Raw genomic sequence first — 288,358 nt, forward strand, 5'->3', positions numbered from 1 at the left:
TTTGATGCATGACTTTGACCTTCTCAAACAGTTTTTAGCTGCTCTCTCTCATCAGTAGAACCAAACTCCCTGACCTTTCATCCTTTATTCATTTGGAAGGGTCTTTTCACTTTAGGATAGGAAGTTCAATGGAAATCCCATATTCCCAGGACTACCCCTGTACATCATCCCTGCTGGCCTCAGTGGGCTGTTACATAATCAGAATGTTGTGGATGGCTGAAAGGTTGCAGTGCCTGGCTTTACTGAAGCATCCCTGTTCTTTACCTGTTCTGTGTGGGTCAGTTGGTAAAGCAGGGAAATATGATGTCAGAATAGAATAAATGCCTGGAACAGGTTATTATTACGAGAGCAAAATATAAATCCAGTTGTTCAGTTTTCCATGGAACAAGGGTCACTTCACCATTTAATCCCTGGTAATTAAAACTAAAATTCTGAATTAATTGTCCTTTCAATGTTGGATTTTCTTTCTTTTCTTTTTCAGCATTACTGCCTTGACAGTATATGAAAGCAATTGATCTTCCTAATGTCCTTTAGCTGGTCCAAAAAATAATCTTCCTGAGAAACTTTTCTTTTCCCTGCCATCAGGTTAACTCTCTTAACCTCATCATTTTTATGGCATCTTGTTTTGTTTTGTTTACCCTTAGAGGATATTAAATTTTTATGTGGCTTAACTTATCTGTGAGTTAGGCCAAAGTAATGTTTTGTAACAAATAGAATGATTTAAAAGCATTCTGATTCCTCAGGAAGACTGTTAATATAAACCGAAAATTGTGTGGTAACAAAATGAGATACTCTCAGTGATGCAGAGTTTATCTAGGGTTGCCCATATAAAATGGGACTCACTTAGCATTAAATCTCATTTTATGTGATCAGGTTTTATTTTAAATGGACCACTCAGGATTCATGCTCTAAGACTTTCTTACTGAATATCATCAGAAATCCCTTCCACCCTCCACCCATACCTTACAATAATTAACACAAAATTTTCCTAAGTTTTGGCTAAATTAGCACAGTATATATGTAGTATGTGTGTATTATATATATTTACTAAATAACAATGACTATGCAGAACTTTGGGAACTTGTAAACTAATATAAAGATAAAATGTTATCATGTAATTTGACTGGCTTTTAAACATGTTGAGAACTCATTATTTAGAGATGGAAAATTGATTCACATGAATTATCAGGGACAGCATGAGGATCTCAAAGTACATAAAAATGTACTTCCCAAAAAAGAGTGTGTATAGGAAGGCTACAGAATGTCTAAGAAATATGAGAGATGTGAAAACTACTTCTATTGTGTGTATATCATTTAATAATCTATTGTTAGTAACTCAAGGTACATAGAACATATGCTTTTGTGTGTGTGTGTGTGTGTGTGTGTGTGTGTGGTGCTGGGGTTTGAACCCAGAGTCTTGTGCACACGAAGCAAGCACTCTACCAACTGAGCTATATTCCAGCCTGAACATATGTTTTTACTTGAGAAAAATTTACCTGATCCCTTTGACTTTCATTATTTTAGTGCTTATCCATTTCATTGATGTTTTGCTCACAGTCACTGCTTGAACAGTGTTTGATGTAGATGTTGGTTTTATTAGAATTTAAAATCACTCTTCTTTCAAAAACATTTTTAATTCTGGAAGAAAATAGTTAACAGGTGGAGAAAACTTTTGTTTAATATTCATGTCAATTGCTATATTAGGTTATTAACTTACTTTTGTCCTTAGTCTCTGATAATATTCCAATACCTTCCTAAAAGATTTTCAGAATGACAGAAGAAAGTATAGTATCACAGGGACTAATTCTAGGTTAACTTCTGGATTTATACAGACAAACCAAGTAAATGCTCCAAAGGGAATAAAACTCTACCTATATGATTTTCAATCTTAGTACAGTTTTTCATCTGCCAGAAATCTTCCAAGAATTTGTTCCCTGGGATTTTTCCTTTGGAGAAACCTCAAGTAAAATGTAAAGCTGTAGAGAGGGAACAAATAGAATTGCCCCCAACATTTAAAAAAGGAAGAAAGAGAAAATGTAAAAGAAATCAACACTGGGATGACAAGATTACAGATTTGGGCAGGTAAGGTTCTTAAGTAGAAATTTAAACTCATCATTTTCTTATAGTGTCAGATACAAGAAAAATGTTACATTAAAGGAAAATTATTCCAAGCTTTGTGATGGACTGAATAATGGTCCTTTCAGATATCCATGTCCTCATCCCCAGAACCTGACTGTCACTTTGTACAACATAAGGGTCTATGCAGATATGATCATGTTAAAGATTTTGACAGAAAGAAGTTATCCAGGATTATATAGGTGGGTGTGTTATAGTCACAGTGGTACTTATAGAAAAGGAGGCAAAAGATTGGAGAGACAAGTGGTGTGGTAACTGAAGCAGAAGTTGGAGTGATACAGTTTGAAGATGGATGAAGAGGCCACAAGCCAAGAAATATAGGTGAGAAAGAAGAAGAAATGAAGTGTCTTTTTAGAGCTTCTAGAAGGAATGAACCCAGCTACAGGCTTGTCTTTAGCTCATTGGAACTGATTTTGGACCTCCGGACTCAGAAACATTAGGAAATAAATTAGTGTTTTAGCCACTAAGTTTGTGGAACTTTGTTATAGCAGCAATGGGAAACTAATACAATCCCTTCCTTCTCTATTTAAATGACATTTAAAATGTTTTTAAAAGTTACAAATTATAAACATATGCAGTAATACCATTGGGTTGAAATTTGTCAGACTGATGTTTGAAGAGTTAAGGGAAATACTTTTTAAAAGAAAGGAATACCCACCATGTAATAATTGAAGAAATAAATTATTTTTAATTCTACTATCTCGATACATAATTTTAAAATCACTTATGAATTTGCCTTCATCTCATTTTTAATTAGAAGCTTTAAAATCATTTATTTCACCTTATAAATGCATTATCTCAGTACTTTTTTGGGCAATGAAAGGTATACAGAGATGCTGAACAACCATTATTGTCGTTATAGTTTTCTATTTTTAGCATTGTGCTAGAATACATTAATCATATCAATATCCCTCAGAATAATACACTGACTAGTCCAGATCATAATGTAGTATTATATATCCTCTTTAAAAATTCTTTAAATTCTTTCAAATTTTCTGAATAGCTCCTTATTAAGAATCCCAAGATGTTAATTTTAAGTCTTGAAAATTTCCCCCATTTTTAAAAACATTCAAAATTTGTTGAAGATTTTTACACTTGAACATGTTGTTTAAAATATAATCTTTCTTTCCGTGTGACAGCCTCACACAAACAAAGTATTTAAAGAAGATGAGGGTCTGTCATTGCTCCGTTTAATTAACAGAAACTTTTAGAATTGGAAGATGTTATAAAAAGAACTCAAATAAAACTTTAGTATGATCATGATAACAGTTTCATTTCACATCAAAATTTCAACTGGTAAATTTCATTTACAGGTGTCATCTGCTAGAAGTAGTCAGTTTTGTTTTATATTATGAGTTTTTCTTTCCCCAATTACTTATACAAATCAGATGGTGGAGTACATAAGCATGCCAAGAGATTTAGATTTGCTTCTAATTTAGCATACGATGAAACAATTTTCTTTCTCCATCATCTATGGTTTTGGAAGCTCCCTGTTCCTTTTGTTTTGAATCTAAACTGTTTAAAATCATGTTGCCTTTTAGTTCATGGAGGCAATGTATAGCTTGTTAAGAGTTTACACTCTAGAAATTAATTCTTGTCCAATGTTTTTAGTCAAATGGAATCTATATAAATGTGTATTTTAATAACTGTCACAAATTCCTTTGTCTTGCCCTTAACATTTACAACCCACAAATATAATTAATCTAAGATAAAAAACTTACAGTAATTAGGAGACAATGTTTGGGGTCCACCTTTTTACATTTTGAATTCTTACTTTCACAGTATTCTTCTATATTAAGACTATGAAAGTCTTATGAATGGTTAGCAATTCTAATATGCTACAGATTCTAAGCTGTGTCAATTTATTCCTTAAAATATTTTCCACTGAACACTTTCTGTGGGCATCACAAGCATAGTGATGATTAAGTGGAGTTTTTGTTTCCCAACTTGACTAAGGGAAAAGAAGTTTAATAATTTATATTTCTACAATGTACAAAGTATTCCAGTAATTTAAACTGGTAGTTTAAATGTCTCATAAGAATTTCTGTCTCTTTATGTATGCATTTGAGATACCTGATGAGACTGAAACGTCAGCATGAAATATACAGATATATTTAGCAATATTTTACTCATCTTTTGAGGGGTATTGTCAGATATAAACTATATTACTATTTGCCTCTTTAAAAATGTTTTGCTTATAAGAAACCAAAGAAATTACTCTATCATGGCTAATCATCAAATGATATGTTTTAATATCTTTTGTGTAGTTAAATGGCAGTTTACAGAGCCAATTTATTACCATGCTTTACAAATAAAGCAGTCATTAAAAACATGAGATACATAAATACACAGTGGTGTATATGACCATATTAATAGGAATGTCATTAGAGCTGAAAGGAACTTTAAGTACCTTCAATCCCTTCAGCCTCTGGTGGAGAAGGTGATGTACTCAGTGTCAGCAAGGTAGCTAGTGGTGAGGTCTGTGGCCTAAGACCTCCGTCTCGCATCCCTAAACAACATGAGCAAGCATGTTTTTACATAAATTGGCATGTTATGCTGTGTAATTTCTGATTTGAGTTTTTTGTGTTTTTTTTTTTTTTGAGCAGAAGAACACAATTAATATAGGTCAGTTAACCAATCATTAAAAAAAAATAATACAAGGCCTACAAAATGGTAGTGTTTTTTTTAATTATTTTTCCTATCTGGTTGAATTAACTTTTTATAGTGGAAATATACTAAAATTATATTCAGATACATGCCATAGAAATTCAATAATTATTAATCTAACTCCAAGACTAGTGTTTACGGCTTCAATAACTATTCAGTGTTGCCCAGCCCCATTGGCCTGTTCTTTATATTAATTGATGTACCAGAGTTACATTTCTCAATCATATGTCCTTTAATATTAAAATAGATAGGTAACACATATATCTATCCTGTTCATATAAACACACCAAAAATTTTACTAGTAATAAAACTCTAAAAACTTCCCAGAGAAGGTGATGTAACAAAAATACAACATACACATGGAAGCAGAAGTTACAAGACTATATTTATAGAATTTGTAATCTACCTATACTATTACTTCTTATTATTTTATTTATATTTAGTTATTGGGACCAGGGATTGAAGCCAGGAATGCTTAGCCACTAAGCCACATCCCCAGCCCTTTTTAATATTTTTAGAGACAGGGTCTCAAGTTGTTTAGTGCCTCAGTAAGTTGCTGAGGCTGGCTTTAAACTCACAATCCTCCTGCCTCAGCCTCCCAAGCCACTGGGATTATAGGCATACCCGCCACACCTGGCTATATTATTCCTTCTTGAACTTAAAAAAAAATAATATAGTTAAGATAACCAATCAAAAATGTTTTGAACAACTTTGTTAGCCATAATATAGATTTTGTTTGAATTTTAAAGAAAATAAATCCACCTCTGAGCAGTAAACAGTGATTAGTGACACTCAGATAATAAAATGAAGCTCACAGGGACTCCTAGATCTTTCTTATATCCAGTGAGAATTTATTATAGAAACAAATAGTGTGTCATTTATTATCTAAATGGCCAACATAAGTTTCAATGGAAATATAAGTAAATCAGCTCTTTCCTTAACTATTTGAAATATAGGGGGTTTAAATCTTACATATTTTTGTTAAAATAGTAATTAACCATAGATGACAGATGCTGCTCCCTAGTCAATGGAGAGTCTCAAATTTTACTCTGCATCTCATTGGGAAGGAAATACAAATTTTTAAAATAGAATTAACTTGGGGAAAGGCATCAGTGCTGCAACTCTTAGCACCAAATGTTTTTTCTTGGAGCACCAAATGCTTTAAGGAAAACATTCCAAGTATCAAAAGTTTTCAGATAGATAAATATTTATGGATCAAATCCATAAAGAACAGACATTGTTATGAAATATATATAGATGCCTTCAAAACTTTCTTTCCAGGCAGAGTAGACACATAAGTTAGGAGTCATTTCCCACTTAATTGTTTCTGCAACCTTATGCAACACAAATGGATGATGGATAAGACTTATGCATTTGTACAAGAAAGGACATCTTGACTGACATCATGTCCAGAAAAATACACTGGAGCTGTTTCTCTCTATATATAAAGTGTCACAAAACTTATAGAAGAGGTTTTATTCTAACCTATTGAGAAGTGTAGGGATTTTTGATGGAGTTCTTTGGTGAAAAAACTAGACTTTTAAACAAATTATTCTCATTTGCTGGTTAAAATAATCAGAGAAATGCACAACACAGATCTGGTTCATATTTTAAAGAACAATGCAATTCAGTCTGTATTGGAACTTTATGAATGGTATGTTTTTCTTCAATCTACATATAGACCAATGCCCCTCCCTCTCCATGGGGAACTCTTCATATTATTTGCATTACAAATCTCCAGAAAGCTATTTTGCCACTTAAAGGCAGAGGTTTATTTTACATTGATCCTGTAGCAAAATATAAGTATGCTATATGGTACTAGCAAAATTTAAAATAATTATTAAAAAACCCATAATCTTAGCTTCTACTGTGGTATCCTTGATGCTCTTATAATAGCATTGATGGCTAAGCAATGATCAGAAATGAAGGGCGTATTTAAGAAAGTAGCAATAGGTCCTGTTTTAGATGCAAACATAGAACAAGGGTGTACAAGAACTCATGAAGAGGGGCTGGGGATGTGGCTCAAGCGGTAGCGCGCTCTCCTGGCATGCGTGCGGCCGGGGTTCGATCCTCAGCACCACATACCAACAAAGATGTTGTGTCTGCCGAGAACTAAAAAAAAATAAATAAATATTGAAAATTCTCTCTCTCTCTCCCTCTCCTCTCTCACTCTCTCTTTAAAAAAAAAAAAAGAACTCATCAAGAAAGGGTTGGAAACCCGATGTCAGGCTTCCATATTGCACTGGTACCCATGGATTCTGCCAATAGTATCATCTCTAAACATACTGGATATTTTACAACTGAATACAATTCCATTCCTTAAACTAACTAGAACAATTTTATATTCAACCAAAGAAGGCATGAGTTTCATGTGGACTTAAAGAAAAGAATAACAAAGGCACAGATAAAAATTTTATTTATGAATATGTGGACACATGACTTTGGATCCAGCCAGCCAGTGACATAAATAAACTTGAGCAAAAGATTCAAGCCAGAGAATACATAAGTGTGGGGTGTATGTGTGTGTGTGTGTGCATGTGTGTCTGTACACATACATATATTTGTGTGTGTACATAAGGTTTCTTGGAGCTGTGCCAAAAACCTGGACACCAACCAACAGAATCATTCCCCATCCTCTGAAATTTCCATTAAAAGCACAATGGGGGTAGATATTCAGAGAGCTGAGCTCAAAGATGATGACCCTGTTGCCTGGAAGTACTGTGATGGTTGTCTGCAGCTCTGTGGTTACTGACTAGCTGTGTGACCTTAGGGAAGTGTTTTGCCATCTCTGAGCTCAGTTTTGTCATCCATAATGTGGGAGCAGAGCTGGCAGTAATCCCTTACGAGATGTTGCCTCTATCATTATAAAGCTAAGTTCAGCAACTGGTTCTAAAATGGGGTGAGGCCAACTCAGTTCTGCTCGATTCCAGCCTCAGGGGCCCCGGCCTCCTCCTCTCCTGTAACTCTCCCAACAGGTTCCACACTCCAATGCTTGCATTCCCCGGGGTGTTGATGGATAGAACCCAGACCCACAGCATGGCTCTCTAGAGCAGTGTAGCTCAGCCTAGTCCTTCTATGGCCAGAGGTCCACCACGTCACCACTGGATGACAGCCTAGATGAGCCTCTACCCCAGGGACACAGGCTGCTGGAGACAAGGCTGACCCACAAGGAGAAGGAGGACTGGCGGGTCCTGCATGCATCACACCTACCATCTCTGCCCATGGCTCTCTCCCATCAGTGGACTGATACCTCCCAGTTCTGAAAGCCTGGGGACTTCAGGACCATGGTGCTGACAGACCCAGTGTGCTGAGAACCTGCCTCCTGGTCTGGAGATGGCCTTCTTATTGTATCCTCGCATGGCCGATGTCAGAGAGGAAGCAAGCTCCTTAGTGTGGGGTCTCTTCTTAGGAGGGTGACAATGTCCTCATGACATTGGAGGTGAAGGTTTCAACATACGGATTGGGGAGACAGGCAGAAATCATCCCGTCCACAGCACCTGCCCCGCTCCTGCCTCTGTTCATGGAGATCTCGAGAACACCAGGCCTCAAAGACTGCATCCATCACAAGAGCAGGAGTGAAGAAAAGGAGGCGAGAGAGCTCTGGGCACTGACCAGGACGAGCCATTCCCACAGTGAGAACAGCTGACTTCCACAGGGCCTCCCTGTGGGCTAGGTTGTGGCATGCACTAGCTAAAGCAAGGCCACACACAAGGGCCGGGAGCCGGAGAGCACAACTGTCTCTGTCTTATAGATGGAGAAACCAGGGGTCTCAGGCAAACTCAGTGGCCCACAGCTGGGCAGCTTGCAAGTGGCAAAATCTGGACTTGAACCTCGGATTGTCTGCCACCAAGGTTTATCCTCCCAGCATGAGTGCTCCAGAGACTGCCTTGGATTGATCCCCACCTCTACCCCTGGCAGCCTGACACCACTTCCCCTGGGCCAGAACTGACAGAGGCGTCTCAGGGCTTCTAGGCTCTCCAAGTTCACATCCCTGCCTTCAGGGTGAAGGAAGGGGCAAAGAGAAATGTTTTTGTTTTTTTTTTTGTGCTGGGAATCAAACCCAGCACTCAGCCACTGAGCCTCATCCCCAGCCCTTTTTAAATGTTATTTAGGATCTCACTAGGTTGCTTATAGCCTCACTGAATTGCTGAGGCTGGCTTCAAATCCACAATCCTCCTGCCTCAGGCTCCTGAGCCGCTGGGATTAGAAGTGTGCACCTCTGTGTCTGGCAGCATTTTTGTTCTTTAGTTTTCAGGTTTTTTTCTGTGCATGTCTGAGCTTAGAATCAGGGTTTTAGTTCCAAAAAATGAATTGGGAAATGTTCTTTCCTCTTCTATTTCCTGGAAAAGGTTGTATAGAACCAGTATTAGTTTTTTGTTTTGTTTTGTTTTGTTTTTGGTATCCAGGGGTGCTTAAGCATTAAGCTATACACAGCTCCACCTTTTAAAAGTATTTTGTTTAGACAAAGAGTCTCTCTAAGGTGCTGAGCCTGGTCTCAAACTTGCAGTCCTCCTGCCTCAGCATCCTAAGCTGCTGCAGGGATCACCAGCATGCACCACTGCGCCCGGCCACAGAGCAAAGAATATGTGGAGAAATGTTTGTGGTGGATGGCCTATGGGAACATCAGGGTACAAAAGGGGGTGTCCAAAAGAAAAGAAAAAATGGCCTGCAGGTCTATGGAAGGGAAATATAATTGAAAACCACCATCAGATACCGCCCTGCACCTGTTCTGAGGGTCACCATCAAAATGAGCAAAAGATGGCCAGCACTGGGGAGGACGGGGAGAAAGGGAAGGCTCATGAGCTGTGGCTGGGGGTGTCCAAGGATGCAGTCACCCAGAAACAGCATGGAGGTTCCACAAACAAAAATACAATGACCAGGTGATCCAGCAAGCCTGTTTCTGGAGATTTCTCCAAATATATTGAAACCATAGATGTGGAAACATTCTCTCTCTCTCTCTCTCTCTCTCTCTCTCTCTCTCTCTCTCTCTCTCTCTCATACACACATTCACAATACAACATTATATTATCTAACTTTAAAATAGATGGAGGTCCTGTCACATGCTCCAACATGGGTAAACCTGTAGGACATAGTGTCAGAAGTCACACACAGTACAAAATCTGCAGGATCCCACCCACATGAGGAATGTGAAATAGTCAGATTCATAGAATCAGAGAACAGGATGGCTGCAGGGACTGGCAGAGAGGGAGCATGCAGAGCTGCTGTTCAGTGGGTAGAGAGTTTCAGTCCTGCAAGATGGAAGATTTTAGCCAGGCTCAGTGACACATGCCTGTCATCCCAGAAGCTCAGGAGGCTGAGGCAGGAGGATCACAAGTTCAAAGCCAGCCTCAGCAACAGCAGTGAGACCCTGTCTCTAAATAAAATACAAAATAGGGCTGGGGATGGGCTCAGTAATTGAGTGCCCCTGGGTTCCATCCCCAGTACCAAAAAGAAAAAATAAGTTAAGCTGGGTGCATTGGCACATGCCTGTTATTACAGCTGCCCCAGAGGCAGCAGGAGCACAAATACAAGGCCAATATGGGCGACTTGGCACAGTCCTGTCTCAACATGAAAAGGTCTGGGGATGTGGCTCAATGGTAGTGCACTCTTGAGTACCCAGACCAATAAAAAGAAAACAAAGTCACCAAAGGCTTTCCCTGGTTAGTAGGACTCTAGGTTCTATTTTCTTGTGTGTGGTTTTCTAATCTCTATAGAAAGTATGCATTGCTTTTATCATTTCCTCTGTCCCTCAAAAAAAAAAATGAAGAAACAAAAGAAAGCAACCAACGAAGAAAACTGGCTGATTTGGAGCAACACAAACAGAGGTTCTGTCCCAGCTGTAGCTCTCACTGGCTGTGTGACTGTGCACAAGTCACCCCGGGCCCTGAGACGCAATGTCCGCACCTCCGTGCTGGGCACTGCGCTAACACATGTCTTGGCCTTTGCTGCATTACCAACTTTTCTTTCGGATCCTCAGGGGAAATGGAGAACCAAGGGGAAGGAACCAGCACCTTCTAGAAACAAAGCCTCTGGGGGACAGGCATGCTCTGAATGGGGCCCCCGGCCAACCAGAACTACCTTCTCGTGCCAAATGAAGACAATGACGAGAGTGTGGCTGGGATCTCTCTGTGGCCTCTGTTCATGAACCTGGAAAGTAGGAGTGTTGGATCCTCTGTCCTGGTCAGGAGCACTCAGGGACAGCTGCTGGGGTATCCTCCAGGCCTCCTTGGCAGCAGGACAACAGGGCTGGGGTTTAGCTGTTGGCTTCTCCCACCTGACCCACTCTGCCAATCACCACCAACTCTCACCATCTTCCCTGATCCTTTCGACTGACGTCAGTATGGCTAGGACAAGTGGTTAATCAGTGGGTGAAACTGTGCCCCACAGAAGCTAAGCCCTAAGCCTAGAAGAAGCCTCAGCTCATCCAGAGGGGCAGCAGGTTCACTGGCTGCAGATCCCAACCCCTTTCCAGCAACCTTGAAAAAGCTTGCAAGCAGAACCTGGCTCTCTGACACAAGCTTGTAATCAGGCATTCAGGAGGCTGAGACAGGAGGATCACAAGTTTGAGGCCAGCGTCAGCATTTTAGTGCAACCCTTACCAACTTACTGTCTCAAAAAAAAAAGAATTAAGGATGTAGTCTGGTGGTAAAGCACCCATGGGTTCAATCTCCATTGACCCATTCCCTGCAAAAAAGCCTGCAGGCACAGAGGTAGGGACCTCTGCAATTGACCCTGCAGAGTCCACTACCTGTGCCAAGCTCCACCCTCTTCCACTTTCCACCTCTGTTTTCCTTCCAGCACCCTCTCCATCTTTCACTGCAGTGGTGGGATGCAACCCCATGTCCCAGGGGCTTCTCTTGACCAGGGAGTCTGACATTTTGGAGTGTTCAACATGCCACATCTAACTCCTCACACCATCTGGCCCCACCCTGCACAGCCCAGGCCTGCTTCCCAGAACCCGGGCTCTGGGCCTGCACTGAGAGGCAGGCAAAAGGAATCCCCATCATGGCTTTCTAACTCTGTTGTCTTTTTGTTTTGTTTTGTCTTTTCTAAGAAATGGAACCCAGGGACACTTTGCCACTAAGCTGCCCAGGTCAGTCTTTGAAACTGGCCCTCCTCTGGCCTCAAGAAGAACTTCAACATGGGAGAGTGCTTGGAATATGTTGAATCTAATTCTTCCCATTGTACAGTTAGAGACACTGAGGACAGGAGAGGAGAAAGGATCAGTGTACGTTGACCATCACTTCCATGTCACCAGGTAGGATGCAAAGGTGAGTACTGGTCTAGCTTCTCTGGAGATCACAGGTAGAACAAAAAGGTACATGAGATATAGGTCAGATAAGAGGATGAACTTCCCTGCAAGGCTCTATGATCATACAACCTTAGCATGTCCCCGAAGAAAAGAACCAGAGGAAGATTCTAAGCCATAGGTTTGAAAACAAGTTGCAGTCACTGCATAACTTGAATCCTATGCAGGGAACCCCACTCCAGCATCATTATCAAATAGCCTGTCCTGCCCAGAAACGTAGAGCTTTGGCTCTGAGTCCATGTCCCTCAAGGAAGCATTGATTAGCCTCTTTGGGTTTCCTTCCTAAGTGCACTATGCCCTTTAATTGATCCCCTTGGGTCTCCCTCCTGCTGACCTTCCAGCTCTCTGAGAAAGACTCTTCCACTTTCTTTAGCGTCTCCCTCTAGTCCCTGCATCTCCGCATCCATTGCAAGAGTCTGCATGCACCACGGGTGGCCAGCCAGCAGGCAGGGGATGGGGAGGGTGCAGGCAGCGCCATGGGTAGGGCTTTGACAGCTGTGGCCATCTGGAGACATGGGCCTGGCTCCCCCTGCAGTCTGGTACTGTGCCCAGAGAACTGCCCTTTGTCTTTAAGCCATAAGGTACACTAAGGTGGGGCATGTCAGTCCACACGGCCACCACCTCTGGGGCCAGCGGACTCCTGCAGTCCCCACACGTGGTGCTGGGAACTGCTGACATGAACAGTGCAAGCAGGAGGCTTTTTATTCCTCAAGTTCATTCAATGGCTTTCCCTCCCCACCCACTCTGGGCACTGAACCTAGGATCCCTGAGCATGTGGGGCAAGTGTTCTACCACTGAGCCACACCTCTCGCCCTAGGGGACCATTTTTCATCACTCCTTTTTGAGGCCCAAGAGTGTCTGGGCCCCTTTCTCAGGGTCATATTCCAGGCAGAGAAGGAGACTAATCTGGACAAACTGAGAACCTAGTATGTGCCAGATTTTAGATTAGGGGCTTCTCTTCTATGTTTCTCACTCATCCTGAAACCCATGAGGCAGGTGTGATGTGATGGCCCCCTTTTACAGATGAATGACCCAAAGCCTACAGGGGTTGGACACTCTTGTCTAGGGCTCCTGGAGCACACAGCTGTCCCCAAGCCTTCCCCCACCTACACCACCCCTACTAAGCGGGAAGACCCAGCAACCTGCACGGGGGAAAGGGGAGAAGGAGAAACAGGCTTGGAAGATGCAGAGAGCTGACCCCAGCCCTGGAACGGCCATCTCGGCCTCCTGCCCAGAGGGGGGTGGCCCTGGAGGGACCTTCTGGGAACAGAGAGAAATTCATTAGCAGATGTGAATGTCCCCAAGTGATTAAAGATCAATACTCTGGGCTCCATCAGCAGGGGGTTTGTGTTTATTATCCGACTTGACCCAAGGCCCCCCAGTCCCACCTCTCCACACTTCTTTCCCCTCCTCCTGAGGTGCTCAGGCCCACTCTGTCTGCCTCCTCCCAGGCCTCTCTTCAATCCACACAGCCTAGACCAGATCCCAGGACAGACACACTGGGGATGGAAGGGGTGGGGAAGGACGGGTGGCAGGGTGCTGGGATTACCTCCTGAACAGCAGGCTCATTTGCTAACCTGAGCTTTGTTCATTTCAGGGACCAGAGAGGACTTCATTTCCATTTTGCGATAGGCCAGAAGGAAAGAGAGTGGGGTACTACAGCTGGAAAGATAAAGGATGGATAATAAGAGGAACTTCCAGTTGCCATGGAGCTTTGACTCCTGGACTGGGGTACACGTCCTGCTTGGCTGTGGGAAAAGGGCTGGAATGGAAATGGCACAGGCTGGGCCTGTAGCCAATGGGAACTTCCCTGTTGACGATGCCACTTAAGAGTGTCATTAAACCCTCAGGACTCTTAAAGTGGAGGACAAGGGAACTAGGAACACCCTTTAGAGTTCCCAAGAGACAGCCGTGTCTTTCTGGCTTCCCCTGCCTTGGGATGGAGACAGGTGGCTCCTGCGACGTCCCCTCCCACCAGTTTCTTCTCTGTCTTCCAGCCCAGCCCCTACCCACCATGGGGCCTTGAGCCAACAAGTCCACATTGATTCAGGGGCTTCCCTGTCTCCATCTGCCTTGGTTGGATTCTATCTGTTGAGTGGTTTTGGGGGAAGAAAAAAGAAACAGTAGGGACCATGGGCTTCCACCTCCAATCAGCAACTTCAACCTTGGGCTGGGAACATTCCTGGGTTCTATTCTCTCCAGAGGAGTAGAGTGGAAATTAGGTGGATTGCTACTCCCACCGTCTTGGGAGCCAACAGAGAAATGTCACCCCAGCGTCTCCTCGCCTAGCTCTGATGTTACTTCCCCATCCATGGGGCTTCAGGCTCTTCAGTCCAGGAGACTGCAGAGTGCACTTAGCTAGCTGCCTCGGTGATGAGTCCCACATTCTAGAAGTCTTTTTTGATGTCTGACCTGAAGCCATCTTGCTGCAACCATCTCATTTTTTTTCTCCTCATTCTGTCCACAGAAGTGTCAGAGGGAGTCTTCTTGTTGAAGGTCACCTGTGAATGGAACTGAGAAGACTGGGAAGTATAGGCTGGACTAGGAAGCCTAAAGAACTCAAGAGTCAGACTGGGGCTGTCGCTCAGTGGTAAAGCACTTGCCTAGCACGTGTGATGCAGTGAGTTCGATCTTCAGGACCACATAACAATAAATAAAATAAAAGGATCATGTCCATCTACAACTAAAAAATAAAAGTTTAAAAAAATGAAGAGCAGAGTCTGCTAGAGTGGGAGCCTCTCCTCAGCTTAGTGACTTTGAGCAATGCTACGCCTACGGTCCTCGGCATTGGCTCCTGGTTCAGCATGCTGTCACTCAACAGTCTCTCCTGCTACCATTAGTCCTCTCTGTTAGTCAATTATTCAGCCAAGGGCTGTGTGCTCCTCCCAACCCTTGGCACTACTAAGGGTAGGGTTGGCACTGTCAAAGAGGGGACTGTGAAGCCAGGCTGTACCCTTCAGGGGCTCCTAGCCTTGCGGTCCTTGCTGGCCTCACCTCTTCCTCCACTCAGGCTGGGGTGGGGGCGAAAGGTGTTTCCAGTGCAGCAGAATTGGTCATCAAAATCACTCCTCTACCCTTGACAGATGACTTCCAAAGTCCATTCCAGTCCTATGATTCCAGGATCCCAGCTGGGGGGATCCAGTTAATTCTTGTCATGCTCGGCTGGTGATGTGGGCTGTAGAGTGGGAAGGGGTGGGGTGGACGAGGCCTGAGGAAGGCCCCTCTCAGCACACACCAGCACACACTGTCCCCTTTCTCCCATCCCTCCCTTCTGCACCAGGCCCTGCCAGGGTGCTGTCCTGGGAATTCAAGTGCCAGAGGAAGGAAGGAGAGCACTATCAGTGGTTGTGGGTCAAGGCCAGCTTTGGCCATGTGTGGGCTGTACCAGGCCTTTGGATCAGGCTCAGGCAGAGGGTGTCCCCAAAGCTTTGAAGAACAGAGATAGGAGGAGGTGGGGGCTTTGGAAGGAAAAGAGAGAGCAAGACCCCTGGCCAGTAAATGGGCCATCCAGGGGCCTGGCATCTTGGACCATGTGTCACCACCCATGCAGTGCGTGTGCCAGGTGGCTTCCTCCTGGTGGAACATTCGTCCAGTTCTCCAAGGGCATGACATTGGGCAAGGTTTGGATTCTTCTCAGGATGGTGATGGAGCTATCCATGTGCCGATGGTCAGAGGTGAGGTGGGCCCCAGAGATGGCTATAAACAGGCACCTGGGCCACTTAGAACCTTCTGAGTGTCTCCTTTGGCTCCCATCATGCCTACATCAAGAACAAATGATGTGCCATCATTGAAAGGAGTTTTCTACATAAAAATCCAGAATTATAACTTCGAAAAGAAACTCTAACAATCTAGTAATCCTGGGCTCACACTCACAAGGCCATAGACAGCTGGGGCTAAGTGGCAGCTGTCCCTGGAGCCAGGGCACATACTCTCGGCTTCTCCATGGCCTTCACCTGCCTGAGTTGGCTCTTCCTGGGGCGAATGGGGAGATCAAGGCCCACAGAGAAAGGAGGGCCCTCCATGGAGATTACCCAGGGTGAGGGACAACCTTCCCCCTTCACCTTCCTCCCCAGAGCTTGGATAGAGGCTACAAGGCCCCTCTGCCACCACCATCCCCATCTGCTCTAGAGGACCGGCAGCCTCTGCGGTCAGGCTTGGTCTGGCTGTCTTCCTGCATAGCCCCTCAGCCACTCGGGCCCGAGCCCAGGCCCAGGCCCCCTTACGGTGGAAGCAGAGGCGCTGCAGGGCCTCCACAGCCCGGCCTCCTCTCTCACAGCTTGGAACAAGAATGTCATGAAGTGCAGGGGGCGCCACCGCCAGGCCTGGGGGGCCTGACCACAGAGCTGGGGCTTCCTTCTGCAAACAGCCCTGACTGGCCCAGCTGGGCCGGCCCTGTGTCTGTGAGCCCAAGGGGCTGTGTGGCCACCCATCCTGGCCCCCCAGGCCTCTCTTGCCTCCTCTGACTTCCTTGGCCCCTCCTTTCCTGTGGCCACCCCAGTCCTGTTTCTCTGTCTCTCTTCCCTCTGCTGCTCCTCCTTCTCTCTCTCAGCCAGGCTTGTTCTCTGCCTCTTTCTGTCTTGGTTTGGCCGTCCTCTCTGGCATGGGCCCTGGCTCTTCTCAGGGTCCTGCCTGCTTGCTGGGTCTGTCTGCTGCAGCGCCATCTTGCTGACCCACAGGGGTGCCTGCCCAGCATCTGTCTCTTGCTCTCCATCTCTGAGCTGCACCGTGTCTCCCCAGCTCTGCTGTCCCTCTGGTCTCCTGCACTGTGGGCCTCTGAGTCACCCGTCTCTCCCTCACTCCAGCTCTCTGGCCCTCCCTCAATCTGTGTCCCTGAGGCCACCACAAGGAGGGCTTCTGGGAGGTTGGCTGTGCTGGGTCAACATGGCCCCCGCAGCAGGATAGGAGGGATTCTGCTGACGGAGCTTCCCTCTGGGGCTGAGGAGGGGCAGTGTGAACCAGTGGCCAGGGGCCCTGAGGAGAGGGCAGTGTCCTTTCCATGCCTGTGTCGCTTGCCCCAGCCAGCTCAGGGCATGTCCCCAGCTAAAGAAAAGGAATACCTCCAAGGGGCTGCTCCCACCAATGCTTCCTCACCACTGATGCCCCCCAGAATAGACACAGTGCACACTCTCCGCCAGCACCTCCATCCAGCACCAACAGGATGGAATTCAGGGGTGTGCTGCTCCTGGCCTGGCCTGCCTAGGCCTCAATGGCAGGGACTCTGGGGAAAGGAAACCACCCAGGGGCCCTGAAGCAGACCATGTGCTATGAAGAGCTCATGGCAGCTGACCCTCCTCCCCCAAAAGACACCCTGCTCTTCACCACTCTTCTAGATTGAAAGGCTCTGCTCCTGAGGAGGAAAAGTGTGTGACTTACCCTCTCACATATCTCTGAGGCCTGATCCTACTGTGGGTCAGCAGGTGCCTCAGCCAAACTGAAATCCTTCCTGCTGAGCTTCACGTGAACAGGGTGTGTGTGTGTGTGTGTGTGTGTGTGTGTGTGTGTGTGTGCGTGTGTGTGTGTGATGGGGGTGAGTCCATGTGCCTAGAGAGAGTGGAAAAGCAGTGGTCAATGTGTGGCTGTGTGGCAGGGACCCAGGGAACTCCAAGGAGAGATGATGGATCCTGTGGCAGAGGGACAGAAGGGACAAGGCCTAGAATGGCAGGAACACCTGTGGACAAAGATGCAGAGAGAGGAAGAGGATGGAGAAGAAGATGCCAAATGACATCAGGCCAGGAAGTTTCCTGAAGAAGAACCAGGAATATTTGCAGGGGGAGTCTTTTACACCCCAAAACACTGTAGGAGTCCTGTGGTGTGGGAGGGAGTCTTCAGAGACTCACAGTGGAACCTACAATTTGCGTGACCAGTGTGTCTCAGTTTGCCAGAGACTGTCCAGATTGGAGAACTAAAACTCCATTTCCCAAGAAACCCCTCAGGTCCCAGGGACCTAGGATGAGGGAGTTGCCCAGCTCCCTGCACCCCTTGCCCACCAGGTAGTGTGCACCCTTGGACAGCTTGTGTCCACCTCCACACAGCCCTGGGCCATGGACCACAGTGTGCAAGCCCCGTTTTACAGAAGAGACCATGTGAAGACCTGGCTCTAACATCATGTGGAGAGTGGCCGGTGTGAAGTCAAGGTCTGTGGTCTGTCCGCCTTGGACTTTTTATCGTAGTCTTGGAGACCTTCAGGGACAGACTTAGGAACCTCCCTCCTCCCCCACACATCCCAACCTCAGCAGTTTCCCAGTCCTGACATGAGGCACTGTCATCTGGAGCCACTGCCCAAGTTCCCCTGGGCTGCAGCTGGAAAGGGGGTTGGGCTGAGAAAAGGGGGGCCTGGGTCCCCTTCAGCCTGAGGCCTACAGGGCTTCACTGTGGACTCCACCTGTTGATTTTTTGGCTTCTCCCCCAGCTGGGGGCAGGACCAGCTGCTGGGGAGGGGTGAGGGTGGGAGGCGGAAACTGGCAGGAGTGCTGAAGGGGGTGTCTCCAGGGTCTTGCTAGTTCCTGGGCTCCAGGTGGTGAGTCTGGGGAGGGCTGACCAACCTCTGAGAGCAGGCTGGGGGCTGGCCCCTGGAGTCCCACGCTGTTGGTCAGTGCCTCCGGTGTGCTGGGGTGTGAGGAAGGGGGCTACAGAACAAACAAACAGAGCCTGTGAGCACAGGAAGCCATCACAGAGCACCCGACCTGGGCTGCTGAGGAGCCTGGAGTGGGAGGCAGGCTGAGGCCAGCCTAGGTGGCCAGCTAGGGGTGGCCTGGGGCAAGGATCGCAGAGCACGGGGACTAGGCTCTAAGCTGTTGAGAGTCTGGGGAGGCCATAGCAGGTGTCCCCTGCCTGGGGACGAATCCCTTCCCCTTTGAAGCAACTCCAAGTAAGGGACAACCTTGGTGAACTTGGGATATAGGTTTCCTGTCAGGAGGCCTTGGTCCTAGGTCTACCATGGCATTCATGAGCTTTGGGGATTATCTGTTCTGCCCTCTGAGTCTTAGTGTGGCCAACTGTATAATGAGGTGATTGGAATAAACAATCCTGAACAGTTCTTCCAGAGTTCATAGTCCATAATACCATAACGTTGCTGAGAGCTAAGAATTGTTTTTTGGCTACTGAAGATTTCTTGAGTGTTAGTTGGATGTATTCTCTGGCTTGACTCGCAGCATCAAGAGAGGGAATTATTTATCTATTTATTGACTTATGTATTTATTGGCAGTGGGGGCTTAATCCAGGGATGCTCCACCACTGAGCTACACCCTCATCCCTTTTTTATTTTTTTTTTTATTTTGAGATAGGGTCTCACTGTAGGGCCTTGATAAATTGATGAGACTGGCCTCAAACTTGCGAACCTCCTGTCTCAGCCTCCTGAGATGCTGGGATTATAGGCATGTGACTCTACCTGCCTATAGGTATAGGACACAGGCTCTGTCCTTAAAGAATAATGTTATCTTAAAAAATACTATATTAGGCCAGGCCCAGTGGTGCATACCTGTAATCCCAGCTGCTCAGAAGACTGAGGCAGAAGGATCCCAAGTTCAAGACTGGCCTGGGCAAGGCGGTGAGACTGTGGTGGTACAGTGCTTGCCTAGCATGTATTAGGCCCTTAGTTTCCTACAGAATGGAAAAAAAAAGCCAATAGCTACACAGTAACTATTTACATGGGCTAGAATTTTCACTGAAGTGGTCTCATTGGGGAATTTTCTCCCAAATGCTGTAAAATGGGCATAATTTTTATTGTTATTCTAGAGACAAAGAAACTGTCTCTAACGGGTGTTGAGTGACTTGCCTAGGTGTGCTGGTTGAGGAAGTGGAAACCACAATTGTACCTACCTCAACCAGACTCCAAAGGCAGCACTGTGAATTATGACTCCAAATGGCTTCTCTGGCTGATGAGGAGCCAGTAAACGTCCACATTTGCTATGGTGGACTTTCCCACTCAGTAGCTTTGTTCAGCTTTACAATAGGCCTGTGCACCTGCCAAGATGATCCCCACTTTCCAGATGCGGACACTGAGGAGCAGCAAGTGAAAAGCACAGCTGCCCTCTCCCTGTGTCTCCTGTGCATCGGGGTAGTGCTATATTCCCTCCACCCCACCTTGCCCACGTGGCTCACACAGAAAGCCAGCAGCACTCCTAAAGTACCTTGGAAGTGCTTTGTCTTGTCACCTACCCCCTAGGCTACAGGTGTCCCAGAGTATTTCATGCTTCACTCTGGACTAAGGGTCAGCAGTCTTCCCTTTTCTTCCTACCCCAGGGGTTTATTAAGCACCTACTATATTCCAGGCATTGTGGTGGTGTTTCCGTGAGTTATTCCCTTAAGTTCCACAGTCACTCTGTGATGTCATTCAGACCTTCATTTTGTGGATGAAAGACCTGAGGCTCAGGAGCTTCTGTGGATCCCCTAAGTCTTCTGGCCTCCTTCTCTCCCAGGCCCTAGAGCAGGAGTTAAAGGGCCCTTGGGGGCCTGTTCTTATAGCTCTGTCCCCCTCAGAGGACTCATTCCAGGAAGTGACTGGCCACAGTCAGATCTTCCTTTCAGCTCCTGGAAGTGAGTCCAGGGTGAGCAGTCTCACAGTGACCTCCGTCCCTGTCTCTATCACCTGCGGCTCCCGTTCCACCAAGATCTCTGGTGGAGGGACATTTAGGACACTGATCTTCAAGTGCTCATGTGCCACCAGGGCCTCATCTCATAGATATTGTTCTAAGGTCTTTGACCCACATTCCCTGATTTCCTATTCTGAGTAATGCAGTGAAGCAGATGCTGTTATTATCATCATGCCTATTTTCCAGATAAGGAAGTTGAGAGGCAGCCAAGTTCTCTGGATTGCCAGAGGCCACACAGCCAGCAAGTGGTAGAAGCAGGATCCACGCAGCGAGGGAGCCTGCTGCACACAGGCCCTGGGCCTCGTCCAGTCACATTTGTGCTCATAGTTAAAGGTCCTTAAGAGCCATCCTCAAGGAGTGTGCCCTTGACTGGAGGCAAGAGGAAGTGATTGAGGGGCTTACCTAGGAGGGAGATAGTCTACTTTGCTTGTGACATCAATCCATCTGGCTACAGGGAGCAGGGAGCCTTGGAGGTACCAATGAGAAGCAGCAACACTGGTGGGAAGACTGGGGCTGCTGCAGTCTCTGGGAGGAAGCCTGGTTCAAGGCAGTGACAGTGTCAGTGGACATGCAGGGCAGAGATGAAGACACTGTGGCCATGAAGGCCAGGTCCCTGGTGTTCCTCACACTGCCCTAGAGGAAAGGAGCATCCACCCTCAAGAATAGGGACCCTCTGCTCAATTATGTGCCTAGAGGGACATGCTTTTCCAGTTGGCACTAGGCACCTTGTGGGCCAGCTTGGGGCTTTGACTGGACAGCCGACTGAGACAGGGACAGTCGCCTAGGAGGGTCTAGGGAAGGGAGGGTCCCAATGTGGACCTCCTCCCTCCTGCTCCCCACTGTTTCCTGGTGCTGCAACCAAAGTGAGGCACCAGGGATGCGACAATGTCCCCATGTGACAATAGGGGACATGCAACAGACCTAAAGGTGTGGGGAAAGAGAACTCTAGAAAGTTTGACAAGTAACTCTTTCCAGTGGCTATTGCTGGGTATTGGTAGAGTGGATGAGGAGAAGTGGATTTGGGATTTATGCACTGAGGCGTTCTGTGGATGTTCTTACAAAGAATGTGTCTCATTGAAAGAAAAATAGAAATGTTTTGAAAAGGAATAAACCTCTCTCTTTGGTGGGGAGTGTGGATTTCAGTTAAGATTTCAGACAGCAAATTGAGGGGCTGGGATAATGGATGAGTGACATTTCCACCCCCTCTCGTGAAGAAGGCCCAGGCAATGTCCTGAGGCTGACTATCCCCCCAGCTCAGCTCCCTAACTGACCTGAACCCTGGGAGGTGACCAAACTCAGCTTCCCTGGGCTCCTCAATTTACCTTTATACCATCAGCCTCCTGGAACCAAGCAGAGTGTGTACAGAAGGGATCTCGAGGTGTAGACCTTTGCTGAGGCCCCAGGAATCAGTGACAAGTTGAATGGTATAATAAGTTAATTCAAGCTATCCTATATGTATGTGATACTAGGGCAAAGGAAGAGTTTTGACCAGGAAATCACATAGGACACCTTGACCCCTGAGCCCCAGACTCATTGAAGAAACTTTGGCCAGTTGCTCCCTGTGCCTGCCTCAGTTTCCCCATGTATACAATAAGGAGGCCGGAAGACATGGTCTCTTTAGGCCGTGCCAGCACTAACGTTCCAGGAGTCTCTAATTATAATTGTCCTGTGTATTAATCTTCATGTCAAGTTTTAATTAATGGGTGATGGAGTCAGAGCAGGCACCAGCTGCCACTCCACTGCTGGGAGGCAGGGGACACCCACAGGATGCTTGACCTGATAATCACCGCTAAGTGGCCTTTATCTGCATATCCCCACCTCTCCAACTCCGACCTCTCCTCCTCAAAGCTCAATGTTTTTTTCTACTATGCTATACCACCTAGGGTTTGAGGGATTGTGTGTGTGTGTGTGTGTGTGTGTGTGTGTGTGTGTGCGTGCGCACGCTTGGTTTGTGAAAAAGGGTATAACCTTCATCTCAACTCAAGCTACTAACTAGTTCTATGATCTTTTTTTGTAACTTAACCTCCCTGAGCTTTGTTTTCCTCTCCCATCAAATGGGAAGAGCATTTGACCTCAAGCAAATAAAATAAAATAAAAGGCTTACATAATAAGCTCATTAATTATCCCACAGAGGAAGTCCTCCATAAGGGTGTTTCAATAGTTGGTTTATTTAGAACCCAGGAGGCAGTTCCCTCCATCCTTCTGTTCTTGACTTCGGTCCTCAAGCCTGTCTCCTCATAGTCATAAATTGGCTAATCACCTCCCAGGATGGCACTCTCATTCAATAAGACCCCAAGACATGAAGAAGTCATGGCTTTGCTTTGGGTCACTTTTTCAGAACAAAGTGACCTTGCCCAGTACATTCCAGCAGCTTTCTGTTAATGCCTCTCACTGTACAGAATTGTCACATGCCAAACTGAAGCCAACCACGGGGCAAAGAAGTTACAATTATTGCAGCTGACTGAGATCAGTACTTTCAATCCTGGCTACCCATTAGAATTTCCTGGTGTACTTTTAAAAAATACCAGTGCTCAGATTGCTCTCCTGGACCAATTTAGTCTCTGGAAGTAAGGCCCAATTACTACTATTAAAAAAAAAAAACCTTTGCAAGTGAGTCAAATATGCAGCCAGGGGAATGAACCACTGGCTGAGACTAACCAAGATCAAGCCCACATAGTGCAGCCTCCCATATGCTGGCTGCTCAGAAGTGGATTGGGGTCTGAAAGGGAAGAGGAAGTAGTGATGAATGGTTAGCTAGTCAATATCCACACAGTCAATATCCAGGAAGAGGGCTATTTCCAAAGACCCATGTCCCATGTTTTCACCAGAAGTAGGGTTGAAATTTGTGGAAGTATGTATCCTCCAGAGGTATTTCTTCCCAGGACTGGCCCTGCCTTTGGACTGGAAGACTCTGTCTACCCTAGGCAGTTATTTCTAAATCTGGCCACATGTCAGATTCTCCTGACATGCTTGTTAAAAATTATGATCCCTGGGCTATGGTGTGGTTCAGTGGTAGAGCACTTGCCTGGCATGCATGAGGCTCAGGGTTCCATCCCCAGAACTCCCAATGAAACAACAAAAATATTAGACCTTTCTGGGCCTACCTATCATAGAGCCCCCCCCACACACACACATACATGTTAGTTGCTCAAGTGGGTCTTAGGAAGCCTGACCATAGTGATGTTTTGAACTCACTGCTTCAAAAAAGTGCCTCATGGCCTTGAAATGGGCCTGGAACTCCATCATCAGGACTGCTTTCCTAAGTCACCATTTCCATTACCAACTCCCCTGCCCCCAATTAACTCACCACATTCTTGATTTTTAAGGAAAGATAGTTGGAAAGATGCTGTGCCTCTCTTGCCTTTAGTTCTTTTTCTTAAAACGAGGGTAATAATGGTTGCCTCATTTGTAATCACAAAGGGCCCATGAAACAGCAGAAAGTTGTTTGTCACCACAACATGCAAAGGGCAGGTGAGAAAATACCTATGCCTTGGGAGACTGGAGGTCCATACTCCAGTTTTGTCCCCAGGTCACCTGGGGTCAGACTTTTCTGTTCTCATAACCCCTAAGCCCCTATGATAATTTCACTGACTCACGAAAGGCTTGGTTTGTGGGTGGACTCTTCTGTTTTGCGGCATTCTGAGTAACAAGAAGCCCCTCTTCTGCAGAAATCTCTTGGCACTTTAGCAAGTCGCCATGCCCTGATGGGTAGGACAGAAGTCATCCTGGTTTCAGAAGCAAGGGCAGAGGGGAAAGGCTGGACTGGGGAGTTCTTCTCAGGGGAGAAAGGCTGGGGTGGTGGTGGGGTCCAGGATGAGGGCTATTTCCAAAGACCAACATCCCAGGCCTCGGGATTTCTGCTAAGAGTCTACAAGACACTTAGCTTCATTCACTGGCATTTCCAACGTCCCTGCTCCAGAGGAATATTTTTTCCTCTTTGTCTCCATGTGATCAATGGAACACCTACTATGTGCCAAGTTTTTGAGGGGTTCACCAGGTCTATGGATCCCAGCCATAGCCCCCAGTCTCTGCAGCCTCCCTCAAGTCCCTGGATCTCCCATTTTCCCACTTCTCTCTGCTCCGCATCTGGCTCTGGGTCAAATGTGGATCTCCTTTCAGCCTGAGACTGTCCATATGTAGAGCCAGAACCAGAGCCTGAGGCAGTCCAACAAGGAGCTCATCCATCAGATGAGTCCAGGCAGGGGCTGGGAAAGACCACAGGGTGTCAGACCACCCAGGATGCCAAGTGAAGAGAGGAGCTTCTGGATCTCCTGGCCAGGAGGTTGGTTCTGGCCCAAACATTCAAGGAGTGTGAGGATCCAAAAAGGAGCATGAGGAATCCTGAGTCTAGTTCTCAGAGGACCAATAACGCTTTATGTGATCTCAAACATTCCCTGCCTCTCTCTGGGCCTCAGTTTCCTCATCTGTAGCATGAACAAGTTGAATTCAAATGCCAGAGTCATGGAATCTAAGGGTCAAAAGTACCTTTCGAGGTCATCTAGCTGCAGCCTCCACCCAGGGGCCGGTTGAGCTCTGCTGGCACACCTCTACTGATGGGAGGCTCCTTCCTTCCACTGGCATTCTGGGATCAGTCATTCCAAGTGGTCTTCCTGTGGCTTCCACCAACAGGTTCAAACTAGCTCTGTCTCCTGTGGCTACACAGGGCCTGTGCCCTGTGACAGCCCTTCAGATGGCTCAATCCCAAGTTTACTCTATTCCAAGCCAAATGGTCCCTTCTGCTCAGACTGTTCTCACAGAGCCTGCTCCATGGTCCCTCACTGGTTGAGGCCTGTGACTGTACAAAGTCTTCCAGGTATGGTCTTGGCAAGGACTCAGAAGGCTAGAACATCACCCTGCTCCTTCCAGACACAATAGTCTTACAGCTGTCACCTTTTTAAATATTTGGTCTCTAGTTGTAGTTGGACACAATACCTTTATTTTTATTTATTTATTTTTATGTGGTGCTGAGGATCGAACCCAGCGCCTTGCACGTGCTAGGTGAGTGTTCTACTGCTGAGCCACAACCCCAGCCGCAGCTTGTCACCTTTGGGGGGGGATCTCTTTGGGAGTCTCTTCAAGCTTAATAGCTCCACGGAGAATGGTTTTCTGATTTCTGTCTGTTATCCCAGTGCCTGGTTTAGGGATGTGTTCAGACCTGTATTTGGAAGGTAAGCAACTCCTGGTTCAATCCCTGGAACAATAACAATAATAACAACCAAAAGAGACCTATGAGAGCTGGACGCCTGTGGGTGCATGTGTGAGTACACGTGTAGGTGTGCATATGCTTTCACCCAGAGGCAACCTGGACTGCACATGTGTACTGGGCCATGGAAGGCCCCCGACTACCCAAATACATCCAGGCAGCTCCAATGCCTGCATTCCTGCTATATTTGTCACACAGTGAGGACCCAGAATAGGGGCCTGGTAACACTGGTGTCCATCAGTTCCCAAGTCCTGAAGAGGCTGGTATCTACAGATGCAGCCTGGGGACCCAGAGTGTCCCTTGCAATTCTATGTGTGACTTGCCCATATTGTTTATGTCTTGAAAAGGTGGCTGTGTCCCATCTGTTGGCAGGGGTGATGTGGAGATGTGTCTGAAGCTGTAGGAAATGGCTGTGTCCATCAGTTGGCAGGTGTGTTCCTGGCTGGGAAGAGGAAGTAGGATGGAGATGGAGCCCTGTCACATGACAGGGGTATTCCCAGCTGTCTGCATTGTGGGGGCAGGAAGCTTCCCTGGCAGGCGACTGGGGGGATCCTGTCCAGCCTGCTCTGACATGGCTAATCAATGTGTGTCTGTGTGTGTGTCCTTGGGCCACTCAGCTGTCGTCAGCCCCAGTCACCACAAGGGAAGTCAGCCTTGCCAGAACTCAAGGTCATAAGAAGGACACTTCAATTATTCCAGTGTCATCTGTCTGGGTCCCAGTGGAGAGGACAGACACAGGCTTCAGAGATGGCTATAGAGAGTGCATGCCAGAGAAGAACAGGGCAGATGAAGGGAAGAAGAGGGAGGGCCAGAAAGGGAGCCCATTGGCCATCTTGATCAGAGGGAGCCAACAGAGGCTGTCCAGACACACAGTCACAAATGGGGCATTCCAGAGCCAAGTGACACAGTTGCTGGAGTGGCAGGTGCAAGTGTGTGTTTAGGAGTCAGAGAGTCATGGTTCTGGCCTGCTTCTGCTGGTTCCTGGCCACTTGGCCCTTTTCTCATCTGTGAAGTGGGGTGGCTGGGCATAGGTGTGGCTGTGGCACACACCAGGAAATACAAGGCCCCTTCCTGCCTTTCCCTCACTCTGCAGCTCTCTGAGAGAGGCAGAGAGTGGCTGGCCATTGCCTTTTGGGGACCTCTACCACACTTGTCTGCATTCTGGTCCAGAGTTCTGATTCTCTTGGCTTGGTCCCCTTGAATGGGAAGCCTAGTTGACATAGAATGAAGGAAGGGACCAGAGTCTCTGTGAGTGACTCCTTGGTCGTTTGGCTCACACTTGGGGATCACTGTAATTCCCCACGTGTAGGATCTTTCTAGAAACCCAGCCAAAAGAGGCTCTTTCTTCTTCCATCCCTTTCCCAGAGGGGAAAATGAGTGAAAATGAGAGGAACCAATGAGGAAAATGAGGCTGTGTTCAGTGACTTCTCTCAGGTCACACAACTGTGGGACAGACACAGGATTCAAATCCACCAGACCACGTCCATTGTCCCTGGCTGTGACACACTGACTCCTCAGGATTTCCAAAACACTCCCAGTGTTTTCCTGCTTCTGTGTTTTTTCCTCACTCTGATTCTTTGGCCTGGAATGTTCGTTCACCCAGTGCTGCCCTGACCCCCCACTTCCACCCCTTCTCTCCTCCTGGGCCTGTGCAAATCCTCCTTATTCTTCAGAACTGCAACTCCTCTTCTGATTGCTGAAATATGGGGGACTTTCTAGGCTCCCAGGGAGCTTTGCTTCTCTCTTGTGTCACTAGACTCCATGAAGATTACTGAGTCAAACCATCTCTGTGCTCAGAGAAGAAACCCAGGAGAGCCAAGGAAAAGATAGGTCTCAAGTACACACTTGCTCTTCTCCCCAACCCCGCTGACCACTGTTTCAGTCTCTCACCTGTTGAAGGTCCTCAGGTCTCTAGGACCCCTCCCTCCTATGCCTCCCTTCCCCCACCCCCTTCTCTCACCTCCTTAGCTCTCCTTTTCTTTTCCTACCCCTTCCTTTCTTCTTTCTCTCCTTTTGGAAGTTCATCTATGATCAAGGCCTTAAGGAAAGTATTTCAGGGGTCAGGGGTACGAGAGATGAAACCCAGGGTTTCTATAGATCTGAGCTAATACATTTCCAGTTCTTTTTATTATTTATTAATTTATTTATTTTTATTTGGGGATGGGGCTTCTCTAAATTGCTGTGGCTGGCCTCAAACTTGTGATCCTCCTGCCTAGGCCTCCTGAGTTGTTAATGAGATTTTGAAGCACACCCACATTTGGGCTCCAGCCAAGATAAATTAGAACAGAGCTTCTGGGTCTAAGGCCCAGGCAATGGCATTTTTATAAGCTCTCCAGGTGATTCCAATGTGAAACCAGGATTGAGTATCTCCTCTTTGGGGAAACTTTATAAGGACAGACCCTGAAGATATGTTCAAGTCACCTAGGATAGTTTTTGCCTTAAGTGTCTGTCCCCCTATCAAACTCTGGGGCTTGCTGATCATTTTGGCAAGTCTGGCCACTGAGCGTATGGGGTACCTCCCAGCCCTGAGAGGCCAGCTGTGCCCCCCTCTTCCCTCCCTTCCTTCCTACTGCCCCTCTTTGAAGGAGGAGGTGTGCTGATGCAGAAGAGGCGAGGGGGCTGAGAGCACAGCTGGGATTCCAACCACCTCCAACCACAAAGATCCATGTCAAGCCATGTCTTCCCCCTCCCCCAAGCTAGGCTGTACAGAACCACCCCACTTCCTGAAAGCAGCCCAGAGGCCCCAGATTGATACAGGGAAAGGGGCTCTGCATGTGGACATTAAGGAGAAGCGGAGGGAACCCCAAGCTGTCCCTTGTTTGGGGGATGTGTGGGAAGCTCTCTGTGTCCCTTGAATCTGATCATCCCTAAGTCCATACAGCCTCCCTGGCCAAGAAAAGAAGGCATAGGGGGCCATGATGGAAGGTGGGTTTCTTCACCATGGGCCAAATGTCACTCTTCCCTCTAAAACAGCGACTTCCCAGGAGCAGATCCAGCTGAACTGATTCCCCTTCCTCCTGCCAAGATGGACCTGGGTATCTACCATGGAGTGCAGGCATTCTCTTCTAGGAACACCCCTCCAGCAGCCTCCTTTCTTACCTTGGCTAGGCAAATCCAGATGACCAACTAAAAAATTCCATCTGATGCTGCTGGGTTACCAAGTGTGGAGAGCAAGGAAGGCCTGAGTAGTAGGGTCACACTTTGATAGGACTCTTGGTCCAGGAAGATTTCACAAAGCTAAGGGCTGCTGGGATTGGAGACTAGAGAAACCACAGTTCATCCAGGGTCTGCTCAGAGCCTGCAAAGAAATGCATAGGCCAGGCCTGATCTGGGATTCAGGAAGATTCCTGGGGCCTAAATGGGCAAGCTGTTGCCAGAGGGATAGGGCAGGAGCAGAAACAGAAGGTGACAGGCAGATTCACATCTTTATCCTGAAAGCAGCTGGGAGGTATGGATGTATAGATGCTCCTGGACTTACAATGGCCAGGTCCCAATAAACACACTGTAAGTGGAAAATAATCCTAAGTCAAATATGCACTCACTGGGCCTCCATAACATTGTAGCTTAGCAACACAGCACACTGTAGAGGATCAGTTGTTTCCTCTCATGATCATGTGACTGAGCAGAGGCTTCTGCTCACTGGCCCTGCCCAGCATCATGAAAGGTATTGTATTGCATACCACCATCCCAGAAAAAGATCACAATTTGAAGTGCAGTTTCTACCAAATATGTATCAGGTTTGCACCATCATAAAGCCAAAAAAAAAGCATTAGTTGAATCATCATAAGTTGGGAACTATCTAAACTTGAAGGACAGTAGGTAAGTGAGATGACAAATTGGAGATATATGTCTTGGTGGGGTGGTGACCATCTGTAATCTCAGTGACCTGGGAGGCTGATGTAGGTGGATTGCAAGTTTAACCCAGCCTGAGCAACTTAGTGAGACCTGGTCTCTAAATATAAAAAATAAAAGGGTCAGGGATGTGGTTCAATTCCTGGTCCCATATTTTATATATATATATATATATATATATATATATATATATATATATATATATATATATATAAACATTTTTTTTGCCTTCATGGTTTTTTTGGTTGGAGGCTATCTTGGGGCATGAAGGGTTGAAGACCTGAAGATGAAGTACAATTTGCAGACTGGCACAAAAGTCTCAGTTCATAAGGTTGGTGAGACAGCCATGAAAGAACTAGAATTTTTTTTTTTTTTTTTTTTTTTTTTTTTGTAGCAGAGATTGTACCCAGGGGTGCTTAACCACTGAACCACATCCCCAACCCTTATTTATTTTTTATTTTTAAATTTTGAGACACAGTCTCACTAAGTTGATGAAGTTGCCCTTGAACTTTAGATCCTCCTGCCTCAGCCTCCTGAGCTACTGCACCTGGATTAATGAAGCAGTTTGAATGTCAAGGTGAGGAAGAGTCGACAATCTTTTGGATATTTATGACACAGTTTCATTTGCTCACTTAACACGTTCTAATGGCTCCCAGCATTCTTAGGATACAGGCTAAATTCCCTCCAATAGCCAGTAAGGCCTAAGTGCTCAGGTGCCTAGCGATTTCTACAGGCTCATCTCCTACCAGGTAAGACCCTATCCCCCAATTTATAGCTTTGCCTCTCTATTTCCACAGCGTCATGTGATCAAGTTTCTCAATTGCTGAATGTTCTCTTTTACTTCTGGCCTTTGTACATACTCTTACCTCTGTGAGAGGACTTCAATGATCCACATACAGGATTTGATTAATTGCTTCCATCCTTCCCTTCCTTTCTTCCTTCCTTCCTTCCTTTCTTCTTTCCTTCCTTCCTTCTTTCCTTCCTTCCTTCCTTCCTTCCTTCTTTCCTTCCTTCCTTCCTTCCTTCCTTCCTTCCTTCCTTCCTTCCTTCCTTTCCTCTTTCCTTTTTTGGTAATGAGAATTCAACTCAGGGATACTCTACCACTAAGCTACATCCCCAGTCCTTTGTATTTTGTATTTTGAGACAAGAGTCTCAATAAGTTTCTGAGGCTGGTCTCAAACTTGCAATCTTCCTGCCTCAGCCTCCTGAGTCACTGAGATTACATACATAAACCATTGTGCCTGGCCTGATACTCCTCTTCTGTGTTCCCTCAGCCCCTGGGATTACACCCATCTCAACTTCTTGTCAACTGATCAGTGATTTTCTTGTTACTTATTGAATGAGACTAGAAACTGAAGTGGGTGCAGGGATTGTGACTTGCTCACTGCTGTCCCCCATCTCCTCAGGCAGTAACTGGTACTACCTGTTCATATATGTTGAAGAGACAAAAGTAAGGTGAGGAATGTCAAAAATGATGCCCAGCTGATGGGTGGTGACATTATTCCTGGAGTTCAAGGATGAATTGTGTTTTAGGAGTGGGGCTGTGGGGGAGGGGTAAGAAGAGCTTTGCTTTAGAACCAGTTGAGCTGGAGATGTTTGAGGGTCAGCCTGGAGGACACGTGCAAGAGGCTGTCCACTCTGGGCCAGGAGCTCAAAAGGAGCAGTTTGGACTGGGATGGTCTGCCGAGAGGTGAGAGCTAAAACTGTGAGAATTAATATGAATCCTGATGTTTTTGATTCCTAAGTCAACAGCCAGCCAGGAACCAGTCTATTTTGAAACCCTGATGGCCAAGGATGTGACAAGAAGAGATGGAGGGAGGGGGTGGGAGGTGGTTCCCTCCCCCTGTGGGATTCAGGGGTATCCCTCCTCTGGAACTGCCCCAGCTGTCACACACCTCTGCGGGGATAGAGGGCCCGGCTGGGGAGTAGGCTTGGGAAGGAAGGCTGGACAGAGTAGAGGTTCTGCTAGCCTCTGTCTGTATTCCCCACCCCTCCAGGTGCTCCCCTTTCTCCCTGGGTCCTTACCCTGGCTGGAGCCATGGAACCTGGTTGGCGGTGTGTTCCCCCATCTCCATGGGCTCATGCCACTCCTTTCCCTCCTGCCTCTCCCCTGCCCTAGGCCAGCCTCAGTAACTCGATGCACCTTCTCTTTCCTCAGCTGGGCCAGGAACCATGCCAAGTGCTGTGCTTCCTGGCCTGGGGGTGACTCAGGCTTCCTCCCCAGATCCCCCGCCCTCAGCCCTGGAGTCACGTCCTACACTGAGCAACAGAGGAACTGAGGGCAGTGGAGGCAGGCCCAGGCCCCGACTCCTGATGCCAGTCAGGTGGCATCCAGTGAGGGGTACAAGGAACAGGGCCAGAGCTAGAGGCACTGAGGACAAACTGTCAGGACTGGGGACTGCTCGAAGGCCTGGCAGGCTAGCCTCAGCACAATATGACCACACCTCAGAAACCAAGGAGTCCATAAGTACATATTATGTTGCAAGGTCAAACTCATTTTGCAGCAGGCCAAGTCTGGTCCTGTCCAGACTCTGAGTTCTCCACTATATATGAAGGAGACATTTGAGATCCATGGGCCTAACATCACGTCCTGGTGCCACCTCTTTCTTGCTGGACAACTTGGAGCAAGGAAGTCACTTTGCTTGTGGAAACCTCAGTTTTCCCATCTGTACAATGGGGACAAGAATAATCCCTTCCTCTCAGGGTTGTTGGGAAGATGAGATGAAGAAGCACATGGGGAGTGCTTTGTGAACAGTCAGGGGCTGTCATAGGAGGGTGTTATATTTATCTACATAGCTTGGGTGGAGAAGAAACAGGTGGCTCTTTGCTTCTCTGTCATCTGGGGGCCCATTCCCCAGTTCTTTCCACTTGATGCAGTGGGATGCCTTGAGGCCTTGGCCCATGGAGGGTCAGGACTCAGAATGCTGGGTTCATGTGTGGCTGGAGGATCTTCTGCAAGCAGCTGGACTCTTGGGAGCCCCAGAGAGGTGTACAAGGAGGGGCAGAAAGAGGGAGATCTTTCTCCTCCAGTTCCCCTCTCAACTGCTCTCCCTCCTAGTGGCTGACATGATCAAAGCAGAGGTTCACACAGAAGTGAGCCCCATGGCCCAGCAATGCCCTTCCCAGATGTGGCATGGGGAGGGGGTTTCGGAAGAAATTTGGCCACATGGAGGGCTTGTGCGTGTGTGATGGAGAACAGGGCTGGGTGGGCAGGGGCTGGGGTGAGGTCCTAGGTTGCTGAGGGTCTGCTCTTTTCTCTTGGGGGCTGGGAGGCATTGGTACTCACCCCCTCCCCTGTGCTCCCTGCAGAGCTGTGCCCAGGGTCCCCACTCAGGCCCAGTAGGAAAGAAGAGCAGGCTACCTACCTGGCTAGCCACAGAGTGCATTAGCAGGCCACCCAACTGAGCAGCTTGGCAACACTCCGCCTCCCAAGTGCCACCTTGCCTCTCTGTGGCATGTGCACCCATGTGGCCCCTCGATTCCTGGGCCGACAATTGAACTCTTCTGCTGGCCCCTGATGGCACAAGTGTCTGACGAGTCCCACTGCCTGGGTTTTGCCCGCCCCTTTTATGCATAAAAAGCGGCCTGTGCTAGGGAGCAGAGGTGTCGTCCTCCTGGACCAGGACAGGGACTCCTGTGTGGCAGGAGGGCTGTGCCCTGGCCTGGGCTGCCTGGAGAGGCAGGGCTCAGCTCTTCAGCTCTAAGTCCTCCTGCAAGGGAAGATGGGAACAGAAACAGTCACTTTGTTTTAGAGAAGAGGAAGAAAGATGCTGTCCCTCCTGGGTCCACCCAGTATCCCAGGAGCTTGTCTGCCAACTCGACCAGGAAATGTGATTCCAAACATTGCCCAGGCCAGCCCACCCTATGCCCGACTTCCCATCCTTGGTGGAGATCTTCGGGGAGGCGCCTCTGACCATTGTTTCCAGAGACAGCTCACTAGGGTCAGGCCGAGGACAGGCTGGGGTCCTCAGCCCCACACCCTATAGGGAGGCACATGATGTTCCAGAGAAACAGTCCTTCCAACCTTTGTTCTTGGCTGGGCAGGAAGCCACCCAGGAAATCAGGGTTGGGTGAAAGGCAAGCATTGGGTAGACAGTTTCCATTTTGATTTCCCTTGGGCAGGGTTTTGAATTAGAGGAAACCAAGGTAAGGAGCAAATACTTGGCTCAGGATCATGGCAGAGTTAGAATGGCACCATAACATGGAAGGGACCCTACAGTTGATTTAGTTACCCTCTTGAATTTTGGGGAATGGGTTTGTCTTGATCAGGGTTGTGTCCTCATAGATGAGATCCATGCCTGGCACAAAGTAAGTGTTCAATAAATATTTGTTGAGTGTATGACTCTCTCTGCATTCCAATCTGATTTCCACTCACATCGCCAAAAGCTGACAATACTCCTGGTGCTCTGGACTGGGAGTTCTGTTATATTCCTCCCTCCCTCCCTCCCTCCCTCCACCCTTCCTTCCTTCCTTCTTCCTCTCCTTCCCTCCCTCTTTTCTTTTTTCTTTTCCTTTTCTTTTTCTTTTTTCTTTCTTTCTTTTAGCACTGAGGATTGAACCCAGGGGTGCTCTTCCACTGAGCCACATCCCCAGCACTCTTTATTTTTTTTTTTATTTTCAGACAGGGCCTCAAAAAAGTAGCTGAGGCTTGTCTCCAACTTGCAATCCTGCTGCCTCAGCCTCCCCAGTCACAGGCCCATGTCACTGTGTCCAACTAGCCACATTACTCTCTAGCCACATTGCTTTTTAGCTAAAGGACAACAGGACTTGGTTTCTTTCTTTGTAAAATGGAGATACTTGTTTCCATCTCTAAGTTGTTGAGAGTCATTTTCCTGAGGTACCTTTGGAAATTGTCCTGGTGCATAGTTTAAATATTGTTATTTCCCCTTTCTTCTCTCTCAGTCTTCTGTTCCAGCAGCCTTAGACATTCCTTATTATTTCCTTTGATCCTCACAACAAGCACTATCAGATGTGGTGTTGCCAAGATCCCTATTTTACAGATGTTGAAACTGAGGCCAGATGAGAGCCATTGTGGTCACACAGAATGGGCATGTCAGGGTTTGAACAGCATTCTGTCTGGTTCCTCATGTTTTTCTCTGATATAATACTTGCCCCTTCCCACAGATGATAGCTTCTTTCTGACTCAAGCCTTGGGATGTCAGTCTCTTCTCTATATTTCTACGGGCCTTGCTTTCTTCACCTATCTGATGGGAATGATTATCCCACTTGCCCCACCCTTGATGACAACCAGATTGAATTGACCACTGGTTGTCATCCCTCTGAGTGACTCATAGACCATGTGCCTTGGAATGCCATCCTCCAGGCATTCTTGGGGAGGCAGCTGAAACCCCCACCCTTTTTTGCTTTTTCCAGGAAATATATCTGAAAGCAAGGGAGTGAGAGGGACATTATTAGCGGGATAACATTGGGCCAACTGTTGTTTATTAAAACAGCAGTAAATCATTTTAAAAACTATCAGCAACAAATGACTTGTGACACAGTACAACCGATGAGGACACACCAGTTCACTGTGGCTCCTTAGGGAGAACTGCTGGTGTTTCTGATTGCTCTTTCGGGAATGTGTAAAGTCCCATGCAAATGGGAGCAATAACTAGCATTGTTCTTATAATTAGCATTGTTCTTATTCTGGGAGGGAGAATAATCCTGTAAAGATTAACACCAGAGGCTCAGAAGCAAAACCTCTTGGGTTAAAAAGCTGGCTCATCCACTTCCTGGCTGTGTAACAGCAGGCAAGTTACTTGTTAGCTTGAGACCTCAGTTTCTCCTCCTACTAAATGGGAATAATAACAGTATTCAATTACCAGGGTTGTGTGAGAATCAAATGAGATAAGTTAAAAGTGCTTAGCACAGTGGCTAGTTCAATGGTCCACAAACTATAACTGCCGGGCAAGTCTGTTTTGCTGCCTTCGTTTATAAATAAAGTTTTATTGGATACAGCCATATTGATTAGCTTATCCATCATCGATGGCTGGTTTGTGCTACAACAACAGAGATGAGTGATTGCAACATTAACTCTACAGCCTGTGAAGCACAAGATGTTTATTCTCTGGTCCCAGGCAGAAAGAAAGTCTGCCAACCCTTGTGCTAGTTCATAGGTGAATTACCCAGTAAATATTAGCTGTTGTTACTCCACTTCATTTAATTCTTCCAACAGCTCATTCATTGTGAGCATGAGGATCCAACTCCAGAGAGGGGAAGTGACTTGTCCAAGGCCACACAGCTAGGATGGTTCAGGACTGGGAGTTAAACTTTCAGCTCCAGGAACTTTCTATAATATGATACTGAATGCTGCAGTCTGCCTGGGCACAAATAACCGAACCGTGACAAAGCCTTGTAGATTCAAATAGCAACTCTTTATTCCCAAACTCTCACTGGCACTGCACACACCACAAGGGAACACACTCCCTCCACCAGGCTCCCTTTCATCTCCCCAAACCCCCAGGGAAACTCACGGGAACTCCAAATTAGCAGGCGCCAGAGGCAACAAGAGCTGCCCTATTGCCCAACAGTAAAGGTCAAATATACAATACAATCAATCCAGCATCACAGCAATTATATACAGCTTAACTCAAATCATCATCTCAATGGTTCGTTGGTGTCACCTTTCAACCATTCCCTCTGGCAAATGCCAGGTGTCATTCTCACTGGGCCATGGCTCTCAACAACTGACCAGGGATTCTCCCATTCTTGGAGTCCTTGGGCTTTGAGTTCTTCCTAAATTAGGACTTTGGAGGAACTGGCTTAGCTCCGTAGGCAAGGAAGGCCCATGGCCAAGCCCAGGGACACCTCCTCCCTCTCTGTGCCAAAGGCTCTACCCAGTCTGCAGGCACAGAACAAATTTTTTGCACCATTTAGGCCTTTCAACAGCCTTGTCTGCCTTGCTCTCCTTGGGCCCATGGCCTTGTTAGGCTGGGCTGCAGTGGCAGCCTCCCTGGCTGATTGACATTTCTGTTCCACACTCAGGACTCTGTAACCTGCTTATTGGCCTTGCCCTTGTCCTTCTAATGGACTGGTCTGAGGCCATTTCCATTTCCTTTGGTATGTTCTCCTGTCCGATGACAACTATGACAGAATTATGTTGTTCTCCCTTATCCTTAATCCTCTCAAACTGCCTAGTTATCTTTAATTTCCTGTCCATTTCCCATACAGGGGAGTTAAGTGGAGCTGAGTCAGGCCCACAGTGATGGAGTAGCATGAGAAACCTCAGAGATGTTCACCCTGGGTCCCCGGAGCCCAGAGAAGTAGCTTGGGCCCTGGAGCCTGTGGAGGCTGGCAGGATATACCACCCCAGGCTGGACCGCCGCTGCTCCAAACCAGAAATAATCAGCAGACAGCAGCGCTGGGTCTCTGAGGCCTTCCTCCCACATGGGCAGTCTAGGTTCTTTTGAAGTAGTAGGATCAATAAGCTCCAATGTTTCCACCTCCCCTATCCACCTATATCAAATAATGCACTCTCAGATACCTGTCCCAGTGTCCCTATGTCTCACGGACCTAGCAGTGACAGGCCCAGGACAAATTCTACCTAGACTGTGCTGTGTGTGTGTGTGTGTGTGTGTGTGTTTGCACGCATGCATATATATGCAGTCTTGCACACATCCCCATGTCTGGCATATGCTAGATACTCAGGATGTGGCATTTCCTGCCTCTCTTGGGTGACCATCATGCCTAAGGTTCAGCAGAACTAGTCAGATCAGCACACAGTAAATATTTATTAAATGAGTAGATTGACGAAGTGTATTATTCCTAAAAGTGTCCTCTGTACATGTACACATGTGCACGTGTGTGTGTGTGTGAAATGGCCGCACCTTGGGCATGGAGTGTGTGTAGAGTATGTGTTACATGTGGGCAGCAGTGTGCATGACATGCTGCTCTGTTTGTCCCCAGGGGGTTGGGTGCATGCAGGAAAGCACAGTCCTTCAGAATCTGGGGCGCATACTCAGAAGTCAGAGTGACCCAGACGTGAGTCCCCGCTCTGCACTTTCTCCTGGTATCACCTTGGTTCCTCAATCTATGGAAGTCCTAGCTTCGCTTCCTGTCAAAAAGGGAAACACATTTCAAATACCAAACTCACAGGGATGTAGGGAGCTTCAAATGCTCCAGTGTCAATAAAACTCCTACTATGTGATGCTGAGTGCCCTAGAGGGGATAGTGGCTGATGGTGAGGATGATCATTAGGATGTGGAGCAGCTTGCCTGTCAGGGGCACAAATTTGGCTCCGATTCACCTGAACTTGGACACTCCAGGCTTTAAGAGGGACCAGTCACTATGTTTCCAATCAGCAATTAGTCTTCTTTTTTTTCTATTTATTTATTTATTTATTTTAGTTTTTGGCGGACACAACATCTTTGTTTGTATATGGTGCTGAGGATCGAACCCGGGCCACACACATGCCAGGCGAGCACGCTACCTCTTGAGCCACATCCCCAGCCCAGCAATTAGTCTTCAATGAATGGGGCTGCAAAATGATTGCTTTCCCGTCTGAATGGCGGTGTTGGTGGGGAGCCGGCAGAAATGGCCATCTGGGGAGTGTTAAGCTGGAGTTACAAGAGGAGACATAAAGAAAGGAACCAAACACCCCAATTTGGGCCTGAATCATGGCCCTGGGCAAGCTGCACGGCTCCCAGCCCAGTGACAAATGAGAGCCAGGCCTAGGCTCCTGGTGGCACCTGCTCTTGTCCATGTTCTAGTGTCCCTACTGAATTTGGGAATGGCCAAGAGGATATTGTCTCAGGCCTCAGTTTCCCCATCTGTACCATGAAAGGACCCTCATAGCTCTGGTGCTCTGAAAACACTTGTGCTGATGTCGCATGACTTAGTGGGAAGCAAGTCTGTGGGAAGATGCTCCCTGATAGCCCAGCTGGACCTCATATGTAAAATGGAGATGATCATTTCAACCTCCTGGACTTTAGACTTGTTGGGGTGGAAAAGAGTTTTGTACACTGTGAAATGCTGTGCTTGGCAGCTGGGACTTGAGGCTGGGAAGTCGTGCCATAGGCTCCTGGGGGTTCTTGAATCTGAGCACCTTGCAGCCTGGTTTTCATATCTTGTATTTCCACCAACCAATCAGAGGAGGCAGAAGTCACAATAATAGAATCCACCCTATGAATCGAGCAACTGATGGACTTGATCATGTGTCTTATCTCATCGAGTTCTCACTAGAACCCCATAGAACATGGATTGTTCTTACCATTCTCAGCTGACATAACAGGATCTGCTCTGCAGAGCAGTTTACTGACTGAAAATTAAGCCCAAGCAAACTTGACGGTGAAGCTATTGCCCAAGGGCAAGAGAATCCCAGGCACAGGCCAGCAGATCTGATGGGGCCATTGGGGTACACATACTCAGTCTTCTGATGGTGCAGGTGGGGAGACTGAGACTCACAGAGGACAGGGACATTCCCAAGGTCAGACAGTGTATTTCTAGCTATTCTGGGCTTGGGACCTAGTTTACCCAGGTCCATTGGGTTGGTACACTATCTCCTCCCCTTGAACACCTCCCTCACTGTGTTGATTGTGTCTCCTAAATATGCTGCTGACCCACTAGCGTCAACTCTCCACCTACTCCATGCCTTCCCGGGGTCAACTTCCCTCCTACTGCCCCCATGCTGGTGGCTCAGCTGCGGCAGATCACATCCAGATGAATCTTCCAAGTGCACACTTTTGATCCTCTTTCTTCCTTGCTTAAAGACCCTCAATGGCTTCCTGTACCTGCTAAATGAGTCCCAAACACCCGTGTCATCCAGGGTCATCTATATAAAGCTTTAATCTACTTTTGCAGCTTTAACTCTATATTTCTGCTTAAAAATCTTATGTGTCAGCCAAACCGGACTCATCAGAGACTGATTTCCAGCTCCAGAGAGTTGTTGTGAGGATCAAATTAGTGGCTGTATGTCAATCCCTTCGCAGAGTGCCTGGCATGGACAAGTGCCATAGTGGTGTTTGGTGAGCAGACACAAAACAAATATGTGGGCCTGACGCATCTGCATTCACCTCCAGGGTTCTGCTTACCAGGTTCCCTTGGCCTGCAGTGTCCTTTCTGTCCCTCTCTGCAAGTCCAAGTCCTACCCAGCTTTCAAGGCTCTCAGCTGTTCTGGGATACCCTGTCCAGAAAGGCTCTGCTGAAATCCTCTGCCTTGGAATTTCACCAGGATTTGAATCCATTCTTTCTAGTGGATGCATGGCCAGCCTCACACTCTCACTGGGTTATGTGCATTTGTTCCTGCATAGCCTTGAAACTCCTAGAGGGCAGGCAGTGTGGATGGGGGAGGTGGAGCACAGGTGAGGTCATCAGACTGACTTGAGCCAAATTCCTGGCCCTGCCATTTTTCCAGTGGTGCAACTCTGGACAAATAACCAAACATTTTAATGTCTCCCTGTTTTCAGCAGTAAAGTAATCCTTACCTTACAGAGGGTTTAGAAGGTTTTGGCACCCAATGTGACCTGCTACTTCCTACTCTTTTGTGCTAAGAAATTAGAAAGGAGCTCTGTAGGGTTAAGGGCTGAGGTTTGGCCTGCTTCTGGCCTGGGAGATATTTCACAAGCTATTTCACATGTTCCATCCCATATCCTGACACTCAGGTGGCTGTGTAATCCCCCTGTCTTTCCCTGGTCTAACACTCACAGAAGGAAACAGAGCTGATCAAAACAATGTCCAGCTGCCCTTATGTTCCTTTTATTTATTTATTTTTAATTTGTGGTGCTGGTATTGAACCGCAGGGGCCCTTGACCACTGAGCTACATCTCCAGCCCTTTTTATTTATTTAAAAAATTTGGGGAGGGGTTTACCAGGGATTGAGCTCAGGGACACTTGACCACTGAGCCCCGTCCTAAGCTCTATTTTATATTTTATTTAGGAACAGGGTCTCACTGAGTTGCTTAGCACCTCACTTTTGCCGAGGCTGGCTTTGAACTCAAACTTCTTGCCTCAGCCTCCCAAGCTGCTGGGATTACAGGTGTGCGCCACCACAACTGACCACCCTTAAGTTTCTTAAAATGGAATTTGCTATTGATTATGAGGGAATGACTGTTGAGTCAGGACCTTCTTGCAGTTTCCTTCCAGAAACTTCCATTGGGATCAAGGAGCAGGAACCCTATAAATCCCTTAGGGGTACCCCGGCAGCCCACCATCTCTCAGTAGTCTGACCCAGGATGCTTCTTCAGTCCACCTTGGGCCAGCCCTGCCCCTGTGCTCTTTCTTACTTTTGCCTCACATTCAAAGAATTACCATGAGGTAGGCCTTCAGAGCAAGGCAAAAGGCCTAGCAGCAGTTCTCACACGACCAATGACTGGCAGTGAGTCCCTGGACCAGTCCCTTGCTCACTCTGATCTTTAGGTTTTCAATTTCTAAAATAACGTAGGCCTTCATTATCTCTCATCCGAATGACTGCACTGGCCCTCATCGCTTCTCCCTTCTTCCATTCCTGTTCCCTGCATACAGCCCACCACCAGAGCAGAGGCTGCTGGGATCCTATCAGAGCATAAACTCCATCATATCATGCCCTTTCTCAAAACCATCTCTTGGCATCTCATAAACCATGATCAATGCCAAAGGTCTTGCAATGATCCAAAAGACTCTCTATCATGGGTGTACAATCTCGGCTACACTTCAGAGTTACCTAAGAAGTTTTTTTTTTTTTAATATTTAGTTTTTAGTTTTAGATGGAAACAAAATCTTTATTTTTTAAATTTTTATGTGGTGCTGAGGATCGAACTCAGTGCCTCCTCACACATGCCAGGCGATCGCTCTACCACTCTGCAATATCCCTGGCCCCACCTAAGGAGTTTTTAAAAATACTGGTACCTGGGTTTTAGGCCCAGAGGTTCTTGTGTCACTGGTCTTGGGTGTATCCTGTGTTTGGAATTTGACAAATGAAGCTATATGTGTCCAAGATTGAGAACTACTGTCCACGTGATCAGTCACCATCACCACCCCATCTCTGTGACTTTGTCATCTACTCTTGCCTACTCCTCCCCATCCAATCCCCTTTTCTTCCTCAAACACTCCAGAGACATCCCTGCCTGAATGTCTTTGTGCTTACTGTCCCCATTGCTTGGATGATTTTTCTTTTGCCACCTGTGTGTCTACCTTCCTCACTTCATTCAGATTTCTGCTCCCATGTCACTGTCTCAGATATTTCCTGAATCAGCTAAAGAAGCCCCTCCCATCACTTCCAGGACTCTCTATCATTGCCCTCCTTTGTTTTCCTTATAGCATTCATAACTCTCAGTCATATTGTTTATTCATTTATATGATTATTTGTCTCCCTTCACTAGGAAGAGAGCTTTATGAGAGGAGGGGCTGTATCTTGTGCATTACTATACTGCAAACATCTGCAATATTGCCTAGCATGTACTAGATGTTTAATAAAAACTTCTTAGATAAATAAATAAAGTAAATGAAAAGGTGACTTGGAAATGAGGTCCATATAGATTAGAATTCCCAGCTTGTCTCTTTTCTAGTTCTGTAAACTTGGGCAAAGCCTTGAGCCTCTCTGATCCCCAGTTTTCTCCACTGTTAATTGGGCTTAGAAGACCCTACTTCACAGAGTTATTGTAAAAAAAATCATTGTTCTGGAACAAGTGATAGTTTTAGAGACCACAAGGCAGCCAAGTCATGTGACAGGCCATTTGCTAGCCCTCCCTTAACATTCCTTTAGCTTTTTTACTTTGTAATAATTGCAGATCCATTAGAAATTGCAAAGAGTACAGAGAGATGTCAGCAAGAAAGACAATATCTACAAAATACCTTTTTCCATAAAACAAGAACACTGATAAGAGTGGTTAGGATCAATTTTCAGAACAATAGAAATTAACTAAAGGATTCCAGCAATCTAAAGAGTATATTCCAGTATAGAGAATTAATTTTGATAAATATGGCAAACTTTGCAACATTTTAAATGGCCTCCCCCCCATTCTCCTCAGCTCCACAGTTGTCTTGAAAGTGAATAGCCAGAAATCATAGTGATAATTAGCAGCATGGTAACCACTGGAGAAGGAAGAATAGGGCTAAAGGTCTTTCTCATTCCCAGAGAACTGTCATCACTTGACATGTCCATTGGGTCCTATGAAGACACCACTCATAAGACTTGTGTTTATTTAACAAGACCTAAAGCTCACCCAGTGGTAATAGGTTTTGCTGAAAATAATCAGTAGTAATTGTTTAACATCCTGGCTCCCTGAGGTGGGGGATATAGCTGGAGGTAGATAGCCTAACCAATAATATTGAAAGGATGAGCTGGAGGATGAGATGGTCAGAAAAGGATTCGAGAAAGCTGTTATATTTCTAAACATGTAGCAGGCCACCCTAAGGCTGTGCCCATGCTCCTGAGAGATCTGAGCTGTCCCTTCTGGCTGACTTTCAGGCTCTGCATAAGTAAGCGGGCCAAGGTGAGTTGTAAACTGTTTGGTTGAATACTTACTATGCGCCATTGACATGCACACAAGGACTTTTGAAAGGACTAGGAGACACAGAGCTTCAGTCCTTTAAGAAAATCTCTTTGTATCATTAGTTGACCACCAAACTGAGCAGAAACTTCAATAACCACACAAGATAAACAGTGCACAATTTTACAGAAGTAGTTTAAAGCCTAGTTAAAGGAAAGAGTCTGATTTTCATAATTGAAATATTATGTGATTTAAAATGTTCACTTTTCAACAAAAATGTGAACATGCAAAGAAACATGAAAATATATTTTATACAGAGAAAAAAGCAGTCCATAAAAACTGTTCCTGAGGAAGGCCAGATATTGTCCTTAGTAGACAAAGACTTTTATCATATCAAAGATTTAAGGGAACTAAGCCTCAATAGAAAAAAGTTGAACAAAGATGTCTCACCAAATAGGAAATATGAAAAAAGATACATTACATTAAAGAACAAAATAGAAATTCTAAAGATGAAAGAATAATCAGTATAATTTAAAAATTCACAAAAATCAGTCAATAACATATTTGAGAAAGTAAAAACAATAAAACTTGAAGATATGTTAGGTAATATGATGTAGTCTGAAGAACAGAAAGATAAAAGAATAAAGAGAATAGATGGAGTTTCAGAGGCCCTTGGAAAACCAGCAAGCACACCAACATACTCAACATGAGACTTCTAGAAAGATGAATGAGAAAGAGTCATAAGGGATGTTTGAAAAATCAATGGCTTAAAATGTCCCAAATTTTATTTAAAAACAATGATATAAACATTCAAAGATCTCAATAAGCTCAATGTAGGATAAATTCAAAAAGTTTCACACATAGACATATTATCAAATGATCAAAAGCCAAAACCAAAGACAAAATCATGAAAACAGAGAAGTGAATCATTACATAAAAGGAATTATCAATAAGATTAATACCCAATGTCTCATTAGAAATAATGGTAGCCAGAATGGTGCAAGATGACATATTTAAAGTGCTGTAAGAATAAAGGTTTTTGACCAAGATTTCTGTATCCAGTCAAACTATCCTTCAATAAATATAGAAAACCAGATGTGGAGGTGCATGACCATAATCCCAGCCTAGCCTCACTCTCAGCGTGAACATGATCATGACATGGTGGGAGCAGCCCTTACACTTTACTATTTGCCATTGTCTTTTTGTTTCTTGCCCTCGGGCTCTCTGCAGGCCCTCTACTTGTTCCCTTCCCCTCCTCTTTCTCTGTAGGTCCCTAGTCTTCTGAACCTAATGAAAAGGCTAAGTTGTTCTTATTTTGTTCTGTAGCACAGGTTGGCTTCCTAGGCCCAAATGCTTATGAATTGATCCTTTTATTTTTCTTGTTCTCCTCCTGAAAGAAATGTTTTATAATTCAGAAAGGCTTTTCCCCACACTCAGAATTGGACTGGCAGGAAATCTTAATATTGCTCTATCCTACAGTTTCACAGGTACTGGAATCCCTCTATGCATTGTTCAGAATTCACCCACTATTTATAGTAACTGTCATCTTCTTATCAATACTCTATACACCATCTTTCATTCTGTGTAAGTGTACATTTCCTTTAAATAATAGGGCTCAAGAATGTTTCAAGGACACGAAATGTGGAGGTAGAATAATAGCAATAGAAGTGATGGCCACCCCATCTCAACAATGACCACTATCCACCCAATTCCATCCCTGGCTGCCAGTTTCTTAGCTCCTCCTCCTTGCAGAGTCCAATCTTGCGCTTGGTGACAAGGAGCTAACTCCAATGTGACACAGGTCCGTCTACCTGACTCCTATACTACAAACCTGTTCTCTGTATGTATGCATGTTTAACTTTTGGTTACAGCTCATTCATTGGTGTCTCCACTTGGGGAAGACTCTGGTGCAACCATATTTCCCAAGTGGTTATAGACACCATGCCTGTTCCCTTGGAAATCAATTGCCAACAAATCTTCCCTGAACTTTCTGCATGATTTCCTTTCCCTTACAGCATATGCATTCTGTCACCTCCGATAGAATTTTTTTTTTCTTTTTTAGGTCCTTTCCAAGATTTCTACTATGATCATAATCCTCAATTGGGTTGTACAGTGTCTCAAAAGCAGATTAAGAACTAAGTAATAAAACACGCCTCTATTATTTTCACTCATTGGTTGCTTCTTGTGTCCTGGAGTCAGAAAAAAGCATGTTATCGTCCAGTCTCCTAAAATATTAAGGAAAGGATGTCATGTTTCCTCTAACACTTCTTTCTTTTGGGGCTAATCATGCCAAGAGCATTGCATTTCCTCTGTGAAGTGATCTTCGGCTTTCCATGCACTGTGTTCTCTTAAAAGTCCATCTGAAAATGCAGTGCTCACAGCAAACCCATCACTCCATTTGTGATTTGACCAGTTCGCAGTGAAAGAGACGACGCCTTGATCCAGAAACAATTGTGCTATTCCAGCAAAAACAACATTGGCTCTTTTGGCGGCTATATCACTCAGGGGTTACAGATAGGTGTTTGAGTTGACTCCAAACACCAAGTCTGTCCACCTCCCAGAGCACCAACATGCACACACTTCTATTCCTGTAAGCCTAGAGTTCTCAGACTATCCTTTTAAAGCTAATTTTTTCAACCTCAGTTCAAGTACCTGACTCTTTAATTTGCTCTGTTAATTTCAATCATGTTAGTGCTGGCTCTTCATTCCAGTCTGTCAAGATATATTTGATTCTGATTCTCTCACTTGGCTGACTAGCTCTCTTTCTTGGTTTTATGATAGCTGCAAATTTTATGAACTTTATTTTTAATCTGGACACTGAAAGAAACAAAAGTAATTATGGCATTTTTTTAAAAAAATTAAATCTATGCTCATATATTGATTTATTTATCCTGCATGCTTATTTGTTGATTAATTTGTTCTGATAGAGATTAATTCAGTCTGGGTCCAGTCCCGAAGAATGCACTTATTTAGTTCCATTCCAAAGGCAAAAAGACCAAAATGCAGAAGGATTGCCTATCTTCCTCAATGTCACAGAGCTACAAGACTGAAGAGCTGAGATGAAAATGTCTTTGACTTCCAAATGTGTGCCTGTTTCCCCATATATCAGTTTCTGGTTGACATAGATTCATTTCCCTTAGATTGTTCCTCCTGCTATGCATAAACAAAGGGAAGTTGATTAAAACTTTCTTTTCTAAAAAAATTAATATTCAGATAAGATATTAACTACCCTTACAAATGACAATATAGATTATAAAACCGTTCACATGAATGCAAGATAGAATCAGATGAAGTAGTAGTATGACTTTTGGTTAGAGTCCACTAGATAGAGACACCTGTACTGGGGACAAAAGTTTAAATTCATTTTACAGCTGCCATAGTTTCTGCATTCTTTACAAATGCGTATCCAATATTGAAAACCTCAAACTGCCTCAGGGCGGGCTCCAAGTGTATTAAAGCTCCTGATGAGGTGACTCATAACAGCAAATATAGGCATTTGGGTGTGTTGAATTCACACAGCCAGAGACAGACAGACGTGGGCATGTTCTTTAGCTCAGCTTGCTTTCTCTTGAATTCTGAGGCAGAATCCCTTCCATAAAGATTGTTAATACACACATTTGAAAAGACAAAATGTGCAGACCCCTTCTGAACCAGGAGAAAAGTTGTTCTGGTCTTTTAGTCACCTTGCACATAATTTGTTTCTTTCACCAGAACTAATTTGTGATTTTTCCTTTGGAAATGTTAACTTACAAGAGAAATGTTGATTCCCCTCTATGTTGGAAAAAGAATTTTGTATTTCCAATTAGCACCTCTAAGAATTATCTTTCCATGCTAATATAAGAACAAGTACATTTAATTGCAATGATATAGGTTATAAGAAAGGTAAAGGTTAATTCAAATGATTCTTTTTTTTTAATTTCAATGTAATATAAGAGTCTCTATCAGAGCACTAAAATAATAAAAATGAGCAAGAGAGTAAAAGGTAATAATAATTTGTCGGGCTGGGGATGTGGCTCAAGCGGTAGCGCATTCGCCTGGCATGCGTGCGGCCCGGGTTCGATCCTCAGCACCGCATACAAAACAAAGATGTTGTGACCGCTGATAACTAAAAAATAAATATTAAAAAATTCTCTCTCTCTCTCTCTCTCTCTCTCTCTCTCTCTCTTTAAAAAAAATAATTTGTCTACTGAGAGATAAAATAATTTCTCTTCAGAGAATGTAAAAGCCATATCCAAAACAGTCCAAGTGAACCAAATTTTGAGTTTTAAATGGCTTAGAAACAGCTTTAAACATGTCCTTTTTAAAATTTTTATCTATTTCTTCAACCTACCTTTGATCAATCTATAGGTATTTTACATTGAAGAGTCTCAAATATTTTGGCTGATATAATCAACAATGAAAGACCAGTCAAACAAATATAAAGACCTAAATATTTTCCATGCTCTGTAGGAGGGTGATTGGACATAGGAATTAAGAACAAGTTCCCAAATATCTCCTACATTTGTGTGATTTTGAAAAAGTATGACTTGATTAAGATAGAAATCCTGAAAACTCACCCAGAAGGTGATGAGTACTGAATTTAAACATAAATAGTATATTCAATGTTAAATACAATTACCTTATGATTAGGATATTATATCCACATATATCTATATTTAAAAATCAACAAATTGAATATAATACACAAACATTCATGTAATATTTTTGCCTTAAGAATTTGTATTTTTATGAGAAACAGTTCTCTCTGTTATCAACCTTACCTTCCTATTCCTAAAACAGAAAATAATAAAGTTTGTGGACACTGTGTCTGTGTATTTAAAAAATTAGTTAAGCAATTTGAACAGACTGTAAATGTACAATCCTAGCATTTAGTACAAATGATGTGCCTGTACAATTATAACTCTAAGGATAAGTAGGTGTCACCAGGTTAAGTAAATCAATATTTACCTTGTGTTTTCACCGGGTCTGATATTTGGCTTGGATCACTAATTCCATAAGCGTTAGCTGCCCTCACTCATGTTCCATCACCATCTTTGAAAGACATTTGTTTCATCTTTAACATGTTCCTTTACCTACTGTTTAGAATCGGGGGTAAAAAATCATTTCAATTGCTCTAATATATTTAGTTTTAGAAGCAACAAACTTCTTAACTGTATTATGCTTTCAGTTCTATTTTTAATTTGGAAATATTTCCTGATTACACATAGACTAATATATTGTGTGTACTATCTATGCTTTCAATGGTTCTGCAAAACCACTTGTGTTCATCCAATGTATTTATAGGTATCTTCCTTATGTAGAAATAAATGTGTATACATATATACATTGCATACCCTTATAGGTATTTTTTCTCTTTGAGCTTCAAACTATCACTACTCTCTTATAATCTGGAGATTATTCTCTATTAACCATATCTTTATAGTTGGTGTTAATCTATCACATTCAAAGATGTTGATAAAAGGAATAACATCAGATCATTTAAAAAAAAAACTTGTTCACTATCATTGATTGTGAGTTGTTAGACTTTGGATTTATGACCAATTCATTTTGTTACCTTAATTTAGAGAAAACACAATAGTCAATAATTTACAATAAGAGATTGCAAAATAATCTTTTCATCTCCAAAACATGAAATATTCCTGTGTACAACTATAAACTTCTCCTTGGATAACTGTTATGCTTTTACGAATCTAACTTGATACTAGACATTAGTTCATTTATATTAAAGTAAAAGTTTGAACTTATTATTGTATAAATATACTCTTAAGTTTTACATTAAAATATCTGTAAAAATATTTAAAGTGGAAAAAATACATCTATTGACATTCTCTCTAGATCCTAGGACAAATTGAACGTTCTGAAATAAATGTTTGACATTACAATCAGTAACTTCCAAATATGCTTTTGTGATGATACTTCCAGCAACATTCAAAGTCTGGCAGATATAATAACCAACATCAGATCTCTGAACATTAGTAATAGTGAGGTCACCAGTCTGAGAGACAGAAAACCGGCTGGATGATTGTGGTGGCTGGTATGAGAAAAGCAGATTCTAAAGCCAGAATTTGGGAGGAAAGAATTAAAATAGGTTAAATGCTAGGTTCCAACATTTTGGCAAAGTTACATATACATTTATAAATATATGTGAATATGTATAAATACACACATATATATACAAAAATAAACTCAATATTCTTTCGTCATATACCCACATATAAAGATGTGTACATGTTTAAACATCATTAAACACACATGGATTTAACAAGGCAGGCTTAAATAGGATCATGTAAAATTTTAAATCAATCTCAATATTTACATATGGTCTTATAACTATCAATTTTGAAACAACATAAGGATATTAGTTATCATTAGTATAGAAGATTTTATACATGTAAGCCCACTATGACAAAATCCTTGGTTTACATTTTGCTACCAGAAAAACCTTAAGACCTTTCCTACATAAGCAGAATAGAATTCTGATTCATTCTTATAAATTATAATGGAGTATAATACCATTTTGGCATCATGACCAGTATCTCATTAGCTGCCCATTATAAATGTCCAGGAACCTTAACAGTTGCTATCCAGATTTTCATATTAAAAGGTAAGAATTTGTCAGGTGCAATGGTGCACACATGTTACCCCAGTGGCTTGGGAGGCTGAGGCAGGAGGATTGCAAATTGAAAGACAGCCTCAGCAATTTATTGAGGTTCTGAGCAACTTAGTTGGGACCCTGTCTTGATAAAAAGAAAAAAGCCTGGGAACTGAGGAGTAGCTCAGTGATTGAGTGCCCCTGGTTCAATCCCTGGTACAAAATAAAAAAAAATAAATTTTAAAAAAGGTAAAACTTTCTAGAATGGATTTCTATGAAATTTCCATATTGTTCTGAATCAAAAGATCATGCTTCTTCGAGTGTACATTTCATGCATAATAATGATCCATACTAATTGAAGTTCATAAAATAAAGAATATCAACTTTTCTTCTAATCAAATAAAGTTGCTTGTTTTAAAGAGTTTTGGTGCTTTTTAGCATACATCATTTTTATTAAGGATTAATTAGTGATCCACAGATACATATGTAATGACAAAAATTTTAACGAAAAATGACTTGTATCATTACACCAAACCACATGAAACCAAACTTTTTTGGAAATTTAATCTGGAGTTTAAATAACTTAAGTGAATCATCTATATATTATACTATTAAGAAAAACTTCTAGTGGGTTCACTCTTTTTACTATCCAGATTTTCTTCTATAATCTACTTCCAATTTTTCCTACTGCATTAAAATATTTTGTTCTGTTTTGTCTTTAACTTGCTATCAGCAAATTTAATCCTGGGAGGCCAACTGGAGTATCCTAGAATCCAGCATTATAGTAGTATAAAAATGATAGTTTACATACCATAAATCAATATTTGTCTACCAAAGTAAAAACAGAAGTGAACTTGAACATATTGTCTATAAAAGATTATTGAGTTCCATCAGTAAACTACCTGTTTGTTATTTGTAAGGGTACATTAGAAGCAAGACAATGAAACAAAACACTGAAGATTGATTCAAGCAAAAACAAAAATGGTCAGGAATAACTATTAAAAATGAATAAGAATCAGTTTTTTACAAGCATCAAAAATAAGTGAAGAGAAATGTTTTGCTTTCCTGTGAGAGGGAAGTCATTAAGAAATGAGATAAAAAGATAATTTAAATTATTTTAATATTTCTTCTTATTAAATGGAAGCCCAAGAGTCAATTTAAAAGAGTGTAGATCTCTATATTCTAGTGTGGATAGAAAACTCTGGATTATAAAATGTTTAGAAAATAGGATTACTTGCAAATAATGATCAGATTTGACAGTTTAAAAGAATATAATGAACTTATAATTTAGGTGACATCAATATTAACTCATCATCTCAGATGTGGAACATCTACAAAAACTTGAATATGGTATGTAATATGTAATTACATAACATATAATTGCAAATAATATGATTAATAATATCAATTAATATCAATATATATAAGTTATCAATTATGATTTCTAACCTATTTTCACCTGTGATAATTTTGTTAAAATATTCATAGAATTGAAAATTTGGAACTTAATTTTTTAATTCTAGATATTTGAATAATAGAAATGCTAATTCAATTATGTGGAAAAAGAGTAGTTTTTTTTTAATATTTCTGAAGTAGAAATAAAAATAACACTTACATGATACAACAGTGACTTCTACATACCACCCTCTGTACCAAATGGAAGCAGGAAAATACTGCTTTGAGAATTAAGGCAAGGAAAATAGCTTGCCTCCTCTCATTCTGAGAGGAACCAGTTTCTGGATTCTCTTAATGGAACATCTAGATAGCTACATCACACATTGGTTTTTCTTCTCATAGAACAGGCCCCCATTTCTACTGATTAAAAACAAACAAACAAACAAAACAAACAAAAACAAAACTAGTAAAAGGTTGTACCTGACTCCCTTCTCTCCTCCAAAAAATAGCTGGTTGAGGGTTTCCTGTTGCTTCACACTGAAAAGTCACAGTTCGTCCTAAGGCAACAACCTGGTCACGAGGTTTCACAACAAAATGTGGAGGTTCTAAAGGAGATGAAAAAATTACATTGACTCAGAAGCATGCAGTTAAGATCCCAACTTTGAGGCAGCTTCCTGATAACCCAAGTGCTGCCTTTATTTTTATACAACACATTATGTATACTACTAATAATTGACCAATTTTCACCCTTAATTTTAAGTTAAACTGTTAAGTGCATATTTATAGAATGAAATAGAGATGTATTATGAAAAGGTTTTTTTTTTTTTTTAATGACTTGACCTCCTAAGATTAACCTTCTAAATTTAAGATAATTCTTGAGCTACATTTTGACCCTTCACATTCAAAGAGTACCTGAAATATGTATGAATAAATATTATCTTTTCTCATTCAGAGTGCTTAAAGGTGAATGAACTTTAATCATATACACAAGGACCTTCTGATGCAGGCAGGTCCTGAAATTACTTCAATTTAACTCAAAAGCTCCTGAAATGCTACCAGGCAAATTATAATATTTCAAATCTTAAGTCCAGTTGCTTGAATAGAAATGAATTTAAAGCAATAGTGCAGTCAAATGCTTCCTTCATTTACATAGGCAAGGGCATGTTCAAACAGAATATATATGGAAATGAGGGCAAATTTGAAACATCTGCTCATCCTGACATTATAAATACTGCCAGCTTTGTCCAAACTGTTTGATTTATACAGGCTTAAATGGCCACTTCATCCAGCGGTAAGTAGAGTGTCAGAAAATTGTGTCAATTACATTGGGCGCAATGGCACTTGGAAACATTAGGTGTGCTGACTAAGCAATCTTGGCCCCAAAAAAGAAAAAAAAATCTTGTTTTGAGGATGAGTTTTGAGGATGGAAAAATATGTACTGAATTTAAATCGTTTTACCTACTGTTTACACTTTCCTATCCATTTCTTATCGGCTGGCTGTCTGAAACACCTAATTATTCTTCTCTCTTGTCTCAGTTCAAATTCAAGTGAACAAATGTTTCAAGCCAGACATTTAGCAGTTTATATAGGACAGGATTATTCTAATACACTTTTTAAGGATTTTTCATTATTTCTAAAGTTTTCTTTAAAAGTATTTTCTTTAAAAGTATTTTCAGTTACTTATGTCAGTCATCACTTAAGGTAACTCCCCAAAGTAAATATGAATCAAAAATTGTATTCAGATTAGACTGCAAATGTTACCATTCTGCTTACTTCTTTGTTACTAAAAGTCAGTATTCATTAAGATTCTTTCTCTTGTTTAATATTTTCTAGTCAACTGCAGCAAATGTATAATATATGTATAGTATGTATTATATAATACACTTATAAACTTATGCATTTACAAAAAATAGTTGACATGCCCTTTACTCTGGGTACTTAAATACATAAGTCATTAAAAAACACTAAAGTCTATTTAATAATGTACATTATTTATAAATATATTTAAAATATAAAATCCCTTAAAAATGAAATGTAAAATGACTTTTCTGAGATTTTATTATAGCAAAACTGAAGAAAGTAATTAGATCTCCTAACTTCTAGATTAGTGTGCTCTCTTCTATGCTTTCTTTCTTTTTTTTTTTTAAAAGAAAATTGAGGTTTAGTAGAAATTATACCATTTGACTAGAAAATTATAGGAGACCTGAAAAATCAGGTCAAATGCTTTCAAATGTCCTCTAACTTATAGGGAAGAAAATACAAAGTTAGAAGATACAGTTTAAGTTCAGTTTGGTAATGGTGAAGTTCTAGCTTATAATTTTTTTAAACTGTGATTGTAATTGAGTGGTTTACTCATGAATTTAACAAACACTATCATTACCCAGGTATAATAATAGGCATGTACATCATCCTTTCAGGATTTTCCTCCAGTACAAATCCATACAGGAGCATTTTATTCCTTACTTAAGGGTTGGAATAATTGACACAGAAATCAGACCAAGAAATTGAAAGGACTGAATGGATAATAAACAAAACCTAGTCTAGAGTTTGGTGTCTTACAATGAAAGAAAACCAAGTGATTAATCAGATGAGTGGGAGAATATGACTTTCCAATATGAAGGGAATTTGAGTAGGAAAATATAAATGTTCAAACCATTTAGTCAAGCAAAATCTTCGGGTGGTGTCTTTCCGAAATCTCAGGAGCATGTCTAAGAATGTGTGCCAGAATCTGTGTTTCTTTTATAAAATGCCAGCTCTCTTCAAAACCTCAAAGACTTGGTGGGGAACAAGGCACACAAACCCTCATGCTAACTACATTTATCCTGAAGCAATCCTTCTACACAGGATATTTGCCTGGAAATGAATTTACTGTATTTTGTAGGCATATTCTCAAGCCAACATCAACAGTGACATCAGCCACAAGACATGTCTCAGAAATAAAGCTTTTAAAAATCCTCTTCAGCCAGCCTCAGTGACACATAGGGTGTTCCAGCTACTTAGCAGGCTGAGGAAGGAGAAATACCTTGAGACCAGGAGTTCAAGGCCAGCCTGGGCAATGTAGCAAAACCCTGTCTCCAAAAAACAACAACAAAAAAAATACAAAAATCCTCTACTTTCACATTAGATGTCAGATGTAGCCATATCTCTAAGAAAAAAAAATCATGGACTAAATTTGCTTCTATTTATCAATCTATTGTGTTTACCAATCTAGACTGAGGCAATCAAATGCATCTACTTGAATTTTATGAGGATATATTGGAGTTTTCTGAAGGATAAAATATTGAAACTTTCTATAATCAAATATGCATAATCATACTGACAATGTCATATATATTCAGTGTTGAAAATTTGAAAAGTTGGACAAAGAGGAAAAACAGAAAAGCCACTTAGAATTCTACCATGCAAACTGGCTTTAAAATATTCTCCTATAATATCATTTTAATGACTCTACAATAACCAATTTACAAATTATCTTAAATTATTTAACCACTCTTAGACTCTTCTCGTTTTCACTTTTAAAGATGGTATAAGATTAACACCCTTCTCCTAAAGATATTCAAGATTATTTCCTAGAGGCAAAATTACAAAGTCTGAAAATATGCAAAGGTCTAGAGCACATTAAAAAATAGCTCAGTTGTGCTCAGGAATACTTTTAATCAACTGAGATTTTCACTAATAGCACACAAATTGCCTTTTCTCCCAAATTTTATCAACACTGAACATTAACATCATTGCCAACCTCAGAATAGACTTTCCTCTTAATTAATATTTTTACCTTTGTGAGTTTAAGTATGTGTCTTCACATTACCTTTCTGCCTCTGAGAACAGGACACAGGTACCTCCTCAAGCACTTCCCGATTCAGAGGTGGCTCATATACTTATTGCTACTGATTCTCTGGCCCCAGTTCAGAGGGTTCTGCTCTATTTGTTTTGGATATTATGTTCATATGTTTATTTATATTTCATTTCTGATTTCTAAGAACTGTTGGTAAGATAAAACTTTTCATATCAGTTATAAATGTCTTTTTTTTCATTTTGTTAATACTCCTAAAACTTTTCATATCAGTTATAAATGTCTTTTTTCATTTTGTTAATACTCCTTATAATCTGTTTAGGCAATATTTTTGTTATTGTATCAATAAAATGATATGATAATGGTATTGTGTAATATACCATTACATATGTATAGAATATAATACATTACATAAATATTCAACTCCAATTGCACCCATACTTTAATGCCCTTATTATTTTTAATTTTTAATCCAACTATAATTTTGTATATATGGTATCATAAAGAAAACAATTTTTTCCCAAATAGCCATTGACAGCATCACAATTATTGAGCAGTCCATCCTATCTGCATTAATACGGAATGTCATTTCAGTAATATTTGTGTCAATTTTTAGCTTATAGAATAGTGAGAGAGAACCTTTTAGGATGACATACCCTTTAGCATACCATATTCATGTAAAATTCTCTAAAAATGGTGTTCTAGAAGCTTACAGAATAAAAAAGCCTTCTCCTAAGGTAAGTACTTAGAAACATGAGGATGCTTTCTTTATAGAGGGACAAATGTTTATTAAAATAAATTTGATAAACTGTGGATAAACCATGTAGTTATTTCATATAAAATGAAATGAATCTGACACAGAAATGAAAATGAATGCAAGAAAGCTTGTAGTGCAAAGGCTATTTACCAACAGAACTTTAATACTATTACTGACTTATAGCTATGAAAACCTAGACATGCATGAATTAATAAATATTCTGAAGGGGGAAAAACCAAATTATTCTCTAGACATATATTTTGTTTGTTTGTTTAATCTTGTAAGATGTAAATTGAAATAGTACTTAACCAATCAATCCTAGCACTTATCACTTATTTAAGGACAGAAGAAATTAAAGGATGCAGACCATACATGATTTAATAAAGACATAAAGTTAGCAACCCCATTACCTTTACTCTTTGCCAGTTACCCATACTTCCTGCAGACTTTATTCTGTGCAGTCTGTCTTTGTGGCCAATGACAAGTGAAACATGGAGGCTGATTGGTTGAAGGACATGGAAGGGTATGGATGGAAAGGGGAAGAGAAGTTCCAGTCACAGTGACACATTGATTAGAAGATGGCGAATAAAATGTCAACTTACCAGACCCAACTAAAACAAAACAAAACAAAAAGAAAACATGGAATAAATAAAATTAAGGAAACATAAAATGAAACAGAAAAAGTATAAGATTTGACTTAACAATGATCCTTCTATTAATGTAAAATAAAAAAAAACATGTTAATATTTGGATATAATAAGCACACTATGGATGGAAATTTGTTAGCATTTCAAGTGTAATTATGAATAATTTTAGAAAAATAGAAACAAATCTTCAAATCTTTACTATGATTAAATGGCAGAGCTACGATTGATGGTAACCATGAAATTATAAAACATTTTTCAATGACTCTACATTTTGCTACCAGAAGAAAGGTTAGATAACTATATGTGTAATGGATTTAAAAACACTATAAATCTTAGCCACTAAGGCTATACAGAGACCAAAATTGATCATCTTTTAAAGATAAGGAATGTTAAAACCCATAACTCCATCAACAGACTAGTTTTTAAAAGATTCATGCTACCAATAATATTCCACTCAGATCATGCTTTCACATGTGAATAAACATACAAATCATCAGACAATCTGGTTGAAATACAGATTATGGTTACATGGGTCAGGGCAGTGGCCTGAGATTCTGCATTTCTAACATGGACAAGATGCTATTGGTCCATGATTATAAGTCAATCAGGAAAGATATTTTAAAATGTTTCACTTAAATTTTTGCATATTATCGATGAGAAGATCTATAGAAAAAATGTGAGTAAATTACAAGATCAGAAAAAACTTTTATAACCTTAGATATAAGTCAAAATCACCTTACTTAATTTTAGTGCTGAAATGTTGGGCATTTTAATATAGAAAGCTCAAATTATATATGTTCAAACTAATGCAAAAAAATTCTTTTATTTTAAAAATACATAGAATTACTGTTAAATGCAGTACTTTTCCATATTAGTAGAGTCAAAACCCACACTACATTTACTTCAAATAAATAGCTCCTATATCTGCTAGTAACTCAAAATTAATTAGACTTACTAAATATTCCTGTAGTTTAAATAAAAAAAATGAAGGGCTGATGCTATAAAATAGTAGACTTATAAAACAGAGGCAAGGTTCTCTGTTATATATTTGCTATATATGCACTATGCCATAAAATGGCAGATATGGAAAATACATGCAAAATGTTAAGGTAAATCAAAAACACATTTTAAATCACACATTCCAATAATAAAATGAGTGAATTAATTTCTCTTTATTTTTTTATTCTAAAGTAAAAATTTAGCATAATTTTCACTCATTCAATTAGAAAAAATGTTTTAAAAAAATCTTATTACTCAGGCTTAACATTTATTGTATCACTAGCTTTCATAACTAGACTCAAAACCATAGAGGAGGTAGGCATTCTTACATTTCATAATACTTTAACAATAGTATCTGTTAAATGACAGGAAGAAACATTTAATACAAGAGTACCTAATGAACTGTCAAAATAAAATTTTTCTTTGAATCAACAAAAAATGTGAAATTATTTTTGGCTTAATTTGTGAAAATAAGTTTGATCCCATTAAACTAATGTAGTTAAGTCAGAAGACTAGAAAAATAATTCTAATTTTTTTTACCTATTTTTGTAATTTAAAATTCATTAAATATTTAAAAAATATATGATATAGGAAAAAACAAGATAATAACTGGAAAGCAGCAACTTTAAAACTTAAAATATCCCTTTCCTTGTGTAGAGTTTTTAACTACAATTGGGTCACAGCATTAGAATAATTTTATTAATTAAAATCCAATATAAGAAATTCAGACTATTACATTTGCACATCATATCAATGACAACTTTCAGTCTGTTAAGGATCTTAAAAGTTAGGTAAGCACATCCTCTAACACAGAAGCTTCTTAAACATCAGAGATTGTTGAGAAAACTCTATCTTGAATGATTATTTAAGCTTTTAACAACCAAGATTATCAGGAAATGATGTTTCCTGTCCCAATGAAAACCTGTCTGCTCACAGATTAACATCCCTTTGCATCTGTGCCAGTTTCTGTAAACAAATAAAAGCCAATAAATCCTCCACATAAAATCCCTTTACTCACCGGAAGGAAATTTTCATCCCTCACTTCTGTTCTAAAGACCACATTATATAAACTTACTTAATTTTTTTTTTACACCTATTTCCCCTTTATCTACATTTCTCCTAGGGTCAGGTAAAAGGATTCTCTTTTCATACAGAGAACAGGAACACTTCTATAAAACGGTCAGTGCCCATTATTGTCCAGTTGATTACATCAGAAAGACACAGGAAAAGGGAGAGTGGCTAGGAATCTGCTTATCTGTAAACCTAACTCTGAAGTTCTGGGTTCATGGGGGACCTCAACTCCCACCCTTAGGCTAGCTCCCCTCCACTTTCCTTTCCACTTTTAAGGTTCAGAGCACATCTAACCTGTTCCCTTCACTCTAGCAAAGAGGAAAAGCTTGTCTGTCTCTACCTCTAATAAAACAATAAAACTATAAAATGCTGGCACTGGAAGAGACCTTAGAACTTAAAGAGTCTAACCCTCATTCTTTCTGCATGAGAAGACAGAGAACCTAAATTGTTAAATAACTTTCTCAAGTTCACAGATGGTTAAGCCAAGAATGGCTTCCAGGTCTCTGGACTAAATCATGTCTCTGTACAAATTCTCCTACTGACTTATCAGTTAGTAGAGACACATGCAATAGGACACCGAATAGATTTGATTTTACACTTAAACTTTTAAGAGCTGTTTAACCTAATATTTACTACATACACATATGAAATATGTTTTTAAATAATTCCTTATGATATAAAAACACCTTTGAGAATAGTTAGCTGAAGTCTTTAAAAGTGTGGGAAGCTAAGAAGTGATAATGCAGACTTAAAGCTGCTTGAAAAGTTTGCCCTTTTGCAATGAAAAGTAATGTAATCTTTTAAGGGTAAACCAATTTTCACCCTTCCTTCACTTGTAATCATTATAAATTGAATAAAATAGTTATCACTTTTAGAATATGAGAAAAAATTATGTTTTGGCAAAAATACTTTGTAAAGTGAATACATAAATAGGCAGATAAAATACCTTTAAAAAGCGAATATATATTTTTAAATTTTTTTTAGTTGTAGATGAACAGAAACCTTTATTTTATTGATTTATTTTTATGTGGTGCTGAGGATCAAACCATAAACCCAGTGCCTCACATGTGTCAGTCAAGGACTCTACCACGGAGCTACAACCCCAGCCGTGAATATACATTCTTAAAAAGAGTAAAATTTACTGTTTTTTTCTTAATCTAGCAACATTGTGCAGTATCTACAGTGATAGCTCTAAATTTTCTTAGTTTAGAAGAGAATTTAGAAGGGGTGAAGGATTAGAAAATTTGCCATGAGGCTGAATTTAAATAAAAATATACTGTTTTCACCTACATTCCTCTTTTTCGGTGAGGAAGGAAGAGGGAGTAAAGCAAAGCCTGAAATATGTGTTATGCATAAATTCACATCATGCATATAAGGTATGACATTGTAAAATTCTATGGTACCTTTTGAGTCTAAAAAGGAAAAACAATAACTGTGTAAAGTATTGGAAGATATATAAATATTATCATATAATTAAATAATAGTTTTTTTTAAACTATTTAAAAAATTTGGGAGAATTTAGCATCCTTCTCCCACTGGTCGGTCTCTCTCTCTCTCTCTTTCTCTCTCTCTCTCTCTCTCTCTCTCTCTCTCTCTCTCTCACACACACACACACACACACAGAATAAAAAGATGCTCTAAGATTCTCTTCCTTTTTTTGAATGTAGCATCAAAAGCCTCCTTATTTTGAGATATTCTATAATCTAAGAGTGTATACTTTCAGACAATAATATTTGGATAGACGAGCTAGGAAAAAATACAAGGAAGGGTGGGGAGTGGGAAAGAGAAGCAAGGAGGTTAGGGAGGCAGAGAATATGCCTCATATTCCTTCCATCTTCTTGTCATATTCAGGAGGCATGAGTCCGAAAGATGATAAATGTTTGAAAATAAATTATATAGGAGTTGGAGGAAAGACTTTTCGGTTCTGAAGAAAAGAAGTTAGCTCCATAGATCCTTCAGAAGTCTCCAGATTGGGTTTAATAAACAGAGAAAGCAGCCAATTTTGACAAACACTTAGGCCAGAAGAAAAGATAATGGGCCTAAATAATAGCAAGAACATCCTAGGCAAAGTGTAGAAAAGAAGCAGTTAACAGTAATGGTCAGTGAACCACGAAGTGGTTGCCAACTGTGATGTCTCTAGAGGTCTTTAAAATGGGATTTATTTCCATTTGGCCACCTCAGTTTAAATATAACCCTGTCTGGCAAAGGCAAGTTGAATCTTAAAGTGCTTTCAGTGCTAGTGTCTTAAGAATGTGGTCATTCAGAGGGAAAGCAGGGCAACTGACACCTCCTTCTGCCCTGGTAGCTTCCTTTCCCATTACAAATATTAAACTGCATATTCTACAAGGAAAAAGTCCTCAAGAACATTCTTTTCAGATCATGTCATCTTAAAGGAAGAAGTACTTTACACATGTGGATCCTATGATAATTTCAGGACACATCAGAAAATTCCAAGTAAATGAAATATTTGCATAAATGATGACACTATTATGATTAAGATTTTGGTATTTTCACAATGAGATTTTAATATTGAGGCATATTGGCAAACGTATTTGTATCTATCCTTATGAATTAAATATAGAAATTCTTCACTGTTAGCAATAAGTGAGAAGTGTATCAGATATCTTGGCTCTAAAATAATAAAAGTACGCTACATTCCTAGGATGATTCAATGGAAGATTCAGTTAACCAAATTTATCTGTGATAAGAGCAATCCTACTAATCAACAGAGAAAAGCATTTTTGTTGAATTGGCTATTAATGAAATAAACTTGACTCAGAAATTCTTCTGCTAGTTAATAGATACTAGTTTTTCATTATCAGTAGCTAATTTCTAACAAGTCTTAAACATAATGTGATTTTTTTCCCATTTAATCTATAGTGTTTTTTTGAATAGCAGGGCTCAATTAACAAATCTGACAGACTAGTACTGTAAATACCACATTCCACGAGAATATGAATGGATATAAGGTAGTGAGTTACAAGACTTTTTTGGAAGAAACACTTAGTTAAACAGAGGAACACTCAAATTTTCAAGTGGTGAAACGATCTACATTTGTACTGAGAAAACCCAGTCACTGGGATAATGGAAAAATGATATGCACAGGAACTCATGAATGATAACATCTCTAACAATTAAAACTCTTAGGATACTTTAATACAAGGTATGATTTCTTTGGGAGTGAAAGATTGAGTTTAACATAAAAGCCTGTCATGTCTTTCAATTTTTCAGACATAAAAATAGAGAGAATAAAAGGGCATTTTTAGAATATATTTAATAGATACATAAAATGCTATGAACTTTTCGCCTCCACTCAAATATCTAATGCTATTCTGTAGCTCATAGTTCTAGAGACAATTTTGGCTGTCACACCTGAAGTGGAGAGGAAGTGGGAGAGGCCGGCCAATAGCTCTACCTCATAGGACAGAAGTCAGGGATTCTAATAAATATCCCACAATACACAAAATAACCCACCACCACCACCACAAATAATACCCTAGCTCAAAATTCCAGTGCCATAGCTGAGAAACCTTGCTGGAGGTTATTGAAAGAGTTTAAATAAGAATTGTCCAGAATATGTACTAACAAACACTTCCAATTTATGTAAAAGTACCCTGTACAATGCCTGATATGTCACAGGAACTCAGAAAAGATGAATAACACTCTTCTTCCTTTCCTTCCTCTTCTAAAAATACCCATACTCTCCCACAAAGCACAGTTGTTAAATGGTTCTACTTATTTATTTGTCCATTAAAGAATCCAAACATAAAAAAAAAAAACCAAAAAACTATCCAGCCTTCTATGACAATGTGCATATTACCTGACATGGATCTCAGGGTCATCATTTTAATGATAACATTCCCTAAGTCAGCCTTTAGAAAGCATCACATCAGAATGCTTTCTCTTCCATCCTCCCTGAAAGATATACTTAATTACCAATGGTCATTGCTTTTATTTTGTAACTACTTGTGATTTTAACCATCTGTTTCTGGATACCACAACCCTGGCAAAGCTATCAAATGACACTCATCTTAACTAATGACTTGTATTTTTCTAATCTAATCTCACATTGCAACCAGAGGGATTAAAACAAAACAAGGCAAAACAAAACTAAACTGATCATAGAACTTATGTGATTAAAATCCTTCAATATCATCCAGTGCTCTTAAAACAGAGAGCTAAATCCTTTACATGGTCTTGTGCATTATGCTCTCTGTCTTCTCAAACCATCCCCCACCCCTCCCTCATTTCCTCAACCTGGCCTCATAAACATTCTTTTGGATCTTAAGTACACCATGCTCCATCTTACCTCCAGTTCTATGCACGCCATCCCTCAAAATCTCTCCCTTCCCCTATTTAATTCTTACTCACCCTTCAGATCTTAGCTCAAAATCCAATGCTTTTTTCAAGAAATAATCAGGTCTTCTATCCTTCATAAATTTCATACATGTTCTAACTCTCAGTTTAACAAGAAGAAGCTATCAATGTTAGCTGTATGTCAGACCAAAATATTAGAAATTCTCTTAGCAAAGAAATAATTCAATATCCCAAATGTGCAAAGGTTGGAAAGTGAAGATTCAGGGGCTTTCTTAAAGCTGCTCATCAGGTAAGAAAAGAATTGGAAATTCAAGTATGTCCAGCTTTTAAAAATCTCGCTTTTCTTATTACACTGCATTTTTTTTCAAGATTTAAACCTTACTTTAATGTAATTTTTGTTCTATTTTTTTTCTCCAAATCAGTAATAAGTAATATGAATGTATGATGTGCCTAGTAATACATTAAATAAACACATACATAATGATTCCACTTACATAGACATATTTCATATGTTCAAAAAAATTGGGAGAAGAAACAACTCATGTTATATTTTATTTTCTCTTAGCAACAATGTCAAAAAAGCCAATTCCATCTCCAACATGTGATGTGATATAATCATTTAGGACAATCACTATAAACTTTCAGAATATATAGTCAAGAAATTAAGAATTAGAATTCAAGTGTCTCCAGCTTTTAAAATCCTTGTTTTTCACTGCACATTTAAAATATGCAGTCAAGAAATTAAGTATGCATGATTTAAGTTGACTATTTAATATAAAGACACATGGGAACTCATTTTTCTCATTTGTAAGATAATTCCAAAGTAAATGATTTGTAGACTACCATTCATGAAAGTTTCAAAAATCCAGCATAGGATTCATAATTTCACATTTATTCCCAAGATATGTAAATAAAGCCAAAATTTTCATTTCTATCTAGCGATTGTGTACATGTTTTAGAGTAAAAAGCCTAAAAATGCGCCTCCTCTCTTTAACTAATAAACTAAAAAGTACAGTTGGAAATGACTACCATACACTAAGTTAACTTTTTAAAAGCACCTTTGTAAAATGGCCCATCTATCAGCTTTAATTGTGGAGTGCTCTAAATTCTCTCCCAAGAACATCGACCACACAAAATAAATGTCCTAAAGCTAACATTAACAACCATTTATGGATTTTCCTATCCTCATAAATCTGTTATAAAGCAATTATTCAGCTATATTTTGTCTTATACCTATTTTAGTATTTTCTGCAGGTGTGTTTATTTTGGCACATTATTTATCAAGTCATGAGAATTATAGTTTAAAAGCAAATTAAACTGCTCATGGTATTTTAATCAGTTTTTGCAAACTTTGGGTATGATATTTCAAAATGTTCATTTTTCAATCTATGCAGAATCCTATTAAAATACAAATAATTACTTCATATTTTAAATTATTGAAATAAAGCTCAAAGGACACCAGATGCTAACATAATTCTAAAGTTTATTTATTTTAATGATTACCTGATGTTTGGAATATGCTGAAAAGATTTACTAAATCTACAAAAAATGAATGCAGTTAAAAATTATTTTTAATACTGCATAAATCTGTTGGAAAATAAAATCATGTCAAATAAATAATAAAATAGTTAATACATATGGATGAATAAAAATCCAATTTTCAATCATTTTATGTATAGAATTATCCAGAGTTTTCCATAACAAAAAGGCATCCTTAATATACTCTATATTATTCTCTTTATGATTATTGTCATTTAAATAATAAATAATTTCTATTACTTGATGTCTGAACAATTTCAGATAAAATACAGCAAGATGAAATTAATTTAGGTTTATTTCTTTTACATTCAGTGATAAACAATTTCACATAATAATTCCATGTTTTAAAATTATGTGAGCTTGTTAGCAGAGAATCTAACATTTTAAAACAGTTATCTGTAAATGACTAGGGCAAAAATGTAATTTATTTCTCTGAATATCATTCTCAGGCCGAGTGATTCAGATTTTATAGATCCACACAACTCAATTACATATTTCCATGTTGACACCTTTATTTGATAATGTTGGCTGCTAAAGATAGTTGCTCAGTTATACATGCATATAACTGCCTCACAAGAAATCCCAATCCACTGTTACACAGAAGAATAAATCACAGTGAAGCTGAGACCATAATGGAAGGCCCGTGATGTACTATTTACTAGTGTGGTGCTGTGTAATTACTTGTCACCAAATTATCTCATGAATCAATTATTTCTTCTACCTGACTGCTCTTCTTATTTCTTCAAATATTTGCCCGGCACATACATTAAGAGAATGTTTCGAATTTTCTGTAGTAAGATCACCTGGTGAAGGCTTTTTCTTTTGATTAATTTTTACAATTTATATCAGTGCATTTGAAATAACTGAAAGTAATCCAAAACCTGTATATGAGTGAAAGAAATCTAAAAGGATATCACATCTTTAGTGATCATTTTGGTGGAAATTTTAAGTTACAAGAGCACAAGAATTTCTTTACTACTGGAAAAAACATATGTCAAGTTATCACATGTCAAAATGATACTGGGACTCAATCAAACCAAATATTAAAAAAAAACCAACAGGAGTGAAGCTCTGCATCCTATTTACACTACTGGATCAGAACAGTTAGGGAGGGAGCTGTTCTCACAAATCATTCTCTTGTTAAATTCTGTGGTAGGACTTCATTAAACCTCTTAGCTGATGGCATTTTACTTTCTTTCAGTCTGCTCACAAAGAACTCAGCTGGCAATACTGAAACTTGAAACTTGAAAAGTTTCCATCACATATTGAGTTTTTAAAATTTTTTTTGGGGGGGTGTTTCTTTTTACAATCACAAACCTTTTTTCCTCATTCCCCCCTCTAAATTTCAGTTGAATTTTTCCAGTCATCAGCTGAACTATGAAACAACCATGAGAAGAAAATGAAGTGCACAATAAAAGCATAAAAATTCTAGGAGGGTGGCATTTTGAATTTGACTCTAGAATTCAGCATTAAGAGGAGCAATATATACAGGAGGAAGTAAGTATAGATATGTAATTACATGCATAATGTATGTATTCATGTAACTATCTTATATTCTCCACCCCATGAAGCACCTTGCCTTTCCTGATTATTGTCATCTGTCACGAAGAACCATCTCCTAAAAGATTCAGTTTGCTTATCTTGTCAGAGTCTGACAAAAGTATCACACACATAATAAAGGTTCTTAAAAACATGAAGTGAAGCTTTGGAGGTCTCCTATTATGTATTTCTTCAAAATGGTGATGAACTCATGGTTTTGTAACCAGAATCATGGATTAGAGTAAATCTCATTGAACCTGCAAAAGGCCCCTTGACACTATTAGTTTTGGCTTTGACTCAAATAACCAGGTTAATGGTCAGAAACTATGCACCATTACACTTTTCTCAAATGAGCAAGTTAAGGAAATGGTTCCAGCAAATGATTTAAATGAAGTATCCATCATTTTATTCCTTTTTATACCTAGATATCATATGAACTCCAAAATGTCATGTGACTTTTGTATAAAGATCTCATGTGCTGATAGAAAGTGAAACATGGTGAACTCTATTTATGGAAAGCACAAATTCACAAAATAAACCTTCTTTTCCTGAGTGTGTTTGTTTGTTTGTTCGAGGTGTGTGTGATGCTGGGGATTGAACCCAGGGCCTTGTGTATGTGAGGTAAGCACTCTACCAACGGAGCTATATCCCAGCCCCCAGAGTTTATTTTTTAATGAAAGTTTTTAAAAAGTTCATTCTGTACTACTGAGAGTAAAGTCTACATGAAAGCTATAATGTTTTACATTTATTTAAATACTTAAAATTTTTACTTTTATTTTACTTAAATTTTTACTTAAAATTTTAAATTTTACATTCTAAAATAATTATCTAATAGGTCCATAAAAAGTCACATGTGCATATAATATTTTCTATTATGTAACATTAATATGTATATTGATCATTTTCAAAGTTATTATTTTATATGTTAGAAAATAATCAAATTCATAGATGCAAATTTATTTTAAGGAATTATGCCTGTTGATTCATTTCAAGACCAAATTATAAAGTAGTTATAGCTGGGCACCATCTACCCAAATTCAGTTGTTCCTCTGTAAATGTAGGGAATTGGTTCTAGGAACCTTGTGGATACCAAAATCCACATATTCTTAATTCTTTTATACAAATGGTGTACTACTTGCATGTGATAAATGAATGTCTTCCCCTGTACTTTAAATCAGTTCTAGATTATTTATAATACCTAATATTTTGTAAATGCTATGGGAATAATTGTCATACTATATTGTTGAGAATAAAGATAAGAAAAATAGTTGGTATGCATTTAGTACAGTTGAATTTCTCTTTTTGAACTTGCTTATATGGAAGGATGACTGTATTTTTAACTTCAGTGCACTCAATTGTTCTAATATTTGTATTATTTTTATGGAGTGAGGTGTGAAACATTTCAATATTATTCGTTTTGTCAGGAAATTCAGCATCATCAAACATATCCAGAGGGATAATAATTATGTTAACTGTCTGAAAGAATCATGTAAATTGTGGATCTGTTTAATTTAAAAAAGTAAATATATGATTTGGTTCTCAAATATATATTAGATTCATAGAATTAATACAAAAAAGGAATTTTAACTAAATGCAGATTTCTAATTTTATATATCACTTGTCCAGTTTTGCTAAAGTGAACTAGAAAAGACAACTGACATTTTTGAACCACAGTCACAGATATTCTGCTATAATTCGTTGAAAAATATTTATTGTGTTTCTGTAAAACCTTAGGTGGATGTATAAAAAACTCAAACCTTAATTCTTTTACACAGCTAGTTGTAGGAAGCAAGGACAAAGGCAGATATAGTAAGATTCTGACACACACAACACACATCACTGAAATGACAATTTAAGTGCCTCACATGATGTACTAAGCATTGGATGTTTGTCAGTTCTTCAATGTCTGCTATCTATGAGAAACATTTTCACTCCCACTTGTTTTCTTTTCTTTTTGTTACTGGGGATGGAACACTGGGGCACTCAACCACTGAGTCATATCCCCAGCCTTTTTTTTTTTTTTAGAGACAGGGTCTCCCTGAGCTGCTTAGGATCTCAATGCAGAGTTGCTGAGGCTAGCTTTGAACTCACAATCCTCCTGTCTCAGCCTCCTGAAACGCCATTTTACAGGTAGCCTGTTTCCAGAAGAGATTATTGTTTGAAACAGTACATTAGACAAAGAAGTTCTTCCCTCACCAACGTGGGAAGGCATCATCTAATCCAATGAAAGTCTGAATGGGAAAAGAAAAAGTGGAGGAAGGACAAATTTTCTCTCTGACCTAGAGGTGGGACATCCATCCTCCCCTGCTCTCAATCATCAGAACTCTAGGTTCTCAGATCTGTGGACTTGGACTGAATTGCACCTCCTGCTTTCCTGGTTCTCCAGCTTGCTGTGGGACTTTTCAGCACTGCTGATCATGTGAGCCCATTCTCTTAATTACCCCTTTTATATATCCTACTGGTTCTATTTCTCTAAAAGAGATGCCTCTGAGATAGTAGAACGCAAAGGGACTAAGAAGACAAAGGAAACCAAAGTGCGCCCCTAAGAAGCTCATATTCAAGCAGGGTAAACAGAAATGCAATAAGGGCAGTTATAGCATCCAGAGGGTCTATGAATGAGGGACACCTCATGTGTGCTGGGATGGACAATGTCTGAAAAGTTTTCTGGAGAATGCTAATCTTCTCTGAGTCCAAGGAAAGTGTAATTAGCAAGTACAAGTGGTTCAGGCAGGGTTTGGGGCATTTTAGAGGCAACGTAACAAAAAGAACTAAGTAACACGGTAGTACATGCAAGAAACAAAATTGAAAATATAGTGTATTAGATTGAAGGGAGAAGTGAGAGAGGAGGCTAGCACCAGTACATATTGTGGATCTTATGTATAGAGAGGGAACCATGACCAAGTTTTATGGAAGGAACTACTATAACTAGATTGTGTTTTAGACAGATGTGTCTGTTATGGACAATAGATACAGCAAGATAAAAGCTAATTGGTTAGAGGTTAGCACTTTACAGACAGATGACAAAGATGTGAATAGGTGGAATGGTAAGAAGGGGAGAGAGCTAGTAAGAGCTCACAATAGTGAAAAGCCAAAAGAAGTGGGACTCTGTGGCAATTAGGAGTAGGACATGGGAAAAGCAGGAGAGTAAAGGATGACTCCCCTCCTCACACTGTCTGCTGGATATGTCTCTGCAGGCTGCACTACCGACAACCAAAATGGAGGTTTTGCAAAATTTAGCTTTGAATGTCTAGTCTGATCTTATCTTCACTGCATCATTACTACACTCTGTGAATTATACTTACAGCCTGGTTTAGAAGGGACTTAGCATACACACCTTTGACAGTTGCTTCTTGTTTTACTGAAAGCTATAATTACTCTTCAATTCCTAGTTCATTGGGATACTTAACAGGGGTCAATCATAAACTGTGGCACCCCAAATATTTCAGCAAAGCTCCCTGTTTGAAGCATGTAGTTCACTACTAGCAAGGAAAGAAGCTCGAGGAAACATCCCATTAGTAGCAATTAAGTCAGCCAAAAGACAGCCCAGGTCTTTTTTCTGCCTTTGTGTCTCCCTCATTTCATGTCAATCTCATACTTTAAGGCTCAGCCTTCCAGCAGCTGTCACTGGCTAATCAATCCTAATGAGCAAGTGCTTTGCTCATTCATTATATGCTTGGCATAAATACTTATGGGAAGCATAAGACAAAATAGCAATTCTACAGAGTAGAACAGAATGCACGTCCTTTTGATGACTCATTTTAACATTCTTACCATAGGTCAACAATAAATTTAAAGAGTTAACAATATAATTCAAACCATATTTAATAGTTTAAAAACAGGTGATGAAACTGAGAGAATGGAGTGATTTAACACCAAGGGAATAAAAATTGGCAAGCACTATTTAGAGAAGGGCTGAGATTTCACAGAAATCCCATCCATCTGATCACAGAGCATGAACCGGCTTGGCAATGTTTGGCACTTGACTTTTCTTTCTTTTTTTTTTTTAAAACACAGCTTGCAGAAAGGGCAGAAAAACAACCATTCCTTGACCTTCAAAGAATAACTGGTCCCTGTGAGCAGTCTAGTGAGGAGTGTAGTGGGATGTGAACAGAGATCTAAATGTATGGCTTCCTGTGTCTAGTGGCCCAGTATTCAGGCCTCCAGGGAAACAGGAGGACTAAATGTCTTTTAGTTCCTTTTGTAAGAGAGATGAACAAAAATGGGATTAGATTTTTCTAATGGTCCAACTCAGGGAGATAAAAGGTGATTGCCTAGGGAATGGCTGGTGGGTGGAAGTCGGGTTCAGTTCAGTTTCCTGTGACGGATGGGACATGGCGATGAGAACATGATCATTCTGGTGATAGAGTCACAAATTCACTTTGGTAATAAAATTGTGACAGTAATAAGAGCTGCTTTATCTGTGAAGCTGCAAAGAGAGTGGAAACATTAATAACGCCATCTAGTTTGCCCTTTTTAAGAAATGAGTTGCTGAAGCAAAGACTCATAAGGAATGTTTGAGGCTGAGGATAAAATTGGAAATGGAAGAAACTCAAAGTTGAAACTGTGTGGCTTTCTCTGCTATATTTCTTTGGGGATAGCACTCCCCAGAAAAGAAGTGATTTAAAAAGCCATCCATAGGATTGCTATTATGAGTAAATAATTTGTAAATTTTATGGGGTTTGTTATTAGTAATAATAAACAGAATAATGTTTCTTCCTTTATTTTTTGAAGTATTTTGAGATTGTATTCTCTATCCTTTTCCTCAAATCTATTTTTAAGAAAAGAAAAAAAGCACTCACTTTTTAAATTAACCATGAATGGATCCTGAAATAGCAAACTAATTTGACTATCTTGATTCCAAGAAGAAACTTGAGGCCCACACGACAAGCATCTAATAAAGAACTAATGGGTTTAGATTAAGACAGTAAAATAATATAAAACAAACCTGCAACCAGACTCAAACACCAATGGGAAGCATAAATTTTAGCAGGTTCAATGACACAATGTTTAAAACCTTGGCAGGGTGCCTCTATGCATCTATTTTGTTCTGGTTAGATTTTTATATTTTATAGGTATGTCACAACCTATAAAATTGTTATAAATACTACAATAAATATCTTTTTCCTTAAAACATGGGAGTTATTAGGCAATACGAAACACTAGTTCAAAAAGTAAGTCATTCCTACCAAGCCAGCAATCCTAACACTTGTCCATTTGTGACACCAGAATTCAAATATAACAATAGAACAAATCAAAATTGTGGTGGGATATGTCTGTAAAAAGTTACCTCATTTTGTTTGTATATTTTAGGTTCATAAAAAGAATGCTTGAGGGTGTGCAAGATGTTATACATTTGAAAGGAAAACAGTTGCAGACAAACATTAAGTATAAATAAAATAACTGATGGTTAAATGATGGCTTACATTTATAGGCAGTCAATATTTGATAAGTCTAACAAATGAGTAAGCATAAACATTTCTGGTGTAATTAGTCCAAAATGGCATTTTATTTTTCTTTTCTTTTCTTTTCTCTTTTTGTTTTGTTTGGTACTGAACCCAAGGGTGCTGTACCACTGACCTACATACCCAGCCCTTTATTTTTGAAATTTGGAAACAGTCTCTTGCTAAGTGGTTGCCCATGTTGGTCTCAAACTTTGGATCCTCATTGCCTCAGCTCCCCAGTAGCTGGGATTACAGGCATGCAACACTGTGCCCAACTATTCCACTGTGCTTATTTGTTGTGTAATGAAGGTTATTCTTCTTCAATAGGTAAAATTACTCTAGACCTTTGAGTTTCATTCTGATAATGAGATTCAGAGACATACCAAAATTGATATGCAGGTTAAAGGCACTGGGATTTTTTATTGGCTAAATATTTTCAGAGACCAGTGGAAATATATCTTTACTTTGAAACTACCTAGTATCACCAAATTTTATTACAATTTGCCTATTTTCAAAGTAAAATAAAAATCTTTTATATTAAATAGTCAATATTTTGATTTGTTTCAGATATTTGAGTTTGGTACTTTGCTCTGTGCGAAGAAGTAACCCAGACATTGATGTGCTACTAAGAGAGTATGATCTCATATTGCTCCCATGTTTTGGAGTGGTTAATTGAAGTTTCCAAATGGCTATGAAGATGAGTAATCAGTTTTTGAAGATAGTTACTCATGGATAATCTTCTTACTAGTCTCTGAATCATAAGAAAATGCACCTGTTTTATAGGAAGATAGATTGAGGGTTTGAGAACCTTAGAAATTGGAAAACAAGAAATAATGAAATAAAATTGAGGTCAAATGATTTCTGCTGAATTTTTTCCCACAACAATAATATACCACTGCATATAAAATGTAATTTTTAAATGATCTCTATTCCCAAATAGCCATAATTTTCATTATTGAGTTATTTTGTAAAACTTTAATGAGTCTACCACTATTTTAACAAAACTAGCAAAATCCAGCATATTTACTACAAAAGTCAATACTGACTTTTAACATGGAAATGCAATGATTTGTATTTGAGAAGAGTTTTTAATAATTGTTTGCACAATAAATTGTCATGTATATGTTAGTATTTCAGATTTCTCATTTGCAATAGCGGAAGAACTATTAGAATGAGCTACTAGAACTATCTAGAATTAACTCAGAATTAGTATTTTTGTTACTCAATAATTATTAAAATCAAGCAATAGAACTATCAAAAATAAAAACACTCATATGAGTACTGTGCTCCTTATTTATAAATCATTTACTCATAATAGACAATATGTTAAATATTAATATATAAATAATTTAACTCCTATAAAAATGCTGTGATATTGTATTACTATACCCATTTTACATAGGGGGAAACCAAGGCCTCAGTCACATACTTCTGAGTCACATAGTAGTAAACAGTACAAGAAGGATCCAACTAAATCCAGTCTGATGCTAATGTCAATGCTCTTAGCAACCATTCTTTATAGCAATACTACTACATCTGGAAAGTCCCAAACTACAAAGAAATGTTTTAAAGTCCTTCATTCTTTCTGTCAGTTTATCTTATAACTCCTCATGCATGGGATTTGTGAACTTGCTTGCTTAAAAACAAAAATCAAAACAAATTTCTGTGTCCTAACCCAGATCTTTGGAAAGAGATTCTCCAGAGGCCATGTCTGATAATCCGCATACTTAACAAGAAACTTCAGATAATTTAGGAAATTCTGTCTGGTCCCAGATTTTACTGTGCTCTCTTTCTCCTCCCCCCATCTCTGCCCCTTTAGTATTAGGGATTGAACCTAGGGGTACTCTTCCACTGAGGTACATCCCTATTCCTTTTTATTTTTTATTTTGAGACAGGATCTCCCTAAGTTGCCCAGGCTGTGCTCAAACTTAAATCCGCCTGCATCAGCCTCCAAAGTCATTGGGATTACAGGTGTCATGAACCTTGTTCCCTTTATTTTCTTAATAAATTTTATTTCATATATTTAAAATATAAAACATGATATGCTGAGATACATATAGATAATAAATTGGGTCCCCTTCTTTGCTCTTTTGAACACAGATTTCCAGGCAGCATTGATCATAAATGGTGAGCGCCTCAATTTTGAGCCACAGGTACTTATTGCAGGCACCCAGGATCTGAGCTGTCAGCAGCTGCTAGAGTTTCCCGATTCCCTGTGCTGTTTCCACCACTCAAGCAGTATTTTTTAGACAAAGTGCCTACTAGATGTGTAGTACAAATCCAAGCACTGTGAAGAGTACCCACGTTTAAAGACCAAGGAAAAGCTAGGCCTAAGAAAAAAATACTTAAGTGTATCTTTACAGACAAGCATCTACAGAAGAGAAATTAGAACAAGATATAGTCCATGCTTGTGCAATTATGTCAAAATGGATTCTACTGTCATGTATAACTAAAAAGAACCAATAAGAAAGAGAAATGATTCTCAAATCAAGGATCTTTTAAAGATGTTGAAATTAATTACTTCTGTAATAGGGGGGGTGAAAATCAAATAGCCACCCTTATTTAAGATAATTTTCCCCATAAGTTCTATCTTCAGCATATAGTTTTATTGCCTTAACTCAATTCTCTGAATTAAGTACTCACTGGATAAGGGGTAAGGAGGTAGAAATTTATTTTTAAACATATACTTACTCCAATAGTGTCTCTTTAAAAATGAACCACATATAAAACAAAGAAATAAAAACCAAATTCTCTACTGAATTTCTTATTGTAATTGTTTCCTGCTACCAGAGGGATTCACTTGTGATGTAGTTTCCTTTGTAGTCACTAATATTTTCTACATTCTTCTCAAAGGAAGAAACAAGACCTAACTTCTCAGGTTTCCTTTGAATGCTTTTTCTTAGTTATCTTTTGCAGTTGGGAGTCATGTTACTTTCTCTAACATACTGTGTACATTATTCTAACATGTTAAAGACATTTTAGCAGTGATGCTAATGTGCATATTCTATTTTAATATTGAATCAAATAATATATTATAAACTATATACAGATCCTTCATAAGTTTATAGCTAAATTCAGTTGAAATGAGAGCATCTGCATTCATCAAGTAGTTTCTGGATTTGATCATTTGTACCCAATTTCCACTGAAATCCAAGCTTAGGGAGCAAGCATTCCATATGGATATCTTAAGGCTGAATTAGCTTTGGAGCTGAGTTTAAAATTGCAGGAGGAAACTCTATTTTGATTTCAATGTCTGTTGCATGCATAGCAGAATGGCTATTATTTATAAAACATCAGGATACCAAGGTATGAAAACTTTAAAACATAAAGTGAAACATATTTCACTGACTGATGTGATAGACAATCAAGCTCCCTGTCACAATTGCCTAGAGACAGACACACCTTTTAATGTCCTATATTCATCCTGGCTACTTTTACTCCCTCTGAAGGGCTTTTGAACTTGGATTTGACATCTCTTAAATGTATGCTTTCTCTAAATGGAAAGGGGTTTTCTTTTCTTACAGTCTTAGCCTCACGTAGAGTTCAAGTCTAACTTAGATTAAAGAGAAGTAGTCTAGGCCTTAGAAATTCAATGTTTGTTCTTGATCTTTTTTTTTTTCTTTTGTTTTTATGAGGTTGAGCTAAAAACCCCAAAGTGGGACATAATGGCTTTAGAGACAGGAAGGAAATATTCTTTATTCTTTCTTCTAGTGTAAAAAGCCCACAAGGCTCTTTTGTAGAAAGCCCGCAGTAGAAGCACTCCCTCAAAAGCCACCTTTTTCTTCTTAATAGCCTCTGAAGAGACAGTGTTGAGAAAGATGACAGCACCAGGCATTGCTAATGTTAGGCCCAGAAACAAGCTAAGTGGTTTATGGCCAAAACCCTTGTTTACTACAGTCGCTTGTCAAAATAGGGAATTTTTTCCACCAATAAAATATTTTAAAGGTCATTGCCTCTCAAATTGCACAATAAACAAGTCATCACCAGAAAGGGGAAAAAATGTGGGAAATAATAATTTTGACGTCAGAGACAAAGGAGGAAAGTAATGATGAGGAAATGCCTGTATTGTGGATACCACAGAGGTGACAGAAACGTCTCTGATTTTAAAACTTGAAGTCTGCTGGGTGCAGTGGCACATGTCTGTAAAACATCTCAGTGGCTCAGGAGGCTGAAGTGAGAGGGTTGCAAATTCAAAGCCACCCTCAGCAATTTAGCAAGGCCCTACGCAACTTAGGGAAAACCTGTCTCAATTTTTTTTTTAATATTTATTTAATTTTTTTTTAGTTTCCGGTGGACACAACATCTTTGTTTGTATGTGGTGCTGAGGATCGAACCCCGGGCTGCACACATGCCAGGCGAGTGCACTACCGCTTGAGCCACATCCCCAGCCCCTCAAAAATTTTTTTTTAAAAATCTGGGGATGTAGCTCAGTGGTGAAGCGCTCCTGGGATCAATCTCTGGTACTAAAACATCTAAATAAACCAAGTAACCAAAATAACCATTAAAAAACAAACAAACAAACAACAACAAAAAAAAAACTTGAAGCCTTTAAAGCCCTATCCACCAAATAATAAGGAATGAAATTGACCAAATTATATTGTTATGTTGTATGCACATAGGAGTATAGAAATATGTAACAATGAATTCCACTGTTATGTATAATTATAATGCACAATAAATACGTATGTACAAAAAATAGCAAAAATAATAAATCTTTATAAAAATTAGCAAAGTACAAATGCAAATCATTCATCCAACAAATATTGAATGTCTGTTAGATCACAGGAACTATGTGCTCAGAATAAAGATGGCGAAGTCCCTATTGTACAGATGGATCTTACATTCTAAAGGGCAATAGATCCATCCATGTTTATGCTATAAATTGCATAGACCCTTGAAAGCACATCATCTGAAGTAATGAAGATGTGTTTTCCTCCAAAGACAATGTTTTCACAGCAATAGCTGCCATGTAATTAACGATTAGAAATATACTATGTTTAAGGACCCAGAGAATAAAACACCATCTTCTCTGACCCAAGATAGAACTCTTCATAATTTCAAAAATGTAATTCATTCTTCTTTAATAAACACTTACATAATATATAATAGTGCCCATAGGTAAATCAATGCTTTCTTAAATATGTTTGACATAAAATTCTCTTCAAAATCAACATCCTATTTCACATGATAAAACAACCACAATGACGAGCTCCCCGGTGCCTACCTTGAACAGTCAGAGTGGCTGATGCTTCAGCTTTTCCAACCATATTTTCTGCAACACAAGTATATGATCCCATGTCACCAGCCATCACCTTCCGAATTTTCAAGGTATGATCATCTCGGATTTCATATCTAATATTGCAGCAAAAACAGCATGGTTAAGGATTTTGTTCTTGAATGATCCCATTTTTACACTATGATGTATCCAGACATCAAATCACATGCAATAATCCCTTCAGTAATTCAAAACAAAATTGAGGATGTGATGTTCCTCTAAGTTAGCAGGCAGAAGAAATGAGCTTGTTTCCACATGTATATGAACTAACATTAAAATATTTTCTTAAAAATAACATTTTTGAGTAAAGTTAACATTTATACATCTATTTCCTCAAGCTGTGGTACTCACACTAAAATTAAATGACACTGAAAATTAATTAAATTTTTATCATGTGCTGGACTTTAAATGATCTATAGATTTTACCTTCTTAAATTCTTATAACAATTTTATAAGATAAGTATTAACCTTATCTTCATTTTGTAGGTGAGGAAACTGAGAAACAGGAAAGTAAGGTTACTTGGCCTTGGTCCTCAGGGAATTTCAGGGCAGAGCTAAAATTTTGAACCCAGATAGTCTTCTAGAGTTCACTTGATTTGTCTAGACTTCCCTGCCCTTAAAAATAGGGTTTCTTGATATAAAATTTTCTCATATAAAATTTTCCTGAGTTATATTGTCTGATACGGTTTATATATTGATAGACCAGATACTTCCCACACTCCAAGTAAATCCCCTATTCATATTCCCAACTTACTAACAATTAGACATCACATTTCAAGGGACCCTAATATTTAATATGTTCAATAATTCTTTTCTTCTCTTAACATAATCCTCCTCCTCCTTCTACCCCAATCTGCCTATCTTCCTTCATCAACTCTCTATTTCTAACTAGTCATCCAGTTTGCCACTGTAGTCTCAGAAATTTCTCTCCACTCTGTACATTATCTCCATCTCTCCAGGCTAAACAATATACAACTCTGATTTGTTCAATCAAATAATGGTGTCCCTATAACCGGCTTCTCCTCATAGTAATGGAACATACATCATGCTAACAAAATTATGTTATTCTAAAAACTAATCCTGCTCATAATAATATTTCTCAACTCATCAATGTCATAGAATATGATGTGAGATTTATTATTACACAAAGCCCCTGATGATATGTCCCCAGTATTTCCAATATGATATTCATTACTTCTCACCACATATATTATGTGCTAGTGATGCTCAACTTTCTACCATTCAAAATATGTGGTGTTCTTTCTCACATTCGTGTCTATGTTGTAAGGATCTTCTGTCTGGAACACAGGACTCTTTTTTTTTCCTTGCTTATCATATTGGTACCTATTTTTGAAGACTGTGCTTATCTGTCCTATTCCATGGGTATTCTCCTTATTCTTTCTCCCTACAGTTGCATAGGTCTGCCTTTACATCACGAAAGGGAATAATGAGGTTATTCCATATCTACCCATATATGTGTCTTTTTGCAAGCTCCTCGAGAGCAGATGCCCTCTCTATGCCAATGTTGTAACCCCAACACCTAGCAGGCATTCAATGCATGCATGCTGACAGCTAACTGGCAAACTCAAATGCTTTATTCCACCGTCTCATTCCCCAAAGCTTGGTATTTCCTGAATCACTGCTCCTAGCCAATTTAAGTCCTTATCAGACACTAAGAAACTTCGAACTCTTCTACCATTCATTAGTGACACATAGCTGAGGAAAGCAAAGTCTGATTTTTAATTGGTTCATAATTCTATCATTATTGCTATATGTTTCTTCCTTTTCCTACCTGGCCATATACAAGAAGTTAGTATTAAATGTGATTTGGCTGAGCAGGAAAGAAACTGTCTATAGAATACCATGTTTTACTAGGGAAAACCAGGGTCACAAAAATATAATCCAACCCCAGAGGAAATCTGGAAACCTCCTGGTTCAAAGTATCTCTAGTATTCTATTCTGGCTCCTGATCAAGGAGTCTACAGATGCTCCTCAACCTTTGACAGGGATGTGTCTTTGTAAACCTATCATAAATTAAAATACCAAGAGTACAAAACTGCATTTTGTTCATCTAGCCCACTGAAGACCCCACATGGCAACACAGTACACTGTAGAGTATTGGTTCTTTCTCCTCCTGGTTACAAAGCCAACTGAAAGCTATGGCTCACCACTGCAGCTAGCATAGAGTATCACACCACATATCACCAGCCTGGGAAAGATCCAGATTTGAAGTATGGTGTCTACAGAGTGAATATAGCTTTCATACTGTCTTAAAGTAGAACATTTTAAATCAAACCTTAGCAGTCAAAGACCATCTATAGAGTTAACCATCTATCGGCACCTAGAGTCTGATGAGAAACAGAAATTCTAAGTCGATGAATCACATCATTAAATTCTGATCTGTACCTGGATTTGGGCAACTCTCCATCATCTTTCCTCCATCAGACTGTAGGCACAGGGTCTCCTTGGGCCTCAGACTTAAATTCTGCACTGTAATCCACGGTCACTGCCAAGTTACTAGGTCTCTTCACAAAGGATGGTCTCTCTAAAATTAGAAAGAGCCATCTCAAGATAAAACACTTCAGATGTTCAGTGAGAAAAGATTTATAATTCAAAATATTGTTTAGAAAATTACTTCGCATAGTTTCCAACTTGTAGAGACTTCTCCCCATCTTTAATATTTCCTTCTACTTCTTTTTCCACACCTTTGGCTATTTTATATCAGGTCACTTCACTTCTCTTTCTACCCCGAAAACAATGATATAAGAATATTTCTTTCTTATATAAAGATCATTTGTATTTTGATTAAATATTATTTTATTCTCCCTTGTACAAAAATATAATAATGATAAAAATAATGATGATAATAAGAAGAAGGCTGTACAGTAGTAAGAAGATTTGATACAATGGCACTTACCTAAAACAGTGAGCTCTGCTACTTCACTCTCACGTTCCCCGACCATATTGGCCCCAACACAAACATATTTGCCAGCATCACTTTTACGGGTGTAAGTAATCATTAGCTTTCCTCCTCGTATCTTAAAAAAAGAAAAAGTTTGACATATATACCATTAAAAGAATTTTAGCTATGGTTTTGTGGCAGGTCTTCATAAATGAATTCCACTCAAAGCTATATACCAAAGCCTAGTTATATCAAACAGCTGGTGTGTACTGTTTGCTATATTTATAGGTAGTAACTTTAAACAGAGTAAATTCCAAAAATATAATATAAAAGGAAAACATGTTGCATTACCTACATTTCTTGCAAAATTTTTATATTCTCACTATGCTTGTGTTTCAAATCAACCAAGTTCTTTCCTATAAATTAATTAAGTGAAAACCACAAAGACAGTGCTTGAATAACTTGATTAGCAAGTGCAAGAAAGAAAAAGGAGTCTTACTATCATATTATACATGTAATATGTAAATGTATTTATGTAATAATTGATTTCAGGAAAGAATATTCTAATATTGTTGTATGTGTAAAAAAAAATTCTCTAGTAAGTTTTCCAGAGTTTTCTTAAAGAAATATATCTTATTTTCCAAAATGTAGTAAAATCTGCCATTTTCTAAATATATATGTGTGTGTGTGTGTGTGTGTGTGCGCGCGCGCGCACGCGCACATATTTATTTTTTTCAAATATATTTATATATATGTAGATGTACATGTAGCTCTCTCCCAAGCAGCTTCTTGGTAACTTTAGAGGCACAGATTGAACAGATCCCAATCAATTACTTGGAAAGTCATGTTCAGGTATAGTCTTGAACATTAATTGAATAATTACAAATATAAATAAATATCCAGTTCAAAAAGTAGACTGAAGTCAAATATGAATTAAGACTGGGATGCAGAAATTGGACTGGATTTACTTAATGTAATTTATTTAATGCAACGCACTTTCAATTAGGGAGTTGAGTTCAGTTACCCATGAATATCTATAATGTCCCAAATTTTACAAGGATAACTTCTAAAATGTTTATTCATGAAGGTTTTAATCTCACATTTGCTTATTTATGGTGAGCAGATTAAACAAAGGAAAAAAGAAACAGAGAAACAATGAAGGATGAAAGAAGAGAGGGAGAGAGGGTAGAAGAAAGGAAACGTTCAAGCACTTTTTTCATTATGCCTAATAGAGTTTATTGAAATCTCTATAAAAGTTTTACTATTTTGGAATGTCTGAGTTATTTCAATGTAGAAAATCAAACTAAATATTCTGGTTGTATAAGAACAAACCAAATATTAACAGAGAGGTTTTCATTTCTGTTGTTTTAAAATTTAGTATTTTTTCAATAGTTGTATAAACAAATGATGAGATGCTCTAAGGTTCCACTGTAAATATCATCCTGGTATTTTTTTCTTTGCATTGTTCATTCTCTAACTTTCATATCTGAAATAATACCTGCATACAATAATCATGAGATGTGTGTTGACTAGAAACTACTATTATAGGTAAAATCTAGTTATTTATCCAATTTGATATAGTTTATAAAGGTTTATATATGTTAAAATATACCAAAGTTTCCTTATCCATTCATCTACTGAAGGGCATTTAGGTTGGTTCCACAATTTCACTATTGTAAATTGTTCTGCTATAAACATTGATATGGCTATGTCCCTGTAGTATGCTCTTTTTAAGTCCTTTGTGTAAAGACCGATGAGTGGGAAAGCTGGGTGGAATGATGGTTCCATTCCAAGTTTTCCAAGGAATCTCCATACTGCTTTCCAGATTGGCTGCTGCAATTTGCAATCGCACCAGCAATGTATAAGTGTGCCTTTTCCCCCACATCCTCACCAACACTTATTGTTGTTTGTATTCTTAATAGCTGCCATTCTGACTGGAGTGAGATGAAATCTTAGTTTGATTTGCATTTCTATAATTGCTAGAGATGTTGAACATTTTCTCATACACTTGTTGATTGATTGTATATCCTCTTCTGAGAAGTGTCTGTTCAGTTTCTTGGCCCCTTTATTGATTGGGTTTGATTTTTTGTTGTTAAGGTTTTTGAGTTTTCTTTATATACCCTAGAGACTAGTGCTCTGTCTGATGTGTGGAACATTACTCAGCATTAAAAGAGAATAAAATCATGGCATTTGCAGGTAAATGGACAAAGTTGGAGAATTCCAAGTGAATCAGGCCAATCCTAAAAAACCAAAAGCCAAATGTTTTCTTTGATGTGAGGATGCTTGTTAGAGTCTGTAAACAAGTCAGGATGGCACCTGGCATTTTGCCAGAGGGAGTGTTTGTGAAGTAACGCCATCGAGCCATTAAGTGTGGAGATTCCTTATTGGTTGACTGCCTTATCTAGTTTATGTTAATTAAGATAAGCTGTGTGGAATGTATAAATACCTCTGTTGTCCTACAATAAACGGCTCCCACTCCTGCTGTATCAATGTACACAAGTTGTTCGTCACCCCCCCCCCCCGCCCTGGTTATTTTGCTGCAGCTGGACTGCAGCAGATGCTGATTCATAATGGTGATGGGGTAGGAGGAGCATGGAGGAATGGAAGAACTTTAGATAGGGCAAAGGGGAGGAAGCGGAAAGAAAGCCTTAAAGGGGTAGGAATGATGGTGGAATGAATTAGACATCATTACCTTAAGTACATGTATGAAGACACCAACGGTGTGAAAATACTTTGTGTTCAATCAGTGACTTGAGAAATCGTGCTCTATATGTGCATTATGAAAGGAATTGCATTCTGCCATCATGTATAACAAATTACAATAAACAATTAAAAAATAAATGTTAAAATATACAATTATAATTTCATTGCTTCCATATGTATTTAAATTTTTGAATAAATCAGGGAAGAAAATATATGTCACACTAAAAAGAAAAAAATCTTCCAGAGCTAATTATTATCCATGTTTTGTGATCTTTCTTTTTAGCTTTCTCTCCGCATGTATGTGTGTGCATGTATGTGTGTGTGTATATATATATATATATATATATATACTCATACATATATAAGTATTCACAAATGTAGTATATGCACACAGGCAATAAGATATGCATAAACATATATACATATGAACATATGTACATATTAAAATTCTACTTTACTAAAATAGAATCATGTGGTCTTCTGTGACCTGAATTTTCAATGAAAATGAGGAGACTTTTACATTTTAATTGCTAAAATATAGAACAGTTATTCAGCATTAATTTAAATGGCTACATAGTATTCATTGTATGGTTTTACATATTTTGTCAAATTTTTCCCCTACTGATAGATATTTAAAATGTTCCCATGTTTCCTCTCATAAATAGCACTGAAATCAGCATCAGCATTACATGTCTGTGTGTTTCTTATGCATCTGCAATCATCTCAGAAAATCTTGAAGTAGGATTCTTAAATAAAATGAAAACCCAGCTTGAGACTCTTGGTTCTTGGTGCTACCTATTTTGTTTCAGGAGATGCTTTTGGTGTAAACATATCATTTTAAATATTGGTCTTTAGTGAAATCCCACAGTTAGAATGGCAGCAAATGTGTTATAATACCCTCATTTCTCACTAAAGGGATCAGCAGCTTAGCAAACTGCAACCTTACCTCCCACTCACCTCCACTGTGTTCATCATTACAACATGTACTAATTGTGCTTTTAAATGTCAGATTTTCCTTCCTGACTGTGAATTACAAGGCAGAGGAGCATATCTAATTCCTCTTCATAGCCTCAGAACCTGTCACCATGCCTAGTAAACAGTCAGAATTTTCTGGGAGGAAAGTGACTTGTCTGATGTCACATAACAAGTTGGAACAGGGCTAAGATTCTAGGCAAGATATGGGTCTCTGGTTATGTGAGTTGGACAGATGAAAATACATGCACAGCCCACAATCCTGTTATCATCATTACTCTTTAATAAATTTGAGTTTAATAAACTTGAATGCTTGAGAGTCAGAACAATTTGAGTATCATAAAATCAAGACCTTCCAACGAAGACCCACTATCACCTTTCATCATATACTTACTTTGTAATACATGAACATTTCTAAATATTCTGAAGAAACAAACTTATTATAGCTAAAAGAAGAGTGAAAAACCCCAGTACTGAAAGAGAACGTAATTGATCTGAGATGTGGTCCTAGATGTACTTTTTTAAATATTTTTTTTAGTTATACTTGGACACAATACTTTTATTTTATTTATTTATATTTATGTGGTGCTGAGAATCAATCCAGCACCTCTCATGTTCTAGGCAAGCACTCCCCTGCTGAGCTACAACCCCAGCCCCTAGATGTACTTTTTTGGTTCTGTATTTTAGACAACACATTCAGCTTCCTTCTCAGCCTCAGAATCTAACCTTGAATGTCCTGGTATGTTTATTTAGGAAACTGATTAATTTCAGAAGGAATTACACAATAATAGATAAAAGAGATAGGAAAAACAGAGGAAACAAATGGTTTAAACATTATTTTTGTTCTTAAAATCAATAAGTCAAGGTATTTTATCTAAAATCAAATGCAAGGCTTTGGGAATAATTTTAAAACATATTTAAGTGTATGTTTTAAACATATGTAGAAAATGAGAGCCAAAACATAATAACATATAAATAATTTTCAACAGTAGAGATTTATTTCTAAGCTTTTGTATAATATAGTACTAATTTACTTTTATAATTTTTAAATACTTGGCAATGTCTAGTCTTGCTTATGCACACATGGGAATAACATTATTATTATAATACAGCCCAATGCTATTATATTTTAAAGGAATTCTTATAAATGGAGGAGGAGAATTTTGTTAGTAGGAGTTAAGAGAGGATTGCCTGGAGATTCTCAAGACATGGAACAATTCCAATTGTGAGATGAATGGTAGGAAACAATAATGAGATGAACCAAAACTCAAAGAGAGCTAAGAAATCCAAAAGACTTTGTAGTACACACCCTGTTATTACAGTCCTGACTGTAATAACTCAGCTCAATTATGGAAAAACTTGATAATTCATTTGACAAGGAGGCATGCTTTGGGAACATATATTGGTGTTTTCAGTATTTAATATAAATAGAAAAAACTGTTTCTATTTTTTATATAAATTTACTTTACAGTTATCATTTACAATTGAATTGTATCTAGTATATAAATTAAAAGTAACCCACTAGAGCCAGGTGTTTTGGTGTACGCCTGTAATCCCAGCAGGTAAGGAGGCTGAGGCAGGAGAATCTGGAGTTCAAAGCCAGCCTCAGCAAAAGTGAGGTGCTAAACAACTCCGTGAGACCCTGTCTCTAAATAAAATACAAAATAGGACTGAGGATGTGGCTCGATGATCAAGTGCCCCTGAGTTCAACCCTCAGTAACCCCCCCCAAAAAAAAACTAATCCACTAGGCTTTCTACAAATATTTTCTCTATCTTTTGTAAGTATACAAATACTAATAATATGTACCATTTGAACAATTTGTTTTAAGAAATGTTCTTTGATGAGTCAAGTATCTTGAGAAGTTTTTTTATTCTTAGTAGCATAGAACTAAATGGATAAACATCATGACTGCAATGCATATATAATTTACATACTGATGCAAAAAAATCTTCCAAACTTATAAAAGCTTTAAAATTAAATTTATAAAACATTTTAAATTTAAAAAATATATTTTCTTACATCAATAACAACGATTTTAGCTGTCAATGACTGAAAAACATCAACCAAATTGCACCTTTGATTTTCCACTTACGGTATTCTTCATTAATATTTTCTAAGATAGTACTATATATACAAAAATTATATAAGATATTTAAAACATATTTAAATCCCAGACAATCTTTCAATACACACAGAGATACGTACATATAGACAAAACAAAAAATATCTACCAGTTATAATAATTGTATATTATACTATGCACTTGATTGATTCAAGAGATTAGTGCTCTATCTGATGTGTGAAGGATAAAAATTGCTCCTAGGATTTGGGCTCTCTGTTCACCTCACAGATTGTTTCTTTTGCTGAGAAGAAACTTTTTAGTTTGATTCCATCCCATTTATTGATTTTTGGTTTTAAGTCTTGCGCTATAGGAGTTTTATTAAGGAAGTTGGGTCCTAATCCCCCATGATGAAGATTAGGGCCTACTTTTTCTTCTATTAGATGCAGAGTCTCTCTGGTCTAATTCCTAGATCCTTGATCCATTTTGAGTTGAGTTTTGTGCATGGTGAGAGATAGGGGTTTAATTTCATTTTGTTGCATATGGATTTCCAGTTTACCCAGCACCATTTGTTGAGGATGCTATCTTTTCTTTAGTGCATGTCTTTGGCACCTTTGTCTAATATAAGATAATTGTAATTTTGTGGGTTAGTCTCTGTGTCCTCTATTCTGTACCACTGGTCTACCAGTCTGTTTTGGTGCCAATACCATGCTGTTTTTGTTACTACTGCTCTGTAATATAGTTTAAGGTCTGGTATAGCCACCTGCTTCACTCTTCCAGTTAAGGATTGCTTTAGCTATTCTGGATCTCTTATTTTTCCAGATGAATTTCATGATTGCTTTTTCTATTTCTATGAGGAATGACACTGGGATTTTGATCAAAATCTCATTAAATCTCTATAGTGCTTTTGGTAGTATGGTCATTTTGATAATATTAATTTTGCCTATCCAAGAGCATTTCCATTTTCTAAGGTCTTCTCTGATTTCTCTCTTTAGGGTTCTGTAGTTTTCATTGTATAGATCTTTCACCTCCCTCACACATTAGATAGAGCACTAATCTCTAAGATATATAAAGAACTCAAAAAGCTAAGCATGAAAAAAAACCCGAATAACCCAATCAACAAATGGGCCAAGGACCTGAACAGACACATCTCAGAAGAGGACATACAATCAATCAACAAATATATGAAAAAATGCTCATCATCTCTAGCAATCAGAGAAATGCAAATCAAAATTACTCTAAGATATCATCTCACTCCAGTCAGAATGGCAGCTACTATGAAGACAAACAATAATAAGTGTTGGAGAGGATGTGGGGAAAAAGGCACACTCATTCATTGCTGGTGGGACTGCAAATTGGTGCAGCCAATATGGAAAGCAATATGGAGTTTTCTTGGAAATCTGGGAATGGAACCACCATTTGACCCAGCTATCCCTCTCCTCGGACTATACCTAAAGGACTTAAAAACAGCGTACTACAGGGATACAGCTACATCAATTTTTATAGCAGCACAATTCACAATAGGTAAACTTGGAGTTAACCTAGATGCCCTTCAGTGGATGAACAGATAAAAAAAATGTTGCATATATACACATGAAATTTTACTCAGCGCTAAAAGAGAATAAAATCATGGCATTTGCAGGTAAATGGATGGCATTTGAGAAGATAATGCTAAGTGAAGTTAGCCAATCCCCAAAAACCAAATGCTGAATGTTTTCTCTGATATAAGGAGGCTGACTCATAGTAGGGTAGGGAGGGGCAGCATTGGAGGATTAGATGAATTCTAGATAGGGAAGAGGGGTGGGAAGGATAGGGAGGGGCAGGGGATTAGCAAGGGCAGTGGAATGTGATAGACATCATTATCCAAAGTATATGTATGAAGATTCTTATTGGGTGTAAACATACTTTATGTATAAACAGATATGAAAATATTGTGGTATATATGTGTAATAAGAATTGTAATGCAAAAAAAGTACATGTATAAAGGCATGAATTGGCCTAAACATACTCTATATACAAAGATATGAAAAATTGTACTCTATATGTATAATAAGAACTATAATGCATTCCGCTATCGTGTATTTAAAAAACAATAAAATCAATAAAACTAAAAAAAAAACCTAAAAATTGATTCAAGAGATTCCTGTCTAATCAAAAGTAATCTCCTTTGTTAGGCCAAATCTAGCATTATTCTATTAAAATTAATAACTAACATATCTTTCATTTGTTTTATCTGGAAAAATATGCATGTGTATTAACACTGTAAAGCCTAACAAATAAGTTATACTTAGGCTTTATATGTTATAAATGTTTCCTCCAAAACAATGATTCTCAGTGAGGGCAATCACACTAATCTTTCCTCATGGATATTTGGCAATATCTGGATATATATGTACATATTTGATTGTCAGAAGTAGGAGAAAGGGGGACTAAGGATGTATCTCAGTGTAGGACACTTTTATAGCATGTTCAAGGGCCTGGGCTCAAGTCCCACCATCAAAAAAATGAAAACAAAAAAGAAAGAAAGAGCAACTGGAGGGCTGGGGCTGTAGCTCAGCGGCAGAGCACTTGCCTAGCATGCATGAGGCACTGGGTTCGATCCTCAGCACCTAAAATAAAAATAAAAATAAATAAAATAAAGGCATTCTGTCTGCAACTACAAAAAAGATTAAAAAGAAAAAAAGCAGCTGGAGTCATAGTTGTAGAGTAGTTGCCTAGCATGTGTGAGGCACTGGGTTTGATTCTCAGCACTGCATATCAATAAAATAAAATAAAGGTTCATTGAATATATATATATATATATATATATATATATATATATATATATATATATATAAAGACCCAGTTTGTATAAAAAAGAAAAAGAAAGAAAGAATGAATGAATTAGGAGCAGAGACAGTGTTACTGGTATCTAGTGGGTACCTGGCAGAGATGCTATTAAACATCCTACAAAGTACAGGGTAATCCTTCACATTAAAGAACTATCTGACTCAAAACATCAATAGTGCTTATTCTGAGACACTTTGTTCTAAAGGCCGAGCTCTGGACTACGGAGAAAGGCTGAATTAAAATGATAAATGGAAGGAGAAGATAAAATTAGATGATATAAGACACATTTATTCTATTTGGAAAAAAATTGATTGGACTTCCCCAATTGGTATAAACACTTCTCAAGCCCACAACCCCTGCCCACTCCATCAATAAGACAATTTCACTATAAAATACAACATCCCATTTAGTATCCTGGCAAAAACATTTAAGAATCCCAAAGATGTTACAACTCCAATGGAATTTTAAACAAGCTTCATTAAGCCTGAGAGAAACTGATTTCCTCAAAGATTATAAACACAGAAATTCATAAAAGTATAAGGAACAAGCAACACAGTTGGACAAAAGGAGAAAAAAAATAATAATAGTCTATCATTTCTATAAAATCAAATTGATTTAGGAATTATGGCAATGCCATTTGGCAATGGCTGAACTGAAGCCTTAGTTCTCTTTGCCACAACAACCAATATGGAATACAAAGTGTCCTATTCTTTTCAAAACACAGAACAGAAACAGCACATAGTATGGTGCCCTCCATCAAATTAGCATACCAGCTTTCAGTTGGTACATAATGTACTATTAACCATCACCAATTTATGTTGAGTCATATGTAATACCTATTGTAAATTTAGGATGCCCCTTTTTAAAGAAAATTTGACATTTCCTCTCTCTGTGAAAGGAGGAAAAATATGTCTAACACACACAAAATACTAGAAATGTGAAAACAGCACTATTTGAAACAATCTAAGAAATGTTTCTTGGCAGGTTTCTTCCTACAGCTGGATTTGACAGCCAAATTGTAAACCTATCAAAAACTAGTTTGTATAATGAACAGACACAATGTTAAACACTGAGCTGCTGCAGCACTACTTCAATTAGCATAATCCTGGGGGTGCAGAAGCAGAACGTGTTCAGCTTGCAGACAATATGCTGGCATCTAGCCTATGTCAAAAATCCAAGGCAGAGGTCTTGCTTCCTCATTACCATCCACCTTACCAGCCCCAGTGGTAACCACATTAGAAGCCCACATTTCCATAAGCTCTAGACAGTGCTTAAAGGGGGGCCTCAGCCATATACATACTTGATGAAAGCAAAACAAAAAGAAGGTCCCAGTAGTCTTGCTCCTTGTGGGAAAGGAGACAGGAAGGAAGAGAAGAAGGGTGGTAAAATTTATTTTTCAAAGTCTCAAATATCTTTAAACTTTATATTCTTCATTGGAAGAGTCAGAATTTTTTTAAAAAGAAAATGTTTTGAAGACGCTGAGGTATAAAAGTCTTCAGTGTAGTCAATCCATTTGATTTTATACAGCAGAAATAGTCCCTATGAGTAAGTAGACTTGATTATCTTCCTGAGAAGTGAAAGTCCTCTAGAAACACTTAAAGACTGCTCTGGAGCAAGAGGAAATCCCTTTCTCTAAGGCTTTATCTCCTTTTCTGACCTGTTTACTGAATAACAATAATGAAAACTCAGGTATAAAGTACATTTTTTCTGCCCAAAGTGAAGAAAATCATTTATATCTCCTGATTCGCATGAAAAAAAAATCTACCATCATTATTTTTATTTTCGGAATACAGGAGAAAATTCGTATTATCTTTGCAAACATAAAAGCATGCTTCTTTATAAAAAAGTAAATTAAGTAAGCTTTTTGGTTTAGTTATTCTATGGAGTACACAGCTTACCCTGCAATCAGAGCTCACAATCAGAAATAAAGATGAACTTAGAATGAACTCCTTGGTACATCTTCATTTTCTACCCTAGAGCAAGTCAGATGATTTGCAGGATCTGTTACACAGGAATTTTTTTTTTCAGGCATCAACCCCACAATGTTATCCATACACCTCTGGGTTAACACACTAAACCGACTGGGCCTAATTAACTAGTTTGGCTACACAAAATATTTTCTGCTTTTAATTACATTAACCTAATGTGACTTGAATTCAACAGACCAAAAACGAAACCGCTAATTATATTAAGGGCTTCAAGGATGATTTCAAATTGCTAACCACCAAACTGTCATATAATTTATCTCATTTCCTTTTATAGACTTTGCATTCAAAAATCTGTGCTTTTTACTAGAAATACTAAGACATGTAAGAAATACCATCCAAATAATGGATTAATAGAATACTGATTTAGAATGCTAAAAGAGAAACAGTTCAGGTAATACATACAAGACACACATAGGCATTATCTTACTAATGAAAAATATGTGTGATACTTAATTTTTATAATTTTCTAAAAGATTGGAAATATTCACTTATAGTAGTAACAGTTTGATTAGCAGGATTAATATGAAATATAAATTTTTCTAAAGCACCTAGGATTAGAAGTGATTTTTTCTGAAAAATCTCAGTTCTTTACCATGGAATCATTTTCATGCTATTTTCCAAAGAAACTGAGATGAGACTTTAGAATTGTAGTTTAGTCTATTGTTCTTAAACAATTTTCCACTGATTCTGCATGGGCAGGATATCTCTTCATAGCAATGTTGTCAGTTCTGCCTGGATCCTTGACCTACAGACTGGACAACAAGCTGTTGTGAACTACAGAAATGCCTTGTATGGCTCCTTAGTGACAATTAGATGCAGGTATCCCAGATGGCCAGCCATAACCCCTAGACATTCTCCTTGGTGAAGTAAGCTGCAGGACAGATTTGGATGGTCTCCAAGGACTTCTTTCAACAGAAACACATGAAGAAGAGTCACAGCAATAACAGCTCTTCTTTCTTAAAATGTGGCATTAATTCAACAATGGTAACAACAATAACAAAAAAAAAATGTAACCTTGTGTGAGCTTGGAACATAGAGAAGGAAAAAGCAAAATAACTCCCATTACTTTTTATTGGGTGATAAGGTTGGTGTCAACCTCTAGTGTTAGGCAGTGCAGAATAAAGCATCCGAATCTTTAACACATATCACCTTTATTTCAAAAATAATCATCTTTTGCTGCACTCTAAATCAAGCAAAAACACTGGTAGCATAATTACATTGTATAAATAATAGACAAAGGATTGGATAAACAATCCATAAAGACTCGTTAGCAATCTAAAACAATATAATTAAGTAAAAAATACTTCAGATAATTCTGATCTTATATAATATCAGAGAAAATACAGTATTTCTCATTTGGCCACATTTCTTACGCATATCCCCAGGTAAGTAGTACAATAAAAACAGCTTTAAAGAAGACATAGTATTAAATGATATCATGTTTTTATTAATTATTGCTTAATATTATATGTATGTACTTTATATTTCTGAATACACACATTAATAATTTTGCTTTTCTCCTTGAGATCTGACTTTTATTGTATTTATGACATAAAAATTAAAATTTTTGATAAATTTCCACCATCAAAAATCATTGACATAAGGTTTATATCTTTTATTCTGGTCACTTCTCTTAAGTATTTGTATTTCAGGCTGGGTTTTAGCTCAGTGGTAGATTGATTGCCTAGCATGTGTGAGGCACTGGGTTCAATTCTCAGCATGGCATATAAATAAAATAAAGGTCCATTAACAACTAAAAATGTGTTTAAAAATATATGTATCTCAAGAAATTAAATTTAACATTCTCTGCTTATATTAAGTTAGCACAAAAAATAACACTTTTAAATGATATCGTATATCCACTGCAAAATAAATTCATATTTAAGTCTCCAAGCACAAGTTTTATTTTGGATAAATATAAAAAATAAACAAAGGGAAGTGAAATCAGTTATTCCTCAAGGCAAGCAAAGTTTATTAAAGTTTATTTACTCTTTCTAGTTTTCATGAAAGCTACTGACTCTCATTTCATTTTCCAAAAAATTTTCATATCTCCCTATTCCTATTTCATTCTGCTTCATAGGCCTATTGGAGAGATGAGTGGGGTGGGGGAGGAGAAGAGGGAGGAGGATGAGGAGGAATAAAAACACACACATGGTTTTAAGTATGTCTTGATTGGAACATATCTGGTTTCATGTTGCTTGTCCAGAGGCCAGGAGATGAAGCTACATGTTCTCATGACCATTATATAAACTGAGAGTACCCTGAGATAAGTCAAATTAAGAAAAACAGAGGAATGCTAATATTGACCAGATTGATTTTGTTGTTGTTGTTGTTATTTGTTTGTTTACCAGTGAGGTTTCAATCATATTGTAAAGAATATTCAATTTGATTTTTAAAGATTCATGTTGATTTCACTAATCCATTTACGAGTCAATTTTAAAGCAAAATGTATTTCATCTTTCACAGTCTATTTAAAATATATATAACACCTCTGGGATTTGCAAATACACACACACACACACACATCTTGTCTAACAAAAGGATGCTGGGTGAGTATATAGGTCTTGTAAAGAAAACTGAAAGCAGCCTACTGAAAGCAGTTGAAGGGCCATTCTAAATTTTACCAGGTGACATAAAGTGGACAGCGTTACAAGGAGAAAAAAAATGTACTTATAAGTGTTTCGATTATTCTCTTAGGAATGGAATTGAGAGAAAAGTAGGCAATTAGGAGCTCTCCATTGGTGTCCCATGTTTGCCTGGACTACACAGATACAAGAGAACATGATCCAATTTCATTTGCTTGCTGGTACACTTTACAATACCATTTGAAAACCAACATGAATTCAGCCAGGAGTTTAAACACACTTGATCATCAGAGAGAAACAGCAAGAGGCTCATGCAGAAAAAGCAATTATCCCAGTGGGAACACGTGGCTCTCCACACAGCTTGGTGAGCTGCCAGCTGAGCACACAGGCCAGGGAGAGTTGCTGCCTAGGACTATGGCAGCTGCATTTCTCTGTTATTTCCATTTTTCCTTTTAAACTTTTCATTTCTTCCTCTTAGCGATTTATAAATTGGTAGTTGGCTGTTTGCTGCTGCAGAAGCACACCTATGATAATTTGATTATAGTCTACACCAGAAAGAGCTGTATTGTTAATTGCAGGAAAGTGAGAGCCACCCTGCAGAGAGACATATTTAACTTAAAGGGAAAAGATGATTTTCTTTGTGAAGGTATAAATTAGTACCTTTCTATCTATCTACTATATCACCAGAGTACCTTTTTAATGAATCCTAATCTTAACAAAGAATAAAAGAAAGAAGAAACACAGGCTTCTTTAAATATACTTATTTTGACTGCTTAAGTGTGTCTCAAAGCCAGAACAAAGACTTGAGTTTGGAATTTTCTCTTGTAAACCCATTTTCTTGGGGCACTCAGAGGTATGTAGTCTAAAGCAATCAACCGAGAAATCACCCCCTAATTTATAGTATTATAAACTAGGGACAGACAAGTGGAATGAGTGCTGACGAAAAGCAAAGCAGATGACTCACTGAAGCCTTTTAGCAGATTCCCCAGGTGTCTGGTTCCCAAGTCATTAATACTGGAACCTAAAAGTGAATCCTATAAAAAGCATGCGATATAAAGAGTGGTTTTCTAATAAAATAGCCTTTGCTAGCTATCTCCTAAAAGTGAAAAAAAAAGCTGATTGGTTTTTACCTCTATGAAAATTCTGGACAGATTACATGGCAGTATTCAGCATGGATATGAAAAATTAATTTAGCTTATAGCAATTAAAGTTAATGTATTATTTCCTTCACAGGTCTCATGAAACAATGTCCCACTGTTTTAAAGGTAAAAACAAAGTCTTATGGGCAATTTTCACTTTCCCACAAAACCAGGTTTGCTTTTTATCACCTCATCCAACCATCTGGCTATAATTCTGAATTTACATACAGTCACTGCTAAAACAGACTGAACCTAAAATCTATGGAAGAATTATGACTATGCTATAGAAATAAAGATGACAAATGTTCATAGTAGTTGAGGGGAGAAAAGCTCATTTTTAAACTCTTGTCTCTTTGGAGTTATAAGTTCACCAGCTGAAAATACTTTTCCAACAGTAAATCCCTATTTTTCCTCTATGGGTTCTTAAGCTTGGTTGTTCTCTATAGTTTTGTTCCAGTGTGAGAATTTCCCTCACTACCAAATACCTTGCTAAGATAATGCCTTTTCCAGAGACCTGTGTAATTTTCTCCTCTGGAAATTTAAATCCACTTATATTCTGAAGAAGACACAAAGCCATGGCAGACAAAGTCAATCTGGCTGTGTATGCCAGGAATTCTTGGATTCAGAAATTGAGAATGACAAAATTTACAAAACCATATTTTTAATTGTAAATACAAAAGAGCAATAAAGTAGTTCAACATCATTAGCTAACACTCTGTAGAAGTATGAACATGTCTAAAATAGTTGCAAACTGAAATAAACTCTCATTTCTGTTCTGTGGTATTTTAATCCCAAAGCATCAAAGGGGAGCAAGAAGAGCTTGTGCCAAGCTTAATTGATTAATCAGAAGTCAGGGCTCATCAGGCCAGAGTCAGAAATTCAATATCCATATGGCCAGTCACTTTACTCTCTTTTATTGATCACAAGACTATGCTAGAATCTAGCTCAGTTATTTGGCAAATTTGTGGCTCATTTTATAAAAAGTACATGATAAGAAGATAAATAACTCCCATGTGCCCCTACGCTACATGGTAATATAAATGAAAATGTATCTGTGTGCTTCCAAAGAGGAAGAAGGTAGACAAATTCACCTATATAAGGAAGAAAATATAATCTTTGGAAGAAAAGTTTGAAATGGAACTTACAGGAACTTTTCTATAGGTTAAATAAAGCTACAGTGTTATCTACAGATACTTCTCACCATGGCCTGAGAAATAATGATTAACTTGTGGGCAAATAAAAGGTTAAAATAAATGCATCCTGTCCACCTCTGACTCCATAGTTATCTCTGAAAACAAAATTAATGGGAAAATTAAATCTACCTAAAAAGTAGTTCAAAAGTTGTTTGGATTAGTATTTGAGATATCCTTTCTCACTCAATAAATGGTCCAGTTCCATGACGGGGACAAAATGCATACTGAATAGAAAATGTGGGGTAAATAATATTAAGGGATATTGGTATTTTGAATTGTTTCTGATCCAAGTCTAAGTTGCATTGTTGCAGTTTTGAATTGAAAAAAAAATCAAGATTTCCTGAATCCTCAGTTGCTTTCATAAAAACACCTAATTAGGAATTCCCATGTTAAGGGGTGGGAAAGTTTCTGGAAGAAGGGATATCAGCCATAGGAAAGATTAATGGTCAAAGTAAAACCACTGGAAAAGTTTCTTACCTCTTTTTTTTTAAACATAGAATATGTATTCCATGATGACAAATACTTTACCTAAACTTTGGCATTTAAAATGCAAACCTTCTATGTAGAAATAAAATTATCTGTATTTTTCACAGAGATTGGCTATGTAGAATTGTTTACACTTTCAGTCGTCATCTCTTCAGAAAAAGAATTAATAGTTTAGAATTTATATTTAAGACACACTATTTTATATTACATTACAGAAAACAAATTGAAATTCTATACACCAAAATAACAAAATTTAAATTTCTGTCATTTCTACAGAAATTTTAAAGAACAAATTGCATAACTTGTTAAAACATAACATCTGAAAAAAATGTAATTGATGGTTCTTTCTGCAAACCCATGAACAATGCATCAGTAAATCTGTGGTAAATTTAATAAATACACTAATGAATTTATTAAAAATATATATTATTGCTGTAATAAGAACTGTGATGTACTAATGTCCTAACATCTGCCATCCACAAGGTACTGTTATGTGCATATTCTTTAGTTTTACAATATTCTCGCAGGGAAAAGTATAGTTTCCTATTTTTGAATGAGAAAACTGAGGTTCAGAGAATATCAAAATTTGCTCCAGATCATTTAGTAAGTGTATCGGAGCCCATTCTGGATAAGTCCAAAGAAAAGTTTCTGTAGATGACTTTCTTTTAGGTAGAAAACAAATGCTTCCCATGCCAATTCCACAAACTAGCTATATCTTGCACATATGTAGATACCAACACCGAACGACTGGAGGAAAAAACAGGTGTGATCCGTTGACTCCCTGAGTATGTCAGATTGAGAGTCCACTTTCCATCATATTCACCCCGCAGTTAAGCCTGCTTGATGGGAACAGCCAACCTAATTGCCCTTAATCCATCTAGTTGTCATCAGAAAAAAAAATGTGCATATTTACATTTCACACATGCACATTTCATTTGCAGGAGCAAATATAGTTAAATACCCACATTAGTTTTTATTCAGAGGAATTGCTCTCCTATTCCCATATAATCCTGAGATTATGAGTGTAGCATGTTTAAAGTGTGAACAGAATATTTACAAGTTTCCCTAATAAAGATGAGAAAATTTGACATGATCTTCTATAAGCATACTGTCTGGTACAATATGGTGATGTGATATATCCAAGTGAGAGAAGAGTGACACCATGTATGTTAAAAGCAAAGACATAAGAAATAATGGATTCCTTACTAAATTACACTTTATCCACTCAAAGAGACAAATTTCCATTTTTCAGCCAGTATTATATAGATTGAGCTCAACTACTCTTGAAATTTTCCCATACAAGACAATGCTCTTAAACATGAGCCTGTTTCTAATGTGATGGGCCTTTAAAGCTTTGTGATCACCTAGATTTGTAAGATTTGAGAAAACCTGCACCATCTGGTAGCAATTTTGTTAATGCACACCACATTATTTTACAAGTGTACGATTTATCATATTATCAAATTCTTTAGTTTCAAGGAGATAAAAACTGAAATGGTCAGATGTTCCTGGTAACTATTTGGTTAAAGCAACTAGCCTTTAAACAAAGAAAATGCACAATCAGCACTAGATTAGAGGAGACCTCAGCCTCAGCATAAAATTTAGGATTATCCTTTAATAGAGAATCTTTAAATAAAAGTGATAATGTGGCCAAGATGAAGAAACAGATAAAGTTAACCTTGGCCAATTATAAATAAAAATCCCAGCTCCCTTTAAAAGGCTCAGATTTAAAATTGTTTAAAACTTAAGCCTTAAAAGTATATTCAATTTCTGCACTTTGGACTCTGCTTTAAGGATAGAATTCCTTGTACAATAAGTGCATTTTTTAAATGTACTTCTTGGAAAAAAAAAGATTGCCATTCATTTGGTTTTATATAAACAGAAAGAAACACATGCTGTTTGGGTCCTCATGAACAATCACAAAGACTAAAAGCAATTGGAAAAGTCAATTTTTTAAAAAAGAGAAATTTACCAAAAAATATTCTGATTTCATTTAAATTTTTCCCAATTTTAAACATAAGATTTTTAAGCACTGCTTTAAAATAAACTTTAAACTATACATTTAGGGAAGCAGCTCATCTTTAAACTATACATTTAGGGAACACTGAAAATAAACTAAACTGGTTAGAACACCATCCTTGAACCCACAAAAGAGTGTGCCTTTAATTTGGCAAACTACTAACCTATAATTAAACAAAGTGCTCCCAGGCAGTAGTAAAATTCCACTAGTCTTTGGCCATTTGGAGAAATGTAATGGCCTGATCAGATATATCAAAATGCTTAGAAACCGAAGAAACTCAGCTGCTTGAGTAAGCATATATTGTAAGGAAAAAAATAAAAGAGGAAACTGCATTTGAAAGTCTGCTGTCTCTGGTGGAATAGTAAAAGTAATCTCAAATTTCTGTTACAGGCATTGTCATTTGGCCATGTGTGTTGAGTCTGTAGAGTTATAATATTTCTGCTTAGTGTACTTTATTGATAATTACTTTGAATGATGAGCACCAACTTTTTGGCTGATTACTCGAATTTCTGAGACATTTTTTTGCTTTCTAGAAGAGCTACTCTGATTGAAGAATCGTAGATGCTGACCAGCAGCACACTTCCACACCAAGCTTTGGCCCAGTCATTTCAAAAGAGTTGGCCAGATTCCATATGGAAGGCAGTGTAGGCAGACCCATCAGGCAGTCCTCTATGTTGCCTAATGGGACTCTGACTGAACACAACTTGGGTGGGACTAGGCTTTGGGAAAACATTCAAAACTGGTTTTGAGGATAACTATTTGAGAAAAAAAATGAGGAAAATAATCTCAAGAGATTTATCAGAATACTGACAGCAGGCAACAATCAAAACAGCATAAAACACCAATATTGAACAATTCCCAAACTGTATTGAGATTATTCAGATTTTTCACATACGTGAAGACATTTACTCAGATGGAGGTCCATTTTAACTACTTAAAAGAAACTTAAAATATACATATCACTTCCCAAAGTGACCAAAACACGCTATAAAACACACTATCTGGCAATCTTTGGCTTGTACTACTTTCTGCATCTAAGCACTGAAACCCTTTCTATGGTTCTTGAATCAGTTTAATTGGACCTGTCAGGGCTCTGTAAGGAATTATAACTGGGTATCCTGAAGCACCTGGAGTGGGGTGGGGGAATGGCATGCAGACCCTAAACTGGACTCGACTAAATGCATATGTCATACAAAGAAGACATAAAATTGATAGATACTTGTAAATTGGTTAAAACAGGATGTACCACAGTGTTACAGGTATGGGGTAGTTCTTTTTAGTATATATTCAATTTAAATTTTAATCACTGACATTAAATATTTTTGGTTTCTGGATTCTCTCTATCATTAATATTGTACAGAAAGAACATTAGTTGAAATTAAAGATAAGGAGTACTAAAAATAAGCTTACAATGAGGCTGTTATTCCTCAAAATACTTTCAACTACTATGACTTGATTCTCATAAGAATCCTGAAAATTATTATGCAGAGAAGATACTATAACCTTAATATTTTAACAATTAAAGGATTTGATCAAGGTTTGATTATTAGTGGGGCTCAAAAAAAGAACGTCAGACATAAGAGATTTTTTTTTTTTTTTACCAACATGGCCATAAATTAAATTACTATGTAAATTGCTGTAATTTTGTCAATGAGATTGTGAGGTGAACTCAGACATTCAATTAAGATGAATTGGACCTTTTTCTAATAACAAACAGAATATATAGAAAAATAATAAAAAACCCCATAGCTATTTTTATTGTAAGCCGACCAATAAAGAAATAAATAATGTTGTTAAACCCTATGTATTTCATGTATCATTTTAGTACCAGTGCCAAAATAGGAAATACTGAATTTAGGGTACAAAGCAAGTCAAGAAATTGTCTGAAATAAATCCAGTAAAGCACTGTATTTGTGGCTTTTTTGTTAATCTATATCATAATCAAAGTTAAGTCTTGTTTTAAATGGGTTGACCTAATTTGTCATGAGAAAGGTATAAACAGAAAGAAATCTATATGGAGAGGTTTGCCACTTATTCCAGATTTAAGACTAATCCATTATGTGACTAAGGATAAATCAACTTCCCTGGCTTCCCTTTCATTCCCCCAAAATGAAAGAGATTGCCTATTCACAATCTCTCAAATCAGCACCATCTATAAGGTTCTGTGAATAGCCGTAAGCCACACTTAAGATAATATATGTGTTCAAATAATCTGTGTAATATTTCCTATTGTTAAACCAATGGAAACCAGTAACTGGGGCAAGGATATTCTTGTTCTATATTATGCAAATTGAGGAAAACAAATACATAATTGTGCATGATAATAAAATTAAGAAAATCAAATATGTTCAAATTAGCAACTTTTCAGTGTAGGGTATTTTAACAAGACATTATTTCTGATTAATATTTCATTCATTTAACATTTTCTCAAGAAATTTTATATTGAGCTCCTACCATAGGACACATACAAGGAATACAGCTTGCCCTGAAATGTGTCTTAGGCATGGTTAGAAGTAATGTATACATCATGATTTGAACACATTAGAAATAAAATACTTGGCAAAAATAAAAGTAACTGTGGTAGGATTCAGTAGAACATTCTCCTGAAGACAATACCTTTAAGTTGGAACTTGAAAAATGAGTGAATTAGACAAAGGGGTGGAGGAGGCAGAATATTCTAGGCATATAGAATAGCATGTGCAAAAATAAAGACTTTCATAAATCTGTGAAGCTCTGATATCCAAGTCTGTACATGCACATCTAGTAAATGAATAATGAAAAACTAGAGTAACCATCAAATGCTCATCAGAATTATATTAATAATTGCACTGTGATCTAAATTAACTTGTGTGCTACAACTGAGAATGCCTTAGTTCATTACCATCTTTTCAAAGAGTGCTTTGGCTTCTCAACTAAGTAAGGAATGCTTGCATTTATGTTTTTCTGGTTTTAGTGTCCAGACATGATAAGTGTATATGCAATTATTTAAGTAGATTTACGAGTTTGTGGTAAGGTTCAGGGTGTTCCTTGGGAAGACAAACCAGCCTTTCTCATCTGAATCACAAAATTTCTCAATTCCCTTAAGGATGGTTCATAACTAAAATGTTCTAGACTCATGGGAAAAGAGTTGATTCATAACACCATGGATGCCTTAGAGCATTAGGGCTTAATTCCCTTGTGGAATCACCAGTTGACTATTTCATTGCACAACAATGGTGAACACAAAACTTAAAACAATTTCTTCATTTTAACACTAGTCTAAATTCTTTAATTACTCATAATATTCACCCATGGTTATTCTGTGAAAACTGGAAATACTCTTACAGTTTTGGATCACATATAGATACAAACAAGGAGAGAGGAGATATAATGCTGGATTTATTTTCATATACATTCAAATGATCTTGCTTATGTGGGATATTTGGAATTATTATGGTACAAATATCCCTGATTTTCCTTCTCCATCAAGTTTTTGATGACCAAATACATAGTGGAGCTCATACTGCTTTACTAACCCAGAGAACTCATTACTAATATGTAGAGAGTGTGTTACAATTGCATGTATTTTCTCATTGTATTCCTATAATAGCTAGGTAAGCTATTAGGCAATTTACTTGGCAGATGCAAACAATGAAATGCATGGAGTTCAAATGACTTTCTTAAGATTATACATTTAACAGATGTGAAAACCTTATAACGCAGTGTTATAATGTGCAAGCCTATGCTGTATTCTATTAATCTAGTGTTTTCAGTTATGAATTTTAAAAATTCAGGATAAGAAATAAATTCATTTTTTAACTCATTTCTTCCTGTTGTTACTGATATACAAGAATTATGTTAGTTTAACTTACACTTATATTTAAAAACACTTAATTTAAAATTTAACTCTTTATAAGATATAAAATATATAATGTGCATTGACCTTTTTTTTGTAAGACACACAGGGGGAAAAAATCTACTTCTGGTTTATCGCCCCTTCAGTTTCCTTTGACCTTCACACAACAGAACTACTTATTTATTTTGCAGGAAAGCAAATTTAACTTCTCAGGGAACAGGAGCTCCATGACATCAGCTGCATTAAGTGTGTTCATTTCCTCTAGGGAAGAGGAGAAGGAAAGGAAGCTACAGACACTGAACAATGAAAGAAATTGGAAGACCAGATGAAAGCACTAATCAAAGGAAGGAAGGAGGAGCAGATGGTTTAGGAGGGAGACACGTGGGAATTGGGGGGAAAGGAAGCAATTGGCAAGGAGTGGGCTGAATGCCAAATTTGTGAAGGATCTGGAGGACACTAGGGATTTGGATGGGATATGAGTCAGTTGCTTTTTACCAAAATATCACACCAACAAGGGAAATCAAAGAAACTTGCAAAGATACACAGGATCCAGAAAGGACGGGAAAAAGTTACAAGTAGATAAAATTGCCCCCCCAAATGGTTTAAGTTTGAACTATAGATTTGATGGAAATAAATAACATAAAAGATCATTTCCCTACCATCTAAATTATTTTTTCTTAATCAAGTAAAACACTTAAGACTGCTTTAAGGACAGGTAGGAAAAATAGTAAAAAATTCAAAGACAGCTTATCTCAAAAGAATAATACAAATCATTCGAAAATGTTTATGTCACAAAGGGTTATTATGCCTGATAAGAATTTCAAACATGAAAAGACTAATATCTTTCAAGCTGTCCTTTTTAATACTAAAATAAAATCATTAGAAAAAAATTACAGAGTCGTTAAGAAGAAAATCATCCTAGAATTTCATAATTGAGTCCAGGCAAAACTTACCATGTACCCTGTTTTGTATTTACTATGTTTTATTGAATCTACACAAAATTACCAAACCACTAAATCAATTAATTTTTTCTGTAAATTAACTTCCTATTTATTAGATAATTTCTCATAATTGCTTAATCCTTTCAGCCATAACTTTCAAAAAGTGTGCAACTGATGCTTTAAGAAGCTTGTTGATCCACAGCTTGGACTGCTAACTAAAATGTAAATTCAGTTGAATCACTTATTGATTCACAATATCATTTCGGATATCAATTTTTCTTTCCCTAATTGCCAAATGGGAAACAAGTTAATTATTACGCTCTGTATATAATCTCTAATAATTTTTTAGGTAAAACTTCTAGTCTTTAGAATAAATAATTTCAGTTTATCTGAGCTATAAGATTATAATCTTAGGTTGAATTTGACGATTCCTGTGCCATCTTTTGAGAAATTACTAAACTTACCAAATTTTATAGATCTTTGTTATGCTACAAGATTTCATTACTGGAAATAATATGAACTAATTATTGAAATTAACAAGCCCGATTTCAAGATTACCATAACATCTCCATACCCTTTCAAATAAGACAAAATTTTATAGTGGAAGCTAAGAGACATAGTCATACTGAGTTGAAATTTACATTGACAGCCTATCAAAATCATCATATATGTAGCAAAATCTATAGGACCCTGTAGAAAGTGTTATCAACAAACAAAACTAGTTCCCAAATTGTTGTCCCTCTCGCCTACAAATCAATTTGGAATCAGCTAATGCACTAGCAAACTTTCTCTGACAGTGGTGTCTTTAAGTTAAACATGTCAATATGTACACAGAATGATCTGAATGGGGCTTAGCACATAAGAAGTGGTACGTTAAGTTCCTACTACAACCAACATCTTACCACTAACATCTTGTTTTCCCAGGGAAACTGAATTGTGAGGTAACTGTGCACAACTGGAAATAAAATAGCTTATTCATTAAGTAATCAAGTAAATGAAATGAGATAATATAAAACATTAAATATGCGTAAATTCTCAAATACATAATAGCTATTACATTATTGATGTTTGAACAATAACTGTTTCTAAAGCTTTACACGTGTTTGGAAAATTTTAGGTTAAAAATGAAGTACTTTTCAAATTCATTTATGTGATATATTTAAATAGAAGTGCTGAATACAAGCTTTGAAATGTTAACTTGCAACATTCAATAAACATTTCATAGGTATTAAGTACCAAGTGTTGAGAAAGTATTATTATTTCTATCAATATTCACTTAACTAATCTAAAAATGTTTAATTTCTATTCATCAATTATCAGATCTTACACATAAATACATACAACTATCATTTTGTTTTATTGATACAGTGGTATTAATTTGCTATCTCACATTTATTGTATGTTAAGGCAAGTAACATATGTTTGTTCTACAGAGTTTGTGAGGGATTGGTCCCTAGACCCATCTCAGATACCAAAATCTGTGAAGGCTCAAATTGGTGGAGTACTGCATATATATTATGCATAACTTCCTCTATACTTTAAATCTTCTATTGCTTACAATGCTTAATACATTATAAATGTCAGGTACACAGTTATTATATTGTATTGTTTAGGAAATTATGATAAGAAAAAAATCTGTATATGATCATTACAAACACCCCCCCCCCTTTTTTTTTTGTTTCTGAATATGTTCAACATGTGGATGGTTGAGTCTATGGATATAGAGGCCACAGATATGGACAGCTGACCACAATTGCTCTTGTTTCATTAATTGTCATGTGGATGTCACTGGGTACCTGAATATTTTAGTTTATAAATACATTTATTATGCATCTAAAAATCAAGGAAATAAAATTTTTATAAGCTATCCTCCATAGCAAATTGACGATTTCCTTCCTTGTCTACGCCTGCAATTCCTGTAGCTACCACTAGAGCATTAGCTTTATAGAAGCTCAACAGACAGAAAATCAAACTGATGTCTGGAGTCATTATGAAATTGTGTTGGAATCTCTCCATAACTGCACTAATGTAAAACAAACTGACTTTTTCATTAACATAACCATACTAATAACCATGCAATCTAAGCCAACAATTGTAAAATAAGTTACAAATTTTAATAAACTTTATACCTCTTAACAATGTTTTTACCATGAGTATATTTTTCCTCTCTCTTCACTAATTCCAAAACTTTCATTATTTATCTGACAATTTATCTCTCATTCTATTTAGAAATCCAAAATTATACTGAAGGTTTCCTTGGGCCTTTAATAATGTACATATCAACCTTTATTCTACCTAATCCTGTAAGTGACCATCATCATGAATATTTACAACCTTTTGTAATCTAGGAAAATATTTGTCATGTCAACTTTATAGTAAATTTAACTTTTTACTTAATTCAAGAGTAATTTTCATTTTTTGATTGAGCAGGAAAATATTGTGCACTATTTTTTTTAATATTACCATTCTCTTTTTGCACTCCTACAAAATATCTTGAGCTTAAATACAATATTTCCAAAATGTAGTTCAATAAAAGAAGCACATTCCTTCTTGTGCAATTCATAGGAATGCTTTTGTACATCAAAAAGGAAGACTTTATTCCTCTGATTCATCTCTATTGATGAAATATCATTTATTCTAAGTTGCAAACACATGAAGTAAGTCAACTGAAACTAGTCTCTAAGTTAAACTACTTCTGTTTCTAACTATAAATGTAAATATTCATGTCTAAGAAACAACTAGAGGCAAATATTATTTAAGACATCTTTTATTCCAAGAAAAGCTTGCCAGAAGGGTTTTAAAAGATCCTCTTGTCATGTAGAGGAATAAGAAAAGGTGATTTATATATTCTTGGTTTATGATCATCATGGACCTAAAATTTGGCTCAGAATCCAAGCCAACGTATTTTTTAAGAATATAAAAAATACAGGTGCAGCTACAATTCAATTACATTTTTCCCCTTTTTGCAGGGTGTGTCTTTGTTCTCACAGCTGGGAGATGTGTACTTCAAATTTTCAACAAAGAAAGTCACCACATTAAAGATCTCTAGAAATTCCTATAACAAAAACTGTAGCAATAACCATGCAATTTTCAATTGCCTTTCATAAAAATGTAATGTGCTTTAATCTTCTGTTCATTCGTACTCAACACATTTGGCAAAGTACACTAGTAACAGAAATGAAAACAATCATTTGAATACAAAGCTTGGAAAAAAGACTCACATAAAGTATCTGTAACCAACATCTCCTAAGAATTTATTTTCAATTTTTTGAAGTATTAGAAAAAAAATTCAAGCATTCCATTTATGATCTAAGTTTGAAATACTCAATTTTAGTTTTGCCTAAAGGAGGAAAATAAAGCAAAAAACAATTTTGATCTAAATAAAAACACTGACTTTGAAACCAAACTGCCAGTTTTTAATCTATTCATTTCCCCAAATGTATAAATGTGCTTTCTACCTCTAGTGTTTTATCAGTTCAAGAGTCATAATTTATACAAAACACACAGATGGTCACAGAAATAGTAAAAGTTTCAGATGCTACAACTTCCTGGCATATGGAACACTATAGTGGATGATCATTTTGGCAGCATTCAAATGATTTTAAAATTACTTATACATTTTCATCCTGCCATCGTTTCATAGTCATAGGTTATTACAACTCTAAATTGTTTGATTCCCGATTAGAAGTGATTCTTACATTGACTTCACGCTACTCATGTGACTGAGGACTGATGCTTTTTAAATTAGAAGATAGCATCCTTCTAGACAGCAAAAGTAAATAAAGGTATTATAATGAATTAAGCATTTTCACATAAACCATAAAATTTTGTCTCATTCAATATATGATACAGTAGGACATTCCAAGATTTTTTTAAAATCAGATTTACTACAGCAGTTTAAACTGTGAATGTTACAAAAAAACTAATACACACAGATGCACACACAAAACATCCTTCAAAATTAACATGAACCTTTTTAACATATGAGATTACAATCACTTTTATTTTTATATAATTTATGAGATACAGCATAAGAAGGGTCATCCATGATTGACCACCAAGTCAATAATTCCCATGGTTAATTACCAATCTTCATATTACTACCAGCTACAGTTGACTCAGTTACTGCTGATACCTCCTTAAAATGCAATATTGGTGGCTGCCGTCTGGTTTTCTTCCTTTCTCATTGACTAATCCTTCTCAGTTTCTGCTGTTCTTTCTGCCTCTACTCCCTGAGAGCGTGGTCTTAGATCTCTCTTTCTATGAATAATCACTCCCTGGATAATTTCAGTCTCCAAATGATGTACATACACTGATGAGTTGCAAATTCATCAGGATTGGCTGCATTATACTGAGGTAAGAAATTCTCAATGATTTAATGCAGCAACAATTTGTTGCTCATTCATTCCTCATGTTGATCACAGAAGATAGAGGTGGGGCAAAAGCTCTGCTGCACATAATTCAGGGGCTGAAGCTCTCAGAGTGTTCTCTATGTTGTAGCTGCTCCACCTAAAACATGTGGCTTCCCTGTTTGCAGAGCGGTGAAGAAGAGCATTCCTGGTTTCACTCAACTACTGAAAATTTCTTTATTTTTCACTTAGAGCCCATAAATCTGAAATAGTCAATTAGGTCTGCTCAAGATCTCAGGAGACAGGGAGGATGACATAGGAATGAGTACTCACATATCTACCACAACTTAATTTTTTCTCCTGCTTCAACCTCAACTCTGAATTTCTGATTTACATATCCAACTGCCCATTTGACTTGGATATGTATAAGTATTTCAAAATTCTCTTGTCAAAAACAACCCCTGGTATGTCCTGCCCCAAATCTTCTTCTATAATCTGCATGACAGTTAATAACGTCAAGGGAATGGGTTTATGGCTCAGCAGTAGAGCACTCACTTCGCATATGCAAGGCACTGGATTTGATCTTCAGCACCACATAAAAATAAATAAATAAATAAAGTTATATAAAAAAAGATGTCAGCACCTTTTCACTACCCAGGCCAATCAATGAAGGCAATGCTTGACTTTTCTTTTTTTCCATAAGCCATATCTAATCCATTAGCAAATACTGTTGGCTGTTGCTTCTCAGTTTAGGTTGACTCTAATCACTCCTCAAAACCTCCATTCCTAGCAGACCAGTTAAAACCATCATTTCCCTCTTGCCCTGATTAACAAAACTCCCACCTGGCTTTCCTGCCACTGACATTGCCACCTATTGTGTGTTCTGGAGATAGCAAAGGCTTTTTCTGAGAAACCTCTGATTCTTCCCATTTTACTTAGAAAAAAAGCTATTCACAATGCCTATAAAGTCCTATGCAATCAGCTACCTCTCCCCACATGACACTATCTCCTACAAATCTCTCTGTTGTTCCCTGCATTCAACCCACACTAACTTAGCACTTAAGTGACAGTGTTAGTTGCACCTCACCTTAAGGTATTTGAATGTTCTGCTTTGTCTGCAAGAACACCTTTTTTCCTGAAACTTGTAGAGTTTCCTTCCTCATTTTTTTTTCCATTTTTTTATATGAGACATTCTCTGATCGGGCTATTGAAAATTTCAATCCCTACTGGACCTCTAATGAATCCCTCTATCTATTGACTCCTTTATTTTTCCAGGACTCGTTATACTGTATCATACTACATATAACATTTAATTAGTATAGTCTGTATATACACTTTTAGAATGTAAACTCCACAAGGGCACTCACCAATTTTGGTCTAATCATACATCCGGGGCATTGAGAATTTTGTCATTAATTTATATTGAAAACAAATAGGTAATCAGGAAAGACATAAGGGAAATCAGGGATAATAATGGTTTCAATGTGTTTGAATTATTAAGGCAGAGAAATGGGAATTACAGATGATGATCATTAAATGATCTGGAATACTTGTTTAAGAATAGAATATTCTTATCTTAATTGTGCATAAACCCAAAAGGAATTTGTTATCACTAACAAGAGAAGCATTTGTTCCTACACCCTCTATTCCCCTGTGCTATGGGCTTCATTTCCCATAACCAACTTTTCCACATGTAGTTTTCACTTTGACATGTGACTTTTCAACACCTCTTAAATGCAGAGCTGAGTCATCCTCACCCCAGTCTCTAGAATTTCAAAAATCCACTGAGGCTCATTTTAATTCAAATCAGTGCAGAAAAAAAAATGCTTGGTTGTCTTTTAAGGTCCCTAAAACTTTGCCACAACCTTCTCTTCTTTCCTCCTATTTAATTAGCACACTCATCAGTTAACTGGTTGTGCAGAAATAGTGCAGGCATTTAAAAGATTTATGTTATTGCTGTGTTCTTCAACAAATTTAGCAGTGACCTTTACTCACACACATATTCTCCTAGGGAACTTTGATTCTTTGTAAATGAATTCACAATGGACAGATATCAGTGCATGCAGAACAAAAGGGAAAGTGTAAAGGGTAATATTTTACAATCATAGAATCAATGAAAACTTGGTTGATGGAGGTGTGTTAGTGAACACCTACCACTACAGAACAAGCAATGAAGTCACACAGAAGCACTGCTATCAAGAAGAAAACACACAAACTACTACATATCATGTAATTCTCTACTTAGATCAGAGCAGGAATTCAAAATTCAATCACCTACTCTCACAGTTTTCTTTTATGAGATAAATTCATCATTAACCCTCATGACGAATGAGATTTTATTTCTCAGAAACAATATCAAACTCTATGGAACAGAAAAGCAATTTTAAAAAGAGACAGAGGTATAAAAAATCCTAAAGTGACTTAGGAGACCTCCTGGAAACATACTACATAACTAAAAATTTTATGAGAAACACTTTTAATGGTAATATGTGGAAATGTTATAAGCCCTGAGTTACAATAATAATTAAGTCTACATAAAAGTGTTAACTCCAAGACATTAAAATTGAAATTATAGTTTCACTTTTACTGATCTTTAAACTAAACACCGTGCATTTTCTTCACTTATTTTCATGTCTACAGAGAGAGAATTGAAATATATTTATTTTAAGGAAGAATTGAAAAATGAGAGCTAATGCTAGTCTTCATCTAAGAACCTGCTTTGTGGATCAGGGTGAAGATGTGTACAGTCAAACCTGAAGATGGTCCTGCTATTGGTTAAGTACTTACAGTTATTCTTTCATCTTTGTCATCCAGTGGAGAGCCATCCTTCTTCCAGGAGATGGTGGGCTCCGGATGGCCTCGTGGAGGCTGGCATTCCATGACAGCAGGCTCCCCTACTGCCACCATAACATCGGAGGGGTTTTGTCTGAAGTCATCCCGTAGTACTGTAGGAACAAAAATAAATCATTGCACTCAATAGTGACACATGCAATCCTTATCTCTGCACTTCAGCAAAAGAGACATTTACTATAATAAATTACTACTATTAGCTATCACAATGCAGCTTGAAGAATATCTACTTACAGACAACTTCAATGTAATAAAGATATTTGGCCTTAGCATGCACAGGAGGGGTAATCTGACATTCTTCAAAGGCCAGTGGGTGAATGTAGTCTGGGGCCTAGTGCCTTCACAGTTAGCATTTGAGTTCATTTTAACTTCCATTTCTTTGCTGCCTACTGCCTATATTTTTTCTTTCAAGATGCTAATGATTATAGTTCCTTTTACTTATCAAGATGATGCTCTCTACAGTTAAATAAATTAGGTATACATACAAACAAAATATTAAAAGGAAAATAAAGATAATTCAAAGCATTATTAATTGAAAGATGTTACAGATACCTCAAATTAATGTTCAAGATTATATTAGCATTATAACTTAAATGTATATATTAATAAAAAATGAAAGATATTATTAACTTATATAGTATCAACCCTATAGTTTAGAGGCGTGAACAATTCATTACTGTAATCTCAACTGGACACTAATACAGTATTAAGCTCCTATAAGATAAGCAGTGTTATTCACTTTGTGACTGTAGGAATAAAATGTGAAAAATTAAAACAATATGTATTCATGAATACTTCATATGGTAAAATTGTCCTCAGTATCTTGATAACATCGAACCATCTCAAATTAGTTGGCATCAGTAAGTCCTAAATCACAACTCTGTTGTTTGCTTGAACACATTCTTGATGATCTCTGTTTCCCGATTTACAAAACTGATATGGAATATATACTTCATTGAGGTCTAATGAATAGTTAACTTCCCCATCTTCAAATCCTTGATCCTGGGTGTAACAGAATGTGACCCATTGTAGAAGCTCAATTTAAGACAGTGCTTAAAATGTTTATAGGTATATTAAGATATACATTATGATAAATATTATTTATCTTTTAAAATAAATTGCATTGTAGATTTGATACTACAATTGTACATTGGAATGGATGTATTTCCATACTAATGGCATTTAAAAATGTTTTCAAAGATGAAGCACTACAATGTGAAAAACTTATACTCAAACCAGTATTTCAAACATTACTCTTAAATTTTAGTTTCAAAGCCTCAGATTAATAGGTTTTCCAAAGGCTCTATTTTCCTATTTCATTTCTTGAATTTTGTTCCTCTATACCTACTGAACACATGCATATATCTTAGTAAGCCATAGCACATACTCAAAGCAGTTCTTTAATTAAAATATTGAGACAATTTGGGCAGACTATGATTATGCTAATGCCTGGAAAATACTTGCTTCACTATCTTTGGAAAAATAGTAAAAGAAAAAAAGACATGGAAATATGACTGTACCAAGCTGTTGTGATTCTAACATCATACACTATTAATAAATTATACACTATCAATAAAATATAGACAAAAAAGTAAGATTTGTTGAAATAAAAACTCTAGCTACCTTTAACACATAATTTAAAAAAAACAGACTATTAAGAATTTCATTATTTATAAGCTTAGACTATTATTACATGTTAAGAATGTACTACAAAAAATGTAAATTTTATAAAAAAAGCAAATGAGTTAACGTTAACAAGCAACATGTATGTTTTGCTGGATAAAATTATTAATCTATGATAACACATCTGAAAAGCTTTAACACCCCAGAAATACCCAAACTAAAATATTTTTCAAGTAAAAGTAAATAATTTGCACAATTTTTCAATTTGTTAGGCTTTAATCCAACTTGGTAATACTATATCTTATTTACAAATTGAGATCACATCACAAATAAACTAATGAATAATAAAATGTCTTGCAAAATATCAAAGGGCTATGTCAGATAAATCAAGCTATTTTTTCATTTATTATGTTATTGGGACTTTTACAGTATATAATGAAAAGCTAACAAAATGTAATCCATTAAAGATTGTTGCTTAGATAATGCTCATGTAATTATTTTTGCAGCTGTAAAACATAAAACTCTAGCACTGCCTATGGCTACAGGCAATCCTGCATAAAACTATGAATTTAAGATTTTTCTCCTCTCTTTCATAAAAGCAATATTTCTTTCTTATTATACTTGCCCTGAACATTTTCTTTTGAGAAAAAATGGTATGTGTCACATTATAAAATGATATGAAGCCTTAGTTAAATTGTTGAATTTTCTTAACACATGTGTATATTTAATTCATTAAAATAAAAATAAAATCTATGCAATTGGCAACAGTATGGAAGAAAAAATTTTAACATCCATATGTAGACCCAAATTCAGATCTTTTTAAACATCTCTCATTTCCTTCTCTAACATTTATCATAATCAGTCTATATTTTGTAATGTTTCTCAATTTTAACAGTATAAAAAATTAAATTTTAATTTTTAATTTGGGACTATATTTTTTAAAAAGGTCTCACTATTAATTTGAAAAAGAGTAAACAACATACATAGTATATTCAAGTACATGTCACCTAAGAAGGTGTTAAGACATAGTCATTCTAATATTGTAACCAGATTATATTTCTTCCATATTTATGAAGTTTTATGGGTAAAAGCTAGTGCATATAACACAGCTCAAATGATTTCCATTTTTTCCTTTGTTAAACAGAAAAAACAAAATCTAATCATTTATCTTTCTGAGAAGATTTATACCGATTTTAATACAATTTGAAAATAATAAAAGCTTTTTATCAGAAAAGAAAAATATTGGTGGTGTGCTAGAAACCTATCTGTAATGCTGAGAAGATAAGAGGAAAAGTAGAAAATAATATGTAAACGTAAACTGTTCCAAAAACAATGGAGGCATTAATTTATTAAAACATTCTGTAGAAACATTATAAAAAGTTAGAACTGAAAGAAATGAAACATTATAGAACAATATAGTAGCTGACAATATCAAATTCATCCCCAAACTAGATATAATGGAGTGTCAGGAAATTGCCACTTGCTAGCCTATGTGATTTGTCTGAAAAAAGACAAGAGGAAAACACAGGTATTCTTATTTCCTGAGCAGTACCCTTGGCTTTCTAACCATGTCCTCATTGTCCTGTACAAAACATTTCTCTGACCAAATACACTGTGTTTCTAATGGATTTGATCCAATGTGGCTCACAGCACCACCACAGAAGGCTTGTCCTATGATGTCTCTACATCGCTGCACCAGGGTCTCATAACTCTATCCAGTCTTGATGGGCTCAAGTGCTCCTCAAGTTAATCTTGTCCCCTAATCATGTGTTCAACATCTGCAAACTATAATGCATTCAATTTCATGAAACATAGAATCTCATTGCACTTAGGAGCCTCAGGAGTATGTGGTACAAATTTTCTGTTTTAGAAATTAATAAACTAAGACTTTCATGGGTAGAGGAACATGTCACAAAGGTAATAAAAATGATGAAGATGATTTAGCAAAATGATAATGTTAATGATGGTGGATATTTAACAAATGTTTACTGTATAAGAAACCATACTAAGTATCAAATTACTTAATCCCCAGAACAAGCTTATGATAAAATGAGTTTATTAGTTTCATTACACAATGAGAAATATTTAAAAACTTAGTGGCCAAGTTAGAATTCAGGTCTCTAGTATGACCAGATCTCTAGTTAGAATTCAGATTTCTAGTTGTCTACCTATCTGGTCTTAACACAGAGTTCACAATTCTAAGTACACAAGTATATGATATAATTAGTATTTCAATCTCTTTCCAATGAAACAGAAATTAAGTGAGAAATTTCCCTCTTAATAGTCATATGTTTATCTTATTCTGCATTCTTGAATTTTCTCAGATTTTCCATATTTGGAAGAAGATACTTGACATTCACAGCATATTGGGAATCAGAATTCATTATTCAGAATACACATGATGTGTTACTTATTATCAATGACTCATATTTTACCACAAAATGAACAGACTGTACAATAATAATCATTTTAATTAAATATGGGCATTTAATTATCCGTAGGTATCTTGGGGAAAACAAAGGGAGATAATAACACAGTCTTGGATTTTTTTTCTGCTTTACAAACTACCTCATGAATGCAACCCTGCAGCAAATAGTAAACTTGTTGACTAGGAAGAGAAAAAAATCAATGAAACCCTTAAAAAGCACAGAGTTTATTGGAAAAGAAAATAAATGAAGTGTATTCCTAAAGACAACTCTATAGATATTTAGTATGCCTCTACTGCAATGTGTCATATAATTATTTTTAAAATTATTAAGCATATACCTAGTCCTTAATTTTAGTAGAGAATATGTTAGTCATTTTTATAGTCCTTTTAGTTCTCTGTCTGAATTCCAATTTACATGTTGATAAGAAGAAATGCCAATTAATTTCAAAATAACTATAATTCTCTCTCATTTAAAATATACATTGGGCACATTTTTTGTACCTGACAGTTATGCTACAATTCTTGCATTTCCCTTGCAGTGAAATACATGTTAAATGCTGATATTTGTAAAAAAAAAAAAAAAAAAAAAACAATCTTAATATCCACCTTGTATGGAAGGGCAATGCAACAGGATTTTGTTGCAGATTATTCTGAATTCACATATATGTTTGGGAGCTGGATAAGAAAGTACAAGCATTTTTACAAGCATTATTTGCATTCTTGCATTGTAGTTGTTGCCATTTATGCTAATATTCCTATGTACATATATGAACCATGTGCTTAAAACTTCTTCAAATTTCTTGAATAATTCTAATCTTTTAAAAATATTTCAACAAGAATACAAATGTACAGAAAGAGAACCCATTAGAAATGAAAACTAAATAATCACATTTAAAATGATATTCTGAGAAGTGTTATTCATTTACCTTACACCATCATCTTCTAAGGCTAAGAAATTTGTTTTTTAAAATAATGCATGCATCTACTGAAGGGCACCTAGGTTGGCTCCATAGCTTGGCTATTATGAATTGTGCTGCTGTAAACATTAATGTGGCTGCAGGATGATAGTAGGCTGATTTTAAATCCTTTGGATATATACCATGGAGTAGGATAACTAGGTCAAATCGTATTTCCATTCCTAGATTTTTCAGGAACCTACCTACTGTTTTCCAGAATGACTGAACCAATTTGCAGACCCACCAACAATGTATGAGTATACCCTAGGTGCCTTTTAACCGATGAATGGATAAAGAAAATGTGGTGTATAATACACAATGGAATCTCACTTGGCCATAAAGAAGAATGACTTTACAAAATTTTTTGGTAAATGGATGGAACTGGAGAATATCGTTCTAAGTAAAATAAGTAAGTCCTAAAAAGTCAGAGGTTGCATGTTTTCTCTGATATGTGGAAACTCGAGGTGTTGGGGGTGGGTTGGTAAAAAAAAAAAGAAAACATAGAAGAAAGATCAGTGGATCACTCCATTGTCTACCAATGAGGAATGAAGAGAAGGGAAAAGGAATGGGATAGGGAAAGACAGTAGTGTGAATCTGACCTAACGTTCCTATGTACATGTATAAGTATACCACAGTGACTCTCATGATCATGCACATCCACAAGATAATAGTTTAAAAAAAACTATAAGAGCAAAAAGATCAGTAGAGTAGGGGGGCAAGGGAACAGGAGGTGGGAAGAAGGAATGGGAAGAAGAAGTAAGGGGGACTGAATTAGAACAAATTATAGCCCATACTTTTATAATTATGTCAAAATAAATTATATTGTCATATATAACTAAAAAGAACCAATAATTTTTTAAAATGATACATGTAGACATCATTAAGAAGTTATGATTTAATAATGATTATTTCCTAAAGAAACACATATACTTTTTAAAATTTGAGATTGAATATTCTTTGAATATTCTTCAATAATTATGTCATCTTCTACTAGTGTTTTTTATAGAATGCCACTTTATTTTAAAACCTTAAATTATACTTTGGTTAAGACTGTGAAAGAAAATATGCTGGGAGAATCGGAGAAGCAATTATTTTCTTAACTACCAGAAGTTTTGAAGGTTTCACAAACCTCTTATGCTTTATCCTAGGAAAGCAGTACTTTTTTTTAACTCAAAAATTACACATTCTGAATGTCATATAAGAGGGATAGATGTCAAACATCACTCAACCTTAGAGAACAGTGAATACAAACTATTGTAAATGGAAAGAGATGCTATTACGAGAATAAAGGAAGCCAGTGTAATTTGTTTCTTTATATGAGGTATAACAGCAGAGCAGCTCACTTAAACATGGCTATATGAGCTGTTTTTCTGCTGGGCTATGACAGTGAGGGTATGTCACAGCCAGTCTTGTTCTTTGTTTCTTTGCAATAGTGGAAATGGAATCTAAGGCCTGGCGCATACTAAGCAAGCACTCTAATACTGAGCTACATTCCAGACCCACCCCTAGTCCTTTTGTTTAGACTTACTTCCAGATTTGGTCTAATTTAAAGCCACATTTCCATTGTGCAGAAACATGGGTGCCATTGTGACACTTCCTTCATTGCATACAGTAGAGCATAGTCCCTAGTGTTTATTACAGTGTCACTAAGTCATGAAGACAAACAAAAGTTTGGCATCCTGTATGTAAGTTAAAGACTGTCACATATTCCAGAGAAAAGTAGACATTAGTAAGAAACAACATTCAAACAGTTAATATTCAGCAGACTTGAACACCTTGAGATCATAAAAAAAATGTAACACCAAATTAAGTCCAATAGGTAGAATTATACGCCTGACTTTAAAGATGCCAGTAACTTAGTAGATGTTTGCATTTTACACTTTTGGATGTAAATTGTAAGTAAAATGGATTTATTAATGAAAAAATGCAAAATTTATAGAAAACAATTAGGTCCCTATACTGTTGTAATCATGAATGAGTTAGAAAACAGAAGTCAAGAATTTCAGAATCACAACAAATTCTTCCACTATTCTGTGACTTTAGTTAGGATATTCATAATGACTCAGTTATTTCCATACAAAACAGAGAGTTTTTACACTCTATCTTGATAGGGTTATTATGAAAACTAATTATTTAATGTTTGTACAGGACTTGCCATTTTTATGGTACATTACATCTGCAAAGAAGTATTGCCATTAGTCACTATGTAAGGAATTGCCAATTTTTTCAGCTGCCAGTACAAATGGAAAGGAGGACAAAGAATGCTATTGATGAGGGTTTCTAAGTGCCAGAGCAAAAGTCACATTCAGGAGTAGCCCAGCAGGGTTAAAAAAACACAGACAAAATGAGATATCTGAGCTATGGGACCCTGATTAGGAGCAGGACAGGCATGCATTCTTTCTTTTACATTTAGCACCCTGCCCTGAGAGAGTCCTGAATCAAAAGACTATACTTCTGTATTTATTGCCCAGCTCTTTGTATCTGAAGGTCAGGTCCATGAGAACAGGGTTGTCTTTATCACCTCTGTATCTCCAGTACCCTGAACAATGTCCAAGACACAGCATACATCAGAGAAAGCTTAAAATACAGTTTCTACATGTTGGGTACTGGGTATGAATCGTGGCTTAACTTGGCACAAGTCCTATGCTCGTGGTCCTTGAGGTCTGTAATGTGGGGGTAAACAGACAATATTCAAGTTAACCCAAGCACAAAGACAGGATTATGATACATGCCATGAAGGAAAAGGATAAGAATTATAAGAAACATAATTTCGATAGGAAGTAAGGCACCCTGAGGAAGGAACAACTAAGCTGAAGCCTGAGAAATGGGGAAAACATCCCAAGGAAGCACACTGCAGGCAAAGCAAATAATCTGGTTTGAGGAGATACACTCAAGGGAATTTTAAAGATGTCGACCCTATGTAGTGAGTCAGGTGGAGAGCAATGTGTGTGACATGAGTTTGACAGTGAAGGTAGAGCCCACACTGAAGTCTTAAGCAAAGTGATTTTAAGATGGAATTATATTTAAATGCTTGTCCTGGCTGTCCTGTGAATGAAATGAAGAGGGAAGCAAGAATGGAAGGAGATGCCATTTCACTTCCACAATGGAGGAGAAGGGAGTATCCAAATCTAACGGTTCTTCAGAAAAGGCTGGAAAGTCACCAGTAAGAAACAACAACAAGGTAAACTGTGCAACAGCTCATACCAAGTGTCAGTGCTGTTCCAAGGGATGTATGAGTACTAACTCCTTTAATGTTCATAGTGAACTAATCAGTGAGGACCATTATTGTTTTCATTTCATACCTAGGTGGAGTGACTTAGGACAGGTTGAATATTTTTCTCCAACTCCTTTACAGGTGTATAATATGCAGTCAGCCAATGATAAATTTGGAATATGGGCCTGAATTCTGTTGGCTGCAACAACATGAACTTTTAGCACTAAACTCTATTGGTCTTCTAGAACTCAGACTTTGGTGGCTGACATGAGAAATCCACTTCTGGTCATTTCAAAATACATCCAGCTGAGGAATTTCTGTCACTTTAAACTGAAGTGCAGAGGAGTGTCATTCCTAGCATTTCAAATAATTCCTTAAAATAATTGTGCACTATGATAGCTCATAAAATCACAAATTTATACCATCTCTGTACAACCTCCCACACTTTGACTCCCACCTCCAGCTGCAAATGAGGACTCACAGTCAGGAGAGAAGGACAGGACTCAAGGTTGTCTGAACTACTGGACATGCATGAGATTAGATCCTCACAACAAATGCTTTCACACTTTATTTTGATAAACACATATATTTTTTAAAAGTGTCTGAAAATATTAGAATGTTTTCTAATTTAAAATATTTGCTGGGGAACAAAGGTGGCTGGGGGTGGGGGAATATACACAAGTGCTCCTTCATCCTCTGAAGCCCAGGAGGAGGGTTAAAGGCCGTTTTCAGATTTTATTGGGGGATAGGAGGGAAAGAACAATCTCAAGGGAGAAACATTCTCACAGTTTAAAATGATCTCATTAAAACCTCACTAGCAATTGTGGAGGACCAGAGAAAATAGCTATTAGATTTAAAAAAAAAACTGTTCTCACCAATGTATCTTTGTGCATCTTTGTGCAGCATAATTAATGCTGCCAGTTATAACATTTTCCTCCCCAAGCCCAAAGGAATATTTCGGTGAGAGCAGGAAAAAACAAAACAAAACACCAAGTCTAAATAGCACACACAGGGACATATCATCTAGACAAAAATGTCTTTAATTGGTGACAATCTGCCCTATATCACTATTACTATTCCTGAACATAATAACTTTCAGATCTGTTCATTCCTTGTATCTTGCCCTATCACAGGCTGTCTAGGGCTTCAGCATAATAATGCGGAGTACCTAACAGGGCTTTCAATCTCCAAGGAACATAACAAACATGCAATTGTGAAGCTGTGTGAGCTGCCTTTTCCTTAACAAACTACAGAGCTCTTGGGAGAGTCCCAGCAGCCTCCAGCTTCTTTGGCAGACAAGGCTGAAGACCCCCTTCTGCTGAGCACTGGAATCATACTAACAAGCCCTGACTGAAGGTACTAGGGATTAAATTAGTAGAAAAGCAAATCATTTTACAAATTGTATCAGTGATGCTATCTATATAAATAACTGTATTTTTATGAAATATACAACCTATTTATCCTCAGGAATAGTAGAAGCAAAAGAACTAATATGGAACACAAACTAACTCAAGGAGAAAAAAAAAGGCTCTATCAAAGTAAAAATCTTGAAGCACAAATCATTCTTAAATGTTATTTGCACGTGTTTATTTTTATATCAGATCTTGGAAGTGGAACGGTTCCAATGGAGGGAAATCCCATGCTATAAAAAGCAGGTCTTCCACAGTTCTCACCTGAACTTCAAAGTCTCAGGTGAGTTTATTTATGGCCAAACAATTGCAACTAACAATGGCAGGTTAAAGGTGCACAACAGAAAGACCATAGCCAGCTCTGAGAACAGGAGAAGCTCTAGCTCTCTCCCTGGAGCTCCTGGCTCACACAGAAGAGAGGCTCCTGCAGGAAGTGTGATGGAAGTTCGTATGTTTTCAAAGACGCTGAAGAATACCCTCACCCATGATGGCCTGGTAGAGGGACTTCTTTAATTTGCCAAGGAATTAGCACAAACACCTGGCCTACTGTGATATGCTTGTATCCAAATGTAAAGAGCTCATGCATGTCAAGTTGGTGGGTTCTGATCCACAAATCAAACTAGACATAAAGTTGATGATGAGCTACCAGAGGGATGAGTAGGGCTCTGTAAAATGGACACAGGGAAAACACTACCAAGTGGTTTGCTGCAGTTATCACAGCTATGGAGTATTTGAAAAGATAAGGAATCTCAAACCTAAGATGTCCTCAAAGACTACTTCAAATGCAAGAAATGAACAAACAAAAAAACCAGGGTTATCAACAAAAGGAGTTAGAGAAAGAGAAAAATTAAAAAAAAAAATTAAAAATCACTGGTCAAAGTTGGCTCCTACAAAAGTTCTAGATTATTCCATATCATAGACATTGAGTTAAAAAATAAATCTTCTGTGACTCTTCATAATTCTGTACATCAATGAACTATAAAGACCATTGTGATTAAATGTCTACTCTACCTGTTTAAAGATATACTTGGTCCTTCACATCTCCAGATTTAGCATCCATAGACTCAACCAGCTATAGATCAAAAATATGGAGAAAAAACCTGCATTTGTACCAAACATGTACACTCTCTGTTGTTATTCACTAAATAAAAGAGTATAAAACTATTACATAGCATTACATTATACTATGCATTATAAGTAATCTATAGGAGGATATGTGTAGGTTTTATGCAAATGCTATACTCTTTTATCTAAGGGATAGGAAAATCTGAATACTAAGGGAAATGGATGCCAAGGAATAGCATTATATATGCACAGCCTCTTAAAGTTGTAAATTTCAGTGTTCATTTTCCTCTGTGAATTTACATTTCCACTCAACTCCTACCCAATTTTATCCTCATACAAAATGATTTTATATACTTGAGAGATCTGTTACTTTTGCTCATGGATCACCCAGTCCATGCTGTCTGGGATACTGAGGAACAGGGCACATGCTCCTATATTTGCTGCCCTTAGGCTTTTTACACCTCTAAAGGTGCACAACAGAAAGATCTGAATCTCTGAATGGCCTTTCATTTGTAAAAATGAATGAAGTAAAAGAATGAAAGTCAAGATGGGAAAAGAGAATCATGAAGCAAGGACATTTTAGGCAAACCAGTTTTAGGAATGACATATTGAGGATGGTGAGAATTGGAATGATGTAAAATCATCATGCCTGTACATCTTTGAATCCTATGGGTACCTACCTGGTAACCACCACCCCCTAACCAAGGCCCCCACTCCCACTAATCAAGTCATGGGCTTCCAAGAAGATGGCCAGTCATCCCTGTTTTAATTGCAGCCACAACCTAAATGTCAGTGTATTTGGCAACTCACAAATAAACAGCAATTAACTTTGAACAAAATTTTGGTTAAATTTCATAATTGGAGCTGATTCTTCTATGTGTTATATTTTAATCATAAAATTTACAGAAAACCAATACAAACCAAACATAATTAGTTATTATAATTATTGAATTTGGTAAATTATCTAAGGTCTACAGATCAAAGAATAGTTTTAATATGATAAATAGTCAAAATGGGAATCAAACAAGAACTAGGTCAGATGTATTGGGAGGTGGAAGGTGGGGGTGTGCTTTCTCTGGAGAGTTTAAGGTCTCTGCTTCTAATGAAGAACAAATGGTTCCTAAGTCCAGCTTAGCTGACCAGTTTTTTTTTTAATATATCCTACAAGCAATTTAAGGAACTATAAAACTATTAGCAACTTCAGGGGAGGAAAAAAATACAAAGAAACCTCTGAGTTTCTTTGCAAAGCTGGCAAGCTTTGGATTACTTTTCTCCTTTAACAGATCCCAGTTGGAATAGCAACATTTCTTGTAAATTAAACAAATGTATAATGTTTTATTTCTCCTAAAGTAGCAGCTGTAACTTCTGTTTTCTTGACTGCTATTTTATTTATTTATTTATTATTTTCTACTTACTGAAAGGTGTTTCTGTTTCTACCAAACAAAGTTTATAATGGGTCAATAAAATCTGATCATCACAAAACTTTGTCTATATTTTAAATATGTTGATAAACCTGTTTCTTAAATAATTGATAGGCTCTTTTGGCATATATATATAATGTAAATTTCCTTTATATATTAGCAACTCTTTCAGTTAGAACTGCAATGAAAACTAAACAAAAAATAATTTTATTAGCCATCTATTCTTTTTACTATAATACTATATTGATTATTAGATTATGATATTAATTATTAGAGGGAAAGGTAGAATAACTGGAAATTGATAGTGTTTAACTTTCTTAGCTGCAATTACTGATACTTAATTTTGACAAAAGAAAGCACAATTGGTGACATTATATTTTAAAACATGAATTAAAATTTGATTCTTAAAATCACTGTACCTTCCTATAAATGAAATGTGTTTTTTTTCATATGTGAAATTCAGTATTTTTTTAATAGCATCATACACTTTATTTGACATTTATTTATTTGAGGTTGCAATAAAGGATCATGAAACAAGTATCAAATAATGCAATCATTTTCAGTGAAAGGTAAAGTAAAACATAATACAAAGAAAATGTGATACCTTTAGTATGCAATTACACAATGTGATAAAACGTTTTTTTAAAAAATACTGTCATATTAACACCTTAGTGGTAAACAATAACTTCATTATGATTGATTTATAAACTATTATTCACATAAACAAATCCATATAAATCAAATGTAGTTTTGACAGACATTCTTAAAAGTATACTCATTTTTTTTCAAGCAGTCAAATTTCACAATGCACTGTTCTAGTTAACAATAAGTAGTGTATTTCTATAGCAAATTAATGAAGGCACAGCTAGTGCAAGCAGATTTAAACCCTTAGACTTCCGGGCTGGAAAAAGGAAAAAATAACAATAAAACTCTTGCATTGTTACTTCAGGAACTTTTTTTTCCAAGCAAATATTTTTCTAATAATTCTGACAGTTTTCACAGCTACAATCTAAGAGGAACATGACAAAAGGATTTCACAAAAATCAACATTCTGTAGTACCAAACTAACATGCTTTAAATAACTAACAACAGTTTACATATTTTGAAGAATATTACACTATAACAGGCTCAATAGAATAAACTGATACTTAAGACACTTTATAGAACAATTTTTAAATGGGCTAAGAACATAGGAAAACACAAGACATTTATAAGAGTAATAGTGTTCAGGTTATAGGGCAGGTTTTTATTTATTTCAAGGCTACATAAACCTGCTTCACTTCTGCTTGCTTGAATTTTTAAGATTCTTGAAAATTTTTTTCAGCCAGCTTTTTTATTTTCGGTATTTCCTATTTCCGGTATTTCCTATTTCCGTAATCTCTGCCATCTTGATAGTAGGTATCATTGACTTCTCCTGTATAATAATAGATTGACTTCAGAATGACATTATCATGTAAAATTTGACCAATTTCAAAGTCCTCATCAAGGATAGCATCTTCTCCTGGTTCCTGCTTTCCAGTCTCAGGAATCTCAGGAGGACTAAAGAAATTGAAGAATGATGCATTAGGAACCTCTCTTGGCTGAATTTCAATTTCTCCAGTAGCAGTTGTACGACTATGGGTGGTTGTCACAGTAACATCCTTTCCTCTTCTCCCATCTATCTTGCAGCCTTTGCAATCTTCAATTTCCCATCCCCAAGAGAAGAAGGGATCATTGTTTTTTTTTTAAAGAGAGAGTGAGAGAGGAGAGAGAGAGAGAGAGAGAGAGAGAGAGAGAGAGAGAGAGAATTTTTAATATTTATTTTTTAGTTCTCGGCAGACACAACATCTTTGTTGGTATGTGGTGCTGAGGATCGAACCCGGGCTGCATGCGTGCCAGGCGAGCGCGCTACCGCTTGAGCCACATCCCCAGCCCAAGAAGGGATCATTGTGATCTGGTTTTGACTTTATTATGTATGTCTTCATAAGCAACTCATTTCTGAAGTATGGATTGGGTAGGAAATGGAATTCAAAGGTGTAACTTATAGGCTTGCCAGGTTTTGAGAACTTCAGACTAACATCAGACAAGAATTTCAGAATGGGCTCATCATACTTCTGAATCATAGGCCCAAGCTTGTCAACATTCTTTAAAACGGTCAGCCAGTAGTCAGGAATGCCTTTAGGATCTTCTCTTTTAGGTTTCCCCTTCCGAGCTCTTTTAATACTCACTCTTTCTTTAGGCCTTGTCTCAGGAACTCTTTTATGAGCCTCTCTTACTGCAGACCTTGCCTTTGGCTCTGTTACTTTAGGTTTTTCTTCCTGTTCTGCCTTTGCCTGGAGGGCTTCTTTAGGATCTTCTTTTTCTTCAGGAGTTGCTTCCATACAATCTGTAGAATCTGCTTCTTCACCCTTTATTTCAGGAATTTCTTTAGGAACTTCCTTTTCTTCAGGCTTTACATCAACAATTTCTTTAGGAAGTTCCTTTTCTTCAGCTTTTACCTCAGGACTTTCTTTAGGAACTTCCTTTTCTTCATCCTTTACCTCAGGAATTTCTTTAGGAACTTCATTTTCTTTAACCTTCACCTCAGAGTTTTCTTTAGGCATTTCTTCTTCTTCCTCACCCTCTAAGGGAGGCATTTCACTAGGAGTGTCATCCTGCACCTCCTCATCACTGCTGAACTCCTCATCCTCTGAATTCCACTCACATTCTTCTTCTGTAGGCTCATATTGGATGCTTGGCTGGCGACGGTGAGGGCCCGGGCTGCGGAGGTGGCACTGGCGACCGCTGCGGCAGCTCAGGGCGGGGCGGGACTGCAAGCCGCAAACCGCGGTGCTGTAGTAGCAGCTTCTAAGGCGGCAGCGGCAATGGAGACTTGGGCGAGAGCCACGGTAGTAGGGCCTCTCCCTGTTGCAGCAGAAGCAGACCGAGGCGTGCCGGAGTCCAATGGCGCAGTGTCCAGTATTTTAAGGTAAATGTGACATTAAGTTAACTTGATGTTTCCAGTCTTAATAATATGTATTTGGATTCAAAGAGTCTAGCTTTATTTAAAAACCTGTGATTGAAATTCGGATTTATTTTTTAAATAAGATTTACATTGTCTCTAATGATACAAAATTACATTTTGCTGCTAAAGAAATTATGAAAACAGGTTTTTTTTCTAGTTTAAACAGGTTTTCAAGTTTTTTCACAGATATTGAGAGGTAAGTAAATAAAAAGCCCACATTAAATTCATGATTGCTTTTAGCTGACAATAACCTATAATTATGCAGATGAGGGTATGGACTTACAGATATCCTGGAGCAATCCCATGGTCTTAATGAGCAAATCACTGTGTTATATGAAAAATTATTTATGAGTTAAAGAAAAAAACTGCAGCATGGCAAAACATAGAATGCCTTTTTGACCTAAATACCAAAAGCCAGGAAATAATAAAATTGAAAACACATTGTTATTCCTACTTTGAATTATATTTCTATTTGTTATTTTTGTTTGTTTATTAGTGTCAAATTCACTGTAATAAGGAAAAGCTTATGTGAATATATAACAATCTGGATGCATATCATTTAATGTAATAATAACCCTAAACAAATTATATAGCAGCATTTTTTAATCATAATTTCTTATATTGGTTTTCTTTCATGTTCTCAAGATCAGAAGTAGACAAATAATTTTACTTGAGTCATGAAGTTCTCTTTAACTTGCAAAAAATAATAGAAGATAATGACCAACATTTCATATAAGAAAAAAAATCAGTTGTGTTTAATTTTTCTGATTGAAAGCATACCTTTTAGGGATCACTAATTGTATTATCTTTACTACCAAACTACTTATACTGTTTAGTCATGAAAATCTTGAAAATGATGTCATTTCTCTTTCCTAAGAAGCAAAAGAATCAAAGGAAAAGAATTTCAGAGCATCATCACTAGTAAATGAAAAACCACAATCACTAAGCCTATGACATTCCAGGATTTGAGGGGATCATAGTCACATGGAGAAAAGTAATTAACAAAGAAGAAAATGAAATGGGTACCCTACCAGGTGACAAGTGACATTAGAGACATGTACATTCTTCTCTCAAACACTATAAATAATTGACAACTACTGCAATTATAACTAATTGATCTAAGAAATACTTGAAATATTGCCCCATTTCTCACAAGAATGAGAGCAGGGTATGGGGCCATACTTGCAATTAAAAATATTATTTGGCTCATATGGTTGCATAAATTCAGAATTAGGATCAAAGTAGCAACTAAACAAATGTAAAGACATGAGAAAAGCCAGATTAATAAGTTAGTCTCTAGTACAATTTTTTTGGTACACTGATGGCTAGGAAATGAACTTCTGAAGATTATTCATGCTAATTGATGAGGCCTTCTGCATTTAGAAGATGTTTTAATATTTTAATCCATAATATTTTAACCCAATTTGAGTAATTTAACATATGTGACACTCTACTAACTTTAGCATTGAAAAGAAATTCACGAGCTAAGGCTGTGGCTCAGTGGTAGAGCACTTGCCTGGCATGTGTGAAGCAATGCATTTGATCATCAGCACTACGTAAAAAATAAAGTTTGTTTTTTTTTTAAAGAAATCCATACCTTAATCTTCCAGATTATAATCAAAATTGACAGACTGTTGAGGCAGTTGCAACTTCTAGTTAACCACATCTCACATACCTGCATTATAAGGTTTGGTAATGCATGTCTATAAACTAGACTTTACAAAAAAGAAAAAAATAAAACAACCATCATTTTCCCTACCTCCAAACCCCATGCCAATTATCTTTTTTATTTATACATCTTTGATTTTAATTCAGTAAACAGACATTTGAATTCTTACTTAGAGGGCATGTGAAAAACCAAGGCCTACATCTATTTTGAGACATTATTCTACAATAACTGCTTGGCCAACACCACCCCCACAGCTCACTGCCCATAACTCCACCTTTCCAAAACCTACAGCCTTTCCCACCTGGACCCTATTTCCTACCTCTTACCTTTGTTCCAAAGACTGATAGTCTGTACATGAGAAAATTTAGATCCACACAGAGAATATGAGCAGTTAAGGTGAGTAGGTGTTAGTACGTGAAATACAAGTTTTATGGAGTAAAGGCATAAGAGATGTGATGAACATGTTACAGAATTTAATTTCAATTAGTAGGAAGGCTAAGATAGAAGCAGATTGTTTGGGATGTGAATTTTCCAGAGCAAAGGGAATTTTAAAGAAGATTTTCAGTTTAATTCTAACAGCAAAGGATTTATTCTTATATTCTAAAGTTTTATATTTTGGAGACATGTCAGAGATAAAAGATAAGCAATCTAATCTACATTCTGTGATCTTATTTTATATGGATATAATTTTGAAACTTGAATGTTTTAGTTAAAAGGAATTTAGAGATCTCTTTAGTCCAAGTCTTTTTTTTTTTTTTTCATTTCAAAGGTGGAAAAATTGAGTTGCTAGGTTAAGTAATTGGTTTAATGCTATAATAACCCAAATAGTTTAAGAAAGACCATTGACTTAAAATCAGATTACCATTACCCAAGAAAACTTGAACAGATTCCAAAGGTAACAAAGGAATTCTAATTTTAAAAAATTCTTTAAAAAAAATTTTAGATGGAATTAAGACAATTTCTGAAGGAGCTCTAAGTGGGACTTTAATGAAAAGTCCTTGGAAACCATAAGATTTGATTGAGGTGGCTCCCTGGGGTAGGGTGGTGGGGGAGGTTGCTTATTTTACAGTTTGCCTCTTAAAGCAACCCCAGAGTCTCAATACTTAGAAGAAAATTATATTAATATAGTAAGTAATATCACTATATTAAGCATTAACCACATGAGGAAATTAACTAAACCTATTCCTGTAACAACCACTTAAATTTGATACTATATTTGTTAGTTTACTTTCAGTTTTAAACATCTTTCAAGCTCAAGAATTTCATTCTCAGGCTCACAAATTTAGGTTGAAGACAATGTCACCATAATCACTAGCTGTCACAGAGATATAAGGCCAATACTGATCAAATGAATGGTTCATTCTGTCATCATGACAGCTTTAAAAAGTGACAGCTCTCTTAAGACTGACTACCTACTTTAAAATGAAAAGGCACCAAAAAAAAAATAATTTGCTGGTTTAGGTTTCTTTTTTAAAGTAAAAGACTTACTGTATCAGAAAGGTAGAGTTGTAATTTTGCTTCAAATTGTGGCATGTCATCTATATCTGTTACAGATTTTTTTTTCAAATGTGTATTTTAGACTTACGTTTTTATTGTTGATGTTGTTATAATTTTGATTTTTTTTTTTAATAATTGCAAGCTGGAGACTTACACTTGCCAGGCTACCATTGCACCACTGAGCTCTGCCCCTGCCCCCAGCTGCGTTTTTACTGTCTAAAACCTAAGGCACTGAATGGGCAAAGACCAGCACTTTCCCCTTAACCTTCACAAGATTGCCTCAAGGACTTCCTTCAAGGTCTGTCTATGCAGATCATTTGGGGATTATATTCTGCCCTAAGTCTTGTAGCGAGTCAACTGACTTTCATTCGAAACTGGGTCCAACAAAAAGTTTTGATTGTAAATGAGGGAAAAAAAAACCCAAAAATAAAATGATTATTTTAAATATTTTCTTTTAAATTTAGAAACATTAACTATATTATTAAAAATAAATTTGCAGGGCTAGGGTTGTAGCTCAGTGGTGGAGTGCTTGCCTAATGTGTGAGGTACTGGGTTTGTTCCTCAGCACCACATAAAATTAATAAATAAAATAAAATTGTTATGTCCATCTACAACTAAAAAAATTTTAAAAAATAAATTTGCATTTTATGAGATATAGTTATTTCTCTCTATATAACTATGTTAGATGTTTTACTAAGAGATTACCTTAAACTTAAAAAAAACCCCTGCTTTTGAAACTTATTAAAGACACTTTATGAAGATAATCTTTTTATTAAGAGAAAGAGTAGAAGAAAAACTCTCCACATAAAAGGAAAGAGAAAATAAAGAATATATTTGGATTATTATAGTAAGAACTAATATTTAACAGAATAGCACGCTAATAGGGTGGTCACTCAAAATGTATGGTTTAAGATAAATATATGAGAAAGCCAAGGGGATCCAATTTTATTTTATGGTGTACTACAATAGAGGGCAAAGCTCATTAAACAGATGGCACTCAGGATTTCTCAATGAATTCAGCATCTGTGTGTACATGTTGCATAAATGCCAATTAAAATGTGTCCGAGTAAATTTACATCCCTTGCTGATAGAAAGCAAGCCAATCTTGCTGGCTCAGGATCAAGGTTAAACTTAATCATCTGCTGAACTTGCAGCAAGTTGCTCTCAAATTGTACAGAAATTCCCTGAGAAATAATAAAAACAGAACTCCTATTGATTTGTATTTATTTACATTCATAACTCATTTCTAAAGCCTTGGACCAGGGCTCAAAGGGAAAAAAGTTATTATATGTGTGACTTGGCCAAGTACACTTTTGACCACATTTCTAACAAATACGTCCTTGATTAAAATGCCTGCCTGAATAAATTTTCCTAACCTCCTCCCTGCAACCTCCTAGTTGAGATAATTTTGTTTAAAAATTATGCTTTCAAAATGATCTTGAAAAGGAAAAAGGCATGTAGCAGTAGTATCTCTCACTTATATAGGAAGGGTAAAGCATCTGCCTCAGATTGACAGGCAACCATGAAATTATTAGAAGCAATTCCTCCTAGAGGAACAAAAAAATGGAATGGAATCTTTTTTGCACAATACTCTAGCACCTTCCCCCATACCCAGTTCACTTGTACTTGCATATACTTTTGTTGGGTCACCTCAGATTTGATGTGTGTGTGTGTGTGTGTGTGTATGTGTGTGTGTGTTTGTGTGTATTTAATTTTAAGCTTTCAACCAACCACATTCTACAATGAAGATTTTTACCTTGTTATTAAAATAGGAACTGCATTGCAAAGAACTATTACACAATCATTGAATATCATGTTCTTTTCAAAAGAAGATAATGAAATACTCAAGATAAAATGTTAATTGAAAAAGTACATAAAAATTGGTAGTTTCCAAAACTATGCTGCATAAAACACTAATTATCATAAAATGAACTGATGTTATGTATTTTCTTTAAAAAGTCATTTACGTCTGGAAAATCCTGGATATTTTAGTCCCAATTTGGAGATAAGAACAGTCCTTATTGTATGAAAATATTTCAAGGTCCAATGGCAAAGAAACCCACTTGATTATCTCACCCTAATACTTTGCAAACACAACTGTCCATGCTAACTTTATTTCATTAATTTTTCAAAATAATTTGAGGAACATCATGGACATCTTTCTAAAACAAAATCATTAGTAATATATTTGAGAAAGCCTGGTGTCAAATGTTTCTATTTTTGTAAAGACACATAACATACACAAACACACACACACACACACAGAGAAAGAGAGAGACAGAGAGAGAGAGAGAGAGAAAGAAAGAGAGAGAGAGAGAGAGAGAGAGAGAGAGAGAGAGAGAGAGAGAGAGAATAGCTATTCATAGAGATATATGCATGTATCTACCAAGCAGTGTCAAAAAGAAAAGATCAACTATTAGGAGTAATGAGATTATGAATGATTTAAAGTTTCTCCTTTGCACATTCCTAAGTTTTGACTTGTTTTCTTATAAGTAACTTTATATTGTTTTGTAGAAGGAGAAAATATACATAAATCTAACATACTACCCCATTTGTACTTATAAATTCATGTGATGGATTCTTAATGACTGTACTATAAATAGCTAAAAATCTGCAGTTGACTATGTAGAGAGTTTATGTTGAGGAATGAATCTCTTTTAATCTTTGTAAAAATACAAGAGTTTCTACTATTTTACACACACACTTTACACATTTTGGGAGATGAGGTCATTTGTTTGTTGTAAGGGGGAAACAGCTTTCCATCCTAGGTTTGTTTGATGTTAAATTACAGGGTCTTACCACTGAGCTCCAAGAGAAGCTTCCAAGAGAGCAAGAATCACATATCATATTATATATTATCAAAGTATATCATCATTCTGCCATACAATAACACTCAAGTGAAATTAATAACTACACTTCCTTATTAGCTATTAGGTGAAAGATATATGTCCTCAATGCTAACATTTACTTAAGTGTTTAATGCTATGCTAGGAACTGGGTTAACAATTTGTTATACATTCATCTCATTAATTTTTACCAGATCATCTTAACTTTTATTGGTGAGAAAAAAAAGAAAGAAATACAGAGATACAAAACTGGGAAATAAACCATATCAGTTAAATCTAAAATCAGTGCTCTTACCCATTTAATCAGCATCCACAGAATGGATGTGCTGGTATTCTAGTATGAAATATTCAAATTAAGTTATTTAAAAAAAAGTTTAGAGGATAAGCCTAGTTGAACTTTATTATAGATGTTTATTTATTTTACTTGTATTTATTCAATAGAATGATTAAATTAAACCATTATATAAAAATAATGACAAAATCCATACCATAAACCATTTCAGATTTTACTAAATTTCCAAAAAATGCCTTAAGGGAATATATGTTTTCTCAATAAAAAAATTTTAAAGTTCTTCAAAGATTAATATCCTATAATTTTCCAATTTGGATATGGATGGGAAAGAAAACCAATCCTCCTGATAAGTTTGCTCTGTACTCTGCATTGTCGTGTGCTGGACAATCCCCAACACTAACTCTTTTTCAATATTTTTGTCTTCTTCCTTTTCTTCGGTCATAAAATACTGTATCAGACAAATAGTAGGTGCACAAAATTATTGATTACTGAATAACCGTATTAACCATATATCAGTTTTAGCCCTGAATGGCTTTAATATTATGCCTCATCTCCATCTTGACAACTCCTAAGAGATCAATATCACTAAGTTTCAATGCCTTGTTATTTTCTGAATACTTGGGGTCTGGTAGTGTTTCTTTCACAATAAGGAGATCAACAAATAATTTCTGAGTAAATGAAATCATCTCATATGATAGCCAGAACAATCCTGAGAGGTCTAGTTATTTTCTTAATCATTTTCTAACATAAGAATTTTGCCCAATGAAGAGTAGCTAGTTCATAACAGAGGACTATTACTTTGTTATACCTAGGCAATGTATAACCAGTTTCACTGACCAGTCCTTACCATTCATTTGTCATTTAGTTCAGCTCTAATACTACAGCTGGCCCATAACTGCAACAATTATAATTATCACATAATTTAAGCATTCTCACTGTCCTCAATGTTTCCAGGTGTTATGATCCTGCACATTAGATGCAAATTGAAAACTCCTTCAGATGTTTTATTCTTTATTGCAAAAAAGATACTTGCTAAATTCATTTTAGTAAAAATTAAATAAATCACTTGAAGGTATCAGAGAAGATTTGCTTTGACTTCCATATCTTGGTAAACCATAGCTTTTACAAAACAACCAAAGATATAAGTAATTCAGATTGTGTCCCTTTTTGAACAAATGCATTAAAGCAACAACAGTTATTAATACCAATAGTCTTTAGTGTGACTCATTATTCTACATAAATAAAAACATTCAGAAATGACCTTCTATTCATCTTGCTATGTATGACAGATGTGAAAATATACTTAGTATTTCTGTTTAATAGATTTCTTATCAAATACAAATTGAGACTATATAAATTGAGACTGATAATTTGATAATCCTCTTCAAAGCATATCATAAAATTTAAAATTTACTTATAATTTTAATTACTTAAGAATAGATTTATTCTGTTTTTCTACAGACTCTTACATTGAATGGATATGTTATTTCTGATTTTTGTTTATCATATACTTTAAAGAAATGTATTATGTGCACATATACCTTTATAGAGGATACAAATTTATACCCATCATAAAACAAAGCTGATTAACTGGTAAACAATTTAATGAAATTCTGTCAGCCAGCTTATCTAATAGGAGTTTTTCCACTAAATTACCCAGATGAACACGAACCTTGGACAATTATATTCTACTAGCTCATGTGAGTAATTGCTAGGGTAGAAAATTGCAGCAAGTATAAAGGTACAGATGTTCATTTTCAGATGACCAAACAAAATTGAGGGCATAGCTTTCTCTTCCATACTGAATTCTACTTATGTAAAACATTTTTCTATGCGACATATATTATATGTATTTAATAGGAAATAAGTAAAATAACTAAAATAAAATGAGGCTGATAAGACTTTTAAAACATGCACTAAAGGACTACAGTTATTTACTTTGCAAAAGCACTTCACTCAACACCCAATAATTTAGTCATTCCTCTGTATAAAGAGGCAAAACCATCACCCTCACCCTCACCCTAACGCTAACTACAGGGGAAAAAAAAAAAGGAGTGAAGCCACATGCCTTAAAATATGTGCAAAGATCTTTCACTAACTGGCTGAGAAAAAAAAAATTACAAATTACCCCAGCTTTAAAGCATTCAGAACTTTTTTCTCTAACAAGCTTGCCCTGGTTTCCCTGGTGCTATTTCACAGTATTTCACTACAGTTTAGTCGCCTGGCCCAAGTTCTGCTGCATTGTTCAGGGCAGAATTACTGACTGGGAACCATTTTGGCCTTGAATTACAAGGTTCCCCCTCCCCCAGTTGCCTTAGCTATTGCTTTATTCGGTTTGTGCTAAGATCTGGGGACACATTCTGCCCAGTCAAGTCTCTCACAGTGGTTGAGACCTTAGCATCTGCTTTCACAGGACTGAAGAAGCTGGCAAGGGCAGACTATAGTATTTCTATAAACTTTCCCTTATGCAAACCTTTACCCTTCAGTGCTGCAGTGGAATCAGAATCTTATCATAACAATTGAACAGTATAGTTAGCATGTTATATCTTTATTTTTTATTGTCTCTTACTCCCACTCATCTATGGGTTTTAAGAAAACTTTTGTCTTTAGCACACAGAATAGAGTTAAGGATATGGTAGACATTCAGTAAGTGTCGCTTAATGAATGACTGAATAATCGAACCATGAATCCCCTATCAGACATTCTCCTGTGTGAAGAAATTCTTTGAATCTCCATCAGAAATTGGCCCTTCTTGGCTTTTAATACGATTCTATAAACAACAACCAAACCTTTGGTTATTATTGGGAAAAAATACACTCTCCTGCTGACATACGTATTTTCCTGTGTGAATTAATTTATTTTAAATCCAAGTGCACAAAATCTAGAGGGTACTATGTTTGTAAGAGAAGACACGATGGGGTCTCACTGCCTGGGTTAAGAAACTTCTCTCTGCCACTTACATAGATTATGACTTAGACAAGTTGCTTAGCTTTCTTTTGTACTTGAATTTCCCTATACATATAAGAAAGATCACAAAGTAGCTATTGATGATAAAAACACAATTGGAGAACTGTTGTGAGGATTAAATACATTATTATATGTGATGCACTTAAATCTGTATTCAGTACACTGAATAAAACCAGAATGTTACCTATGTTTACCAATGTAGTCTCATGTTTTGCTTATTAAGTATTAGTGGGTTCTCTTTCTAGCATTGCTACCAATATTATTAATTCCATTAGGAGTTAGGTTTGACTGAACTGGACGCCCAAGGAACTGATATTTTTAGGGTGGACAGTAAAATTGATTTCCTCATTATGCAAAACTGAGTACTAAACTCCTGACATAGGCTAACCAATTAGAATACATATATATTGTAAGAACAGTCACCTTTGGCTGCTAATTAATGTAGCATCAATAATAAGTTAACATAAATAAATTATTTTAATTGATTACACTCACAAACATTAACATCTGAGGAACGGAAGAGAAGGTTCAGAGAAAGTACACAGCAATGTCATTTTGAGGAGAATTTTAAAACAAGAGACAAAGACACTGAAGCAGAAATGAAGAATCATGAAGACATTCTTTGTTTGCTACACAATTTTCCATAGGACATACCTGCAAAAAAAGAAAAAGGCATCTGGTACCACGCTGTTTTTCTTATTACTAGTTGTACTAAAATTAAAAGGTATAATTTACATTAAGATTATTTCTATTTGTTTGTTGTTGAAAGTCACCAGGTAGACACAGACCCCTCATCTATAAAACCCCAAATTGGAAATGCTCTGATATCTGAAACACTTTGAGTGCTGATATGAAACCCCAGTGGGAAATTCCACACCTGACCTCATGTGAGAGGCTGCAATCAAAACAGACACACAGCACATTTTATTCAGCATTCCCAATGAAAACGGACCTTCCCAACCCCCTTCACCTACTCTATGTATTTTCTGCATATGCCCAGATTCCTCCACACAAGCACTGCCACAAATGGTAATAAAACAGACATGGTGGGCTTGATGGCCAATGGTGGGCTTTTTACTGTGTGATTTCTTATTCTCTGCTCTACGGATAAAGATGTTCTTTGTTGTTGCTGTTGTTTAATAGTCCAAATGGGGATTCTGGTGATGCTACCTTCGCTGACTAGTTACCCTGAACACGTTATTTTTTTTTCTATATTAACAACATGTCATTTTTTACTATAAAGTATTAGTGTGTGAATGAGCATAAAACATGTTTGCATTTAGTAGCATACAAATTCAGAGTCAGGGATCTACTGATGCCAAATCATCATAGATTGTCCATATGGGCAGCTGGGATAGCAACACCTTTGCTTTCTGATGATTTAATGTATACAAACTTTTGTTTCATGCAGAAAATTATTTTAAATGTTATACAAAAATACCTTTAGGCTACGTATCTAAGGTGTATTTGAAACACGATGAATTTAATGTTTAGACTTGGACCTCATCACCAAGATATTTCATTACACATGCAAATATTCCAAAAATCTGAAAAAATTAGCTGAAGTTAATATATAAAATCTCCAGAAAGGTGAATTAGTGATTGTGGTTCAAAATAGTTTCCTATGTGCTTCTAATATAAGAAATCACTTTTCTCCCCTGCTGTCTCTCTGTTCTGGGTTGAAATAATTCTTCTAATCCCTTTAAGTGGTTCTTATCCTCAGATGCACACTGAAATCCCCTGGGGATATAGAAAAATTTAGATGTCTGAATCCCATAGAAGACATTCAGAAATAATTGTTCTGGGATGCAGCTCAGTGATTTTAACCTATAGCCGAGGTTAAGAATCACTGTTCTAGACTAACAATATCTACATAGAGCACACATTGCTCCAGGGCTCCAGAAACTAATCCATAAATAAAGGACATTCACAGGAATTTTGTTAATACACATATCTTAGTTTAATACTTAAAATTTTAATAAAATATTATATTTAAAATATACATACTACTACTGTGGCATTAGTATATAGTAGCACAAGTAAAAAAAATGAAAAATTTGTATTAAATAGGAAAATGTTTCTTTCTACTTAGGCATGCAAAAACCAAATAGTCGGGATCTCTGCTGAATGCTCTTATGCTCTGTATGCTCTTATGTACACAAATGTCTAATACCTGATCTTCTCTCACTCAGCCTGCAAATTTTGCTGGGCCAAATAATTATTCCACTCTTGTTCACTTCTGAATGACCAAAAATTAAACAAAACAAAATATTAACTTTATTGACTTCGAATTTCCCAATATATATTTCAAGATGATCATTATACTAAGTAATCTATAAAAATTAAGTAGAAATTCTTAATGCAGCTTGCAGAAACTATGGTTTATCTCCAAGATGTACAAATTAATTTCTCTCCTTTTCATCCATATATTTTATGATGAAATGATGTCCCTTTTATCTGAATATCTAAGTCTCTCTTCATCTATGAGAATACTATTTTTTTTCTTTTTTGCCTGGCAAAAATTCATTTAATTTGCAAAAGATGATTAAAACATGGCTCTTCTTTCAAATATTTCAGGATTTCTCTAAACAGTATGAATTAAATGTCTATCAGAGCATTTATCACATTATACTGCAATTATTATCATACACGTTTATTTGTCCTCAGTAAACATTAAGATCCTCAAAGACTAAAATTGGCTTGTTCATCTTTACATTTTCCCAATATTTTACAGTGAGCTAAATACACAACAGTGAGTTAATGTAATATATTTGCTGGATAATTTCATTTAGTTTTCTCAAAAATATTATTGATTCCATGCTACATGCCAGACACTCATACAGGTACTATGAAAATAAAAATACAAAACTAATTTCTTATTATTTTTAAAAAACGAATGTGTGATTTTTTGTTATAAAGATGATCAACAAAACTAGCCATTATTCAAACCAACAAAAACCAACTCAATCTTTTCTGACCAAGATACCTTCTCTGTACTACACAAATTCTGTTTTCTTTACATTAATATTAATTAATATAGCAATTCTAAATGTCTATAGTTTAATTACATTTGCATAACAGTGATCCTAAGGAAATCCAAGACTCTAAAATGCTGCCTCAATCAAAGATTAAGTTATGTTTATTATACTCTTAGGTTCTACTAAATTTTGTAATGTATTTTATAGTAGTTTTGGTACTGAGTACTGAACACAAAGGCATCTTATCACTGACCTATAATACTAGTCTTTATCTTTTATTTTGAGACAGGGCCTCATCAAGTTGCTCAGGCTGGCCTCAAATTCACAATGCTGCTTCTGCCTCTGCCTTCCAAGTTTCTGGAATTACAGGTGTGTGCCACCATACCCGTCTGCATATTTTAATTTTCTAACTGCAAGAAAATTCCAGACTTATGCAATGACAGTGCCGGAAGAGATAAATTACTCAATTCATAAATGGGTAAACAGATTCATAGGAGTAAAGGTCTTTATAAAGTCCCATAATTAGTTATTAACTGAGCCACTGGTACAAATCATACTTCCAAATACTGATTTTTAGCACTTCTCAAACTATACCAAATTCTCTTGGTAAACTAGGATATCTAATCCTAGACTACATTGTGAATTGTACTTCACTGTCCAAGGAACAGGCTGTCATTATGAATAAAATATTGTTTCTCTTTGTTTACATGTAGTGAAACTTGAGAAATATAAAACATTATTATGGCTCTATGAAATATTAAGTGGTATTGAACTAACATCTTTTTAAGCAACTAAAGAAAATGTGATGGTTAGGGAATGGTACATGATTACAAAAAAGATATTCTGAATAATAGGTCTATAATTCCTTAGATATAATAACTTATGTAAGCATAATAACACATAACACCTATAAAAAATTTTATCTAATTATTAACTTAGAGATAAAATTTGCAGCATAAATTTGTTTAGGCTGAAAGTGAATTCACTGTTAAAACACCCACTTACTATTCAATGCAACAGTTTTCTCATCTGTAAAACAGGGACATTAGTAGTGATTATTATCTTTTATAATTAAATAAGATTACTTATATAAAGCCCAAATGTCATGTCTGGTATATTCTGAAACACTAAAAGTTTTAACCATAACTATTTTTATCAAAAACATAAGAATACATTATAGACAAATGCTTTAGAATACAAAAAGAAGCAATTCAATTTTCGTTTGAAGTCTCTATCTATATGGCCTAAGGAAACATTATTTAGTCTAGATACAGAATACATGATGACCACATACCTATGAATTACTAAATTATAATAACCAAGTATGAAATTCACCTAGAAAAATTTACTAATAAACTTAAAAATAAACTGTGGAGAAAAAAGACATATTCTTCAGGAAACAATGAAGTTCTTATGACACAAGGAATAAATGAATATTTGTATACAGAAAAATACCAATAATTTCTTGTAAAACTTATTTTGCATAGGTAAATTTTGTCTAAATATTAAATTATACTTACGCCTTCCTTCATTTTAGAATAATCTTGGATGCCTTTAGTCATTTGCAGATATCAGGGTTACTTACTCAATAATTCCCAAGGCGTTCTTGTGTGTGGGCTTCATTTTTTCATCTACAGTGTGAATATGTTCATCTGGATAATTGCTAAGTTCTTGTCCCATTAGATACTGCAAAATTACTAATGAAGTACCACCCTGAACAAGTTCACAGGTTATTCAATGGGACTGAAATGCAGCTCACCTTCCACCTGTCATGCTGTGCTCAGGGATGTGACCACCAAAAGAAGAGAGTTTTTTGCAAAAATTGCAAAGGTACAGACTGAGATTATAATACCATATAAAAATGAAGCACACCATAAATATGTTGTGGCAAATTCAATCTTAAATTTCTCATTGTGTTAATCTGGCAAAAATTAAAACTCCTTTAGGTCTTTTTCTTTCATATCTGTACTTATTTTCTCTCATTCTTAAAACAGTGCAGTGGGGATGCTAACTATCAGTAAGGTGTCAGACTGCCTCTCTTTTTAAGGATCCAAGGTAATACCAGTTTACCAATTTCCCCTGCAAAAAGGCTATTACACAACTTTTACTACATCACCGCTCTCGAGACATGGAACTGTGGGTTACTTATTTAATAACTTTTCAAAACAACTGTCTTTGCCTTCTTATTTGTGCTGCTCCTAATATATACCTGCTTGTATATATGTTAATGAGACAAATGTACTCACAAATTCTGCCTATGATTCGATTCCTTCTTACATGAAGATGAATATGTAAATCATTCCTTACATAGTACTATATTTTTTCTTACAATCTGGTTGGAGATTAACCTGATTCCAATTACTCCTACAATTTGCTATTCTTAGTAACCCCACATATGTCCACCTTATATTTCACTGTGTTTATCCTCTGTATACTTGCATTTATTAAGACTTGTTTTGCAAGGTATAATGAATACATAAATGCCCTTGTCAAATCATGGATGCATATTTTATTTAGCTTCCTTCTTAGCTCAGTACAGTTCACCACAGGTCATAGTCAGTGAAGGTTGTTGGTTCTCAACAGGTAAATTTGCTAAGTCAAAAATCAGGACTAATATTTTTAAGTGCTAATAAAAGCACCTCATTTTCATTATGAAACATTTTAACAATGATACATAAACAGCATTAACGTGAAGAGTATTTATTTTTAAAAATATAAATCAGTTGAAATACATAAGAGCACAGGTCCTATAGTCAGTCTTCTGGTTGGAAATTGGTTCCACGATGTACCACCCACTGCTTTTCTCTGCTACCTTTATCCTCTTTAGAAAAGTAAAGTTACTAATATTGTCTATCACACAAATTTTGATGTGCATGTATCTTAGAAAAGTGACTTATTACTAGTGCTCTCTGTGCTACCTATATTATGTAACCAAGTTTAATATGAGCAATAACACCAGAAAAAAATTGTTGAAATAATGTTTCAAAAAACAAATTTCAGTGCTGGATGCAATGACACATGTATGTCATCCCAGTACTTGGGAAGCTAAGGAAGAAAGATTGCAAGTTGGAGGCCAGCCTCAGTGAAACAGGTAGACTCTGTTTCAAAATAAAAAATGAAAAGGCCCGATATGTGGCATCCCTGGGTTTAATTCCCAGTACTGAAAAGCAAACAAAAATAAAACAAACAAGAAAATGAAAAAAAAAAAAAACAAGCTTCACTGAACTTCAGGAATTACTTCTCAATATACCATCAGCCAACTGGTATAGTCACAAATCATGATCACAAATCGTGAGGAAAATGCAAATCAAAACCATAGTGAGCATTACCTTTTTAATAATACTATTATTAAAAAGAATAAAGATGACAAGATTGGTGAGAAAGCACAGAAAAGGGAACTCCTGCACACTATTATTGGTGGGAATATGAGTTAGTCCAGCCATTGGTGGGAAATAGCTGAGGCTCCTCAAAATATTGAAAATAGAATTATCATGTAACCCAACAATTTTGCCATTGGGTATATATTCAAAGGAATTGCAATCAGTATGTTAAAGAAGTATCTGTATTACCATGTCCATTTTCACAATAGCCCCCCAAATAGCCCCCCAAATAGAAACAACCTAAGTATGCATCAACAGATGAATGGATAAAGAAAATTTGGGACATATTCACAAGGGAATGTTATTCAGCCATAAAAAAATGCAATCCTGTCATATGCAACAGCATCAATGGAAATGGAGGTAATCATGTTAAATGAAATAAGCCAGACACAGAGAAGTGCTGCATAATCTCACTTTAGACGTGCAATCTAAAAAGGTTGATCTCACAGAAGCTGAGCGAAAAAATGGTGGTGACCAGAGACCAGAGATAATTGGGATAGGAAAGGAGGGGGAAACCTCTATTAGTGGTTCAAAGTTAATTAGGAGTCAAAAAATCCTCATGTGAGTTGCACAATCGGGTGACTATAGCCAACAATACCGTGCACACTGGGCATTTCAAAAAGCTGTTGAGACAGTATATTGAAAGTTTTCACCATAAATAAATGATAAATGATTGTGGATAAGATATGTTTAACCTGATTTAAATATATATAATTAAATGGTACCCCTGTAAAAGGGATTATTTTTATGTTTTATATGTCAGTTTAAATAAAATTAAAAATCCATTCAGAATAAGAAAGAATTCTTGATATTCTTCTTAAAATCGTCAATAATTTAGGAATTAGTTTGTATTGGGATGAAACTATTCAATTTAATCTTTATGACAGCCTTAGGATCCAAGTATTATCATATTTACCACTTTGCAAATGAGAGATCCTCATCTTAGAGAGGTTAAGCAACTAACCACAGGTCACACAGTTAATAAAGGAACAATTCATGAGTAGAACTAAAGATTTATACTCTCGGGCTGGAGTTCCTGAACTAGTGGTTCGTGAACCTCACTTCATTTCAGAATTCCCTATAGATGGATTTGATAAAATGCAGATTCCTGGATCCCCTCATTTTTTATTAACTTACTCCAGTGAAAGATCTGAGAGTTTGGTTTCTGACAAGTTCCCATGTGATACTGATGTTCCTAAACCAAGAAACCACACTTGATGATCATTGTCCTAAATTATTAAGCATACTGACTTGACTGTTAAGTAAACTATAATAAAATTAATTAGTAATGTGTAGGCATAGAATAGTATTTCATGATTGTTGTAATATAACCACTCACAATGTACTAATGTTTGAGTGATATAAGACTTTAAAAGCAGTCTTTAATAGAGTCAAATCCAAGTACTATTTATTTAGTTGAAGTCAGATTTTTTTTTAACTATCCAATACTGAGTTTTGGAAGGGAGATGATACTGATTTGTAAGAGAATGAGTTCATCCAAGGTACATAATTAACATAACTACTTTCACTCTTGTGGAGTTTATTTTGTGATCTGCTGGTCTACACTGTCGTAATAAAAATACACATTTAAAACAAGCGATCAACTCTGTGTGGTTTTCCTCTAATAGACACTTATATACACTGATCCCAGAACAAAGTTAAAAATTTGAATTCAAAGGTCACTCTTAGGACTAGACTATCCAATATTGCCAAATAAAGTTTCTGACATCAAAATGCTGCTTCCCATTTTGGATCGATTTTACCTCCTTATTTTCTAAGAGGCATTTAGTATATTGATTTCCTCTGAAGACAGCCCTCTCCCTGTTACAATCTGAAATATTTCCAAAGCATCTAAATATTTACCATCTTGGTGGTGTTTCTTTCTTTTTGTTAAAAAGAGGGAAAAAAATGAACCTCAAGTCTTAAAGTATAGGACATTTGGTTTTATAATTGCAAAATATGAAGGTTTCTTTTTCAAACAGGTAAAACAGATACAGATAATAGGCAAAAATGGCTAACATTAAATTCTAAATTTATGTCACAAATTATTTGAGGAATCAGGAAAAAGTTGTGCCTCTAGTACACTAAAATTTTATAATTCCACAAATACATACATGATACTTAGAAAAGATTGCATACTATAAAATTTTAATAATGCCATGACTAGTTATAGTATTTAAGAGGGCAGACAAATGCCTCCACAACTTAAGGGAAAAGAATTATGAATGGGTTCATTTCACTAACCAAATGTGGGCTGGGCCAAATGCTAAGATATAAAAGATCAGTATTGTCATCCAAGATAATAAACCATCTTAGTAAAGTCTGAATAAAGTGCTGAAATCTATTTCTAATAAGTGTTGATTGATCTTGGCAAAGCTAGAGAAAACAACCACACATAACTAAAATTCAACAAGTCATCACTAGTTTTGTGTCTCGAGGAAACATAATGAATAAGAGCAAGACAATCACTTTTAATGATGAAAATAGGAGAAAAAAATGAAGTTAAGATATTGATATTGATAATGGTATTTGTATTTCAAAAGCACTAATTTGGACCTAACTTCAGCTTTTGGCTCAAAGTTCCAAATGAAACTAGGGTACAAGAATGAAACAGTCTTTTAATGAGTAAGAATGAGGACTTTTCCATAATCTCTCAGCACCTTAGAATAAAGAAGTAATAGATTCATTTTCAGTAATGATTTGTGACTGACATTTTGAGCAGCATGGGTTATACTTCACATACCAATAAAAATAAAAAACACCTTTAAAATAGAAACAATGGGTGTCACTTATGGTCTCAAAAATCCTATAATCTAACATTAAACAGAGACATGAGATGGGAGGGAAAGGGAGAGAAAAGGGAAATTGCATGGAAATGAAGGGAGACCCTCATTGCTATACAATATTACATATAAGAGGTTGTGAGGGGAATGGGAAAATTAACAAGGAGAGAAATGAATTACAATAGATGGGGTAGAGAGAGAAGATGGGAAGGGAGGGGAGGGGAGGGGGGATAGTAGGGGATAGGAAAAGTAGCAGAATACAACAATTACTAATTGGGCATTATGTAAAATTGTGGATGTGTAACCGACGTGATTCTGCAATCTGCATTTGGGGTAAAATTGGGAGTTCATAACCCACTTCAATCTAATGTATGAAATATGATATGTCATGAGCTTTGTAATGTTGTGAACAACCAATAAAAAAAAGAAAAAAAAATCCTATAATCTTTTGTTTTTACTACATACTTTGGTAAATTTTAAAAGATCTGCCCTTTGTCTTACATATATTCCATTTTTCATACACTTTTGTCTTAAATGAAATCTGATTAACCTGAGAAAATGCTGGGAGGCTCTTGCCATCTCAGTTTTCCAGTGCTAGGAAGAAAGGCTAACATGCCCTTCTTGAGCTCTCTAGACTTTTAGTTCATGGATCATACACTCTTGAGGGGGAAAAAAAATCCCCACTCCTGAAAACAAGCTCAAGTCGTTCATACATAGAGCTGGCTATCGCATCTCATCACTTCCAGCCAGCACCACTAGGGATCAGGATTTAGACAATTCAATCCCATACATCCCCTCTATATCCTTCCAAATTTTAGGAACATCGGGGGAACATCTAGGAACGTCTAGTTCAATATCTATACTGAGGTCTCATACAAAAATCCTACTTTAAAAAAAAATCTTTGTAACAAATTTAATTTGCACTCCACTGTAGCCCTATCCACATGCCAGGAACCTCGACAAAAACCAGAGGCTGTTTGAACTCCAAAAGATAAAACTCTAAATAAATCTCTTATACCTCTGATAGCCTATTTTTCTAGTTTGCTTCTTCTTACTATATCTAGTATCAGGACACTAAAATTTGCTAAAACTTTCAGATTGTAGATTGTAGATCTGTCCCAGCCTCACTTTTTTTTTTTAAATAATTCCCCTCCTAGACTTACAGCTTCTCATATGCAGCTTGGAATTTTAGATCCATTGCTTTAAATATTTGTATTGGTAAAGACTCTCAGCAGCAGATTGCCAACATTCTCTACTCCATTAGATTATCATCAACAACCACCACCACCAAAGGAATTAACTCAACAGCAAAGAACGACAAGTTTTAAGATAAGGAAGCTTCAGAAATTGTCCCTTCTCCAGGGCAGCAATGTTCTTCAAGGCCCCTGTTTCTTTCCATTCTCCAGTATTCACCCTTTATGTTTGCTTCCTCTTCACGGTTGAAAGATGGTGACTATAATTCTAAGTCTCACGTATAGTAAAAAATACCGAGGGATAGAGTGAGGAGGGAAATGCCATCCCAGACATTTGAAGTATCCATCATCAGACTTCATGGACAAGAAAGTGTTCATACATAATTTCAAAAACAAGTACTGTAAAGGAAGTGGGCTAACATAGAGATTTACCCTGGTGGTAGTAAGAGGTTCATGCTTCCCTAAGTCTTGCAGAAGAGAAACAGGCAGACCAGACCAAACACTTTTAATTGAAAGAATGGGAAGGAGAGTGGCTGGTAGACTGCACACAGGAAGGATTTGCTCCTTTATTTCCCTGTCAATATTCATTTCTCTGTTGCTATTCTCATTCCTACAATGCTTCACACGAACCCATTGTGGGGTTAGGTAAGTATCAGTAGAATTATGATCCTACTCTCTCCTGTAGATTAATAGAGAGACTCAAGCCAATTGGCTTAATTATCTAATAAAAAGAGCAGCATGGCATATTAGAAATAGTACTTTATTTCAAATAAACTTAAACCACAGAATCTCACTCTCATAGTTAAAGCTCTGACAGTGACACTTCTGTCACCTGGGAAAGCCATCAACTTTGGAAACCAATATGCACAGGTGAATGTATCCTGAATCAAATGAAGTTGAAGCTTCAAGGCCCTTCAAAATTTGCTGCTTATGCATTCTGACATTGTATTAATTTGCTCTAAAAAAAAAGACTTGAAATTTTTATGAACTTCAGACCCTAAAATCTGCATCTGCCTCTGTTAATATATCAGCTTTTTTTATCTGTACTCTATCAAGCACGTCACTTACCTTTCTATCCACCTCTTTCATTGTGTTAAAAATTGTCCTACCTTTCTTGCAAAACCGTGATGAGGATCAGAAATACATACAAAAAACTGCTATGTAGAAATGTTCTGTGTAATTATTATAATCATCGATATACAGTGTTCTCTTGTGGCTGCTATTTTCCAGCAAGACGCTACTATTGCATCTGTTCCTGCCAGTTTGTCTCCAGGATATGACAAGAGCTAAGCTCTAAATGAGCTGAGCAGTCCCTGATTGCTGTCCAGAGTACCCCTTCAGCTGCAGGTGTTTTCCAGTTATCTGCTGTGATGTTACATTGCTCCAGGCTGTGCTACAGGGGACCCTCTTAGGGTTTCATCTGTCTGCCATGTGCTCCACTCCCTTCCAGCCCTGGGGAGTTGACTTTCATGTAGGATGATTTTTACTTCTCAGGATTGCATGAATCCTGAGACCTCACTGTAGAAAGCATGCCCTACTATCTGGTGTGAAATGTGGTACTAAGAAATGCTGATAGAATTTGTCTCATAATTGAATGTGGTGATGGTAGGTGTCATTTCCATAAACAAGACTAGACAGCACAATGGCTTCGTTGACTTTAATTTTGGTCTGGAATGTGTTTCTTTGTTTTCATCATCCTGTCATTCTTGCAAATGTTATGAGTTTTAAAATATGATTTATCACTTTACCTACTAATATGCCATTATTAGCTAGCAAGCTGCTGAAGTAGCAGAATTTGATAATAAGCAATTTCACAAGTAATTATGCAGTCATGAGGTTGAGTGTATCCAAGTGCTGCAAAGGTTGGGTGGACAATAACAAGTAGAAAAGTACAGGGTGCAGGGATGAGCAGCCTGTGTCACAAAGAGAAAGGAATATTCCTGTACGGGCCACCCCATACCACTGAAGAGAACATTTAATGTTAGGACTCTAGACAGGACAGATTCTAGAGTAAATTCATTTCCTTCCTCTCATAGTTTATATTGATTAAAATGAACTTACAATCAATATTAATAGTGTCCACTATCTGTTGAGCAAACTTATGAGTAAGTAATAATATCAGTATTTTATACAAGAAATAGTCTGAAAGTTGTTATCAAATAGAACTAGCAACTTGTGGGAGTTGGACTGTAAACATGAGTTCATTAGATTCCAAAAGCTTCATTTTAGTTCACTGTCTTTTTTTGTTTTTAACATTGAGTTCATAATAAAAGTTCCTAAAGAGCTAAAAAATAAAAAGATACTGATGCCTGTCATGTTCACTAGCCTGGACTGGGAATCTGGTTTCCTCCATTTAAAAATTATTCTGCAGATAATTCTGGTGCACACTTTTAATTGTAACACTTTGGTTATACTTAGTCTTACAAGAATAATCATAAAATGTCACTGAAAGAGACGGCAAGTAGGCGGGCAGAAATCTCCTAAACCTGGGGTCTGAATGCCAGTATATGATTTAACCATTTTTTTTCTGTTGAAATATGGCAGAACAAGGTTCTTCACTGTGCTCTGAGTGACACGTAAACCATCAATGTCAATTGGGTTATTCACTGAACCCTGGAGACTACAGAAGACTCCAACATGCAAATGCTAAAGTTGTAGTATGCTATATATTGGGAGGTGAAGGTAAAGAAAAAAATATTTGGCTTTTTGAAAAATCTCAAGGTGCTCATTCATATGGATTTGTGAACTGATATTCACATATAAAATATTCTTCTTCATAAACACAGGTAATTCCCTGTAGCCAAAAAGAGTCAGTCATTGAAACATATTTTTTTTTCTTCAAGGAAAAAACATTCAATTATTTTAAAATACATAAATTTAAGTATATTCACTAAAGAATTATATTTTAACTAATCTGTCATTCACCAAAGAGGAAAATGGTATTATTTTGTGACTTTTTATAAAATTTAATGTTTGACCATATTTTCTATTTTCTTTTTTATTTGTTCTTTTTATATATACACAACAGTAAAATGTTTTGTGGCATATGTACATACATGGATTACAGCTTATTCTTGTGGTTGTACATGTTTGTTGCATTACCCTGGTCATGTATTCAAATACAAAGATAGGAAAGTTAAGTCCAATAAATTCTACTATGCTTCTTATTCCCCTCCCTGACCCCCTTCCCTTCATTCTCCATTGTCTAATCCAAAGGACTTATTATTCTTCCCCTCCTCACCCTCACTCTCCTTTGCTGTGGATTAGAATCCACACACCAGAGAAAATAGTAGGCCTTTGGTTTCTTGGGACTGGCTTATTTCACTTAGCATGATGATAGTCTTTAGTTCCATCCATTTATCAGCAAATGCCATAATTTCATTCTTCTGTAAGACTAAGTAATATTCCATTCTGTATATATACCACATTTTCTTTATCTATTCATCTGTTGAAGGGCATGCAGGTTAGCTCCATAGCCTAACTACTGTGAATTGAGCTGATATAAACATTGTTGTGGCTTCATTACTGTAGTATGATGATCTCAAATCCTTTGGGTATATACTGAGGTGTGGGAAACTGGGTCAAATGGTGAATCCATTCCAAGTTTTCTGAGGAATCTCCATACTGCTTTCCAGAGTGGTTACACCAATTTGCAGTTCCACCAGCAATGTATGAGTGCACCTTTTTCCCTCTACATTCTCGTCAATATTTGTTGTTACTGGCATTCTTGATAATGGCCATTCTGACTGGAGTGAGAGGAAATCTAAGTATAGTTTTAATCTGCATTTCTCTAATCGCAAGAGATGTTGAACATTTCATATTTTTGTTGACCATTTGTATTTTTTCTGTGAACTGCAATTTTTCTAAATATAATCAAAGACCTATACTCCATTCCTAATCTAAAATTTACAAAATTAATATTTTAAAAAAAGCACAAAAATATAAAAATAAAGAACAAATTGGGAGGTAGTTCAAGAACCCACACTGTGGTACCCAGCTGCTTGTATTGGACTCGTGGTTCCGGTCTGAGCCAGCTAAGTCAACAAGGGCACTCACTGAACTTCACCTTACCTTAATTTTCCTACCAATAAAATGGAAATAATAATCATTATGCTAATTTCATGGCATTATAATATACTATTATGTAAAACAAAAATATATAAAATGAAAATATTTTAATAGAACAGAGATATTAAATACAAATATGTAGTATGCACTATATAAATGTTGATTATTCTCACTGATATTTTAAATATATCAAAGTCCGATTTCTAATAGAGGAGTATGAGACTTCAGAGTTGGAAGGGGCCCCTTATTTTGCAAGGAGGGAAAGGAATGCTATCCTGCATTTGAGAGTCAATTTGAGAATCAATTGCACAGTAATGTTTAGAAGATAATGTGCTGAATAAAACAGAGTAGTTCTATTGCAATGACATTCTTTACCAATGACAACATTTTTGGAGCTTTAAATAGGAAAAAAATTCAAATCACTCATTTAAATATTTTTCCAGAAATGTATCTTATAAACAGCCTATTACAGTACTTGTAATTATATTTAACAGAAAACAACCCATACTGAAAATTATTCAACTGAAATTATGCCAAGTGTTCCAACTATTGATGCATTATTTATATTTTCTTTACAGAAAACAATTTTTGGCCGGTAAATACATAACATTGCCTTCAAATACTGTTATGGTTTGGATCTTACATGTTCCCCCAAGACCCATATGCTGAAGGCTTGGTTGCCAGCCTGTGGTGCTACTAAGAGATGGTAAACTTTTAAGAGGTGGTGTTATGATTAAGATGTGAGATGACCCCCCAAAACTCTTGTGTGAGACAATTCAAGAAAGTTTTGAGATGAACTGATTGGGTTATAAAATGATCAAGCTAATCAGTTTATTAACCTGGATAGGGATTAACTTGGTAACTGTAAGCAGCTAGGATGTGGCTGGAAGAGGTGGGTCCCTAGGGGAGTGCCTTTGGTATTTATTTTCCATCCTTTGTTGAGCATAGTTCTCTCTGCTTCCTGGTGCCATGTTCCTTCCTGCTTTCCTCTTGCCACACCCTTCTGCCGTGGTGTTCGGTCTCACCTGGAACCCCAGGAATGGAGCCAAATATCTCTAAACTGAGACCTCTGGAACTGTGAGCCCCCAAATAAAAGTTTCCCACTCTAAAATTGTTCTTGCCAGGTCATTTGGTTGTAGCAACAAAAAGGCTGATTAAAACAGGCGGGGTCTACTGGAAGGAAGTTAGGTTACTATAGGCATGCCATTCATGGGGTATTGGAACCCTAGCCTATTCCCCCACCCCTGCTTCCATGAGGTGATCAGCTCTTTCTCCACCTGGTCCCATGATATACATACTACTACTATGCCACCACAGGCCCAGAGACACAAGGCCAAGAGATCATGAACTGAAACTACTGAAACCTAGCACCAAAGTAAACATGTCCTTCTTTAAGCTCTTTATTCTAGACAATTCTTCATGGTGAGGGAAGGTGAGTAACACTATCTACCCTAGATAACACTATTGATCTAACCTTATTCTCTAACTACAAGTTTGTTTGATGACACAAGAAAAATAAGGAAAGAAGAAAGCAGAATACCAACTCATACTCAGGCATTCTTTTATTATCCTATTGCTAAATATGAAGCTATTTCTCAATGCAATCACACATTCTTTTAAACACAATCTTGAAGGCCAAAGTTATAACCTCCCCCTCCCACCATGGAAATTGGGTAATATTCTGGTTAATGAACCATATTTTTTTTTTGACATGAAAGTTTCAAAAATATTTCACAGCCTTCAAAAGTGGCTTGTCATATACAGGTAACACTGAGACAGGGAACCAGATGCCATCTTTATTGAGATATCAAAAAAATAATATATTATAGAAGAAAGAAGATAATGCCAAGGTCATTGTCATCAGGTAGTACAATGTTTTTATGGGAAACATGAATGTAGTATGAAGATGGTTTATAATTATGTATAAGACATATCACGGGGAGTTAGAATAGAGTACAATTCTAAACCAAAAAGGGGAAAAGGCCAATCTGCAGCTGCTGAGGTAAGTTTAAAATTGGCACAGAGAAATGTTAAGGTCTATGTTATTATAAATGGGAGGGGATTTCCAGATCAGCCTTCTATGGAAGATAACTGTTCATCACCAAAAAGAGGAGCCACCCAGACATAACCCCAAGAGTTGGGGAAGAGACACATAGGAGCAGAGCAGATCTTTGACACTACAAAAAGCCATCCCCAGGAAGCAACTTTTAATGCATTAATGATGCTGAATTTAATCTGAACTTCTAATTCATTTTTTTTTAATTTCATATTTTTATTGGTGCATTATAGTTGTACATCATGGTGGGACTTATCGTTACATATTTTGTACATGCACCCAATATAACAATATAATTTGGCCAAATATCCCTCCACAGCACTTTCCTCCTCCTTCCTCTCCCCACCTGCTTGTTCCTTTCCTCTACTGATCTCCCTTGATGTTCACAAGACTGCCATGCCACCAAAACACCAACTTGATTTTTCTTTGTTCTCTCTAGCTTCCACCTATGAAAGAAAACATAAAAACCTTGACCTGAGTTTGGCTTATTCACCTAACATAATCTTCTCAAGTTCTATCCACTTCTAGCATAGACTTTTACTAATTTTGAATCTCAATTCCACCATATACTAGCAAATGTGCTCTTCACAAGTTATAATACCTCTTTTTATTTTTTCATCATCATTACGAAATGGAGAAGATAATAGTAGTAGCTACCTCATGTTGTAGTCATGAAAAACAAATGAAATAATGTAAGCACAATGTTTGAGATAAGACATCACCTATGTTGGTAATTTATTATTTGTCTAATAATCAGACATGAGCAGACAAAAATAATAGGGAACATGTTCCCAGTGTATATGAAATATTTCCCTTAGCCACATCTGGCTACAAATTTGACCAATGAGAGACATAAATCAGTGAATCCCATATAGTATTGGTACATACACACACACACACACACACACACACACACACACATACACACACACACCTTTCTTAAGTTGTTTACAGTGCAATAAATTGCCACCAAACACAGAAAGTAGATATCCCAAGCCACTGTATGCAAGAGCCAGCTGAACATCCTCACTTGATGCCACATAGGTACTCTATAGACTCATCAGATTTAAAAGTGAACTTCTAATCTTTCCTGCCTTCTATCTTTTACTTTGCCTATTTCTGTTGTGCCCATTCTTACTCCATCACAAATTTATGTTCAAATCCTTCCAATGTACCATCAAGTCCCAATTTTAATTCTACTTGAACTCTCAACATTGTACGGTTTGCTAAAACTCTTTCATTTTTTCTTCCTATTGAGTTACGGCAACCAACTTTCTAGGTCTCCAGACTTTAACCTCTTTAATTTCTCCTTCTCTCTGCAACATACCTGTGTTATCTAAATGGATATTTGAAAAATTTCACTTCCCTCTTTAATATGCAAATAGATTTTTATTTCTTTCAAAAAGAATGATAAAGTCCTTGGCATAATTTAAATTTTATACTTTGACCATTTTAATTTCTAGTCTTATCTCTCATCTTTCAATCATTTACTCTATGCTTCCACCATCTGAACCAGTTTTCACCTATGTGTTCTTTCGCTTAGCTCCTATTTAGTATCTCCTCCTATTAAAGTTTTCCCTAATCTCCTCTAACTCTAAGACTGGTCTCTCTCTCTCTCTCTCTCTCTCTCTCTCTCTCTCTCTCTCTCTCTCTCTTTCTCTCTTCTTTTGCACTGGGGATTGAACACATGGGGCACTTTACCAATAAGTTACATCATCCCCAGATTTTATAGTTTTTATTTTCAGACAGGGTCCCACTAACTTTCTTAAGGGCTTGCTAAGTTTCTTAGGCTGACCTTGAACATGTGATCTCCTGACTCAGCCTCCTGAGTGGCTAGAATTGCAAGCATGCACCACTGCATCTGGCTGACAGGTAACTGCTTATGCTATGGTAGCAGTCGATATTTCTTAAATTTTTTAAATTTACATTTAGCCACCATAACTGCATGTTTAAATGAGCTTCCCATAAGACAAAAAGCTTGCAAAGAATAGCATCATTGTCATTGTTCACTGGTATATTGTTAACTCCTAGCCCATTTCCAGTCACACAGTATAGTAGAACATCCTGATTTGTGGTCCTGATTTCTGAAGTTTCAGTTACCTATGGTCAATCATTCTAAAAATATTAAATAGAAAATTCCAGAAATAAGCAATTCATGAATTTTAAATTTTGTGTCATTTCTAAGTCCTGCTCAGGATGCAAATCATCACTTTGTCCAGTGTATCCACAGTGTATAAGCTACCTGTTGTTTACTCATTTTTTAGCCATCTCATATATCAGATTGGCTGTTGTGGTATGAGAAAGTTTGTGTTTAAGTACATTTACTTTACTTATTAATGGCCTCAAAGCACAACAGTATTGATGTTAGTAATTTGAATATGTTAAAGGAAAGTTGTAAAGTGTTTCCTTTAAATGAATAAGTTAAAGTAAATAAGATATTCTGAGAGAAAACATTAACATTTTATGAAAGTATATCATTTTAATTATTCTATTATAAATTGAACTTTATCATGAGTATTATATGTATAGGAAAAGTATACCATGAGTACCGTATGTATGTATGTATGTATGTATGTATAGTCTATAGTATTTATAGGCTTCAGCACACACACACAAAATGTCTTCAAAGATTACCATTAAACAGGGACAAGAGGTGGGAGGGAAAGGGAGAGAGAAGGGAAATTACATGGAAATGGAAGGAGACCCTCATTGTTATACAAAATTACATATAAGAGGAAGTGAGGGGAAAGGGAAAAAAACAAGAGAGAGAAATGAATTACAGTAGATGGGGTAGAGAGAGAAGATGGAAGGGGAGGGGAGGGGAGGGGAGGGGAGGGGGGATAGGAAGGGCAGCAGAATACAACAGACACTAGTATGGCAGTATGTAAAAACGTGGATGTGTAACCGATGTGATTCTGCAATCTGTATACGGGGTAAAAATGGGAGTTCATAACCCACTTGAATCAAATGTATGAAATATGATATGTCAAGAGCTTTGTAATGTTTTGAACAACTAATAATAAAAAAGAAAAAAAAATGTCTTCACACATCCACTGGGACTCTTATATCACTAGGGGATAAGAGAGGACTACTATAAATGCAAAATAAATATCAAAGGGAATGAATTTCAGCATGTTCACTTTCCATAGTGGTTGTTTAGACATTTTCAATTAACCTTCCTATTATCCTTATTTTAAAACTCCGTATTGCTATGATATATACATGGAATGGGAAAGTGCAATCAACTGTTACAAAGGCTATGTGGCCCTTTGGAGTATAACAGCACCACCACCTGTGAATTTGCACCTTAGCTCAGCACATTCTAGCCTGCTTCTGAGATATGGTTACAGCAATTCAAAACAGACTATGTCCTAAGAGGATTTGTAACCAATCAGGAACAACTTCTTTAACCACTTTTCAAAGGCAGAGAGGTGACTTTTTTGTTTTTGAGTGCAGGTAGAGTTGAGGATGACAGAAATTACACACCCTTAATGTAATAAAATATTTGATTCTCTACAAAAATTAATTTGTTTTTCTCAAACACCACTAACATAACCAATTATAACCATAATGTGTCTTGGAATTATAGTAATGATTCGAAAATAATGATCCTAAAGTAATCCTAGAAATCAGATATGTATTTCCAAATCATGAAATACTTACCATAAGATTGCGAAATAAAACAAGACAAAAAGTGACCTCTGGATATGCATGCAATGACTGTTCCTCATAATATGAGGAAGCAGAGAACAATAGTGTAATTTGCCACCAGCTCTTGTGATTTTTTTTTCAGTTTTCCTTTCTCTAAAAAAAAAAAAAAACATTAAATAATCCAAATCAACTACAACTGTGAGAAGCCTGTGCTATTTTCCTCATATTTCACATGTGGAATTCAGTATAAAGAAGATATATGTTATTTAGAAAACATGGAAAAAATTCAGATAGATATAAAGGAATGAAGGATTTTTAAAGTATAGAATATGGTTCATTGTCATTCCAGTGTTACACTTAAATAAAATGCCTTTTCTTTAGCAAAACATACCATTGTTATAAAAAGTTACTTTTATTAATGTCTCATGGGCTCTAATATATTTTCATTTAAGTGTCAAGCATACTGCAGTTGATGCACCAAATACATAAAATTATTAGGGAGTAATGATAGATATTATCAAAATTTTTTGATTGATTCATACTTTGTTTACTCTGCATTTACTACCCAAAGCCACAAGCTTAATAGTTCTATTTATAAAAACAAAGTTAGGCAAGCTCAATGTGAAGAACAAATAAATGTGAACTCATTTTTAACTTGTGGATGCATGCATGCACACACATCTTTTTATTATCAGCATGCTCCCAAATTAAAATTGTTACCACATGCTAAGTAAACTTTTTCAGATGTTCAACAAAGGAGATCAAAAGAGATTTCATCATATATTTTTAGATCTCTGACCAAGCAAACATATAGGAACACAGACATGTCAAGACATCAAGTGATCCAAAAGGTACAGTAATTTGGAAATTTTCCGTTCAATGAAACTTCCAAGAAGAGTAGTTTAGTGTGCTTTCGTACTTTCCTAGCTGAAGTTTTACAGGTGAGACTGAGCTTGGGGATTTACTCAGTAGTTGCCTGGAGGCAAGACATGAGTGCAGACTAAGATGAAGAGGAGAACACCAATAAACTGAGATGAGAGGTTGCGTTCTTCTTGTAGATAGAAAAATCCCCAGACAAAGCATGCAGGTGGAAGGAGCATGTTCTATTTGAGGCTATGAGAAAAACTGCTTGAATGATTTTCTACAAGAATTCCCAGAATGACAATGTGATAGATAAAAATCATATGCTGGAATCTGATGATGTTCCTGGAATCCTTTTTGCTTGCTACAAATTCTCACAGCTTGTCCTAAACCTCTTCAGTAGGTAGAGGAAATATAAAGGATGTGTGTGGGTCCATTCTCTGGTGTATAAAACTCAATTGATTTTACTTTTTTTGTTCCATCCTTACCTATTCATGCAGTACATTACCAGGTTTGGGGCCATTTCTGAATCTAAGCCTAAGTACTACTCCAGTTTTTAAAATTGAAATTGAGTTTTCTTATTTTATTACCTTTTTTATTTTTTTCCAGTACTTAGGAACGTTCGATACTGAGCCACATCCTCAGCCCTATTGGCTGAGGCTGGCTTTGAACTCTCAATCCTCCTGCCTCAGCCTCCCCAGCCAGGGGATTACAGGCAGGCACCACCATGCCCGGCTCTATCGCTTTTTAATCCCTATCTTGTTTCTCCACTTGGTGTCTGGTCATGGTCTTCCTTTTTCTCATCTCCTGGTTTTTCTCCACATTCAGCAACTGTGATTGGACTAGCACACCTTCTCCAGCTTCTCATGCGCCTCACCTGTCCCTGACCTGGCTGGAGCATCTCCTTTTTAACTCTGTATGTGGCTTTACAGTAGGCACAGGTGTCTCACAGTACAAGAGTGTTATTCTTGTTCTAGAAGGATTTTATAATATAATAGCTGTTATTAACCTTTCTCATATTCTTCCTCAGAGTAAGGTGTACTTTTTGATTATGTTTCTATTAAAGTATAATGTTAAGGGGCTGTGTTTAATAGCTCAGAGGTACAGCACTTCCTCACATGTGTGAGGTGCTAGGTTCGATCCTCAACACCACATTTAAAAAAATAATTAATTAAAGGTATTGTGTCCATCTGCAACCAAAAAAAAATTAAAAACATAACATTAAGTCCTGAAATACTTCTGGGAAAAAAAGTAGATGTATAAAGCCACTCAGAAACAAATCAAGACAAGATAACTAAGACAAAAAGACCCAATCAGTGGCAATCAGGAAATTGCTATACTTTTTAGAATCTCTTATTGGACTCTTAAAAGACATTAACGTATTATGAAAGAAAAGTAATGAACAAATTTAATAATATGCTCAAGAAAGTTAACTTGGAATGAAAAGGGGACCCCAAAGGCATTTCCCTCAATCTCAGAATAGTATGTTACCCTCACCAGCAATAACAAAGCACTAATAGTAAAATAAGACTAATCATATTTGTGAAGATGGCATACTGAAGGTTTTTGTTGTTGCTGTTGTTTTGGGTACCAGGGACTGAACTCAGGGGCACTCGACCACTGAGCCACAACCCCAGCCCTATTTTATATTTTATTTAGGGATAGGGTCTCACTGAGTTGCTTAGTGCCTTGCTTATTGCTGAGGCTGGCTTTGAACTTGCCATCTTCCTGCCTCAGCCTCTGGATGCCCTGAGATTATAGGTGTGGTGCCACACAACTGACCATGAGGTTTTTGAAAGATAATTTTAATTAAAAAAAAAACACAAGTTGAAAAGCTGAACTCAAGAAAATATGAAACTGTTCATGAAAAGAATGAATACTGAACCTCTTAATACCCTCTGCTTTTTGGTGGAACAAATGATTTACTCAGCTAAACACAGGTATAGAGAACTTATTACTGTGAGGCAGGGTATGGCTGTTCAAGGGCTTAAGGGAGTCAAATTATAGATCCAGAGTTTTATTAAAGGAAGTTAAAGACTGTGTCAATATATTTGTCAAAAAACTTCATGGATGTATCACCAGAGAATGGATTCTGGATCAGTTTAATTAAGCATTAACATTTTTGCTGTTTTTGTTGAGATTTTGTTAAGCACAAATTTCTATATCAAATTATTTTCTAAAGCTCTAAGATTAAAATATAGAATACTCTGTTCATAATTTTAACCCTGAATCTTTATAATCAGATATATTCAGTATTTCAAAATGAAGAGTTTATATCAAAAGACACTGATTTCCAAGTTTAAAATTTCAAATCTATCTTCTTTAATAATTGTCTTTACAACCGTACCCTATTACTGCCACTAACAAAACACATATCTGCAAAATGAAAATAACATAATTGAGTTTTTTATAAACATTTAATTGGAAAAAATAATTGCTATAAATATGCTATATAAAATATAAATGAAAAACAAGTGGTTAGATGTAGATAATGACGTAACATAGAAAAGTAACAATAGTTCTAAATATAATATGGGGCACATTCTATATGTCACTCTTTTAACAATTTTAATTTCTTTGTACAGTTACAACAAATCAGGATGAAACTGGTTTGAGAATAAAATGCCACAAGTAATTAAAAAATCAGAATATTCTGTAACATTGGGGGTTCATTTACATATATGAGGACACAACAAAAAAAAATGGAGAGGAACCACTTCCTATGGGTTCATGACGATATTTTTAAACATTTGATGTCACTTTACTAATCAATGTCACTTTTATATTAAAAGTGAGATTATATTAAACAGCATTTAAAAGATATTTTTTCTTAAACTGATCTACCCTAAAGAGGTCTCATACATGTCAAGTTCTTCTAAACAAGAGGCAGTTTTTCTGGCTATTATTTCTGTTACTTTGCAATTCTGCAGATGACTCAACAGCCTAAGTTACACTAGGAAGAGATTTTCCTGAAAAGTAGAGTAGTTTTACAGGGAGTGAGAAAGTTCCCAACTAGATTCAAAAGAATTTCATTTAATTAGAAAACTTCTCTAGCTAATTTGCTACAATAGCATGCTCCCCTCATAGACCAATTCTACTATCTAGCTGAAGAATGCACAGTTTATGGGGGAACATCCTCAGAGTGATACAAAATAGTGTCATTTGTCATATTACCAAGAACCAGAGAGAAAGCTTTCAAGATATAATCATTCCAATTTTCCAGGATATGCGAGGAACTCAAAATCTGAACATCAAAAATCCAAATAACCCACTCAATAAATGGGCAAAGGAACCTGTACACACACTTCACAGAAAAAAAAAATACAAATGGCCAACAACTGTATGAAAAAATGTTCAACTCAGTCCAGTCAGAATGGCATTATCAAGAATACAAGTAACAGTAAATCTTGGCGAGGATGTGGAGGGAAAGGTACACTCACACATTACTGGTGGGACTGCAAATTGGTGCAACCACTCTGGAAAACATTATTGAGATTCCTCAGAAAACTTGGAATGGAAACACCATTTGACCCAGTTATTCCATTCCTCAGAATAAATCCAAAGAATTTGAAATCATACTCCTATAGTATTGTAGCCACCTCAATATTTATAGCAGCTCAATTTACAGTAATTAAGCTATGGAACCAACCTAGATTTGCTTCAATAGATGAATATATAAAGAAAATATAATACACACACACACACACATACACACAGTAGAATATTACTTAGCCTTAAAGAAGAAGGAAATTATGGCATTTGCCAATAAATGGGTGGAACTGGAGAATTTCATGCTAAGTGAAAAAAGCCAATCCCTCAAGACCAAAGGCTGACTGTTCTCTCTGATATGTGGATCCTAACACACAAAAGGTTGGTAGGGGGAGAATAGAAGTTAATTTGATAAAACAAAGGGGAATGTAGGGAAGAGAAGGGAGGATGGGAAAAGGAACTCCACATCATGTACAACCACAAGAATGGGATCCTAATTAGATTAAATCATATTCCATGAATGTATAATACCATGTATATCTAAAAGGAACAAATAAAAAAATTTTAAAAGATATAATCATTCCAACTTTTTTTTCAAAAGTACAAACTAGACAGCAAGATCTTCCACACATGGAGAGACATGTTTCAGAGCCTGTTCTAATCACTGGAAAACAACACAAGCCTAAAATATCACTTTGCCAAGGTATACGAAGAACAATTCAGGTTTGCTGGGCATGGGGGTATACACCTGTAATCCCAGCTACTCAGGAGATTGAAACTGGAGGATCACAATTTCGTAGCCAGTCTGAGCAACTTAGAGAGATTGTCTCCCAAAATAAAATAAAAATGGCTCGTGATATGATTTCAAATATGTAATTTAAGATATACCTAAGGAGTTGGACAGACTCATTAAGCTATCTGGTACAAAAGCAAAACAAAAGAAAAACAGATTACAGTTCAAAGATATACCTATTTTTGTTTATCAAGCTTAGTTAATTGTAATTCAATAAATATGTGACTTCAATCCTATAAAAGACTTTCATGGAAAGGTGGTATAGAAGGAACATAGACTATCCTCCTCCTCCTCATCACCATCAATGACATCACCAACATTTTAAAGCCTTTTACAAAGTTGTTTCAAGTTTGTCCTTTCCTTTTGAAGGGGTAAAGTCTAAGCAGACAGATTCCATATAAGTTCTTATTTTATAGATGCAAAAATTGAAATACAGAAAAGGTATATAAACTCATGATGACATGATCCCAGACACATAGCCAGTAAGCACTCTGAACAAATACAGTTTTAGATAAAGGCTATTTCTACCCTGCTTTAGGAAGAACGTATTTTCTGCCTTTAATGAAAAGAAATACCCAATCTGTGAGCTATACTACCTTCTAATGGGAGAAAATATGCCATTGCAGATAAAACACAGGTATGGGGGCTGAGGTTGTGGCTCCCTGGTAGAGTGCTTGCCTATCACAAGTGAAGAACTGGGTTTGATTCTCAGCACCACATAAAAATAAAATAAATAAAATAAAGGTAATGTGCCCATCTACAACTAAAAAAGTAAAAAATCAAAATTAAAATTAAAAACACAGGCATGTGCATTACATTCAGGGGCCTCAAGTTCACACTCCTCTGTTTCTTTGGTAAGCTGGTCAACAAGCATGATCCTAAGCTCCCTCATTTGCATATTGGAAAAATGCCTCTCTAACCCCCCTGCCTATGGTTATTATGAAGATTAAATGAGATACATATGATGAGAGCTCTATGTAATGTCGAAAACATTCTATAGGCACACACATTTTCAAAATGTTCCCTTTCCTCCAAACATTGAAACATTCTATTCTGAGAATATAACATTATGCCCAAGGGGATATATGCTATGGTCCTTGCTCATGACTAAAGAGAAAAAAAATTGTAATATAGAACAACATAATGTAAATAGGAGAGAACACAAAAATATGAGGCACCAATAGCTCTTAAATAAGATAGAAAATGAAGGGGCCTCCGGTAGTCACTTCCTGATAGTTATTTTCTGCCAGTAATTACAGTCCCCATAAGTTACTGGTCTTTTAATCTTCCACACAACATTCTTAAAAGGTAATTGTAACAGGTCTTATTTCTGAGATATTTCCATGAAACCATAAGTTCATGATCAATTGTTCCTCATTTTCCCCCTGTAAGCTAAGCAGGGGCTGCTATTGGCAGGAGGAAGAGTGACCTCACAGGGACATGTCAGCCAAGGGACTCAGCTCTGGCTTAGCAAACCAGCAACACAAAGTGTAGTTTATTTGCAGAAAACCAAAAGTTGAAAAGGAAAAATATCATTGGATCTTTTCAGTCAAGGAAAATCTTGGTACTAGTGAGTGATAAGTTCTTAAATGTGTTGTGTTCATTTATAAAGATTTGAGACTGTATAAAGTGACACTGTGTGTTAAAAGGTAACAACATGCAGTTTGATTTTTGAAAACCTTTTGATTTTTTTTCCTCCACATAGGAACCACATGCACCTAAATCCTGTGTGTCTCTTTTGCTGTAAACTTTGGTTTCTTTAAGAGTACACCAAATCATTTTCTTCCAATGATTGTTTGTCAGATTTAATTAAAGCTAATAAACAAACCACCCAGCAGCACTTTGAAATACCCTTTCACAAATAATGTCACTAATAATACATCCTCCCTCCCAAATAATTGCATTTAGATTTGGTAAATACGATGAACTCTTATTTGGAGATTTTGTCTGTTTATTTTCCAGGATTTCTACTATTAACTCCTTTGTAAACCCAAGATTTCAAAGAAATGGAGTATCAGGAAGTCTTTTATTTTTTTTCCCCTCAAATGTATAAGAAAATTTATTTTTATATTAAAAATTAAGTAAAGCAACTCTTCTTTCTCAAGCATTTTCACTTAAGATTTCGTCTTTCTTCCACTAACACATTTTCTGTGTATAGAACCTAATTAAGGAAAACCACAACAGTTGTTTGGGTTTTGCCAGTGGGAATGTTTCAAAAATTAATACTTCAAAGTAACTCCTTTCCCATTGCCTCACCCACCCTTTTTGGCAAAAGACTCCTTTATTAAAGCCACTGCCTGTCTGCCCCAGCGCACACACACACTGGAAGAAGGAGCTCTGTGAAGGAATAAAAAGTTCTGGGGAGGACATTTATTTTCAATGACAAAGGGTCTGAAATTCAGCAACTTGATAAGAAATTGGTTATCTGTTCCTTGAGTTAGCTCACTGTAGCAAGAACAAAGAGAAGAAAAAGAAAAAGAAGGAAAGAAACTAGGATTTGGCAAAAACCTTATCTTCTGGTGTCTTCCACTGGCTGGTGGCAACACGTGCTGTCACCACCATTGAGTGTCAGTGTCGGCTGGTTGGGTTCATCTGCTTGGGGCCTTTTTCCATTAGCTCAGCACCTTGTGGTCTTGTAAGAGCTCCTGGAAGCTTCAGGTTCAAAAGCCTCTTTTGGTCACCAGAGCTCCTTCTGCTTGTTCCTGTCTGTGGCTTCCTGTGTGTGCCTGTTTATGAAATGCCCCTTTCCAAGTAACCACGGACTGCTGGAACTTTTACATGATTCATAATGATTCATTTGATCTTCAAATGCTTGGAAAGAATCCGTGTTGGTCCTGTCTGCTTTCTACCACTTGAAAGTCTGTCAGCCCAATTAACACATTCTCATTTCTGCTCTACCAGGGCTCTCTGTGGGAAAGTTTCTACCAAACCCAAGAGAAATTTACAATTTCTGAACCCCCCCTTTTTTTTTCTTTCCAAGTATTTACACTTTCAAAGGTTGGGAAATATCTTTGTCAAAAGATTACTTAGGACAAATTCCATCTCCCTCCGTCTTTTGTTTCTAAATGACATCATCCATATGAGAAAGTCACTAGAAAATGAAATATTATAAACCTTTTTCTTAATGCTAATATTTAACCACACAAATAGTGATCAGTGAGCCATGTGCAAAACAAATTTGATAATTTTCTGATGTACCTTAAATACCTTTCTTGAACTCTAAAGTTATCTTAAAATTTTAATTTTCTATTATTTGGTTCTTTTTATACTCATAATAGTATCTAAATATGAACAGGATTTAGGTTTGAGGATAAACCATTTCTAACATATTCATTATGGCATCTTCTTTTAGACTGACTCCAGTTCTCTTGGGGGAAATGCATCATTCATTATTATCATCAAATGAATATAATACCATTCAATATCTTCATGATTTTTAACTCATGCTGTTTTTAGCCTAGATTCTATATGTTGCAATATACCTTACCAATATATGCATTTTCATCCATCAACCATATTACAAAATGAAGAACAAAGCACATAATATGTAGTATAGTATAAGCATACTGTATTTTGGCCAAAGACATACTTGCACTAAAATTATAATTATCATATACCTTGATTATACTCTATTTATGAAGGATTTTTGATAAATTATTAAAAAAATTTTGGCTCACTATCTCTAATTTTTGAGTTACCTGTGCTGACCTTCATCCTAACCAATATGGCACCCAATTCAAATTTGAGGGGTCACTGAAAGTTCTGAGGGAGAAGAGGTGTCTCAGATGGACAACTGATGGGTGAGGGGAGAGGGTAGGCATGAGAGGGTGAATACATCATGATGAGGAAATGGGATACACATATAAGGAGAACAGAGCATGGCAGGCTCACACAAAAGAAACTTCGGAAAAGGTTCAAGTCTTCATGGAAGTGGCAAGCGAGTAGGTTCCAAGAGATGAGATGGCCACTAATATAAACAGGGCTGGATGAAGAAGGACTTATCAACCACTGCAAGAACTTGCTATTTGAGGAATTAGGAAGCCCCTGAAGTGTTTTATTCTGTTTTGTTTTTAACAGGGGAGAACCAGATCTGCATTACAGTAAGATTATTTTGGCAGAACATATGTAGAAGTTCATTTCAATGACACTGATATTCTCTTACACTGAAAGTCTTGTGCCAACTCACAACATGGAAGAATGAGTTTAAACAAACACCTTTGTACTAAAAGATATGAACTTGATATTATAAACCTCTGAATAACAATATCACTCAATTGCCCCTTTATATGTTCTTGAGTTCTAAGATGGAATTGGTGCATATAGTAACTTTGCAAACTAAAATTATATTAAATGCTAATTTACATAATGCATAATAAAGTTTCCTGCATAGTCATTAAATGATTTGAATATTCTAGGTAGGACAATGTAATTGTCTTAGTTTATATTACAAAAAAAGCTTTCTATATTTTTAAAATCAACCGTTAGACAGTTAATAGGGACACAGCACTTGCTTTTTAAGATTTATTAACAAAGCCACCTATAAATGAGAAGTACATACAGTGGTAGTACCAAGAATTCTAGAATATAAACGAGAAAAGGAAATTGTGTTCATTTTTGATTATTGTGTTCTCCACAGAAAATAATGTTACAGTTTAAACAATTTATATTTCCTCTATCTTCATACTGTTAGTCCTTTGTGTAACCTAAGGTATTTCCCAAAGAAACCAAAAATCTGTAGGTGATGAGGAATAACAGGAAATGGGCTGTCAGAGCGAAAGAAATTTCCTTCCTATAGGCAAATGAGGCTTTGCTATTTTTCATTCTATTTTAGTGAAAAATGTTACCATCTTTCACTGAACCTAAAATGCTATCAACTGTAAAACCTAGCCTGATTTCAGAGTTGTTGGACATGAATAAAAAAGACATAAGTGATTAAAAAAAAAAAAAAAACACTAGCGATACAGAAAAACTAAAGTTCCTAAGCAACTTTCTCACGGTCTTCTCAGAACCAACGCAATAATGAAGATGCTTGTATACAAACAAAAGCTTCTGCGAACATATGGTTGCATCTTCTTAAGCTTTAATTTAAACATTTGTATGCATACATACAGTATACGCATGTGCATTCATGCATGTGCAGGGCACTTTGTGTATGCGCGTGCACGTGGGCATGCATGCAAAGACTGAATTTCCATGGGGTGGAGGGGAGGGTCGGACAGAGGAAATAAGAGGGAAAAATCTACAAGGCAATGAATAGCCAGAATGCCATACCATAATATGAAAATGAGCTATAGCATTCTTATTAGCACTAAGTAAAAAAAAATCATTAAAACCCAGTTAAAAAATATTAAGAAGATTTGTCTTTACAGTTCTCTGTCACATAACAATGACAGAACAGCAATAAATAATAATACTTTTATGGTGCAGAAACTAAAATTCACCCTTTTTTTCATGAGAGTTTATGAGAGTTTAAGTAAAATGAGATAAACATGTAGTAAGTGAATTTGTTGTGTATTAATTTGTGCTATTAATTTGTTTGGGACATTTTTGGCTGGTTCCTTCCAAATCAACTGCTATCCCTTGTCCAACAACTGCAGCATTCATTTATTTTTTACACAAGGAGAAAGAGAGAAGGGAAGCGTTTCCTTTGGAATAGATAGTTCACCAATTGGTTGTATTTATGGGAAAGAGAATGGTTGCAGTTGTGCATTTCCCCCCTTAGAAAATGGTGAAAAGGTGCTTTTTTTAATTGGTGGACTAAATTATCCAGCCAAACCATTGCTGAAGTAAAAATAAAGTACTAGACTGTTCAAGAACATACATTGTGTAAAACAGCTGATAACCTGAGCAAACTGATCAGAAAGGCTCTGAACTTGAAGGCAGCAAGCTGAAAATGTGGATAAAGTGAGAATCTGTAGGCTGAAAGTTGAGATCCCCAGTTCTCTGTCTGCCCTGCTACCAGGAGACTGGAAGCCAGGAAGAAAGAAAATCATTGCATTTTAAAATTATGAGTCCTATTAAAAATATCTGTGGATAAGTGAAGCAGTTCAAACCATAACTATACTCACCCTTCTACACACCCACTCCAAATGGAAATAGAAAGTTACATGAAAACATTATTCCAAATTTCATACTTCAATTTTTCTCTTCTATCCATGGATGAGTCTCCTGGCAGCCAGCTGTCAGTTCCTACCAAAGGAAATCAAAGCTATTCAGAGGCACATAAACACCAATGATTTGCTGCAAGCATCTTTCTCATTTAGAGTCTAGTTTATTTAATTCCTTGTTAAGAAATCTCTACAGTGTTTGTTCAGTTTATCATATTTCACCAATTACGAGTTTGTAAAAGCACCTGGAGTGGATTTTATGCATAGCAAACTGGTGGGTGTCTGTTTGTAGGATGGAGCCTGCCCTGCAGGCCCTTACCTGGTTCATCCAGGCAAGAAGGCTAAGGAAGAAAAGAAAAGAAAAGGGAATTCTCCCAAGGTCCTTCATCTTACCCACCTGCCTGTCAGAGGTTAAGTACAAGTTTCTGTGTCCTTTCTTAACATTTCTTTGTCTCTTGGATGACCAGTTTGCTGCAGAGCATGGTTCTGTCTGGAGAACTTGACTCATGCGGTGTCTAACATGACAGTGCCGTTTTGGCTGAGGTACTTTAAAAGCTGTCTTGGAGGTGACAGGCTAGGCCTTTCCTATGGCTTTCTCTCCCAATATTTCCCTCAGTTTTCCTTTCATTAGGTCAAAAAAGTTGTTTTCCTTTGTTCCTTTTACTATACTTTCTAATTGGATTCATTATCCCACCATAAAGTGAGTTGTCTGGCTATGGTTGGGGAGAGAGAGAGTGAAACATCAGAAATAGGTTTGAAGCTCAAATTCAGTCCTTCCCACTAACCCGAGTCCTGCCTTTATGCAGAAGAGGCAGCAAGGTGTGTGTGTCAAGAACCTGGGCTGTCTCTCTTCAAGTTACCAACCTTTGGGAAGTCATTTCTCACCCCTAAAATGAGGATAATATCTATGTCACAGTAGACAGTTCTAAGAATTTAAAAATACTCAAATATACTTGTTGCTGAAGAATTCAACAAATGACAGTTTCTAAACATACATCAGCAAATACAGGTCCTCTGCATGTGTATCCTCTGTGCTGGTGGGGTCGGACAATGAGGCCAAATTTCCTCTACCAATGGGTTCTCACCTTTTGTGGGCATAAACATCACAGGGAGAATCTGTTAAAAATAAGATTCCAGGCTCTATTCCTAGATATTCAATACCAGGTGCTTGCTGCCCACTTCGAGAAAATGTGGGGCAATCTCTTCATTCCTATATGCTATCAACCCCTACCTCTAACTCTTACAGGTCTTCAAGTGGTTTGATGCTCAACTCCTCTGCGGGAGTGAAGGGTAGAGATGGTTAGCCCAGAAAGGAGTTAAGGGAGCCTTTTTGGATTTCAGAGTACAGGCTTGAGTTAGAACAGGCCCCCAGGGGTTGGAGGTTTGCTGCCTTGCTCTTCCCAAACAAGTCTGAAAAAACCTGGTCCTGTGGGGAGCCTAAGGCCAGGATGCCCAGGCCAAATTGGAGTAAGGAAAGCCTGCCAGCCACAAGAAAAGCATGCCTCTCCTACCCAGCAAGATGCATCTGAGATTGTCCCAGGAAATGTAAGGGACTGGCCAAGAAGAGTGCTCTTCCCCCTCACCAGTTTCTAAGAATTATTGACAAAATGCCTAAGGGAAGGAGTAGCTAGTACCGTTCCCTACACATACCCACAAAGGACTAGGTTATCTTCTATTACCTTGGGGCTGTCCCCAGGACCTTTAGGAAAAATCCTTGGGATATATACACCCGTACATCTCTGAATAGATTCCCCCTCAACACACACACACACACACACACACACACACACACAGGTAACAGAGGGGTGGGTGGAGGACAAACCTGCACCTCCAATCTCAGGGAACCAAGATGACTAGATTTCTGAGCTATTGAGGATGCTGGCAGCGTCTCTGGATCCCCGATGGCGATGGCATCTCTTCAGGCTTTTCCAAGAACGGGAGGGAGCAAATTGCTGTCAGAGAAGGGCAAAGGAAGGTGACTGGGGCGACAGCGTTGGGGCATGGATGGGAGCGGGGCGCATGTTTCTTCACCTCTGTGAGCCAGGGCAGCCGCTGGCGGGCTGAAGATATTGCCATCCACGAAAGGGGATTCTGACCAGGGCCCCTGAAGAGTGGTTTCCTCACCTCCAGCCCTCTGGGAGGATGCAGCCCACCCTTGGGGAATGGCGCGCCGGAGGGGACAGCCATTGCCCTTATCCCAGGGAAGGCGCACCTCTGCACCCCGCCTCTGCGTGAAGGGGGTCTCCAGCGCGCACATCCTTGGTGCCAAGGATGTGCGCGCTGGAGAGCCACGGGACCCAGCTGCCCACCCCTGTCTGACTCTGGTTGCTCAAGCCAGAGGCTGCAAAGGGCTCCTCAAGCCACAACCCACCCTCTGCGCCCAGCCTGCACCTCCTGCTGCCCAGCGGCACCTGAGGAGATGCGCTCGAGCTGGACCCTCGGACCCGCGCGCTCCTGTGGCCGAGCGCGCACCGCTCCCGCTGCGGCGCCGACACCCAGCAGCTTCGTGGCTCGGGTACGTTCCCCCAGCGCCGTGAGGCAAAGAAGGAGGCGGAACCCGCATCCCGCGGGGTCCAAGCCCCAGCCGCCGCAAAGCCGGAGCCGAGAACCGGCGGGGATTGCAGGAGGCAAGAGGGTAAGCTCCGGCTGATCGCACCCCAGGGTGGTGGGGCAGAAGCGCTGGGGAGGCCCATGAAGCCCGCTGCCTCTCTGTGGGCCGGGTCTCGTTCTCGGCTCGGGGCACTGCAGTGTCAGGATGCGCGTGAGGTGCGAGATCCAGAGCCTGAGCTCGAGGGCGGGGCGCAGGAAGGCCACGCGGCCTCGGGGTCTCGAGCTGCGCCCTCGGTGCCCTCCTCCCAGCAGCTGCCACGGCAACCCAAAGTTTCCCCAAGTGCAGCCGGCAGAGTCGGCGCCGCACACTGACCTGAGACTCTCTGTCGAGTTGGCAGCGGCTCCCGTCGCTTCCCTCGGGCAGCTCTGACCCTCCAAACTGGTGGCCCCAGGGCGCAAAGCCGGACCAAGCTGCCCACCCCAGTCTGCCGTCGGAACTGGGTAATGGTCTTTGGTCTTCGGTGGCGCCAATCTCAGATGCTAGTCGGTGCCTCCACGTCCCAGCCCCTGGTTGGCAGAGAGAGGCGGGCGGCGGGCTGAGAAGCTTGGAGTGGGAGCCGGGAGGCGCGCACTTCGCCAGAGGCTGGGGCTGTGAGGCGCTTCCTCTAGGAGTGATGCACTGGGAGTGACTGCGCTGCAGGTGGGGGCCAGAGGTTGTTCTCCGAAGCTCCGCCTTCTGTTCTCATAAGCCCGGCCCCCGCCCCTCCTCTGGCCACTGTGCTTTGGCCCCAAAGACTTGACTCGTCCTAGAGCTAGGGTGGCAGGGTCCCCAACGCCCCTAGGATCTTTGGTCGGCTTCTGCACCCCTTTTTCTGTCCAGCTAGTATCCACGCGGCTGGTCAGTGAATCTGCCCTCGGAGGACTCTGCTCTATCCTGGTCACTTAGGCAATGCCAGAGCCTCACTTCTGGTTGGAGTGTTAGTGGGAACAATCATTCTTGTTTTTATTTTTATGAATTCATAACTATATTATACTGCTATTAAGGCTTAATATGACATTCAACAAAAATACAGTTCATATATTAAACTCCGCTGAAAGATCAAGAAAGATGAAATTAAAACAACAGTTTTTTTTGTTGTTGTTGTTGTGGTGGTGGTGGTGGTGCTGGAGATCAAACACAGAGCCTTTTGCACATGAGCCAATGATCTATCCCTCATTGAGCTATATCCCCATACCAAGGAAATGGTTTTAACTCTGTGCTTATCTTGGAGAGTCTGACAGAGAAAAGATTCACTGTTTTCTGTCATTCAGAGTCTTTAGAAGCAAGTTCATGGGACATTTTACCCTAGAGGTGGGAGTTGGAAGTCCTGGATCTGGGTTGCCCTTTGCCATGGTTTGTTTGGAGGTTCCCAGAAAGGACTGGGCAAATTTGCTGGAAGTCTTAGGTCTCTTCCCATTGTCTATTTTTAAAGCTTTTTATCTATGTATATGTAGTGTACATATTTAAAGGTGCACATTTCCCAAATTCAGTGATTTTGCACAAATTGAATAATCCAGATTAAGAAACAACACCGCCAGCTCCCCAGAAGATCTCTTTATATCTCCCCCTTGTGGGGAGTAGTGGTTTCAAACAGCATACATTAGTTTTGCTTGTTTGGCACTTGAATCACCTTGTCACCCTGTCACCCTGTTGTTTGACTAATTTACCACAATATTAAATTTTAGAGATGAATACTGTGTGTGGTTGTGGTTTGTTCATTCTTTTTGCTATATAGTATTCCATGATGTGTATACAGCTCAACTTATTTATTTTACTCCTGATAGACATTTGGGTAATATTCAGGTTTGAGACATTACAATATGGCTATAAACATGATACTAGATGTCCTTGGGTGAACATATGTACCTATTTCTGTTGGGTACATACCTAGTACTGGAATTGTGAGTCACGAAGTAGGCATATGTTCAGCTCTGTAGATATTGCCAAACAACTTTTTAAAGTAATCCAATTTTTCTTCCTATGTTATTAATTTCCTATTGCTATTTATTTTTTAAAAAAATTTTGCAGTTGTAAATGGATGGCATGCTTTTATTTTGTTTATATTTTTTCTGTGGTGCTGAGGATTGAATCCAGTGCCTCACATGTGCTAGTCAAGTGCTCTGCCACAGCCCTAGCCTTCCTTTTGTTATTTATTACCACAAACAAATCACTTCAAATGTAGTGGCCTAAAACAATACAATTCTTTTTTTTTACAGTCCAAACTGGGTTTTATGTGGCTAAAATCAAGTTGCCTGCAGGGTACCTTACTTTTGTGTGCTCTAGGGGACAATCTGTTTCCTTGACTTTTCTAGCTTTTAGAAGCTTCCCTGCATTCCTTGGCTGGTGGCTCCTTCCTCCAAGCTCAAATCTCTCTCCTTTTTCTCCTCCCATCTCTGTTTCCATTGTCACATGGAAGCATCTGATTCCCCTGCCTTACTTATAGGGAACTTTGTGATTATACTAGGTTCACTTGAATAATCTGCCATCTCAAGATTATTTTTTTCAAAAATTTTTAGTTGTCAATGGACCTTTGTTTTATTTATTTATATGCAGTGCTGAGAATCAAACCCAGTGTCTCACACATGCTAGAAAAGTATTTCACCACTGAATTATAACCCCAGCCCCAAGAGTCTTAATTTAATCATGTCTACAAAAACAAAGCCCTGAGATAAAATCCATCAGAGGATTTTCCCTGGTGACCTGGTCTGTGTTAAGGCTGGTAGGAGAGGGAGCTGATGTTGGAACACCATGTCTGGCCACCACCAACCTGCCACCACTACCATGTCTGAGACAAGGGCTTTCATGTAGAGAATGAGAGTCTGGGTTGCTTGGGCTGGGGACCAATGCTGAGGGAAACATTAGGGAAAGCAGACTCTGCACTGTGGAGTGGTATAGTCTGAATACATTTGCCAAATTCATATACTGAAACTTAATTGCTAAGTAATAATATTAAGAGACAGTGTGTTTAAGAGTTAATTCATGAGGATGGAGCCCTTAAAAATAAGATTAGGAGTCTGGGGTTGTGGCTCAGCAGTAGAGCAGCCTCACATGTTCCAGACCCTGGGTTCAATCCTCAGCACCACATAAAAATAAATAAGTGAAATAAAGGTATTGTGTCTAACTAAAACTAAAAAATAAATATTTAAAAAAAAGAATGAGATTAGGGCCCTTTAAAAGAGCTTGAAGTAGTCAGTTCATGCTTGTCTGTCCTTTTGCCACGTGAGGAAACAGTGTTCACTATCCCAGCAGCCCCCACCAGGATATTGCAACAAGGCATCATCATCTTGAAACAGAGAGTAGCTCTTGATAGACATTGAACCCCTTAGTCTTCCCAGCCTCCAGAACTATGAGAAATAAAGTCCTACTATTTGTAAATTACCCAGTCTATGGTATTTTGCTGTAGCAACACTAATAGACTAAGACTTGTTAGTTGTTAACAGCAGGAAGGCAGTGTTCAACACAACATATGCTTCATTGTGGGCAAGGCTTTGTGGTTTGGAATGTCCCCCACATACCATCATGTCCCTTTCCATCCTCCATTTCTGGGGATGAATCTACTTCAGGATTGATGATGGGATTGTGAGGACTGACTTCCTATAGCAGGAGAGGTAAGGTAGGGTGGATGGGATGCCAAAGCCTGTCCTTCTAAGCTGGGGTGGAGGTATCATCCTGACGGAAACAGGAGTAATATAAATGTGAGGATAATTATTTATCTACCCTCTTGCTGCATTCCCAGAGAGTTTGAAGACAGACCTCTCTGCCAGATGCTCCCTCCAAATGGCCCTCAGATTAACCACCAATAAAGTTCATGGTCCAGAAATCTCTCATACATATTCAGAGTTTCCCAAACATCTTTATATTTTCTAATTCTCTTAAACATGAGCTGACCATCTAGGATTTTCTGACTTGAGAAAGTTTCAAATGTAAAAAAATTAAACCAAATAAATAAACAGAAATATCAAAATTTGGGGGAAATAGACAATGTAGGAAGAAGAAAACATAAAACCCATCACTAATATAATAGATGCAATATAAAACAAGAAAAGATATTATGTAAAAGAAACAATCAGAAATAACAAAAGGCTTTTGAAATTTTAAAGAGCAGATATGAAAATATGAAGTTGATAATCTCAAGAGAAAGGTTACATAATAAAAATAAAGTCATCTCTGAAGAAAAAAATGGGGAGGGAGAGGACAGTCAGAGAAAGGGAGAGAGGAAAATAAAAAGGCATGGAGGAAAATAAAAAGGCATGGAGGATGAATCTAAAATGTCCAACATCTGACCAGTAGGAGTTTCAGAAAGAAAGGACAGGGGAAAACATAGGAAGAAATTATCAAGAAGCCAATCCAAAGTTGGGTGCAGTGGCACAGGCCTGTAATCTCACCCCTAAGGGGGTTCTCCTTAGGACAAGAAGCTCTGTAGGTAAGTGTTGAACACTGAGCTTTAGTCACACTGAGCAATGCAGAGCATGTTTTGCTTCTTATATTAAAAATTTTCTTCCTCTGGAGAATTGCAAATTCAAGGCCAGAATTTAGTAAGAACCTGTTTCAAAATAAAAAATACAAAGGACTGGGATTCAGCAGTAGAGTACCCCCTGAGTTCAATCCCCCAAATCAGAAAAAATAGGGAAAAAAAGGATCCAAGAAAATTTCCCCAAGTTGAACAACATGTTTCCAGATGTGAAGGGCTTGCTTAAGTGCCTAAATCTTTCCATAAAAATAACTGTGGAAAAGGGAACATCTGGAAGCCCCAAATGGGTAACACCTAAAACAATAACTAGTATAAGCACACTATCAAGAATATGGAGTCTTCACAGGAAGAATTGAGTATAGGCATAATCATGGAGTTTAAGTGGCTTCATTTCGGGAGTGGCACCATGGTGGAGATGTCAGTCAAAGGCTAATGGTTTTCTGTCCAAGCCCTGACATACAGCAATTGTTTGACTGCACAAGACATGCATAGGTGTTTTGTCAATAACAACTTAAATGTTAATTTTAAAATTAGTGATAGCTAGAGAGAGAGAGGTAAGATGGGAATGATGGGAGAATCTGGATCAAGCATGTAAGAATTCTTACTATTCTTAGATCCTTTCTTAAGCCTCAAATTATTTCAAAATAAAAAGAAAAACTAATGATATTCAGTGCTCACCATGTATTTAGTACAGTTAAGCATTTGACAAGCACTATTCCTTTTAGTCCTCACAACTCTTATTATCCTCACCTTACAGGTAAAGAAACCAAACTTCCTTCCTTCATTTTTCAATAATAAACATCTGGAATTTAGAAACACACATTCTAACTGGTTTAGTGTGTGTGTGGCAGGGGGGGGGGCGGTTCCACCCCAATACATTTCCCTGTCACCCACCTCCAACCCCACTCCAAATAGTTAAGAAACATTTTTTTACATTTTTTTTTGTTTGCTTGCTTGTTTGTTGTACCAGAGATTGAATCCAGGGGTGCTTAATCACTAAGCCACATTCCCAGCTCTTTTTATTTTATTTTTTTATATTGAGACGGGTCTCACTAAGTTGCTTACAGCCTTGCTATGTTGTTGAGGCTGGCTTTGAACTTTTGGTCCTCCTGTTTTGGTCTCCTAAGAAACTTATTATTTTTATTTAGAAAGCTTTGTCTTTCTTTCAGGAGATCAATAAAATGATTTAAAAAAAAGCCTTAGTGACCCAAATTCAGAAAAGCAACCCTTATTCTTCCCATCTCTAATGACAGGTTCTCAGCTTTTCCTCAGTATTTCCAGATGTGTCCTAGAGAATTGAATGGATCACTCAGGCTACAGGACTTTGCTTGTGGTGGGACTTGACTTTGGCTTGGCCTCCAAAGCTCTGGCCTCTCCTGCTTTGGGACCACAGGGTATTGTGGAGGTGGCTCCACCTGGATCTGTGGCAGGCACGTGGAGCTCCATCCCAGTGGAGCCTGGTCCCTGATCATCAGGCCCTGGCCCCTGATCCTCTTAGCTTTAAAATACAGGAAAGTATATTGCTTTGGCTCTGGAGATGCAAATACACTTTTGAAGGCCTTTTTCACTGAAGAAAAGATTTCGGTACAGTGACTATGATCTATTTTTGGAGGGGGTTCTCCTTAGGACAAGAAATGCTGCAGGTAAGTGTTGAACACTGAGCAATGCAGAACATGTTTTGCTTCTTATATTAATAATTTTCTTCCTCTGGTTTCTTTTCATGCTTCTCTTTAGGTCCCCCTTTCCCCTCACTGTTCAACATTTCCCTGATGTTCTCTGAATTCTAACAGCTTAAAGCGGGGATGGTTTTTTTTATATAGTTTTCTTTTTTCTGATTCATCTTTGGGAGATAATTGCTTCTCTGCTCTGAGAAGAAAAGAAATGCTTCTAATGTGGTAGAAAGATCAGTAGTGAGGGCTAATGCTTCCTTTCAAGAGTTCTATGCTTAAAATCCACAACCCTTAAACTTGGCTGTGCTCAGTCACAGGGAATCCCAGCTGCATGCACCTCTCTCCTGTGCTGCCCAGGGCACCCTCACTATGAGAACAAAGGAAAAGTGACAGAAAAGATTGGCTTCAGAATAGTTTTTGGGAGTCTCCCAAATAGCAATGGAATATACATTTTTTGTTTGATTTTTGGTTCTTAGTCCATAATCACTATGCTAGACCATCTTCTCTGCGAAAGGAACTGGGATTTTGTCTGTCAATATTGCACAGCATGTGTATTAATTTGGCTCTTTTTTATTTTTCAATTTTAGGTGGACTCAGTATCTTTATTTTATTTTTATGTGGTGCTGAAGATCGAACCCAGTGCCTCATGCATGCTAGGTGAGCACTCTCCCACTGAGCCACAACCCCAGCCCTAATTTGGCTCTTTTTTAATTGAAAACTGTCCTTCAGAGATGAGAGTCTCATTATTTGGTCTCTCAACAAATTGTCCTGTTTGACTTTATAATAAGGCTGTAATTTCTCAAAGTTTAGAAGATGTCTCTTATTCTTTTCTTGGTCTTTATAAAGGGTTTAGTAAATGTAACTTCAGAAGCAGTTGTGAGATGGGGTTATCCAGTTTCGGGATTGCATCCTGAGATTTACATGGCTATATCCAAACTCCTTTTCTGGAATGCAGATGTTCAAGGTCATGAAAAGCTAGTCTGCTGTGCATTAGGAAAAGTTGGCATTGGGCCTGATACAGAGAGAATAAGTCTTGGACAAGAGGACAAGGCAGGTCTAATGAAGGAGAGGCCAGTAGGGGTACTCCTAAAAAAGGACAATTGACCTATGGACTTCAGGATGATCAGGACCAGAGTCCATATTTAAATATCAGTTAAGGTAGCTTTGGACAAATTTCAGTGTTTTAACCAAATGGGACTAAACACACACACACACACACACACACACACACACACACACACACACACACATTGCTTAACAAAGAATCTAAGGTTAACTCTTTCTATTTCTCTCCCTTTCAGTCTTTCTTAGTTCATAGTTTTGTTCTCATGATCACAAAATAGCTGTCTATCTTCTAGACATCATATCCATATTATAGGCCTGAAGGGTAAGGGTCAAAATGCAAACAATGTGTAACAACTGTTTTTCTCTTATTTTTTAAAAAAATATTTATTTTTTAGTTTTAGGTGGACATAATATCTTTATTTTACATTTACATGGTGCTGAGGATCGAACCCCCCAGTGCCTCATGCATTCTAGGCGAATACTCTACCACTGAGCCACAGCCTCAGTCCTATATTTCTCTTATTTGATCAGGAAAAAAAAAAAAGATTTCTTTGGTTCCTTCCTGACCTCTGACTTCTACTCACAGTCACTGGCCTGAACTGGGTCATGTGACTATCTCTGCCTTTAAAGGAAGCAAGAGTCATTTACTGAGCTCAGTGAAATCAGGATTCTGTTAGTACAAAAAGTAAGGATTCCATGTTTCTACCCATGGCCCTGGACAATTTAACCTCTCTTGGCTCTGTTTTCCTCATTTGCAATATGAACATTGGACCATAATAGTGCCTACATCAGAGGGTTATCATGAATATAATGAGCTCATGTTTATAAAGCACACAGAATATAGCACTATGAAAGTATTTTTAGATAAGTCAATAAAGGGCAGAATATCCACTGGATAGGCATTTAGCATGGCCTACCATTATGCATGGTTATTCTGCATGGTAATCCTCCTCTGAGGTAAACATTACAGTTAAGCATTGCAATCTGATATTAGCTGTACTTAGAGGATTTAGGGAAGGTCAGATGCCTTCATTCGGCAGAGACACATGACAGCAGCCTGGAAAAGTATTGTGGGTGACCTGTAGAGAAGGGGCCAGGGACTAAGCAACCCAGCTCCTTAGAGTGACAAGGCACACCCACAAGAGTGGTAGCAGAGTTATAGCTGGGATATGGCTGTATTTCCCAGCTTCCCTTGAAACTGCTGTGGCCAGGTGACTAAGCTTTGGTCATCAGAGAGTGGAAGTGAAGTGCACAAGAGAAGGTCCCTGACTACTTGCTCTTCCCCCGCAGGAGTGGCAGTGATGGGAACTACCTGGTAGATGATGATGGCACAGCTGTCAGGAATATTAGATTCCTGAACGACTTTTTAGTACAGAACCACCCAATGACCTGGAACACCTACTCTGGATTGTTAAATGAGAAAGAAATTCCTATTTATTTTCTTTTATTTGTGGTGTTAGGGATAAACACAAGGCCTCATGCATGCTAGAAGAAACTTCTATTTTTATTTGAGCTTTTTGCATTTTGGATCTCTTCTTCCTAGCTCTTTACTTCAACTGATGTAACTATTTTCATAATTTAAAATAGTATCTTTAGAAATCTATAATATGCATGGAATATTTCTGAAAAGAGATTTGGAAATTTTAGTAACATTGGCTATGTTGAAAGAGGGGAACTGAGAGGCTGGGGGACAGGAGGGAGTCTTATTTTGTTTTTAATTGATATATACTTAGAATAGTTGAAATTTGAACCATATAAATGTAATATTTTTCAAAAACTAATGATAAGGGCTGGGGATACAGCTCAGTTGGTAGAGTGCTTGCCTATTTGTGTATGTTTGTGTGGTGCTGGTTCAATCCCCAGTATCACACACACACACACACACACACACACACACACACACACAAATAAACAAATAAATAGATAGATAGACAGATAAAAAAGAAAGAAAGAAAATAATGATGGATTGAATTTGAAGTGTTGATCTTGTGCACTGTAGTTTGTACAAGTTCATTACTGATTAGCACTCAGCCTGCATTTGGGTTTCTTATCTACTAATCCAATGACCAGGCAAAGGAGAAAGGTGATGGATGAAGCTGGCAGAGAGAGGAGCAGCCGGTGAATGCCTGAGTGGGAAGGCAGGACTGCAGCACTCTGCCTGAGCCTCCTCCCAGTGCAGCTCATCTGGGTGCCATCAACTGGACTGCTCATCTCCCATCAGACAGCCTGTGTGTCAGCTTGAGGGAGGTGATCACTGCATGCAGATTAATGTCACTTCCATTTCTGAGCATCCTAGGTCCCAGGATGGTATCTTTTTCATATGAGGCACTCAGAGAGATTCATTCTGTATTTTTTGTTGGGTGAGCAACGTGGCATTTTTCTAACCAACTGAAGGAGAATTTAGTTCTCATCCTTGCCGTACGAGTTCATTTTTTTTTCTGCCTATTTTATGTTGGGATGAGTAATTTATTATTTTCCTATTCATGATTTCCAAAAAGACTTCCATTTCAAAGCCAAAAGGAAAGGGCAGTGTAATGTTTAGTAATTTTCTCCTGAAGCACAAAATGGGGGTTTCTTGTTTAATAAGGATTCAGGAAGGGCATAGTGTGATTGATAGAAGCTCAGAGTTCTAGTGCATATTTGAAATGATTGTTTTATGCTTGCTTTCATACAATGGCTCCGTTTGAAAACTAGGGCTCCTGGGGACACACTGTTTCCTGGAGTACACGGTGGCACTTTCCCCTCCTAGGATTCCTTGAACTCAATTCATTTCCAGAACAGTTAGCCAGGTGGATTCTTTGGTAAATTAGAAACATAAAAAGATTCAAATAACTTCAAAAATTGCTTTTTACTGGCTTGAAATTTAGAATCTTAAAAAACTGATATATTTTTGATAGTATCCATTTGAATTATCCTTATTAATTCTTGGTCACCCAGCCATGGTAGCTCCGGAGGGCCCTTGCGCAGCCTGACCAGGACATCCCAGCCTGTCCATGACTCGCTGGGGAATTCATCCTGGACCACAGCCAGATCGGATGCTCATAATTTCTAGGTGCATAAGGCAATTGACCCATTTCTCACTTTCCAGATGCCACCTTGTCATGAAGCATTCTCCATCCCCTTAACCAGGAGCTGCAATTTCAGTTTGTAGCTTTCCTAGGGTATTTATCACTGCCAGTCCAGTATTATAGTTATGTGCATCTACATCCCCCAAACCAGACAATTCATATTTGTCTTTGACATCAAGCCAAGCACTGGGCACACAGTAGGTGCTTATGAATGCAAAATACACTGTGTACAGGGATTTTTTTAAAAAAAATGCACCAAATTCAGTTCTTCTCTGCCAGAACTGTGCTCTTTGGCAGAGATGGACAAACATAGTCCATGGGCCAAGTTCAGCTCTGGTCTGCTTTTGCATGGCCCATGCACTCAGAATGCATTTACGTTTTTAAATGATTTGAAAAATCAGAAGATAACACATGAAAATTATACAAAATTCAAATCTCAGTGTCCATTAATAAAATTTTATTGAAACATGGCCACATCATTAGTTTACACATTGTCTATTGTTGTTTTTGTTCTGCCTATGGAGCTAGGAGTCAAAGCCACTGGGTACACTGAGGTGAGGAGGAATGTGGGGTCCAGGACAGATGACTCTTGTGTGGTTGGGATTGTGGCTCAGCGGTAGAGTGCTTGCTTGTCTAGCACATGTGAGGTACTGGGTTTGATTATCAGCACCACATATTAATAAATAAATAAATAAAATAAAGGTATTGAGCCCATCTACAACTAAAAAAATATTTTAAAAACTTGACCCCTATGTCACACTACATACAAAAATCAATTTAAGGTAGATCACAGGCCTACATATATAAGGTAGAATAATAAAATTTCTAAAAAAATGTGTTGGAACAAGTCTTCCTGATTTAGGGAAGCATTTTGTGTATGTGTATGTGTGTGTGTTGTGTGTGTGTATGTGTGTGTGTGTGTGTGTGTGTGGTGCTGGGAATTGAACTCAGGACCTTATAATTCTAGGCAAGTGCTCTATCATTGGGCCATACCCTTAGCTCAGAATCAAATAAACAGGAAACAAAAAACATAGTAACTAAAGAAAGAAAAAAGACAAATTATATTTCACTAAAATATAAAATATTTGTTCATCAGAAGATCAGAGATACAATTAAGATCGTAAAAAGAAAGTTCTAGATTGAGACAATAGCTTCAGTGCTTATATTTGATAAAGTTCACAGATATCCAGGAAACATACAGAATTCCTCACAAATCCATTTTTAAAAATACAACCCAAGTTTAAAAAAAAATATGAGCAAAAAATTAACAGGCACCTCACAAAAAAGACATCCAATTGGCTAATAAACTTATGAGAAGATGCTCTACATCATTAATTATAAGAGAAATACAAATTAAAACCACAATGACATATACACCCATCGAAAGGGCTAGAATTTAAAAGATGACAAATCCAAGAATTTTGAGGTTATAGAAATATTAAAACTCTCATTTTTTTGTGGTTGGTACAACCATTTTAGAAAACTATTTGACATTAACTACTAAAGTTACCATCTGCTTCCCAATGACTCAGCAATTTATCTTACCTTGTCCTCCTCTGAGGTTTATCACCAAAGAGAAAAGAGTGTCTACTGAATGAAGCACGTGTGCAGGGAGTGTCCCTAATTCAAAACTGGAAAGAGCCCAACTAGCCACCCACAGGGAACAGATACACATAATATGCTCTATTCCTACAATGGACGAACAGACCACTAGAAATTAATCCAGTGTGATAGAAGTCAGAATAATGATTATATGTATGTGTAGTGGTGGGGGGTTTGTGTTGACTGGGAAGGGGTATCATAGAAACTTCTGGAGTGCTGTTTTATGTCTTCATCTGAGTAGTGGTTACAGGGTGCATATATAAGTGCATCTAATTGTGTATTTTAAGGTTATTACACTTTCTATAGATCACTCCCAATGTTATACCACAATAAAAACGTTTTAAAAACAAACATACACAAATCTGAAGTTTGACTCTGAATTTTCATTAATTGAATAGCCCTGTTCTCTTCCCCTAAATGCAACCTCTTTCTTGGCTTCTAATATCATGTATTAATGTAGTGTATTCATGAGCTTTATACAAATGGAAATTTATAGTATTATTTCTTCTGTTTCTGTTACTAAACATATTTGGGGGGTGGATACCAGGGATTGAACTCAGGGGCACTCAACCACTGAGCCACATCCCCAGCCATTTTTTTTCATTTTATTTAGATAAAGAGTCTCACTGAGGCGCTTAGTGCCTCACCATTGCTGAGGCTGGCTTTGAACTCATGATCCTCCTGCCTCAGCCTCCCAAGCTGCTGGGGTTACAGGCATGTGCCACTATGCTCAGCTAAGCTTTTCAGTCTTATAGTGCAGTTTTAATTGGTGTTTCTCTTATTTCTAGTGATGTTGAGCCGCTTATCATATGTTTAAAGGTCTTTTTCTGTGATAATTGTTTAGATCATATCTTATGCCCACTTGTGCTCCTTTTCTTTCTTCATTTTTTATTACTTTTTTAATATATTGTGGAAACTGAAACTTTAAAAAAACTGTACTCTCCTGCCAAAACCACAGTCATATGTATTGTCATAGTATTGCCTGTGAATTAGTCTGTATTTATTACAGAAGAAACAATGACTTTCCCTGGGTCCTTTTCCACTGAAAGACTAAAATACAGAGATTTTTGTCCGTCACAATTTTTCTTTTTCAGTGCTGAAGACTGAACCCAGGACCTCCCACACAGGCAAGGGCTCCATCATTGAGCAACTCCCCAGTTCACATTTTGTCCTTCACTTTAATTCCCAAATGTACATACCTTGACAGATGTACAAGATGCTCTTCTCTGTTAAACCCTGTTGGCTTGTCCTGTATCTATCTATGGTGTTTGGCCAACTCTATTTCATATTACGGCCAGCCCTGGAGCTCACATTCTTTAAACATGTGTATTCCCCCATCCTCAGGGAGCCTTTCTCCATCTCTCTATATTCATGGGGACTTCACACATGACCTACCTCTTCTTCCACAAATGCCTTCATCCCCCTTCACCTACGCAGTGAGCTGGGCCCCCTCCCAACTGCTTCCTTCTTGCTTCCTCTCCAAGGCAGTGGGGCTCTGGGGTCCTCTGTGTCCTTTACCTCCTCTCTGTGCGACGTCAGTCTCTGCTTCGTTAAAGTCTTCCATTTCAGCTGATCAGTATATCCATGCCTTAAATCCTTTCTAGAACGATGCTCCTTAATGCATTGCCTGTGTCCACAATGGAGATAGCCAAGTAAATTATAAGGCAGAGCAATGAGAGTTCCAGACTGGACCAGAACCCCATGGAACACAAGAAAGACCGTTCATGACTGAACTTTCCCCAGAACCTGTAACCCTACAACCATTACACACATGTGCACACACACACACGCCTCCGGAACTTTGAAACTGTATTTTATCTTAAACCTTGGCCAGACAAATTCTTGTCTAACACCATGAATCTTTGTCAGAAAATAATGATTTTATTCAGTCCCTGTCAAAGCACACACCTAAGTGGCAGGATGGGAGTGAGTAGCTAGTTTAGGGATGTCGGTTTTGCCTTTCTATTTTAGTGAGTGAGCCTCCCTTAACTATCCCCACATCCTCACCCCTGCACCTAGGGGTGACCCCCATACACCCCGCCATGGATCCTTTCACTCTCATACCCACTTTCTCTTGCCCCAGTCTCAGATGCCTCTGCATTCTGACAGCTCCACACCTGGATTCCAGCTCAGCATCCTCCACTAAGCATGGGCCTACCATCCAGCTGCAGAACCACAGCGTCTCTGCCAATTCTGGACACACCTCAGATACCACCTGTCCAAATGGGAGTTCTCACCTCCCTGCCTCTTTTTTTCCTAATCTCCTTCTCTGGGGTTCAACAACCCTCTCTTCCCCAGTCTCTCAAGCCAGAAACCTGGGAGTCAGCTTCTTATTCTTTCTTTTCCTCACTCCCACAATTAAAAAGTTCTAAAACCTGGCTGGGGCTGCTCCCCTCCTCCCCCTCCCCACTGTGGCCCCATTATTTCAGGTCCCCATCTTCTCTCCTTGATGTTGTTACAGTTCTCTCTTGACTGCCACTACTTCTGGTCTTGCCCTTCTTCTTGCTCTGTCCCTCAGTGTTCTTGTTCTAAAAAGAAAAATCTGAGATTATTCAGATTGACTATTCAGATTGATTCACCTCTCTGAAATTCTTTCGTGACTCCCCATGGAACACAGGATAAAATTGAAACTGCTTAACAAGAAGTTCAAGATTCTACAGGATAATTTGGCTTCTACTACTTTTCTAGCTTCATTTTTCACATATTCCTCCTTAAACTTTATGTTCCAGCAATTCTAGCGGGTTTACATTTCTTGGAGTTAACCGTAATCTCTCCAATTTTCAAGGGTTGCATGTTGTTTTCTTTGCTTGTTCTATTCATAGTTCTATGCATAGTTCTTCTTCCACTACTTAAGCATCAAAAAACTCTTCCTCATGCTTCAAAGATCAGCTTAGATGTTCTCTACTCTGGAAAGCCTTTCTCAAACTTCCTCAGCCAAAGTGACTGTCCCATTTCTAAATCTTATACTCTTCCTGTTAACTTTCTCACCAATGCCATTTGCTTAAATGTTGGTACTTTAAATAAATTTTGAGTCCTTGAGTTCAGAAAGCATGTATTATTTATCTTTGGATGTCTAGTGTGTTTATGATTTGCAGTGAATATTGAATAGATCCTTAATGAATGAAATAATGATTGAAGAGATCTTAACATTAGGTCTGTGGGTACAGGTGGGCTCTGTTTTTACAAACATGAGCTCACTTAATTCTGGACTATTGATTCCATTTTGCAGATATGGACCAATTTTATTCACCCTTGTATCCCTATTGCTGAACATAGTACCAGGAAGTAGAAACTCAACAAACACCTGCTTCTTAAATTGGGCTGCCAGAGTGAAGTATCATAGATTGAGTGGCTTAAACAACAGAAATTTGTTTCACACAGTTCTGGAGTCTAGAAATTTGAGATCAGGGTGCCAGCATGGGCAAGTTGGGGAGAGGGCCCTTTCCTTGTTTGTAGATAGGTGGCCACCTACTTCCTATGTCCTCATAAAGTGGAGAGAGAGCAAGCTCCATTCATCACCTCCTCTTCTAAGGATGTGGATCCCATCACAGGGCCCCACCTTCATGACTTCATCTAAAACTAATTACTTCTGTAAGACCAAACACCATCACATTAAGGGTCAGGGCTTCAACATATAAATTTGGGAGTCAGGGAGGAACATAAATATTCAGTCCATAGCATTGATATTTGAGTGCATGAATGTTAACTCTATGGGCTAGGGAAGGTATTACTATCATGTACCATTGAAGAAATGGGGTCTGGGAAAGGTTAAAACTTGTCCTTAATCACAAGCTAAGGAAGCCAAGGCTTGGCGTGCCTGCCCTGCCACATGGCATTCAGAGAGAGAAGCAGGGTGCTTCTCTGGACCAGGCAGTTCATTGACTGTGGAGAAGCTTCATTCCACAAGCAGCTGTTGGGCTATTTCAGGGCCTGACTTAAGAAGATGCGCTGGGACAATCACATTAAGAATTTGAACCAAGAAACTGAAAAAATGGGGCATTAGTAGTGAGATCCCAGATAAAAACTTTTTCAGGGTGGTAGGCTGGAGTTACAAGGGGGTACGTAGACTAAATTGGGAGACCACAACTGATTCCCAGTGGAACCCTGTGGTCCCAAAGGCCTTCACATTCAGGTTCCAGTTTGTTTCTTTATAATCTACACCCAGTCCTGCCCAGCATTCAAGGTGACGCTGGTGTTTGTTCTTTGCAACTAAAGGTTTTAACAAAACTCCAAGGATTGAAGGATTGAAACCCAGGCCTTCTCTCTCTCTCTCTCTCTCTCTCTCTCTCTCTCTCTCTGGTTTAGAGCTCTGTTCACTGTTTCACAGCTGGAGACATTGTCTTTGTACAGATGTTAACAGAAAGCCAGGCCAAAAAAAAGCACATATTAAATGCATTTTGATGACAATAAGAAAAGCTGTAATTGTGAAGTGAGTGGGAAGAAAGAGCCAGCGAGGAAAACCAAATCCCCTCTCAATTTAAGCTAGACCAGTAGGAGGGTCCCAAGAAACCTAAAATAGGCCTTTAATTGAGGTTACTTAGAGGATTCAAATTCTTTCTGTACTGGGGAGGAGGTTAAAAAAAAATTAAGTACCTTTAAAAACTTGCACAAAAAATAGTGGTTTCTGATTGTTAAACTCTGCCCTTTTGTGCAGGACCCAGCAGGTTCTCAGTATATGTGTGGAACTGGCTAACAAGCAGGGAGACAGGAGAACAACAACAAAAAAAACCCTAGTAAAATATTTTACTAACTGGCATTACTGTTTCTCTGGTATGCTTGATAATAAAGACTTCAAATTTTCTCAGCCCTAAAAAAAAGTGAAATACACCAAAAAATGTTATATATACATACGTAAGAAGCAGCTAAACCCAATTACATACACCACAGGGGGAATCATAAAAAAAATTAGACTCATCATTTAAGGAGAAATCCTGGCTCAACTGAACATCCTCCCCACTGAGATTTCTTTATGTTTATTTTAGTTGAAGATAGTCATAAATAAACTTGAATAGTATTCATGTTATTAAAAGTCTCTGGGAATGGCAATATACTCTGTGAATTTGGTTTCTATGAAGAAAAGATATCATCAGAATATCCTAGCAACCAGCAGAAGGAATAGCATAAAGACCAAGGCAGATGGCAGGACACACATCAATGTATTTCCCATCACCCCGAGGAAATCAATGCAACCATCCTGGTAAATCTAGTTTTTTACCTATGACATTCTAGGACAGATGTGGCAGAAAATCTCTATGAGCCTGAATCTTTTAGCCTATAGCTGTACAATTTTTTTCATTCCCAGGGTATATTAACTTGGGTAGGCCATAGTTACTGGTTATTAAAAGAGTATTTCAAGTGGTGCTGCCAAGGTATTTTGTAGATGTGATAAAATCTGTAATTAGTTGACTTTAATCTGGGTAGGCCTGATTCATCAATTCAAAGGCCTTAAGAACAGAGCTGAAGTTTCCTAGAAGAAGAAATTTTACCTGTGTTGCCTTAGCCCTGGCTAGAGAATTTCAGCCCAATGGCCTGCTCTAAAGAGTTTTGGTTTCACATACAACTGTGAAAGCCAATTCCTTGTAATAAGACTGATAAAAAGTGCCTGTATCCATAGTGACTCAGAAGGTTGAGGCAGGAGGATCACAAGTTCGAGGCCAGCCTTGGCAACATAGTGAGACCCTATCTCAAAATTTAAAAAATAAATAATCCTATGACCTGGAAGGCTGAGGCTGAAGAATTGCTAAGCCCAAGGCCATTCTCGATAACTTAGCAAGACACTGCCTCAAAAAAAAAATCCATATAGATAAATATTTTCTGGTTGAACCCTAACTGATACATGCAGGAAAGGAATATTATGACCATTATGACCACTGTTTTCAAGCAAGTAGTACCTTATGATACTGGACTCTTATTGGTAACTACATTATTAGTTTAAGGAAGAATGCTCAACATTTTGATCCCAAACTTTCCCTTAAGTTTAATTTGCATTACCCCTCCACCAAAGCAAAACCATGAGGTATGGAAAATTATTTTAGTAGGTTAGGATCAATGCCACTATCAACAAAAAGAAACAAAATAGAAATCAGGATATACTACATGTGGTGTAAATGACATGGAAGCCACCAGAGATGACTTCATGGGGCAATAATTCCACACCCTGCTTTTCGCCTTGGCATTTCTGGCGTCAGGAACTATCTACTCCATTGTTAGCAGAAACCAACTAGACATGCTCCGTTCTCTAGACAATCCCTAGAGCCATTTTCAATGCTTTAAAATATTTTACCTTCAGACACGGGGAAATGAACACAAGTACAGTGATATTCGGGTAATCCAGTTAACTAGGAATAGCAGGGCATAAGATTATAACCACTTTTCGTCCATCCTAAAATTCACATCTTCTTATGTTTGTGTTAAGTCAACTGAAGATAGGATAATTGCTTAATTTTGGCAAATCCCAAAACTTGGATATTGTGATTTTATGTGAAATTAGGAAAAAGTTATTGATTATATTGTATAACTGATATTTAAGTTTATTGAAGGTTGAAGGTAACTTGCAAATCTATTAATATAACATTTCAAGGTGTTAAAATCCATTAGTCACTTAAGGAGCAGAATAAGTTGCCATGTGGTGTAACAACTTATTCATTTTCTGTAATCACCTTTGTGATATTAGGTAGCTTCACTAATAGCTACTTTTATACTATTTCATCTTGTCATATACTGGTATGCACTTTAATAAATGGAACATGACTTTCCTGTAGTGACTTTATGTTATAGTACTTAGTTGAGTTCTCTACTGAGAACTATATTAATTCTGTCCTTTAAAGGTCGATTCTTTTCAGGAGTAGAGAACCAGGTCTTCCTACCCATAATCACAAGATTCTGTTTACCTATAAAATCACATGGAAAGGATAAATATATTTTGGGACTATACATATATTTTTAATCATATACACGTAGATATTTGTCATAGTGACATCTAGTGGATTTGCTTTAAAAATATTAAAACTTAAAACAGCTTTACAAAAATTTACATTTATCTTTCCTAACCTAAATATAGTAATTATTTCCCCTCGGACTTTACCCAACTTGTATCCAATATTTAATTATAATCAATTGCAACTACGTATGATGTAGTAAAGAGGAAAGGTTTTGGGTTGAAGTGTTCTAATCCAATGCATTCTATCATTATTAACCAGGCATCCTCCGTCTTAACCAGTACTCCTCCGTCTTACTTTCCTTGGCTATGAAAATAGGGATAAGAATAGTGCCTACCTCTACAATTGTTGGGGGGATTAGACTTAGAACAATGTTCAGCATATGAGTAGTTATCATTGTTGGATAATCATGCTATTCATATTTGGGTACTTTGTAGATTTCCATCATCATATTTAAAAAAACAGTTCCTTAACAGTTTCCTCAATTTATCTTAAAACAGGTTAAGTTGAACTCTTGCCTTTTCAGCATTATACTTCCACAGATAATGCTTTTGTAAAAACCTGATATATATAGATTCCATTTTTGACTTCTTAGAAGGAAAAAAAAAACCTTGAGTCAAGACATTTGGATCAAAGAAATATTATCAGATCATACTTAAGGATTCTTGAGAGGGATTTGTGTCCCTGGAGCTTTCCGCTCTTGCCATTTTGTCTCTGCCAGCGACATAATAGCCAATTCCAAGGGCCTTATATCTTTTATTAACGTTATGCAGCATCTGCTCCCTCTGACTTTCCTTATTTATTCTGCCATTCCTCTTCCTATACCCACAAATACACGTTTCTTAGGTTTTAAGCAGGGTATTCCTCCATTTTCATATTTTTTTCTTTGTTTATCCTCTTTTCTCCCATAGCTCAACTCACCTAGCTCTCTCTGTCTGAAATTGTCCTGGATGTCCTTACAGACAACTCAAAATCATCCTCATCACAATCGAACACCATTCTCCATTCCTTAATTCTTCTAGTCACTGAGACTCTCCCACACTGAAATGCTGAGAGTTCATCATTGATGCCTTCATGCATCATAATTACATTCCAAATAACTCATGTGGAGGATCCTGTAGCCACTTTCTTCATCTTTGCCCCAGTTCAGGTTTAACATCTCTCCCAGCAGCTCTTCCAAAGACCTCCTTTGGCCTCCATTTGGAGCGCTAACCTCCAATGTGAAGACCTCTGTTCAGCTGCCAATTTTGCAATACCTGAACTGTACATGTGCCCAGAATTTTTAAAAAAGGGACGTTTAATGAACCTTGGGAACTTCAGACAGATTTTTAGTAAGATTAAAGATCCCAGATTAACGTGAAGCTTTCCATTTAAAACAACATTTGCATTGGAAAACTTCAAGAAAAATCCTTGACAATCCCAAACATTTAAAAATGCCTTCATTACCTTCTACTGAAGGGGTTGTCGTCATTCTTTGGAAATACTTGAATTCATTCCTGCAAGTTAGAGAAACACAGCGTTACTCAAAACATTATCTGGTTGGCTCCGGTTCTAACGCTGACAAACATTGTACTTCCCAGAGGGTGGTGTTCTCCAGGCCAGGGACTTTGCCCTAGGCCAGAGCACCACAGGGCAGAGGCCATGGCAGGGAAGCAGGATCCGGTGGGAAATCAACAATTTGGCTTTGTGCTATAGCCGCAGAGGCCACCTAGGGTCTACATGCCCTTGTCCATTGGAACTGGCTCCAGTTGGCCAGTAGGCCCTGTGCGTCCCCGCCCAGGTGACCAGATTAAAGCCAGTGAGTGCAGCCTTTGTACCCTCACCTCCAGCCCGGCCGATACCTGAGCGGGGGCCAGGGCAGGTCCCTGTTCTTGCCGATGCCCATGTTCTGGGAAACGGCGACAATGCAGTTTAGCGGACGAACCATGACAGCAGCAGTGATCACCCAGCTCCCCTGCTACACCCGGATTCCGCTCTGCGCGAAATGATAGCCACTCCGCCCCCTCTGTCTCATTTGAGAAGGCAAGGCCCCGCCTCCGCCCCGCCTCACTGCAAGGTCGCAGCGTGCTCGCTCCCGCAGACTCCCTGGAATGGCAGCGGGCTCGCGCTACCGGCTGGGCCCTGTAGGCGGGCCACCACTACCTGTCCTACGATGTCTCGGCGGAAGCCTGTATCGGGCAGTCTTTCTGCAGCCGGCCCAGCCCATGGGAGACAAGCAGTTTTGAGCCGATTCTTTCACTCCACGGGAAGCCTCAAATCCATTTCGTCTCCTACGGAAGCCGCGGCGAAGGCAAACCACGGCTCCGCAGCGCCCTTAGCGTCCACCGCCCAGCCTCATTTGCGGCTGCTGGTGGTGGGTTCGGTCCAGGGAGGGGCGGGGCCATCGGGTGGGGCGGAGCTTGTGAGAGGAATAGGAGGAGGTGGCGACCGTTCGCGAGAATCCCGGAGATGATGGGGCCGGAAGAGAACGGGAGAGGCGGGCCGGGGAAGCAGAGGCTGGGAAACCCCAGCTGGGTCCACGTCGTGGTGTGGCTGAGAGATTGCATTACCTCTTTTTTTTTCTTGTTTTTTGCATCACCTGTTTTGAGGGAATAGATTTGAGGCCAAGGTCCCTCTGGTTGTTAAGAGGAGACCTGAAGGGAATTTCCATTCTGACGAATGGAGAGTGCCAGTTGGTCTGGCATACTTGTGTCTTTTAATTCTCCCTCTTTTCTTTCCTGGACTGATGTTTGAAAAGGGGCTTCTCTCCACACGCTTGGTTGGGTGACTTTAAGAAATCTGCTCATATGTAGTTCTTAGGACTGAACAGCATTGCTGAATATTTCAAATCACTGTGGGCTGAAGCTGAGTAGTGGTCACGATCTTATAGTTCACGTCTTAATGTGTGACGTTCAATTTGGATGTATAAAGTGTCTATAAATGCCAATGGTTAATCATTGGATACTTTGTTGCTTGCCAATCTTTTTTTAAATATTATTTTTTAGTTATAGGTGAACACAGTATCTTTAATTTATTTTTATGTGGTGCTGAGGATGGAACCCAGTGCAGCACGCATGTTAGGCGAGCCCTGTACCTCTGAGCCACAACCCCAGTCCCTGTTGCTTGCCAATCTTTAGTGAAATAAACTAAGATTTTTTGTTTTGTCCTTCCTTCCTTCCTTCCTTCCTTCCTTCCTTCCTTCCTTCCTTCCCTCCTTCCCCTCCCCCTCCTCCTCCTCCTTCCCCTCCCCTCCCCCTCCCCCTTCCCCCTTCCCCTCCCCCTTCTCCCCTCCCCCCTTCCCCCTTCCCCTCCCCCTCCCCCTCCCCCTCCCCCTTCTCCCCTCCCCCCCTCCTCCTCCTCCTCCTCCTCTGGGCTTTCCCAAGAGGGACTCTACCCTAGGGTACCCTGTATACTTCCCAAACTAAGGGTGTGTGGAAGGGGATTACAGACTGAATTTTAGTCACAAACCACATTTTAATGGAGTTACAACTAATCTGCTTTAAAAAGTTCTCTTCATTTACATTTCTTTCCTATAGTAATTGCTCCTCTCTTTTCCTTTTTTTTTTAAAGGATGACCTAATTTTCACGAATTCACCAAAACTTTATTTTGTGTCTACCATTTAGAGACTATTTGGTGAAGGACTTAAATTTTTGTCAGGTTTCCTGCCAATAGATAGTTCATAGTCTTGTGGCAACTTTAATGGTGAACATATTGTATTTAAACAGCACGTAGTTAAATATTGATTAGTATTTAAAAAGTGATATTGTTTATTTAATCTTTGGCTCCTAATTTTGGCTTTGATAACTACTATTTTATTTTTTAGGGGTATTTTATTTAACATGTAAGTGGGGTGAATCAGGTTTTATAATTTGAGATAAGTAAAGGCTGATTGAGTAAAGGAAGGTATTATATGGCTTAGTTTCATTTATTCTAGCAGGACTAGAGGTTCTGAGGCTCATGACCTGCCAGTTTCTACCCTGTCTTTGATGGGGGTAAAAACAGTTAACTCAGGACTTTCCAGAGCTAACAAATAATTCTATGAGGAATGGATTGCAGGGAAGTTGGTGTCATTCAGAAATAATGTTTAAATTACTTCACATACATTAAGCTTTCACAGAATAGATAACACCTCATTTTGTGACCTTTGTCTGTAGGCTGCAGAAGTTAACAAAGGAAAAAAAAGAACGCTGGAGAAAGATGGGCCTGTTAAAAAGAAAGCAAAGAAAGTCCAAGAAAAGGAAGAAAGAAATGACTTGGTAATGCCTGGTAACCCTGGTGAGTCTGGGCAATGATTTTTCTCAGCAGTCATGGCTCTGATATTCTTCAGTTTTTCTGGATGGGAGAGAAAGCTCTTTGAGGGTTGAACCTTTGTTCTTTTTGGACAATGATCACTATTGTGCTTGAGTTTGTGGTGATATGTATAGGAGGTGAGGGGGGATGGTGGAGGAGCTGGAGCTCTGCAATTTGGCTATAATTCTCCCAACTTTCTCTTTTTTCCACTCTAACCATTTTTGTCATGTTTTTAAAAATGAGATATTCTTGTTATAAAAATTTCAAACAGTACAGAAATTTGGATGGTAGACAGTGAAAGACCTTCCCTTTTAGTTAGGTCTACTGCTCATTGTTTGGGTACTGTGTGTTGTTCCAGATTTTTCTATATTTACACACACATATGTGTGCACAACATAGACCCACAAATTAGTTAATTAGTAATAATTTCATAGTTTACATATTATATTATTAACAAGAAATGTTAATTAAAACAAAACAAAAAAAAAAAAACAAAAAAAACAGCATTGCTGAGCTTCTGGACTTCCAGAGGTGATTTTGGGTGTAGATGATTGAGTGAGCAGATTTTTTCTAGTTTTTGGCTCCAGAGATTTTGTGATAAGAAGAGACAGGAAATTCATCTTTATTCATAATTCCCAGAACATAAAACAAAAAAATTAACAAAATGTCCCATTTCATTGAAGATAACTTGTCTATACCGCTAGAGATAATAAGTCGGATACTTATTTTTCCATATAAATGGTAAAACTTGGATTTAGGGCCAACATGAATAAGAACTAACTACAAAAATGGAGATGTATGACTAATGAGAAAAATATATCTGATAACATCTGATAATACCATAGTCCTTTTCTTTTATGGAGGGGGCTTGAAGGAGGCATGACTTGACAGATTTGCCACTGGTTAATTTTGCATTTTCTGGGGCTCTTTGCCGTTTTTCTTTTTGTTTCATTGCTCTATATAGACCTGATTGTTCAGTTTTTCAGTAAATTCTATTAGCAGTGAGTGTTCTTTTTTAAAAGTCTGCTTTTATTCTAAAGCTTCTTGTAGCTCATTTATTCTTCCTAAAAACTTTGTTTTATTTTCTTTTATAGAGGAAAAGGTAGATGACAGGTGAGGAGAACTGAGGGCTGCCATAGTTAAGTGGCTTAACGGGGGCCACACAGGACAGTTGAGGTTAGAAATTGTTGAAATTAAAATGCTTGTCATTTGTTAATTCTGGGTTACCGGGGTTGTGACTCAGTGGTAGAGCGCTTGCCTAGCATGTGTGAGACACTGGGTTCAATCCCTGGCACCAAGTAAAAATAAACAAACAAAGAAAAAAGATATTGTCTCCATCTATAACTAAAAAATATTTTAAAAAATTGGCATTCAGAAGGTGGGTATCTGTTCTGTCCCAGGGTGGTTGTCATCATCATAGTCTCCTCCTCCTCTTCCTCCTCCTCCTCCTCCTCCTGCTTCTTCATGATCATTAAAATACAGTTCTCATATCATATAGTTCACCAATTTAATGACTTTTAAGTTGTTCCAAGATTTGTGCAAACATTATCAAAGTCAATTTTAGGGCCTTGGGATGTGACCAGTGGCAGAGAGTACTTGTGTAGCATGCATAAGGCCCTGGGTTTGATCCCTAGCACTGAGGCTGAAGGCTGTGGCAGGGAGTCAATTTTAGAACATTTTCATCATCCCCAAAGAAGACCTATACCCAGTCGCAGCTACCTTCGTTTCCTTGTAACACTCTCCAGCCCTAGGCAACCACTAATCTACTTTCTGCTGTAGATTTATCTATTGAAATAATTTCATATAAATGGAATCATACAATTTGTGGCTTGTTGTATATGGTTTATTTTCTTTAGTATCATATTTTCAAGATTCATCTGTGTGATAGCAGTACTTCATTCCTTTTTTAAAATTCATTTTTTTTAAGTTGTAAGAAACATAAAATTCACCATCAACCATTTCTAAGTGTGCAGTTTAGTGGTATTTAGTACAATTAAATTGTTCTATCATCCCTACTATTCATCTCCAGAACTCTTTTTTCCTTTTGCATTTCTAAAACTCTACCCATTGAATAATAACTCCCATTCTCCCACCTCCAGTTCTGGCAGCTACCATTCTGCCACAACCTGCCAAGCATCAACAAAGGAACTTGAGTAGGGGTGACTGGAGATGGAGAAAAACACAAAGAAAAAGAAAACATTTTTAAGCAAAGCTAAGGCCAGGTGGGACACTGCCCTCTAATGGAGGAACAGTGACCTGGAACTAGCTCTGCAAATTTATTATATAGGGTCTTATAATCAGGAAGTTAAACTATAGGGGCATTGTAAATTGTTCAAGGCTTCTGAGTTATCAAGAGGCTTCTTTGTGCACTAAAAAGTTACAGAGATAGAAACATTTTTATGATTATCCTGCTGCACCCAGGAAGCCCACTGTACTGGAACGTCTGATAACTGTTAGCATCAGAGCCAAGTGTCAAGGCTGTTAACCTCTTTGCTTTTTGGCAAGAAATGTTTCCCAGGCTTGGCTTTTTCCAACACTGCAGGATCAGCCAATGACTATGGGTTCATCTGCTCTCCACACCATTCTACTTTCTGCCTCTATAATTTCGACTGCTCTAAACTACATTCATTCTTTTTATTTCTAGGTAATATGCAACTGTATAGATTCATCTCATTTCTTTTTATTTTTTATTTGTTCTTTTTAGATATTCATGACAGTAGAGTATATTTTGACATATTATACATAATATGGAGTATAACTTTCCATTCTGTGGTTGTACATGATGTGGAATTACACTGGTCATGTATTCATATATGAACATAGGAAAGTTATGTCTCATTCATTCTACTGTGATTCCTATTCCCATCCCCCCTCCATTCCTCCATTCCCTTCATTCCTCTTTGTTTAATCCAGTGAACTTCTATTCCCCCTCCCCTATTGTGTGTTAGTTAGCATCTGCATATCAGAGAGAACATTTGGCCCTTGGTTTTTGGGGATTGGCTTATTTCAGATAGCATGATAGTCTCAAGTTTCATCTAGTTTGGTTCCATAGCTTAGCTATTGTGAGTGGAGCCGCTATAAACATTGATGTGGCCTCATCACATGATGAGGTATGCTGATTTTAAGTTTTTTGGCTATATGCCAAGGAGTGGGATAACTGGGTCAAATGGTGGTTCCATTCCAAGTTTTCTGAGGACTCTTCATTACTGCTTTCCAAAGTGGTTGTACCAATTTGCAGTCCTACCAGCAATGTATGCGTGTACCTTTTTGGCCACATCCTTGCCAACATTTATTGTTACTTGTATTCTTTATAATTGCCGTTCTGACTGGAGTGAGATAAAATCTCAATGTAGTTTTAATTTGCATTTCTATAATTGCTAGGGATGTTGAATATTTTTCATATCCGCCTCATTTCTCAATTTTTCAATTTACAAGGGTTTTTTGTTTGTTTGTTTGTTTGTTTTTTGGTGCTGGAGATGGAATCTATGGCCTCATGCATGTTAAATCACATTCTTTACCACTGAGCCACATATCCAGTTTTTACATTTTTTTTTATTGTGTTTTTTTTTTTAAATCTGGTTTCCACAGGAGAGGAAAACTTTGTATTCACAAGGGAACTTACATGCTTTTGAAAAGTGATTTTAGAATGTATTTTGGAAATCATGGAAATAATCAAAGGTAAAACATACCTTGGAAAATATACTAAAAAATATGCTTTTAAAATAAGAGAAATCATAGTAAACAAGGTAAAGTATATATTAAATAATTTATGTATTTTGAAGAAAGAGAGTCACCATGTTCAAGGATTTTTGATTTTTAGCATGTGACAATCTAGGTTTTTTTGGTTTATTCATTTGTTTTGTTTTAATTATAGAGGGCCAAATTTCCTGTCCATTTTCTCTTGGCTAGGATTTTCTCATCATTATAGATTTCCACAGATTAGATTTTGTTGGGCCTTAGACCACTTTGAATTGATTTTTATCCTGTTTGAAGCTCATTTAAAGCTTCTTGGGTCTAATCAAATTTGGAAAGCCCTTTTAGGCATTATTTCCTCAAATGCTTTTTTTCTGTTTCCTTCCTCTCTCTTCTTCTCAAAGTTTATTTCAGGGATGTTGAACTACTTGCCATTGTCCCTGAAGCTTTGTTTTCAGGTCTTATATCTCCTCGTGTTTCATTTTGGATAGAATGCTTTCAAATTCAGTGATCTTTTTTCTGTAGCATCTAATCTGCTATAAAGCACTTTCAGTGAAATTTTTGTTTTGGATATTTTATTTTTTTTTAAATATTTATTTTTTAGTTTTAGGCAGACACAACATCTTTGTTTGTATGTGGTGCTGAGGATCGAACCCGGGCCACACACATGCCAGGCGAGCATGCTACCGCTTGAGCCACATCCCCAGCCCTGTTTTAGATATTTTAGATGTTATCTCTGAAGTTCCTTTTTTAAAAAATAATATCTTCAATTTCTCTGTGTGAATTATATCTCAGTAAAACTATTAATAGAAAAAAAAGTATCCTTTTACCCCTCTTTTTGCTTATGTTTTTCTTTGCCTTCTCGTTATGTGGAGTGTATTTATAAAACATGTCTGTATATATTAATTTCATCATATCTTTCCTCTCTGGATCTGCATCATTGAACTGATTTTTCATACTTTTCACATGTCCAACAATTGATTGGATCGTGGCTGTTATGAATTTTTTATTATTTTCTACTGGATTTTGTATTTCTTTAGAGTCTTGTACTTTATTCTTGCAATTAGTTAACTTCCTCATGGGTCATTTTGATTGTTTTCAGGATTGTTTTTAAATTTTGTCAGAGTATGTCTAGCAGTAGGTGAGCCTGTCCCTAAAGCTTTCTTGAATCAGAAGGGTTGCAAAGTAGCAGCAACATACCATAATGCGTATTTCCACTATACAGAGATAAAAGACACTAATAACGTTAAGATATTAAAGACACTAATAACGTTAAGACATAAGTAAAAGTGATGAAGTAAAAGTGATGAAGTTTGAGTTTTACTCAATCACAAACATACACCATGTAGTAGAGCCTTAGTACTTCACTTCTGTTTTCAACACTTCAGCTAAAGATCCGTCTTTTGTTTTGTTTTGTGTTTTAAAAAACTACAACCCCAAGATTTTCACTGACCTACATTCTGGGAAAGTTTTTTTTTTTTTTTTTTAAACCACAGGAGGGAAATCTGTGTACACACTTAAATTATGAAAGTTTTATACTTTCAGAAATGAACAGAATATCACTTGTGCCCTCAGAATGTTCTTGCTTTCATAGGAAGGGTAAAAGATGATAAATTCATGCAACCCCAGTTTCCTTATATTTGCTAATAGCTACCTAATACTATTGCTTTAAATAGTGAAATAATATATTGTGGTACATGGTAAAGATCCAATAAATGATAGATCCCTTCTCTATGGATTGCTTGCTTATGAACAACTCCTTCTAGGCAGACTGTGTACTATATAAATATTTGAGCTTCTTATAGGAATGTAAAAGAAAAACGATTTAAAGCTGGGAGAATTAGAGAATTTCATGGAAAAGATAGCTTTGAGATGGAACTTGAAGAATGAATACAATTTTGATATGTAGAAAGTATAGCATGTGCAAAGCTTGGAAGCAGGAAAACAGGTGTTTGAGTGGGGTGATTGGATTTCCTTGGTGAACCCTTGATGTCATTATCTAAGACTTTCCCCTTAATCTGGTCAGATTCTTCAATTAGAAACCTCCTAGCTTCCTAGGTTCTGGAGAGGCTGGTGGTGTCAGCATATAGTCAATGTACATTCCCATCACCCTTCTGAGTTGCTGCTCCATCAGCTATGCCTGTTTTGCCTTTCCAGAGCTATCTCCTGTCTGCTGCTGAGGTGAGGAAAAGATAGTTGCCTTTAACTTTGGAGTGTGTGTGGGGGGTCTAGAAACCAAATTACTTGAAGTCAGTGCCTTTATTTTAGATCTTCCCATATTCCATTTCCACAGTTACTGGTGCCGTAATTCCCCAGTCTCTTGATCATTTTGTGTTGCAAATAGGATTGGTCCTTGGTTTTCTTAACTATTGACTTAGGACTTAGCTTGAGTTGGGTGGGCTGATTGGTGAGAGCTCATCTGTTTTCCCTTCTAGCTTCAGAGATTTCATTTGCAATTGTTGCCTCTCCTCTCCTGTCTGTCCTTAAATGTGAAAACAAACCAACAAATAAAAACCAGAATCAAACTGCAGTGTAGTTTTCCTTTCTTTGTCTCTCTCTTCTTTTGTAGTGCTGAGATAGAACCCACAGCTTTGCATGTGAGCAGGAGAAGCAAGAGCTCTACCACTGAACTCTAGCCCCAGCTTGCTACTGTAGTTATTCAATGAGGTCTCAGCAGTGAGTGAAATCAGGTGTATGCTTGAATATGCCGCCTTTACCCTGAACTTGATGTTCTTTATTCCTTTATTACATTATAGTTCAGTCCATTAATGGGAATCTCCCTTTTTAGAAAATTCTGTGTTTATTATAAGTTGACATAATGAGACCCAAATACCGTGGTTATATTTTCTTCTCATTTGTTTTCCAAGAGCCAAAAAAATGTCTGAGGACCAGGACTGTCTCAAAGTCTCTGGAAAAACTGAAAGAATTCTGCTGCTATTCTGCCGTTCCTCAAAATAGAGTCCAGATAGCACCTCTTCAAGAGAGGTTGGCAGTTAACCAAACTGTACTGATTTTGAGGATATCAGTTTTCAACGTGCAAAGAATGCAGTTTCTTCTGAAGATTCTAAATCCCAAGTGAACCAAAAGGTATGTAATTGTTATATAGATGTATTTCCAGTTACCCAGAACAGTAGGTTCTGAAATCCTTTAGTTTCTGTGGGGTCACTGAGGACACTTGACTGATCATCTGAGTTACCTGACAGATCTTTTGTTTCACAGATATATTGTGAAACATAAGAAATTCTAACATATGGATATTCTAATTTGCTGTGTATTATGAGGGATGAATTGGTTTGTGTTCAAACAAAACAAAACAAAAAATTAAAAGACTCCCAAATTATTTTGATCCAATACTCTTTATTTTAGAACCTCCCTTATTTTACAGTCTATGATTGTGATGTACTTACTGCCTGGATTAGGAACCACTGACTTGGGGGAATTTTTTAGATTATTGATACATGCATAATTTTATTATAGCTCTCCTTAAAGTTTTCATGATTTGCATGGAAAATAATGTTGGGGAACATCTATCTATCAATGTTTTGAGGTTTCCAGTTGAAAGCTTGTCATGTATTAAGTAAACTTAGAGATAAACCAAATAAATATGTGTTTTTACTTCTTCTACTGTTTATTTTGTGACTTATTAATGGTTCCTATCATTGCAGAATCTGGTCTGGCACCATCATTGAAATCTATAATTCAGACAAATGGTTGACTTTCAACCTTAGCTTTACATTAGACTCATCTGGAGAAATTAAAAACAAAACAAAACAAAACAAAAATTGGTATTTAGAACCTTCCTTCAGAATCTTATTTATTTGGTCTTCACTGAGAATTGTGCATGGCTATTTTCTTAGAAGCTCTTATTTTAATGTGTAGACATGGTTGATGATCATTGAATTAGAGAAATGCTTTTTGAATTTATATGTGTGTGTGTATATATATGCATATATATTTATTTATTAAAATTTTAATGAAATGTGCTTTTTCTTAGAAAAATGATTAGGACAATAGAATTTTGCTTACAGTTTTCCCTTCGCACAAAGTTCAGATCTATGGACTTCTGTCTCAAATAGGCTACTATAGGTTAAACTCACTTATCTTAGGTCATCAGAAAAGGAAAGAATGTTTTCTTTTCTATTACCTTTTAATACTGAGAAGCAGTTCACCATGGTATAGGGTGATCATTATGGATAGAAATCATAAAGTCTGTGAAATCTCATTTTATTAACTGGAACATTTACCCTGGGGGCTCAGTAGAGCCTATCTACTATTGCTTTGTACATAAAATGACCAACTTGATTTTTCTGTGAAATTAGAAATGATCAAATAGAAGGGTTATCTAGAAGCAATATAAGGACATTATTACAAGCAATAAGCTATTTGAGAGCTTGAAAAGACACAGATGAATGGTAAAAATCTACCAATTGAACATAATTGCCCAGTGGTCTAGGGATATTAATGAAGGGTCGACATGACTCTGGATAGGTTCTGAAATTTATTCTGATCACTCTGAATTGTCAAGACAAGGTTAAGTTGAGTTCAACATGCTGCCTCTGTGAATATTAAAGAAAATATAGTATATCTGAGAAATATTTCCACCCAAATCATATAAAAAATAAGTTGCTTAATAATCAAGTACTTAGATTTACTTGTTAGTATCCCACATGGAGAGAACTCCCCCCTCCACCCCACCCCTCAGAAGTCCGTCGTATTTAGTAAAAGAATAAGTTAAAAAAATGAGAGAAACTTTTTTCTAGGAAATATATTTTTGTAAGTATTAATTAACTTTTATATTATGTAGTATTCCTGGAATTTATGTAGGAGTCATAGAAACAAAATTGAAAATCCCTCAAAATGAAAAACAGTTGCATTCTCAGATGTTACGATGAGCTACATTTCTTTGGCCATTCTTCTCCACACCTTACCATCTTCCTATTGCGAATCTTTGCAAGTTTTCTGGGCTATGTTATTTAGATAGATTGAGTCTTTTTGAAATTAATGTCTTTCTGTGCCGTCCTAGCTAAGCTGTTTTTTTTTTTCTTAAAAACATTTACTTGACATCCACAGAATACATGTTTCTGGGGTTTCTATTGATATGAGATTCCACTTTTCTGCTCTCTGTCCCTTCCTCTTCTTCTGCTCACTAGTTTTTTAGGGCATATTTTTTATTCCAGTGGTAGTTGAGTAACTTTTTAGATATTGAGAGTGACAGCATGGCTCTTACTTAGAAATTGATTTATCCTATCAATTTGTCTCATTTTCCCATTTCTTAATCAAGTCTAATAATCAAGGGATTTTCTCTAAGCTGTAAGTTGGAATTAATTATGGTTTTATATTACAGGAAGTTCAGGATAGTAGGAGTACTAATATTGAAAATGTAGCCCAATGCTCTTTGTTTCCCAAAACTTCTTTCCCCTATTTATTTACCAAAACAATGATGATTCTCTCTTGTAATACAGATTTATAGAATATACTATCTTTTAGAGCATGCTTGGAAACTTGAAACATTAAGTGCAGCTTTAGATGCTGGCATGCTTGCTGCAAGTGTTTTTGCCCAAGATTTATCCCCAGTTGACTTTTATTCATTGTATACCTGGGAATAAATAAGAAAATAAATGTTTATTAATTATAGGTCTAATAACATAAAATTTAAAAAGAAGTATATAAAACATTCAGGTTGGTTAGATTTGCAAAATTTACTTAAATACTGGCAGTTTTTGTTTTTTTGGTTCATAATTTTTTAAAACGTTTTACTTTGAAAAAATTTCAAACCTTTGTACATATTGCTTTGCACATAAAATGACCAACTTGATTTTTCTGTGAAATTAGAAATAATCAAATAGAAGGGTTATCTAGAAGCAATATAAGGACATTATTACAAGCAATAAGCTGTTTGAGAGCTTGAAAAGACAGAGATGAATGGTAAAAATCTACCAAATGTACATAATTGCCCAGTGGTCTAGGGATAATTTGCCTGAATACTACATTGTGTCTTGGGAAACCTTTTACCTAGATTTACCAACCATTAGCTTTTTGCTAATTTTGCATTTTCTTTCTCTGAGAATTTAGTATAATAGTTTATTCTTGTTAAACTATTTAATTTTTTTGGTTGCCAGGACAGTCAGTTTGGCCTATCACATAGGACTCATGAAAACTTACAGAAAACTTCTGATAAACCATCTAATAGACGATCAAAAAGCATCTAAACACCATTAGAGTTGCAATATATAGAGATGAAACAGCAGCATAAAGATGCAATTTTGTGTGTGGAATGTGGATATAATTATAGATTCTTTGGGGAAGATGCAGAGGTAAGTTGTTTTCATTTTTTTCTTTTTCAGCTTTAGATATTTTTCAATATTTTTGTTTTATTTCTTGACTTTGTGAAAAGCTAATTTGATCAGTCACCCTTTAAAATGCTTTCATTTAAAATAAAACTCAAGCACAAGCAAAGTTGATGGAGCTAGACTTGTGGGGGAGAAGTGAGGAGTCCCTACTGGAATGTTACTGTTTATTTTTTATGGTGCTGGGCCAATACTTTTCATCCATAAAAAGTTTATTAGATGAATCAATTGATGGATGAATCATTGCCAATGTGTTTTTTTTTAACTTTTTTTTTAGTTGTCAGTAGATCTTTATTTTATTTATTTATATATGGTGCTGACAATTGAATCTAGTACCTCACACATGGTAGGCAAAGTTTCTACCACTGAGCCACAACCCCAGCCCACAAATATGTTTTTTAGGAGAATCTCAAGTTAAAAACAATTTTTTTGAGATGTATTGAAGTTCTCCTTATCTTAATTAATGAATTTTCATAGCCAGATACAAAAGTTAAGTTTCAATGAAAAGAGCACATTAATTCTGCCAACTACCCACAGGTCTTTGTGTCAGTCATCTTTCGATCTTAGCCTAAGCTGTGTCTCAATTTAACTTGGAGGTATTTGATACAGATCAAGAAGGTTTAAAGTGAATTTGCACATTCAACGGGCAAGTAGAGGGAAGCTATTGCTGGAAGCGGTGGTTGATTGTCATGACTACATAGTCTCAGGCCTGGTTAGGTCATATAACATCAGAACATGATGATGTAGTACATCTGCCACCCCTTGGATGGGAAGAGAAGAGTTGGCCAATGTTTTCTTGTTCATGTTTTCTGAATCATGTTGGGGCAGAAAGGTGGTGTTCTCTAAGTTCCATTGTGTTCTGTGTTATGAAATAGTATTGACATATTTCCTGAGGTTAAGAACAGGTACGGGGGCTGGGATTATGGCTTAGTGGTAGAGCCCTTTGCCCAGCATGTGTGAGGCACTGGGTTTGATTCTCAGCACCACATACAAATAAATAAGATAAAAAAATTCATCAACAACTAATAAAAATATTAAAAAAAGAGAACAGATACATAGCTGGCATCCTATAGGTGAAGGAGAGAAAGAAACCATCTAGGTTAAATGATAAATTTTTTGACCATAAATAGTAGAGGATGATATTTTCTTGTCTTCAGTGATGGGTGAATACAGTTTAGATGTAAAGGGGTAAAGGAGTGAAAGTACTGGAAGAGACTTCCATGGCTCTATTTGGTGGTGTCTAAGTGTGTTCTGGAAGAAAGCAGGGAATCAGGGACTGCTTCCTGTTTTTGCATTTCTATCAACCATGCATCATTAATTAACTATCCAGTCTAGAGAGTTCTTCATGTCACTTATTAAAAGTTTCCTCTGTCCAAGTGGATTTATTATTTATGCATACTCTGTAGTATCTTCTAATCATCAGTTATTTGTATATGCCATTTGCATAGAAAATTCTTATTCCTTTGGCTTCTTCCTTTTTATATTGAATAGTCCTTACGTAAAGACAGCTCAGCACTTTTAGGTTTTGGAACATCTAAGGACATAGAAAAAGAGTTGTCATTTTTTGGAGACATTTAGAGATACAGATTTTGGCCGTAATGTCAGGTGGTAGGAACTGCCAAAAAATAGATGAGACCAGGGAATTTATATGGGGAGTTTCTTTCAAACTTTTTATTGATGTACCACACATTTAGAGAAGTACACAAATCCTAAATGTATACCTTGATGAATTTTTAACAAAGTGAACAAATCCCACATGGAATCTTGAAATAGAAATTTATTAACATTCTTTCTTTTTTTTTTAATATTAGATTGCTGCCCGGGAGCTGAATATTTATTGCCATTTAGATCACAACTTTATGACAGCAAGTATATCAACTCACAGACTATTTGTTCATGTACGCCATCTTGTGGATAAAGGATATAAGGTCAGCTTTGATTTTTAACTTCAAGGGAGAAGGGAGGGAGATTCTCTTCCAGGGAGTGAAAACATGCCTTTAAAGTAACAGGCAGGCTTTAATGAGTTTTAGAATTTGGCATTTGAAGAAATGAAAAAATGTTTCATAATTATTAACGTACCTTGATTTTTAAGAGCATATTGTTAGGTATTTACAGAAAAAAATTTTAGACTCAGTAACAGAGTGCTTCTTAGTGATTTGTGTACACTAGTCAGCTGCTCATGGTCCTTGTTGCTTAAACCTTATATCTGGACACTGTGGACTAATTCACTTATTTTAAGTGTTTCAGAATTAATATTTAAGCATTTTGCAATGAGTTTGTTAGATTGGTTTTTCATCAGATTTGATATTAAATATCTCTTACTTTGTTGAAGGTGGGAGTTGTAAAGCAAACTGAAACTGCAGCATTAAAGGCTATTGGAGACAACAAAAGTTCTCTCTTTTCCCGGAAACTGACTGCTCTTTATACAAAATCCACACTCATTGGAGAAGATATCCTTTTCGAATAGTAATTTTTCTCTTAGTTGTTACAACTGCTTTGTTTTAAGGTGACATTTTTAAAAAAAGTCCTTTGGGAACCTTTTTGATGAGGTGAGGTGGTACAGTTATTTGAATCCTTGGATAGTGCAATAATGAAGAGGAAGGATTGATAGTAACTAGAAACAAACATTTTCAATGTCATAGTGAAATACAAATTCATCATATACTAAGAGCAAGAAGAAGTGAACCTAATAAATGATAATGTCAAGTTAGCAATTGATTTGAAATTGTGTGTTTTCTTGGATCATTTGTGGACAAAGGTTAGGTGTTTAGGGCCTATACATTCCTTAGGATCTTCCTACTTTGAGACCTGAAAAATAATAACTTAGTAACTTAATGTGGAAAGAAAACTATGAAGTCAAAATTAAAATATACTTAAATGCTTATAAAATATAATATAGGCCATCTTCATTAATTGTTAATTCATGAAGATTTTATTGCTTTTGAAAATGGATTGTGGGTAAAACTTTATTACTTTGCAGAAATCTTCAGTATGCCCAATGATTGCTGCCAAATTTATAGATTTTCATAAATTTGTTGTGTTAATTGAAGCAAAGTAATTTTAAAAGCAAAGTCATAAAATTCTGTTTTTAAAGCCAAATAGTTGTATATAAAATAATGTGAGGGTGCATTTAATAATGTTTACTTAGGTTGGGTCTCTTATAATAAAATAATCTAGGGATAAAGAAGGCCTTAAATCATGTGCTAAAGTATTTCTTTTATGGTTTATTACAAATCTGCGTATTTAGAGGCCTCTTAGTTTCTATGCAAATTCTGAGGATTATTTTGTTTTTTAAGATCACAAATAATGAATAACTGTCATTCGGAGCAAACTCTAAACCATTTGCATCCCTTTAGTTGTTCTAATCTGATCAGGCTGTAAAAACATGGTAGTTTATTTTTTTCTTTTTTACCTAAGCTGAGTCTCCTACTTGAAACCCATTCGTAAAAGAGTATCCTTCCCTGCTTCACATCTGCTATGCTTATGGCTCTTTTTTTACAAAATAACTTTTTAAAAATGAGTGCAATGGAATGTTGCTCAGCATTAAAGGAGAATAAAATTATTGCATTTGCAGATCAATGGATAGAGTTGGAGAATATCATGCTAAGTGAAATAAGTCAATCCAAAAAAAAACAAAAAAACAAAAAAACAGGGACTGAATGTTTTCTCTGATAAGTGGATACTAATCCATAATGGGAGGGGGGTGCAGGATGTAATGAGTTGGAGGAACTTTGGATGGGGCAAAGTGGAGGGAGGGAATGGAGCAAGGGGATAGGAAAGATGGTGGAATGAGACAGACATCATTTCCCTACTTCTTGTGCAACCAGAGAAGTGAAAAATTATGCTTCGTTAACAATGAATTGAAGAGCTTTCTACTGTCAGGTATAATTGATTAGAATAAATAAAAAAATTAGTGTGTTATGAACATACAGAAAGGCAAAATTCACTGTGGTGTATTCATATATGTACATAGGAAAGTTTGGTCATGCTCATTCCACTATGCTTCTCTTTTCCCATCCTTTTACCTTCCCCCTAAATTTCATTTCTCCACACCATCAATCTCTCTTCTATTTTTATGGGATTCCCCTTGCCCCCCACTCTCCGTATATTTTGGTCTAGTTTCCAAAAAAAAAAAAAAAAAGAATTGAATCCTTGACTTTCTGGGTCTGGCTTAATTCACTTGTCATAATGTTTTCTAGTTCCTTCCATTTACCAGCAAATGCCATAAATTCATTATTCTTTATGGCTGAGTAAAACTCTATTGTATATATGTACTATTTTTTCTTTATCAATTTCTGTTGATGGGCACCTAGAGTGGTTCCATAGCTTGACTATTGTGAATTGCACCTCTAAAAACATTGATGTGGCTGCATTCTTATATTTTGCGGATTTTAGATCTTTTGAACATATACCAAGGAGTGGGATAGCTAGGTGTTATGGTGATTTCTTCCTAGTTTTTTGAGGAATCTCCATACTGCTTTCCAGGATGGTTGCACTATTTTGAGTCCCACCAACAATATATGAATGTACTTTTTCCCCCATCTCCTCACCAATATTTATTGCTGTTTGTTATCTTGATAATTGCTATTCTGACTGGAATGAGATGAAATCTCCATGTCGTTTTAATTTGCATTTCCCTATTTGCTATATATGTTGACCATTTTTTCATATATTTCTTGGCCATTTGTATTTCTTCTTTTGAGAAACATCTGTTTAGTTCTTTTGCCCATTTATCTATTGGGTTATTTGTTTTTTTGATGTTAAGTTTATATATATATATTTTTTTCTGGATATTAATCCTTTATCTGAGGAGCAGGTGGCAAAGACATTCTCCCATCTTGTAGGCTCTCTCTTCACACTCTTGTTTCTGTTGCTGTGAAGAAGCTTTCTAATCGGATGCTGTTCCACTTATTGATTCTTGGTTTTATTTCTTGTGCTTAATGAGTCTTGTTAAGTAAGTTGATGCCTGTGCCTATATGTTGAAATGTTGAGCCTACATTTTCTTCTTAGAAGTTATAGAGTTTCTCGTCTAATTCCTTGGTCTTTGATCTAGGTCTTTGATCTTTTTTGTTAAAAAAAATGGTTCTTTTTAGTTATACATAACATTAAGATTCATTTGGACATAACTGTAAAAGCATGGATTGTAATTTGTTCTAATTCAGTCCCCACTACTTCCCCTTTCCCTCTCCTCTTCCATCCCCCTATTCCCCTCATTCTACTGATCTTTCTGTTTACTTATAGTTTTGTTTTTAAATTAGTACCTAGTAGATAAATACATAATGGTGAGATTTCACTGAGGTGTATTCATATATGTATAGGAAAGTTAGGTCAGATTCATTCATTGTTCTTTCCTTCTCTTGTCCCATCTCCTCCCTCAATCCCTTTCTTCTACTCCACTGATCTTCTATTTTCTTTGGTCCACTTTGAAATGACTTTTGTGCAGGGTGAGAGATAGGGATCAAGTTTCATTCTTCTACATATGGGTATCCAGTTTTCCAAGCACCTTTTGTTAAAATGGTCATCCTTAGTCTTTTTGGCATCTTTGTCAAGTATCATAGGGCTATAAGTAAGTATATGAGTTTTTCTCTGGGTCTTCTGTTCTGTTTCATTGGTCTTCATGTCTATTTTGGTGCCAGTACCATATTAATTTTGTTACTGTAACTCTGTGGTATAATTTGAGATCAAGTATTGTGATGCCTCCAGAATTGCTCTTTTTGTTCAGGATTGCTTTGGCCATTCTGGGTCTATTATTCTTCCAAATGAATTTTAGAACTGTTTTTTTTTTTTTTTTGTTGTTGTTGTTGTTCTAGTTCTGTGAAGAATGTCATTGGTATTTTGGTGGGGATTGTGTTGAATCTATATGCTGCTTTGGTAGTATGGCCATTTTGATAAAATTCTGCCTATCCTAGAACATAGGAGGTCTTTCATCTTCTAAGATCTTCTGTTTCTTTTTTCAGTGTTTTCATAGAGGTCTTTCACCTCCTTGGTTAGATTTATTCTAAATATTTTTTTTCAAGTTATTGTAAATGCAATAGTTTTCCTGATTTCTTTCTCAGTGGATTCATTATTGGTGCATAGGAAAGCAATATGTTGTTCTTGTATCCTGCTAAATTTGTTTATCATCTTTAGAAGTCTTCTCTTGGAGTTTTTCAGGTCTTTTAAACATAGGATAATGTCATCAGTGGACAGATAATTTGACTTCTTTTTTTCCTATTTCTCTCCCTTTAATTTCCTTCTCTTGCCTAATTACTCTGGCTTGAGTTTTATGGAATATGTTGAATTGGAGTGGTGAGAGTGGACATCCTTGTCTTATTCCTGTTTTCAGAGGAAATATTCTGTTTTTCTCTGTTCAGTATGATATTGGCCTTTGGTTTCTCATATATAGCCTTTACAATGTTGTGGTCAGTTCCTTCTATCCCTGGTTTCTCTAGTGTTTTAAACATGAATGAGTGCTGGACTTTGTCCAATGCTTATTCTGTATCGAAATAATCATGTGATTCTTGTCCCTAAATCTATTTATGTGGTGAATTCATTTATTAATTTTTCTACGTTGAACTAGGCTTGCATCCCCGATCATGGTGTACTATCTTTATTTAGTCTGTTTTTGAATGTAATTTGAAGCATTTTATTAAGAAGTTTTTCATCTGTGTTCATCAGGGATATTGGTCTGTAGTTTTCTTTCCTTGATATGCTTTTATCTGGTTTTGGTATCAGGGTGATAACTGGCTTCATAGAACGAATTTGGCAGTGTTTCCTCCTTTCTTTTATCTTCTTATACCCAAATTGGATGTATCTAGACCAGCTTTTTCCAGAATTAGCTTTTACCTCTTGAGAATTGGATTAATGGACTCATTTTACACACACACACACACACACACACACACACACACACACACAAACACAAATGCACGCATGCACAACCTACACACATATACATTTATTTCTGATTTTTTAAAATGTCTTTTAAAACTGTTTTACCTTTCTGGGAGCTTTAGGTATGTTAAAGAAAAAAAATAATTTATACTTATTTTAGTATATTTATGCTTTGATTTATAGAATCAAGTATTTTAGAAATGTTAATAATTCAAGTCTCAGCATCATCCAATTAAAGGGGGTTAATATTTGGGCATCCACAGCATCTGATGTATTCTCCTAGGGCCTTTGGAAGTGAGACAATAATAGTTACCTGTCGTCATGAACCTTACATGCAGCTATGCTCATGGTAAATCAGAAGAATGTGCTGCATGGAAGAGTTTTGCATAGAGGAAAATACTCGGAAAATGAACCATTGTTTTAATGGAGAAAACAGTTAATATTAAACATTAGTGGCACTTCAGGACATTATTTTTCTTTAATCATTATTACATGTGAATCCTCTGATCAAGCTGGATGATGCTGTAGATGTTGATGAGATACTGACTGATACTTCTACCAGCTACCTTCTATGTATCTATGAAAATAAGGAAAACATTAAGGACAAAAAAATGGGGAACATTTTCATTGGCATTGTGGTAAGAATTTTGTAGGTGAAAAAGGAATAATAACTGTTCATGGTATTTCTAAACATGAGAATCACAAATGGTTTATAATGAGGATAACTGATGAGATATGCCTTGAAGTAATTGAACTGCGAAGCATTGTCCTCTTTAGATTATACGTTACATCACTAGTTACAGTATACTCCTATCTCAGCACTCTGCTATGGAAAGATACAGATAGTTTTGGTTCATATGCTTCAGGATTTTAGGGTTGAAGGTAAGTGGAGTAATAGGCATAAATGTGGACAGTGTGCACATAGTAGAATGAAACATAAGCCAGCCACATGCATGTGTAGCAAGAGTTTTCTAGATTTCATCTACAGGCTTGAAATTAAACATGAATGATTCTAGAATATTCTATCTAGATTTGGAGAAAGGGATAGTTAGAGAAGTGATAATTGACCAATATAAAACACCAGACTAAGTGTTAGGAATATTTATACTCAGTGTTTCATATAAACATGGTTCGTGAATTATAGTTTTCTTGCCCTTGCCTTATGGCAATTTATGAATACATTTGCCCATTTACATGCCTACCTGGACCATGCTCAAAATATTTTTAGGGCCTTTCACAATTATTAAATACCTTTGTCCTATTGTACATTAAGTGAAAGCAGGGCTTTTTGCCTGAGTAATAACTTCTCTTTGTTTTTTAAAATTTCTACAGTCAGTGACAATATCAATAAATTCTTACAATCTGAATGTCTCCAGTGTGACTTTTAATACCTTATTCTGTGTTACTCTGTGCTAACTTGGCATTTGCTTAACCTGTAAGCTCTTCTCTCAGGGAGTTAGCATTACCTTGGGGATTGGATGGCTCTAAGCCAATTAGATTTGTTTTTCTTCCTTGAGAAGCACTTTTTATCTAACTGCAGACACAGTTGGACCTATCTACAAATAGTAAAGTTATTTGCTTTTAGGCTTTAACATATGTTGTATGCTATTTTATATTTACCTGAAACTCAGTTTAAAGAACAGAGTTGACAATGTATAGTTCCTTCTTAGCACATTTAGAAATAACCTCTAATCTACTGACAGATCTAACCATAGTATGTGAAGTGGGTTACAAAAATAAAATGAAAGTGGTAATTTGCCCTTTCAGTGTTTTTTTTTTTTGGATCCTCTCTTGATCTCAGAAACCACTTTTGGATTGATGATATCCAGAGTTAAGGATATCATCAGTCCAAAAGTGGTTATAGGGTGTGGATATAGGATGAATTATAGGATGTGGATATTTTCAGCTGGCTCAACCTCTCTCCTGAGCTCCAGGCTTTTGCATCTAAATTAGTATTAAGCAAGGGCACTCAGAATTTTCTGACCCTTCAAACTCAGTGGCTGAAATGGAACTCATTTTCCTTTACCTTCAGAACAGTTCTTCCTGGATTTTTCCCTGCTGTGATCAGTGTTAGCCATTCCATAGTCACAGCCTGGGAGTCATCTTTGTGTACTGGCAGTGAGTCTAGAATCGAAGGCTTCACTATTGGAAAAACACGGTGATTAGGACCATTGCCTTCAGTATGGACAGTATGGTTCTAAACAGATTGACTTTAAATTTCTCCTCTTGTTTTTTGGTACCAGTGATTGAACTCGGGGGCACTTGACCACTGAGCCACATCCCAGTCCCATTTTGTATTTTATTTAGAGAATGGGTCTCACTGAGTTGCTTAGCACCTTGCTTTTGCTGAGGCTGGCTTTGAACTTGTAATCCTCCTGCCCTCAGCCTCCTGAGGCATGGGGATTATAGACGTGCGCCACCATGCCCACTTAGCTTTCTTGATAATACATACCTTATAGAATAATGAAGTTTCACGTGTTACAATAGAAAATTTCTCTGATTAAATTTAGTAACAGAATATTTGGCTGGCTGATAAGTTTGTTATTTGACATCTTTTAAGTGGCTTTTGTAAATGCATGATTATAGACTGTGGGACATAAACATAGATATGTATCCTGAGACACTGATACTATAGATAGTATAGTATGGAATACTATAGAAAGCTTTTTCAATGGAATTAAAAGATTTTTCGTTTTTTTAAGATTGTAGTCTTTTTTGAATGAAAGTATTTTTGATCTATGCGTGAGATATTTAAAAAATTATAAAATATTCAATGAAAAATGCATAAAATAAATTTGGCAGGGTAGCATAAGACAGTCACCCAGGTCAGAACTATAACTACTACAACCCATAAGATCCTTGTGTATCTCTTCACTCCAGAAGTGACTGTAATCCAGACTTTTGAGGTAATAAGTTCCTTCCTTTTAGTTCTAGTTTTACCACTTTAATCACAAGTGTAGTTATACTGTACGTATTTTTCTTTAAATCCTGCTTCTTTTGTTTCCTATGTTTTTATGTGAGATTTATTTACATTTGTTGCTGTAGGTTTTTCGTTGCTGTGTCCTATTACATTTTATTGTGTACAGTTTACATATTCCTCTGTTGGTGGACATATGGGTTCTTTCTAGTTTTTGGTGTTGAGAGCCACAGCCAAAGGGGCCCCAGAAAACTTCCAGCTGCCAGCAAACTCCCAGCTGCCGGCTGATGATTGGCTCACAGTGGCCCCAGCAACATCTAGCTGATTGGCTCCTCTGCGGCGATGTTCATTGGGCTGTTTCCCTGCCCTTCAAGCTGCCAGCTGATGATTGGCTCACAGTGACCCCAGCAACATCTAGCTGATTGGCTCCTCTGCAGTCATGTTCATTGGGCTGTTTCCCTGCCCTTCAGACTACGGAACTGCTCATTGGGGGACTTCTTTGGCTCCGCCCACGCGACCCAGCCAATCGGCCTCAAGAGCAGGAGGATTGTGGGAGGTGGGGTGGTTTGTGTGGGGAGAGGCTTCTGGAAGCCAGTGGTGGCAGTTGGGCTCTGAGGGTTTTTCCTGAGGAGCTGTTTTGTTTGGCGTTTGTAGTTTTAAAAATAAAGTTTGTTTCTTTTGACAAGTGGCTCCTGAATTGTGCCCAGTCAGACTATGTTTTTATGTGAGATTTATTTACATTTGTTGCTGTAGGTTTTTCGTTGCTGTGTCCTATTACATTTTATTGTGTACAGTTTACATATTCCTCTGTTGGTGGACATATGGGTTCTTTCTAGTTTTTGGTTCTACAAAGAATACTGCTATATGTATACATGTTTTTGTGCATGTCTTCTACTTTATACATGCCTGAATTTCTCAGGAATTTACATCTGGGGAAGGAATTGCTGATTATAGGATGTGGATATTTTCAGCGGGCTGTTTTAGAAAGAGGCTGTGTCAGTTGGTTAGCCATCAATAGCATATGAACATAGGGATTAATGATTCTCCCTTCTTTTAGCTGGTGGAGGCTGTAACTCACCCTAGGCTTCTCATAGGCATTAGTAGTATATAAGAGTGTGGCCTGGGGAGTTAGACTGTGTGGGTTTGAATCCACCATTTAGTACTGAGACCTTGGCTAAGTAACTTGACATTTTTTTTTTAACCTCTTCCAAGTGGTAATATTTTCCAGTTTGTCTTTTGGCATAGGGTGATGGGGTATCTTCAAGTTATTTCATTGAATAGACTGCCTGGTTGGGGTTCATGAGAATTTGTTACATGTATATATTTTTTTTTTTGCAAAAATTTGCTTTTTATTTATTTGTTTATATAATTAAGTGTATTCTTGAACATTTTGGTTTTCAGATTACTAGGACCATATTACTTATTACTTCTGTATCTATCTGTACAATGCCTTATATTTTCTAAAGCATTCACGTTTTTTTTTTTTTTTCTGACTTGATCCTTACAATAGTTCTGTTAGGGAAATAAACTGACTTATTTCCATTTTGGAGGAGGAAACTGAGGCCCAAGTAGGATTTGGTGACTTGTCATAGCCACTCCATCTTTGCATTAGGTCCAGGGCCTGTACTCAGGTGCCTTTTGAAACTCCCATTTAGTTTCTTTTAGTTCAGTGACTCTGACTTATGTAAATAAGTCTTGAAAAACAACAGGTTTTCAAACACTTTAGAAATGGAATGTATCATCTTTACTATTTGCATGTTTAACCATAACTGGAAGAAATTATATTGTCTGTGATATTACATTTGTGCTTGTTTTCAGGGTGTGCAGCCTGCCACAGGTGAAGTTGTGTTCGATAGTTTTCAGGACTCTCCTTCCCGTTCCGAGCTGGAGGCTCGGATATCAAGCCTGCAGCAGGTGGAGCTGCTACTTCCATCAGACTTGTCAGAGCAAACAGAGATGCTCATTCACAGGGTCACTGCTATTAGGTATGTTGGCATGCTGTTTGAAGATAATGATTCTGAAACTGATTTACTGACAAAGCCAAACTTGTCAAAGTTGTTAAAAATAGTTTATAATTATAAAAATTATATTTCAATGTAACTTAAAAAATTTTATATTTCAGCTTTTTTCAAAATTCCATTTCAGAATTGTATTTCAAAATAATGGAAATTTTCAAAAGAAAATTACCCGTACTGTCTCTTTAATGTAAGACTATAAAAATGATCATTTTAAAGGGGCTTCTGATATTACTTAATGCTATTGTTTGGTAATTAAGGGGCTTATGATATTACTTCAGTATATTGTTTGGTAATTTTCAGTTTCTGGAGATAGGATTCATTTTTTGGAAATCTTACGTAGTTTTGAAAATGCTTTCTTTGTGCTTTATTTTTTTTTTCGATTTTTAAAAAATTTTTATTGTTGGTTGTTCAAAACATTACATAGTTCTTGACATATCATATTTCACACTTTGATTCAAGTGGGTTATGAACTCCCATTTTTACCCTGTATATAGATTGCAGAATCACATCGGTTACACATCCACTGATTTACATATTGCCATACTAGTGTCTGTTGTATTCTGCTGCCTTTCCTATCCTCTACTATCCCCCTTTTTGTGCTTTAAGTTTCAGTTCAGTGCTGCGTCCAGTAGTGTCCAGTAGTTTTATTTACAAGATCTAAGGTCACATGACTTATATATGAAATGGTGTAATGGGCACTGATGCTGTAGAGGAAGAAAATGAGTTTATTATATGTGTCTGGCACAGTTGACAACCCAATAGGAAAGGCAAGTATGTACATATCTAACTGGATTCATGAGGCATGATATGTTTCATACCATTGAGGAGGATTCTATACTGCCACTGTGGAGCAGTGGTGAAGACCAGCAGTGGTGGTGAAGGGACAAAAATTTTGGGCTGGGGCTTGAATGAAGAGGAAGTTGTATATTGAGGAACTGGACTTTAGAATTAGGCAAGCAAGCACATAAAGATTTTCATTTAGTAAGTCGACAAAACAGTTAGAAAATCAAACTGATTTATTAAGTGAAGTTCCATATGTTTCTTTGATCTTAAAGTTAAGAGTGTTCATTCTATTTAAATGTAACTTCCAACAAAGTAGCTTTTGTAATTTGTTTTTTGATTATAACACAGACATATGTTCATTTAGAAGTTAGGATTTACAAAAAAGAAAGATAAAGTAATTCAAAATTGTAAAATCCAGAGATAACTACATTTTAGTGTATTATTTCTGTATATGTATACCATCATTATGCTCATCATAATTATCAAATGTTATTCACTTTTCAGAATTGTATGTGCTATACTTTGATATGACTGGAAGAACTGTAAGTTTGTTTATACTAATGTCACCAAAACACATGAATATCATGTTGTTGTCAAGACAGCTATGACTTCATTATGTATTAAGGATTTTTTTTCAGTTAGATTATGATCTTTTTTGGTGGTACTAGGGATTAAAGCCAAGGGTTCTCTACCACCAAGCTACATGTACAGCCTTTTATTATTTTTTACTTTAAGAAAATTAAATTAAAATTAAGAAAATTAAAACATTGTCTTGCTAAGCTGCCTAGGCTGGTTTCAAAACTTCATTCCTCCTATTAGCTCGAATTGTAGGTGTGAACCACTGCACCTGGCTAGCTCCATTATAATCTTATGGGATCCCTGTCATATATGTGATCTGTTGCTGATTAGAATCTCATGTGACTCATGTATGTATGAAATGGTGAATTTGAACCATTTAATGCTCCAATAGCAGTGTAAGAAAGTTCCTATTGTTCCAAATTATCATCAATATTTGATAATAATTTTGCTGACTGGTTAGTGGGTAATAGTTTTCAATATTGTCCGAGTTGCATTTCCTTATTTCCTAAAGAGTTAGAGCACCTTCGTATGTATATTGGCTATTTAAATATCATCTGTTGTGAAGTGCTTGTATTTTTTCCTTTATTTTGTAGGACATAGATCAAACCCAGGCCTTGCTCATGCTAGGGAAATACTCTACTACTGAGCTATAAACCCTATGCATACCCCCATCTTCTTCTATTAGGGTTTTGATACTTTTCTTCCTATTGAAGGTTTAGGCGTTCTTCATATATTCTGGATATGAATCATTTTGTTATATGTGTCACATCCATCTCCACTTCTGCAACTTAATTTTTTTCTTCTTTGAGGTGGCTTTTGATGAATCTTAGTTACATGTAGTTAAAGTGTGGTATCCCTTCACTGTATGATTAGTAACTTATATATTCTATTTAAGAAGTGTTTTTTCTAACTAAGGTCATAAAGATACATGTTTACATTATCAGAACTGTAATAAATGTGTGTAGTTAATAGGTATGAAAGCCTGCAAGTATTGATTTTTATGTTGAATATGAAGTAGGGATTGAGGTTGATTTTTTTCCATATAAGTGTCTTTAATTATTCAGTATCATTCATCCACTTTACCCCAATTCTCCACTGCCTACACTCTCCCATACTCTAATGTCACTTGTTGTAAGACAAGGGTATAAATGATCTTGCTTCTGAACAATCTAATCTGTTCCATTGATCTATTTCTCTATCCTTATGCCAATATATTAATTGCTGCAGGTTTGTAGTAAATTATAACAACTAGAGGAGCAAATACTTGTGCTTCTTTAAAGATTATGTTACTGATTTTCTTAACCTTTTGAATCTCCTATGTTATTTTTTTAAATTATCTTGTCAGTACAGGCTGCTTGATTTGATTGTAATTTTGCTAACTTCTTGAGGGGAATTAACATAGCCCTTCAGAAAATATTAAATCTGATAATCACAAAAATAGTATCTTGTTCTTAGATCTTCAATTTCTCTTAAGAGTATAATTTTCTCCTGAGGGTCTTCTTATTTTATATTATTTAGTCCAAAGTACATGATATTTTATTCTATTATAAGAGCTATTATTTGAAAATTTTATTTCTTAGCTTTGTAGCTGGTACATAAAAATGAAAGTTTACTTTTCATGAATTCAAATAATTTATCTGTATAACAGGTGTATCTTGTATTGGAGCATTATTCTGGTGTCTCTAGAGAAGCTAAATTAATAGTATGCACACACAAATAGAGACATTTAAAAATACATTTACTATAAGGGAATTGGTTCATGCATTTATGGAGGCTAAGACGTCCAAAATCTGTATTTGACAAGTTGGAGACCTATAATTATATAGTTCCAGTCTGAGTCTTAAGGCCAGAGTGAGGCACTTTCCTGAGAGCTCATGGTCTGAGCTCCAGTGAGAGTCATAATCCAAATGCAGAAGACTGACATCTCACTTCAAATACAACCAAACAGAGAAAGATTTCTTTATTACTCAGTCTTTAAGTCTATTCATGTCTCTAGTAGATTAGATGAGGCCACCCTCATCACCCACATTGGAGAGGGCATATTGCTGTACTAATTTTGCAAATTTAAATGTTTATTTTTAACTAGAATAACCCTCAGATACTCAGACACAATATATAACCAAATATCTAGGTACCTAAAATCAGGTATCACAAGGCACAATAAGATTAACTACAAATTACTTACTTCCTTTCAAATTCTACAAAAAAAAATATAAAAATCTGTTGTTTTTAACAAAAGTATCTGTTTGAGAAAATGCTCATATCAAAGAATAATGGTTAAATAATAATGAGTTAATTATTTATCTCAGCAAGTTAACAAAAGAACAGAAAAACAGAAGAAATAATAAAAATGAAACAGAAATAAATAAAACATACAATTGATATCAATGAAGTCAAGAGGTGATTCTTGGAAAAATTAATAAGATTGATAAACTTTTGAGGTACTAAATCAAGAAATAGATGGACATACAAGTAACTAATATTAGCAATGAGAGAAGGGAGTTAATTATAGCTCTTTTAAGACTTATTTATTACATAAGAGGCTATAATGCTTTGTTAATGTTAAATGTTTTTGCACTAATTTTTTTCAAGGAAAGACCACTCAGGAAATGGTAAATCCTAAATCATAAGCCATTCATTAATTGGTATTCGTTGGTTTCATAGTGGGTCCATGATCCAGATATGAGGGAGAATGTTGTGTTAAATTTTGAGAATTTAAATGAAAGAGTCAACTTCATGCTTTTTCTTTGTAGGCTGAATTTAATTACCAACAGAATTTTAAAAATAACTATGAGATTACTAAAAATTTCAGGTATTTTTTTGTTTATTTCTTGGTCATTGGTACTGATATCCTTTTAATACCATGCCATAAAAGTTTAATACTTGCATTCAGTTAACAAGTACTGATAAGTCACCTAATATATAATAGGCAATGTTACTTATGGTATTTCGTATATCAAAAAAAAAGGGTTGAACATGACAGTGAGCAACATATAACATTATAAAACTTGAGTAGCATATACTTAAAAAAGCATCTGTATGACTTGTGTAGTAGTATGTTTTTTTCAGAGGCACCTTTATTGCTGGGATTTTTTACCCCGTGGCAGTATTAATTGGCTTCAAAGTATCCATGATTTTTTTTAATTGTACACAAATACACACACACAGAGACACACACACAGACACACATGCACACACACACAGACACACATGCACACACACACAGACACACACACACACACACACACACACACACACACTTTTTGGTTTTAGGAAGAAGAGTACTCAATGGCTGTGGGCTCACTTGGTCCACCCAAAGCCCACTGAAGAGCTGAGGAGGTTGTGGGGACAAAGTCAAAAAGAGGCTTCTGATGACCAGTTTCACAGAAGTTGTTTCACATTATTATTGCATAGGGAAGCCTTTTATGCATAGTCTGTTACCTAGTAAATTTAGCTTAGGGCCATAATAATCCAGTGAGGAAGCAACATACTTTCAAGTGGCATCCAATGGGCTGAAAGTTCACTGGCAAAAAGCAGAAAGCAAAGGAACACAATGTGCACTTGAGGGTGGCCATGTTACCATGGTGATGGTGCTGGTTGTGGTTGGTGTTCCAAACCACAAATATACAGACCAGTGAGTGGAGCCCTATGATCCCGCACAAAGGCAAGTAGGCTTATTTCCAGCTTACATGCCCAACAAATGGCCTTTTCACATATTTTCAAAAGATCCAAAAAATATATGAAAAAATACACCCATTAGATAGACCTTGCCTGACATGTAGTTGAGATGATAGAAACCAAAGCTGATGTATATTAAGTGTTGAATAAATTTATGTCTTCATTTTCAAAGTTTTTAAAAATATTCTACACATTAGGAAATTCTTTTCTCTTTCTGCTGATACTAGTTGTTATCTTTGAAGAGAGAGAGAGAGAGAGAGAGAGAGAGAGAGAGAGAGAGAGAGAGATGCCCCTAATATGAAGAGAGAAAATCAAAAGATCTTAAAAGTTTTCCAGCTGTCTCTAATTCTTTCTGGTAAGAATAACAGGAGACATTTTTTACTCAATGGGGAAATAAAAGCATTCATATTGAAATGTAGGCTACTTTAAGTTCCTTTAGGAATTTGCTATTTGGGAAATAGGAGATTTTTACCTCTATATATTTTTAAATGTTCAGTATAGTGACTCTGAAAATTTTGCATAAAGTATAGAAAAAAGAATACCAAAGTGTTCAAAAGTATTTACATAAATATTAAACCAACCAAGAAATGATGGGTGTTTAGGAGGGGGGCAATTTATAGGATAAAGTTGACTTACCATAAATATAATATTTTCATAAGAATAAAAATGAGACTTGGAAAAAATCAATATGAAAGAGAAATTTGACTTAATGAAAATCTGCTATCCTCAATTTTATTTACTTGTTTTGCAAAATGTGATAACTATATTTTCTATAGTTACTCATAATTTTAATTCTTCTTTGGAAGGTCTTAATTACAGAGCATGGTGACCTGGGTAATAGCCAATTTTTAGATCCAAGAAACAAAATTTCCTTTAAGTTTGATCACTTATGGAAAGAAGCAAGTGACCCTCAACCAGAGGAAGTAGATGGAGGTTTGAAGTCTTGGAGAGAATCCTATGACAATGCTTTAAGATCCTATGTGAAAGATCATTATTCCAATGGCTTCTGTACTGTTAAGTAACTGTCTGCCTATTTCATTATCAGAGTGTTATATTTCTTACATTTACCTTATCACTTGGGAACTTTGGCCAACCAAACATCACTTCTTTCTTAGTTATGGTCTCTGTATTTTATTCCCTAAATCTTTTTTTAAATATTTTTTAGTTTTCAGTGGGCATTTATTTATTTATTTATATGTGTTGCTGAGAATTGAACCCAGTGCCTCACACATACTACAAGCATTCTACCACTGAGCCACAATCGCAGCCCCCTAAACCATTTTTGAAAGGAGTATAAATACATGAAAAATTTCTTTATAAAATCACAATGCATAATAATTTTAAATTTCTATATGTTCTATTTCATATTTATCTTATTTACTTATGAAAAAATATTGCCTTCCTTCAAAAATTAAGTTTTTAAATACTTTAACTTAGACTTAGGAAAAAATGTTAAAATTGTTGGGAGATCTATTATCCACATTTGTGTCTTTTTGACATAGGCATTTATACAAAAAACTACTTCTGCATAGTTAAGATATTTTTCACTAGATAATCAAAACTGTTTTGAAATAAACACTTTTAGAAATCCAGAGTAATTTTATTTTTATTTTTTACTATCTTTTGGGCTCTAACAGATAAATTTGGCTCTAACATGATTTCCCTTTTATAATATTGTGACAAGAAATATATGTATAGAATGTTTAATTTTTTATTTGTTTGTTTGTTTTGGTGGTGCTGTGAATTGAACCTAGGGTTTTGTGCATGTGAAACAAGAACTCTACCAGCTGAGCTGTAACACCAGCCTCAGAATGTTTAATAATATTTTTTTTATTATTGTATTTTAAACTTATATCAATTAATGAAATCATGATGTTTTGAAATATGTATACACTGTGGAATGGCTAAATTGAGCTAATTAACATTTATTACCTAACAGGTTTATTTTTTAATGAGAATGCTGAAAATCTAATCTCTAAGCAATTATCAAAAACAATACATTAACTTGAGTATTTTAAATATGTGATGATGATGAGTTAAATGGCAATATAGAAAGTTAGTTAAGAGCACTTACATTTAAACTTTAATAACTGGTATGAGTCTTAGCCCTCATTCTCCAAAAATAATAGTGCTGGTCATATTCTCCCAATATAATAGTTTTGGTCATGTTGTTTTACTCTCTTTCTGCTTCCTGTAGAATGAAATCTAAAGTTTTTACTTATATATACTACTGTATGGTCTAAATCTACCATTTTGTCTCCCACTAGTCTACTTTACACATACCCTCTAACCTGATGACCTAATTGACATTCACTTAACAAATCCTTGATTTCATGCCTGAACTGTTTACTGGTCTTTATTCTCAGTCTCTGCTTATCAGAATCTTATCTGCTTTGTAAAGCTCAGCTTAAAGGCACCTCCATTAAACTCTAATCCCGGAGCAATATTTTCCTCTATTCATTGTACCTCTGTCTCTGTTAGAATTTAACAGAATCTAGGGCTGGGGTTGTGGCTCAGAGGTAGAGTGCTTGCCTAGCATGTGCAGGGCACTGGGTTCGATCTTCAGCACCACATTAAAAAATAAAATATGGGTATTGTGTCCACTACAACTGAAAAAAAAATATATATATATATATAATTTATATATAATTTAACAGGATCTGGTTGTGAGTGCTATGTTTTGCTTATTCTGTCTCAAGGATTTAACACACTGCGTATGTGCATTGTCTGGCATTTAGATTAATTATGTTTTTCTAGTTTGATTTTTTTCCCCAATAGGTTTATTCTAAAACTATAGATGCACAAAAGACTATCATGGCATGAATTGAAAGCCACCAGTTTCAGCCTAAAAACTTTTGGTAAGAAATAGATATTCTCTTTTGTTTGCATCTAATTATTTTGTAGAGAAATCAGCAATTTTTATCCATTTTGAGAATTTTTTTTTGCTGCAAACTGCACAGCGGTTAATTCAGATACCAGACCAGGTGATAAGGAGATGGAGACAAGACAAATAGAGAAAAAGCTGGGGCGCCATGGTTCTCCATCCCCTGATGAGGGATGAACAACCCAGAGCCAGTTCACCATGTTTATTATATAGGTTTTAACCTCAAAAGGATTAGTTGTAAGAAAGTTTCTTAAAGATAAACAGAACCAAAGTGGAGGTTATAAACAGCTCATTTAGAACTATCAGCTTGTGCCCATAATTCTCCACCTGTGGACAGCTGTCATTAGAACCCAAGGTTAAGAACTGATAAGTCCCTGGCTAGCATGGAATTTCCCTTTGAACAGGGCATCACCACAGCAGCTGGGCAGTTTCAAATCTAGGCCTTTGCGCAGAGAATTCTCAGGAGGGACAGCTCAAGGATTATATAATTCATTCGCTGCTCCCAACATTTATTAATTTACATACATCCTAGTCCTTTTTATTTTCAAGACAGGATTTCACTAGGTTGCTGAGGGTCTTGCTAAATTCCTGAGGCTAGCCTTGAACTTCTAATCCTCCTGCCTCAGCAAGGTAATTTTTTTACTTACAAGATTTTAGCTCTCCATCTATGAATTTAGACATTATTTAGATTCCTTCCAATTCTAATTTGGTTTGGGGTTTTTTTTGTTTTATTTTGTTTTGTTTTCTCTCCAATATGTGAGATTGAACTGAGGGGTGCTTTACCACTGAGCTACATCCCTAGTTCTTGTTATTTTTTTTTTTTTTTGAGACAGGGTCTCACAAAGATGCTGAGGCTGGTCTTGAACTTGCAGTCCTTCTGTCTTAGTCTTGTGAGTCACTGAGATTACAAGAATGTGTCACCATACCTAGCTCCAATTCTAAGATTCTATAGCCATATCTTTTTAAAAACTACTTTTATATTGAGTGAGAACAAATGATTAATATAAAGTGCCCAGTTGAAATTATTGAGTTTCACTTGGGTAAGGGTTAGTAATATTTAAGTTGATTATGTAACTCAGCATCCTGTCCATTTTCAGAACATACCATGAACAGAATGGGCATGGTTCACTTCAAAGCAAACTAAGGAAAAGTGGAAATCCAGATAATTTAGAAAACGTTTATGGTGAGGCCACTTGGTTCCAGACTTAGGTTTGAGTATGCCTTGGGTTTATCAAATTGGGAATGACTGGTCCCCTCCTCCCCAACCCCTCAAAAAATTTTTTCAACTTTTTGGCCTCAGTGGTAAATCACCTCTTTCTTGTGCCTACTGCTAATTCTGCAGCACTGTATGTGTATGTTTTAATAGGAATGGTCGTTGGAGATCAGAGTGGAAGTTCTCTATTACACTACCTACAGCCCAGGTGGTTGGAGTACTCAGGATTCAGGTAAGATTCAAACATGTTCATTGATCATGGTAAAAATGTTTACATTTTTGGTTTGGGAGTATGACTCAGTGCTTGCCAAATATGCATAAGACCCTGAGTTCAATCTCCAGCACTGCCTAAATAAATAAAACTTCACATTTTAAAATAAACATGCAAGTTGGTCTTTGTTGTAGAATTAAAATAAGTACTAAATTATATGCAAAATAATTTAGTAAAGAGAGGTGGATGGAAGTGAGTAGAAATAAAAGCCTTCCTGGGGAGGTAGTTAAACAGAGATCTATTTTGGTTTGATAAAGATAATTATGTAGAGAATACTGTTTGCTGGTTATTTTTTTTATGTGGTGCTGAGGAGCGAACTCACTGCCTCACATGTGTGAGGCAAGCTTTCTATTGCTGAGCCACAACCCCAGCCCTGTTTTATACTTGTGTGTGTGTTCGGACGGGGGTTGCTGGGGATTGAACCCAGGGTCTTATACATGCAAGGCAAGCACTCTACCAACTAAGCTATATCCCCAGCCCTATACATATACACTTTTTAATACAGAATGTCTGGTCACAATTTGGGAGAAGGCTTACTTCATTTTTTATTATCTTTTAAAAGTCACAATGAAAATTATTTGAAAGAGACATTAAGATATTTAGGCCTAGCAAGACACAGTGGCACACACCTGTAATCCCAGTGGCTCAGGAGACTGAGATAGGAGGATCTAGAGTTCAAAGCCAGCCTCAGCAAAATGAAGGCTCTAAGAAATTCAGTGATTTATTTTATTAGCTACAGGGTCTTGCTGAGTTTCTTAGGGCCTTGCTAAATTGCTGAGTCTGACTTTGAACTCAAGATCCTTCTGCCTCACATTCCAGAGTTCCTGGGATTACAAGCATGTGCCACTGCATCTGGCCTATGTCACACTTATTTTTATAGTGTAATTTCCCATCAAATATTTGATTTTCAGTGATTTTCTTTTAACTCCCAATTAGGTTTTTCTGCCAGTCAGATCTATGTACCTCCTGCATATTGATGATATTTGTATGGCCTTGTCTCACATATTAAGTATTAGGATTCATTAAAACTCCTTGGTTTTCAAAAAGAAACTAATTTTCCATGCTTTTTATTATTTTTAATATTTCTAAAGTGGGATCTTATTTATCTTTGTAGTCATAATGTCTGGCCCAGTGCCTGGAATCAAAAACACAAATGTTTTTTGTTGTTTTTGTTTTTATTTGTTTTTAAATATTTTTTTTTAGTTGTTCATGGACTTTATTTTCTTTATTTTTATGTGGTGCTGAGGATTGAACCCAGTGCCTCATGCATGCTAAGTGAGCACACTACCACTGAGCCACAGCCCCACACAAATGTTTTTTGAACTTAAATTTTATCTGGTAAGGAAAGAAGTTTTGTTTCTTTTTTCTTTTGTACAAGATTGAACTCAGGTTCACTTTACCAATGAACTATATCCAGCCCTTTTTATTTTTTGAGACAGGTCTCATTAAGTTGCTAATACTGGCCTCAAATTTTCCATCCTCTTGCATTAGCCTCTCAAGTCACTGGGATTACAGGCATGCACCATCAAGCCCAAAGAATTCTTAAACTGGGCTGGGGTTGTGGCTCAGTGGTAGAGCACTCGCCTAGCACATGTGAGGCCCTGGGTTCGATCCCCAGCACCACATAAAAATAAATAAAATAAAGATATTGTGTCCAACTACAACTAAAAAAGAAATTTAAAATAAAGCAATATGAGTGTTTAATGTGAATGACAAGGGAAATATCACCATAATAAACTGCCTGCCTCCAGATTTGGCTATAGATATTTTTTATTTTACCCATATGTTTTTCATTTCTTGATCATTTATCATCTTTTAAGATATGCACTTATAATATGTGACATGAAATAATTTAATAAGGGGATGGATTATCTCATAACAGACTTGTGATCCTTCTGCCCCTGCCTTCCAGGTTGCTGGGATCATAGGCATGCACCACCACATCTAGCAACATAGAAACATTTTTTGTGGGTGATGACTAACTTTCCAAAGCAAAAGAAAAAAAAATAAAAAGAATAATATTAATTTATGTCTTCACAAATTGTGTAATATCTGCCTTAATAAAAGACAGCTGGATTCTCATATCAACTTCATACAGTCTGTAACCCTCACAGTGGTAAAGTCACTGCACATCATGAGGTTTCTAAGAAACTGTATTGTAGAAGCATGAGAGTAAGAGTGGAAAAGGCAGGACCGGGGCTGTAGCTCAGTGGTAGAGCATTTGCCTAGAATGTGTGAGGCACCAGGTTTGATTCCTGGCACCACATACAATAAACAAATAAAATAAAGGTATTGTGTCCATCTACAACTAAAAAAAATATTAAAAAAAAAGAGTGGAAAAGGCAGACATCGAGCTGGAATGTAACTCAGTGGCAGAGCACTTGCTTAGCAAGCAAAGGTCCTGGGGTGCGGCCCTGAGGGCATTGTTCATTTCATCTTTTTAAAAATATTTATTTTAGTTGTAGTTGGACACAACACATTTATTCCACTTATTTATTTTTATGTGGTGCTGAGGATGAACCCAGGGTCTTTTGCATGTGAGTCGAGCTCTCTGCTGCTGAGCAACAACCCCACCCCTGTTCATTTCATCTTAAAGCAAAAATATTTTTTCAGGGCATTAAAATTTAAAGACACAGTAATGATCTCTTCAGACCATACTGTGATAGACTGGAAAGTACATGGGGTTTGTTTGTCTGGTTTTTAGTTTTGGTGAAGACCTGGATTCAGATTGTATTTTTATCATTCAAAAATGCTTGTAATCCCAGGAACTCTGGAATGTGAGGCAGAAGGATCTTGAGTTCAAAGTCAGACTCAGCAATTTAGCAAGGCCCTAAGAAACTCAGCAAGACTCTGTAGCTAATAATTAATAATAATAATTAATATAATTTATATCATCAGATCCCTACTGATCAGCGATACTGCAAGTATTAACCTTGTACAATTTTTACCCCATGTTTGGAATGTACAGGTGCTTATCAGTACAGTCCTGGAAGTGGAATTACTGGGCCAAACAGTATGAGATAATAACACACTGGCTAAGAACACAGAGCCAGAAAACCCAGCTTATTAGTTTCACTACCAGCTGTATACTACCAGTCAAGCCAATTAACCTCTCTGTAATTACCTCAGTTCTCTCAACAAAACACTTCACAACTGTCCCCCAAAGACCATGTGTTAAAGGTTGGGCCCCCAGAGTGGTACTACTGGGAGGTGCTGTGGACTTTCAGGATGTGAAGCCCAAAGGTAGGGTTAATGGGGATGCATTCAGAGGGGACTGTGGGACCCTTTCCCTCCCTTTTAGCTTACCAACCATGAAGTGAGTGATTTGCTCCACCACTCACTCCCCCCATGATGTGCTACTTTGCCACAGGCCTGACGCAACAGAGCCCGTTTATCATGGATGGGAATCTCCAAGACTGTGAGCCCAAAGAATCCTTTTCTAAGTATTTCTGGGTATTTTGTTAAAGTGATGGGAAGCTAATGAACACCATCATGGGTCCTTATTTGTACCGTAAATGCAGAGTGTAGATAGATTTTTGGGCCAATGAGTTGAGATTTCAGATCCTCATGTTATTATGACCCAAAACATTTCTATAACCCCTGGAAGTTCCCTCTTGCCCATTTCCAGTTAATTCTTGACCCCTGAGCAAACCATGGAATCTATAAAAAATATAAGCACTAGAAATTAGAGGACAGTAGATGCAATTATTTATATGGCAGTCCTTCCGTCTTTTCTCATGGTGCTGGGAATTGAACATGGGGCCCCGTGTGTGCTAGGCAAGGGCTACACCACCACGCCCCACGTGCCTGGCCCTGTGGTGGGTTTTAAGTTTCCCATCTGTTGTTCTGCTCCTCTTAAATGCATGGGGCCCCATGTTCAATCTTTTGAATAAATTACTTTTTTTTGTATTGAATTTTTAGCTATATTTCTTTGTGTTTATTTTTTCAATGGTTTCTCTGGAGATTATAATATGCGATTTTAAATTTCAGTCTACTTCCAAATAATATACTATTTCATGAAAAACCTAAGAAACTGACAGTCTAATTCCATGTATTCCCTTCCCACCCACTGTGCTCTTGTTGCTTTACATTTAACTTTTTCACATGTAACAAATACAACAATACAATTGTTACTTTGCTTTACAAGCCAATAATTTTTTTTAAGAATTTCTTTTTAGTATTGGATACAGGTCTATTATAGACAAATTCTCAGCTTTTGTCTTTCTGAGAATATCTTCATTTTTGAAGGAAATTTTTACTGGATAGAGAATTTTTGGTTAGCAGCTTTTTTTTTGTTTTTTGTTTTAAATACTATGCTAAAGATGCCATGTAACTATCCCTGGCCTCCACTTTTTTGGCTGAAAAGTCAGTGATGATTCTCATCACTGTTCTGTAGATCACCTGCTTTTCACACCTCTTTTGATTGTTTTTAAGATCTGCTATTTATTTTTAGTTCCCAGTAGTTGGACTGTAATATACTGACGCTGTGGTTTGTTGTGTATTTATCCTGATTAGGGGTTGCAGATATTCTTGGATTTGTACATGGTCACTTTACCTTTTGATTTGTTTTTTCTACTCCCTTTCTCCTTCTAGAAACCTGGTGTGTATATGTGAGCTTGACAACATACAAGGCTCTTGGGATTTTATTTTATATTTTAAATCTTTTTCTTCTCTTTGTGTTTCCATTTGGATACTTTCTACTGACTTGACTCTGGACATGTTACCAGATGAGCTTGACAGCAGATGGATGCAGCAGTAGAAAGAATGAGAACCTTGCCAAGGAGCTGAGGGATCTTGGCTCTCTGGTTTTACCCCTGTCTTCCTGGGGCTGGGCTGTGGTGGCCCCATGGTCAGGAGAGGCAGGGAGCCCTGTGGAGAGGTTGTTTGGAGAATTACCTGCCTCTGAAGGCACAGCCTGATTGTTCCCATCCAGGGAGGATTCTTTCTTGTGTCAGTAGAGGCTGAGAGAAACCATGAAATTCTTCTGAATGGCTGTTACTTTGTAAAATCTAGTTCATTTAGGTTGTTTGTATATTTGGGTAATGGGCCTTAAAAAAAAAATCTTGCCTGTTTTGGTTATATGGATTTGTGCCAGTCTCTGTGATATGGGTGAATTGAGGAGGATGTGAAGTTACTTCAAGGACTGTTTTTTTTTTTTTGGGGGGGGGATTGGGGATTGAACCCAGGGGTGCCTAACCACTGAATGACATCTCCAGTCCTTTTTCATGTTTTATTTAGAGACAGGGTCTTGATGAGTTGCTTAGGTCCTGGTTAAGTTGCTGAGGCTGGCTTTGAACTCACAATCCTTCTGCCTCAGCCTCCTGAGCCATTGGGATCAAGAGTGCGTACCATGTCTGGCAAGGACTGTTATTATATTTAAAGAATATAATAAGGTCATTATTATGACTATTATTATATTTTGAAGGGTTTTACCCATTGTCCTTCATAGTGACTATACCTACACTAAAGGATGCTTTCCTTTATTGAGAAGGCAGGGCCAAGGCTTTAAGGAAGTGAAATTAGTAGCAACTAGGAAGAGTCACAGGGATGACTGAGTTGAAACAACAGTCACTTGGAGTCACTTGGAGAAAGATGACCCTCAGATCTGTGGGAGGACATTAAGTCCCCTAGGAAAGCTCACAGCTCTGCAAGAAATGATTACTGCTTCAACATCTTAGGGGTGCACACTGAGGCTGAGAACCAGGAGGAAGACCCTGAGAGGCAGAAAGGACTCAGAGGCATGTCCCAGGTAACGATTAAAAAATATTATCAAGATAATGTCAGATGCTTGCAGAGAAAATAACAGATATCATTACAAAAATCTTACAGAACATTGTTTTGAAATTGAGCAACTATTTTGGGCTGTGGATATAGCTGTGATCATTTCAGATAAGGTTCCTCTTCTCATAGAACTTATAATAGGGTGGTGGGGATAGAACAATAAGTATAATAGATAAATGATTATAGACCATAACATTTACTATGAAGATAACAAAACACTGTGTGGTGACTGTGAATGAGTAGCAATCTGAGAAAGAATGGTGGGAAAAATCTCTTGGATGAACACTAAAAGGTAAGAAAATCCAAACATGTAAATATTTGGAAGGAAGAAAACATTTCAAAAGAGAAAAAAGTAAAATCATAAGTCAAGTTGAGAGAGAGAGTATCAGGTGTTTGGAAAGAAGGTCCATGTAGCCAAAATGTAGTGAGAAAGGAAGATTTAAAAATCCTGGAGAAGACAAATCACCAGCAATGACTAGAGGTGCTGGAAAACGGGGTTCAGAACTCCCAGTGGTTGGAAACTGAGAAGGCTACTTTGGAAGGAAGGAGCTACAGAGATGCAAAGCCATTCACAAACCTTCCCAAATCCACAGCTGGTTCTCAAATTACATACAACTAGGAGACTACAAGGAATCCAGGATACAGAAACAGCTGGAAGGCTGGAAAAATGCTGAGCAGAGATTTTTGGCTGCTGCCAACAGCAGGGAAGAAGGGTTGGGAGTCTGAATTTTGCCAAGTTGAAGAGGCTCACTCAACATCATTAAAACCCAGATATGCCACACCTTAGAAGTAAAGATGATGACTCAGGAAGAAGGATTTACCATACAGGGAAAGGCAACACTCCAACACAACCATCTTAGCAAAGTGTACAATCACACTTCCACAAGTTCAAGACAATTAGCTCACAGTTTAACTTTTGGCTAAAACAAAATAGCACTCTTCAGCAGAAGAGTACCTAAAATCTCATATTTCCTGCAGTATTCAGTATACAATTAAAAACAAAAAATCAAACAAACAAACATATGTGGAAAGAAAATGTGACCCAAGGTTAAGAGAAAAACAGTAGATAGTAGTAGAACCTGAGATGATCCATATGTTGGAATTAGTGAGATACGGAAGTTAAAAACCAGGACCTAAAATAGGAGTCACATTTAATGAGTAAATAAGAAATCTAAACATAGGAAACATAAAAATTTAGAATTCAGGGAAAAAAATCTAGGGGGAAAAAGCCCACAAAAAACAAATACAGGAAAACAAAACCCCAAACAAACAAAAACTCCCACTGGATAAACTGAACAGAATACTGGAGACAGGTGAAGAAAGGATCAACTGAACTTAAAGACAAATCAATAGAAATTATGATTTCTATAGAGAGAAAAAATATGGAGGTGGGAAATCCAGAACCTGAGCATCTCATCTAGCAGTTTAACATATATATGATTAGTTCCCATAAGTGGAGCAAGATAATGCAGTGGAAAAAAATATTTAGAGAAATACTAACTGCAGATGTCCCAAATATTGTGAAAATCAAATTTCAGACCAAGCAATTCAGTTAACCCAGGGTATATTACACACTTAGCATATTATGGTAAATTGCAGATAAAGAGCAGACTTTCAAAGCAGCCAGAGGAAAAAAGGACACATTACATATACCAGAAGTATTAGGGATGACAGGCCATTCAGAGAAACAATAGAGGCCATGGTAGAATAAAATAACATTTAAAGTGCTGAAAGAGAAAAAAAAATCCAGAAATCTATATTTAGCAAGCTGTCTTTCAACAGCGAAGATGGAGGTCTCCACAGGAGTTTAAGTCCTTTATAATTTTTACATGTTGGAAGAAATTGAAGGACAAAAAAAAGATAGCAATTTGAGGGCTAGTTAGAAGAGGATGAGCATGAAACACCTAAAAGGTGGACAGGCGTGATGACTGGGACACCAAGAACAAACTATGAAGACAAAAGGTATAAGCTGTTAAAGCAGGATGTGAATAATGAGCACTCAGAGGCTCCTTCCTCAGAGCTGTAATTTGGATTAATAAACCACTTAATAATTCCAGTGGGACAGTGGGTGCACGGAGTACCCCAGAGTTAGTAAAATGGCAGTAAAGTTGTACTTCAAGATATTCAAAGAAAAGATGAAGCTTTACAGCCACCAGAACAACAAACATCCAACAATTTTAGTGGGTCTCAAATTTGTCTTAAATCAACAATCTTCTGCTTGGATTAATGTCTTGATTAAATATCACAATGCAAAACAACAGCACATTAAGTAAAAGATATGCAGCTGGTAAACATGACTAGGAAATTTATAAGTATACTGCATATTCTTATGCAGTACAATTTTTCTTTCGCTTGTTCAGGCACTGTTATTTAAATAAACCTGGAGTACCTAAAATAGAATTCAGGTTTACAAGATGAAAGCTGGCAGTAGAAATATGTGTTTTGGAGAAGTACAAAAATCTCAAGAAAGAAAAATATAGATAACATGTTTTATGCATCTTGTTTAGTGAAAGAGCTGTGGTTAGAATGGTCTAAAGCAGCAGGTGCAATGGATATTGCCATACACAGTATGAATTTTGAAAGCAGGATGCTTACCACTAGTAGTAACAAAAACATTCAGCATTGTTTTGATACTCATTTATAATAAAATATTGGGAAGGGCTGATGAATTTCTGTTAAAAGCTGCTTCTCTATGTTACACGTAACAGATGGTAAGTATTTTACAGTTTTGTTTAATAAATCATGCATTTAAATGAAGTCAACAAAAAGGAAATATAAGAATATGCAATTTTGACATTAAAGTTAGTCTTAAAATGTAAGTAAAATAAGGAATGTGTCCTAGGCGGTGAGAATGTGAGGCAGACCCATCAGAAAAACAAATTCTATGGAAATCTGCCACCAATAATCCTAAATATATGAAATGCTAAAAGTTCTTTCAGCTAAAGGTAAATGACATGGGACAAAAGCTCAATTTTATAGGAAGGAAGGAAGAGCAACGGAAATGGTAATAAGTGTGTAAAATAGTTATTTTTTATTCTTCCTTTTTCCTTCTTGCTCCTAATAATTATTTACTTCAAAGTTGCTATTAGGTAGGCTAAACAGGTTGTCATTCATGGTGGGGGGTAGGCAGTGTCACAGTGTCACTGTGACACTTTGGGGTATCAAAGAATGACAATAGTCAGGAACACCCATTCAGGCAGAATAAAACAAAAAGTCTGGGTTGGTAGAACCCTGTGCCCCTGAAGATGGGATCAAGAACACAACATTATAATTTTTCACATCAAACAACTAGTTCTTTCAATGACACTAGGGGTGGGTTGGGAAAGAATATTTTACAGTGAAATAAACAATTTTTTAAAATCTGAAACAATCTCCAATTTATAGAAGTTTCAAAGTACAAATTTGAGTTGTTTTTCCTCAGCTAGTTGAGAAATGTTTTAAGTACAGGATTTACTTATGAACCATTTTGATAGCAAACTGCCTATTACCTTTGAATGTCAGTGAACATTTTCTACATGCAAGATTGTTTTTCCGATATAAGCAGAATCCAAATTGTGACATTAACAGATGTGGAGATACCTTCTATTCCTCAAAATCCATTTGAGTTTTGCCAAGTGTCCTAATACATTCTTCTAGCAAAACATACAGTCCAAAACCACACGTTGCATTTAGGTGTTATGACTGTTCAGCCTCTCCAATCTGGATCAGCTTTATTTATTTACTTATTTATTTATTTTTTAAAGGAGGCCTTGGAAAAGAAGGAAGAAAAGAAGGCCTGTCCTTGACTTTTTAGACCTTGAAACTTTGGAAGATCATGAGTTGTTTCATCAAATGTTTTCCCATTTGTTTGTCTGATGTATTAGATAGAGGTAATTTAAACTTTAGAAATTAAATTTATGTTGATTCTACATTATGCTCCTGTGTGTATGTATGTGTGTGCAAGGGGGGAAGGGTTTTTCCTTCAAGGGAAAGCTTATTCCTTGTCCCAGAGTCTGGAATGGGTTTAGCCATGGGCAGGTGAGTGGAGGGCAGGTCCATAAAGTCCCAGCACATCCCCCTTGCTTTCTCCCTATCACATGCTCTGGAGAAGTAGATGTCTGCTGTGGGCGCACACAGGCAGCATAGGGAGAAGCTCACAAGGTGGAAGACTGAGGAACTGAGGAACAAGGCCTCCAGTAAACAGACCTACGAGTCAGCTGATATGTTAGCTCTAGCCAACCCTTCAGGTAACTGGAGCTCTGGATGACATGTGGATCACAGCACCATGACAGACTCTGAACCAGAGTCACATCAGCCAGGCCCCTTGAATTCCTGATCCACAAAGAACTTGAGATAACAAATGATTGCTCTTTTAAGCTGCTAAGTATTGGGGTAATTTGTTACCAAAATATACAATAGAGTAATCCACTGCACTAACAGAATGAAGCAGAAAAATATTAGCATCTAAAACAGATGCAAAGAAGTATTAAGACAGAATTCTTAATAAATTCTTAATAAAACTTCCAGGAAACCAGAAACAGAATCTTCTTGAATGTAATAATGGACAACCTACAATAAACACTGCACTATATACTACTGAAAATATTCAATGGTATAATATTGAATGTTTTTCCCAGAGGGATGAGAAAATTCAAAGATTTTTCTTCTTTTTCAATAGACACTAGAAGTTTAGCCAGTGCTATAAGGCATGGGATAGGGGTGGAAGAAAGAAAGAAAAGAAAAACACAACAAAAACAAAAAAAAAATTGAAAGAGAAACAAACAAAAAAGACCCCCCAAATAAAACAAAGACTACAAGGAAATGGAAAAAGTAAAACTATATTTTTAGAAAGCATAATTGCGTATGTAAAGACTCCTGAGGAATCATGTATAATACAAGATAGCTACTAGTACTAAAAAGTGAATTAAACATTAAAAAGTATCCCAAGTCTATAACAATGACCAAAAAAATGGCATTTTACATGTAAGCAACAAGCAATTATAAACGAAAATGAAAAAAATACAATGCCATTTGCAAATTAAAAAACTGAATACCTGAGGAAAAATTGAACAAAAATACTTTTACACTTTCACTAAAAACCCCAAGAAAGTGCAGAGAGAAAGTAAAGAAGACCTAAGTAAACGGAGCATGAGATACCATGCTCAAAGATCAAAAGCTTTCATATAATTTTTGACTCAAAAGCTGTTCGGTGAGAGGAATGTCTTTCAGCAGGTGAGCCTAGGACAACTGAACAAGCGCATGGGAGAACAATGAACTTTTCACAGTGAATAAAAATCAATCAGAGATGAATCGAAGAACTAAATACAAAATTAAAAACAGGAAGACTATAGAAGAAAAATATCTTTGAGAACTTAAGGCAGGTAGATAATTAACGGGGAATAAAAAAGTTGGGAACCAAAGACAAAACTGATGACTTGGACTCCATTAACTTTAAAACTACACTATTAGAAATATTATCAAGAAAATGAAAAGGCAAGCTATAGAATGGGAGAAAATATTCACAATGAATATATCTCATGAAAAAAATTATCTGAACATATAAGGAATTTCTATAAATTAGTAAGAAATAAGACAAAAATAATTTTAAAAATAGGTAAAAGACTTGAACAAGCAACTTCATAAGAATATAAGTGACAAATTAGCATTTGCAAAGATGCTTAAACATTATTAGTCACTTGGGAAATGCAAATTAAACACAATGAGATACCATTCTATACCCACTAGGAGGACTGAAGTTAAAAAGATGGTATCAAATACTGATGAGGACTAGAGCACACAAAAGCTCTGCGCTGGAGACAGGGTGTTGTGGTTAGTTATGAGGTGTCCCTCAAAAGCTTGTGTGTGAGACAATGTAAGAAGGTTTAGAGGTGAACCACCGAGTTATGAGAACCTTACCCCAATCAATGAATTAATCCTGATAGGGATAAACTGAGTAGTAAATGAAGGCAGGTAGAGGAGGTGGGTCCCTGGGGGTATGCCTTTGGGGTACATATTTTGTCTTTGGCCAGTGGAGGCTCTCTCTGTATCCTAGTGCCACATCTTAAGCCTCTTTTCTTCACCACACTCTCTCTGTGATGTTCTGCCTCACCTTCAGCCCAAAACTACAGAGTTGACCACTTATGGACTGAGACCTCTGAAACCCTGAGCACCGAAATAAACTTTTCCTCCTCCTAAAATTATTCTTGTCAGGTCATTTGGTCACAGCAACAAAAAAGCTGACTAAAACATATGGTATAGTGATAAAACCACCTTTGATAGCCATTTAGCAACTTCTTAGAACATTATCTATGCATATACTCTAAGAACTGGAAATTCTTCTACTACTTACCCAAAGGAAGTGAGAACCTATGTATATAAAAATAATTTTAGAAGAACCAGGTTTAGTGGTGTACTCCTGTAGTCTTAGTGGCTTGGAAAGCTGAGGTAGGAGGATTGAAAGTTCAAAGCCAGCCTCAGGGAACTTGGTGAGGCCCTAAATAACTTAACAAGATGTTGTCTTAGAATAAAAATAAGTACATAAAAAGGACTGGGAATGTGACTAAGTGCTCCTGGGTTCAAACCCTGGTACAAAAAACAACACAAAGCAAAACAAAACAAAAACCCAATCTGTAAAAGAATGTTCATAGCATCCAGATTCATAATAGTTAAAAATTGGAAACAAGCTGGGCTTTGGTGGTGCACGCCTGTAATTCCAGTGGCTCGGGAGGCTGGATCACAAGTTCAAAGCCAGCCTCAGTAAAAGTGAGGCACTAAGCAACTCAGTGAGACCCTGTCTCTAAATAGGGCTGAGGATGTGGCTCAGTGGTCGAGTACCCTCGAGTTCAATCCCTGGTACCCCTCACCTTCCAAAAAAAAAACAAAAAACAAAAAAACTGGAAACGACTTACATTAGTTCACAATCAGGAAAGGGAAAAGTAACTTAGGGTCTACTCATATAAGAGAATATAATTTCCCAATTAAAAAAAAAAAAACAGACTATGAGACATTTGCAAAACAATATTTCATGTGGAATAATCAACCATACTATATTCTGCATTATTTTGCTTATGTGAAACTCAAGAATAGGTAAATTATGACTGAAATCACAATGGATGCTTATGGAAAATGGGACCCACAGAAGGGACTTTCTGAGGTTACTGGTATTTCTGCATTTTGACTAGGATGGTGGTTACGTGGAGTATACTTTATGAAAGTCAAATCATACTGATTTTAGAAGTGAGCCACCTTAAATATAAAGATGCAGAAAGGCTAAACACAAAAAGGATGGGGAAAAGATGCACCATGCAAATACCAACCAAAGAAATAATAATTTAGATTTCAAAGCAAAATGTTTTCCTGGAGATAAAGGAGTACATTTCAAAATTTTATCAGGTTTGCTTTATCAGTGGGACATAAAATTCTAAATCCATAGGTACATAATGTAGCTACAAAATAGATAAAGCAAAACTGACAGAATAAAGGAGAAAAATTGACAAATTCACAACCGTGGCGGCAGATTTTAACCCATTTCTCTTAGTAACTGACAGAATCAGGTCTCAAAAAACCAGCAAGGTTAACATAAAATAAACCTGATTACTAATCTTAATTCCACTCATAGAACACAGCACCTAGCAGCTGAAGAGTACATAATCCAGTCAAGTAAATAGGGAACATTTATCAAAACTGACCGTTGTTGGGCTATATAGCAAGCTGCATCATATTTTAAAGGATTTAAATTACATAAAATGTGTCCTCTCACCTCAAACCATGGTGCTAGCAATCATTAACAAAACTAACTGGGATTATGCCTAGGTGTGCCCTGAGAAAGACATACAGATGACACTGGGGCGAAGATGAAATTGTGATGTAAACTGGAAAATTACCTGAACAAAGGGATTATGATATGATGATGTATGAAAATTTGCTGGATCTAGCAAAAGCCATGGTTAACGTTTTAAAATATAAGGAATATAACTGAAAAAGAGACTAAAATTGAGTGCTGGCTACCTACTTCAAGTAGTTAGAAAAGGAGTAATGCAACTGAACAGGATGGAGATCATAAAGTTAGCAGCAGAAATTAATAAAATACAGAATAGATAATATCGAAATGAAAAGGGTTATCGACATACAATCTTAACATTGTTACACAAATAAATTGGAAAAAGTCCATGAAAGTCAAAATTCTTAAACAAATCCCAATTTATCAAAACCAATGCAAGCAGAAATAAATGACCTGAGAATGAAAGAAACTGATTTCTTAATTAAACTCTATCATACAAGGAGGGTTTAAGCCCAGATGGCAACACTGATGAATTTCACAATTTAAGAAAAGAGCAATTTTACAGTCTTCCATAGACTTTTCCAGTTGTATAAGATAATCACAATCTTGATACAAATCTAAAATGTGTATTCAGAAAAGGGTGTTACATAATATTCTCATGTATAAAACTAAAAAATCCTAAAACACAATAGTCAATTATAGGTAGTGATGTATAAAAATAATGTCACAACCTAAGTGGGCTAAATCCATGAAAATGACAGCAAAATTAACATTATCTGCATAAAAGACATTATGTAATTAGTACAATACATACAGAAAAAGTTCTGATAAATTCAATACTGAGTTAAAAAAAAATCCCAGAAACAATGAAAAGGAAGATGTTTGAATAATGTAATATGGCTATGTATAAAAAAACCTGCATCGAAAATAGTTACTGGTACAACGAAATGTCCCAATAACATTACACCAAGATCAGAAGACCCATTACCATCATTTCTTTTCAGTGTTGTTGTGGAGATCCTACAGGATCTAATAAAATAAGAAATAAAAAGCTTAAGGATTAGGGCCTGCCGCCGCCCTAAGTTGAGGGAGAGGCCCGGCCCAGCACGAACCTCTCCCGGCGCTGCCGGCGCACGGCCTGGCCCCTGCAGAGGGGCACGCAGAGGCGGCGGCCGCTCGTAAGCCGGCCCTTGGCCTGGCCCGCCTGCCGCCAGCCACGCGAAGCCGCCTCAGCAGCAGGGACGCCGCCATGGCCTCCAGGACGCCACCGTCGCCGCCATCTTGGGACGCCGGCTGGGTCACCTGACCTCCCCGCCCACCTCGGCAGCCACCTTCGCCGCGAGGGCGGGGCGGCTGGGGCGGGGCCTGGGACGGTGGCCCCGCCCCCGACCGGCTCAAGATGGCGAGCGAGCGGGTGTTCGCGGGCTGCCGGCGATCCCCGCCCCTACCGCCCCGCCCAGCTCCGGGGGTGTGTCCCAGCCCGCCCGGGGCCCCGCGCTCTGCGGGCTGGCAGGACTACTGGACACCGGTGAGTACCGCCGCGCCTCGCCCTCCGCGGGCCACCTGTGGCGCCCGCCCGCCAGGAGGAAGGGCTCCCTCCCGGCCTCGCCCGCCTCCCCGCGCTCCGGGCGTGCCAGCACCGTGTCCCGCCCCCGGCCCTAGGAGTCCCGGGCCCCCTCATTTCTTGGGTGGGCCCCTCCACTGTCCCATCCTGCCAAGAACTCTCCTTTTCTTTGGAGAACTTTGAGGCTGCTGGGGGGGGTGTTGTGGTGTGTGAAGCCTTAACTTTCTGTCCGTTCTCTTGGTTCGCGCCGGTTGCAGTTCTGCAAGGCCCAGGCGGACCAGAAAGAGTTGCCGCTCCGCGGGTCTAAGCCGGGCCACATGGGTATGCTACAAGTGGCCTCCACACCAGGAGTGCCAGGGGTGAGGAAGGCCCGTGTAAATCGCCAAAATAGCTCCCTGTGATCTGGGCCTTTGGGGTCCTGGTCAGGGAGGAAACTACCCCTCTACCCTTACCATCTGCAGATTTCCTACCAAGAGCTGGTGTTGACTGAAAGGCTTCCACAGACCAGGCAGTGTTAAATCTTAAACCCTTTCCCTCTTTAGAGAGGGCAACTTTAGGGCTGGGGTTGTGGCTCAGTGGTAGAGCGCTTGCCTAGCATGCAAGAGGCACTGGGTTCCATCCTCAGCACCACATAAAAATAAGATAAAGATACTGTGTCCACCTGAAACTAAAAAATAAATATTAAAAAATTTTAAAAAAGAGAGCAACTTTATTGAAGTAGCAGCACACTTGAAGGGGCGATAGAAGTAAGTAGGGAGCTCACTCTCTGGGGTTATATGGACCAGAATGAAAACCTTACTCGCTATTTACTAGCAGTGTGATCCTGGGCCAGTTAGTGTATCACAGCAAGTACTAGTGACCATATTTGAAATTGGGCATCATAGCAGCCCACCTCAGAAGACTTGTGAGAACTGAATGTATAAAGGGTTTAATATAAAGCCTGTATGTAGTAAACACTCAGTAAATATTGGCTGCCATTATGGTTATTAATATGAGCATTACTAATATTTAACTTTCTTGAGCCAGGTACAGTTTAAACCTGGGTTCTAAGAGCTGAGTAGTTTTACCTGTGGGCATCCTCAAGTCAAAGGAATGTATTATTTCCCTGGTACATGATGGTGAGTTGCCATCAAGGTACCTTTCACTCATAGATTTGATGTTTGGCCTAGCAGGAAAGACTTTTCTACCAGTTTCAGTTGTCTAGCCAACCCAAATCTCAGCAGCTTAACCCCACAGCATTTTATTATTTCTTTTATTTTCTGGTTTGACTGGGTGGTACTCCTGCAAGGATCTGAGTTCTCCAGGTGATGTTTCTGCTTGGCTTGGTTGGCCTTCTCATGGTGTGGTGGCCACAGGGAGTTGAACTTTCTTGCTGGTGGCTAGTTTCCTTCAGTCTTTTTTTTTTTGTATTTATATGTGTAAAAGGGAAGTAAAAGAGTACAAAGGGAAAATTATGATTTCTCTTTGGCCTTATTTGAATATAAGTATTGGGTGTTTGAGACTTGTAGTAAAAAAAGGCTCATATACTCTTTAGCAGATGGCTGAAGACTTGCCCCAGTAAGGAAGTAAACCATCATATGGCTCTGAACATAATCACTCCTCAGGCAGGACAACTTTGGGAGTCTCTTCCGGCTTCTTGTTTGGGTAAGGGTGGGAGCTACAAGGTGCTCTGCCTTATGACTTCGGAGTATAGTGAATCTAATAGCCAGTAGTAGGAGGTCTTCCCCTACCCCTCAACTTATTTTTTATTTTCATTTATTTGTATTTTTGGTTTAGTATTTTTGATCTTTTTAATTTTTTTATTTGTTCCTTTTAGATATACATGACAGTAGAGTGTATTTTGACATTATACATAACTGGAATATAACTTATTTCTAATTAGAATTCCATTCTTGTGATTGTACATGATGCGGCATTTCACTGGTGGTGTAGTCCCTCGATTTGTGCTGCCTTGTGTCTTATACTTGATGATTGGAGTATTTGGGTGGCATTATCAGACGGATTGACACCAAGAACTCTGAAGCCCTACTACCCTTTCGTGGCTTTCCATAACCTGTAGCTGGGTTGGCTTGGGTGGATCACTCGCCCATTCTGCTTATTTCTCCTCCTCCTCCTCCTCCTCCTCCTCCTCCTCCTCCTCCTCCTCCTCCTCCTCCAGGAATCAGGGATTGAAATCAGAGGTGCTTAACCACTGAGCCACATTCCCAGCTCTTTTTCATATTTTATTTTGAGATAGACTCGTGAGTTGCTTAGGGCCTCACTAAGTTGCTGAAGCTGGCTTTGAGCTTGTGGTCATCATGCCTTAGCCTCCCAAGCCGTTGGGATTACAGGCATGTGCCACAGCACCTGGCCTTTTTAATTTCTTTCGAAAATAGCATGATAGGTGATGTATCCTAGTGTTGGCTTGAGGATTAGATGAGATAGTACACATAAACATTGTAACCCAATGCCTGGCATAGTGGGTATTCTGTTCAGTAGTGGGTATTCTGTTCAGCTGCTACTATGTGAGGTATTTTGGATTACCTGCATTTTAAATGAAAAAAAAAAACAACCCTGAGAATTAGACTAAATAACTTATCTAGTATGCCACAATTTGTAAATGGTAGAACTAACAATCAAATTCTGTTCCGTCTGACTCTTGTTCTTTTTATTCCATTGTGCAGATCAGTCTCACAAATATTCTTTTTAAATTTTTTTTTGGGGGGAATAGGATCTTTTTCTGTTGCCCAGGCTTATCTTGAACTCATGAACTATAGTGATCCTCCTACCTGAGCCTCCAAGTAGCTGGAAATGTCAGCACATACCACACAACTCGCTATAAAGACTTAACCCAGTGATTGGGGGATAAGTGTCTGTTGTCCCCCTTGGGCACTTTTGTTTAAATGATGCAATGCTTCTTGGTTTAGGCTGTAAGTCCCTTCCCGCAGGGATGTAGGTCATCCTTTCTTATAACTCAATGTGCTGCATGATCTAGGTGCTCAATTAGTGTTGTTATGTTAACAATAATGGGTCCCTAGGTGTGATTCTTGATTAAGTTTGGTTAATTCATAAAAGAGAACATAATGAATGGGTGCCTTGTTTTTTTAAATCATTCAGAGTCTTCGGGCCATCACAGCACTGAAAAGATTTAATTTTAGGGAATTGGCTTGCTGAAGCAATCTAAATTCCTTCTCTGGAGAGCAGAAAGTGTGGGGGGATGGCCTAGCATATTGGTTTTCATGTAGCACTGCCTGTTGAAGGTGGAGCTCAAGAGTCAGCCTAAGGGGTTGAGGGTCTGTGAATGTTAGGGTTGCTTATAACATGTGAAGGCTGAAAAAGTATTATTGTTGGTAATGTTTGCTTGTCCAACTTAGAATTTAATGGATGAACAAAAGTGGGTGGGGAAAAAAAACCATGAAAGAATCTATTGCAAATCTAGAGACCTGAGAGACTTGTCAACAAATTATAATATGTAGTTGCTATGGTTTGGATCTAGAATGTCCCCAAAGGCTCATATATCAAAGGCTTGGTCTCCAATTCAGCAATGTTCGAAAGTGGAGCTTTTAAGAAATGATTGGATCATGAGGCCTCTAACCTCGTCTGTGGGTTAATCTGTTGGTGGATTTATAATTTGAATGGACTACTTGGAGTTTGTAGAGACTGTAGGAGTTGTAATGGGGGGGGCTTTGGGGACTTTATCTTGTCCCCAGCCCTTCCCTCCCTCCCTTTTCTCTCTCTCCCTTCCTCTCTCCCTTTCTGCTGCTGTAAGGTGAGCAGTTTTCCTCTGCCATGTCCTTCTGGCATGATGTCAGTTATAACGTTTTTATAAAAGTTTGCCTGATGTTTTGACTTTGGAACCAGCCATTCAGAACTGAGACCTCTGAAAGTGTGCATCAAATATATCTTTCCTTTTCTCAGGCACTTTGTGCTAGTGGAGGAAAGCTGACTGATGCAGCAGTCATGTTTGGACCCTTGGTTGCACTCTCCAGGGAAGGACGTCATAGAGATAGCTGAAGAGCACTGAGCTTGAGACTGGGTATTGGTAGCAAGAATTCTTGTTAATTTTGTTGGGTGTGATAATGGGTGCTATTTTTTTATTTGTTGGATGTGATAAAGGTGTTATCCAAAACAAACAAGCCTTCATGAGTGAAATGATTTGATGTGCGATGTTTGCTTTTAAATGCTGCAACAAATATTAAATAAAAGGTTGGGAGAAGGGGTCATGGAAAAAAATGGCTGGGGACTAGCCTCTCTATTTTTACATGTTTAAAAATTTTCCAAGAGATGTTTTAAAAATGAGGAACATCACATGATCAAGCACCAGCAAGGGAATTGGAAGTGGACTTTAATTCTGAAGTCATTATAGAGTTATAGATGCATCAGCTTCAAAAGAATGGCTCATAAAAACATTAGTATTTGGGGGAATGAGTGTTTCTTTTCAAATGCTTAGTTTTCAAAGGGTATCTGTGAAAGAGCTTGGAAGAGGGCATACTATGTATAACAAAAGCCAGGTGCCAACTGATATCTGGAGCCCTGGTGAAAACAGGCTCGGCCAGGCCAGTGGGATATGGACATATTCAGAGTCTTAGTGCTAGAAAGTACAAAGCATGTCCACCTTGAATGAAAGATGTCTCCAGAGCCAGGGCATTCCGGTCCACCTGCTTTGTTCCATGATTGCGAAAAGGCCCTTGTCAAGGACTATAACTAAGCTGCTGGCCTCCAGGCCAGAGGTATTTCATTAATTTGAGCCCAAAACTATTGGACTTTTTATCTGACTAGTATAAACTTGGATCAAAGATTGTCAGTTATAACGTTTTTATAAAAGTTTGCCTCTCAAGTGAAATAATTTGAATAGGATTGGCAACTAATTTAGTACTCTAATACTTGAGAACTAGGAGAAAAACTCAGATATCAGATTATTTTTTTAATCAGAGATGGGCAAATTCTTTTCCATGAAGGGTCAGATTACAGCTGACTTTGGCTTTTCAGGTCTGAAGATCTCTGACACAGCCTCAGCTCTGTGGTTATAGCCTGAAGCAGCTATAAAGCTCACATAAATGACTGCATAGCTGTGTCCTCCAAGACTTTATCTACAAACATAGGCAGTAGGCAGATTGGCTTCCTGGGCAGTGGCTTGTGGACCCCTGCTCTAAGTCACGCTTGGCTTTATTCCCTTAGTGCTGCCATGACTGTTGAGCTGAGCCAACCTGACCAGGGCCTCTCCCAGGATCAGGGAGAAAGCTGAGTGTTGAACCAGGACTACCCTGTTCTGTTGAAAGCCCCTTGGCAAGTTGCCCACCTGAGGTCTCATCTGTCCTGTGTTAGTTGAGAATGAATGTGTCTTCTTGTTGGGATGAGCATAGCAGGGGACCAGAGTCACAGTGGGGGAAGCAGGTCCAGCTTTGTTCCCCTCCTGCTCTGGGCTGTTCACTTTGATTGCCCTTTATTTTACTTTTCTCCCACTTCTCCTTTGCCACTTAATTCCCTTCCTCCTTCTTCCTCTTCTTCCTTCTCTTTCTTCCCTCTGTGTATCTTTTTTTTGTGTGTGTGTTTGGTACCAGGGATTGAACTCAGAGGTGCTTAGCCTCTGAGACACATCCCCATCCACTTTTATTTTTTGAGACAGGGTGTCACTAAGTTTCTTAGAACTTTGCTGAGACTAATCTTGAACTTGCAGTCCTCCTGCCTCCTGCCTCCTGAGTCGCTGGGATATTAGGCATGTGCAACCATGTCTGGCTCCATCTGTATCTTTTAATTGATTTTTTTCCAATTTACATTCAAGGTTATTATTGCTAAGTACAAGTCTTAGCCTTGTTATTTTGTTAAATTTCTTATGTTTATTTTGAATATTCCTTGATCTTTTATTTCTTTCTTATTTTTCATCTTTGTAGTTTGAATCTTTATTATATTAATAAGATTTTCTTTCCCTTTTCTCTTGTGTATCTGTTCTTATTCTGAGCTTTATACTTTTAATGTTTTCATCGTAGTAACTCTCTTTCTTTCACTTTTTGATGCAGGAGTCCAATTAGTATCCAATAATTGGGTCAGGTGGGCTTGAATCTTCAATTTTTGCTTGTGTTGGAAAGTCTGCTTCTTCCTTACTTCTGAAGGATAGCTTTGCTTGAAACACAACTCCTTACTTGGTATTTTGATTCTTCTCTGTGGAAGTGGAGCCCAACACTGGGCTCCTCTACTCGGCCATCTTCATAGAAACTTTTTATTAACTTTTTGGATTGAAAGGGGAATTTATTTGCCAGGAAAGATGATCACATCATATTTCTTCTCAAAACAGTGCATGTCTTCCTCTTTGCTGATTGGTTTCAGGGGTGCAGTCCATGGTTGACTGACTCCATTGCTCTGGGTTTGAGGTGAGGCAGCACATTGTGGTGGGAGGGTGTGGTGGACCAAATCTGCTCAGGGCAGGCTAGAATCAGAGAAGGTCCTGGATTTTTCATTTCCTGTGAAGCCAACAGATGAACATTAGCAATTCCTTGAAATTATCTCTGTTTGGAAAAGAGTTGTAAATGGCTATCTTCATCACAAATAAGAATAAAATCACATCATAAAATTTTTAAACATTTTTTGTTAGAAATTTTGTAACAAACCTAGGTATTGGAAGAGGAAATGTTTTTCATCTTCAAAAAGCCCATTAGTCTTAACCCTGATGAGAAGAAGAAAAGAGGTGAGGGTACATGGTTGGCTACCACGTTTGATAGTCAATCACCCATGAAACCAGTGTCCCTCCAAATTTTCCAAGGTGCCAGGACTGCAGGAAATGCTAGGCACAGAGGCATGAAGAAGCCTTGGGACCACCTCCTGAGATGCTCCCTGCCTAGAGGGGTGGCAGACAGTAAAGGTGGTACAGACAGAGATAGGCGAGTGAGGCAAGAGCTAGGGCACCAGGAAGATAGGGGGACTGTGCGCTGAGAGGAGGTGGGGGTGTGACATTGGAGTGGGGTGACGCTGAGGAAGGCAGCTCTCTGGGCAAAATATGCACAGAGGTGGAGTTTTGAGACAGCCTGCCCTGTTAGATGAGGCTTGATGAGTAGGTGGGAGACTTGGAAATAAGGGGTGTGTGGGAGATAAGGAATAGGAGGAGACTGGGTGATAGGACTGATGACTGTCAAGGGAAGAATCTGCTCCACCAGCTAGATGTTTTGCTGGAACTTAAGTCTTAGTAAGGCAACCCTGGCTGTGCTACAAAATCTATTGTTTTTTTAGGACTAATGATATGGCAATCCGTGTTCTGAGTGCTTCTAACATTTTAATTTAAGTACAAAACCCCTATAAGACAGGTATTTTTAACTTCATTTTATTGCTCAGCAGGCTCAAAAGGGGCTCAGAAAGGCTAAGTAACTTGCCCCAAGTAACCCAGGTAGTGAGTGGCAGGGGTGGAATTTAAGTCAGAGACTGAAGGTAGAATTCATCTTAGCCACTCTTCTTTGGACGACTCATCATTCACTCATATTTATGCATGCATTCATTCATTCACAGAACTAATGTTTATTGAGGGCCTGTTAAGTCTCAGAACTACATAGGCATTGTGGACACAGTGGTGAGTAAAAAAAAAAACCTGGGTTCTCCTCTCATGGAGCTTTGAGTCCAGCAGCAGAGAAGGACATTAAACTGGTGAATATAAACTAATGAGATAATTTCAGGTGCTGTGAAGGACACATAGCAAAGCCAATGTGATGGAAAGTCCCAGTGCAGTGTGGCTGGAGGGATGCAGGCACTGCTTGCTGTGACTGCCTAAGGCTTCTCCAAGCTCTGAGAGAGGCTCTTGAGTTAAGATTCAAGTAAAGACAGAGATTGTCACATGAAGAGCTAGAGGAAGCGCCCAGGTGCAGTTCTTCCCTGTCAAGGAATAGCTGGAAGGCCTGTGTGTCTGGAGTGCTCTCAGTGACAGACCCTAGAGGTGGGAGGAGAAGGTGGGGCGGTACCACTCGTGGGCCTTAAGTCTGTCTCAAGGTGAAGTGTCTGCTTTTTAAATTTTTTAAACAGTGCTGGGGATCAAACCCAGCATCTTGCACATAATAGGAAAGTATACCCCTGAGCTACCCAAGTCCTGAAGGCCTTGCCTTGTATTCAGGAGTCATGGGAAGTCACTGGGGAATTTTAACCAGGGGAGTGATGAGAGCTGAGATTCAAGAAAGGGTGGGCTGGTGGAGAAACAAGCCAAGAAAGCCCAGGGTGTTCCTGGGATCCAGTCAGGGGTGGGATACCATAAGGAAGACAGGCAGGAGGGCAGGGAATGGGGTTGGTAGCTGTCCCTGCTGGCAAGGGAAGACTCAGCAAAGACTGATCTTGTGGGAAACTGGTGCAACACCTCCACTCCCTCCAAATTGGGTTAGGTGCTCCTCCTCCTTGTTCCTGAAATGGCATTCTGTCTTGGGTCATCTTCTAGCAGCATTTTAAAGTACTGTCATTCCATTCATTAATACTGTGTGGACTATTGCACTCACCTTCTCTTTCTCTGTCTAACTGGGTGGGTTGGCAGGAATATTGGGGTGTGTAATGTCAAAAGTGAAGCACATGAACTGCTTGAAGATGCGAAGTTCTCGCCTAGCAGGTAACCTGAGCAAATGCTTCCCATTGACCGCCAGTGTAAAAGTCAGAGTCATAAATAACGATGGGTTTTGGAAGCCCTGATTAAAGCCACAAATCAAAGAGGAATTTCCATGTATGCATGGTGTAGAGAGGATGGCTGCGCATGAGTTAAGTTGGTCTTTCAGCTAGCCCATTGCCTAGTGCTAGTAATAACCATCAGTAGCCCTCAAAGATTTGCAATATAAAACATTATGTGTTGGACGGATCTGCTCATATGAGAACTAATAAATCAACATGGATCTTGTTAGAGAATGACATTTATATAGAGGAAGTTTGCCTGTGCAACTTGCCGTTGAAATTTAGTTAAGTCAACAAGGATCTGCAGTCTTGGGGGTCAGTTCCCCTACAAAAGCCAGTAATGAGTCAAGAGTATTCTCTGTCTTTTAGATGGGTTAAATTTATCTGGTATAGCTCATAAAGGTAGTCCCAATTAAGGAATTTGCATTAATACTTGTAAGCCTCTTAGTGAGAAGAACAAAACCATGTTACAACCATTTTAAGTAACAAGGGAATTGTTTTACTCAAGTTTCCTTCAAATCATGTAAAACCTTTCAAAGAGTTGTTCTTCAAAGATGGCCATTGATACCCCCTAAAACTTATTTATATAAGTTCTAGTTAGTACATTCTTCTTTTAAAAAAAATACTAGTTTTGTAAATAGGGCTTACCAGCTTCTTGGCTACCCATAACCAATCTTCTGACAGTTTGAGTTGGACATGACATAGTGGACCACGTCTATTATGTGTTCTCCATCCAGAGTTCCCCTAGCACTGTGTCAGAGACAGAATATTGGGTCATATGGATGATTGGTCTGGCCCAGGGTGTCATATCTCATCCAGAGTTATGGTGCCAGGATGACATGTTGAATGGAGAGTCATAAATCCTGGGAGTGCCTGGAGAAGGGGTTCTTGATGAAAATGTTTTCTGGGATGGATGTGTCCTCGTGTGCTGCCTCCAGCTCCAGCCCTGTTCATGTCTTGAGACAGTAAAGAATATCATGGGGTATGTTTTATTGTGTTTAGTTTTTCTTACTTTTCACTTAAAACAGTTTTAGTGTGGCTGTTTAGTCAGGGCGTGGTGGTGTTCTGTAAAGTCTCCAGTGTCTCTGAGCCACTTGAAGGTAGCAGACTTGCCTCTGCTGTGCTCAGGCCATTGTCTGGAGTGTTGTTCTCCCTTCCCCAGATCCTTTCTTTTCCCATGTGGAAGATGCTCACTTGACCTTCAAGGCGCACTTGGTATCCTGCTTCTGTTGGAGAGATGTCTCCATCCCTCTGCCCTCCTCCCAGTGAGCCTGTCTCCTCCTGGCAGTTTCCCATGGCTCTTGCCATTGTGGCATTATGGGTTGTTGTGCATGAGATGACTTTTATTCCTCGGGAGCTTTCGGAATCTGGGGCCCTGTCCATTTGCCTCTGGATCCCCAGTGCTCTGTTGGGTTGTGGTTTGCTGTCACAGTTAACCACAATGGGATGGTTTGCTACTAACAGGCTTTCTGCTCAGACTAATCTTTTGATTCTTTTCTTGCTGTAAAATAATCTATAACATTTATCTTCTTTCTCTTTTTGTTAGATTATGTCTACTGTGCTTTGAGCCTGTGAAACACATTTACCTAACATCAGACTTAGAATATTAATTTATACTTAGCCTTAGACAGATTGATGTCTCGTAAAAAGCAGGCATAAACTCAGGGGTTCAAAGTGTTTTTCACTACAGCCTTCTTGTCTGATTTATTTTATGTTCCAGATTGTTTTAAATGATGAAGGTACTGACAGTATTCATTTATTGTGGTCGATAGCCCTTGAGTGACTGGTTACCATAGAGGAGGGTAAATCCTATTTCTGTATGGTAGGATTCCCAAGTATGTTTTTCTGGTGGACATTTTAATCAGAGAAGGGCTTTGGTTTGTTTGTTTGTTTTTTAAAAACATTCACCTGGCATCAGGTGTTATTTTTTGTAAACAGGACAGGCAGGACCTACGGATCCTGATTTTGGTTATATGAGCTCTGAATCACCTTGTTCGAATTAGATGAGTTAGATGGTAGAGGTGAGCTATGTCTTAGCTATTGGAGTTTTAGACTTGTACTTCCTGTTGGAAACCCATAGCACTGGACTATAGGGATGTTGGGCACAGTTCAGGGAATCTGGGCAGCCTGTATGTGTGCAGCACAGTGGACTAGGGATGCTGGCAAGGGCCACAGACCTGCATGTCACACTGATACTTCTTCTAGGTCCGTCTACAACTGTCCTTTGCTAATTTAAATTATTAATCCTTTTTTTTTGGTAAAATCAGTGATGTCCCATGTAAACTTGCCAGTGAACCTAAATGTGGCAGTTTATTATATCATGGATGCAAATGAAAGAAAAACATGGTCAATATTGGTTTACTTTATACTTTAAACTGGACCAAGAAAGCATGAAATTATTATTAGAAATGATTTTCTTCAGAAAACTTTACTTCTCTGCATTATTTTGGGCTTTCATGAATGGAGTTGGTAATTCCCCTCTCACCAAATGTAAAAAATACAATGCAAACAATTTGAACAAGGAATGATGTATATGCTATTTCATATTCCATTCCTGACATGAACCTTAAGATTCCTGAGGTTCACGTGTAGCCTAGAGTTGTTGGGTCCTAGAACAATGGACTGCTTGTGATTCTACCATGTGGCCCTAGACCCTTTATTCCTGTCAGTAGCTACCAGATAATATGTCATCTTAGCAGTGCCCAGAAATGTATTCTAGAAAACCCTTTAGAGAGCAGGACTCATTTTATGTGCTACTTTCATTGTCAGGGGACAGAGCAAACTAGCTTGGCATTTCTTTCCATTCCTTCCTCCACTGCACAACTTTTATTGAGTGCCTGCCATGCCAGGCATAGCAATGAGTTGATCTAGATTCTTGATCTGGGGGTGAGGGAGTGGGGAGTGGGCACAGGTGATAAACAGTAAACAGAGCAAGTAAAGTTGTTTTTTGTTTTTTTGTTTTGTTTTGCTTTAGGAGGTGAGGACTTCTCTGGAAAAACTGAAAAGTAGATCTGGGGGTACAGATGGGGGACTTGCAGTTTCAAAATAAGGTGGAAGACCTCCCTGAGAGGAGGATGCACAAGTAAAGATTTTAAAGAGAGGACATGACTTGAGAAGACATCTCAGAGAGGAGAGTGCCAGTCCATGGGAACAGCCAGTGCCCAGGATCTTGTCCGGGAGGTGACTGAGTGTGCGGGCAGAGCCCTGAAGTCTGGTGTAAGTGGTGATGGAGAGGAGAGGAGGTGGGAATTCCTTGGTAAGCAGGGCAGGTAACCAGTGCAGGTAACCAGTGCAGGACACCTTTCTCCTCCAGGTGCTTCTCAATAGGGTGATTTTGTCATACCTCCTACCCCAGTGACATCTATGTCTGGAGGTAGTTTTGATTGTCACAGCTGGGGGAGGGTGCTCCTGGCACATGGTAGATAGAAGCCAAGGCTGCTGCAGAACATCCTACAGTGCAAGGAACGCCTCACATCAAAGAAGGTCAGTAGTGCTGAGGCTGAGAAACCTGTTTGAATATTACATAGTTCATAGGCTGTTGATTGATTTAGTTTGTCTTTGAAGACTTGGCCAAAAAAATTAAAAAATAAAAATCATGGGAAGAGGTTATTAGTCACCGTAGTTACAATTGACATTGAAGCTAATGTTGGCTATTTTCATTCATTGTGAGGAAAGAAAGTCCACATCTTGCTTATACATTTTAGTAAATCCTGGTGTTTTTAAGGAGTAATTAAAAAAAAAAGAAACTCATATACCATTTATAAGTAAGTAGTGATAATCTAATTTGAACTCAAGTAGGATCTTAAGATTTTGAAAGGGTCCAGGATATTGATCCACACAAGGGAATATGTTTACTTATACAGAAAAAAAAGGATTTTCAGTACTTAGAATAAAAGCTATTTGCATATAAATATGAGATTATTATTAAAAGTAGTTTTCTTGATTTGCATCCAACCAGATTTTTTAGAAATCAGTTATTTGTGTGCCCCTTTTATAATTTTTACCTTGTCCATATATTACCTATATTTTTCTTTATATAAAATAATTTCTTTAATTTAAAACCATTTGGGGAAACTTCTATTCATTGCTCTAAGTGAAACTTAACACAATATACCATAAAACAGAAATAAAAACATTACTAAGTTCTAGGTAGATGCAATTGCCTTCAGTGATTCTGAATAAGAGACTGAATTCAAAGGCAGATTGCTAGTCTTAGGGGAAATGTGTGGGACATGCTGGCATCAAAGGAAACTTTCTTTTACTTTATTTCATCATATGATTGTCACAGATTTTGTGCCATTTTTTTTTTTTTTTGCAAAAAAAGTAAGGTGTGGTCATTATGTGAAGCTTTTTTGAAAAAATGGTGCTGGTATTACTTAGTTTATTATTAAATTACGTCAGAACTAGTTCTGATTCAAGGTCTCTCACTCCTACTAATTATACAGTTATTTCTCTAATACTTTTTCTTTAAATTGTCTTTGGTGCAAACTGAGGATGCATGGGAATACTGTGAATATATGTTAAAATCGAGTACTCCAAATTGATGCACATCATTTCTTCATAAGGGTTAACTGTGCTTTTCTGGTCTGAAAAAATTAACATATTAGTTATTATTGATTTGTGTATAATAGTTGAAATACTAATGATTGAGAAAATTTACCAAAGTTTTTCCAAGTGGACTTGGAAAATTTAAACTTTTGTAATTTTTTTGCACTGTTCCCATTGGTTTTGTTATCAGACACCACCTTTTGTGCCACTCACTGTTAACACTGCAGCCTCTGCACAGACCACTCACTTGGCTTCCAGTACACCAACAACTAGCTCTGAGAGTTGCAGGCTCATGGTTCTCACATCCTTATGATAGTACTAACTCTAACTAGACTGTTTCTGTCTATAGCTAAGACTTGAGTTCCTTATTCAGAAATACAAGGCTAATAATAGCACCTCCTTCAAACATATGATATTTTGAAAGCACTTAATTTTTTTGCAAAGGTTTTTTCCAAGCTATTTGTCATAGTTCCCTTCCAAGATAGAGACTTTTGGTGGGTGTATTTCTTAACAACATCTAAACAATACGAAGTGTAAAATATGCTATGCTTTGAATTTGCTGACATTTAGAACACACATTCAAAAATATTTAGAACACTACTATATTTCCAAAATATTTATATGTTTAATATGTATTCATAAAAACATCATATACACTAATTTTATCATTCATATGTATATGTTATGTGTATAAATTGTTGCTACTAAATGTAAATGGTTTAAAATCATGCATATTTAAATGCTTCTAGGTGATTTTTCTCCTTATAATTTGTTTTCTAAAAAAAAAATGAGACTGGGCTAGGGCTGTAGCCTCATTGTGGAAGCCTTGCCTAGCATATGCACAACCTTCAGACACACACACACACACACACACACACACAAAAGAAAAAAGAAAATGTGACCAATAGGTGTGTATGGACACTGGGACTAGCTTTAAGGAATTCATTCAAGACTTAGTGAAATACTCTGAACCTAGCTACTTTAAATGCCTTTTTAAAGTAGTAGTATTGATATAATTTCTGTTAAGAACATAATACCTACCACATTTACACTTTCCTGGGGACTAATTATGAAAGATTATTTTTTATCACCATATTAATTTTCAGATGAAAACATGAAAGTGGAATCACAAACTTGTGCTGTTAACATCTAGTAAAAGTAAATGTAATTTAAATATATAATGCATAATTTTTAAAGGGAAGTAAATTACTGCTTTTATATGGCTTGGCTTGTATTGATAAAAATTGACACAGAGGACTTTTTAAAGTTTAATTTCCAAATTCAACTTTGAACTGCCTCACAGCAATCATCGCTGGATAAAAATTGCTGTGCAAAATCAGCCATAAACTATGTATTATATATACATTTAATATAAAGAGAATTCTACAAATCATAATATATTAATTAGCTACATGATAGAGCAAGCTACAATTAGATTACCTATTGTACCAATTTAATTTTCACAGTGGCAGCTAATTTAAAGGAAGGATTTTCTCTTCAAGCTTGTTTTTTAGAAATTGTTGTGTAAAAAATATTAGTCTGGGTTTTAAAGCAATCTTTTCTCCTTCCCTTCCTCCCTTGCTTTCAGAGAGAAAGTTTGTCTTTTAGTAGCTAGAGATAGAAATGCATATTTTAAAAATATTAATTATAAACTAGAGGATTAAAAATAGTGGAACAAAAATATGAATCTGAGTTTTCAAGACTAGCATCAGATATTTACCTCGTTATGCTATTTTCAGGATCCTTTTGGAATCCATGTGAGTTCTATGCATTAGGGTGAGAAAGAATATAGCCTACAGGTGCTGGGATGTACTCAGAACACAGAAATAGAAATGGAACCCCACTTATTACAGGTTTATATTAGTTTTTGTACTCATCTACTCAAAAGACGATAATTTCGCTTTAGAACAGAGAGAGTGCAAAGACATAAAGATTGTTGGTCCAAATAATAAAGTGGGCCTTAACAAAACTTTAGAAAGAAAACATGGAAAAATATTTATATGGTTATTATTTTAGACTGATGTAAAAATGACCATGAAGAGACTCACTAGAAAGAACAAGTGACTCAGTTGTGTTAATGCTGATAGATTCTATAACCAATAACTCTGTCTGATGTCAAGAAATTCAGTGTTCACCTCATCATCAGACTGTGTCCAGAACATTCAAAGCCCTAGAACTCAATAGATTTGACAACAAAATAGAAATCTGAGGAATGCTCACTTTCTCTTTGTTAGAACAATTTTCATTCAGAGGAAGAAATGGCTTTTTTAATGAACTTAGAAAAATAAAGACAGAGAACACATGACTTTTTACATGACACATAGTAATATTTTGCCTGTCTTCTATTACTCATACTTGTTACTGATCTTTCAGATTTACACATTTCTCCATTTATGTAGGGAATTAAGAATGTATAAAAGTCTTTCCCCATCTCTGTTAGATTTAACAATGTTTGGGATTCCAAGAGATAGATATCTGATTATTCCTCAAAAGCAATTTGTCAGAAGGAATTGTGTCCTCAAATATCATTGTAGCTTTTAGAATTCTCCTTCACTCTTCTACCAGTAGATCTTTGGTTAGTTTATTGCAGCTCTTTGATTAGTTTATTGGGAAGAAGCTTGCTATTCTTACTTAGTCTCTGTTTCCATGTTTTCCCAACCACAGTCATTTGGGAGACAGGAACAAGGAGTGGGAACGGAGCTTTAATTTTATTGCTAAACTAATGTGAAAGTTCAAAGAAGAAACTTACAAGTCTCTCATACTAAGAACACAGAGTTTAAGTATACTCATCAAGTTTTTGCTTTGTTTAGTTTGTTTGTTTATTTGTCTGGTTTTTGTTTCATTTTGGATCCCAGCTAGTCAACATTATTTTTTTTAGGTTGGAGGTAATTTTTTAAATCAACTCATTTAGGATATTAATTATTATGAGCATATTTTTTTTAAGATTTGTTTACCCATAAGCCAGATTACAGAAAATGCAAGCAGAATAAGAATAAATGTGAATTTTTCTTATTAACAGTAAAACAACTTAATAAGAAACTCCCAAAGTGAAGGAGTTCACCTTTCTACACCCTAAAGGATGAGCAGCTACCTTTTCTACCCAGTAAGGAGCTACTTTTGACCCTACTGAAATCATTCCAGGAACCTGCTAGTGTCTACTCATTAACAAAGACTTTCCCCGCCCCCACACCATTCCCATCCAATGGCTGGCTGCCTGATCTGCATGCAATATTGTCCTCCAGCATGAACAATTTACAATGGGCACTTTATTTCTGCAATTTAGAGAGAGAAAGAGAGAGAGAGAGAGAGAGAAACTACTGATGCAAAATATATTTTCCCCCCTTTCTAATGGATAAGTAATAACGAGGAGATTTCTGAAAAGCTGTCCAGGGTGCCTGTCAGTGCTGGCAAAGTTTCTGACCCAGAGAAATATATTCACAAGCAGCTCCTGTGATTATGAGTTACAGGCCCCTTTGGAGAAAGCTGCTCATAGAAGCACCAGAGAAATTGTAAAACTAGTCTAAATATTTGGCACATAGAATTCACTATCCATTCATACATACAGTTTTGCACAGGAGAAAATATATAAAATTATGTTTTGAGTTAAATTTAAAACAACATATATGAAATATATGGTTACAAGAACTCTACAATGAAATGCTATTTCAGTAGGTGCCAAAGGGCTGGAAATCAGTAAATGGATGTAAATTAGATCAGGCTTTGGCACCTTGCAAATCCATATTCTCATCAGCCCCCATCCTTGTGCTCCAATTTAACTTGATTCTGAAGATCCTCTTTGTGGTCTGATTTGGAACCTATTTCCTCTCTTTTGAGAGGAGAACAATAAGGGAGGAGGGAAGGAATATGTGAAGAAAGGTAACAATAATTCACTTGAATTAAGGGATCATTTTGCTTCATGTTTCCTTTCAGTCCTTCCTGCCCTTGCACAGGTCTTGGCAATGGTTGCTGTTTCATTGCCAATTTAGTGAAGGCAGTGGGCATAGTGCTAGAGTGGAGAGCAGTAGTATAATATTTCCAAATGAGAACTGTTTGTCAAACACCAGAAATCAACAGAGAAAATTAGGAAAATAAGGCTCTCTGCAATTATTATTATTTTTCTACCAGTAGTTAAAACAACTGTGATAACTCACACCTGGGCTTTGCTTCGCAAGAGATTTCTCTTAGCAAGGATGGTTCAGCAGCAAGAGCCTCTAGCTGATTCCCTTGGGAAAACTCTGGAACTTGGGCATAACTTTACCTGGGCAGTCTTTCAGAGTGCTGTTCACTTTGCAGAATTTGTCTCTGATAAGCAAGGAGATGTGCATTTAGCAAGGTATTTAAGATTTCTATAAGATTATACACACTTAAATGAAAATCATTAATGCCATGTTTATATAATTTCCACATACACAGTAAGTTTCTTGAATAAAAATCAATTAAAGTGGCAATTTGCCGTTCTGTAGAAGAAACATCTGGTTGGGTGAATGTGATTTCATTTATGAATCAGAAGTTTGGGCACTGTACAGACACAATCAGAGATAATTTTATGACATTATCTGAGCTTATTTGTGATTCATTTTAAAACACAGGCAAATATCCAATTATGATTGTGGACTGATAGTGACATAGTAATAATTTTGTCCAGTGAGGAAATCATGTAAATAGTAATGGGATAAATCACATAAAACTAATTTGTGTCATATTTATAGTCTGCTGAGTACCTCTATATGTATGACGTCATTTGATTCTCATAATAATCATGTGAAATAGACAAGGAGAAATTTTCATTTTTATAGTTGAGGAAACTGAGGCCAAGAGAAATGTATAAAACTCAAACTTTACCTAAGGTCATCTGATTGCAACTCTGAGGCTCATTTCCACTCATTGTGGATAGGAGTTATGCTAACCTGAAGGAAAAGTACTTTGATAACTAGTTGGACTTATTACTCTTAGTGCAGAGGTAAGAAAGTGAAAGGAAAAAAATCTATCCTCACAGTTTAAGCTCTGCTGTAGAAGAATTACAATATGTGTTTGTGAGTATAGATGAATACAATATGCATAAATATAAATGTACACTTTGCCATTTTGGGTGTGGCCATGCTGCACAGACTGGATCAGTATTCAGATGTGGTTGAAAACTCCCTGATAACTCTAGTCTTTGGACACTTTATACATAGTCTACATCACAATAGTGAAGTTAGTTACCATCATCCTCTCATTATCCTTTGAGAAAATGCATAATAGAAAGGAGAAAGAAGCAGGAACTGTATTGAGTATCACCAGTCATTTCCAATATGTCCTGGAAAAGAGATGACTTGGAAAGACTATCACATCTGAAACTAGAATTTCAATTCTCAGTTTATACTGGAAAATCAGGGTAAATTATTTCAATGTATTTATTAAGATAACCTTTTCATTAGTAAAAGTTCTATAAATACATGAAGCATGCAATGTGTAATAGTACTCTGAATGTACTGTGAAATTCAGACTGAGTGGAAATTTAGTTTATTACTGGCTAATAACTTTTTTTTTCTCTAGCAGTTCAATTCAGGAAACCAAGAAAATAAACTTAACATGTATGTGCCTAGCAGCATGTAAAAACAAGCAGTACTGCCCTTTACAGAAGTATGGAGATGATAGCAAAGAATTCAGATGCCACAAAACATGGTTAGTTTCATAGGCTTGGTTCTTAATTCCTGCCATTTTTTTATGCTTCAAGAATATAACAAAGACAAAGTGAATGGGCAGAGATTAATGCAAGAAAAGTGGCTCTTTCCCAAACATTCCACCTTTTTATCCTGCTGTCTAGAAAACGAATTGAGGTTTCAGAAACTAGCAGTGGTTTTGCATTTGTCTTCATTAGGAAGTGTATTTGTAAAACAAGCCCCAAATTTTTGCCATTCATGATTCCTGGCCACGGGGTAAGATTCTTCTGTGGTGCAATCTTCAATGTATGTAAGCCAGAGGATCATTTCTTATCCTGAGCACAGGACGTGGCTAAGACTCAGCTGAAACCACCCCTCCCACACTCTCCACTTCAACAACAGCAGCTCATTATCAGAAGCACGTTGTAAAGGGCGGTGCAGGCACAAAAATCAATCTGATTGCCTGTATAGCTCTGCAAAATCATTCCTAGGGAGGAGAAAAAAAATGTCTGAGAGTAAGGAGAAAAGGGCTGGGAGGGTGGAAAAGAGCAGGAATGAGGACATAAAGCCTCGCAGGTCCATAAGGACTAAGGTTTAATGGCTGAGTGCTTGTTTTGAACTGTGACCTGAGGTTTGGCTGGGCACTAACAGTGGCATGCCTCATCAGCCACTGTCATAGCCACCCCAGGGTATCCCTCCAGCAGGGAGTCAGCTCCATATCCTGAATTCTCAACTAGCAGCTACCCACTGCCTCCTCCGCACGCACTGCTGAGACCCTGCCGAGAAATCAGCATGTAACCCAAGGAAGCATCCTTTCCTCTGGAATAAAAATTAATATTACTTGTCATATTTCATGTCTGAGCTCTTTTCATGCTTTATCCTCTGGTAATGAGGGCTAAATTACCAATATTAGTAGATTTTCATGGCTAGCACAGAAAGAGCTGTTACCAGAATAAATGTTTGCCTTGCTTCTGTTGGACACAGGCTTTCCTAATGCAGCTTTGCTAATTATTTCTAAATAGGCAATAATCTGCATCCCCTAGTGCTGGATAGTGGATTGGCCACGTACCTGCTATTTCCCTTATTCACATGTTTTACAACTTTATCAACTACACTAATTACACTCTGAGCACTGTTTAAAATTTTCTGTTAATAGAGATACAATAATGCACCAGAGGATGTGTATTTATGGCATAATTGCACCTCTGTTCCTACCATGCAGTCTCCAATTAGCTGTCTACGATGGCACAAGCAGCTGCCTGATATTCTAAAGCAGTGAAACATCTGCACAGCGGATGATATGCTCACATGGATTTTTTTTTAAGCCTAGTAATTTACACCCAAGGGAGTGCAGACAAATAGGAGCCTGCCATGTGTAGGGATGATTAGAAATCCTCATCATGGCAACATTGGAGCAGCCATGTAAAAGAGTGAGGGGACACATCTAGATGAAGGCACTAAAAACATTTGCCATTTTTTTTTAGCTTCAGTCTTCCAAACTTCCCTCCCTCCCCCTTTCTCTTTTTCATATTCTTCTCTTTGCATCTAAAGCCAACCAAAACAGCAGGTGAAAAGGCCAAAGTCTGCAGCCATGCAAGGCATATGACACATGGGATTCAGTGTTAGGAAAAACAGTGAGCAATCAGAAATGCTAGACCCAGGAAATGTGCAGGGCCAGGAATGAGTGAATGAGTGTGTGTGTGTGTGTGTGTGTGTGTGTGTGTGTGTGTTTGCTAGAAAAATATTCTAATATTATTACTTTTAGTGGTGGGTTGTATTAAGAGCAAGAGGCAAGATAGAAAATAAATACTAGACAGCATAAAACAGTTGAGGTACCTTAGTCAAAGGATGACACCTAATTTAAAATTTCCTTTTAACCTTCATTAACAGTTACAATTTCTGCATGAACAGTTGGCTAGCACACATTAGTGAGAGTAGCAAAGGCACACAAATGTCTTCTAGTCTGATATTGAATATATTTCTTAATGGCTGCTTCTTTGATAAGCCTGCTTATATGAGGACACTGCATGGATGTGTTTAGCCACATCTAAAAAGGAGTGTAAAACCCTATAAAGAAATATTTGGGAAATACAAAAACACGTTATTATGTTTCCTAGGACTGTATTGATTTGTATATTTTATTAATTATACTTGTTTAGAAATAACATTGCTCCTTGTCTAGATTTGACTACACAGGTTTCAAAGATGAATCTTATAGTTTTATATGTTTTGCTTTACATGTTGCCTTAATTTCTAGATGAAAATACTCAAGTTTAAGTTATTAATTTAAAATTATTCTTCCAAATAATTATTTTATCATATGATTGAGACAACACTTCACAATTAATAACAAAGACATATTTAAAAGTATTTAATTAGCAGAGAGCTAAGAGGTTAAGGGAGCCACTAGTAGTGAAATAATTAGAGATAAAATGCTTTAATATAGATTCATTATAGGTAGGAGCAAAAATGTAACATATGTGCTAAATTATAAGAGTACTGCAAGCAACGTGAATTGCATGAAGGGTCAAATCTAATCAGTTAAAATCAACTCGTGTTCTGTGTCTACAGCCCCATTGGTAATATGCTAGGCTGTTCTTACCTGTGTAACATAGCATCACTTTGGACTGCTACCTCAGAACTTCTTAGATGTCATGGTAAAGTCCAGATTGTTCTATCATCACTGAACTTCTCTTGGGAAAAAATACCAAAAGTATACATTTAAAAAAATTATTTATTTCAATCCTTTGAAAAATGCTCTAATTAAAAGGAATATTTAAGAACATGTTTAATATGTATATATTCATATATGTCTATACACATACATACATAAAGACTGGCAATTTTTCCAAAATAGTTCCATAAAACCAGATACTTATAATATACAATCTCAAAATTGGATTTGGGTGTTTTAGAAATAGGGATGTGTAATTCTCAATACATTTAAAATCACTTCATGCAATTCTAGTAACAATTTTAAGAAAGGATCATTTTGAGTTAAAGGACTATATTAGCCTTATTTAGATTAATGGTAGATAATCCTAAATTCACTTATTCTAATTTACCAACACCCTAGACCATTTGGTACATGAAGATCAATATTTCCGTCAGCCCTCTCAGACTCCTGGCTTTTATCAGACCATGTACTAAGGCACCTTATAGTGTTTACCAATGAAGTCATATGATGTTATGCTAACAGTGAAAAATGCTTTCCCTCTATTTAACACTTCAATAGCATGAAAATTAGTTATTTATTCAGTTCCAAAAGAGAAACTGAGACTTGCCTTTTGCCTCTGTATCCTGCAAATAAATTCTGAGTACAATTGGATAGTGGCTACATAAACACTTCTTGTCATGACTCTGGTCTGTGGGTCTCATCGTCCCTCAGCATACCATATTTTGTACAAGCCTTATATTAGAGTAGTATGATACTGAAGATCTACCATCCACCACATCTGTCAGCATAAGGACAGAGTTTATTTGATAAACAAGTCATTTTTGGAAACTGCAGATGCTCCCACTGTGAAGTATTAAATGTGGCCCCACTTAGATACATAGAATGGGGTTCCAGTCGACTGAACGCAGGCTGATAAGCTCTGCACAGCTCAGAATGCTGTTTGCCCACATACTAATGTTAAACAAAAGAACCCCAGACTGCAGAGAAAGGATGCGGGTCAGACCAGTAAATTGCTTAAACCCTTAGGCAGCCTTCTGAAAAGAAAAGGCATGAAAGAAGCTGATATGAGCTTTTATGCAGAATTGTTCTGTTTATTATCCCTGTTAAGGAAATGAAGGCAAGTGTCTTGTTAAACTATATATTCCCACTAAGACAAGAGGACTGACTCTCTCTAAACAAGATGCAATATGTCACTGGTCATCACTTGATAAACCACACATCTCTTCTATATTATTTCTAGATTATGAATACAATAAAAAAGAAAATAATAAAGCTGTACACATCAAAACCATAAAGGCTGTTATACTATGTCCTAGTATTACACTACCTGATTTGTCACTGGGCATTCCAGGCTAATAACAATCTGTCATGGAAGAAATCCATTTTGTATAAAAATTTCACTATCTTCCATTAAAACTTTGTTAGTTTTCAAATTGTGATGACTGTATTTCAAATGAATTGCTGATACAGCTTAACAATAAAGTCAGAATAAAATATATCATTGTGGCAACACGTAAACTTGCCCTGAATAGGGAAGGGATATAATTTATTAGTAAAATTCTCCAGCAGATAACATGACAGTCAGTATTGAATCTCCTCATGTAAGTTAGAGGTTGGAGCTGGGAGAAAGGAGTAGAAGATTCTTGAGTTTGCTGGACTTTCAGTACTTTCCCTCAGGTCTGACCCCTCAAGAAAAAAAATAATCTTTTTTGAAAGCAGATTTTTCTTGCACTCAATCCAGTCTCCTCTCTTTTTTCTTCCCCTCCTGCAGAGACACTCCCATTTAATTCATGTACTGGGACAAAGGAAATGAGGGAAGATCCCAAGGCTTAAGGAAAATCTGATGAGAGAACCCTAACAGATAAGCAATCCATTTCTTCCAAATCACAAAGCAAGAAAAGATTTAACAATCAAAGCTCTATATACAGGAAGAAGACATAAAACTACAAGATGTAAAGATAGAATAAAGAAAAACACACACAGGCAATTGTGCCAACAATAAAAAATTAAAAATTACCCTTTGCTTAAATCCAGTATAACATGTCACTGAGTATTACTTTGACATTTCCCTGCGGCTTTTCTCAACAGGCAACAAATGAAAACAATCTTGAAACTGTTCTGCTAAAGGCTCAGTGTAGGAGGCATATCCATACTTTGTCATCGGATAATCTTACAATCACGGTCAGCCTTTAAAGCATTTACACCAACAAGAGCAACAGGTTTGTAATAGAAAATACTCAACTCGGATCCCAAATGTTTGCAAAACAAACAAACAATGAAATTTTTTAAAAAATGTAAGACACAGTCACACACACAAGTGAAAATCTTCCATATTATAATCAAATTTTAGAGAAAATAATGTTTAATAGTTTTATCCTTAATGAGAAATAAGAAACCGATACTAAAATAGTAAGAAAGAGAGCCCCAAGCAGCAAAGGGGAGTAGAAGACAGGCAAGCCTACCCAATCAAATGGCACTGCTGACTGCGGAACACTAGAGAGCTCAGCTAAGAACAGATACCAAAGAAAGGAGAGGTACACAGAGGCTTAAATAAATTGTTTCTAGATTTAAAAACAAACAACCCCCCAAAAAAAACAAAAAACAAAGATTCTGATTCTGTGACATTGCAACTCTAGTGAATGGTCCATGGAGGGAACTGTTGACACAAGTTCTTGGGTGGAGAAAAAAAAAGAAATGACACCATTACATCCATCAGAAAAGGAGGATAGGGAAGAAAACTTAACTAAATCACACATTTAAAATGATTTGGCAGAAAGAACATTCCTTTAAGCTACAAATCTGCTTTCTCAGGAAGTCACCTAACATAGATCCCTCCCAGGCACTTCTACAAACCCCCTCTGGGTGTGGATGGGAGTCCAGATCACAGCTTCTGTCTGTCCAGGTCAGAGGTGGACATTCTTACACAAATAAACCCACCTAGCCAAAAAGGAAAGTGCTGAGAAAGGCTAAGAGCAAGCTAGTTAATGCAAAGCTAGCAATATTGTGTGGTAAATATTTACTATGGTCAATGCATTAGACAAATAGATTGGAGGGATGCTCTCATCAGAAAGGCTACTTTCAGATCTCTCTGAAAGGACAAGACATGCAGATGTTTTTTGCATAATGTCTGATTCCAGAATACATAATGGACACATCACTTTAAATACTTTCTATTTCACACATTTTCCTGTGTAGAAGTTTTGCAGAGTAAGCCCTTCTTTTTCTTCTTTTCCTTGGCAATAGGCATTGACAGCCTTCAGATGATGAAAGTGGAAGATTATATCTGCAGGCTCAAGATTCTATCTGCTCAAGATTTATTCCCAAAGATACTCACCCACCTAATCTTAAAGGTCCTTGCAGAGCACAGGGATCACTGCTGTAGCAAAGAGCAGGGCTGAGGCAGAGCTGGATACTGAGGTAGTGCCCTCAGCCACCTTCTGTTTCCACAGTTCTTGGGGAAAGACCTACAGGAATCACACAAGTTTCTTCTGAGCCTAGGGCAGCATTGATACCATTTGTTCACACAAATGGGACAATTTTTTGTTTTGTTTTTAAGATTGCAGATTTCTTTTCCTCCCATTCTTTTCTAGGGTGAATAGTTAACGAGGAAGCTTATGTAACTTGGTAAACTTAAATTATGTTATGTTAATCTTTTGGGAAATAAAACTAATTTCAACAACATATGTATATTTCATTTTAGAAAATCTCCCACAAGAATTTTATTTGAGATCAAGGAAATTTTTAAAGCACAAATATGGAAATGAGAGAAATATTCTTTTACTTTTCAAATTCTATGCAACTTAGATTAATTTTCAGCTATTATCACAAAGCCCTTCACCAATATGTCATAAAAAATATGTATATATTTTTGAGGAGTAAAAATTTCTCTTGACATTGAGTAAAAATAACAACCTAATAAATAATAATAACAACAACAACAATACTACTATGTTCTGACCCTAAACTTAATTGGATAGTACTAAGGAGGTACAATTAGATCAAAGAAATTATTTTCCATTGAATTTCTGGTATAAATTCATGAAATGGTGTAGGCTCAACTTGAATCCTTAGGGACTACCTTAATTAAAATACCTTTTTGCCTATTAATATACCATACTCATTTCAAACATGTTGTGTGAAGAAATTTATATTGTTATCAAATATTTTAAATGAAGAAACCATGGTGCAGAGAAGTTGATGAACATCAATTAATGCTTTAATTAATTAATAAGAGAAATTCTTTCCATTCTGTTTTTGACTTTTCACTATCTTTTGCATTTTGAAAGGTGATTTCAGTCCTTGAGAGAAAGTTTTAAAGATTATTGTTGATGTATTTCCCAATAATGGTTTGCACAAACACTTTCCAAAAGTTGGTTCACAAAACCACACTACCTAAATATGACCCATGATGCAATGTGAAAGACTTACATGTTGATGTATTATTATTATTTCTAATGAAGAATTCTTCTCAGTCTGGCTCTTTCATATTAAATTGCTGAAGTGTTCATGAATTGTGTAAACATTAATTATTGCTTTGTTAATTATGTAAACCCAGTCATATTTTAAAAAGAATGAAAAAAAACATATTATTCAACAAAATGTAAATAGAAAAATAAAATAACAAAAGTAACTGAGGCACAGTTCGGTAATTTTCTGTTGATACTAAAATATTTTACCAAAACATTTCCAGAATAGGAATAAAATGAGAGACTTCTTTTAGATTTTAAAGTTTGTACATGGATTGCATTTACTTAATATATTCTTGAGGCACTTAGAGTCAGTAATACTTGCATATTTAGCATACCTCCCATTTGTTATTTGTGTGTCCTCTTAACCTACTCCAGTTTTCCTCATCTGTTTCCCTATTTATCAAATCTTAATACTTCACCTATAAGGTTTATGGCTTATAATGTTGGTTAGTTAATATGATTAATACATTCATCCTTAACGTCAGCAATTAAAATAATGAGGATTTTGTATTGAATTAACTTGATACTTTTTAATTTAGAATTGTTGAACACAAAAATAAATAATCACTCCTGTGTACCTACCAACCCTGATCATTTTTTGAAGTGAAAAGTTAAAAAGTCTTAAGGTAGAAAAGATACATAGAGTTTTCTGGATATTTGGGCACTAGCCTGAGTTTCCCTTCAGAAGGAAATCCTATTCCTCAATGTCTCCCTCTGCAGAATAAGAAGGGATTTACTGCCAAGCAATGACCCTCTCTGTAATACTTCGAATATTGGACAGCCTCACTTTTTTAAAAGTCCATTACTTTGGCTTATGGGTTTATCATTCAAATGTGAAACTTTGTGAATAAAAGGAGGCACAGTTGACAATCATTATGACAATGGGAACAAATCCCATTTATCTCTAGCAAATAGGAATTCCTTTTCCATCTATCAGATATTACCTGATTAGTGAGCAATTTGTTTTAATTATTACATGACATCAATAACTTGTGAAATATTTTCCCCTTAACCTCATGATTTTCACCTGAGTGATGTAGAAATTCTATTATTAAAAAGGAGTTAAAGTAACTATTAAGGAATTGCCTAAACTAAAGGATATATTTGTTATACAGAAATTATGTTATGTGATAGTAGTTTTTAAATCAGGTATCTGTAAAGTTTTGCCTTAATTAATTTATTAATAGTAATACAATTATTCAAAGGAGTTCACTGAATTAAACTCAATAGGAAAACACTCACTTTTAGACAATTTCAAAACAATGTAAAAGTCTGACATTAGTACTTATTGATTTTTGCCTTAATTTTAAAATGCTAGTCGTTATAGACTATTGATGAGGCTCTTGTTTTTTTATCTCTTTGGTGATGCCTACATTGTCTCCAACTTACCCAGAGATCCTGAGCAAAGTGATGTGAAATTCTGTCGCCTTAGTGATGATGCAACAACATACCATTCTGGTGTGAGGAGACAAACAGAATCAACTCATGAGAAACAGAGAAGCTTTCTTGTTGAGTACAGGATCATCTTTCCATCAAATGTGACCTGGCATGGTCAACAGCAGTTGATATATGTCCTATAGTTACTAAGGCTAAACTCTTCATCAATATGTCAGATTTCAAAAGCGATTGCAACAAAGTAGACTCTGGATTATGAGGGAGCTGAATGCACAAAGGCAATGGAAGGACAAATCAGGCAGGACTGCCTGCATTTTGTATGTCAAAGAACAGAGCACATGATGCCTGATCTATAAATGCTGCAGTACCAAGGAAGGCAGTAGTCTGTGGATAATTTGGTGAACTAAAAATGTTAAACATTACAAGTTAATTATTAGTAAGAAGAAAGAGAAGAGGAGCATGAGCATACACAGTTCTGTAAACCCTAGTTATTCTACCCAGGCCTGTGACTAGCTCAGACCTCACCTAAGCATCCGTTAACATGATAATGCTCATTAATCCCTCCAAACACAACTCATCTGTCATCTTCAGTGGCAACCCATCTGTGTGCATGGTGAAGGGGGAAATTCACAGTTTTAGCTGTTGAGGGATTAGCTTCAGAGGAAAGGCTGATTTTCCCTCATTCTTTGCTAGGAAAGCACTCATTTGTTTGTATTTATTGAAGCACCTATTTACTTTTCAGCTTTCATCATCTCACCAACATCTTAAGCAAAAGCTAAGCAGAGAATGGATAAAATGGCAATAAAAACATCTCGGAACAATCCAAATGAAGGCTAATTTAGTTTTCCCTCAAAGTTTTTGATATTATTCATTTTTATTTCTTGGCTGATTTCAGAAATATTTCCTATCATTGTACTATTTTTATATTGTTAAGTGTTTTTCATTAAGGGGCTATGCTCTGCTATATTGCTTTTAACTAACTGACATAAAAGGGTAAAAGTAGGGTATGAGTTTATTAACACATATTACTGTCTGTTGTGTAAACAAGATGGAGAAGATACCACTTCAGAGAAGAATAAAAGTGGCTTAATTTATTTTCTCACTAATTATTAAAGACAAGCACAATGATATTTCACCTTGCCACAAAAGCTTGCCCAGTGGCTAAATAGTGTGTTATTTACAGTACATGTATTCTGAAAAGACTTACATGTATATAATAAGTACAAATTCCCTTCCAGTGCAAATCTACAAAAATATTTGAAGCACTAGCAAAAGAAATACCATCAAAATGTTTTGAGAGTAAACCAAATATTTCATTCAGTCATTTTAGTGGGAGACCATACTGGCTAGTTGACTTAACATTTCACTTTTCAACTGGTTATATTGGAATAATGAGGCAATGACTTGCTATATTTAAGGCAATATTCAAACAACCACTTGAAAAAAGAAAAAAAAAAGCCATCATCAAGCAACCAATCTGATTGATTTTTTCAGCAAAATGATCTGTCACTTAACTAAACCAATTAGAAAGCTTATTTAACAATTCATATTGTTCTGCTCAGTTGCCACTGAGCATTTTTAATACCTAAAATGTCAAGTATCATTTATTTTCACGTTGCTCATCCAGCACATGTTAAGGTATGTTCTGTGGGTTGTTAAAAGGCTTTACATGAAAGTGTTCAGTCACAAAATAAGTTTGGTGACTTATTATTGGGTGACTTAAAATGGACTCTATAAAATTAATCAGGTTAATTCTCAATAGATCCTGATGAATTTTCTATATCTCTAAGTAGGAAACAGAGGAGGAAAACATTTTACATTTTAAACTGCTTATTCACCTGTAAAAAAAAGGAAAAAAAGAAAACAGGACCTCACATGGACAAAGCAGTTAGGAGTGACAGGCACAGAACAAGCACTTAATCAAAATTAGTTAATATTATTATCAGATACAGTTTTATAAACATATTCAGCAAAGTACTTGTGCCCAAATAATATTACTTGAAATTAAATTTGCAGAATTAATTCTGGGAAGCACTATCCTATACTAAAACTCAAATATTTCCATTGTTAGAAGTATGTATCAGACAGAAGATATCTACAACTAATACACCCTCAATATAGAGAGTTTAATAGCATGAATCAAAAAACAGTACATTTTAAAGAAAGACTTAAAATCAAGTAAGTGCATTGAGAGAAAAGAGGATTTAACTATAAAACTTGTTACTTGAGAAACTTCCTTTTTGTATAACTGGTACTAAACATTCATTACTACTTATCCATCACACCTGGAAAATGACCATATGTTAGAAAGCTAGTAAGGCAAACACTACTATTTAGTTTTTGTTTTCCATTCAAGATGCTACTAATGGAAATAACATAAAAATCTGTTTATGGAAGCAATTCTGAAAAAGAACATCTATGTAAATAGAGCATGAAGGAGGCATGAAAGAATCTAGCAAGCTCCATTTGAGTCTTTAGACCTAATAGCCAAGATTTGGCCCTCAAATATGCATGCATGCACGAGGTGATACTGAATTTGAATGAAGCTGTACAAACAGTCCAAAAGCAAAATGAGTCCAATGTTTGGTGCCTAAAGAGTTGGAACTGCAATTTCCATGTGAGATAGTCATAGAAAATCTGCTCAGGCAAAGAGAAAATGTCCTGTTTCATCCTCACTGAGAACAGAATGACATTTTAAGAGAAAGAGATGTTTAGTCTTTAAGTTCATTTTTTCCTTAGGGCACTAATAACCAGATTTCTTTTCAAATTTATTTAAACTGATTAAAAGTAAATTTAGTAAAATAAAACACATTTCATTTGATCACTTACAGATACAGGCATATTCGTGATCTATCAAAGTCAGTGAAAGATTTAAAACTTGTATGTGTGCATGAAACTTCAGCTCCACCAAAGTGAACCAAGTGCATTTGCTTGAATATGCAATGATGCAATCACCAAAATAAATGTACTTGCTGCACTCAATTAAACATTGTATTGTACATGTGTGTTTATTCAATTGTGTGATGATACAGTGATTGAAACACACACGCTTGTCCCATTTGTCTCAATCTGTAGTGCATTTATTTAAATGTACAATCAATCACAAGCTTCTGCTTTTAGTTTCTTCTTTGTAATTTTAGAGCATACGAAGTATAGACCATTATGTGTATATTGTAACATGGTGAAGAACTTTAAATGCACATTAAATAAAGCAATATACAATTTAAATTTCAGAGAAAGAAACAATGCACATAACAGGTGTAAATGGACAACTTCTGTCAATTCTAATATATGTAAGGTCAGAGTTTTATGTACTGAATTATTCCTATTGATAGAGGGCTGCATGTATGGTACAGCAATTAATATGTATTTCATAATAATTAACAAAACAATGTAAAAGGTATTTAAATGTATGTTAAAATATTTACTTTTTGACTTCATATTTGTATATAGCTTTATTGAATACTAATTCTACTTTAGTTATTTTAAACATACTTATTATTGTATTCATCAGATTCTTATATCTTCTGAATTTGTTGTGACTTTTATCCTTTCACTTGTCATGTCAATGAATTCTCACTTAGGGGATTGCACATCATATTTTTATAATTTTAAAGACTGATCACATTTTTAAGAGGCAATTATCTATGCCTATTCTATGTAGACTACATTGAAAAAATGTCCCTCCAGAGCAACTTTTTTCCTTCTCAATTTTCTAACCTGAGACCCATTTATCTTAATTAAAATTTCTAAATTTGGCCTACTGCAAGTCATGGGTTTCATACTCTACAGGAGCATTTTTCTCTCAATTTAGGGTTAAGGCAGAACAACAAAGCAAAATAAAAAGTGCCTTGCCCACCTCTAGACTTTGTCCATGCTCTTCTCTTTACCTTAAAGTAAAGTACGTTAAGCATTTTCTTCCATGCTTGACATGACCAATTCTTCTCAATTTTTAGATCTTAACTCAATTCTCACCTCTTTAAAGGAACTACATATTATTTTTTAATGTTTATTTTTTTTAGTTTTAGGTGGACACAATATCTTTATTTTTATATGGTGCTGAGGATCGAAACCAGTGCCTCACACATGCCAGGCCAGAACGCTACGACTTGAGCCACATCCCTAGCCCCATCATTATTTTTTTTAAAAGTTGTATATATTCATTCAGCTAACATCTACGGATTGCCCACTATATTCCAGGTACTAAGAATATGAAAAAGACTGGATCAGGTCCATCCACTCTACCTGTGTAGTTGACAACCTAACAATGTGACTCCTCCATATTTTGTCTCTATTATATTCCTTCAATAACACAGGTGTGATTTGCAATTGCAATGTTTCTGATTACTTATATTTTATTCTTTGTTTTTCTCTCTTACTTCAAGTTTCTGAAGACACTTTTGCTCACCTATATTTTCTGCAAAACCCAGAACAGTGACTGGAACATAGTAGGCAGTCACAAAATAACAGGAGAATTAGTTAAGAGAAGAACAAAAGCATTTAGTTTTTACAATAACCCAAAGTAACCACTACTGTGCAGTTAAAAACATAGAAGTTGAATGTCAACAATGGCATATCCAAATTATGTAGCTGCTCAATCATAGGACGAGAGATTAATACTAAGTCTGTTTAATAATTCCAGTACACCATCTTATTACTGGTATTCTGAATCATTTCATTATGCACTTGTGAGAAGCAGAAATACTTATGAGAGTCAAATTCAAATTCAGAAAAGTTACTTAACTGCTCTCATTTCAGTAGGGGTTGTGGAAGATGATAGAAACACCTAACTCAGACTACAAATATTAAATAAGATGATAAAAATAAAGTTCTTAGAAAAATAAGAATATTATAACTGTTGTAGTGAATATTATTATTACCTAGGAGCAAAGACTATAATTGTCAGAAATATTTCTCTGGAAGTTCCATTACAGTCATTTTGATAAAATCTACTGTCTATTTCATATACTTCTTTTTACCTATAATAACAAATAAATCTGGGTCATACCTCCAAAGGCTGTCAATCCATATGTGGTGGGTGGTTAGATAAATGAAGATATAAAGGAAGAAGGAAGTAATTCATTCCTTTTCCAAAGAAATATTGGATTTCAACAAGTAAACTGAAACTAAAACAATATGTTTCAAGTTATCAAGCAAGCATAGTCTTTCAAAGTGCTTTTATATACAAGAGTGGTATGCTTCTGAGGGCACAGAAACTGCAGGGATCAGAACAGTCCAGAATTTATTCTATACTTTCCCCTTAACTCTCTTACTATAAAATAATATTGCTACTTTACAAAAAACTACTACATTGATACATGAACATTATATCTGGCAAGGCCATTGTCATCACTGAAGATGGATTGTTATAACTGAGTTTTTTACACTTTAAAATATTATGCACTTGGAAATTATTATTACCTTTAGCAATAACAGACAACAAGCTCCTGATAAGGTAAAACAGGAAAAGGCCTGTTTTAGTTATTACTCCATTCACATATATTGGAAAGTTCAAACTTTTTTTTTTTCCTATAAGACTCACAAAGAAATTCTTTTCTTTATTCCCTTTTAGAAAACTCAGTTACTCAGAGTTTTTTTCTTTGTTTGTCTGCTTTTTTTTTTCTAATCCTAGCTAGAGGAGGGAATTGAACAAGGTGGTGGGAAGCTCAAGAGAAGGGAGACTGGACACTTGAAAGAACAGGCTCTTACCAAGAATGAACTAGAGAGCTGTAGAGACTCATACCTCACCCAGCCTTCTAAAGGCCCGAGTAACTCCCTGCCATTCACCAAACCACAAACAGGGCAGAATGTCCTCCCATTTTCCATGGTGGGTTTACTGTACACTCTTTGAGGAATAAATATATCTGCTCCTCTACCAAGGACAACTACTTGCCCTTCAGGAGTTGGGCTATCAAACTCAGCAGGACCTATAAAATATTGAGACCTGCCTTTCTTACAGATGGGCAGCCCAGGATAGAAATGACCACACTTGGAATCTTACTTCTATCAGAACAATGAACTTTGCAGCTGACTTGAGATGCTTTATTAATGAAAGCTGTTGGACATTTGGCCACCCTCAATCGTACCCTATCCAGATGTCTACTATCTGGGTATGATTTTTGCCGCATTGTGCCTATATCATTCTATCTATCTATCTATCTATCTATCTATCTATCTATCTTTCTATCTATAGTACATATATACTAATACACATATAATACACATATTAATATCACTACTCTCTGCCTGGAATGCTTCTGCTCAGTCCCTGATGACCTGCATAATGATATCTCCCTAGTTTGTCAGAGAGTCCTAATTTCCACGTATTAACCCTATATGTTCCCCGCAAATCCCCTTTCTTGCTCAAAGGAGTCCTGGTTTTGACCATAAATTATATGATCTCAAATGAGTTCTGGTTTTGATCATAAATTATATGCTCTTAGTGTTGTACTATGACTATTAGGGATCTGCCTTCATATTCACTCAAAAGAGAAATATATCAATCTCCAGGTAGATAAGTCAATCACTGCTTCAGGCTATCCAGGAAAAGTACCAATGATTAAAAAAAAAAAAGTAATTTGACTCCTAATGCCATAGCATTTATCAGTAGCTGATTCATTTTATGTCCCCTGCTTATTTATTATCTGTCTTCCTAACTAGAATGTAACTTCCAGTAGGGCAGGGAATTTTTCTATTCTGTACATGGCTGTATCTTTAGCGCTCAATGGTTATCAATAAGTCCTTTTTGGCTAAATAAGTGAGTGAAAAAAAAAATCTAAGAACTAATACAGCAGAGTTTGAGTCTTACCATGATCCCAAATTCTTCTGACATCTTTACATGTACTGTATTTCTCATTCCTAGCAACAATCCCATAATTTAAATATTACTTATAAGATACATAAAATGAGGGAAAGCAAAAATAAATACATCGGTTAAACTCCCACAGCCAGAATGCACTGGGCCCAAGATACAGGCTTTTAATGCTGCCATTGAACCTCACACCCTTCATATTTTTTTTAATGCTTTGAAATACTATGTGGTGACAAAAATAGAGACACCATGTTTTGTTCTAGCAGATTTAAGGAAAATCAGGCTTAGATAAAATTAAATATTTCCAATTTCTGACAAGGTATATATTGATTTTTTTTAAAAACAATAAACTGAAAACTTGTCATGCTTCCAAGCCAAGAGAGTAGTTAATGAAAAAGCATATGCCTCATTTCAGTATTTCTCTAAGATGGTTAAAATAGCTAACACTAAATCAAGCAGTGCTGACTGCAGTCTCACCATCTTGCCAGTAGACAGTAGAAGGAACTGTTGGTACATTTAGTAGCAAGGTGCAAACAGGCTATTGGTGAAGGGGGGAAGTGACCAACTACAGCATATATAGTGCTTGGATCTCTCACTTCTAAACATTATGCCACTTTATTATGAATTCTATCCTGCCAACACCTTCCAGTCAATGCAGAATGATATCTCTAAAAGATTGGTTTTGCATGATAAAGAATTTAGCATTTCTTTTTTTTCTTCAGTTTCTTTACTGAAACGTCATTGTCATTCATATGAAGTTTAAGTTACCTGTCCAAGTCCCCAAGGATTTTCACCATTCCCCTCTTTTCTTTTTCTCTCCAGTCATTGCCTCCTTTGACCTCTTCACCTCCTTCTCACAATTTCAACCATCTGGAACAATTTTCTTATTTTCTTTTGACAAGCGTCATATCTTACTTAAGACTTTCCTTAAAACTCTTCTCTTCTAAAGATGTAATTTAAAGCTTCCTTGTGAGCCTTCTGGTTGTGACATCTTCCAGCTCAATGATAACCAAGGGTGGATGCCCCTGGTCTACTGTCTAGAAAATTGACTTCTGCTGCATCACTACCCTAGGTGTTTCTCCCTATTAAAAGTGCCTGATACCTCAAAAATAATTACTTTCTGGATAAAGGTTAAGTGCTACTATAGTCCACCATGAGAACCACCAAATTTCTCATTGGGTGTAAGTAAAGGAAACAACTATTCTACCTTCAAAAATCAGCAGCATGCAGAGTGATCTGAATACATAGTTTACAAATATGTCTGTCCTATGTGGCTCTTTATGCATCAGGGAAAAAAATCTCATTGAGATGATTTAAATCAGAGAGAACAAAAGCCTAAAAAAATATGGTCTAATGTAAATGAGAAGGGTTCCGTGGCCACATAATCTTGAAAAAACGATATCCACACATTTCCCACCTTGGAAATACATAATAAACATTAACAGAATACATTTTTTAAATACCTGACTAAAAAAAACCTCTACTGTGATTTTACTTAGTATTTCCCAAATGTGTTCCAATCACAGACCTCTTCTTTTAATCAATATAGGACATAGTTACCTGGCAAAACTAGTACCTCTATAGAACACCACTTAGGAAATATTGGCTCAAAGTTAAAGCTAGGAAAAGGGTTATAAAATAAATCAAGTCAAACCTATTCATCTTATTGATAAGTAAACTTATAATGTGTTGAAAATCCAAGAAACAAATACTTTAATTTCCTCATCAACTTCATTCTAAATTTCTCTATGCCAATTTATCTTCCTTTAATGCATACTTGAGTTACTTTTTATTATCCAGAGCCCATCATTTTAAGTCATGGTCAAATATCTTAAAAATACCTCATTGATAAAGGCTAAAATACACTTTCCTTAGAATGGCCTTCTAGGATGTTGTAAACAAAACATGTAATTTCATTGTCATCTATCACTATTCCTTGTAAATATGCCCAATGTGTGCCTAGCAAAGGGTAGTGCTGCTTCCCAATGGCATTCAGTGCTCTCCCACCTCTGGGGATTCTGCTTATCTCTGCTTACCCAATACTAGCCATTCTCTGAGGGTCATCAATCATACTTTCTCCATAATGACTTCTAAAACTCCTTTGTTTGAATTCTATATTTTGTCATATTTCCAAATTGCAACTTACCTATACTTTAACGTATTAGACTTTATAGTGCATCCAAGGACCTGAGACAGGGAAGTTCCTCAAGGGTAGGGTCTATATTTTATTCATTCCAGGATCCTGCTGCATGAAGCAGGTTCATAATAAATGTTTATAGAGCTGTGTGACTTGGTCCACAGTCATACACACACATAGTGAAGGAGAGAGGACCAAATCCTAAGACCTTCTAAGATTGGTGGTGTTGTTAATAAAACAGTAGAAGAAATGAGAATATGTGTTTTGGACCAACACTTGGCTTTCAGGTTTTCATAGGAACAATAAGCTACTTATCTATTGCACTGAAATGACATTTTAAGGATAAAAAATGATGATATGTGAAATTACTATGTAACCAAAAAGTATTATTTTTGGAATCATCTGATAAAGTAAAAGAACAGTGGAAATTATTGTTTCTATAAAGTAATATATTTCTTTAAGTAATATTAGAATGATACAGCATAAGGCTTTGAGATAGATTGGGATAGGAGATATTGAAACCCAATCTAATTCTATAACCACTGTTAACTCTATAAGTCTCTGTTTATTCTTCTGTAAAATGTCAAATGACATTTATTGAACACTGAGCCATAACCATGTGTTAGTATTGTGCAGTTAACTGATGCTTAGCATATATAATCTAATAATTTCCACAATAAGCACATGAGGTAGATATTATTCTTTTCTTACATGTGAGGAAACTGAGACTCAGAAATCATTCAAATGAATTGACTAAAGAAGACTGGTGGAAGGGAAAGGGAGGGGGAGAGGATTAGCAAGGATGGTGGAATGTGATGGACATCATTATCCAAAATACATGTATGAAGACATGAATTGGGTGTCAACATACTTTATATACAAACAGAGATATGAAAAATTGTGATATATATGTGTAATAAGAATTTTAATGCAAAAACCCCCAAAGTATATGTAAAGACATGAATTGGTATGAGTATACTTTAAATACAAAGATATGAAAAATTGTGCTCTGTATGTGTAATAAGAATTGTAATGCTTTCCACTGTCATGTATTTTAAAAAAATGAAATCAATTACAAAAATGATACAGAGTTAGTTACTATGAGGTAGAGGCAGTGTTCAAACACACTTTGTCATAGGTAAAGTAAATTATGTTTCTGTTTTCCTTACCCCAGAAGTAATGGTGAGAATTAAATAAAATGATGAATGTGAAATCACCTGATACAGTGCATATTACACTAGATTTGCCTGACAAATTTCTCTTTTGTATTTCCTTCTCTGCTCATTGATTAAAGAGAATTGCACCAAATGGAGAGTGAGAAGACCTAGATTTCAGGAAGGATTTTAGTATCAAGAGGGGTTCTTTCATATGGCTACGAAAGACCTTTAAAAGTTCAAATGCTCTCATAAATGTAAAATTTGTTTCTCATTAAATGGAAAATCACTATAGTATGTACTTGCTTGCTTGGCATTCTCAGACAAGGGTTCTAAAGCAATAAGTACCATTTTCTGTTGAGGACTCAACTCCACATGCATCTATTTAAATGTATCTCTAAGAAAACTAAATAAAATTAGAAAATATATTATCTTGACTTTTTTCCTTGCCAACACAGGTAAATAGCCTAAGGACTGAATTAAGTCTAGTCATGTGATCTCTAATTGCCTCCCAGAGAGTTGTAACTGAGTATCTAATGATATTATTAAGTTGGATGTCACAAGAAGCTATCCTGTCTTTAATTCTCTGTCAATGACTTCTAGAAATTTTCTGTAATTTGAACTTGAGTTATCTGATCTTTGAATTCACATTTAGAAATTCAAAGAAATGTACACAAATTGAAAGATTATTTGCTCTATTTTCTGGATAGTTATATATCTTAGTAGCATCTTTTCTCTATTCTTCAAAACACACAAGCATATGCAAACACACACACAGCATGTGTGATCAAAGAAATGCCAAAAATATGCAGATGTAATGTAAAAAGCTCAGCCACTCATCTCAATGTTTAAAAAATATCCAGATGTTTGATTTAATGTAGAGAAACCATCTGGCAATCAGCTTTGTTTTCTGCTTTCCATCCAGCTGTTGAGAACTGCGGAAGGACAGCCTAGTTCTATGCTTAAAGGTAAGCAAAGAAAATGATGTCATATATGTATTGCTAGCCCTTCAGAAAATACTTCCAATTCAAGAGGATCTAGGCACCATTAATGTTTTTGAAAGAGAGAAACTGAAATTTGATAAGGCAATGCTTTTTCTATTTTGAAACTTCCTATATTAAAATACCTGTCATGGATGACTATTTATTTATTGCAAGAAGTTTATTTTTAAAAAATAATATTAAAATTTGAAGTAAAAAACTGACTTCTGTCAGCAAAATTTCCATATTAATACTTAGAATCAAATGTATAAGAAGAGCTGCCATAAAATTATTTTATTTCAACAGCTGATTATGAAAGTACACTACCAGAAGACAAGTAAACATTTGCAGGATAAGAATACTGCACTATACCAAGAACAACTCAGAACAAAAGATGTTGAACAAATGCTATGTTCCTCTTCCAACATCAGCAAACTTAAATGTGATGATACACCCAGATCAAGGTCTAGAAGAATAGGTAGCACAACTATCTTCAGGATTTAAATTTGTTTGGATTCTACACTGTAAAAATTTAAATAGTTCTAGGCTTAATAACAGATTTTCCCAAAATTCACTTCTAAAACAATGAATAATTTTTCTTTCCACATAGTTTATTATTCACATATCACATTATTAATTTTTAATATTATTTTCCTTAACGATAACTATATATTAAAAGGAAATACTAGGCAACATGATAAATGGTTCTTGTTCCTTAATTTCAATGCGGCAGATGTATTTTACATATTTAGAAGTCATAAGAGACATAAAAATGTCCTATAACAAAGCAGTGAACAGAGTAAAAATGAATAGATACAGTAAATACAGTGCTAATAATAAAGTAACCACAAAATCATTGTACACATACTCTTAAAAATTATTAAAGTATGCAATGAGATAAAGCAGGGAGAAATTGTGAACACAAAAAAATAAGATGCTCTGGAAAAAGCAAGGATAAAAAAATGGGCATGAAAATTTATAGACAGTTTGAGGGTAGGTTTTCAAAGTGGCATGTGACAGAGCCAAGCACAAATCCTCTTACTTATTAACGGGATTTGTCCCTGTACCTGTCACACATTGCTTTGAAAATATCTGCCTCTATGAAAGGTATACTGCTTCTCCCCGTCTGTTTTACTCTTAAGAGACTAATGTATAATCTCTTTAGGTTTCATCTTTTCTATTTCTGTGCATATGACAAATTGTTTTGAACACTCTTCATCCATACACATAAGAAGGTAAGCACTAAGGGCTTATCACTACAGGTTTAAAATCCCTAAGATACTATTTTGCTTATTGGAAATAATTGTTTTATTAAAATAATCACTAGGCCATTGAAAAATTCCCAACTTATACATTTATACCTTGATGCCATGATGCAACTGCTCTCAACCTTCGCAGACCTGGTGCCTCCTTTTTACAACAAATATTTTGTAACTCATTTACTATACTGAAATGAATTTCATAGATATTATAAACACTTTAAGAACATCACTTGAGAAACCAATACAATGTCCCAGCCATGAAATAAAAAGAAAGTGTTCCATAATAAAATGGCACATATTTTGAAATGTAAATACTCAAGCACTGCTACATAATAAAGACATGAAGAAGTCAAGTACTGATATGTGTGCAGTGAATCACTTGTAATTTGTAAATGTGTCAGCTACCAATAAAAACTAAAGCAAGATTATTGCATTCATGTAGCACAAACTACCAAGAGTTGCCATCAAAGGCCAACACTTGGTAAAGTTCAGAATAACATTTTTTTTCTCAACTTATATTATAGTTTAATTTCTGGAAATTTAGCATATATTAAAGAATGTAACCAAAATTTATAGTCACATATAAGATGGAAATTGTAGATAACAATAAAGGTTTTCAACTAAATAAATGTCTGATGGGATATTCAAAAGTCCTGCAAGCATGGGAAAACTTATATTTCAACTTTCCTGCAGTCTGCAAATGGCTAGCTTCCTTTGGCTCCTACTAAAAGTTTGTGGTAGCTCTGTATCTATGCCAGTTCTTCCCAAACCTAATACATACAAATTTCCTAAACTCCCTCTACAGTGTGATACTGATTCTCCCATGGAAATCACTGCTCTAGGATTACAGGAGTGATACTGGCAGGAATGATGCCTACATATTTTTTATTTTACTTTGCTTTGTTTTTGCTAATGTCAGGTGAGGCTTGACTTTTTACAAGTCCACAATGCAATTAACATTGGCTTTAAACATCCTGTGGCAGGAGCACTCAACAATCTTCTCATCATAACTTTTACTTAAAAGTAAATGGGCTTGGGCTGGGGTTATGAGTCAGTGGCAGAGTGCTTTCCTAGCATGTGTGAAGCAGTGGGTTTGATTCTCAGCACCACATAAAAATAAATAAAATAAAGGTACTGTGTCTATCTACAATTAAAAAAAATGAATAAGTGGTCTTAACATATGATTGGGGACATCTGAGTGAAACTGAATGAAATATTGTGCACACTAAGGTTGACTACTTAAATTAAAAATAGTAAGAATAGACTTTTACCTAGGAATTACATTTCACATGCATAAGCAATTAATCCAGACACAAAATATGTAATTTGTGAAGCAGAGGGGGACATCAGATGCAGAAGGAATGAGGGATAGAAAAAGAAATAATGGTGAAAGCTGTTGTTCCAATGGTGGTGTGGAGGGGTGGGCTTTGCTACATGACATGATATAGTCCTAGATTTATTATTCCATTTATCCATTTATCCTTAAAACAAACCAACCATAGACATTTACCTTAGAAATATAAAGTTGCTTATTTCTGTGCAGCACAGTTTTACAGAACCATAGATTGATGGTTTCTCAAGGTATCAGTCGCACTTCCATAGCATTGGCTGATATAAATATAAAAGCTTCATTTTAAAGGATAAATAAAGCCACACTATTATCTAAACAGGGTAAAATTTAACATCCTTGTGGTTTGTGGAAATTTTTGATGTGCCTGCTGGCTTTTCAATAAAAATCAATTATGCCTTAAATGCGAGCGGTAGTCAACATACTACAGACTATAAATTCAATTTCATACTCAGAAATATGGATTAGCTGAACTTGATGCCCTTCCATTGATTTCAAAAAGCAAAAGCTGATAAGGTAAATAATGGTAAGAGGCTCTCTGACACTCCACATCAAGTTCCGGATTTCCATATTATTTTTGTAAGAACTTTGCAGTCACCACAATATCCTCCTTGTGAAATATGTATGATAAATAGATAGTATATGGATTGCTGATTCATCTCTCCATACAGAATGGATATTTGGCTTTCATAAGTCAAGGAAGGAACTGCAAAGGGAAAAGAATATGCTTATTTCCCTAGGCTCAATGCAAGGTATATGTAAAACGATTGTGAATAAACCTGGTGGGTAATTAGAACACACGATTAAACACTGAGATTCTACCTATAAATAAAAATTGGATAAACTAGGAGAACACAGAACTCATTTTTTCAATGTTCATATGTGTATATGTTTGTATTTATGTATATGTATTTTTAAACACACACACACAGATTGAATAAAAGAAAAGCTTTTTAAAAAACTGAAAAGAAAAAAAAAACTACTCATTTTGTTCATACAAAAGAGCGTCTTTAAATTGGTAAGATCACATGGAGAGGAATATCTTGGAAGGAGAGGAAATAAATTGGCATTATGAAATCTAAGGAATAATGATTATGAGGAAGAAATTTAGAATAGTTTTAAGCATAATGAAAAATCCCATCACATCTGCAACAATTTCTTTCTTCCCTCCTTTAATGTGAACATTTAGGTTTTATAGAACTGTTCAAGTCCACACTTGGAGCATTTTATTGCTTAGCCATTCTTTTTTCATTTTATTTTTTTTCAGTAAGCATGATGCAATCATCTTAAATCCCAAAGAGTTCTATGGAAGATTTCATACAAAGTCCAGGTCTCACCTTTCATCGGAGGAGCTACTGCCTTCCTAACACAAATGGGCGTTGATTTGTTATATATCCATATCCTAATGGAGCAAAACTTTGGCTCTTACTTGGTCAAAGGTGTACATTCTTAAAGGGGAAAAAAATATCTTGCAACCTTTCTAGAAGCCGGGATTTTGAGACCACAGACCAACATTTTGGTAAAAATCTATGGCCTATTTATCTCTGCTACAACAACAACAACAAAATAAGTTATACTTAAATTTCTCTAGAAAGTTTTAATTCATTTAAAGGTATTTATATGTCACTTATTTTACTGAAATATACGTATTTTTATTAAAGGATGCTAAACATAAATCAATCAGTATACACTACTATAAAATACTGAAATGGACAGGTTTTAAAGAAACAAATTTCCAATAGTAAAAAATGTTTTTCATATATTCAGCCATATAGTATCTGTTATTCTTATCAGTTTCTAGAGAAATTGTACAGAAAAATATTAATGGAGTTCTTTTAAGTTCTTCTCATAAATAAATTGTTTATACAAGAAAATCATAAAACTACAAAAAGCATGGTACAATCTTATTTTGGACTTTTAGGCATTCAGTTGTCTGAGGAAAGTTAACAAGGATTTTCCCCTGCAACCCTTAGAAAAATCTATGTGCATGTACGTTCATTTGTGAATACATTTTCTTTTCATAACAGGGAATATAGGGGGAAGCACATATTCTACCAATGACTTTTCAAACTTCTTTAGTAAAAAATATCTCTAGGAATTTTATTTTTTCTTATATCAATATATACTCATTCATCTGTAAAACATGAAGTTTCTGATAAATATTTACTATGTGAATGATAAAATTGTAAGTTTCAGTGTTTGAAATGAACACTATGTTGGAAACATATCTAATACAAAAATGTCACAACCAACAATTTTCATCATACGTTGTAACGTGACTATAGCATATGAAGAAAAAGGCATCATATTGTTTATAAAAAAAACAATTCTTGTAGATACACTTGGAAAACTGCAAACATTCATAAACAGTTACTCTTTGGGGATAGAGAAAAACTGCCATTAAACAGGTGTTAGAATTTAAATGACATCTCATTAGTGACTCCTTTTTGCAGCTCAGAGACAAATAAAACCTTCATTTAAAAGCATTAGTGCTATTCCTGAGGGTTTCTGGTATCATAATGTTTTGTTTTATGAAGATATTTAGTTTCTTCCAGCATTCTTGCTTATTTATACAAAATAAAACAATTGCGTTTCCAAGTTTAGCTGAGCATGAAGTCAGGGGATGAATAAGGCCTTTCCAAACACTGTAAATACCCTCCCTCCACTTCAGCAAGTCTGGGAGGCTAGATCACAGTGTAATAACAAAGGTGTATTTGAGTTTCCCTTCCATGCAGAGGTTTAGTCCTTGTATCTGTTGCCCTCAACTAAACAATAGTCTTGTAAAAACAGATTTTTTTGTTACGTCAAAACCACTAACTACTTTTCTAATTGCTCTCAAGATAAAATGTGAGACTGTCTTTATACTTCAAAAGTTATAGTAGAGTGCACATCTATTGAAGACTTACTTGCTAATCTGAAGTTTATTTCAGTGTCATTTTATACAACCTTCATAGAGACAGTTTCAGGTCCAAAAATATGCACTCAATAGAATATGAACTCACATAGAATGCAAATCTCAATCAAAAATCCAGAATGATAAAAATCATTCACTTCACAGTTTTGAGAAGGTACACAGAGTAAAATGTAATTAAATTGGCTGGGATCCTTATGATTGTATTCATTATTATTCTATGTTGTATTTGGGGGAGCATCTGTCAAAAACAGAGGAAGCACCACAAAGCTCAAGTAGTTTATATATATATATATAAATTGGTAAGATCTCATGCAGGGTAATATATTGGAAGGGGCCACCTAGGAAGCTGTTTTTCCAGGATTCTTCCCCTGTGCTAAGACATTCAAGCACTCAAAGGCCACTGCAGCTGTGATACAAGGAAGACTAGCTACTATTTTTCCTGGTAGCAAAATGAACTACTGGGAGATGTCGGAAATTATAGGCAGATAGGTCATGTTTGGAACAAGCAGGTTACTGAGGATGTGCCTTTGGAAACTATATCTTGTTTCTGGGCCTTTCTCCACACCTCTGCTTCCTGTTTGCCAGCAGCTGAGCAGCCTCTTCTGCCACATGCTCCTACCATCATGGTATTCTGCCTCATCTCAGGCCCAAGTCAATGGAGCTAGTTGATCATGGACTCAAAGCTCTGGAACCATAAGCCAAAATAAACCTTTCACATTTCATGTGGTTTGTGTCAGTTATTTGGTTACAGCAATGAAAAGCTGACTAACCCAAGGAGTAAGGGTGACTCTGAAGATTGTTCAGTGGGAAGCTCCAAGTAGAAGGAGGTGCTGGTTTGGGGGAGATGGTGGAGGTATTCAAGACACACAGATTATGCAGTATTTGCAAAGACTTTTTATAGTTAGTGTAAATGACAATGCTAAAATTAAGTTTTCTGTGGCTTTGTATTCCTGGTTAATCGATTATATAATAATTATAATCTCATGGCTTAATGGGAACAATTGAGAAAAAAAAGTTAGTGACTTATGACTTAGGTAAAATTTGAATTTTATGTGACCATTCTAATCTAATACTCAATGACAAAAGTGGAGCTAGAGACACAGAAATCTCTGCAATAGATTTATAGGTATTTATCTACATAGAAATGACACTACAGGAGACACTGTTATTAAAAGGGAGATAGAACTGAGATGGAAAAAAGGTAGAATGTTGGGGACATATATAAACTGAGGAAGAAAACTTTTATTCTATTAATAATGCACTATGATGTGTTTTGTTGTTTATGTATTTAGTGAATAAAAATAAGAAATGATGAAATTACTTACATAACATTGCTTATTAAAAGAATTGCTAAGTATATTCCATTTTATTTTGACAAGGTTATAACAAAGGGATCATTTCAAATTATGGTCCCATTCTCATTCAGTCACATGGCTTAAGCACAATGCAGAGTCTAGAGTAAAAGGGAAGAGGACCAAAAGTCAGTTTAAACACACTAAGTGACATTTATTCAAAAAGAACAAGTTGCAGGCTGCAAAAAAGAAAAAGGATGTTTCAGCTGAAATCAGCTTATATTACAAAATACATGACCCTGTGACCTAAACATTGGAACACTATTCTAGTTTAACTCTAGAACAGCAGAATATAAATATGTGTATGTGTGACATTTAAAAAATAGTCCCCTTCAAATATAATGAATAGGTATGCTTTCTTGTTCATTGGCTTTATTCTAGTCCTCATCCAGGAAATGAATTAAAAATTTATGAGAAGGATGAAATCAAAGAAGAGAGAAAAAAGGTACATAGTAAAATGCTTTGGACACCTATAAACACCAAGTAATTTGGTCTTTTTACTGTGGTTAAAGCTGAAAACAATAACTCATCTTAGCTCTCTTGGGCCTTCTCTTCTGTGTATCCCACCTCCTTCCCACTTCCATCTACCTCAGGTGTCCTTGACCTTTAGCATACCCATCTTCCCTCAACACCAATTCACAGGTAAACTAATCTCCATCATTTGCATTTTTATGCAAATTAAACTCAACACACAACTACTAAATCTCATTTGCTCTCCTGTACAGATTATATGAGATGATAATAATTACTGTCATATATATGGACATCATCCAGTTTACCACGCCTTTCAGATGTATTATCTTACTAGATATCTAAAGTCTAAATTAGAAAGAAAATAATTCTCTCTACCCATTCTCTCTGTTCATTTCTAATTTATTAAAGGTTTGTTTGTGTCTAACAATTAAAAATCTTTACACACATCCTGGTGTGGGATGCACATGCCTATAATCCCAACTACTGGGGAAGCTGAGGCCAGAGTCTTAGCAAGAGCCTTTCTCAAAATACAAACAAATAAACAAACAACAACAACAACAATATATGGTTGGGGATATAAAAAAGGGTCAGTGGTAGAGCAGCCTCAGTTTCAATTCTGGTTCAAAAAAACAAATTTACTCACTTCACAAAAGAATTTGATGGATTACAAACATATGGAGATGTTTGAATATTAAGTGGAATAACAAACTCCTAAAATCTCTCACATAGCCCAGAAAACTGCCTATTCTGGCCAAGATGTTTGTCATCAAACAGTTATTGGCATGAGAGGTCCTGGGCTCTATTGGCATGGAGAGGACCTACATCTAAACGTCTGTAGAAGTTGCCAAGGCAGACTATTTGGATAGAGAAAAGGTGGCTCCTCCCAAAATTAAGTATCTTATGACAAGTCTTAACTGGAATTATTCTAGCTATCCTAACCTACCTCGTCCTTAAATTTAACCTGATTTTGCCTGTTTAAATGGGAAATTTTCATACTTTTCCTTACTTCATCCTCCATCTTGCTACCCTTACCCCTATTGATATCTTTAATTAGCTGACCCAGTTACATTAAATTGGAAGTGATGGTAAATGTAATAATTTGCCTGGCTCTGTGCACACACAAGGCTTCTCTACCATGAGCTGAGACCCTGTGATCCAGACTCAGATGCAGAGCACAAGAACTAGTGTTAGTTGGACAGGTATTAAGGCCCCTTCACTCTCCTTAAATTTGACAGGCAGCAGTGAGTTTTCATTCTGTCAATTCTGCTCTGACCTTGTATTTTTCCATGCTCAAACCTCCACGTTAGGCTCCTGTTCCAAGACCTAGTCTGCTGGTACTAGTCCCTGCACTGGTAATGTTTTTGACACTGGTGGGAAAGTGAGCTGCAATTGGTGGCCTCACAGCCATGAAAACTCATTCCCAAGCTGTGGGCAGGACACTTGCTGCCTTTATCCTTACTTCTGATCCACTCATCCTCACTCACAGGGACAAACGAGAAAATCACAGGTCAAGAGCATATGTAACCTGTTTAGGGTTGTTCAGCTAACAAGCGTCAGAGACCAGATTTTAATGAAGATCTGATTAACTGTAAATCCATGTTCCTTTTACCATTCTCCCGAACTTACATAAAATCTGCTTTTCATAACAAACTGCAAGAGTCAGCATCATAACCCTCAAATAAAGACAAAATAAGCATAAAAGAGAAGTTAATAAATGTAATAATGTTGCTGAATAGATACAGATAAATTTAGGAACCCAAACTAGGCATTTATTTTTTTCTTTCGCCTCCATACAGCTCTTTCTGAAACATTGAAGTGCTACTTTCGAGATATTTAGAAAGCTTTTTTTCCCACCACATTTGAAAGGAAAATGTGCACATTCATGAATAGAGCTCATTTCCACCATTATATAATTCTTGTATTTAAAAATTTTTGTGATTTTTTTTTTACATATGATCAAATGTATTTTTAAAATACACAGTAATATGTACATCAGTCTCATGAGGGGCTTTCATTTATCTACATTTTGCCATAGGAAATCATACCTTTAATTTTTCTCTTGAGTTTTTCTTTTCCTCTAGAGGAAAAAAGACCCACAATAATTACCAGCACATTAAAAATTCTACAAACTCTTAAGTGTAACTAGTTCACTCCTTAATTAAAGCATTGCCTTGTATGTTTGCTAGATTATATTCCCATCTGAAATAAAAATTGGTAGAGAGAGTGCATTCTCTGTTGAAGAATTTGTATGTTTGCTAGATTATATTCCCACCTGAAATAAAAATTGGTAGAGAGAGTGCATTCTCTGTTGAAGAATTTGGTTCAGAATAGTGCATTTTAGTCTAGGTCAAACTTTTAAATAATTATGTCAAAGGGAACAGAACTTTTTGTCTTTTATAAATGAAATTTAAATTCTCATTTCATTGATTTTAAATTGGTATGTCTAAAATATTGTGTAATTATGTGTTGGAACTGTAACTAAAACTATAGATAAAAAGTAGAAAAAAGAAGAAATCACTAAATTAAAAAAGTATATTTGATTTACCTCAAACTAATTAATAGTTTAATATATCTATGAAGACACATTTAATCACATAAGTATGGAATTATAAATGTATTATAATAAATATTCATAATTCTCATTTTTAATTTTATATAGTTACCTTTCTGATGATTCATATTACATAATCATTCACAATCATTTAGAAATATTATGAGAAATTTACCCAGAACAGAACAATAACATCAGCTTTCTGAGATGCTAAAATGCTGCCTCAACTTTATTTAAATCATAAATGCATTCCTCAAGAATGTTTGTATTCTATGTCTTTGTCATGTACTTTAGGCCACCAAAGTTCTTAAATGTGAGACTGGTATGAATATCACTTGGTATTATACCACAATTCAAGTAACAATCTATTCCAAGCAGGCTTTCTGCTTTTCTCCCCCTTTCTTTCTTCCTTTTTTTTTCCAGGGTGGGGGGACTGTTTTATATCAACAACCATCTGTCTTTCAGGCCATCAAACTCTCCCATCCATTATGGAGCCTTCCTCACCTCTGCTGCATGACAGCACAATAAAGATGACATACTAATTCAATGACTTGTAATTTCAGCTAAACAAAGACAAGTGCTGCAGCTTCTTCTTTTGTGTTAACAGTGCCATATTGGTGAAGCCAGCTATGCAAACATAGCACTGGGAGGGTTTTATGACAGCAGTTGAATGGGGAGACTAGCTTGGTGTTGCTTTTTGTGGTTTTTGGCTCCATAATTTTTGGCTCTGTGCTGCTGGCCATGGGTATTGTCTCTGGATTTTGTGTCAGCAGCAGCTAATTGTTCCAATAATGTTTATCATAGGGATCCACCAGGGAGCTGTATATGTGGAGATAAGCTACAGGGCAATGATACACACTATCTTACTGATCTCTATACACAGTGCTTTTGCCTCATGCCAAAAAGCTTTTTAGGTTCCCAGTCTTAAAAAAATAAATAAATAACAGCTTAATCATCATGCCAACAATAGTGTCTAAGGGGATACAATCAGGTTCCTCTGATAATCTTAGCAACACATGAAAGTCATGCGCAAAAGCAGTAATTGAAGCAGTTGGTTCATTCTACCACCTGCTGTTGAAGTCACAGGTTAATCTAAATGAGGTCCCCTTCCAATGAAGCAGTATGCAAGGCACTTTTTATATCATAAATGTGCATTGCAGAAGCTTTACAAAATAATAAAGTAACAGTTCATTAAATGAACTGTATGAAGTATCCTAGGCTGGTCTAGCTTCTCCCACTGCTGCTGGATGGTACATCCAAGTGTAAATTCTGTCCTCATGTCTATACCCCAATGCACACTTCAGTTTGCATATGGTTGCAGACAATGGGAGTTTCTGAGACAGATGCCCAAATGTAACTAAACGTCAGGCAATCACGGCAATCAGCTGCAGGAAAGTGAAACATTTTTCTTTGTCTGCTTTTGATGCTATTTCCCCCAAGATTACTAAATAGAATGTTGACAATGTAAAATTAGCCTTAGAATCAACAATTAAGCAGCTTGCCATAGTCTGCATTAGCCCATGTGCAAGGGAAGAATTTTCTAATTAAACTTTTAACCTGATTTTCATTTAAATTTTCCTTAAATGCTTTTCATAAGATCTTCATCTGACCAAGAAACAAAAATCTAAAATTATATAATATGTTGTTCTTAGGAAATTTCTTAACAAAATTGATTAAAAAATTATAAGAAGTGTCACAATAAGACCCTAATGGAAACATTAAATTATAGGACAAATGGCATCTTCAGAATAAAACTTATGTTTTATTTTATTTTATGAATTAATAATAACTGCCATACATTGAGGATATATTTGGCATCAGATGCTAAACTAGGAAACATTATCTTATTTAAGTCTCATAGCCATCCTCAGAAACTAGTATGGTGTCTGAAAAAGCTGAGGACACATGTCTCAGAGAGGCTGCATAATAATCCAAGTTTCTGGGTCAAGAACTAGTAACACTAAGAGGGAAAATCAAATCACCCTGAGTTTAAACAAACACTTTTTCCACCATGATAAACTGATAAAATTCATTTAGTGTAAAGAAGGCTAGGAAAATATTTATAAAGTTGAGTAAACCCCAATTCTAAATTGTTTACACACAGTAAGGCATAATAAAAACCAAATTTATGAATATAAACTGACATACTCCTAAATTTAGTAGCATGTGGGTGGATAGTAGTGGAATAGATATGTTGTAGGACCAGGAACACTTTTTGGTATAGAACTATATTACTTTAACCTATATCAGTGGCACAGGGTAATAATAAGTAGGCAAAAGAGCAACTGCATTAAAGGTGCTAAAAAATATTTGCCAAATATTTAAAGGTGCTGATAAATAAATGCCATCTATTTTTAATAAATGAATGAAGTAAATAAGTAATATTATTAAATGCAACCATATAAACTATTGTATTTAGAGTACTGGCTATGTGCCAGACATCATATTAACACTTCATGTGGGTTTTGCCTTGCATCTTCACAGTGATCTGCTGATTTGGGGATTATTATCCCCACTTTACAGGTTAGGACCAAGGATCCAAAACATTAGATGCATTTTTGATGTAGGAAAGATGAGTCAGGATTCAAGCCTAAAACAATCTGACTTGCTTGAATGAATCAATAAACAAATTTAGAAAACTAAAATTCTCTTCTCGATAATTTTTTACATTGCCAACAAGAATAGCAGCATTGGGTCTATAGACATTATCAAAAGAATTGCATTAAACATCATAGTAATGTTTTGGTTCAACAAGAATTCTTAAGAAACAGAATGTAGTATTAAGGAAGGCTGAAGAATATTCCTTGAATATTGTAGACATCTTTGAAAACAAACAGTATTTACATTTGTCTTGGAAATTTCACAAGGAATCCAGAACAGAATAGGTGATCTTTAA

General features: G+C 37.1%; 3 protein-coding genes, 1 non-coding gene and 1 pseudogene across 4 annotated transcripts; 2 read left to right on the forward strand and 3 right to left on the reverse strand.

Annotated features, from left to right (window-relative positions):
- Positions 1-18,468: 18,468 nt before the first annotated feature.
- Positions 18,469-117,644, reverse strand: LOC144251986 (roundabout homolog 1-like). The gene is given in 10 exon segments (XM_077794584.1): positions 18,469-18,738; positions 21,181-21,336; positions 51,629-51,753; positions 56,301-56,309; positions 76,476-76,603; positions 78,933-79,071; positions 79,444-79,564; positions 109,316-109,473; positions 116,838-116,924; positions 117,590-117,644. Coding segments are annotated over 10 exon segments (1,248 nt in total).
- On the forward strand, positions 73,361-73,436 carry LOC144252008 (small nucleolar RNA SNORD66). The gene has a single exon (XR_013342852.1). It is a non-coding gene; the product is annotated as a small nucleolar RNA SNORD66 (small nucleolar RNA).
- A 5,199-nt stretch (positions 117,645-122,843) lies between the features above and the next one.
- LOC144251987 (nucleosome assembly protein 1-like 3) lies at positions 122,844-145,171 on the reverse strand. Its single transcript, XM_077794585.1, has 5 exons — positions 145,151-145,171; positions 138,312-138,439; positions 134,403-134,459; positions 123,425-124,377; positions 122,844-123,211 (listed from the first exon to the last, which is right to left on the reverse strand). Exons 1-5 carry the CDS (start codon positions 145,169-145,171, stop codon positions 122,844-122,846), a joined length of 1,527 nt encoding a protein of 508 aa, XP_077650711.1.
- A 41,182-nt stretch (positions 145,172-186,353) lies between these two features.
- LOC144251988 (dihydrofolate reductase-like) lies at positions 186,354-188,438 on the reverse strand. The gene is made up of 3 exons (XM_077794586.1): positions 188,353-188,438; positions 187,958-188,007; positions 186,354-186,463 (listed from the first exon to the last, which is right to left on the reverse strand). The coding sequence occupies exons 1-3, from the start codon at positions 188,436-188,438 to the stop codon at positions 186,354-186,356; spliced, it is 246 nt and encodes an 81-aa protein (XP_077650712.1).
- A 225-nt stretch (positions 188,439-188,663) lies between these two features.
- LOC144251989 (DNA mismatch repair protein Msh3-like) lies at positions 188,664-226,956 on the forward strand (annotated as a pseudogene).
- The last annotated feature ends 61,402 nt before the right edge of the window (positions 226,957-288,358 follow it).

This window comes from Urocitellus parryii, unplaced genomic scaffold (assembly GCF_045843805.1).
Source record: "Urocitellus parryii isolate mUroPar1 unplaced genomic scaffold, mUroPar1.hap1 Scaffold_35, whole genome shotgun sequence".
NCBI lineage: Eukaryota > Metazoa > Chordata > Mammalia > Rodentia > Sciuridae > Urocitellus > Urocitellus parryii.

Excerpts from the sequence above, each read along its gene's own strand:
- LOC144251987 (XM_077794585.1), bottom strand. The coding sequence starts at position 145,171 with ATGAAAGAGGTGGATAGAAAG. Across the intron at positions 138,440-145,150 it reads TGAAAGAGGTGGATAGAAAG|GGTGGTACTTCATTAGTAAT; the intron begins GTAAGTGACGTG and ends GAACTTGTTCAG. Across the intron at positions 134,460-138,311 it reads AACGCCTTGGGAATTATTGA|TACAACTAGTAATAAGAAAA; the intron begins GTAAGTAACCCT and ends TTTTAATTTTAG.
- LOC144251988 (XM_077794586.1), bottom strand. The coding sequence starts at position 188,438 with ATGGTTCGTCCGCTAAACTGCATTGTCGCCGTTTCCCAGAACATGGGC. Across the intron at positions 188,008-188,352 it reads CTGCCCTGGCCCCCGCTCAG|GAATGAATTCAAGTATTTCC; the intron begins GTATCGGCCGGG and ends TCTAACTTGCAG. Across the intron at positions 186,464-187,957 it reads GACAACCCCTTCAGTAGAAG|GTAAACAGAATCTTGTGATT; the intron begins GTAATGAAGGCA and ends GTGATTTTATAG.